Consider the following 238,646-nt stretch of genomic DNA (forward strand, 5'->3'; position numbering starts at 1 on the left):
TTTATATCAAGAATGAAGGCAAAAAGTCATTTTAGACTATTTACCAGATACCCGAGGTTTCCAAGGTTGCAAAGTGAGTAGAAGACACACAGGCAAATCTTGCATGAATGCTGGCAAGTCCTTGGGAAGTTGTCCTTGGGATCTGTTTGCCTGAGCATTTTCAATTCCTGTCTCACCTGAGTGTCAGTGACTCAGAGCATGTACACCACGAGCTTTAACTTCTCCAGAGTCTACTCGTGAGACAGCGACAGTAGTCCGTGAGTCATCGTTGTGTAACTTCAGTGGACGGGGTTGACTCACTGGTGTTTGGTTAGAGCAATATTTAATTACTCTCATAATGTAGGTCTGGATTATAAAGGGGCAGGTTTCCACCAGCAGGAGAGGTGACTGGATCTGTGGCTCCTGTGGAAGTCGATGGGAGCCAGCTGCCTCCTCTCCGGAGCTGGGTTGTTGCTAAGGTATGGGAACAAAAGGGAATGTGAGGCTAAATCTCTCCTCTGAACCTGCATTCCTGTTTAGATGCTTTCACCCAGTCTACGTTGCTAAGTTACAGCTGCAATGTATTCAAGGTTAGGAAAGAGTCTTCAGTTTGGTGTAATTACATGTGCCAGAGGATGTTTGCTTTGAAGCAAGTTGCCAGGATGTTTTCCGTGATAGTCTTCCCCCTTTCATTTGCAATTTTGAGAGCACAGAAGACCGGTTTGATGCCGCTCTTGCTGCCATGCTCCTGTGTGTTCTGTACAGGCTGCATTGATGGTTTCTACGGTACTAGCAGCTTTCCCAGAATCCCAGCTCCATTCAGAGAAGAGGGAGCTCATCTCCCTTCCCTGCTCATTGCTCTGCTAACACGGTGCATTCACCCAACCTGAGCTGCTAACATCCCCCTCCCACTTTCTTGCAAAGTATTAAGTTTCTATAAATAAACTCTCTAACAGTGGGCTGATAAAGCCATCGCATCCCCTCACAGTCAGAAAGGAAAATATGTACCAACAAGGAATCTAAAATAAAATTTGCCCTTTATCTTTTCATTTCCTGCTTCCATTTAAAGCCTTTCACATTAAATGTTTTGTCTCCTGCTGACATGACAGCTGATGCTGTGCCTTATTTATGGGACGCAGAGTCGGGGCACCACGCCAGTTCTCCTGGAAAGATCAACGTGAACCAGAGAAGAAAAAAGCACAGACAGGGAGCCCTGCCCAAGGTGCCTCCTGCCAGCGCTGCCCTGTCTGAAGCAACGTCTCCCCACTGCCTTCTCCAGGATTTCCAATGTGATTTTGTTCAACCTTTAAAACAAGGGCTCTTGAACTTGGGACAGGTGCCTCCAGGTAGGTGTTTCCAAAAGCTTCTGGATACGTTAAGGCACCGAATCTCCCTGCAGCAGAGTAAGGTGCAGTCAGACAGAACCAGGTCTCTGCCCTGCCTGGCCACCGCTGTCAGTTTGCAAAGACAGGAGTTATTTTTGTGTGAGCACTTCTGCGCTGAGGGAGGCTGGTAAGGTCTGACCCAAAGCCCACGGGTGTCTTTGATTCGGGTCTCCAAGGTGAGACCCCAAAACGTTGTGGAAGCCTTGTTTGACTCCCTGTTTGTCCACAGGGCTGGATTTTTGCACCCTGGTAGCCCCTGGGCTCCTCCATCCCCTACTCCAGGCAGAACAGCAGATCCTGAGGGCAGGAGCCTCCATGACCTGCCCTCTGATGGAGGAAAGCACCTGCCCTGTTTTTGTTGACAGAGACTTCCCTTAAGGCTGGGTTCAGGCTGTTTACTTTTCCACTCCAAAACATCTCCCTGTGTCCAAACAGCAACAGCAGAGGAAAACATGCTGAGGGTGGCCAGGAGCTGCTGGCCACCAGTTGCGAGCAAGGCTCGCAGGGTGCAGCTGAGCAGCTTGCACGTAAAACAGCTCAAAAACAGTTCAGGGGGGGGTTCCCACACACTGTGCTCCCCCTGGAGCTCCTGGTTTGCTCGCAGAGGTGGCACCAGCAGCCAGGGCACCTCGAGGTGCCCTGCATTTGCCAGCCAGCAGCTGAAGCTCCAGCAAGGTCCTGGCCAAGCTGTGTCAGGATGAGGCCCGGCTTTGGTGCAGAGGGTACCAAGAACCCAGGGATCCTGAGCCTCCCGTGCTGGCTTGTTTGAAGCTTGGCCTCCCCTAATAACGGCATTCCCTCCCTGTTGCAGTCCCTGCCCGAGCTGGCAGTGGGTTGGATTCGGGACCAACGTCTCCATCAGACGGAGGCTGCAGCCTTCAAGCTGGCCAAGGGTAATAATATCTCCGTGCCCGTAATTAGTTCCTAATTAGCATAGTTTTAATATGAGACGGGCTTGCTCTCCCCTTAGAGCGCTCTGCTTTTTACAAGAGGCTGAGTAATTGGCTCTGCGGCCGCTCGGCAGCGGCAATCAGCCCGGCTGCTGGCGGGGGCAGCGCGCGGGGGGCCGCGGCCCCGAGCCGCTCGCGGGCTCCAGCTCGGCGTCCTCCGTGCGCTTGTTTTTACCAGAGCAAGAGCTGCCGAGGTCTTGTCTCCCGGCCCAGCGGTGCACCTGACATAAAAATGAGATTGAAGCAATTAACGCAGGCATTAAAAATGCATATGATAGCAGGGCGGGCTTCTGCGAGGGGGAAAGGGGCTGCTGGAGACGTGCTGGGCACCGCAGGGCAATTCGGGGTGCTCGGTCCTGCCTCTCGCTGAGCTGGGGAGTGTTGCCCAGGGGTCTCCCCTCCTCCTGCCAGCTTAATAATGATCAGATTTAAAACCGCACACGAGGTTGCATCCTTCAAGAGGGCTGTGGCTGGAGAGATGCTCCAGAGCCGAGCCCATGGGCAGCGTGTCCCCAAATGTGTGTAGGGACCACGGGGCTCCTTGGGAGCCTCCTGGTGCTGATGCAGCTGGATGATCGTCGTGTTTCAGTCCCTACTCCCTGATTTATCGGGTGCTGCTGGGATGCCTCCTGGTTTCCTTACAGATGGTGACTTGTGAAGGTCTCTCAGAGGCTGTGGCCCCCCATCCAGTGAGCTGTTTTCTCCCCAGCATGGTGGGGCTGTGATTTCCCCAGCCCGGTGTGTTTTACACCCAACCTCTCCTCTCCCGTGGCACGAGGGCTGTCACGGTGCAGGTGAAGCTGAGCAGAGCTGAACCGCGGCTGAGGGAAGCCTCACACCCCTCGGCAGAAGGCAGCGAGGTACAGGGCTGCCCGAGCACCTGGCAAAAGGTTCTTGAACCTTTTGTGGTGAGAGCACAGAGGGGGTAAAAAAATAAAAAGCCTGTTGACAGGGATGCACCACTGGCTGAATTCACAGAGTGCCTGCATGTGCTTTTTTCCTGCCGAAATCAAGCTTTTTTTATTTTCTTTGGATTTTTTCTATTTGTTTTAAGGCACTTTCCTGAGCTAATACAGCAGCATAAAGCAGAGTGAAGTCAGGACTCAGGCAGCAGGGAATCAGGGGCTGTGTTTTATCCTCGCCTTTAATCTCGGCCTCTGCCCCCGACTGTCAGTTCGATCCCTCTGGCCTCCGTGATCCTGTTTTCTCCCCCCCCAGTTAGCGAGCATTACCGCATCCTTCGATCATTAGCTCAGCAGCAAGATTTCCTTCCCCACCTCCCATCACCTTGCAACAACCCCCTCTGCTGCCCTCCCCATCGCAGCCCAGCTTGTTGGCAGGGATTTGCTGGTGCCCCCCCTTTATTTTATCCCTGGGACAGGAGGGGGACGAGCACAGGCACCTTCTCGTCCTGCGGGATGCCCGGCCCGCCTGTGCCGTGTGTCCCCAAAAATACCAAAGGGGTCTCGCTGGGACACGCCGGGCTGGCAGCAGCAGGCATAGGAGGAAGGGTGCCCGCAGGGGGGTGTTTGTGTTCCCAGGGGCGGAGGGGTGCTGGGGAGCCGGGGGCACGCGCTGTCCTTGCAGCGCTGGCAGGAAACTCTCCGGGACTTTTCCACTCCCCCGCTGGTCCCAGCGTGCCGGGTGTCGATTTTCCCTGCACGAGGCCGTTGGCAGGATCAGGGCCAGGTGTCAGCGGGCTCCGCACCCCCATTCCTGCTTCAGCCCTCACCTGCTGCACGGATTCGGGCACAGCCCGGTCTCACCCCCCGCCTCCCCTTTCCAAAAATATCTTTCCTTTTCCCAGGCCCATTAGCTCAGCGGTTCAGTCTATCCCAAGCATCCCAGCTCCTTCCGTTGCCTCCCTGCCGCAATACCAGCCCCTTTGCCCCATCTTTCCCCGCACTGTCCCGGTGTATTTCCCATAGCAAACAGCCGGAGAATTTGCTTGCTGAAGCCCCCGGCTCAGCGCCAGCCCCTGCCCTCTCCCTGCAGGGTACAGCTGGGCCCCAGCCTGCTGCTGAAGGGCTAGAAACAGCAGCACCACAAGGCTGGGGGAGCTTTGCACACACTGAAATAAAGCAACAATCGTTTGGTTTCCTGCAGAGCTGGTTACAGGAGAGCTGGAGCATGGCCACGGTTTCTGGAAAACCTCGCATGTGGTGGGGGTGCTGCACCCACCAGCCCCCTTTCCCCCAAGCCTTAACCCTCACGCACACAGCTTTGTTTTCCTGTAACACCCTAGGCTGTTTTCTTCCCCTTTAAACCTCAGCTGTCAGCTGGACATACCAGGAACTTGCCAGAAATGTCGGCAGTGTCAGGTGATGGCCCAAATGTCTGCGGGCTCCCCCCCCAGCTCCCTCATTTCTCGTCCTCGAGCAACACCGAGCAGCAGCAAGAGCCCAGCCCAGGCAGCGCCGACACCAACCACAAAGCCAGTGGCCATCAGGTGAGAGCCAGGGCAACCTCAGCGTCAGCTCATGGTGGCCAAGGACAAGGTGGCCGAGCGCTCGATTTCGGAGAGCACACAGGGAGTTGTTGGAAGCCACAGCTGTGGCTTGCAGCAAGGGATGGGAGCACGGGGAGAGCAGCACCCGGGTGGGTGGGAAGCTCTGGAGCAAACCAGGGCGGGTGAAAAATGAGCATCGTGGCTTTGGGTTCTCCATCAAGCTTGTGGCACTGCTGGGAAGCATGGGGCAGGTTGGTGCCGGGGCAGAGGGGTTTGGTGCTGAGGTCCTGGTGGTGCCGGTGCTGGTCCAAGGCCAGAAGGAGCCGTGCCGGAGCGGGGCTCAGCAGCACTGCGAGGGGAAGTGAAGGTCGGTTTTGATCCAGGTCCCTGCTTTTGCACAGCTCCTAAAAAATAACTGGCTGGAAGGTAAGGGAAAGCACATCCAGGTCAGAGCCCCAAGGTGAGACAGATGGACAAGGTATGTCCAGATGAGCCTCCGGTGCTCGGCTGGTCTGGGCCAGTTTCTCAGAAACAGCCCCTGTTTGTGGGAGAGCTGCTCCAAGCTCGGGAGCTGACGACAGACCCGCTTGGTGTGTGTCCCCAGGCAGCATGGCAGTCCCCACCCAGCCTGCCCTTCATGGGTACAAGCTGGCCAGGACGGGCTTGCAGGAGCTTGGGTTTAAGCACACACAGGGGAAGCAGCCCCGAGCAGCTCAGGCTGTGCCCGTCCATCCTTTCTGTGGTCGCAAGGCTGCTGTGAACGCCGTGTCACGGCATGGGGTGGCAGGGCTAGGACGGGCTGAGGGAGCTGTGCCTGCTCCCTCGGGACCCAGTGCCATGTCCCACAGCACTGGCAGCCCTTTAGGTGCCATCTCAGGGCAGCGAGCGCTGGGAGTGATTAAAATGTGGGGACAGATTTATGGCCAATAAACCCCAATATTGCTGCTATGGATGCTGGGTTACCCGACCTGTGCCTATCCCTGTGCTCACCCCATCCCAGCAGTGGAACCGGGTGTTTTTGAGGCCGGTCCATCCAGGATAACGCGGCTCCTTTCCCTCCCTCCTGATGCTTCACATAGCTGCCAAATAAATCCTTCAGTGCAGCAAACTGTATCTTTGCATCTTATTCACGAGGGATGCGGGGACTGGTCATAAAGTTTATGAACGTCATTTTCTTTCAAGAAAGGAAATGCAAGATAAAAGAGCTCAGGGTTTCTGCACATCAGGATTTATGGCTCGAGCTGGGCTCCTGCCCCGAGAGCTGAGCTGTTCACTCCTGGCACGATGCTGGCTGTGGCTGCGGTTAAGGGAAGAGCAGAAAAGGTGGAGTGGAAATTCATCAAGGACCGATGCTGTGTCTGCTCACAGCCCGTGTGGGATCATCCCTGTCCTGGGTGACCCAACCTCAGCGCGAAGGCTGAGCTGAACCAGGCGCTAAGGCAGCCCCACCAGAGACAAGAAAGAGGAGCTGTATTTATAAATAACTTCAGAGCTGTAATGAGAAACCCATCTGTGTGACAGGGGGGAGAGATTTGGGGATTTTAGCTGCATTTGCACCAGGGAGCAGGAGGCTGGCAGGGGAGGCCGTGCGGGATGGGGTCTGCGCTGGGGGCAGTTTTTGCTGTTTTGCAGCAGCTGAGGGAGGCCGAGTTTGCTTTGACCCTGGCAGGATGTGTGCTGGGCTGGAAGCAGTTGGATGTTCCTTACGGCCAAGGCTTCGAGGTGTTCGGAGGCACAAGGCCAGAAACTGAACAGAAATGGGGCAATTAGATTTGCAAAACACCACCGCGCGTTGCTCCAGGGCTGGGCTGGCGCTCGGTGCAGGAGCTGGCTTTGAATCTAGGTCAGCCGTGCTAGAGAGAGCTACGGACATGTAGGTCTCTTCAGATCAACAGCCAAGTTACTTTCTTGCCTTTTAATTAAGGAAAACACATAATAAAATAAATAATAATAATAATAAATGCAGCACCCTGCAGCGCTTGAAACAAGGCTTTGCAGCCCCGCTCCTTGAGGTGCCCAGTGACACTGAGAGCCCGGTCTATTGACAGGGCACTTGTTTTTATGGCATTTCTCCTTTTTTGATATTCCGAAGCGTTTCTGCGAGCAGCACTGGGTGAGCAGGGCTGTCTGGAGGTGTGTGCATCCTCCCGGAGCTGGGCTCTGTTTGCCCCCGGCTGTCGGGCCCAGAGCTGTGCGGGATGGGACAGAGCAGGCGCTAATTAAAGCTCAGAGATTTTCATCCGCTTGATTTCTTTTGGCTGTGCTTAGAGTTGGGAGTAAATAGACTGTTCTTCGTAGCCTCTTCTGACATTTGGCCCTAAATGAGAGCAGCACAGAGGGGAGCAGCACCCGGCCATGTCCCCAAAAGCCCTGGTCAAGCGTGTCCTAGCCAAGCCCATCCACGAATTGCAGAAGGCAGAGCCATGGTTTGGCTGGGGTGGAACAGCCTGGCAGGTCCTTGGGCCACACACATGAGTGTCAGAAATGCAAACTGTCCTCAGACCAGCAGTGTGGTGCTGGGAGCACCGCAAGGGAAGCTGCCGTGCGCTGACAGCGGCGGGGGGAGAGCCGGGAAGATGCTTCCCTGCAGGTGTCATCGTGTCTCGGGTGTTTTTTCTGGGGAGGGGAGTTCCCTGTAAAGAGAAATGTTTTCCTTCCCCCAAATTTTCTGCCTCTTCTTCATCTGCAGTGCCTGGGTTACTTTTTCATTTTAGCTGGAGGAAAAAATATTCAAGGTTTCCTTGGTTTTATTTTTGAGGATACAGATTTATCTGTAATTCCATGTATTTTTAGTGACGTAAATATCTTTTGGCATTCACGATAACTTGAGCTGGCAGAAGTGAATTATTTCAAGTGTCTTGTTTCAGAGGAGCCCAGCCTGGCTCAGTGAGTGTCTGCAGGAACATTTATCTGCACGGAATGAACGAGCTGCTTCAGAACAAAAAGTAAATGAAAAGAAGCCCTCTCTCCCTTGTGCAAATCTTGCTCGGAGTTTTGCTTAAGAGCAAACAATAAGAGCCTTATCAAATTGTGTTTTTTTCTCCCTGACTCCCTTAGCGATGCCAAGGCTCCCAGCACTGTGTTGTGTCAGCCGCGTTTCAGCCTTGGACTGTCTCTAAAGCAATAAATACAGATTGAAGTCAGGTTGCACTCTCTGCTCCAAAGAGGTGTTTTGACAAATGTGCTTGCTTTTTGCTTTTCTCCTTTTTTCAACTAAGGGAGTGGATTAAAAAAAAAAAAAAAAAAAAGGAAAAAGAAAAAAAAAAAAGAGAGAGAAACACAACAGCAAACCTACAGCTTTCAAGGGAGAAATCCTCTTTAAAAGTTGTTGCAACTTAACAAAATGCTAAATGCTTTTATTAACTTCTAGAAAGGCTCTGAAGAGCTGCTTTCTTCCTGGGCTGAAAAGCACTCATCTAAGTGGCCTGGCTTTGTTCGCTCAAGCTGGTGCAGGCTGGTAATTGTAGAGTAGAAATTCCTTTCTGAAGTGTGCAGTGACGAAAGAATAGGGAAGAGGGAGGAAAAAAAATAAAACAAACCACCTTGGGGGATGCTGAAGGAGCGAGCTTTGCAGGTAGGAGGGTTTCTTCTCCTCCTGTGCCTCCAACCCACTTCATCTCACTCCTCCAGGCGAAAAACAAAGCGGGCACCTGCGTGGAGAGCCTGCTTGCTCGGGGGTTTAATTACAGCAGGAGGAGGGAGAAGGAGAAATGCAAGCGTCGGAGCTTCGGCTCTTTGTGGCAGGGCGAGGAACGCGCTGCAACTCAGAGCTGGCAGGTGCAGGAGGGAAGGGACCCAGAGGGAGCGGGTGCCCTGCCATGGGGCACCTGCAGGTTTATGCCGCCCCCCCTTGGCCACCAGCATCTGAGAGCAGTGGTTCCGTGTGCCACCCTCGTGTCCCTTGGCTATGGAGAGGGTGACGGCACTGGCCGCGGGGTGGCAGAGGCGATGTCGCGCCCACCCAGCTGTGCAAGCTTTGGTGTAAGGAAATGGACCTTCCAAAGATGTTATCCTCTACTGCGCTGAGTTTCTTCTAGCAGAACTGGGATGCCAGAGGTCCCAGGCTGGATAAATAAGGGGAAAGTCACCCACATTAGCAGGGGCAGGCCAGCCAGGGCTTTGCATGCTGCTTTTGGAGGGCTGTAGGAATACGAACTGGCCCTCAAAATAACAACAATATATGTTATTCCATCACTTGTAGTTTGGGGTCTGGAGTATCTTCCTCTGATTTTACTGCCTTGATGGCATGGAGCCTGGTGCTTCCTCAGTGTAAATATTTAATCTTCCTTTTTATCTTCCTCAATAGCTGTAGGATTCCCCTGCCCAATGTCCACCAGAGCAGGAGCATCCTTGCAAAGAATTAAAGTGAAGAAGGGAGAGGGTTTGCTGGGCACTTGCAGGAGAAGCCAGGGTGCAGCTGCTGGAGTGTGTTGGTGCTTTTCCTACCTTACACCAGCAGTTCCTGCCACAGCCACGGATGGATTTCTGTCTGGGGCTGGAATTGGGAAGCAAATCGTCCAGCCAGGCTCTGTGGCAGCGTGGAGGGGCCGAGGGAGCTGCAGCTTGGGTGGGAACCATGCGGGTGCTGCTTTGACACATCCTCGTATTGTGTGTATGAGCACAGCACAGGAAATATTCCCGGTGGCACTCAGGTGTTACATGGCAGGGAATGTCCCAGCCTCATGTTTCTCTAGAAGGTGTAGAAAATGTCGCTAACCCCACCGGCAGTGCTGAGAGGCAGGGAGCTGCCCAAGGACAGCAGCTCACAGAGGCTTTATTAATAAACCTCGTTCGCGAGGAATGTCCTAGCCTGGGGAAAGACTAAGACCAGCATTAACACTGTCTCATAAGGCAAACTGAGATTGTTTCACAGCAGGGGTGGTATTATACAGCGTATTAATAACCCGGCATTCCTGGTCCAAGGAATGCCCTGATCCAGCTGGTTCGATGAGGCCACCGCATTAATTTGATAGCTCCTCTCCATCGTCCCCCTCTGCATCTTTTACCCGCAACAGGTCTAAATCGGGTCTTTCCTGGACTCCACATGTCACGCCGGGGCTCCCAGCCAGTACCCGGGGCTGTGCGAGGCCAGGCAGTGCTCCCAGCCCTGCCGATGCCACTGCAGGTGGAGGCTTCGTGGTGGCTCTTCCCCCCCTTCTCATGCTGTCCCTTTCATCCTCTGTTTGCAGACACCATTGGCGCCACACTGAGAAGCCAGACGGGGTGAGAGCCCGGAGACGGTGTGAGGTGGTCCAGCACAGCATGTCCCAAAACCCATCACCCCTCCGCTGCCACTGACCGGGAGCGAGCCCTGCGCCGAGCAGCATGGTGGGGCAGAGCGAGGGCAGGAAGGTGGTCCTCCTGGAGCCTTTCGTCCACCAGGTGGGCGGCCACATGAGCATGATGAAGTACGACGAGCACACGGTCTGCAAGCCCCTGGTCTCGCAGGAGCTGAGCTTCTACGAGTCGCTGCCCCTGGCCATGCGGCAGTTCACGCCCCAGTACAAAGGTGCGACCCCACACGTGGTAAATGGGTGATGGGGGTGCCACCAGGATGAGCCCTGAGCATGGGTTCAAGGCTGGAAGGGTGGCAGCACGGGAGGGATGGCTCGATTGGGGATGGGAAGCCCCTTTGTTCATGCAGGTCGGGTTTTGCTCAGCGAGGATGTGTGCACAGAAGCAGGTCTGCGAGGCTGGCTTTTCCCAGCCTGGCTTTGAGGAGTTTGCTGGCCATGGCCCCGGATGGGTTGGTGTGTCACCGTGTGAATGGTGGTAGGAAAGCTGGGGCTTGGAGAGACTTCTCTAAACCAGGATCTGACAAGTCACACACACTGTATGAACACTGCCGGGTTATTTAGCAGCTGTGGATCTCCAAACCACCCCGTGCTGCTGTGCTGCCCAGATGCAGAGGAGCTGTGGCCAGGCAGAAGCACCACATACATGTATTTCTGAAGTGGCTTTGACCTGCAAGACAAGTCGAAGCGGCCTGCCTGCCCAGGCTACCTTTCATTCCTTGTGGGTGCTAGCCCTCAAATAGACTGCTTTTTCCATGCAGTTAACATTTCATTAACCCCAATTAGGAAGCTGGCCCTCTCCTGCTTGGTGCTGCCCTGACCTTTTGCTAACGTGATGCTGTGGGAGCTGCCCGTGCCCTTGGGATCACACAACAGATCACCCCACACAATAACCCTGGGAGTTGAGATGCCGCTCTGAAATAGAGTGAGAAGAAAGGGTTTTGTGCCAGGAGCAGGGTTCAGGGGTTTTGCTTTTGCCCCACACCCCTTGGTTTTGAGGAGGTAAAGTTTTGGGCCAGAGGCAGCGAATTGGTGAGGGTAAGGAAAGGGTCAGGACTGGCACCAGCATGAGCTGGGGGAGAGGTGGTCCTTGGGGCCAGCATGAAATACCAAGCCTGGAAAAAAACAGCACAGGGCTGTATTAAACATCTGTTTTGATGGCTGCTCCACCTGAGCCAAGCCCTGCTACAGTGCTCTGTGTTCATGGATCCCTAGAAAAACAGAGGCAAGAATCTCTTAGCTTCCAAAAATCAAACCCCGCTCTCTCAGCTTTAGAAACACAGCACTGTGTTTCTCAGCTATAGAAACACAGCACTGGGTGTCCGTGAGGGTCCTAGCATGTTTTCATTTTATTATTTTTTTAAAGATATCTTTCCTCCCTCCCTTCCTTATTCCCTCACTATTTTTGCCTTTACTGCCAGACTTGTGCTGCTCGTAAAGCTCCTGACCCTGGATTTTTGTGAGAGGCGAGAAGCTCAGCTGTCACCTAAAAACTTAAAATATCTTTTGGTCCTTCAGCGTTACGGAAAGGAGCTCAAAGTGTCAGCTGAGGTCTTGATGCACTTCCAATCCAATTTCCCCCTTCTCCAGAAAGTCAGGAGCCCCTGTAGATTTATGGGACAATATTAAAAAGATGCTTAAGAAAGAAAACAAGTCCTCTAAGCAATTTCCTTTAGCAGGAGCCAGGGTTTAGTGCTGGAGAGCTAAGCCCTGCTCTGTCTCTCTAATAAAGACATTAAGCAGTCCCAGTTTATCAGTTCAGGGGTGGCCCGGTTATTAATCCCTTTTTGTCATCTTTTTCTTTTCTATTGCAAGTCCCAGTGAGTTTTGCAATGAGGGGTAATTAAATAGCAATTCTCCTCCAATTTGGCATTGGGCAGACTCATTTTTTTTTTCCTGCTTGTAACCGTCCCAGCCCTGAAAGCTGGGTAAATTAAAGAGGTGGGACGTTTTCCCACGAGGCAGATCAGCACCAGGGGGAATAATCCTGAGGTCTTCATCACCCGCTCACACGTGTCCACGCTCCTCATCTCTATTCTTAGGCGGGGGGGGCTCAGGGATCATTATGTAATGATGACATTATGTGCAGCGCTGATCAAATGTCATCATTCAAATCCTACACCCAGTTGGCTGCTTCAAAAACATCCACTGCTCACTTAACCCTTTGGGGTAGGTCGGTGACCTTGAGGCTGGCTTTCCCACACCAGCCCCTTCCAAACCTCCTCCCGCCCCATCCAGAGCTTGCAGGGGGGTTTGGATACAAGGTTGGAGCTCCTGAGGGTCCCTGGGGTGCCACCAGCATGGTGATGGCACCAGAAATACCAGCTACTGGGCTCCCAGTGAGTGGGATTGTGTTGGTGGTGGCACTGAAAGGCAAGCAAAGGCAAGCACCTGAGTACGTCTTTGCTCCCAAGCCCATCTTTGCTCCCAGACAGATGTTTTCAAGTAGCAATAAAAGAGGCGGTTGGCAGCATTGTATTTGTTTTGCACACAGAAGTCACTTGCAGGACATATGCAAAAACCAGCCATCCCATAAGGAAATACATCGGGAAACAAAAGTAATTGTAAGGCTGGGATGCAGGTTTATGAAGCGGTGTTCAGGGGGAAGGAGGTGAGATGATCACGTTCCCTTGCAGTTTAACTGCTTGTTCTTGCCTTTGAAAATCTCCCCATTAATTTTCATATTAATGTAAGATATTTAAGAACTCTTAGTTTCATGCTATATATAACATTTTTAGGGCCAGATTGTCAGCACTATGTAAATCAGCACAGCTCCATTGACTTGCAGATATGTAATTGGGACAGTTTTTAAGGTTACAGGCTGCTGTAGTGCCAGAACTGAGGCGTAGTGCTAGATTTGAGAATTAGATTTTTAGAATCGAGGACTCTGTTCCCCCCTCACTGACTTCTTAAAGATAAAAGGGTTTTGATTCCAGCAAAAAAATAAATAAATAAATAAATGTTGGCTTTTTTCATGCCCACCTGCCCTGAAAATTCAAAGCAAACGTCTGAGCTGATAGGAATTTCACTTGCTCTTGGTAATCTGTAATATGGATTTTACAAACGGGACACTGCTAGAGATCATGCGGGTGATGTTGGAGCCTGAGGAATATGTAGCTCCCAAGCTCCTACTGCTCATGAGCACCATGAGCAAAGGATTGAGATAGCTAAAAATATCACTCACCCCCTAATTAAGGTTTCTAGCCCCACGGAAAGAACCCCACAGGGGTTTCCAGCCCCTGTCTCCCCTGGGCAGAGCAGCCTGCGTGTGTTCCTCACTCATTTCAACACAAAGTTAGCAGATTTAGCCCATCCTGCTGTGGCACACCATTAGGATTAATGCAGATTTTTTTACAGCAAAAGGGAACAGAAGCGGTTGTGTGCTGTACCTGGGGCAAGGTACCTAAACAGGGGCCATACAGGGGACACGAGGGCACAGTGGGACTCACAGGGATGTGAGGCTCAGGACCACCCCAAGTTGCACGGAGGTGGCTGGTGGCCGCAGACCTGCAAATCTTCCCTCGGTCGGCAAAACCCAGCAGGGAGGGCAAACCCCTGTGTCTGTGTTTACTCTCCGTAATCTCACTTTAAACGGAGAGGAGGCAGTTTGCATATTTATTTGGCAAATTTGTTTGGGAGAAGAGAGCTGCCTCGTTGGTAAGCTGCAGAAATGCATCTCCCCGCAACGAGGAGCAGACCAAGCGAGGACACCCAGGAGACGGCTGGCACAGCCCCAGCCCCGTGTGTTGCTAACGGGGGCTCTTTCCAGCGATGAGTTTTGTTGGTTCAACAGCCCAGACCGTCCTCTTTTGGATCTGCCTTGCTGCTGCCAGACTTGAAAGCAGCGGGGTGCTGCCGCTGATGATTCACACGGCTGGCATCCCCTCTGAGACCGAAAGGGCGATGCTCTAAAAATGCCTACGCTGCCTCGAGAGGCTCGGACAGCCCTGACAGAGGGCTGCAGGAGCAGCGCTGCCCTGAGAGAAGGACTGCTGTTATCAGCCTTTCCCAGAAAGGTCAGAGCCGTCTGGAACACCAGCCACGGCCATTCCTGCTCTGTTATTTGACACGCGGAGGCAGCAGTCCCGATGCCAGGGATGGGCAGAGACTGGGCTAAATACGTGTGACGGGCTGAATGGCATTTGAGTCCTGTGCTTCACATTAGAGTCAGGGAAAATTACAATCTGAAAACATACGATGGTGTTTTAAGCACTTAGAGCGGAAAGAAATAATCGGTGCTCATGGCTGCATTCCTCCTCAGGAGCACGTGAGGGTCCAGTCCTTCCCGTCATCCTGCCACCAGGGTCCTGGTGCTGGGGGAAGGACACGTCCAAGACAATGTGTGGCCATCACGTACGCAGGCAGCGTTGCCAACCCCTATGTGTGCCTCTGCCCTTGTTCCTGGGGGCTCTCCAGTTAAAAGAAGCACTTGGCATGCTGGTCATCTTTGGAAAATTCCCATTCCCCAACCCTCCCATTGCTTTCTACCAATGAAGAACATTTCCACCTTGCCCTGCGCTCAGAAGTGAGACCTTAATCCCTCGTCATAAATAAGGCAGGAGCTCCTGGGCCAATGCAGGGGTCTTTGCTGGGTCACTTGCTGCGTAACAGAGCCTGAAGGAATGGAGAAGGAGGGAACATGGTGTTCGGAGGAGACAGCTTTCAAGCAGAGCCCACAGAAGGAGGGGAAGGAACGTTAGAAAAGCCTGTGGCTGTTTTCCAAGGGTCTCAGACTAATGGTGTTTAATGGGCCTCAAACCAGGCCGGGATCAGTGTGAGGGACCACTAAAACACGAGGGGGCAGCTGTGCCACTGGTGCTGAGCCTGTACGTTAACACAGGGGTTAACCTCGCTCTGCTTTGCTTTTCCTCCTTTCCTGCAGGTGTCATTTCTGTGCACCTCAAAAAGGACAGCCTCGGCAACCTGACCCTGCTCGCCAGCCCCAGCCTGCAGGCGGAGAGCTGCGGCCGGCTGGACCACGCCATCGGCGACTCGGCAGTGACGATATGGCACAAGTGCAAGTGGGCTGCCAGCACCGGCACCGGCAGCGAGCACACACTTGTCAAGAGGTGTCACACGCAGATCACCAAGACCTTCAAAGACAGGTGAGGGTTTGCCACGGGCAGGAGGCTCCCTGCAGATTTCTCCTGGTCCTGGCCTGCTGTTTGGCAGCTGGAGCCGTCCCGGTCTCGGTGGGGTTTAACCGGGATGGTTTTGGTGGCACAGCTCCTGGTTTAAGGCAAGGTCCAGGCTTAGAGAACAAAAGCAAGGTCCAGCTTGCCGGCTTCATGGTTCACCCACAGAGGGAGCAGGGCAGATTTGGCTACGGCTGAGGTGCTCGATTTTATGCCTCATTATGCCTGCTTTAAGCCCGTTTCCTCCAAGTGCAGCCAGCTTTAAAAGGAGGAGAGGCCCCATGAGAAGAGCCACCGAGCACGTAGTGCCCTTCTCTGGTAGCCAGCCAGGTCGGTAGCCACACTCGAGGTTGGTTCAATCCTGTCCTCATCCCCAGAGAGAGCTGTCTCTGAAAGGCATCACGGTGCTCGCAAGCACGCCCTGACCTCAGGACCTGCAGAGGCTTTCCACAAGACATCTTTCATGTCAAATTGCTTCAGAAAAGACCTCGGTCAGCTATGACTGAAGGGTGCAATATTGCTACCGTGAAACCGCTGCCCTCGGTGTGAATGGAGTTAGGGCTCTGGGGCCAGCAAATGTCCGTACAAGGAGAACAAATATCCTTTTTGCTCCCTCGCTTCCCTCCTCGAAGCCAGCCTGTGGAAACTGAGAATCATTCCTATTGTTGGACAATTTGCTTGTGTTGTGCCTGTTAGGTAGATAGAGATTCCTGGTCATTGACACCATGAATGGTGCTTTTCACAGAAGCCAAGCACACTTTGAAATTATAATGAAAGAAAATATTGGCATCCAGCAATAGCTGGCTTTCTGAAAATTACTTTTACAGAGTAACAAAAGATCTCTGCAGTTTGGACATGATGAATATGTTTCCTTTGAGAGTCCCTGAAAATTTCCCTTATCAAGTTTGAGGCTCTACAAAAGAGGAGGGGAGGGAATATTCTCTTCTGGAGCGTATAAACCGAGCGTGTTCTTTTGTGTTCTTTGACTAGCTGCCCAGGGAAGATGCTATTGAGGACAGACCTTCAGTACCACACAGATCCACTTTTGGAAGATGCAAACGGAAACCAGCCAGAAAGAAAGAGCTACAACCCCTGGGGACTGCACTGTCACAGGCAGCACCTGAACCGCATGTCCTCCAAGTATAATGAGAACAAACTTCACCGTATCCTTTCTCTTCTCTCTCCTCCATCGCAGCCTTTGCTACAAATATCAGCTCATGAGCAATGTATGTTTTATTGCAGTGGTACGCATCCCTTCTCTGTCCAGCTGCTGTGCAAAAACAAACAAACAAGCAAAAAACAAAAGAATATAGCTGCTCTCTTCTCCCACTATCTAAAAAAAAAAAAGAAAAGAAAAGAAAAAAAGAAAAAAAATATTTCCCATAAGGGGGTATTCAAGCTTAAGTCAAAGATCCCCTTGGCATACATTTAAAAACACAACTATACAGGAATTAGCAGCCGCCTCGCCTTTTATTTTCCTATTACACTCCATTACCCACCAGTCATGTGAGTAATACAGTTTAACAACTTCCCCCACACCCACTGGGGTGAGGACAGCACTGAGGCAAGGTGTTGGATTGACAGCCCAGGGCTACGGTGTCACTAGAGAATGGAGCTGTTGGTGCTTTAATTGGTAGGACTGTACTACAGTAAATTAACTGCAATTGGCAGCAAGGGGCCTATAGCAATGACATGTTGGTAAAATTGGCTCAGAAAGACTCATTACAGTTGTGAGCTATTATGGAGAGCGTCAGCAGTTGCTTTGATTTAAGACCTCTTTCAATTAGAATTTAAAAGTATTGGGTTTCCCTTAACTCATGCCCAGAATTTCTATTGCTTGAGAATGTGGTATCAAAATACAGCTATCCCTGCATCCTGGACTTAAAGATGGGCACCCGGCAGCACGGAGATGACGCCTCAGAGGAGAAGAAAGCACGTCACATCAAGAAGTGTGAACAGAGCACCTCTGCCTCTCTGGGTGTTCGCATCTGTGGGATGCAGGTAAGACCCCGGTCCTTCTGATGCCTGCCTGACACGCAGCTTGAAACCAAGCTGGAAATCCAAAGGGATTCTTTCCCTTGTTGGTGTAAACTGAAGTAAATTCCTTCTTGTCTCCCACCAAATAGAGGCTGTAAGAGCAAGCCACTCGATTTGTGCATCTTATCCTCAGACAGGGCAGATGCTTAGGGAAGAGTACAGAATACGGCACGCAGAGGGGAACCTTTTCCCATACCCATTTGACTTCTGGAGATTTTTATTACCTTCAAGCTGAGAATCTGCCTGTACATGAACACAGATTCTCCTCTTGTGCTCAGCTCCTGGCTGCTGCACAAAACAAAACAAAACGAAAAAAAAAAAAAAACAGAAAGCATCACTTGCTCCATCCACTCATGCCTTTGCTGAGCTGTCTCGTCTGATTGCTGCAAGAGCGAGGGGTTGCTTTTGTGCTAAATATTATGGTTCTTCTTGATTAAAATCACTGCCCTCCCTGCTAGAAATGGAAGCTACACATTTGATTCACTCACAGTTCTCAAGCAGGTTTCAAAATGTTGTTCTGCTCTGCCTGAAGGATAATTATGACAATGATGATTATAAAGCACATACACTGCAGTGTAAACAGTGTCAAAAACTATGTCTCTTTCTGGTCTCTGACATCCTTCTGCTGAGCAGATTAGCCTTTAAGTTACAGCTGGTATGTGAGCTAATTCTGAATTCACGCTTCCAGTTCTTATTCTGTATTACTACTGCCTCACATACATAAAGATTTCTGTCTGTACCTTGTTCCTCTGTTTAAGAAAACAAGATTATTGCTACCTGTACTAAGAGAAGGAACAAAGCTGGGGTGTTCCTGTACTACTGCAAACTCCTGACATAGCCAGAGGGAAAATGCTATAAATCAGTAATGATGTGGCTATGACTTAGAGCTATACAGGATTTACAAAGGGGTAATTTATAGAAGCACAAGAAGAATCTGCACCAGTGGCTTAAATTGAAGAGTTTAAATCTCCAGAAAAGGCAGGAGGTGGGATTCAGTGAGAAGCCTGCAGTACACTGCCAGTATTGTTCAACTGCAGAGGATCTGAGTCTCAGCTTGGGACTGAAATTTTTAGATAAGGGCAAAAGCCAGAACACTGGTGGGGACACACACACACACACACACACACACACGACAATAAGACATCCACTGAATCTGGATTGTTGCTCTCTTTCCTCAAGGTCTACCAAGTGGACACTGGCCATTTTCTCTGCAAGGATAAATATTACGGGAGGAAACTCTCACCTGAAGGATTCAGGCAAGCCTTGCGCCAGTTCCTGTGCAACGGTAACCACCTCAGAACAGACGTCCTGGAGCCCATCATCCTGCAGCTAAAAGCTCTGCTGTCTGTCATCAGGAAACAAAGCTCTTACAGGTTCTACTCCAGCTCACTTCTCATCATTTATGACGGACTGGAGCACAAAGAGAACACAGCACCCTTAGATAAGCACCTCCAGGGGCACTTCCAAAAAACAAACTGCACCACAACACATGGCACTAATCACGCCAGAGTCGACGTCCGCATGATAGACTTTGCTCACACCACTTTTAAAGGCTCCAAATGCAACCACACCACTTATGACGGGCCAGACCATGGCTATATTTTTGGCTTGGAGAACCTCATCAAAATTCTTCAGAACATCTCGGAAGGAAAATGACGAATTCTGTGAAATAGCCTGAATTTACTAGTGACCGATATCCCTGAGAAGTATTGCATTGGGTCAGTTGTATGGGACCCTCACAGCTGCTGAATGTCACGTGCACGGTTTGGAATGAGAGCATGGACAGCTTGCTAGGAAAAACTGCTACGTGCCATTACTGAACTGAAGCGTAAAAAGCAAAGAGCTGAAAGAATCTGTTCTGTCTGCAATCAATCAGAAGATTTATTTTCCTTTCTTGTTTTACTGCTGTCCTTGATTTATTTGCGAGTCAAAAGAAAGCATTACTTGAAAGAGTCTTAATGATAAAATAGGACCTGCTCACCTCCACCACACTCACAAAGCCAAGCAGGCTAAGAAGATGTTGTGCATTTGAGTGAGACTATTAAAATGAGCTGGCAGGTCTTAACAGATTGCAGCATTACTCTCATCTCACGCTCAGTGCTACGGGCCGAACACACTCACAGACACAAGTGGAAGAAAAATGCACACCCTGACATTCACACTCCACGTGCCCAGCGCTGCAAGACTGTTCTTGGAAGTCATTTTCCATACAGCGCGGGTATTTGGTGCTTTGTTGAAACACAAATGTACCAGACGCAGAGCTCCTGGTTCTGTACTGCTTAAGGTGTAAAAGCGGGTGTTCCTCAGACCAAGAACTGGACCTTGCAAAGGTTTAATATCCCTGCAGGACATAACAGGGCATGTTTCCTAAACTTTCTAGGCAAGAAGCTCCTTGGGGGCTGACATATGGGAATGTGATGATCCTGTCAGATACCAGTCACAAAAAACATTCACATCAAGGTACTTATGCTCCTAATTTAAAAAAATAAAATAAAATCAGGGACTAGACATTAAAGTTCACCTAGAAATTCTTTGATACAAATATTGTGTATGTGTTTGGAGGAGACAAAAACAAAAACTTGATACAATGTTTACAGCTTTTGTTGACAGATTTTATTATGGAACAAATATAATTCCTCCCTGCATGGTGTAGGAAACTTGTATGAAAAGTCCTTACACAAGGAATAGAGGTACAGAACCCAGTTATTGGGGACTGGGGATACAAATAAAGTTGTCTAAGTAACGCTCACTTGTTGTCCGTCTTTTTTGCACTTCCAGAGCATCCTGACGTTATGTTATCTTTTGTTTAGGGCTGTGTGTTTTCAAAAGAGACATTATTTCCACAGGTTTAAATATCAGATCTCAAGGGAGACCCCTTCACTTGTATTTTACTGCATACAGCTGGTAAATTGCAGCAATTTATTGCCGGAAAATTTAAGTCATCTGGCCCAATTGCATATTTTACTTGGCCTGAAGTGGATTTGGGAAGACCCGATTATTTACTGAATGTTGTTCACAGCCTTGCATATTTCTTGCCCACAAACTGCAATGACTATAAAAAAAAAAAACAACCACCACAAACACTCTGCTTCAGTGGTGAAAGGATTGAGTCATCAGTTGTCTTGGCTCATGCTTGTGCAGTGAGGTTGGTGCTGAATGTGGCCGACACAACCCACCTGAAGGGCTTTATGCAGACCTCCCTCAGCCTTCGCAGCACTGCTGAGCCTCCCACTGGGTGTTGCCACCAGGCCCTCGGGGCTGGATGGGGAAAGGACAAAGAGGGGTCTGAAGGGAAACTCCAGCAGCTGGCTACCCAAAAGGAAGGTGTGGGGAGCCGGGGGTCGTCTCTTCTCGAAGATAACCAGGGACAGGAGCAGAGGGAACGGCCTGGAGCTGTGCCAGGGGAGGTTGAGGTGGGCAATGAGGAGCCATTTCTGCTCAGACAGAGCGGGCAGGCGTTGGGACGGGTTGCCCAGGGAGGTGGGGGAGTCCCCGTCCCTGGGGGGGCTCCAGGAGAGGTTGGGGCTGGTGCTTGGGGACACGGCTCGGTGGGGACAGTGGTGGGGGGGTGGCTGGAGCAGGTGACCCTGGGGGGCTTCTCCACCCCTAATCGTTATCTGAGCACACGCCTGAGTGCCTGATTAACGCACTCGATGATCTTGAGGTCTCTTCCAACCTAGACAATTCTGTGACTAGTGACATTTCCAACCATTTAACCACCCTCCTGCCTGGAGGCGACTCTGAGCCAGAGCACAACCTCCCCACACGGCAGGGCGAGCCGAGCAGGGCTCCGTAGGCACTGAACCTGCCAGAAACCCAGCCCTGACGCTGCCTTCAGCCAGCAGCCCGCCATGGCAGCACCACAGGGGCAGCACCCCAACGTCCCCCCCCCCCCCATTGCCCCCCCACCCGCGTTGTCACTGCGCATGCGCACCCTACCCCCGGCCCCTCTCGCTCGCCGTAGTTGCGGCCGCCGTCACGTGCCCGCTGCCCCGGCCGCCATGGCGGCCACCAGGTACCGGCGGTTCCTGAAGCTGTGCGAGGAGTGGCCGGTGGAGGAGACGAAGCGGCAGCGGGACCTGGGCATCTTCCTGCGGCAGCGGGTGGCGCAGGCCTTCCGCGAGGGGGAGAACACGCAGGTGAGGGCGGAAGCGGCCCGCGGGGCGCTGAGGGCTGGGCAAGAGATGGGGGAAAAGGGCCGCGCATGCGCGCTGCGCCGCTGTGCCTCAGGGGTCGGCGCCATCTTAGGGCCTGAGGGGCGGGATGCGCATGCGCAGTGCGCCGCTGCTGCTCCTCCTCAGGGTCCGGCGCCATTTTGGAGCCAGAGGGAGACGGGGGGGAGGCTGCGCATGCGCGGTGCGCCACCGCTGCCTCGCCTCCGGGCCCGGCGCCATTTTGGAGCCTTGGGGGTCCGGTCAGGGACCGGGGGTGCGGCGGGGCCGGGCTGCGCTCCTTCCCTCCCTCTGTCCTTCCTTCCTTCCTTCTTTCCCTCCAGGCACCTTCGCTGTACGCGGAGATCTCGCACGGGTTGCGATATGTGCTGTGAGGTGCCCTCTTCCAGTGGGTTTCGAACCCCCTGTTGCAGCGCTCCGGGAAGTGGGATGCAGAAAATTTGTCAGGGCCGTCGTGGAGTACAGGGTGGTTTGCTTGCTGTGAGGATGGGCTGATAACACGATACGGGGTGGGGTACGCTGCAAAATCCATCACTGCTGGGATGCGGTGGTTTTAAAGCTGGCTTCCAGCTGTAACTGTGTTGGAGTTCAGGTTTCAATACTGAAATAAAAGAAGCAAATACTTGACTTGGGCTGCAGTCATTTACAGGCTTGGAGGTGGTGCTGTGGAATGTAAATGTGCCCTTTCTTTGCATAAAAACATTGTTCCAGGTGTGCATTTTCTCCTACAATGTGCCATTATAGGCACCTAATTCTATATTGGTCACCAGAATAAGCTGCAGCAGACATTTCAGAAAGTGCTTATTGCTTTTTCATATGCCCAGGACAGCTGAATGTGCTGCACCAATTGGTTACGAGATCCCAAAGCTGCCACTCATCTTGAAAATCTAAATTGATGCCTGCAGCACTGATGTCAATTTGTATGTATAAAGACTTAATACAGTAAAGGGAAATGTACTGCCAGACAGCAGGAGGAATGTAGGAGAAAAGCGCTAGAACCTTAAAAGACATTTTGTCAGTGTAATGCCCGTTTAATTCACATGGAGTAAGATCTGCTGATTTTTTACAGGCAGTACTATTTCAGCTACCTATTTAATAGGTAGCTGCGTGATGGTGCTTATATTTAACAGTTTGCTTGTCCCTGTATCCTCTCTCCCGGAGCAGCCATTACCTGCTGTATCAGGAGAGCCTTTCCTTCATTCTCCTGGCTTGCACAGGGGAGGGAGGCATCACCTGCCTTGTGCTGAACCTGTGCCAGTGCCTGAGGACAGATGAGCTGTGTTCACTTTATTCTGTCTTGCTGCTCTTCATACTATACTTACCCATGTATCCGTTTTAATCATTTATGTTTGATGTCATCGAGCAGCAATGTAGAGTTCTGGTCAGGTTGGCCCCACTGTAGGATAGAAAAAGAAGTTGACATGCCATTCGTGCTGCTAAATAGCTGGCTCTGCAAGGCAGATGCACCTGTTGGAGGCACCTCGGAGAGTTTTAGGTATTAGCAAAATCTTTCCAACTTACTAGACCAAAATAGAAATCCATTTACCCTCCACAAGCTGTACGGTGTCTTACATGCTGCTTTTCCCTAATCAATTATAAACTATTTTTAGCCTTGCCAGGATTTTATACCTTCCATCCTAGTATCTTATCCTGTTTGATCCTTTAGAATAAAACAGGCGGCCAAACCAGCCTTTGATCAAAGAAATCTCACAGATTTCACAGTGCTGGCCAGTAAGCGTGAGAAAACCGTACAGCTATGTTCGCGTTAGCTGTGTGCTCAGTTGATCTGTCGTATCTTTTTGAGCAGAATTCAAGGTTCATTCTGGAACTTAGGTGCCTCATTATTCTTGTAGGCCAAGCTGGTGAGAGATGGAGGGGAAAGAAAATTTGCTGCATTCTGGAGCAGCATAATAGGGGTCGCCGGCATCCTGCATTGCTCTGAAAAAGTAACAAAGATACTCCTTTACTGTTCTTTTCATGAGCTTTTAGCTAAAATGAAATGGTTTTGCTCTGCAGGTTTAAAACGGGACTTGTGCGATACTTTTATCCTTTTCCAGATTGCTGACCCTGAGACCTGTGACCAAATGTATGAGAGCTTACTCAGAATCCACACCAACTACTACAAAAACAAGGTAAACATTTTGGTATTAGCCATCATCAGCCTTTTTTGTGGGACCTGCAGCTGTCGGTGCAGCAGGCCACATCCCAGCAGGGTTTCTGGGAATGGAGCAGGCAAATGAGCAGTCAGGTGGATGCTGCACTGCCGGGTGCCTTCAGTCTCTTGGCTTTCAGTCTGAAAGCTGCAGACGCTTTGGCCTTTGTGACATGTATGAACAATGTAGATGATAGTTCCTGGTATGGATGAACAGAATTCTTAGAGCTTGATGGAAAATAAGTTAGGATTCTATTATTTGGTGACATAATTACCTGTGTTAGTGCACTACAAGTAACATCTTGTTCTCTTCCTCCTTCTCTCACCTGCCTGTTTGTTTGTGAAGTATCCACGCCTGAAAGAAACAAGCTTCACTGGAGTGACAGTGCAAGATTGCAAGATGATTCTAGCAACAGGTATTAATACTGTGATTGATTTGGGAATAAATCAGTGCAAGAGATAAAGTGCATTCTAGTCTTTGTTGTGTTGGCTTTATACTTCTACCAGTTACTAAAGGACTGAATTGGACTGCTGTGCAAGTTTATTAGGGTGGTTAACAAGAAGTAAGTACAGGCTTAATTGAGGAGATTTTCAGTAATCTAGCAGGACAAAAAGTCGATTGTGTTTTGCAGGGGGCAGGAATAGCAGAGGGTTTGCAAAGGCTCTTTGAGACAGAGTGGCAGGAGCTGTGTGAAAAAAATGCACATTTGCTACATCGCTGGAAAATTCTCAGCTTCTGTTTCACTGTGTTCATATTCCCTTCAGTATTTCTTCTCTTGTATTAGACTTTGAGAGAAAACAGGGTACCACAATGCAGAAGTACTCTCAGCCGAATCATTTATTAAATGCCATATAGGAAGCTAGTGCAGTTTTGTTCTGCTTCAGTTCCTAACTTCGATTGCAGTGCGTGGAAACTGAATATTAGTTGTTAGTGATAAGGGACTCCCAGCACAATTGATTGGAAGGGAAAACAAACTTGCCTCAGGTCCTGAAATAGAAATTCATTAAGATGAGAAGTGAAAAAAGGCAAATATATGTAAGGCAAAGGGCTTAAAAAAGGGCTTTTCATGCTTTTGCTTTTCTGCTTTTCTTCCTCTTTCCCCATCTCCCTCTCCCTTCTCCTTTTGCAGACATTCTCAAACAGATGGAAGACATGAAAAAAGGAACATGGAAAAAATTGCGAGAAAGGTTTTCCGCCAAGAAATCTGAAGAGGACTTGAAGTGATAGGCTAACTCCCAGATTCTCCTCTGTATATATTCCTAAGCTCTGTATGTTGCCATGATGAATAAAACCATTCATTCCTCTTAGCAACAGCATTTTTTGTTCAGACCTACACCCTATACTCTTTATTTTTAACACCCACTCTTTTCTTTTTGGAAATCTAGGCCATACCTGAACACATCTGTGACGAAAGTTCTTGGATCAATGTAAAAGAAGGAGCTTTGTGTTGTTAGATCTGATCGTTTGTATTATGAGAAACAGACCATCAGGAAATGCCAGAGCACATAGGTGCAACCACGCTAGCTTTAAATCTGCTTGGGAAGCCAGCAGTGGTGATAACACAGAAATACAGCTGTAATGGTGGTTCTGTGTTAGCACTGGTAACAGTGAAATTGAGCTGGGATAACTTTAATTATCACAAGTTGTTTTCCTCTGGAGAACTCCTGTTTGGGAAGACGGGAGATGACTGAGGGTGAACGTTTACCATGGTGATGAGAGAGGAGTTTAAGAAGAGTGTAATGGGATTTAGTCCCATACATGGTCTAGAACAGTGTGTTGCTGGACAGGCTTTCCTCAGCATGGAAGGAAGGTTCTGTAGGGGCTACTGCATAAGTGAGGGATGAAGATCGGTTTTTGTGATGTGTTACTCTACCAAAGCTCAATTCTGCTTAGTCCTTTGTTGTGGCTCAGTTTTATTCCCTTTTAAAGCTCTAGTGCTTGCATCAGCCGCTGTTTTTGGAGGCAGAGGCACAGGCATGTAGCTGGGATGGCCGCAGCACTGCTTGGCTTGGGAAGGATGTGTGTCTAGAACACAGCTATGCCAGGACTCTGCTTGGCTCCACGCAGCACCAACAGCTGCTCCTTTTTATGTTTGAACTGTGTTTTCCTGGCAAGTAGTGAAAGAATTTGAAACTTTGCAGCAGGCTCTGATCCAAAGCTTCAGAAAATAAGGCTGGTGTTCAAGGTAGTTGATCATGGTAGCATTCTTCATCTTCTCTATGGCTACATTGTAATGTTTAACAGCTGGAACCAAGAGCATTGGGTGGTGGAGCACTTAGGGTAAGACCTTCTGGCTTCAGGTCTTTGGATTGCTCTGTATTTCTATTTCTAACAGCCCTGTTGCATCCCCGAGTGTACAGGAAGGGAGGTTTCTTTACCATGTTTAAGTTTTTATTATAACTTGATTTTTGTTTTTAATTTACTTAAGGCAATTTACACTTTAGTTCTTAAGTAACAACAACAACAAACAAAAAAAAAAGTAAAACATTACACCAGAGATGAAACTAAACCACAGGACACCCCTTCACAGTGAACTCCTGGAAACCTGCAGTCTCCTACTACTGCCCAGATATTCTTTGTCCACACAAGACAAAAGACCAGTCCACGTAGTACTAGCGCAGGTACTCATCCTCATCTGGTGAGTTAAATGCTCAAATCCATATCCTTGAGTTTAGCGCCTCTTTACTGCACCACTGTGATGAACAGAACTCTAAATGGAGAGGAATCGGCATGGAACAGGTACAGCAGAGATGATGGCTGGTTTGCAAAGTTCCATGTTTTACTAGTGACGCTCCTGGAATGCGTTAAATATTGCAGCCCTACCGCTAGTTACACTACACCTGAGGTGGAGGCCACCCACATGTAGCACATGGAGATAAAGATACAACCCCCCACGTCTGCAAAATAAAAGAGTTATTGCAATGAGGAATAAAAGTCTTGTATAATTTATCTTCCTATAAGGGCATTGGAGTAACATGTGGGTCCAGGTATTGAGGAATCCTCACCAGTCATTGCTTCCTGAATTGCTTACAAGCGATCTAAGGAAAATGTTGACTTGGAAGCCCCTCCGCATGGCCCGGCTTTCTCTGACAGCGATGTCCGTGCGCAGGACCCAGGAATAAGCAGCCTCGGCAGCTGATAGATACGTTCAGTCCCTCAGTGGGTGAAGCTGATGCTTTTTCTGTCTTAGTGGTTCATTGTATTCTGGACATCCACAAACCCCATCCTTTGTCTGCGCTTCCTTTGCTCTGTCATCTAGAGTTCAAACAAGGACAAAAATGAGGTAGGAAACCAGATTATTTTTTTATGTTTGTTAGCATGCTTCTCAGGTCTGTGACTGACTAGGCTGCTTTAAGCATCTGCCAGAACACCCTGTGAGTTTGGTGAGGAAGTATCAAAAAGCACATGACCCAAGTGTAGCTCTGTTTTGGGGGTCAGGAACACGAGCCCTCTGCTTTGTATCCAGAGTTGTACTGGATGGGGCTGGTTCTGCCTTCTGTTCTTGCCTATGCTGCCTCCTGTTCTGCCTCGCTGTCTATTTTGATAAGGACAGGGGGGTTTTACACTCAGGTGTTCCTTTTTTTATAAGCGTTTAGTACCTGTTCCTTCAGCTCGTTCAGCTGGGAGGTGAGATGGGACACCAGCTTCATCGTGGAATTGAGTTTGTCTTGAAGGTTGCGGATCTCGTTCTGTTCTCCTTCCCCTTCGTTGCTGACCAGCGACATGGCTCGCATCCGAGGGAACCAGTCAAGGTTCTTGTTCTGGAAAGAGACCAGGTGGAACTTAACAGGAAGCCTGCCTATGCCTGGGGACTAAAGAAATTCCCCAAAGCTCATTTTGTATGTATCCTTGCAAATTTTCCACCACTGGTCCATTTGCACCTTTTTTTATACAGCCATCTGGATTCAAGTTCAGAGGTTTTTCTTTTCTAAGTTTCCTCACCCTCCCTTTTTGCCTTGAAATAACCTTGAAGTCACACTCTGTACTGCCTGGTTCTGCCCTTGGTTCAATCCTTAAATACACAGTACAAAACATCAAATAGACAATGCAGTGTTGGCTGAGATTGCCGAGTGGAATTAACCACCTAAGAAACCCAAGGAACAACAACATTCTTAAATATTTTGCAAAAGTTTCTTCTCAAAACTGTTTTTCTTTGGCGAGCCCATTGTTCCCAAATATTTCCCTGGGGTAGCTGCTCTGAGAGGGCGCGTACCTTTATCATCTGCGCCACGTAGCTCTCAGGCCCGGTGTAGTCTGTCTTGTTCTTCACTCGCACCAGCACTATGAAGTACAAGTAGTTCCACATGTTGTGCTCATATTTAATATGCTCCTCAAAGGACACTGTCTTGTTGTCGAACTTGTCCCGTTCGAGTCCTGGGAAAGGCAGTCAAGCACAGAGAAGGTGGAGGGGAGACGAGAAGGTAAGAAGTGAGCAAGCAAACAAATGCGAAAGGAAGTACAGATAATTGCCTCCTGTCCCAGGTGTGACTTTCAAGAAGTGCTTTTAATAATTAGTTGGCATTTAGCACATAACAAGCATCGAAAGCAGGGGGAAAATAACCCAGTCGTGTATTCAGGAGGCTTCTATTTAAAGTACTACTAGCTATGCTTCCTGCCTGTATATCTGAAAGAACAAAATGCACCCAGTGGATCCAATAAGAAAAAAAAAAAAAAGTTATATTTAAGCTTGGATTGGCTTTTGTGGATGCTTTCCTATGACTGAAAGCATTCTGGAACATTTTCCTGTACTTCATTTCCTTAGTAATATGGTGCATTTTTTTCCCCCACTTGATAAGTGTTGGTCCCAGGAGGGATCACAGCGACGAGAACACCGCAACGTGGCATTTAGTTTAACACCTCATTAACAGGAGGCGAGGAAGAATAATTTCCCCTCTCGGTTTGTGTCCTTGTTTAAGCCTCCTCACTCTGCAGCCACCACCAGTGAAGAGATTTAAGTTTTGCTGTGAACCAAATGAAAACCCAAACCAGCTGAAACTCCTTTCCTTCCTTCATGTCACAGGTCAACCTTAAAAGAGAGGGACCACATGGGGGCAGTTCCTGCAGGCACACTGAGCCAGGGTCCCAGCACTCACCACATATGAAACAAGTGGTCTTCAGTATTTCTTCCTTCTTTTGCTTCTCACTCCTCAGGTCAGCAAAGGTGTCAATAATGACCCCAAAGATGAGATTGAGGACAATGATAATGACAATGAAGAAGAAGAGGAGGTCGTAGACAACCCGAGCAGGAAACAAGGATTCCTGTAATGGACAAATGGGAAAAAAGACATGCGTCTCGCACACCTCTCCTCTAGCCACTCCAACTGTGCTTTGCTGCAACGGCCGTAGGCTGAGGGTGCAAGGTGGGGAGCAATAACTGGGGTGTGGTGGGGAAGAGAGGAGGAAAGCACTGAAGGACGGCTGTAGGGGAAAAAGCTGGCAGTGCCACAGTTTCCAGGGAGGAAGGGCAGCTCCACAGTGGGATCTGCAGCAGGACTTGGCAGAGAGGGGCCCAACGTGCTGCCAAAACTCACATCCTTCGATGGCTTGCGCAGAATGTCACCCACACCCCCTCCGTTCCTCAGGCCGTGGTTCAGGACAGTGACAATGCACATGAGCAGCGTGTCGCAGGCTCGTTCCCACTGGTCAGCGTCTGCTTCTAGAATACCAGAGTGCAGAGGGGAATAAAAGCAAAAAGATCACACACAGGGCAGAAGTACCACTGCAAAGAATCCCAAGCTACAAGATGCGGTGCAGTGTCCCATCTGGGAGCAGGTGCTCGGTGTGGATCTCCCAACCAGCAGCTCCTCCAGCTTGCTTCTTGCAGTGGAGGTGTTTGGCTGAGCGCTCCCAAAGCTCCCACTTTCTTTATGACTAAATTGAATCTATTTCAACATTTTTATGCCAGGGTCAGTACAGAGCTTGCGGGCCTCTTGCTTAATATGTGCCAAACAGTGGGCTGTTTGTCAGCGAGCTCAGAAAAATCTCACAGCATCTTTTCAAAGATGGAAACAAACAAAGCAGCCAGCCTACTCTGCTGCTAACAGAGCTCAGCTTTCTAATGAGCTTGCTTACCTTCCAAGGCAGTGGGCACAGCAGAGCAGCTAATTTTGTCTCCACTGCATGACTCCATGAAGGTCTCCATGTTCCTTTGCATCCCCAAGGGGTCATCTGCAAGTAAAAGAGAACACAGCCTTGTCAGGGCATCAGCTTGCCTTAGCAAAACTCTTTGCTTGTGTCCAGGTGCTCTTCAACTGCATCTCGTTGTAATATTCAAGCAATTTAAAAAATAGAGAAGCTTCATTCGTATTCTCCTAGCCTCTTCTAGGTTTTGAATCTTTTGCTTAGGTTTCAGTAAGACCTCTATTATAAACTTCATTTTCAGCTGCCAACCCCTTTCTCTGCTGTCACTCCTAGCCCCCAAAACCCCATTTTCTGCAGCAGGAGGTCCCTAAGTCAGTGCAGGCAGCCGCCTTCTCCCCCAGCCCCAAACCAGTGCTCCCAGGAGCTTGGCCCCGTGCTCCCAGGGTCTCCTGCAATGATCCAGCTGCAGAAGAGGCCCACACTCCGCCTGGCCCAAGCCCAGCAAGGGAATGGCCTGAAGCACCTTTGGCTTTGCTGTCCGGCAGCCGGTCCACCTCCAGGATGAAGTCATCCTTCAGGAACAGGAAGCCCACGATGGAGAAGAGGTAGACGAGGATGAGCGCCAGGAGGGCTGTCAGCAGGATGGAGCGCCCGTTCCGCGTCACGCTTTTGATGACATTAAACAAGGTCTCCTCGCGGTAGATCAAGTCAAACAGCTGAAAGGACCAGGAGCAAAGAAATGCCATAGGGTGCTTTTCTGTGACAATGCCTGGCCTACCTATACCCCTTTTATCCCGAGAGCTTGGATCACCCAGGAGACATTGACTAACTTTCACATAAAGCATTTAAGTTTTCCATCTTACTGTAGAAGAATGAAGTGACTTATGCACAGCAGGAGAGCCGAGAATAGGACACACGTCCCCTGCCTCTGCCCTCACCAGCTCACGTTGTCTCCCAGCTGACCCAGATAAAGTACACAGTAGAGATTAGAAAGAGTCTGATAGCAAAAGACTGGGAAGGACAGTAATAGATACTGTCGGAAGGCAGAAAGATCAGCCTACGCAAAGATTAGAGCACAGTGCATTGTTCTCACTGCCGTTATCGATCAGCTCCTGGAAGATGTCACAGGAAACTTCTAGCTTCTAACCGGGCATTCTGGCTATGTCTGAGCCCCAGAAATCTGCATTTACTGTACCAGGATGCTGTAGAAGAGCTCGTGCACAAAGAGTCCCAGGACACTCGTCAGGATGTAGCCAACATGGTAGAGAAACTCCACATCCATGATCATGGCCTTGTAGCCTCGGATGAAGGTGCCACGATTGCCCACAAAGCTCACTACGAACACAATCTTGTTGGTCAGCTGGAGAACAACCAGAAATGGGAAGGAGTGAAGTTTCTGCACTTCAGGAATGCAGAACAGTCTCCTGTGCTATGAGATGTTGTGCTCCTTTTCTAGCAGCGTGATGAGAACTTACATTGAGAGCTCCCAGGATGTTCAGAGTGAGTCCAATTCCTAAGTAATAAATTGATCGCAAGATCAGGGCCACGAGGAGCGGTCTGACACCATAACGCTTGGTGAACAGGGCCATGATGGAGAAGCAGATCAGAATCCAGAAGAGCAGCGAGATCAGTGGGGAATCCAGCACTCCTGGAAAGAAGACCCACAACAACTAAATGGCATGAAGTTAAATGCACGTTGTCAATCCGACACTGTGCTGCTGTCCTAAGTGTCCAAAAAAAACTATCGTGCTGATTAACAGAGGGAAAAAAGACAGAAATGACGCTTGGCCACAGAGACTAGTGTTGGCTAAGATGGTCCTTACTGATACACTTCTCTAACATCCTTTATCTGAGATCTCACAACCACTGTAAATGATTAAGACTTCCAGACAGCTGGTACATATTCTGTCATTACTTCCTCCATTTTACAAACACAGAAAGTACAGCCTGGGGAGAAGAGACTGTTCCCTAAGAAGGAAGTCGTGGGAGGGCTGGCAACTGAAATCTTGATTCAGTCCCTTGCCAGGACCAGCAGAAAAGGCTTGGGGCTTTAGGAGTCAAGAGGAGAGAAAGGGTCGGGAGAACACAAGTACGGGGACCAGTGCTCCCTGCACACGAGGGTCTCCTTTGTCCACCACCCCGAGGAGCAGTGAACACAGGGGCACTCACCCATGGAGGTGGCTTCAACATAGGGGTAGAAGAAAGCAATGATTATGTTGATGAAGACAGCCAGGTTGAAGGAAATGCTTCCCCAGAGCGTCATTCTGCGGGAGAACCAGTACATCAGCGGCATGCCTGGAGGGAGAGGAGGCAGACACACATCTCAGCCAACCTCGTGTCAGCTGGGGAAGGCTCTGACCTCCCCAACATCCAAACGGCTCGGCTCAGTGCAGCGCGCGGGCCTGGAGGGACCCTTGCCTCCCGCTTCCTTCTTGCCATTGACAAAAGCTCCCTCCTCATCTTCTGAAACACAACTGCACGTTCAAATCGTTACTGCTCACACCTCTCGGCTCCTGGGGCCTTTGACCTGCTCTGGCACCTTGGAATCAGATTGGCTTCGTTCTTTACTTCCCCCTCCTCCCCATCTCCCACCTCCTACATCCTCGCATCCTTCAAAACAACAGCGCCTTTGTGTTTTCAGCCTGATTCTCCGTCCCAAAGGAGACCCAGCCAGCAACTTCCCAGCCATACTGGAAACTTGTTTCCTGCCGAATTCCTAAGATAGTTTAGACTGGATCTGCAAGTGTTTTCAGTGCTGCTACACTACCTCTTAGCTGTATCGCTGTATTTATAGTGCAACTCCTGTTGACGGAGCTCCTGTTATTTTAAGCCAGGAAGTCCGTACTGGTGCAGCCCTGAAAGCACCTTAAGTCTGGATGGTGCAGAGGAACAAGTTTATGTCCCAAATACAGCTGCTAGATGCTGGCTTAGGAAAAGGCAGCTGAAAACAAATAAAGAGCGGGCTTTGTAGGGGAACACAGCTGTCGGTGTTGTCCCGGAGAATGTGCTGTAAGAGGCATTTCAGGGGAACTGCACTAACAGGCATGGAGGAAACATCCCTGGGCTGGAAGGTCTCGATTAACCTCCACTCCCTGCAAACTTCTGAGCACGCTGTGCCCTGCAGAGAGCAAGGGGCACAAGGGGCAGAGATGTGATCTGCAGGCTGCTGCCAGGATTCACAGCCCCCTCAAAGCACAGCTGGTCCCCCAGGTTCAAAACAGGAGCTATTCAAAGAGCCCGAGCTTGGCCAGTGCTAAAGGAAGGTCTGGTTTGCTCTTACTGCGCAGTTTCTTCTGCCACTCCATCTCGTTGTGGAGGAAGGAGGACTGGTCGAAGAAATCACTGACTTTGCTGCCCTGCTCGTCCTGCTCCGTCGTGGTGAAGAGCCGGTACTTGGTCTCCTTGGTGAGGAACTCACAGATGCCAGGCACCGGGAAGATTATCTGCTCCATGCTTCGGTCCAGGCGCACAATCTGCAGGAAGCAGGGCGAAGGGGAGGGTGCCGTCAGATCCTGCCCGTACCACACTTTGGTTTCCGCTTTCCTAGCCCCAGCTGTGCCTCCCCAAATCCAAATATCACCAGCTACACATCTAACGCTACAGTTCCACCCAGCAAAGGCATCCTTGAGTGGCTGTGCTGGGACGAACACTGACAGCACATGGACCACCCCAACAAGCAAGGATGGGGCTGCTCCCACTGCATCCCAGCTGCTGTGGGGAGAGAAAGGAAGGGTCTGGGGGGACCCTGTGCTCCCCCAGCACCCAACGGGCTCTGCTACTACCTCCAGCTCTGTGCAGCACAAAGGACCCGTCTGCTTTTAGCAGGCACAGGGATGGGAAGGCTCCCGGTGCAGAATAACCGGGCACGAGACAGCCGGAGCACACGTGGGATTCATCAGCCGTGTGTGTACTAGCAACCCAGCAGCAAACAGGTCTTGCCTCAATCTGGGACGTGTGCTTCTCGTAATACGCCAGCGGGTCCTCCTCCTCCTCCTGGATGGGAGCCGTCGACTTCAGCATCTGCGTCAGCTGCTTGTTATTTAGGCTGAGCTGGGATGTGGGGAGAGGAGAGAGGATGAGAGTGGGAACAGCCGGGGGGATTCGGGTCTAACTGCACTGACAACGCCGTTCCTCAAAACGTACTGAACCCGATTAGGTTTCAAGGAAAAGCAAATGAATTAAAGCTTCCTAGAGGAGTACGAGCGCTCCCTGAGGTGACAGACATTCGATTCCCTGCAATAATTACATCCAAAAGCTGCTAATCCACAAATTACAAATCAATGCCCCTAAAGCCCTAGGGAAATCACATTACTGCTGAATCTTGTACAGGATCTAAGGCAGAGGCAAGAAAATACAGCAAAGGACTCAGTCCTTCCTTTTCTGAAGGGAAGGGAGGAAGCAGGTAGCAGGAGCAGGAGCCCAGCAGGGCAGTACCCTGCAGCAAGCTGGATGTCACCCATGGCTGAGCCTTCCCCAGGGAGCCCCGCACACACAGCTCTCTGCAGCTGGGTTATAACGGGTGCACGTGCCATTGGGTTGTAGATTTGGATACACTGGCTCTTATAAATCTTTCTTTCTTCAGTCCCCCCACCCCCAGGAACACTAAACCCCATCAAATCTTGAACGACAAGCAGCAGGGCAGCTTAGTGAGGCTGGGAGCAGCAGCTTTTCACAGCCTTTGGTTGGGGTCGGGGAGCTCTGCCTCTGTTCCCGAGGGCTTTCCGTACCATGGACGAGATGCCCTCCTCCTCCTCCTCCTGGATGCGCTTCACCGGCTTCAGGAGCTGCTGCAGGGACTTGTTGTGACGGGACAGCTGGAAGGGAGACAGCGAGAGTGGGTTAGCACAGGACGGAGCAGCCTCTGTGCACCAGAGCAGGACACGGGGTGCGCACTAGGGGGATTAGGGGGATGGCCACTAAGCCAGGGTGCTGGGTTTTCGTGGGAGGCAAAAAGCACATTTCCCAGCCTGGCTGGAGGAAATGTAAATAAACACAGAGAAAAATGTGCAAATCGGTGAGTGGGAGCCCAGCACAGCATGGGGAGCCCAGCCTGGTGGGAGCCCTGCTGTCACGGCAGATTGCAGCGTCAGTACCTGCAGCGCCAGGATATAAATGTTGTGGCCGACTTCCCGGGGGGAAACCTCAGCGTTTTCGCACTCTTCCTCCTGCAGATAGGCCTTCTTAATCACGTCAACCTGGAAGGCAGCAGAGGGCAGGTGAGCTTGTCCTGGTCTCCTCACCTCATTTTCCTCCTCTGGCCACAAACAGCTCCGGGAACCCGACTCAGGACGGATACTTGTGGTGTGTGAGCTGTGTCAGGGCAGCACCCGAGGTGGTTTTGGGGTTGCAAGCCAGAAACTGCACCAGGAGCCAGAGGTGTAGGAGCTCCAGCAGGAGCCACAAGCCCAGGGGCTTACAGGGGCTCGTGGGGGCTCTTTCACCCTCCCACCCCGCTCGGCCCTTACCAGTTCCTGCGGGCGGAGGCTGATGAGGATCCGCTCGGCGTTCTCGCTGTCGTGTCTGCTCTCCATGAGGGCCAAGAGGAGCTTGGAGGCATTGTCCTGGCAGGGAGAAGCCCGTGCTGAGAACAGCTATGCCCTGCCTGTGCCCAGGACCTTGCAGTGGCAGAACCCCCCTGCACCACGGGCTGCCATAAATCCAAGCCATGCACACAGGAGATGAACCAGTCCCACGCAGCCCCTGCTTCAGATCCCCCTCACCCCACAGCTCAGCCCACGGACGTGCCAGCAAGCTGGGAGCCCACGCAGTGCTGCACACACGTGCCCACCATCCCAGCCCCAGGCCCTGCCTACCTTCAGCTGCAGGACCAGGTCCATCCGGTACTTGCAGAGGGGGCTGATGTCATTGAGGATGAGGGCTGTGATGATGTCGATCCCATTGGACTCGTGGGTCACGATGCAGCTCTAGGGCAGCAATGCAGTGAGGTTATCCCACGGGTGATGCCATCCCTCCCGGCTTCACCTCCAACACAGCTCAGGTCCAAAGCTGTGCCCTGCCTTCATGCTGAACCATCCCTTTTGCTCCAGGAGCCCCAGACCCCTCCTCTCCCTGCCAGTGGCACCATTTCCATCACCATATTATTTTTGCATCACCATATTATCTAGCCAAGCAGGAGCTCGTAACCCACACACTGTCCCTGTGCACCACAGGGAACCCCTGCAGCCCACGTTGTGCTCTCCTTCACACCCTGAAGTCTAGAGCTGCCCCTATCCCTGCTGCTGTCCCATGCATCCCCCAAAATCCTTCCTTGGGCATCCCTGATGGGATGGGACACGCAAGGACGAACCCAGACCTGCAACAACGTGCACAGACCTGGTTCTCGTGGCAGGGCCCCTGGCAGTACTCGGTCAGGGTCTCCAGGGTCTGGGTGATGAGGGCCACGTTGTACTCGTTGATGTAGAGCCCCAGCAGCCCCAGCCCCCCCGTGGTGCTGCCGCACATGATGTCGAGGAACTGCAGCGTCTCGCACACCAGGTTGTAGTTGGTCTTGTTGTTCTGGCACCGGAGGAAGTTCTGTCGAGCAAAGCCTGCAGTTACAAGCCTGAGCAGCATCACTCTGACAGGGACACCAGGTTCTGGCCCCACTCCCAGCACAACCTCCAGCTAATTTTGATGCAAAATTAGGCTCAGGGCCTCCCCTGTAGTGTACAGACCCCCCCAAGAGCAGCACCCAGTCACATGAAAACAGCTGTGCCATGATCGGCTCCTTCCAGGACACCAAGCAAAGTTAATCCTAAAGGATGGTGCATTTGCAGATGGGGAAACTGAGGCACAGGGAAGCCAGCACAATGTCCTTTTGGACCCAGCTGGGGCAGAATCCATCTTCCTGCACCCCAGTCCTACAGCCTCTGCCCCCGTCCCTAGCAGCCCCCAGAACCAACCTGGAGGTCCCGGTTGTGGTTCTCGCACAGCAGCTGCAGGAATCGCAGGATAGGCTCCATAATCAGAACCGTCACCCCCATTTCGTTGTTCTGGCCCTGCTCACCACCATCATGGCCCTTCCGAAACCCTAACGCCAGCGGGTATCGGGAGGGGGTGCCTGGCATCACGAAGGCCTCTCCTCGTCCTGCTGGGCAACCCAACCTCATTAGTATCAGGCTGTCCAACGAGGCAGGCATTGGCCCTGCTGGGAGGACACGACCCCATACCTTTGGTGCCAGGGTCGGGCTCGTCTTTGTCCTCACGAGGCTTGTTCCCAATGTCACTCATGTTCACCGACACCGTAGACTTGGTTTCCTGCTGCGCCTTCTTCATCCGGTCATGCAAAACTTTGAAGAACTTCTCGGACTTCTTGTCGCTCGTCATGAGGTTGTAAAAGGATTTCTGGGAGGAGGGAGGACAGCACTTCCAGCCTCTGCTGCAGTATCCAAGCCACCCCAGCCTGCCCCTCTGATCCACTAGCCTCCAGCACTCCAGCCCTTGCCTGGGATAACGTGGCAAGCAGGATTATTTCCAATAGCCCTGGAGATCACAGTCCTCTTGGACTCATAGGGGTGCATCATCCCCTGTGCCTGTGCCCCCCTTCACCCTGGGCAGGGCTGGGGACATAGCAAGCAGCAACTACAGCAGCTCCAGGCTTGGAAGCCCATGATTTTTGTGTGTAAAGTTCGTTGGCTTCCCCATGATGAGGAATTCAAGATAACCTGCAAGTGATCACCTGAGAGCTGCAAATCTGAGTCATTTCCGCAATACCCGGCAGAGGGCATCAGCATTACTCCAGAAACCCTCGGCAACAACCTGCCCCTTTCACAGCATCCAGCCACCAAGCTGGAAAACCCGAAAGCAGAGAAATTTCTGCAGTTCCTCCCCCAGATGGCGAGCAAATGCATGCACCTAAAATTTTGGTAAAGTCTGCTGCTCGGGGACCGGCCAGGGGCTGAGGACTGCCCTGCGCCCCTGTCTTCTGCACATTGTGACCCTCGCATCGCACACATCAAACAACGGCTGCCCAGTCCCCGGGGGCTGGTGCCCACCACAAGCACCTGGATCTCAGTGTTGCCTCCGTCCAGCAGCCGAATGGCCAGCAGGATGCTCTCCTGGAAGATCTTCTCGTTCTTGGTGTTCATGATGAGGTCAGCCACCAGCTTGGTGGCCCCTTCTCGGTCCAGCCGGCACTGGACAGCAGCGATAGCGGACCAGTCCTGGTCCTGGCCTGCAGGAGAGGACACAGACGGATGTGATGGTGGTGTAAGAGAAGGAGCACGGCCAAGTCACTCCCAGGGACATCTCAGACCCATCCCCTCTTCTCCCTAAATCCTTTACTTCCATGGAGGTGCGAGCATGGAGACCAGCTACAGACCTTATTCCACCGTGGTTTGGGAACCAGGCATTCAACATGAGCGAGAGCAGCACAGAAAGACGAGGAAAGGCAGAGAGGGGCACTCACCTCCCCCAGCAGCATCCATGATTTCGCCTTTGGAGCTGGACTTCTTGTTCTGCAGGTAATTGTTCAGGAGCATTTTCCGCAGCAGGTTGCCCTGCCAAGACAAATAAACGTCACGAGGCTCCCAGTGCCAGCGCCAGAGCAGAACAAGGCTGAGCACCCACGGGCTGTGACGGGGAGGGTGCTGCCAGCCCGGGCAGCCAGAGCCGAGGAGTGGGGCAGGGGTTGTGCCATGGGGCCACGGTGCTCACCCTCTCACCGTACTTGTTCCTCTTCACCAGCATCTGCTGCAGCGTCCTCAGCACCTTGATGCACAGCTTCTCCTCCGTCTCCATGAGGTCCTTGGTGTGCTGCACCAGCCTGGCCACGCACAGCAGAGCCATCATCACGCAGCCGAGAGGGACACGGGGTCCCCAAGGGCACCCCTCCACTCCGCAGGTGCAAAACCCACAGAGGGAGAAGGTCAGCAGCCCTTCCCCAGCTACCCCATGGCAATTGCAAAGCATCCTCACTTGGACAGGAAACCTCCGCTCTCGCATCGCTGGTACGCCTCCGTCCCCTCCATGAAAAGCAGCTCTGGCCGGTGGAGGACATCCACCAGGACGGACAGCTCAGCCTCCACCAGCGGTTTCAAGCGGTCCTCCAGGGCGTTAATGATGTCCTACAAGTCACAGCGCACACCTTTAGCTCAACACATACCAAGGAGACACAAATACAAATACGGGACAGGCTTGCAGAGCCCATGTCTTCTCGCTGCCTCGCAGTGGAGACAAGCTGCGCCGCCGACCTGCACCACCACCACCTGCTGGCCCCGTACCTGCAGCTTCTCTATGATGTTCTTGTAGTCCCACTGGTTTGGGGTGGTGGAGACGCGGGGGAAGGTCCGCGTGGCCGTCTTGTAGCTGGACGTGTTCCTCTGCACAGTGCTGGTGGAGCTGCTGTTGAGCAGGGAGCTGACGTGGGCGTCCAGGTCCATGGGCAGCGCGATGGAGCGGCTCTTGGCTGCGGGAGAGGGAGTCGGGGTTGGGGACAGCCACAGTCCAGCCCGTGCCATCGGCTGGGTCCTGCCACGCTGCCTCAGGCTGGGCACCCCTTCTCCTGCTCTTCATTTGCAGCACAGAGGAGAGGAGTTAAATACAAGAGAAAAAGCCCCTGGGTAGGTTGGGGTGCAGGATTTCCATACATCCCTCCCCAGAGCAGCACCACGTTGCCTGCAGCCCCCCTAGACTGACAGAAAGAGGACTGAAAGAGGCACTGCCTCTGCTTTGCAGTTGGGAAAGCCCAGCACGAGGAGCTTGTAAGTGCCCTGCCTCTAATTACAAAGGGGAATCCTAAGGCTCTGGCTGCTGTCCCCACCCGGTGTCTCACCACCACGCAATGCTTTCCACATGGTGACTCAGTGCTGACAACCCTCACGCTGAGCCAGGCAGCCACAGGCAGGCCGAGGGCAAAGTCCTGGCGAGGGAAATCTGCCATAAATGCTGGCTTTGTTTCTGGGCCCAGCCCCAGGAGGGACACACCAGGAATCTCCCAACCAAACCCAGCCTTCAGCTCGCCTCTGGCCACCCCGGTCACCAAAATTACAGCCCAAAAAGCACATCCCAGAGCCAAACCTCCCGGTTCCCAGCCAGCAGCCTCTCCAGGGCACCCTGCCATGGCTGCGGGAGGGGCGAGGGCTCTGCTGGAGCAGAAATAGCCCTGAGCAGCTGCATCCTCGCGGCTGGAGGGGAGCAGAGCATACCCGCAGCACGGCTCCTTACCAACCATGGCCAGCGTGCGGATGCAAGCCTCCACCGAGCTCTTGTGCTGCTGCTGCAGCCAGGGGCACTCCAGCAGCCGCATGGTGGACTGGAGAAGCTGCACCACAATGGTCTGGTGGGTCTGAAGGAGAGAGCAGGCAGGTCTGGATCAGAGCAAGGTGCTTCCATACCTCGCTACTCAGGGCTTGGTGAGCCCTTTTCCCCTCTCCGTGCGTGGCCTGGCCGTGCAGAGCCTCATTACCTGCAGGGAGGTGCTGTTCTCCGAGAAGGGGGAGCTGAAGAACGCGTTGATGGTGTCCAGCACCACCGTCAGCACGTACTTCTCCAGCGTGGGGTCCGGCAGGCGCTTCTCTCGCTTTTTGCACATCTGTGAGGAGAAGGGAGGACTCTGATGGCACCAGGGCAAGGTGACCAAGTGTTCTGGGTGGATGATGCTGCCATGCAGAGCTGCTGAGACCTTGCTGAGCCAAGGGACATGGACGGTGACACAGCTCCTGGGTCCGTGCCAGAGCTCTGACTGCTCCCCAGTATGGCAGCTACACAAGTCCCCATGGTGCCCATGCCCCCTGTCTGACTCCCCAGGCTTCAAGGAGCCTCAGTGGCACTGAGCTGTCCCCACCCAATGCAGCAGCCATTGCTGCCGTGTCACCCCTGCCAGGCCCTCCTCACGCACCTGGGCCATATCCAGGGTGAAGTTCTCAAAAAGAGTCCAGATGTGGTTGCTGGTGTAGATCTCCTTCATCTCCACCTCTGTGTCCACGTAGCAGTGGTTGACAAAGTTCACGTAGGCCATCTTCACCTGCCGGGGAGGGAGAGGACAGGGTGCGGGCACCATCAGAGGGACAGAAAACAGAGCAAAGCCACCGGTGCCCTCCTCGAGAGGCACCCCATACCTCCGTGATGCAGTCCTCGTGTGTCACCACCCGCACCACGTCCTCCAAGGGCAGCAGGGACGTGCATTTGATCTCCGTGTAGACGTTCTTGCCTTCGGCGCAGGCGGCCAGCAGGTCCACCAGGGAGATGTGGTACATCAGCGGGCTGTTCTCCTCCACCCCGTCCCTGGCTGCCGTCATCATCTCCAGGAGGGTGGCCAGCGACGCCTTGTCGTTGTAGAAAACCACCACGTCGTCCCCAGCATTGGTGAGCTGTGGGGAAGGGTCACTGGTCACCGCCCCGCAGAAGGAGGGTGAGAAACCTCGAGAGGCAGAAAAATGCATCCTCTGCACCGGGGAGGGCTGAGAGGGAGCACCCGGCTGAATGGGTCGTGCGTTTATGGGGAAAAGTGGACATTTGCGATGCAATCGTAAATCACAACTTGTGGCACTGCAGAATGGTTATTGGCTCTCAGATTTTTGCATCTCTTGGAGATTTTTCCAACTCCAGGGAGAAACCGGCATGCTTGGGAAGGCTCTTGCCCGAGGGAGAAGCCATGCACACTCCTCCTGGGAGCCGTGCCCCGCTGCACCCCGTAGGGGAGAGGGGTAGAGGCGCTTACCTCGGTCATGATCATGTCCTGGCACTTCTTGACGTACTTGCCCTCGGCCTTGATGATGGTGTGCAGGAAGTCCAGGTACTGCACGTGGCGGCCGTGGGTGGCCACACAGTGGATGAAGTGCTGCGGCACCGTCTCGTTGATCTCTGAGCAGAGCTGGTAGTTGTTGAGGAAGATGTGCTGCATCGTCTCGGCCTCCAGGAGCTGCAGAACCAGGGGGACGGCGTGAGGCTGGGGGCTGCGAGGCTCAGCCCCCTTCATGCCCCAGCCCTGCCTCTTCCACGGGTCTCCTCCTGGCCTTTCCATCTCCTGCTCTCAGCCCCAGGAGCGGTGCTGAAGCCTCTCCCCGTGCTACTGCCTGTGACCACCCGCTGCCCCCCTCTCCTTACCCCTGGGGTCAGGAAGAGGTTGAGGTGTTTGTGCAGCAGGGCCTGGTTTTCCTGATTGCCAGCACAAAACTTCTGCAGGAACTGGTGGGTGAACTTCAGGATCTCCAGCATCTTGGCATCACCCTGAGGAAGGGCAGAGAGGGGACAAACACCCGGGATTGGAGAGGGATGGAGCAGGCTGCTGCCCCTCCTGCCTTGCCCAGCCGCAGGACCCAGCCATGCCCAACCCAGGGTGTCCCCATGTCCCCCACCCCTTGCCCAGACGCTTTGGGACCAGCCGGCTTCTGCCCACCCACCTTCTCATAGGGGATCTGCAGCAGATCCAGCATCACTTTGTGGGCGTCCATGTTCTTCAGCAGGCGCTGCTGCTTCTTGCGCACTTGCTCGCCAACACCACACATCTTATTGAGCCGCTCCAGGATCTGGAGAGAGAAGGAGCAAGGCCAGAGGGGAGTTGAGCCTGGGAGCCACCAGGATGGCCACCAGCACCAGGGATCTGCTTGATATCCAGATGTGCCCCAGAAGAGACTGAACTCAATGGATGGTTGAACCCCAGAAAAGATTGGAAGTACCCCCCCAGTTTCTCCCTGTCCCTTCCTGCAGGTGCCCCAGCCAGCCCTGGGGACAGTTTTCGGTCCCACTCACCCCCTTGACTATCTGGTAGTTCTCGCTGCTCTTCTCTCCTGGAGCAATGACCTCTTCATCAGCAGTGTGCTGCGAGGGGACAGAAGCAGCGTCAGGGTCCCGCCACACCTCTCCAAAGCCTGGGCCACAGCTGCACCCCACAGAACCCTTCCCCAAGAGGTGTGCGTGGCCCACCGAGAGCTGCCGGGTGTTGGACTGAAGTGAGCTGCTCCTCTGCCCCCCAGTCCTCTCCCCACTTAGTTCCCAGCACCTTGCTCAGGACTCTCACCTCTTTCTTCTCCTTCTTGTTCCCGTCCCCCGTGCTGTCCCCTTTGACGCTGCCTTTCTTGTCCACCCACAGCTCAGATTTCTCCACCATGGTGCGGAGTTTGTCCAGCTCTGACTTGATCACCTTGTAGTTCTCGACATCCTGGGCTGAGATCAGGAGCTGAACCTGCAGTGACATTCCCGGGGGCTCCCCTGTGCAGCCGGTTTGGGGCACAGACCCCACTCCCATCCACACCCGGACCCCCCTCCCAAGCAAAGGGGCCATCGGGTGCAGCCACCCCAGCCAGGACCAGCACCGAGGTGCTGGGGGGTTACCTGCTTGAAGGTGTGCAGGACCTCCTGCCTCTGGCTGAAGTGCTTGAAGAGGAGCTGCAGGGAGCCGGAGATGAGCGGCGGGTAGTCGTGCATCGTCAGGTGGATCAGCACCCGCAGGAACATCCTCCCTCCTTCGTCATCCACCTCCAGCATGCTGCTCGTCTTCCTGAAGCCGGGACGAAAGCGTTAGCAGCCACGTGGGAGCTTGCGTGCACTCAGTCAGCCCTCAGGGCTGATGGGGACAGCTACATTAGCCTTTAGAGTCTTGTCTTCCTCATCACCTGCAGCTCTCAGCCTCAGAGTGAATACAGGAAGGGCCCTACAGCCAGGCTACCTATGCACTAGAGGGGCAGGGACTCACCCCACACCGAACATGGCCTCTGCATGCTCGCCGATCCGGTCCAGATTCATGGCTGCAGCTGCAGGGAGACGAAAGGGAGATGAATGAGGTGGCCAACACGATCCCCATGCATCAGCAGAAACCCCGCAGGATCCGGCCCAGCTTCCCAGCCCATGTCCAAGCGTCCACGATGGACACGGGACACCTCGTCCCTCCTGCACAAACTCCGATCCCCTGGGCTCTCAGCCAGCAGAGGTGGAGGATGGAGAGCTGCTGGAGCTGGGGTTGTACCAGGAGCAAAGGGGAAGAGTTACTTGTGGAGTCGAAGGCTGGAGCCGTCCCGTCGGCCGCGCTGTCCTGCATGGGGTAGACTTCCACAAACTCCTTCTTGAAGACGGAAAGCAGGTAGGAGATCCTGTAGTCCAGCCGCACGTTCAGGATGAACTGGCAGTAGCGGGAAGGGAAGAAAGCAAAAGTGAGACCTCTCATCACACCATCTGCCTCCTTGCATCAGAAAACTACATCTTCCCACCCCATCCCACAGGTCCCACCCGCAGCTCCACGATGCTCCTCCAGCTCCCACCTGCAAGATCTCCAGGATCTTCAGCTTGGTCTCCATCACCACAATGTTCTCGTTCTCAATGCTCCTCCCTCTGTCCACTGGCTCAGGGGTAGAGCCAGCACTGAGGCTCGGGGGGCTGAAGATGGACTGTTTCCTGCTTAGCACCATGGTGGACATCATCTGCCCAACGCCCTGGATCGACCTCCGCACATTCTTCCCTGCAGAAGCAGCCACAGAGTTAATGCGGAGGGAAGAGAGGGGGAAGAAGACTGATGGAAGGGCCCACTTCAAGTGCAAATGTAGCTGTTAACCAGAGAACCAGCAGGAAGGACTGGCTATTTCTCTGCTGTGGCCAAGGACTCAGCATCTCCTGTCTCCTGTTGCATACCCAGCCCAAATTTCCACACAACCAAACCTGCAGCTTGCTCTCTTGCAGCCCAAACTGGAAAGCACTGGGCAGACCACAGGAACTACCTTCCCCTGGGACCATGCCTGGTTTTGGAGCAGGGACTCACCCGTCACCTCGTCGTTGTAGACCGCCTGCATCATCAGCTGCGGGTTTTGGACGCAGTCGATGATGCCCAGCAGCGTCCGCGTCAGGCGCAGCAGCTCACTGAAGCTGTAGAAGCCGAAGTAGATGAGGTTGTGGGCAAGGCTGACGACCTGGGGAAGGACAAAGCAAGCTCCAGACCTTGCTGTGCTCAGGGCTGTAAACATGGGATGCCGGCACAGCCAGCCTTGCCCCAGAGGCAGCTGCAAGGCATGGAGGTGGCCGATGGCTGCGCGAGGTGCCAGTGACACCAGCAGGTCTCGCACCTCGAAGGTGAGCTTGTTCTTCTCCTCGTTGGCGAAGGGCACCGCCTCGCTCACCACGTTGTTCAGGTAGTCCTCCACGAACTCCATGGTGCTGGCAAACTTGTTTTTCTTGTCATCTCGCGAGGCGTTGAGGTTGGAGTCGTAGCTGCGAGGGGAGACGGCAGGATGAGCTGGATGGCAGTGGGTCTCCTTGCCCAGCCGGGCAGGAGCACTGCCCAGGGGCATGCTGAGAGCCATCACGGCCAGGAGCAATGCTTGTGACTGTGATGGAGACCACAGGAGGACATCTGCCACCCCACCTCCCACGTCCCCCAAAGCCCCAGCGCCTCTCACTCTTTGATGGTGATGGCCGTGGGGATCTCGGTCCAGAGCCGCGCAAACTTGACGGGCATCACCAGCTCCTGGGGGTCCCTGTCCACGTGCACGTGCAACATGAGGTGGCAGAAGGACGCCCGGAGATCGAAGGGCAGCATTTCATCCGCCATGCAGAGGAAGATCAGGTCCACCCCCAGCTGCTGGGAGATCTCCTTGATGGCCAAGTACTGGCGGTCCAGACACATGCGGGCAAAGAGCTTCAGCTGGTACCTGTGTGGGGACAAGGTGGAGAAGGAGCGAGGCCATGCAACCCTTACGTCCTCACCCTGTCTCCCCAGAGCCTGGGGAGAGGGTGCCACAGGATTGTCACCTGTAGTAGCTGAGAACGTTCTCGTCGTGGGCATTACCAGCCCGGGCCTCCTGCGCCAGCTGCCGGATGCTTTTCTCATGGTGGTCATTGTTCTTGTCGGTCCAGGTTAGCCAGACCTCCTCCTCTGAGTACTCAATGCTCAGGTACTCGTGGGTCTGGGACATCTCCTTCACTGGCCGCAGCCTGGGGTGGGGTAGGAGTAAACCTGGAGATGCTGCTGAGGATGGAGCACCTCGGGGTGTGATGGGGGTTTTCCAGGTTTTACAGGGGCACCACGGCAGCAGGCTGGCCAGGCACTGAACCCCAACCGTGGAACATCTCTCCCCATGACTACTCACTCAGTTTTGATGAGGATGTCACTATTTTTTGGGTCCAGCACACACTTGCAGATCAGCTCCTGGGTGACGGGGATGGCGATGTGGTTGGACACGCACAGGTCCGAGAGGTAGTCCAAAAACCTGGGGAGCGAGGGCAGGGCAGAGACAGCTCGCTGTGAAAGGGGGTCCATGGGGGGGCTCTTTTTGCCTCTGCTCAAGGCACATCCCACCCGTCAAGCTGCTAAAAGCCCCTCGGGATGGGGGTGCTGGGCACGCACCGTGGCTCGCGGTTCTTGCGCACCAGGCTGACGAAGGTCTCCACCTCGGTCTTCGTGATGTGCTTCTCCAGCAGCTTGCGGTTGTTGTGCAGCAGGGCCGTGATGGTGTCCTCGGCCAGGATGTCGTAGCCAATCTGGGACTGCATCATCCCGAACTGCTTGGCTATGTGCTCCTGGAGCGGGCAGAGAGATGGCAAGTGTGAGGCTGCACAGCAGGGTCTGCCGATGCTCCCCTACCCCATCACGACCTCTGCAGCCCCCCAGGGCTGTGCAACGTGAGGTGGGATGGGGGCTCCCCACTTCTACCCCCCAGCCCACCTGGTTTTTGCGATAATCCTCCTGGGAGTGCCGCAGCACACGGTAGCACAGCCGAAACATGTACTGGTAGGGAGCGTTCTTCTGGTCCGACAGCTCCTCCAGCCGCACCAAGGGCCCTTCGCCACCCTTGTCCTTGAAGGGGGCTTTCAGAATCCCAAAGATCTGCCCCAAAAGCAGGGATGTAAGTGCTGTGTCACCCTCCACACTGCCTCCCATGCATGGCTGGGCATCAGCTGTGCTTGGTGCACTGCCAGACCTCAGCCTTACCCAGGTGCACGGTCATGGCCCCTCACCTGCTTCAGGATGTTCTGCTCCCGCATGAGCTTCTGCCGCTCCCGGTTGGGCTTGGTCACCACGATGTCCAGCACGTTCTGGCCGTTGTTGGGGACATCGCTGACGAAGAACACCAAGTCCTCCAGCAGTTGGATCACGAACCTGCAAGGGGCACGGTGCCAGCGGGGCGGTGGGACCCTCCTTCCAGGGAGGCCACTCACCCACCGCATGCAGCCCACCCGTGCTCAGGTGCCTGCAATGCTGCTGGCACATTTTGTAGGACCAAAAAGCCCACGTTCAGGGCTCAAAACACTGCCGGGGAAGCTGCTGGCCGATCCTCCCTACTGCTAGAGGCCAGTGGCTGCCCTGAACCGTGAGGCTTTGCAGCCCCTGCAGTTCCTACGGAAATTATTGTCTCAAGTCAGGTGCCATGGTAAATGTCATGGGTTTGTGCTCGTGATTCACGCCGGGGATTTTGTGTTCAATGCCTCTGCCCCTTGAGTCACATTCAGAGTGGTGCAAGCGCCATGGGACCAGCGTGGGGCGGGCTGGCAGGGCGGCAGCGGCTCGCTCTGTCCCACCGGGTATCTGTGTTTGCTCAGGAAACGCCAAGAACCCACCCACCTAAAAATAACACCGTGACTAACCAGGCTGCCCCTATCATGGGGCCATCTCCCAGCCCCTCAGTTATTTTTCTAGCAGCAAAGGAGGGGCCAGAGCGGGTCTGTGCTGTTATCTGATTTCCTCGCCAGATCCCTGGGAGAAGCAGGCGTGGATTTGGGTCACGGGCAGGAAAGCAAGGCAGAGCCGGCACCATGACCCAGGCAGGGGCCCCATTCTGCAGAGATGCTGGAGGGCTCCAGCACAGCCCCATCTCCACAGGGAAATGACTTTTTACCTCCGGTCGTTCTGGCTGAGAAAACCTTCGTTCATCTTCTCCACCACATTGGCCAGCATCGAGCTGGCGTCGTTGGCAAAGTCCAGGTCCCGGATCTCAGACACGGGCACGGAGACGATGGCAAACGCTTCTTTGTCTTCTTTGGTGGGACACGTGCCCAGCTGGGAAGGAACAGGGAAGCGGTGTCACAGAGGCAGGGCAGCACCAAGTGTCCCCGCATCCACCCAGCTGGCACCAGGGGCCCAGTTTGTCCCCACTGGAAGGACTGGGATGGGCTTGACGTGACTGGGGGAGGCTGTGGGCTGGCGGCCCACTGCCCCCTTGGGTCATCACGGTCTCTGGGTGAAGGTTGGGGTGCCCCTGGGCAGAGCGGGGTGGGAAGGAGGAAGGAGCCAGGGGGTAAATCCGTGGATGGGAGCAGGGTATGGGGCCGCACCATGAGGCGGATGGGTCTCTCCTCATCAATGTCGATGGGCACGTAGGTGCTCTGGATCCACGTGTTGGTGCAGAGGTGGCGCAGCCGCACGTACGAGTTCCTGCAGACAGCATGGTGCCTTGGTCAGCAGCCCCCGCGCAGACATGCTGGCACCCACCACTTCCCCCAGCACCCAGCAAAGCTTCCCTTGTGACAAAACTTCCCACCGTGGATGAATCCTCCCTTCTTTATTTCCACCCCTCCATGTTGGCGCTTCTCACGTACCGCGGGACGAAGGAGTCCGTCTTCTGCAGCGTGGTGGGGTCCAGCTCGAAGAGGGAGGCGATGTCATTGCCGTGGGGCACGGCCACCAGCCGGTACTTGATCTTCTCCCCCGTGTTCCTGCGGCTGGAGCGGCTGCTGCCCCCCTGCACCAGGGAAAATGGCTTTGAGCCCCGAGCAGAGAGGTCGCCCCGCCGAGCCCAACCTCTCTGTGCACACAGCATCGGAGGACACGCAGCGGCTACGCTCAGTGCAGAAGCTTTGGCTCGGGTGCCGGGCTGAGCCTCGTAGTGCAGAGGCAAACGAGGGGCTGCAAGAGCACAAGCATGGCACAATGCCCCTGAGCTACGGGGACACCCCTTCTCCAAACCTCACCGAAGAGGAAAAAAAAATAAGTCCAAATCTCTCTTCTACCAGCACTTCGTCTGCACACCCCCGTGGCCTGGGGATCCAACATGCACTGGGACCCCTCTCCGACAGATTTCGGCGGGGTCCTCTTGCAAGCGGGACATGGGGATGCTACTCTAGAGTGCGGGATGCGGGATGCTCTGCTCGGCAGCCCTGTGCCAGGACAGCCTCCAGCCACAACCTCAGCACCAAGCGGGACCCGGTGGCACAGCGCGGGCACTGTCCCCGTGGCGGGCTCTTTTTTTGGGGCATTTCCCTGCTTTCAGGCAGAGTCTAAGAGGCAGCGTGGTTTCAGGCAGCGGCAGCAGCATTTCTGCTAGCAAGGCTGCACACAGCTCACCGTGGGCGCTGCTTTGGGCTCAGCCACGTCTCCTTTATAACTTGGGTTTTCCTGAAAAGTTAAAGAGGGAGATGAAAGACAGCTCCCAGCCCTCCCCCTCAGTCCCTCCAAAGCCCTAAGCGTGGGGCGTTGTTTCTGTTCCTTCCTTGCTCATGCACACTGCAGAGAGACAAAACCTGCCCGGATGGGGCTGGAGGACGTGACCCACGCCCAGGGCACAGAGCTGCAGCCCCACGGAGGAGGACAGGGGCAGAGCGAGCCCCGGGGCTCTGCATCGCAGCAAGACAAGCTCTCGCTGCAAATCCCTCGAGGCCCCAGGTTAGGGTCTCACTGAGCACCACAAGCCAGGCAGCACCAGCCCAGGATGGGGATCTTCTTTCCTCTGCAGAGGTCAGCTGAATGTCTTTTGGTTTAAAGCACCCAAATTTCAGAGGCTCAGCATTGGATCCAGTAAGTGCTATTTCCATCCTGCCTGTGGCAGAAGGGGCCCCCTTGGGTCATCTTCCGCAGTGACGGCACGCCTTCAGCACGGGGTGCACCCAGCTCCCTCGGCACGTCCCTGCTCCCCTGGCAGCAGGTCTAACACTTTTCCCTTGGGCATTAGTGTCATATAAACCACATTACCTAAGAGCAGAAACCTCTTTGTGCCTCTGTCAGGAGGCCTTAAGCCGACCTTAAATGGGAGCAAAACCCATTTGGGGGTTTCCAGGCTCAGGCTTTGCCCACACCTCCCCCAGCCCTTCCCAGCCCTGGATGCCTCCACTGACCAGAGGATGAGGAAGGACAAAACCTGGACAGGAAGAGTTAAACGCAGCCGGATGAGTTATCTGCTGCTTCCATCCCACAAGGAGGTTGTGCCAGTACAGTCGCTTGGCCCAGAGTGAGCAAACAGGAAAATCCCAGCCACCCCCTACTGCCCCCTGGTTACACGTGCCAGGGCCAGAGGGGAGGCAGCCAGGAGCATTTTGGACATCACTGCTCTATCTAAGGGTGGGTTCTACTTCTGCTGACAGCCTCTCGAGGGCAGGGCAGCTTTCTGTACCCCTGTGCTCGCCCCCTTACCTCGGCTGCCAGGTAGTTGCCCGTGGCAAGGTGCTTGAAGCGGTACAAGCCGTTCCAGTGCCCGGCGCCCCCTCGGCATGGGTCGTGGTGGACCACCTGGAAGGAGCAGAGGAGCACTCAGAGCAGGGCTGTGATACCAGTCCTGGTCCTGGCCCCCAGCAAAGCCACCGGTGACAAGATCCCCATCCTGTCCCAAAGGTGCCCACAAGCAAAGAAGCTTGGGGCACTGAGCCACCGAGGGGCTGAGGGACACCCATCTCCTCCAGGGCAGCCCGAGCTATAAAATCGCCCATCCGTCAGCACACGTGGCTTCCAGCTCCCTCTCAGAGCTCAAGCCTGCTGGCTTTCACCAGGGCACTCAGGCCACCAGAAAGTGGAAATTCAGGGCCTGAAACATACCGAAACAAGCACTGGTTCCAACAGCCTCCCCAGGCATGGGGAGGCACCCCAGATGCCCACGGCCCCGCTTACCTCCACCTCCCACAGGGCGTTGGAGCTGGTGGCCGAGGTGGCCGACTGCCTCAGGGTGGTGCGGAGGAAGACGTGCAGCTTGCCTTTGTACTCGTCGCAGGTGAGGAACTTCTCCTGCTCGGCGTGGAAGAGCCTCACCACGTCCCCCTGGCACCGGGACATGGCTGTGAGGACACGGAGGCAGCATTCCCCCCCCAGCCCCATGAAGGAGGGTGGCCATGGCTCTGCTAAAAGCCACTTCTAGTAGCATAAATGCTCCTCCAAGCCCAGGGGAGGGCACCTTGCCCGTGCATGGGGTGGTGGGGACACGGGGGCACCCTGTGCTTTGCAATGCCATCACTCTGTTTACTTGCACCAGCTGCTTCTCTCTGCCTCTACTCCCTAGGCTGTGAAATGGGTACAAACCCCCCACTTCGCACCCCCGGAGCGGGCAGAGGCTCTGCTCACCAACACATTTATGGCATTAACACCCCAGGAGGAGGATGCAGAGGAAGCTGGGGATAAGCAGGCGCCTGGGGATGAAGATCTGTGAGGTCCTAACAATCAATATCCAGCCAGCTGCTTCCTGGAGGACCTCCGACCCGAACAATAGCTCTGCAGGGAAAGTTCCTTTCCCAGGCAGCAGCCAGCCCTGCTGCATGGCTGAACAGCCAGAAATTGTCCCCGTAGCTGGAACCAGAGCTGGCACCATGTGTGCCTCATATTGTCCTTGGGAGCCGATTGAATACAATAAGGCAGGAGGTAACCTGATGCCCCCTGGGCACCTCCTGCCCATAGATACCGAAAATCCCAGCTCCAGCTCCCTGTTAAGTGCTCCGAGTGATGAATTCCCCTAGAAACCAAGCCCCTCGAGGCATCCTGCCCTTGTCACACAGCCAAACAGCTACAGTGTCCTGCCTGAGCAGGGGATGGGGCTGGATCCCCTGAGCCCGTCGCGTCCCGAGCGGCCGGCGGCCGAATCTCCTTCCTTACCCCCTTCAGCACTTCCTCCATGTGGTCGCGGAACTGCATGAAAAGGTTGATTTTCCAGCTGGTGTTACAATTGACTGAGTTCACCTAGGCAGCAAGAGAGCAAGGTCACAATCCCAGAAGGGAAATGGGACAAGAAAAGAACAAAAAAAAAGAAAACCAGTCAAGCCCCCAGCCAGCCCCAGCACCTCCTTGCAGCCAGCGTTGTCTGCAAGCTCATAGTTGCTGGCGTGCAGCGGCTGCCCGGCGTTCACAGGGTTCAGGATCACTTTGTCTCCCACGACTACCTGGGGAGCAAAAGGAGAACAGGGGAGAGAGCATGAGAAGGGTGCTCGGTGGGGATGTGAGCCCTGGCATGCCTGAGCACTGCTCAGCCCAGCTTCTTCTGGGCGCTTTGCAGCCCTGTGCTCACATTATCTCCGTTGCTCCTCAGCTTCCAGAAGGGCTGGATGAAGAGCCAGGACCCCTCGTTGCCAGTGGCATCCAGCGTCACCCGCATGGCGTTCTTCTCCAGCAGGGCCGGCAGCCGCTTGTTCACTGTCAGGTACTTGTTGCTCTTCATGTGCAGGAGCTGAGGAGCAAACGTTGGGGTGAGCTGGGGTGACCTGGCACAGCCCCAGGTCCCCGGTGCCGGTCCTACCCAGGAGGGGCACCACAAGCCCCTGCCCACCAGGTGCCCAGCTCACATTCACTGGATCTGTGTGTTTTTTCCCCAAAACCCAGCAGCCTGAGCAGCCTGGGGGCAGAGGAGCTGTGAGTGCCGTACCTGTATGACGCTGCCGTACTTCACCACGTCCCCATGCACCTTCTTGTTCTCAGTCTCATTCTGCTTCTGCTCCATCTGGGCTGCATGCTGGATGCCAAAAGGAGAAGAGCTCAGGGTGGAAGCAGCCCCATCCCACCCAGAGCAAGCCCCAGGGGCACCACCGGCACCCTGAGCTACGGGGAGGGCAGGGGACAGGCTGTGACATGGCCTCAGCATCCCTCTGTCCCCCAGGTACCACGGTCCGTAAGATGGTCCTCAGCATCAGAGAGCTGAGCCCAGGACCCTGCTGTGGCCCTACGCAACGACATGAAGCACATAGGAGCTTTAAGCCAAGGATTTAAAAATTTGGACAGGCTTCTACAAAATTCTCCAATACGGGGTGGCACCACAAATGGACCAAGGGCTGGGGCGATGCCCCATCCCAGTGGATCAGTGGCACTGGGGGCTCCTGGCAGCACCGACACCGACATTCAGAAGGCTGCACATCAGCAGTGCCGTGCCCAGAGCTGTCAGCATTTTCAGATCTGCCACGGGCTGCTCCTGCCAGCCCCTCTCTCCTAAACCACAGACATTTTCAACGTGGCGGCTCTGGCAGCCAGAGGGGTGCTGTCAACAGACGTGGAGCAAGGCAGGAATCTGCTCCGGCAGCGGATCCATCTGGGAATGGTGAGGGTGCGGCACTGGCCCCGGCATGGGCACAGCCTGGGCAGCACCAGCCCCGCGCTCCCATGGAGCTGGGATGGGAAAACCACAGCGAGGGATGGGGCTGGGAGAGCATCCGCCCCTGCCCGTCCTGCTTCCTCCCCCTCTTGCATGAGGAATTGGGAAAGAAAGCTGGAATCACAGCCTGTACCCTGTGGGAGGATGGGGCAGGCGGTCTGTGATGCGAATCAGGGCTTCGAATCTGCCCAGCACGTTGCACTGGGCTCCAGCCCCTTCACTCTTTTGGGCATTGCCACCGCTTTGGTTAATTCTCCATCCCCACAGAGCGCTGGGTGCCACCCATATGATGTGCTCCCACCTGGCCAGGGACCACAGCGGTGGCTGATGCCATTGGGAAAACAAACCAAGAGCCTGGGGAAACCCGCTCTGCTGCCGAGCTGGGAGTTTAACAACCACCCCGTGCAGCAACACGGCCCCGGTGAGACATCAGGCACCGCGGTGGCTCCTAAATCTGCACCCAGATCTCAACTCCTCCCTTGCTGAAAGACACGGGGCCAGGAGGGAGGACAGGCTGCCCCGAGCCAACAGGGGCTGACCTTGGCAGCCTGTCCCTCATAGGGAACAGGGTCTGTCCCCAGTAGGGATGGGGCACCAGGGATGCGCACAGGGGCAGCCCCAGAGGCTGTGGGGTGGCTCCAAAGATGTCAGAGGTAGGAGGAAAACCTCTGTGGTGCATCTGGCTGCACTTGCAATTAGTCGGCCGAGAAAACACTGAGCCTAAAACCCCCTTACAAGCAAAGGGGCAGGAGCACAAGCACAGAAAGGCACCAGTGGGTACAGGGCAGGGTTTCTCCTGTTGGGACCTGGGCTGCTGCTGCTTCAGGAAGCTCTCTGGGGGTTGCTGCTGTCTTCAGCCCGCTCCTGGTGCCGGCGGCGTGTGCCAAAAGAGCAACACCGGGAGCAGCAGGACAGAGCGAGGAAATTACAGGATCTCTTGAAGACAAAACTGAAGCAAGGTTCAATCAATCAGGCTCAGAAATGAGCCTCTCCGTCCAGTCGTGGCCAGTACGGCTGTCAACGTTACAAATTACTGCCTAAGCAGAGCAGGAAAATGCATGTTTCTGAGCGTGGTCAAGGAGGCGCTGACCCTGTCTCGGCATCTCCAACCAAAGCCAGGACGCCCTGGCCGGACACTGCCTCGGACTTCGCTCACCAAAAGCGAAGCTGGGGGAGCTGCGGGGCCCAGCTCAAAGCCTGGCGAGATGATTTAATGAATCCTGCCTGAGCTTCGGTGCTATGAATCATCCTCAGGGCCTCGCCAGCTGTCTGAGGTGATTATGCAATGTTTAACATGGGCCTTTTCCAAACCTCGTGGAAGTCAACAGGAGCCTTTCACTTCCCCAGCCCGTTGGAGCAGGTCCTGCTCACAACGGCTCCATGCCGGGCACCCCTGGGTGCCGGGGCTGTGCCGGGGGGAAGGCAGCGGGACAGGAGGCAGCAGAGCTGAGCAGGGGGACACCCAAAAACAGAAAAACCCAGGGCAGGTCCTGGCTTCCCAGGCATGTTTTCCAGGAAGCAGAATGTCTCTGGGTTTGCACAGTGAGGGGTTTCGTGGCTGCCACCCTACTCGCCCACGGGGACCGTCCCCACTGGCCAGTGCCTTGCGCCGGGAGCTCCGCTCACCTGCAGCTTCTGCAGCAGCACCACATCAGCGATCTTCTCCTTGTCCTGCTTGGTCTGCTTGGCCTTCCAGTACTGCTTCTGGGCAGAGTAGCGGTTCATGGGACATACTTTGAAGAGGCAATCTGGGAGCAGAGGGAGGCACACGTGAAGCCACAGCGGCTTGGGACCAGCATCACCCAGAGCCCCTGCTCCCAACCCAGCAGCATCCTCCCAGCCCGCAGCCACCCCATCTGCTGCTAGGGGTCCAAAGCGGACAGGTAGAAGGATGAGCCACTCGCTGGTAGCTGATGGACTAGTTTTGGGTAATAAATAAAGAGGCCAGGAGTGACTCCACTGCTTGGACTCGCGATAGAAGCATTCCCATCGGAAACGGCCACGCAATTTGGGAAGGAAAGCTTCAGGGGGAGAAAACGTATTGATGAAGCACAGCTGGGCTGAACCGGGAGCGGATCCTGCTGGAGGAAGGGAGCAGAGGCAGCGGGATAGGGACAGGAGCAGGCGTCCCCGCACTGCCCTCACTGCTCTGCAGCCCCCGAACCCAGGCAGCAAGGCCACGGGATGCTGTCCCCTCAGTGGCCGTGCCACCAGGACTCTGCAAACACGCTGCTGCTCTCCCGTGCCTGCTCACAACGAGACTTAATTAACGATGCTGGAAGCTACGAGCCAGCACTCCTAAAATCTGGATTGCAAACAGCTGCACTTCCAGTCCTAAAAGAAACACTCTGGGGATGCAAAGGGTTTGGATCCTGGCTCCCCCAGACGCTGGCAGCATGGATGTGCTCTGCTCCCCAGTTTGCTGTTATTCCCCACGCTGCTGTGGCCAAATGGGGGGGTGCAGACCCCCAGGGTTTTGTGAATCCAGGCACAAGAGCGGCCCTCTAGAAGCCAGGAGGCAGCTCCATCATGCATCTGATTCAGCTCATGGTACAATGCTGTGTAGGGACAGGGGGCGACGGCAGGAAGGGACCTACAGCCTGGGTCACCCGAATTACGCCTGAAATAGCAGCCCAGAACCTTCAGACACAAAAAGAAAAATCACTTCCATCTCTGGCCCCGGTCCCAGCTCGCTGGCAAGCACGTATTTATTTACCTGGGAGTGACGAACAAACAAGCACAGAGCACAGTTCTCACCGGCTTGGGCTGCTGGTTAGGGGCCAAGTTTCACATTTCACTTTACAGGTCTATTTGCTAATGGCATGTCCCGTGCCAAGGAGGCTTTGTGACGCTGGGCTTTTAATCAGGGACTCGAGTGTAGCTGCTGTAATGCCTGGCTGCATTCTCCCACTGCCTCCAAGCAGGGCCACAGAAACACTCCGGGCCACCTGCAGCACCTTGAATCGTTTTCATTAAATTGCTAATTAGGTTGCAAAAGGACCTGGTAGAAAGGAGAAACTGAGGAATGAGGGAGGGGAAAAAAAATCCAGCGTAGCTATTAAGACAGAGGTGCAAATCAACCCCCTGCCTCCAAGCACTCCCTGTCCGCAGGGGCTGCTCACATCCCCATCGCTGCACGCCAAGCCAGGTTTTGCAAGGAAGGAAACTGAGGCACAGAATCAGTTGCACACGGAAAGGCTTCAGCAAGGCTCGTGCTGGAAGCCGGAGGTTTTGGCACCCAGGTGTACATTCCGAGGAGCTTTTGCAAGACGGATGGTGGGCGGAAAGCAGGGAAGCCGAGGAAAGCTCCCATGTCAGCACTGCGCGGCGAGCACCAAGCCGGAGCAGCGCCCAGATGTGGATCAGGGATGGGGCTGAGCAGCTCCTGATGGGCACAGCCATGGAGATGAAACCTCCCGCGTGTCCACCAGGGAGGATCCAGGGTATTTGGGGCACCAGCAGCCAGGCTCCAGCTGCCCCCTTGGCCTGCAACCGTCGCAGACTCTGCCGCAAGCCTCAACTCAGGCACCTGCCCCACTGAGCGCAGGACTTGGTGTTTTATTTGCTTCTTCCCAATGTGCCCAAAGGCAGGGCCGAGAAGAGGCTTGGGAGGAAGAAAGCACAACGAAAAGCAAATATCCGAGAAGCACCAGCTGCCTTTCAGAGGCTCGGAGGGCACGATGCAGGCAGCCCAGCCAGAGCCCCTCACTGCAGAGCCAGGCTCCTGGCTGGCTTTGGGCACTTCCAAAACCCACCTGGGTCTGACTTCGTGGGGAAGGGCCCTGCTCCCCGCTCTGTGCCCCCAAACCCCCCGGTGGCGAGGCAACGAGCACCAGGGAGCTGAGCCGGGAAGGGCAGGGTCCAGCCACAGGATACGGGGATGGCAACAACCCATTAAAATCCTCTTAAGCCTCTTGCTGCTGCAGCAGGGAAACAGCACCAGCCCGTTGTTTTTACCTCCCTCGCGGTGATAGCTATCGACAAGGCAGACTGCTACTTTTCCGGCCATTAAAACAAGCGGCTGGATATCCTGATACGGTTTGCCGGGAGCAGGGCTACGTCTAGAGCAGACCTTAGTCTGGAAAAGAGATTCAACACCCGCCCATGTCCAGGAAGGGAGACGCTGCGGCTGCTGGGACCAGCAAGCCCGCGGAACTGGTGCCGGTTTGCGCCCAGCTCCCAGCTGTTCCCAGCCAGCCCCAGGTGAAAGTCCGCTGGGAGAGGGATGGCTGCCGGGTGTGCCAGGGCCGCGGGGCTCTGTGGGGCTGTCAGATGTCCCCAGAGTCAGCCCCAAACCCAAACAAGTGGCAGCGGCTTCCATGGAGAGCCAGGTCGCTGCTTGGCAGTGGGGAAGGCATCTGCACAGCACCCCACTGCAGGCAGTTAAAAAAAATTCATTAAAAAAAATGAACGGGCCTGGGGCACGAAGCAGAGTGGGAAACCAGTATTTAAACAGATTTTTTTTTCAAAGGGGCTTGAAATTATGGTAGCTGGTATATAAAGAACGGCTGCCGTAAACCAACCCCCAAATCCAACAACGCGATCACTGGTTTGGGGAAGTTTTCCTGGAGCACAGCCGTGCCTCAGTCCCTACCTGCCACAGCACCCACAGGACCCGCGGGGTGCTCCAGGCACCCAGACCCACCAGGATGCCCTCAGGGACCCCTCCCTGCAGTGTGCCAGGCACAAGAACACCATTTCCCAGCGTTGGGCACAAAGGAGATGCCCCAGGTGCAGCGCTTTGCTCCCGCAGAGCCCAAAGGTCTCTCCCAGGGGCTAACACAGCCTGGGAGCAGGAGGCTCTCCCCAGCAGCCTGGCCGGGCTTTTCCCGAGCATTCCCACACGCCGGGATCCATCCCAGCCCTCGGGTGACTCATCCCCTTTTCCGCCCGGCCTGGCCGTCGCAGCTCGCTCCCGCTCGGCGCTGCCAGCACGGGGAACGAGTACGGCCCCGAGCGCTCGAGGAGATGGTGCGGCCCAAAACGTGACCGCCGAGGCTGGGTAGGGATTTACCTAAACCCTACCCGCCTCGTAAAAGGGTGGCTTAATCCCCCGGCTCTCTCTGAGGTGCAGCCAAGCAGGGCAGATGTAATTAGCGCTGAGCGCTAACAGGCTTGCCTTGAAGTAGTTTGCCTGTTGCAACTGCCCCTCTCTCTGTCCCCTCCTGTTTTTTTTTCTCCCCCCTGCTCCCAGCCGGCAGATACCCAGCTGCCAGCATCCCTAGGGATGTGTTTGGGTACGGACCCACCTTTGCAGAGGGCAGCTCCCTGCTCCATAGGGCTGGGTTATGGGGTCCCAAGGACCATCCCAGCACGGAGGTGGTTCCAGTAAATGTATAAATGCACCCAGAGGTGAACTGAGGAAGGTGGCTTTGGCCAAGCCATGGTGACAAACTACAGCAGCTAAAATCCCTCCAGGCTCCTCTGGAAAGGGCTCACCCCGGTCCTGAGCGAGCTGGGACCCCGGTCCCCATCCCTGGCACAGATGCTCAGGGCTGTGGTGTCCCCACGGTGTCACTGCAGTGACCGAGCTGCCCCAATACAGCCCCAATCTCACCTCGAAACTTCTTGGGAGGGTTGTCCAGGTCTCCAGCCGCTGGTTCCACCACGCACCGGTCGTCCACCAGCCTGCAGGACCAAGCAGGGACAGAGCTTCAGAGACTACAAGGCAGCAGCGGGGCCTGAGCAAGTGAAGTGCCTTCCCCAGAACCCACAGCACCATGAGGGCACATGTGCATTGGCACCAGCCCCAAAATGACAGCATCAAAACCTGCACCTCCTGCCCCCTACCCCTTTGCATTTATATTTATATAAATATTTGGCTCGATGACACTCAGCTCCTGCAGCCTGTCATGGGTGCCTGCCCCAAAGCGACATTCGAAGCACGGTGATGCTGGGTGCCGGGGCCTTTGCTCAGTGACCCGTGCGGGAAGCTCTGATGCCCACACCCTGCAGGAACGGATCCTGCCTTGCTCAGCACTCAGCTGAGCCAAATCCGCCCCGAGGCGATGGGCACCGTGTGGAGCCAGCCTTTCTGCCCGAGCTGGAGGTTGAGGTTACTGCTCACAGCCCCCGGCCCCAGGTCTTCATTAAACTGGTAAAAACGTGAGGGGTTCAGCTTGCTCTTAATGGTTCTTCTCCTCCAGCCAGGAGCTACCCCACCAGGACACAGGGGGTGTAACTGTTGTAGATGGAGGTGGCAGGGCCCCCTGGAACCAGTTGTTAATTGTAATTAAATTAATTATTACCAGGGATGCTGGCTCTGCCGATCAGACACAAAGGGCTTTGCACCTCCTGCCTGCCCCCTCCTCATTTCCCAGCGTTAAGCAAACTCCTGCGGGCTTGGCCTTGGGTGCTGCAGCCCTTCCCCATGATTTCAGGACAGGCCATTGCTCCAAAGTTTCCAAGGCCAGCGAAGCACACCCAGGGATGAGGCACCCCTGTGCTTGGCCCCAAAATCGCGGAGGGGTGAGCATCGCCCGAGGGCTGCCGGGCGCCGGGTGCTGCAGCGAGACAGGCTGGGCTCGCTCGCCTGCTTTCTGCCAGCCCCCAGGAGGCGATGCAGGGAGAGAAACCGCGCTCCTGCCCCGGGCGAGGAAGCAAGGAGCGTCGAGGAGCGTGTCCCCACCTGAAGCCGGGCAGCTGGGAAGCGAGGGGCTGGGTGCAGGAACACAGCGGCTGCACAATCCCAGAGGGAGCATCCTCAGGGGGAGCGTTGCAATGGGGACAGGAGAAGCGCGGTGGGCACGTGGCACGGCAGCAAAGGGCACGGCGGAGCCCGTGCTGCTCTCCCTGCTCCTTGGGGGCTCTCGATGCAGCCAACAAACCCAACAGGCAAAGTGCTGCTGGGTTTTCAATAGAAAGAAAAATCCCATGTGCCGCTCTGCCGATCCGGCCTCCCTCCCCTACCCCAGCTGCTCTCCAGAGGAGGGGAAAATTCCTCTTCGTAGCTCGGCAGAGAGGAATTTGGCCTCGGTGCTGATGGATTGGGGCCCCGGGGACCCCAAGGCTGCTGCGTCCTTGGCAGCAGAGGTGCTGGAGCAGGAGCCGGCGTCCCGCCACGCAGCCAGCGGCACCGCGGGGCCTTTGCTTTTCACCCTCACTTCTCGAGCCAGAGCTTGTTTCTCCTGGCTGTCGTGCGCAGCCTCTCCCAGCCGCTTCAGGGGGGTTTGGAGGAGCTCCCCTCTGCCCGCTGGGAGGACCCATCCCTCGTACAGCTCAGGGAACCAGCAGGCCACGAAGGTGCAGCCAAACCTCGCACTGTGGCACCCAGGGGTCACGGTGCTGGCAGGAGAAAAGTTTGCCGAAGCCCCAGCTCCTGGGGCTCGGAGCAGATTAACCTTAGATTTTAAGTAACGAGAAAAAAAAAATAATAAAAAAAATTCTCTAATGTTTTGGTGGCAGCAACAGCTTAAGAACAACTAGCAAAGCCCCAGAAGACTGGAAAAGGCAAACAAATAAACCCAGCCCTGAGGTTTTGGTAATCAAACATTGAGCTTTTCGCTAGGCAGCACTGCCTCGGCTGTGCCCACACTCGTGGTTGGCAGCAGGGGGGTGCTGGGCTCCAGACCCACGCCTGCCCAGCCCAGGCTGCCTGGGGAAGGACCCGGGACTGTCCCCGAGCTCCTGCAGGGCACAGGCTCTCGGGAGGGCAGGGAGAGAGGTAAGGAAGGATGGGACAAAGCAGTGCCAGGAGGAGAAGAGGCAGCTGCGGACAGGGGCTTTACCACACGTATCTCACCGCACAGGAGATATGCAAAGCCTCAGCCCAGCCCAATGCCAGCCGTAAACTCATTTGGTTTCTATTACTCTGAAATGCTGCTTTGCACCCCCAGCACCACTCAAATGAGAGCAACGGAGCAAAGCACCAGCCCTCAGCAAGCGCCCACCAGCACCTACAGCAGCAGAAGGCTTGGTCCATTTATTAAAAAAAGTAAAATTTAAGTTCTCCATTGGAGCTAAGGGCCCACACAGCCCATTTCCAGCACCAGAGCAAATGGTGCAGGCGTCTCCTACCCACGCCAGCTCCATCTCAAGCCACTGCCTGGAACTTCTGTGCCTGGCACTATCACTCTGCGACGCTGGGCTGCAGATAGCGACCTGCCAGGCTGGAAACCTTAATTAGTTAATGAGCTCAGAGCAGTCGCAGTGTCTTTAATCCCGGAATTACACGCTCTGCAGGAATGCAAAGCACTGTTTTTATTAAACTGATACTCGGGACGAGCCTTGTTGGGTTAAAAATCACTGAAAACAGAAAGGATCCTGACGCGGTGGACATGAGTCACCTGGGTTACTGCTGGGGCCGGGCTGTGTTTGCTCTAAAAACCCACATCAGCGCGGGGGGATGGCACGAAGCGGGGCTCCCTCTGCTCTCAGAGCAGTGGTGCTGCTCAGCGTGGGGCACGGCCACTGCGGCTTTCATCTCCCAGGTGTTAATGAGAAAATCTCATCAGCGTCCGAGCACCTGGAGGATGATGCAGGGAGAAGCAGCAGGCTGGAGGCACTGCTGAAAACCCCACACTTCGCCTTTCCGAGGCGCCCCTTGGGAGCACCGGGGGCCTGATCCTGCGCCTCGCCGAGCCTGCTGCATCTGGTTAGCTTTAAGCCCTGCGAATCGTCACGGCGGGTCCAGCGGGGTTTGTGCTGCGTGCCTAAAAACCGAGCACAAAGTGATTCCCTGGACCGCAGCCAGTGCACTTGGCCTCGTGCGAGGCTGAGCCTTCGCCGGAGGTCAGGGGATGCAGCTCCTCCAGCACCTCCAGGCCAGGCAGCCCTGAACCCAAGCAGGGATGGCGGCCAGCTGGGGCTGTCCTGGTGGCGAGGAGGAGAAAGAGGAGGAGGAGGAGAAAGAGAAGGAGAAGGAGAAAGCGGAGGAGGAGGAGAAAGAGAAGAAGGAGGAGAAGGAAGAGCAGAGCTCGCCATCAGGCACAGGGCTGGGTCAGCCCCTCCGGCACAGAGCCCATGGATCGGTTGGCCTGGCAGAGCAAAGGGAGTAAAAATAAAGCAAGTGAACGTGGCACGGCCACAAAAACACAGCCTTGTCCCCGCGTTGTGGGGAGGACACCGCTCTGCGCCTCGCGTGCTTCTCCTCCCCGCAGGAGCGAGTTCATCCTGACCCAGCAGGCCTGAAGTTACCCTTTAACCAACTGTGTTTCCCTGAACTGCTCCACCCTGTAAATCCACCTGCAATCACAATTACAGCCATCAAAGGTGGTATTTCATGTTAAACAGCCAACTGCCACCCAGGCGGGCTTACCATTGGCCCAGCCCCTCCACCAGCCCACAGTGCTGGTCCCCGAGCCCCCTGGGATGGTGGGGATGGGGTCCCCACCTGCGTCCTTCTGCTACTTTCTGGCTCCAGCCATTGGGTGCTGGCTCACTGGGGACACAAGGTGAGATGGGGACACTCCTGGCAGCGGTTTCTCCCAGGGCTCACGGCATCACCGCATCCAGCAGGACCCAAACTGAGGTCTCCCAGCTCCTCTCCCTGCTTGGCGCTGGTTTGGTTTGCACGGATGATGCCCACAAAGCATCCCATGGCAGCAGCCGTTTCCCCACTGAAGTCCCAGCTCTGGAAATTCCAGCTCCATGAGCACAAAGCCGCCAGGAGTTACTGGTGATGGGTTCCTGGTCATTTTCCCTGAGCATAAAAAGCACCGTTCCTTCGGACACCTCTAATTTTCAGCAGCAGAGCCCCACAGAGCCATCCTCCCTGCTGGGAACAGCCTTGAACAGAGCCAAGGGGGAAGAGGAGCCCACCCTTGGGTCCTGCACCCCTCTGCACCCCCTGGGTAGCTTCCCACATCCCAGACCCCTTCTCACAGCTCCAATATGCCTGTCCTGCTCTCCCATTGCCACAAAGGTAATGCGTTGGGCACCGAACAACCCAGCCAAGGGATGCCTCCAGCAACACGGATGCCCTAACCCATCAGTGTTGCTTCAGTGCTCAGCTCCTGCCCTGCCCTTCTTAAATAACCTCCTCCTTCTAGTTTATCTTTAGCATTTTAGTGACTTGGGGAGTTTTGGCCAACGTTCCCCCACTTAGCCGAGCACTGGAGCGCACATGAGTCCTCCCCACCCTTCAGAGGGTGGTTTTTCCTCCTGCAGAGCAAACGCCCACTGCAGGCAGCGTCTGCAGGAGGAAGGGTTTGTGCCCTGGGGCTTTGATGGGGCCATGAACAGAACAGGCTCAGCCGGGGGGGCTGCAGGGCTCCCCCTGCCACCAACCCCCATTGCAAGTCCATTGGATGAACAGGGAAAAGTGACCACTTTAAAAAAAGAAAAAAAAAAAAAAAAAAGTTAAGGCTTAGTGTTAATGCGGGGCCTGGTCCCGCTTCCCTGCTGCTTTTCAGGGCATCCTGCTCCCCGATGCACCACAGGGCTGCTGGACCCCCACATCCAGGACTCATGGGGGCTGCTAAGAGCCCCGCAAGATCTCCCAAATGATGGGGCTGAGCTCTTCAAAGCAAGAACGGCCAGCACCCCGTGTGTCATCTGGGTCCGTTCCCCTGCAGGGTTTCACCCTGGGCTGGAGGTGAAGGACTTCCTCACTCGCTGTTCCTGGTCCAGAACCACCAGCACAAACGCACCGGGCTCACTGGGTTTAATTCAGCAGCTGCAGAGCCACGCACCCCGCTGCAGCCTGTCTGGGTGTCCTGCAGCCGTGGCCACGGGGGCTGCCAGCACCTCTGCGCCTCCCACCTGGGGTGCATCCAAGCACAGAGCCCTGCGCATCCTGCGGCATCACCTGCAGGCACCCCTGGCTTTGTATTTCGGTGGTGTTCAAACCCACATCAGCCAGGATGCCCCAAAGGCCCCAGAAGTTCCCCTGGGAAGAGCTCACTGCCCTGCCAGGATGGGGAACCGCAGCACCAGGACATTGGGATGCATTCTTTAACTTTTGGGACCAGCACCTGGAAACTCTCCGTGTCATCCCATATAAACTGGGGATCCCGCTGCGGACCACACCAGTCCAAACCCTCCTGCCTTCATCGAGGAAGGATGGAGGGAGCACTTCCGCGGGGTGCTCAGCTGGGCACGCAGCGCCCAGCTTGGGGCTGGCAGAGCTATTTGCCTTGCAAATGAGCCAAATAAGGTCCCAAACAGGCAGCAGTAGGGCTGGGGAGAAGCACTCTCAGTGAGTCACCCACTCCCTTATCGCAGGAGTGATTTAAGGTGCGGTTGGGTCTCCCAGGTCGCGGGGCACAAGGGAAAACAGTTTCAGAGGGTGGGAAACAACCCAGAGGAAACAGAGCCCTGGGAAAGAGAGGCTGCCCAGCAAAAGCTACGCTGGGGCCTGGGAGAATGGTCTCTCCAAGCAAGCCCTGCTTTTGAGATGTTTATAAAACTAGAGAAGCATTCTGCAAAAAATAAAATAAAATAAAATAGAGGGATCTGGGGACAGGAGCTACAAAGAGACTGGAGCTCCAGAGTGTCTAAACACCTCTTAATTTGGCTCCTGGCGAGCCCCTGGGACATGCTGCGTGGGCTAATAACCAGCACCGGCTCCCACCGGGATGGAGGCGCGCTCAGTGCCGCGCTGCCGAGCTCGCAGCCCCTGCCCTGGGACATCCCCCGTGCTGGGAAAGCGAGAGAGCCGCCAGGAGACCCCTCCGAAAGGGCCCTGGGGGGCGTCCTCCCACCCAGCCCGGCAGGGAGGGCTGGGCGCAGAGCGGCCGCATCCTGCACGTGCAGGACCCGAGGTCGGCACCACGCAGGTGGGCACACGGAGATTTTGTGTCTGTGCCCTCGCCCACTCCCACCCAGCAGCGGGGCTTTGGGCACCAGGGCATTAAGCGGGAGGCTGCGTGTGCCCAGCAGTGGGTGCGCGTACACGTGTGGGCGCCGGTATGTACGGCTCCGGTTATACACAGGCATGTGGGAGCAAGTGCATTCATCGCAGATTATAGGGCCAGGCAGCTCCTGCCCCAGGAATCCCATCCAAGGCAACATTCCTGGCTGATCTCAGCCTCTCCTACATGCGCGATGGGGCAGGTGCTGGCACAGACCCACGTCCTGGAAGCGGCGCCGGCACCGCTCGGAGCTGCGGGCAAGATTTGCGTCCCTGCTTTGGGCAGCCCAGGAGCAGCGGCGTTTCCAGTGATCCCCATTGTATCGAGGCACCCCACGGTGAGGTACAAACCCTTCTGTGCCCTGCCAGCCTGGCAGCCCTGCCAGAGCCCTGTCCTCAACAGGAACGGAGCATCTCCCTGGGCAAATGCTCCCGCTTAGGCACAGAAACTGCAGGGACAAGGGACAGGTCCCTGAGGTTCCTGCGTGTCCCCAGGTGGGGCTGCAAGATCCCGTCCTGCTCAGCTGTGGGAAGGGGCTGTAAGGAGATGGCTCAGCCTGGACCTGGCCGTGCCCACACTGCCCCTAACACCTGGCAGGGCTTGGTGCCCATGGGCACCCACGGGTGGTGACCCCACAGCGATGCTCACTGTGAGCTTGGCTCCGTGGGACCACAAAGCGGGCAGTGAGAGCTGGAGATCTACCAGTGCCTGGCCCAGGGGACAGCCACCAGCAGCCACACGGGGCAGGGCTGGCAGCTCTCCTCCTGCTGTGCCCCACAGAGGGACTGTGTTTGCCCAAGCCTCATGCACAGCCCCAAGGACCCTCATGCTGCCTGAGCCCACCTCGTCCCCTCCAGTCCCCAAACTTCTGGCCACGGCTGCCAGAGAGTGGGATGCAGGTCCCCCCCCACACCCCAGGACCACATCCTGCCCCAGCAGTGACCATCCAGGGTGGAAGGGGCTCCCTTGGCACAGCCTGCACTCCCCATGGCCCCGCACCTGCAGGAAATGGTCCCCAGCCCCTGTTCCCACCGGGGTCAGCCCCGGCACCACCTCCCCTTCCCCTTCTGCCCGGAGAAACAAACCCACAGTGCTGAGCAGGCTCCGGGACAGGGCTCACTCACCCCAAAGTACTGATGAAGCCATTGACGGAGCCCTCGGCGTACAGGGAGACGATGTCCCCGATGTGCAGGAAACTTGACATCTCATTCATGGTTGCCTTCAACCCGGCGCAGCGCCGCTTCTTCCCCAAGTCACCTTCCCTCGCAGAAATCCACCATGGGGCAAGCGGGGCTCACGGGAACCAGCCCAGGGGGGCTTCTTCCAGCCCGGCTCTCACCCCCTTCTCCTCGCCGGCTCCCTGCGAGCAGCGGAGGGGAGCGGGACGCGGGCACGGGTTCTCGCACAACTTTTACATGTGCTGGGCAGGACGCGAGCCAAGGGAGCCAGGCAGCCGCGGGCGTGCTGCGAGGAGGAGGAGGAGGAGAAGGAGGAGGAGAAGAGTGGGGAAGAGGCTCAACTAGAGGTTTGCATGAGATCTGTCCGGCTGTCCGTGTCTCCGTCTCCGCACAGCTTTCTACCTGCAGCCAATAGAGAGCAATCAGGAAGTCCTGCTCGAAAAAGCATGCAAATAATTTTGGCCTGGGAGGAGAACCGGAGCTGCCTGGGTGTGTGTGTGTGAGGGGGGGGATGCCCAAAAAGAGGCCCCACCCTCTGCTCCCCGCCTCCCGGCTTGGGGGAGCGTGGGCTGGGGGGGGGGCAGCACCCCAAAGCCATCGAGCAGCCCCCAGTCCCCGCATCGCCGAGGCTGGGCACGCCACACTCACAGCAGCCCGGCAGAAGCGAGCACTTCCACCGCACGCCAGCTGCCCTGGGTTCACCCCACGATGCAGCTCCCCAGGGCACTTGGCCCCCCAGCCCCACGGCAGTGCCCCCCAGCCCCACCACCAGCCCCTCCGGGGTCTCCTTCTCGCCCCCCTGGCCCTGGACTCCTCTGCTTGGAAAAGCACCGGGTGCTTCCTTGCCAGCCGTGGGGGCTCTCGGGGTGCTGCCCGTACACAAACACAGGAGAAAGGGAGGTGCTGGGAGCTGGCAGCTGCACTTTGTGTCTCTCACCAAACCAAATTCCCCATGCAGGTGGGATGTGACATCACCCACAGCAACTGCCAGGGGGAAACTGAGGCTGCTGCGACCACCCCGTCCCACCCAGCCCCTCTGCAGCTGCCCCCGCAGTGAGGGCACTGCTCTCACCACCCCTCCATCTGCTCCATCCTCCCCAGGAGCAGACCCAGGGCCCCCAGCCCTCCGTCCCCGCTCCTAAGCCCCCCTTCAGGCAGCGCTCCCCCAGCCTGGCTATCCCGCTCCACCTGGGAGCAGGGGAAAGCCCCGGGCTGAGGGCAAGGCAGCTCTCGCTGGATTTTTCTGCCCCAGGCAAGTGTTTGTGGTCAGACAGGCTTCCTGAAGCCCGGGTGCCAGCAGGCAGGTCCCCTGCTGGAGCAGATCCTGCTTCACCTCCTGCCACCTCTCTGTGCCCCTCACACCCATGCGCCATCACCCAAACCCCCCCAGCTGCCAGCCCCATCCAGCACCCAGCCCACCCATCACCGCCAGCAGCAGGAGGGCTCACACACACCCCAAAGTCCCACCCGCCCTGGTGCCTAAATCCCATCAGGAGCCTTTTTGTGGTGAACCTGGGGCTGGACAAGCAGCTCCGAGCTCCCGGTGTAAAAGGAAAAGGACCAGCAGAAAAGGATCGAGTCCTCAGAGCATCTTCTGGACAGCACAACTGCCCTAGTTCCGCAATTTAATTAAAACTTGTCTGCTGTAAAAACAATATTGGAAGGGGGAAAAAAAAAAAAAAAAAAAAAAAAGGCATGATGCTTTTCTCATTTATTTCCCTCCTGTCCTCCTTCCTTGCAAACAAACACACAGGTTTCAGGAATCTAAACCTTGCCCTAAATAGTGATTTTTTTTTCCACGAGGAAACGGACAGGTCCCCTGGCAGAACAAAGGGGAAAAAAAAATTAGTGCAATTCCTTCGGGGAAGATGCGAATTCAGGTCCATCAGGATTAGCTGCGTTTTCAGCACAGGACAAATTTAGAAGCCTTTATCTCAGGGCAACAGAGGGGGGAAAGAGAAGATCATAAGAAAAAAAAAAAACCTCGCTGCTGTTAAAAGCAAATGAAGGTTTCACAACAGGAGCTCAAAGAAAGCCCCCAAGGAATCAGAGACCAAAACTTTGTGCACAAATCAGCCTCTGTGATCAAAGGCATGAGTGGCATCTCAGCCAGCACGCGGTGCACCCACCGGCATCATCGGGCACGGCCGGGCACCACTAGCCCAAGTTGGGCTCCCAAAGCTCCTGTCCTCCTTCACCCCTGGGACTGCTCATGTTTGCAGAGCACTGAGCAGTAAAATCCCTTGGAAGTGCAAAAAAAACAACATCCCACTGCACTAAGTAAACACACATCTGGCCAGCTTTCTGCCATCCAGAAGGACAAATAGGTGAAGCCCCTCGCGGGATCATTTGCACCTCCAAAACAGGAGGCAGCCCCGTCCCCATGCTGGGGGTGGTGGGCACCGCATCCAGCCCATGCTCTGGGCCTTGCATCCCCACTCCGGGCCTTGTGTCCCCGCTCAGCTCCATCAGGGATGGGGAGCAGAATGTGTTTTGGGGACGCACCCCTGCCTGTTCTGCACCCACCTCAATGCGGGCACAACCGCATGGAGCCATCACGCTGTCAACCCCATGTGTGCCCCCAGGGTGGTCTCTAGGCTGCTCCCAACCTGTAGGGATATTTTGGCATGGGTGCAGACCCCAAGATGCTGGGGGGAGCTGCAGAGAGGCTGCAGCCCCAGGTGAGTGGAGCGGCCCTGGCCGTGAGGATGCTCCCAGGAGCACGCAGCCAAGCGGCTGCCTCGCTCCCCCCACACCCCGGGGAGATAGAGGAGTTAAAAATAAGAGCGTTTCCTTCCTTACCCCCTACTTTAGGCCACACGATAAATAAAAACTGGGAGTTTCTGCCTCCCGGAGAGGAAGCGGCTGCGGAGAGGCGGCCGGTGAGTCAGGCCAGCAGCGGCCATCCCCGCTCCCAGGCACAGCCTTCATCCCTGGCGGGGCCGGGGCCACATTCCTTTCACATGCTGAAACTGCTCCTTTGCGGGCAGCCTCTCAAACTGCGGGGCCGCCTCCCTCCCCCGGGCCCCCCAGCCTCGTCCGCAGGATGCTCCTTTGGCAACAGATCCCCTCCACCCACACCTCCCGCACACCCTTCCCACGACGGCCCTCGGCTGCCGGGCTTCGCAGTGAGAGTTCCCTGAGTCTGCAGCTGCACCGTGTTGGCTTCCCGACCCTCCAAAAAGCTGGACAGCCTCAAGAGTTCCCCCCCAGGTTGGGCAGGAGCCCAGCTGGAGCTCGAGTTTGGCCAGAGGCTGTGGGAGCAGGAACACTGCCGGCCATGCGGCAGGGATGCTGGGCCGGTCATGGTATTCAAGCAGCATCCCAGAGCCCTGCTGGATCTCCTTGGGCATCCCAAATCCAGGCTGGGAACTCAAGGGTGAAGCCACATGCAAGAGCAAAGCAAAAAATAACTGTAGGCTCCTTTGTTAGGGGAGGAAAGAGGGAGACACTCAGGCCCTTGTGTGCAGAGCAGGAAGGCTGTCAGCAGATGCACATAACAGGGGGATTCTTGGCCAGGAGGCGAGTTTGCCCCCCTTGTCCTGTGGGCGCCGGGCACGCTGACCCCGCTGCTGCCCACGGATGCAATGCAGAGGCCACCCTGGGGTCTGCACGGTGCCCTTCACACCACTGCACCCTCCTCCTGCCCCAGCCACCCCACAGAATCAGGCCAGGACTGACTGCAGGCTACAGCTACCAGCAAACAGGAGATGTTTTTCCTCCTTGGTGAGGATTTCAGAGTCCAGTTTAACCAACACCAAAAACAAAAAAAACAAAAACAAAAACAAAACAAAACAAAAACAAACAAACAAACAAAAAAAAAAAAAAAACACGTCCTTTTGGTGCAGAAGATGCTACGTGCATCTGCGTGACGTGGTGACCCCAAATCTCCTTGGTTTGAGCTGCAAACCCAAACCCCAAACCTCCCCACCAGCAGCCAGCTGAAAGGGGACCCAAGGTGTGTCAGGGCAGGGCTGAAACCCCCGCAGACAACTTCATTAACAGCATGGACAAGGGCCAGCTCCCTCCTGCCTGTCCCATCTGTGCCTCCTCTCCTGCCCGGCTGGCCCCGACGGTGGCAGTGTGCAGCCTCGCGGGAGCAGCTCCCCAAAATAGCTGCAGACTGAATGACTTTGGCCCACATCCTCAAAGGTGTTGTGGCTCCAGGTTACACGTGCTAACCCGAGCCCCTCTGACCCCTCAAGGGTGGCTGGAACCCGACGGTGGACAAAAAGCATCCCTTGCACCAACCCTGGGCTGACACCAGCAAGACAGAAATGATGAAGACATAGGAAAGTAGGGAAAAAGGGCAATTCCTCCAGTCCTACCTTTACCCCTTGCCCATCCTCCTGTCCCCCAGGCCCACCCTGCCCCAAGGACGGGCAGGCAAAGCAGCCGGAGCCCAGCAGAGGGGAAAAAGCTCCCCAGTCTCACCCAGCCTCCCCAAAAAGGGTTAAGCAAAGCCAGCTTGAAGACACTTTGTACTTGGGTTTAAAAATACAGCCAATCCCCCCGTGGTGTAGCTCCGTGCAAGTTGCAGGTATATTTCCACAGCAGAGCCAATAACCTTCCCCGAGGGAAATTTAGGCTTTTTATGATTAAAAGGGGAAAAAATAATAGTGGGGAATTAAATATAGTACAGAGCAAGAGAACAATTAGCAGTTGCCGTTAGCGACGCCGGGCCCACTTCGGGACAAACGCCGCGGCTGTCTGGGGAGCAGCAGGGCCAGGGCAGTGCCCAGGTGACAGCGGGGACCGGGGGCACCTCTGGTCCTCGGCCGAGCTGACCCCACAGGGCCCTCGCACCCGGTGTGCAGCCCGCTGGGACTGGCCGCACCTCACGGGCACAATTTTTTCTCCCTTGACTTTATCAAGAGCAAATGGAAGTGTTTGCACAGGCCTGTAACTTCCCTAATAAGCAAACACAGGTTAATTGTGGGGTGGAGCAGGGTCTGGGGCTGCCAGCTGTACCCTCGCTGCAGGCCACAAGGGCAGACAGTGTCAGGGACAGGGAGGGCGAGGGGTGAGCTCCGCTCCCCATCCGTCCCCACGCATTGCCCAAGAGCTAGGGCGTTGCACAGCCGCCCTCGCTGGGCTGCCCAGCCACAGCCCCGCACTCGTTGCCTTCCACACAAGCTCCTGAGCAGTTGCACAAGGGGGCTTTGCCCCACATTGGCCACTCCATCACCCGCTACAGTCACCCCTGTGTGACAGTATCACTCGCAGCTCCGCTGGCTCATCTCCGAGGGCACGCTCTGATTCACGCCCTGGGCAAAAAACCCTGTTACTTCCCCAAGCTCTCCTTGACAGCCTCGTGCAGTCCCCATCGATGGGCAGGTTTTCAAGAGCAGCCCTGAGACCTTCTGGAAGCAGATCAGCTCTGACCGCATGAGCTTGGCTGCGTTTCTGCCCCTCTACACTTGCTCATCTCAGCCCCTGATGAAACCCAGAGGGCTCTGCCGCAAACCCTGCTCCAGCCTGGAGCCTCCCGCAGCACAGCCTCCGCTTTCAATAGCTCTTTGGGAGATTGATTACCACACCAAGCAGCATTTCCTCTGCCTCCAAGTGGGCCACGCAGGCCCTCTGGCCTGGCTTGCGGTCAGTGCACTGTGATGAATGAATAGCGCGGCTTATCGCAGCGTGGCCGGGAAGTGCGCTCCTGCCGCGGCTCAGAGCGGGCACGGTGCCCACCTCCGCGCATGGCCAGCGGTGGGACAGGCTCCAGCTCTGAGCTGGGGACTGGGATGCTCTGCTGGGCTGAACTGGGGTGTACTGGGAGGGTCTGGTCCGACGGGCACTGGGTATCGTGGAGAGAAAGTACAGAGCGCAGAGGAACCAGCTTCCCACAGCAGGCTTGTCCTGCCCTGGCCTCCATTTCCCCCCTGTAAAGTTTTGCCTAAAATGGCTGATGTGAGGTTCTCCCCTCCTCCCCGGCTTTTTTGAGGCAAGTTAGTGCCAAGCAGCCTAATTACAGCCTTTGCTGAGGTAACCACACGCTCTGCTGCTGAATGAGAGGCTGGGTTACCGTGTGGCTCGTGGCCAGGGTCAGCTGCCTCCCTGGCTAGGCCCGGCCACCGCCTCTCCTCCGTCACACCGGTCACGTCCCCGAGGGACAGGGGGGGACAATCAGACGCCGTTTCCCTCCGGCAAGGGCGTGCTGAGCACGGGAGCTGAGCACCAGAGCGTGCAGGCAGCCCTGCCCACAGCAGGCCGTGCTCACGGTGGGTTTTATGGGCTCCCTTAATGAGAGGAAACGTGGCGCAGCGCCCAGATCAAAGGAGATGCTCAGGGCAAGCTCAGCAATGCCACGGTGCAGGTGGCTCCGGGAGAGGGATCCCATCCATGCCCTTCCACCCTGTGCCCCTGTGCCAGGGCTGGGGAGACATGGGTATTCTCTGGGGCAGGGTCAGCGTTGGGATCCCAGCTATGGGAACTGGTGGGGAGGTGAGTGCAGCGGGGCTCTGCTGTGTTCTGAGCACTGCGATCTGTCAGAGCGAACCCCGTCCTGGGGCAGCAGAAATCCCTCAGCAGGAGCATGGGGTGTGACCGGCTGCCGGGGCTGGGAACGGAGGCACCCCCAGAGGCAGCCAGCACAGCAGTTACCAGCCCAGGCTGCAAAACACGTTTTTGCTTTCGCTCCAGCAGAAACCTGTCCCTGGGTGCACTGGGGAAAGGTCTGGATGCAAATGTGGGAGCAGAGAGCAACAGCAGCAAGGAGTGCTGCTGCTCCCAAAGGACGCAGACCATCGGCCCCTTGCACACAGGCTCAAGGCCCAGCTGCTCCCATGGGTGCAGCTGAGGCTTCTCTCAGATGAGCCCCAAAAGCCCTACACAGGGCAAGGGGAAGCCTTCCAAAGTCACAACCCCGTGCATGTGTCCCAACACAGCAGAACCCAAACACACCAGCTGCTTAGGAAAGAGCAGTGTCAGACCCCACATGGTGGGTACTCACAATTCAGGACCCACCGTGTCCTTGCTTAGGGTCAGGCACCACAAACCACATCTGCCCCAGAGCTGCAACCCCTCCAGCCCCATATGAAATACCCCTCCCCTCCAGCTCCCTCCCTTTAAAGGCACGCCTGCAGTTAAAGCTTCAGGGCTGGGTATGCTGCCCCACTCCTGGGTGTTGCTGGACCAAAGTTTTTGGCTTTTTCCTGCTTAAAACCTGCTCAGCACAGAGAGAAGAGGAACATCAGGTGTGCGGTAACAATGTCTCATTGGGCATGTCTCCATGGGTGTCTTGGGTGAGGGATGAGGTTCTTGCTCCCAAACCACCTCATCGTGCTGGGGGAGTGAAGAGAAGCCAGACACAAACCTCAGCAGCAGTCACCCTGCTCAGTTTCATGGCAGGCAAACCCTCCCAGCAGGTCCAAAAGCCACTTGGAGGAAGCCGCCCAAATGGCACCAGGAGGATTACCGGCAAACCAGGCTGGCAGCCTGAGATGTTATTTCAAGGGACAAGCCACCAAAAAAGAACATCCATTCATGAGAATAAGAGTAGCTGGGTGTGCTTGAGGAGCACCAGGGAGGGATTTCGCTGCTCTGCCTGCTTGCAGCCCAGCTTACAGCGAAGGGCAGCCCCAGCAGAGCCACAGCCCGGTGTCCTCACACCCCAGCCGTCAGTGTGCTCCTCCTCGGGCTGAGTCACGCTGCTGGGCTGGGGTGGTTCCTAGGCAGCTTCCACCGGCACAGAGGAATGCATTGAACAAAGACCCGAAATCCCTGTTTGCTGTGGAGGGAAGAGTTAGTCATGCCCGTGCTCCGCACTGCTGAGTCACCCCGTGGCCGCTGAGCTGTGGGATACAGGACTGGAGAGGGTGGGAGCGACTGTTTGCTGCCTGTACGTGTAAATTGATCCAGAGGCTGTGCCGATACTACAAACCAAGCTGAGAGGGGAGAGGAATAGTTGGCAACAGTTTATAGCCATTAAAGAACAGAGAAACGGACCTTGGAGGTATTTTATTTGCAGGACTGGAGCTGGCTTTAAAAATTATAGGTAATGTTATATTGGGTTTTACACACCACCAACAGACCCCAAAGCTCTCTTACATGCTGCAGCAGATGCTGCTCCTTCCAGCCTGATTCGGAGCAGCAGCTGGGCCCCGATTTCTGAAGGCATCAGCCCCTCGGCTGGGGCTCAGCTCATGGCATGGGGCACAACTGGGGAGTGGATGGATTAAAAATCTGCCTGGGCTGTCCCAGGAGCAATGCTGGTTTTGTGAAGCTAATGAAAAACCCGCACAGAGGCAGGACACAATTGTCTTGTTGCATTTTTAAACTGGGACACAATGCACGTCCCTGCTGGTAAAGCGGAGTTTTCTTTATCGTGGATGCCAGTTTACCATCTAGCATTTAATTTTAACACCAAAGGCTCAGCTCTCCAATGACTAACGTTTCCTTTGATCAAAATCATGGCTCTGGTGAGCAAAATGCTCCGATGCTGCTGGGAGGGAGTGTGCCCAGCCTGGCTGAGCAGCACGCAGCCACTTCCAGCACCCAGCCCTATGAAGGATGTGCGTGCTGGAAAACCTGGGGATTTATCTGATGGGGTCAGTCACTGCTCCTTATCCCAGCCAGGAGCATCTCTGGGGCTCAGCTTTGTGTGTCTGGGTTACCCCAGTGTGTGTGCCCCATTGCACAAGCCCAGGGAGTTTCCTTGGGAGGGGTGTGGACAGAAATAGGTACATCTACACTCTGTGTCTGCAAAGGGACTCAAACCTCTGAGTGGAAAGCAGGAATTACATCTGCGTGTAAATGCAGCCCTGGGTCCCGTTCTGGTTTCTGGAGGAGGCAGGGGAACCGGTCAGCCCATGGCCTGAGAAATTCCTGCCCACAGGCTGCCTCAGCTGCTCGCCTCCAGAGCTTGAATCATTTCTCTCATTTGCTGCACAAGACAGATGATTTCCTTGAAAATGGACTCTTTGTTTCACAAATATTTCTCCCGTCTTGTCCGGGACTCTGAGCCTTCTTTGTTGATGAAATGACAATCTCTTTCACAGCCCCATGATACCATCAGCAGAGAGAGGACTTTTGAGGCTGGGCTGAATTGCAAGGGAAGAGCCTAAGTGTATGCAGACGCCCTGCACAGAGGAAATGCTGTGTGTGCTAGAGCAGTTTTGTTTTTGAAAAATACCAGGCTACGTCCTTGGTGGTTTCAAATTTGGGGCACAGATTGTCTAGTTGTTCTGTGATTTTGGAACACCTGCAATAATGGGATCTCTGGCTGGAGGCGATCTCCTAGAACCTGCTCACCGCCACCACAATACAAATGGGTCGTAATAAAAAATAAATTAGTGTGAGTCCACAGAAGCCAGCAGAGCTCTATCCCTTTCAGAGGCCGAGGATCCAGATGAATATTTCATTGAAAATATCCTATTACGCTGGCTCATATCATTGGAATATCTGAGTGTCTCACATTTGTAATGCAACTTTACGACAGCTTTGTGAGACCTGGAAATCTCAGACTGAAAGTTATTCCAGGAGCAGGCCATCTATTTTGCTCCATCTTGGTGCAGCATCTCATGCGAGGGAGACCACAGCAGGGACTTTGTGGTGCTATCGCAGACCCAGAATAAGCAGAGTGAGACCTCGCGTCTCGGAGCACAGCTGCACCGAAGGAAATTGGGTTGAGGCTCCTGGTGCTAGGGCAGTCCCATCGGCACATCCGTCTCTGCAGCCGGACAAGCTGCAGCAGTTCCAGCCCCCTGGCATTGCATCAACCTCTGCTGTCAGTGCCTGGGAAAGCGACAAGGTTTGCAGCAGCTTCTCTACCTTGCACAGGTTGCGAGCAGCCTCGCTTGCCCTAGCACCTCGTTGGTGTTTGTAAATAGCGTTCTTAAAATACCTTGAGCAGGATGTGGGAGCATCACGTGAACATGCAGCTTCTTGTCAAGGCGATGGGCCCAGTTCTGCCCTCGAAGGGGAGAGCAGAATAACCCAGCCAGCTCGCCTCTGCCTCCCTGCCCTGAGCAGCACCGAGGACGGCTCAGCGAGGACGGCTCCATGTCCCACCCGTGCGCAGGGACAAGGGTTGTGCTGACCAGGGATGCTCGGATGCTGTGGAAATGACTCTGACATCTCTGCCAGACCCATTTTGGCAGATGACACCAGCTGCTTCCCGGGGAGGTGCGCGTAAGCCTGAAAAGAGCTGCTCTGAAGTGAGTCAGCCAAGGCAAACCCTTCCTCCTAACACCTCCGAGCTGGGCGCTGGTGTCTGACACATGACCTGGCAGAGGGAGACTGCTAATAATACCAGCAATTTATATAGCGCTTTTCTCTGGGAAATCTTGGGCTGCTTTATACAGAAGTCAAGTTTATTTGGAGCTCAAGGCTTCTAGGATGTGTCAAGGACAGAGTTTTGGTACCCAGAAAGGCAATGTAGGAATGACCTATTGCCACAATAGCTCTGCCACACAAATTTAGTAAGAAATTAATGATGGCTCTGGTTAATTTGCCACTGTTAGGATCCAGAGTAAAAACCCCAGAGACAAGCAGGGAAGGAATTCATCTCTCATGGGATGTTCCAGGATAGCCAGGAGAGTTGAGGTGCCACAGCCTCATTTTGTGATGTACTCCAGGGACCAGCAGGAGTGCGGAATGGCTGCGAGAGCATCTCGAGCCCTGCCAGGAGCCCTGGCTGCTCCAGGAGGGCCGAGCTCTGGGACTGCACCCAAAGCAGGTGCCCAAACCTCGGGAGAAGTCCAGGGAGGGAGCCAGCACGGCCTCCCGCTGGGGACCGCTCAGAAATAGTCCCAAGCAGCGCAGAGGAACACCGGGGGAGAGCGGGCGCGTACACGGCGGGCTTTGTCTGGGGCAGGTCGGCTGGGTGTGTGCTTCCTGGCATACAATTCCCAGATTAGCAGGAGCCGGGCTGCCAGCAGCTCCTCCAGCCCCGCTCGCACAGCCCGGTCATCACTGAGCCGCTGGGAATCGCTGCTGAGGTCAGGTCCAAGCACACGGCACTGCCAAATGTCTCCGGATGGCCACAGGGGATGGGACGAAGCGAGGACACGGTGTGCACCAGCACGGTGCATGAGTGGGCATGGAGCAAGCAGGGCTGGAGGTGGATGGGGTGGGATGCTTATCCCAAACACCTGAAGGGTAAATGAAGGAGCAGGGTGGCATTTCTCCACCGCATGGGGACAGGGAGCCCCTCACCAGCACCCCTGTATGAGGTCAGTGTTACCTCTCAGCCCCACAGAGGGGGGACAAACACAGGCTGAAGGATCTTACCCCTCATTTTGCAGCGGGTCAGGTAGAGAGACAGACCTGCCTCTTCTTACTCCCAAATTTAAAAACTAATAAATAAAAGCATTAAAAGCCACAGAATAATGTGGAAGACACAAAAAAAAAATAATAAAATAATAAAAAAAAAAAGCTGGAGGGAGGGAGGAAAAGAAGAAAGTAGGAAAAGTAATTTGACAAAGAATTGTTTAATAAGGGAAGGTAAATAATGAGAGAGAGAAGCGAGAACAATTTATTCACACTAAATGCTGAATCTAAAAAAAATTCAAACCAAACCTGGCTGTGCCAGTCTGTGCGGTGAGATCCAGGGTCCTTCTCCAAGGAACGGGCATGGGAGAAAGCAGGAAGGAAACGGGGCATGTGCATGAACAACAACCAGAGGGAAGAAGAGGAGGAAGCTGGAGCGAGGGGCTCGTCAGGGGGCAGAGGGGAAGCGCCAGGTCTCCTCCAGGAGGGCTGCTGGTGTGGGAGGCTCTGCTGGGGGCTGCTCCCCATCCCTGCCTGGCGCTGGATCTGAGGAAGGAGAGATGAGTGCACCTCAGGGTGGTGATGTTGGGCAGCTCTGCACCTCCAGCATCTCTCCAGGCAGTAGCTGGACCCATAGCAGCACGCTGCAACCAACAGCGGGCAGCCAGGATGCTCCGACACCCCACTGGCACCTGGCTGCTTGCACCCCTGGCCACCAGCCCCATCGAGCTGGGTGCCAGCAGCACCCCACCGACTTCAGGCATGTCCCTGAACCGTGGACCATGCTTGTGAATGGGCATCTGTTGGCAGACACCCCCTTGGAAGCTGAAAGGAGCTGCTGTGGGCTCAAGGATTGGCCCCAGGCCCTCACAAGGGAGGACAGAGACACCCCAGTGTCCCCATTAAGCTCTGGGAGCCTTCCTAAAAGTTAGAAACCTGCACTTGCCCACACACTGCAGAGCGAGGTGGCTGCAAAAAAGCCAAACAAGAAGGAGAAAAAAAAAAACAACTGACCAAACAACCCACTAAAACTCCTGGCCTGCACGGTGCAAGACAAAAAACAAAACACGCCTCTACACATTTTTCCAGCAATATTTAGGAGTTCCCTATCCCCCTGTTGCAGCTGCTGAAGGCAAGGCGACACAACGGGGCTTGGCACGAGGGCGGGGAGGGGAGGCTGCACAGGGACCCCATGCACACCGACTCGCAGCACCCCACTTCCCCGCCTCGCAGACACGCTCTTCCTGCGGGCAGAGCAGAGGAAGCCGCTCTTTCCTCTCTCTGAGGCTGTCCCAGCCTTGGGGAGGAGCACGCTGGTCTTCAGAGGCATTCGGGAACGAGGCACTGAGCCCTGCAGGACCAGGCAGGAGCTGGTGTGGCATGGTAGGAAAGGCAAAACGGAGGCAGGGAGGTGCAGAGCCACGCTGCCCAAAGGCAGAGCCTTAAAACTAGGCTCAGCTGATGACTGACCTCGCTGAAAGGTGCTGCTTTTTCTTCAGAAACCCCCAGCTTTACCAGCACAGGGTTGTGGGGCCAACACTACACATTTTTAAACGCATTGGCCCAAGTGGTCCCCCAAGGATTTGGGGCAGGAAGCTGAAGCACAGCCCCAACCCCTCGCCCTGCTCCAGCCACGAGGTGCTGAGAGCTCTCTGGTGACAACCAGCAGTGACCATAGGTCACCATGGGGGCTCTTGGCTCATGGAGAGATGCCCCATGGCAGCGCCCTGAGGGTATGTTTCCCTTGACCAACCTCACCTTTATCCAAGGGCTCCTGTGCCACTTGCTCCCAGCTCCACCCGGCTTCTCCCAAAGCAGCCAACGGTTTCTCCCACTTTGTCTTCAGAAAACCTTGGATGAAGAAAGAAATATGTCAAAGAAGCAGTCACCTTGCGTATGACAGCAAACTAGACCAATTTTCTGAACCTGTCCTTGCAGCAGGAATCGGCCGCAGGCACCAACTGCTGGGTCACATCAGGACAGACCTGCAGAACCCTATAATCAGGTTGTCCCAAGCTTTTTGCCTGCTGCGAGGTCTGCCAGCATGCCTGACCACTCTCCGTGGCTGACGTGCCAAGGATTGGAGAGTTTTCTTTCTGCTTGCAGGAGCCCTCACAGCCAGGAGGCGATGGGTTTTCTTCCCTGGGTGCCAAAAAAAGACTCAGGAGACACTGCAAGGAAAGGGATGGGAGTTCTGCTGATTGAAATGCTTCAGATCCAGTGGGCAAAGTTGAGGAATGGTCTGGCTGGAATAGGGCCATGCTGAGGACAGGGGTGGAGGAGCAGGTACCAGGGACTTCTTTGCTCCCCACTTGCGGGCAGCCCAGACAATGACACTCAGAGCACACAAAGAATCATCAGAGGTAGCTCCATGCCGAATGTTCCCCCTTCCCGTGGTTATACAACAGACTATCGGGAGATGTATTTGTAAGTTATTTTGTCCTAAGCAGATCCCAGCTCTTCCAGTGCCTGGAACAGACAAGCTGGCTCACGCCGGGTTCTGGGGACACAGCAAGCAGGCTGCTCGATTAACTTCCATCACGCACCAGTAGCTGCTGCAGGAACAAGCCTGGATGTTGGGCTTTCTTTAATCAATTTGATAAATCTGATGTGCCTGAGAAGTGCCTTGCCTCGAGCCTCATATTTTCCTTGTTCAGAGCCCAGAGACAGCACAGCTGTGACAGACTTGGCACGGAGACACCCACAGGGTCCGAGTGGCAGCTGTGTGCCGTGGGGAGCCAGAGCATCGCACCTCCAGCCTCAGCATCCTCCTGCCTCCTCACCCTGCTGGGAAAGGCTCGCCCCAAGCACGGTGACTTGCCCTTAGTCACATCCTGGCCAGTTAAACCAGGCTGTGCCGAGCCGGATGGAGGTGTGGGTGCTCCATGCTCTGCAGCCGTCTGACCGCAGCGGGGTGCGAGTCCCATTTCGGCCAAGAATTTGTGGGAGACAAGCCTGCCTCCACGGCCACGGCCACACAAGGCGTGCCAAAAAGCCTGTGTGGCCCAGGTGCATCCATCAGTGCCCCTCGATGCGCCCCCTCCCTGCTGCCCCCTGCTCCCCGCAGCCCGAAGCAGACAACCCGGCGTGGCCCCACGCGTGTCCGCGGCAGCCCGGCTGCCTTAGCCCGGCTCGGCACGGTTTGAAGGCTGACAGTGCCACCTGGTGCCGCGAGGGGATGCCGCTGCCCTGCTCTGCAGCCTGACAGCGGGGGGACAAGCTGTTGGGGTGCCCCCCAGCAGGACGGGGCTGGCAGCCCACCTGTAGGCAGGGAGCACGTTGCGGGGCTCTGCACGCAGCTCCAGCATCGTGGGGTTGCTGTCAGCCGCCTCCAAAAGCGGCTCCTCTTCGCTCTCCAGTCCCAGCGAACTGCCCGAGGCATGAGGCTGCAGGGAAAAATTAAGATAAAGGCCATCAGAGTTGATAAAATTCCTCTGCACAAGCTTGACTCTGATGTAACGCCATTTCCAGCAGCTGTTCATGGTGAAAAATGCTAGATTTCCCCACCACTGAGCCAATTTACCAACCATCTCAGGAGTGCTTCATGCAGGTGAGGGGATCTCTCCTGGTATGGATGGGAAACTGAGGCAAGCGGGGGAAGAGGCTGGCCCTGGGCCACACAGGGAGCAAGAGACAAAACCCATCAGGCTCTGGGCTCCCACACCCTAACCCTTAACTTAGCTCTCGTTCCCTGTATTTCTCCAGGCAGTAGCAGGATCTGCAGCTGGCTGGAAAAGGAAATCTATTAAAAATAAATAACAATAAAATAAACTTTCTAAAGCGTTCAGGCAGTTCCCCAAGACTGCTGTTAAAACACTGTCCCGGAGTCCCCCTCTGCTGCCTGGAACAAACCATCGACCGCTTCTGAGCTGATTTAGTGTGCTGCACCAGCCAGCAGAGAGGGGGCCTGGTTTGTCTGGTGTCTCCGTGCTGCACCGTTCACACCCACAGCCACGCTCCGAGAGAGCAGGTTCATTAAAGCTTTATTAAAGCATGAGCCCTCCAACACCCCAGCTTCTTCCTGCTGCTCCCCCAGGTCCCGTGTCAGCACCTCTCAGAGCCCTGGCCCCGCAGCTGGAGGCTCGGCTGTGCTCCAGGTTTGTGCCTCTGCCACAAACCTGCCCTGGTTTTGTTGTCTGGGTTGGAGACACCCACGCTCATCCACCCGTGGCCTCACTTTGTCCCGCAGATACTAGGGGAAAACACCAGCATCCCCAGCCAGACCCCTAGCTCAGATGAAGACCAAGTCTGTAGAGTTGTCTCTTGTTTTGGGATCAATGTGTTAGGTAAGTTATTGCAACAGGACTGTCAGACAGCAAGGTAATTCTGTACATGCAGCTCATTCTAGGGCTGCTGGGTGACAATTTTCCCCAATTAAAAAAACACGGTCACAGTGGGGGCTGTAAGACAAGAAGGAAGGGAATCCCAAAAGCCTGGCTCTTGCTGCTAGCCCCTTTTCCCACCCACCCATCCCTTTTCAGCAAATATCCCAACACCCATCACAGCCCTACAGTATCCTGAGACCATTTCCTTGCTCAGCTGGAAAGGACGTGGGGGTGCAGAAGTGCTTCAGAGACACCCCTGAGACATCAGGCCCATAGCCCCAGTGCATTGGTGCCTGGGTAGTGCCAGCATCATCCACGCTGGTCCCTCCCTACACCTCTTCTCAGGTCTGAGGGCACTTAGACTTGCCCAAAAATCCTTCTCACCACGCTCCGTGTCCTCTCACCAACCTTATGCGAAGCCCACTGTTGTCTGTTCATGCTGATGAGCCTGTTCCACAGGGAGAGCTCTGCCTTGGAGGATCCTGCACCCTGATCTGCTGTTTAAGACAAGCCCAGAGAAAGCAGTGACTCCCCAGAGCTGCCGCCTCCCTTCCATGCTGCCCCTGGCACAGCAATCAAACATTTCAAAGGGGACACAGTGCCAGGTCCGGATCCTACAGTACCAGGAAAGCAAACGGACCTGCTGCCAGGCATGCCTGGCACTGGATTCAGTGGAAAACAGGCTGAGGTGCGCCGTTTCATCCTGTCCCGTCCCATCCTGTCCCATCCCATATCGTCCCATCCCCATCCCGTCCCATGCCCATCCCATCCCCGGGTGATTTTCAGTGCTCTCTGCTCGAGCCCTTGGGTACTCCCCTGGTGGTCTGGCTCCCTGGGTGTATCCCCCTGGTGGGCAGCCTCCAACCACACAGTTTTGATGCCAGCATTTAGCCAGCAGACAGGCCTCAGCACTAGCCCCTGGGCTTGTACCCCAAAAAGCAGTATACAAACCCAGAGAAGGGTTACCGGTGCCTAGGGCCAGCCAGCTGCCCCAGGCAGCCCTCACACCCTCAGGTTTAGGGGGAAAGAGGAGGCTTCTTGCCCTCAAACCCACACACTCACCTTTCAAGAGCTGCCCTTTGTCCCATTCAGCATCAAAGCCTGCAGAAAACAGCTCAGAGCTTGCAGAGCCCATAACGTCTTCAGCAGCAGCACTCGGACCATGGAGGAGCCCATCCCTGGGGGGAAAAACAGAATTGGGTATGACTGGACAGAGGCAGGAGCAGCATGGCCATTTCAGAGCCCCTAGCAGCACAGCTGGACCCAGCTGCACCCTGCCAGCAGCCAGGAGAGGCCCGGCAGTGCAGAGACTCCTGATGGGTGCCATCGTCGATAGGGAGCAACCAGGGAATGGAGCCTCCCAGGGGGTACAGGACACCCTGAAACACCACACAGGTTCGGGAAGCCAACTGGGGCCTTACTGGGGGTGCTGGGCTCATTTCAGTGTTCTCAGGAACAAATAATAATAATAATAATAATAATAATAATAATAATAATAATAATAATAATAATAATAATAAAAAGGCTACTGTCTGTTTATAATATCCAACCGTGCAGCTTTCTGCAAAGCGTCGCCTGCTTGGGATCTGACGAGGCTGATGCAGCCAAGGGAGCTTCACTGTATCCCTTCAGACATCTGTATCCACAAAGACACGGCACTGAAGCAACTGTGGCCCCATGCCACCCCCCCACCCATGCTTACATCTTCAGAGCTTTGTCCCCAAAAGCTTCTGCTGAGGCCACCCCGCCGGCTGTGTCCTGCTGGGCCCCGCTGCTGGCAGAAGCCTCCTGCCCATCCCTGGCCACCTCCAGCTCCGTGTTGCTGGTGCCGGCGCTCAGGCAGCTCCTGCTGCTCCCCAGGGAGCCCTGCAGGCTGAGCTCCTGCAGTTCCCCCAGCAGCAGCTCCGTGCCCTCCCTCTCCATATCCCTCAGGGGCTCCCAGTACGGGCACTGCTGGCCCCCAGGCTCCCTGTAGGCAGGCGAGACCCGCTCTCCCTGCGAGCCACCGGGGTCCCTGGTGGTGCCTGGCTCTTGGTGCTCTGCTCTCTGTGTCCCCAGAGCGCTTCGGTGGTAGCCAAAAAGCCCCCTGAGGAGCCGGAGCAGGGAGGGACGGCTGGGCACAGCCTGCGGGGCATCCATGGGTGCCAGCGTCAGCAGCGGGGCCGGCCGGTGGAACAACGGCTGCAACTGGGATTCGAATCCAACGGCCCCAAACGGTCCCAGAACACAGAGCTGGGCTCTGAAATGAGCTGGGGGGAAGGATGGCACTGAAGGGGGCAACACGTGCACAGCCCGGGGCTGGGATAGCAGAGGGACCCCCAAAAATGAAGCCTCTCTTCTACCCACAGCAGCTCACTCCCGCTGCATGCCCACCTCCGCCACGGCTTGGCCCAGCCCGGGGGTTTTGCACCATTAAGGGAGGTGGGAAGGCTCAGGCACCATCCAGCAGCGCAAAACCATGGCCAACAGGAGGCTATAATACTACTTCTTCAGGCAGCAGATGAGCAACTGACTTTGCAAATGACTTTTAAAAGGAGTTTGCCACCGCACTGCAATATGTTCATGACAACGATGGCAGCAGCAAACCCAACAAACTATTTTTCCCTTGGGCACTCAGGCACAGCTTCAGAGTTTTCCTAGGACTGGGATCACAGGCAGGGGCATGATGTCTCTGCAAAGTTCCTGTACTTAGCAGAGCCTTGCTATAGCTGCAGTGCCACTGGCACAAAGCTTTCTCCACGGGTGTAGCGAGGCCCTCAGGGCAGCTCGCTGGGTGGAGTTTGGTTTTGCTTCTGTGCTCAAGAGTTTCTCCTGGCTGGCTTTGCCAGCATCTGCTCACCCGTGGATCTGCTACCCGTCAGCTAGCCCACAAGCACATGCTGCCAGAAGGGTTTCCCCCCCGCCGAACTCATCTAAAACTGCCATGTCATCATGATCAGTTGAAACTGAGATTCTCCCCCCACCCCAGCTGCGTCCTCTTGTTTCCTTTCCTCTGCCATCGCCCAGCTCAGGCGGCCAAGTAGGGCAGGGTTCCCACAAAGCACAGTTTGCAGCCCTCCTCGCCGCAAAATTCACCCCTTCTCATCAGCCCCTAACTCTCCATGGGGCAAGAGGAGGGCTGGGAAGGCACAGCTCACTGCAGCCCCCTTGCCAGCAGCAGCCCAGGTTTAGGCTGCATCAGCCAGTCGGTGAAATCACTCCGTAAAAACGCCACAAGTCCTCAAACCAGAGGCTCCTTGTGAGGCTGTTCTGCACCTTTGTGCTTACCCCAGCAAGAGGGGCTGTAGGAAGCCAGGAAATTTTCACATCTGTATCTGCAGCCACAAAGCCAGCTTGGAACTTCTTCCCCAGTGCTTCTACATTTTAAAAGCACGGCAATACGAAGCAGGAGTTTAGACCACGTGTCAAATGATCCCCTAAATTCTTACCACCACCATTTCCCAATGCCCATATCAGCCGTTCCCATAGCAGAGCTAGTGCTTTCACACCAATTTCCCTGTTGTCCCCAATGTTTCTCCACTCTTTAACACTCTCCAGCAGCCATTTTCAGAGATTGCAGCACCTGAAGCCCAAGTGCCTGCTCCCCACCGAGAGCTCAGCCCCCACAGCCCCTTTGCTGTGGACACGGACGATTTGTCCCAGCCTTCTGCACAGCTTATTTCTCAGCTTTCCCTGCTCAGCACAATTAGATTTATTCAGTTAGGAAGATCACGGCTACCTGATGCTCGCCAAGTACCACTTTCCCAGCTGGTTTCAACAGCCATGCCACAGAGGCATCATGCAATGGACCTGAGGTGGAAGAAAAGTGGTTTGCCATGAGGAAGAAGTATTTTAGATGAGATCCCCCTTTTGCAAAAGCTCTCACCGCACTGCCTTCTAGTGAGGTAATACAAATGAGGGATGGCAAATCTGAAACGGTGGTGAACTGAGGAACAACCCAGGTTGAGGCAGTGTTGCAGCGAGACAAGTGCAGGGTTCACCTGTACAGGATTCATCCCCTGCAGTGCCTGTGCTGGTGTATAGTCTGAAACTAGGCACAGACAATGCCAGCTGTGCACAAGAAAAGCCACCACAGGATGAAGGTTGATGGGCCTCAAGACCCCCAGGTCAAGGTGTTTCTCTGGGAGGATGGCAGACCCCTGCCTGCCAGGCTGATGGGGACAGGCCCTGTTAGCTGCTGCCTCACCTTCCTCTGCTCCATGGTTATGGTCATATACCCCAAAAAGCCATTTCTGAGCAGGCACAGCTCTCCTGGCCTTTGGTCCCCTAGGTCACCGGAGACATTCATTGCTTCCCCCATCACAGCCAGCTCTTTGCTGGTGCCCAGGGGGTGAGGGCAGCTCTGGAGCCAGGGCTGTGCCCCCTGCATCTGGGGGCTGCTTCCCCAGTGAAGCTCAAGCAGGGATTCATCAAATCCTTTCATTCTGCTCCCCTGGGCAAAGAACATCCCACAGGGCACAAGCAGTGCTCCTACCATGGGGCAGACAAGTAATTGGATAATTAGCAATCAAGCATTCAAACCGGCCCCAAACCCCTGCTTATCTGGCAGCTCACAGCCCCAGCAGCGAAGCCCTTGGCAGCCTCCTGGGGGAAGGGAAGAAGCTGGGGAAGCTTTGGGGCTGAGACAAATAGCCACCCCCTGCAAAGCTATCTTGCTCTCTAGGGTGAATTGCGCCCTTTCCTCCAGCTGCCCTGGTTTTTTTGTTTGGTTGGTTGGTTGTTTTTTTTTTTTTTTTCTGATCTCAGTGGATTTCAGCTTTCCCAGGTGTGAGGCACCTCTGCCACCACTGACCCTTTTGGCCTGGTGGCCCAAAAAGGAAGCTTCTTCCTGGAAACCTAAAATGGCCTGAGGGCTTTAACGCAGCTCCTGATCCTACCTGCCAGGAGAACCCGACAGAGAGCGAACCAGCAGCCTTCCCAAAGGCCAAAAAAACCCACACTGGAGACCACAGGGGATGCAGACACCCAGGGAATCACAGCAAACGGTGCCGAGGTGCATCGCACCACCCCTGCACCGCTGGGCTCAGCACCCAGAGAACTCCGGGTGTCCCGCAGCCGGAGGGTGCCCCCAGCCGGGCGTGTTCCCCCAAATCCCCCCCCAGGCCCCCCAAGAGCATCCCCTGGGTGCACGGCGCTGCTCAAAGCACTGCCGCAGCCCCTTTCCCACGCTCCGGCCGGGGAGGGCGCCTCTAGAGGGAGCTGAGCTGAGCCCTGCCCGGCTCCGCTTCTGCATCTATGGTCTGGGGTTGGGTTTCTAATTTTTTTTTTTTTTTCGGTCTCTCTTCTTCTTTTCCCTCCTCCTCCCCGGCCCTGCTCGCTTCCTTCCCCCGCGCCGCGCCGCTGCGCTCCGGGGAGGAGGCAGGAAGGGAGCGGCGGGGATGGGGCAGCTCCCCGGAGGGATGTGTTAGGGCTCCCCGGGACCCCCCCGGCCCCCCTGGACCCCGCCGGGAGCCGGTGAGTAGCGGGGACCCCCCCCAGCCTCCGCCGGGATGCTCCTTCCAACTCCCCCCCCTCCCCCCCTGGGCCGGGGCTGCTGAGCGCTGCCGGGGGTTGGGGGGGTTGAAATGCACCGGGGGGACCCTAGGGAGGTGGGAGGGGGTTGGGGGGGGGGGGGGAGGGACAGAGACCCAGGGCCTCATCCTGCACTTTTCTGGTGCGGGAGATTTGAACTACACGGCGTAATGCAGCGGGCAGTGGTCTCCGGGTCAGGGCTGAAAGGTCTCGCTCCGTGCTGAGTGCTGCCCCGAAGAGCAAACATCGCCTCTTTTGGCAATGTTTTCTCCATTTTTTTTGGCGTTTTTCCCCCTCCTCTCTTTTTTTTTTTTTTTTTCTTTTCTCCTCCCCTGTTTCTTCCCTCGTGAGGCCACGGCCGTGACAGCCCTCCCGGCACCCCCATGCTGAGCTTCGGGTGCTGGGAGGCAGGCAGAGGGGTTTTTGGGGGCCATCGGTGACAAGAGCCGTGCCATGCCAGGCTGGGGACCGTGGTGACACCAGGCCAGCTCCATTCCAAGCCGTGACCTCAGCCCTGGGCATCACATGTGTGGCCCCATGGGCTCAGCTGCATGGTTTCCTGCTCAGCACCACCAGGACACGGGGGGGGTGGCTGCAAGGTCCCCATCCCCAACAGCTGTTGCCGTGGGGCTCAAGGGCTGGGTGGGCACAGGAAAGCACAAAACTGGGCGAACTTCCCCCATTTGCTCTCTCCAGGGGAGGAGGGGGCTCTGCACTGAACGAGCAGGGGTTGGGGTCCTCTGGTCCTGCTGCCGCTTGTTTTTTGGTGGGATCGCTGCATGGGCTGGGGGCCAGGCACGTGAAATGCTTCTCCCAGGGGACACTCCATGCATTTCCTGGAACGAGATTTTCATAATGCGTTGGGGGGCTGGGGCTGCTCCCATCCTGTTCCTGCGGGTTCCCTGCCCTCCTGCACCCCACAAATCAGCCTCCCTTGCTGGGCTGGCCCCAGCATTTTCCTGCTGCCTGGGCACTGTCCTTTGGGAGAAAAGCTGGGAGAAGTTGAGCGATGGGCACATCCTGGGGGCACTCAGGAAGCATGTCAGAGACCTTAGAGCAGAGTGAGGGAGGGCGAACCGAGGAACAGTTGAGGCAAAGGTCTTTTTACGAGGGAAGCCTGCAGGAAGGCCGATCCTTTGGCACGTGCTCATTAATAAAGATAAGGCTCCTGTGCCATATCAGAAGTGTTGCTAAATCCACAGCTCAGGTGCTATCTGCTCCTTTTAACCCTTTGTGGCCTCCTACAAGAGCAAAAAGTCAGGGTGGAGGTGAATTGTCCCCTTGCTGAGTTAGACACCGCTCCTAGTGCCCTGCAGCCTCCCCGTGCCTTTGTGTCCCAAGCCCTGGAGGACCTTCATTTTCTGCTGCCTTGGGCTGTCTTTAAGCATCTGGGTGTCGTAATCCTCCTTCACACCCTCCCTGCTCTCTCCTGGCACAGCATTCTCATAACCAAAGGGAATGGGGCAAACCAAAGGGCAGCAACCAGGAAGCAGGAGGAATGAGGGCTCTGGGTACCGGAGGGGTTGGGCTGAGGCACTGGCCCCAGCAGAGGTGGGCGGCCAGCTAGCTCAGAAGTTCATTTAGTTTGCAGGAGTGGGACTTTTGGGTCCCATCTGGCAGTGGGTTGCAGCCCCTCGGCACACGCAGGGGACAGGGATGTGGCCACTGGTCCCAGATGTGCGCAGGAGGGCTGCGGTGCCCCGCAGTGCGAGAGAAGAAAGCGCTGCAAGAAACTATATTAAGAGGGAAACTGAAAATGAAAGTTCCTCTATGGCCCCAGTCGCAGCTTGCAACACTCACTTCCAAAGGCTTTGGCAGACAACAAGTGCGGAGCAACACATGAGTCAGCTGCGGCACAGGCTCCGGAGTTGGGTGTTCCCCCAGACATCCTTCAGATGGAGCAGTCGGAGCCACATCAGAAATTCACAGTTCTTGGTGGCTGAGGTTTGGGCAGAGGCCACGTGAATACGGCCGGCTGCATCAACAGCCCGTGCTGTAAAAGCTCCAGAGGCGATTAAACTCTGGCTGGACGCATCCACGACCAGCACTGTGCTCAGCGCAGCCTTGGGCTGCAGCACTGCGAGGCACGGAATAAATTCCTCCTGCTTTGGTTACTCACAAACAGACAGAGAACTGCTCCCAGTCTGCTCTTGCTTCCCTTTGAAGCCTTCATATGGGAGGTGGGCTGCGACTTCAGCCTCACTGAGTGTGCGTTGGCTGCTCTAGGCGCTCGCCGAGCTGCCCGCACCGTGTCCGTCCCTCCTCTGCTCCAAAGCCTGGCTCCTTGCCGCCCCCGGCCTCCACCACTGGTCCTCAGCATGTTTTCTGCTTTTCCTTGGATGGCGATGTACGAGGTCGGGGAGGAAAAGGGAAATCCTGTCCTCGGAGGCGTGTAGGAAAAAACAGCACCTCCATCTGTGTGTCACCAGGGCTCAGAGTCCCTGGCTGCAGATATGCAAATACGTGAGGGCTTTCGAAGCCAGGCTGATAAACTTTGCATTTCCAGCCCCTCATCCCACCCTGGCTGCATACCTCACTTCACGATCTGTTTTATGATCTCTGTTTTTCTCTTCTGAATAATCAATGTGAGGCTGTAAGCTTGGCCCAGGTGTTGCACTCCTAAGCTTGATGTAGGTGGTTATTTATCTGCAACCCGCACATTTTTTTTCGTGATTTATTTTTGGCCAGAATGTGATTTAAACTTTTGTGTGTCAGTGTGTCCTCACAAATTTAAAGCTGGTGCAAATCAGAAAAACCCACCAGCACAGCCCTATTAGAAGGCCTGGCTGGGGAACATGTACCGGCATGCTGAACAAAAGGCAAGCCACCGCCGTGATCTAACCCCGACCTAAGCAGGCAGCCTCACTTCCTTCTCTGCACAAACCAGGGGTGATGTCAGTGTGATGAGCAGGGGGTAAAAGCAGCTGCTGAGAAATTTGCAGAGCCCTAAACACAGGTATGGTTTTAGGTTGCCTCTGAAGCTCGGGAGCAGTTGGAGATGGACACTTGGTTTAATTTTCTTATTCAGAGAGGAGCTGGGAAGACATGAGGAATGGGAAGTTAGGGAATCTGGGTATAGGAAAAGAGAGACTGGCAGAAATTCTGGAAAACGAGCCAGAGGTGCTTGCAGAGGGGAATTGGCGTTGTTGCTGGGGCAGCTGGCTGTGGTCACAACTTGGTTTGCTCTTGAGCAGTCATGGCCATGGCTCAGGCTGGCTGCAGTGGGAATGCAGTGGCTCAGCACCCGGCAGCCCTGCAGCCCTTGGTGCTGGGGTTTTGCTTTTCTTCCCAGTGTGAAGCTGCTGCAGATGATGCCATTGTTTGGGCTGGAGAAGCACTTTCTGGGTCATGGGACAGCCAGTAGGTTTCCAGCAAGGGTGGGGAAGCGGGGTAGGGCACTGGGTGACTTTCCTATTGTGGCATATTACTGTCTGCAAACATCATGATGGGAAGAGAGGAGAAATCTAGCCAAAGGACTCGGTGTGACCATGAGGGAGCAAGTGCAGGGAAGGGAGGAGCCAGGCTGCTCGTGGAGATAAAAGCAAGCAGTGCTTCTCTGAGCCCTTGACTCAGCCAAAGGGGCCCCGTGATGCTGACCTGAGAGGTGTGGGAAGGAGCAAGAGGTCTCCAGTGTGACTGCTGATGGGCCATACCCTGGCTCACGTCCTGTCTGTCCCCTCTCCAGGTAAAGCTGATCCTCCCTAGCATCTCTGCGATGGCCTCAGGGAACGACGGAGACCCACCGAGGGCCCACAGACGCCAGGGCAGCAATGGGCGCAGACTGTCACAAGAGCTCAATTCAGGTAAAAAGGGGGATGTGCTATTTGGGGCTGGGGCAGGAAGCATATTCATTCAGCTGTGGTTTTCTAGTTTGTTTGCTTGTTTTTTTTTCCTGCTGTGTTTCTTTGAAAAGATGTTTTTTCACTCTTCCAAGGGCTTTGCAGGGCTGGGATAAGAAGTCAGCTCTGTCCATCTATGCAGAACTGAACTCCTGAGTTCACACACTCAGAGCTTTTGGGAGATGCTTGGTGTTGGGCTAGCACAGTGGGCAGCAAGGGGGCTTGCAAAGCATGCAGCAAACAGCATGCAGGGAGCTGCTGAGAGCTGGGGTCTGCTGCCAGCTGGGTGCAGGCATGGAGGTTTGGGCGTGGGGTGAATTGCCCCAGCTGGCTGCTCAATGTGCCACAGGTGCTGGGTGTCATTTACTTTCCCTTCCGCCAACACAAGCGAGCGAAAGGTACTTGAGGTTTAAAGCAGGCAGGAGAACGTGCTGTGCCGAGCGGTTTCAGTCGTGCAGCATCGGCTGCCGGACCAAGTTGGGTCTCTGCTTTGTCAGGGCGGTGACAAAAAGTTTGGGGTCAGGAAGGGCAAGAAGCGGTGCCTCCCGTTCCCCATGCATCCCGAGCCCAGCAGAAGGTGTGATTGCATTGCCTGCTGATGGGTGAAACTGGGATCTGGACCGAAAGGAAGCTGGGAAAAGCCTCAGCTCCCGTTTTGTCCCCGGCTGATAAAATGCCGCTGCACAGTGAGGTGTTCAATTCGGGTGGCTTCTTAACCTGTTTTGCAGGTGGACTTGTAAATAAGGCTGAGTCACCGCTGCTCTGTCAATACTGGAGATTAGAAGTTATAGCTAACTGTTTATGTGTCTGAGTCCAGATCCAGCTCAGAGCTGGTTTATGGGCCTGGTTATGTTGTTTGTATTCTGGTACAGCCCAGGCTCTTCTCCATCTCGGAGTACCATTTGTTCTGGATCCTGCGTGAACACATTAGAGGAGGGAAAAAAAAAACAACAAAACCACAACTGTCCTTCCCTTACCAAAGTCTACAAGGCATAAAAATAAATAAATTAGAACAGTTGTTTACGTATGCTGATTTCCTGTTGAGGCCTATGAGATGCTGATGTGAAAACCTGCGAGAGGATTGGGCCCTGAACTCTAACCACACAGTTTTACAGTCACACTTCCTGTACGTTTGCAAACACTTACTGGCAATACTGGTACCCGTCTGTTTCCCAAAAATCAGGGGTCCACCTGGAATTTGGAGGATCCCTCTGTACCTCTTTGGGAGAAGCCACATGGACTCAGGTGACAGCAAAAATGTGCAGCTTCTAACAACACGTGCTATGGGACTACTGGGTGGAAGAAAGCTTTTGTCACCAGGTATTAAGCCTGGTTTTCATTTAGGGCTTGCTTGCCTTGTTTGTTTGTCTTTGGATGCATAGGGAGCAAAGGGATTTCTCTGCTGGTCAAGGATTTGAGTGTTGTCTTGATCCCTTGTTCTACCAGGCCTTGCTTAGGGCAGGGACAAGATGCTGGTGTTTCTGCGAGGCTGGGTTGCAACCCACGCTTCTTGTATTTTTAGGGTTTTGTAGATGAAGGCAGGAGCCTTGTGGCAGTGTGTGATGAAGAGGAGGAACAATGTAATTCATGAACAGTCACACAAAGGGGAGCAAACATTGCAGGAGGGCTGGGAGGCCCAGCACCAACAGTACTAAGCTGAGCTCAGGAAGTGGAGTTCCTAATTCAGAGAACTAACTCGTTAACCTTGCCCTACTTCATTTCCCATCTGTAAAATGGGGCTGGTGGCACTTCCCTGTTCAGACATGTTGCCAGGGTGTGCGCACAGCTCTGGGAATGGTTGGGATAACTACACTAAGGCTCAGGTCAGGGGGACATCCCATGCCACGGGACATCCCATGGACATGGCTGTCCTCACACCTGCAGGTAGTTGTGCAAAATGCAGCTTACCACCCCTACAGTGAAGAAGGACAAGTGCAAATACTATCTGTGCAGTCACACTTAGCTCCTGTATGGGCCACATTAGCTGGAATCCCAAAGCGCTTTGCTGAGAAAGGTGTAGGTGCTATATCTGCTTCTGCTGCTAGGGAAGTGGACAGAGACTTGGAACAAGGCTCTGTGAGGATGTCTGCTGTGTCAGGGTTGTGCCTGGAAAACCCAGCCATCTGACTCAGAGTTTGCAGTGCTAAACTGGCAACTGCTCTCTTACTCTGATTACCTGGGCTTTCTCATTTGTTTGTGTGCTTAATACTCACATAACAAACTCAGAGAGGTGTACGGCTTGGTCCCTAGTTGTTTATCTTAGCTGTGGACTTGACATCGCATGCGAAAGAAATGATGAATTGATAAATAGTTGCTCAGAGAGGTTAGTCATGCGTCTGTGAGTACCTCCATGTCTTCATCTCCAAGACCACCTGCAAAATGAGTAGGAAAAAAAAGTGACCTGTTTAAGCCCAGGCTCTCAAAGTTTCTGTAGAGCAACTGAAACTGACCGTGCTTTTCTTTGCTCTGGTGCCCCTGCAGGTCCCATCTCCAGCACAAACAGACACTGAGTATTGGATTTCCCTGTTGAACTGCATCTCCCATCAATATGAGATTTCCATTAAAAAAAAAAAAAAGTCATCCTTCTTATGGCTGCACAAGGGAATAGCCCTGCTCTGGAAGTGCCTTATGGCTCCTTTATTCCTGCCTGAAAAGGATGTTCCAAAAAATCACTTCTAAAAACACTGTTGGGCCAGAGCTGATGCCCACCTATCTCAGGCATCCCACCGAGCACGGGGCCCTGCCTCCCTTTGCAGTCCCAGAGATCAGCAAATATGGGACAGGTCTCAGCTTGGGCAGCAAAGTACCCGAGCAAGACCATGCAGTGGCCCCCAGCCCCTGCTGGGGTGGCACCCCCTGAACTAAAGCAGGTTCCTTGACTTCAGTCCAGGATCTGGACCAGAAAATCTCCCTCATAAATAGAGAAATTTCAATCCTAAAACCAATGGTGTTTGCCCAGTAGCTCTGTGTGGTGGCTTTTTGAGGATCTCGCTCCTCTTTTGGGTGGGAAGATATTTTCTGTAAAGAACAGAGCAAGGGGAGTTGCTTTGTCCTTAGCAGATGACTCTGGGGAAGGCAGTTTTTCATTTACCTGTCTGGAAGCTCTGATCTCGAGCGATGCAGGGTTATGCCAGCACGATGCATTTTTAAGCTGATCAGCCTTTGATCCTAGATGCCATTGCTGATGACAGGGGTAGGTTACACAAGGTGCTGCCTGGCCGGGTGGAAGCTAGCTTAACTCCCTTAATGCAGATGCTGCTTGTCCCACACCTGAATTGCAACTGCAACCCCTCAAAGCAAAAACCTCCAGGGACTGTTCTTGATCCCTTGAGCTGTCTTCTCCCTTGGGATCCAGCCGATGTTTCCCAGTTGGATATCAGTCTCTGTGCGGACAGCTACTGTGGTTATTGCCCATCTCCTGAGCTCAAAAGGGACGCTGCCAGGTTGCATCTGTCACTATTGCAGCCTGTAGCAGGGCTGTTAAGTTGTAATGACATCTGAGGGGTGATTTTTTTGAGGCTGATAGTTTTTACCAGCTGCACCCCGGGAGAGAGGAACAGTGAGAAAGAAAGCAGAATCCAAGCGAGGGGCTGCTCTTGAAGCAGGTCTGGCCTGGGTGCTGGGGACCGAGCATGATGGGGTCACCACTCGGCAAAAGGCAAGCGGAGCAGAGTCCTCCCCTGCAGCACGGAGTCTGCCTGATGCCGAGCCCCCTGGTATTGCCCCAGGAGCCCAGAGATGCAGGAGGAGCTCCAGCCTGCTCTGCACTGCTGGTCCTGAGCATCCACGTGGCAAGTCCTGATCCAGAGCCTCGTTCTTCCAGTGGGGGACACCCAGAGGTGGTCCCAGTAGGTGCTGCATTTCAGCATATGGGAGAAAAAGGGGCACATCCTCCTGTCCTCATGTTACTAAAAGTAGTGCCTGGGATAGTTAAAAGCAGGGATTTTTGGGTACGCTTATTTCCTCTTTTGTTCTTGCAGTTTGTTTACTCTGCCTCTCACTGAAACTGTGACTCAGTCAGTTTCGTTTTCTGGTTACTGCTCCCTGCTTGGCTCCTAGTAAGGTTGGATTTGTTTACCGCCAAATAAACCTGCTCCCACAAAACAAAAAACAGTCCCCTGAAAACACAGCCACAGGGGCTTGTCACTTCCCTTCACCTTTATTTACAAAGCCCAAACTCCCTGTAACCCGAGTCTCCGCCCGACAGGTCCTCTGCTGTCCCTGCACCACCCTACCCAGGGCTGGGTCCATCTCCCAGGGGCTGTGCAGGGGCCGTGGAGATGTCACCATCCCGTAGCATCGCTGTGTTTGGAATGCAAGTGGCCAGAAAACCGTGCACACAGGCTGGTGGGTGGATGTGCTGGGATGCCGGGGCCAGGTTTTGGCTGGGTTTGCTGCAACGAGCTGCCCCGCTTGCTGGTGCAGGTTTGCCTGATGGTTGTGTGCTCCCAGTGCACCTTGAAAACCATCACCTAAAGCCGCAGGTCTGCGGGGTCCTGCTGTCCTGCTGCTGCTTTAACTGTGCACAGTGCTTTGCACCTTGTTTGATGTCTGTGAATCTGTGGTGTGCACATGGTATTTCTGTCCCTTACATTTTATGGATGTGCTTGTGGTATTTCGGTCCCCTGTAGGTTTTGCAGATGTGCCATGGTATTTTGGTCCCCTACAGATTTTGTGGATGTGCCTGTGGTATTTCTGTCATGTACATATTTTGTGACTTAGAAAAGAAATTGGGAAGAAGTGCATTAACTGGACTTCAGAGCTGATTCCCCCAAATCCCGGGCTGCTAAACTAGTGCTGTAAATCTGAGTGTTCCTCCAGCCAGAATACATTCCCCGGGCTAGCTGAAACCACGCTCTAATCAGAGACACCCTGTGACAGACCAGGTACTTTCCCCAGGAGCTATGCAGTGCGTGAGATAAGGTATCGGTCACCATGGTACCTTTGGACCGGGACGCCTACTGGGGGCTCCCTGCTCCAGGTCCCAGCCGCAACAAGACCCTTTCCCATCCCCGAGCAGCACAGGGTGCACAGAAGAGGTGCTGCCCTCTTCTCGAAGGATCTGTCCCCACGCCCCACGTGCAGTTCTTGAGCCCAAGCAGCATCCAGATGGCGCAGGTTTGCCGCTGCCACTTGCTCCTGACTCATTTCCTGCCTGAGCTCGGTTTTCGCGCGCACTGTCAGAGCCGGTGACGTGACTGCCTGGGTGCCTGCCCCCGCTGAACCCCAAATAGCTGGCGTGCCAAACCCTGCTTGTTTACGAGAGCAAGGGAAGGAAGCTGCGGCACCCAAACCCAGCACAAGCACCAGCTCACAGCCCAGAGCCTCTCCATGCCCAGGGATCGTTGCCTCCACGTGGGTTCATTAACAAAGCTCAGGGCCTGGGGGTCCGCACACGGCTGTGTTCAAACCCCTCGCTGGGCTGTTTGTCTGCTTGCCAGTGCAAGACAAGGAGCTACCTTTTTGGTGTATGATTTCTGAGTTATTCGAAAAACTCATCTTTCTGTTCCTGCCGGCAGCCCGTGCACAAGGCACAAACCATCCCCTGGCCTCTTCGCTGATGGGTGTAGGTGAGACTGGCAGTGAGCGATTGAATCAGCCAAATTATTATCAGTTATACCAAAATGACCAGTTTAACCTTTGGTCACTGTGTCATTGCTGATGCCACGCAAGGGCACAGTCATGGGTGGCATTTAAATAGAAACAACCCTGCGTTGTTTGCTGAGAGAGGCTTTTCTGCACTGATTGAGCTTTTCTGCCTCTTGGGGTCTGGGTCCAGGATTCCTGAATTTGCCTCTGCTGAACAGTTCCCTTACAGAGAGGTGCTGCCACGTGGGGAGAGCTTGAATGTCAGCAATGTGTGTGGCGATAGTCCTATGTCTGGACAAAAAAAAAGGATCCAAATGTGGCCCGTGCCCCTCCAAGAAACAAGTCTGGCATCGAAATGAGCTTTCTGAGAACTGATCCATGTTGGATTGCTTTTGCGTTACTTTCTGCTGTTCACTTATAGCTGTGAACCCCAACCAGTCCCCTGCAACTGCAAGGGAAGAGGCAAACTTGGCTGCGTTTGTCACGTCCTGGGGACTCCTGAAATGCTGTGCAGACCCCTGGCAGAGGGCTTGGCTGGCTGCTGAGAGCAGCGACCGGCGGAAATGCGAGCACCATTTGGGTGTTCATCCAAGGGAGAGGGGCTGGGGATGAGACGCAGGGCCACAGGGTGAGGGAAAGGATGCAGACTGCGATGGGAGGGCACCGCCAAAGATGCACGTGGAGAAAGGAGATGTTTGAGCAGGCCAGCACAAATTCAGGCTGGAAACGAAGGTGTGATCCCTTTCCAACTTGGGGAAAGTGAGCAGGTGAGCTGCCCCCTCGACTTTTCTTCCCCTTGTCTCTCTCAGAAGACCAGGTGGCTCAGGAAACCGAGGAGGTGTTTCGGAGCTACGCCTTCTACCGCTACCAACAGGAGAGAGAAGAGAGCGGGGAAGAAGTGCCCTTGGACCCGGAGATTGCGGAGATCCAGCAAGAGCTGGGCAGGTAAAACTCAGGCACCAAGTGCACGCACATCCCTCTACCCTGCCCCAGGCCAGGCTCCGTTACAGACCTGCTTCTGGTCTTACTGGGAAGCCTGGCCTGTCTGTTGTAATGCCATTTTTCCCCTGGGCAGTACCGGGAGCCTGGTGGGGAGGCGCCTGGCCATCATCGGCGATGACATTAACAAGCGGTACGACGCTGAGTTTCGCTACATGCTGAAATCCTTGCAGCCCACCAAGGAGAACGCCTACGATTACTTCATCACGATTGCCTCCAGGTAAGGCGCCAGCGCCCTTGGTGCAGGCAGGAAACCTTCTCCTGGAGGAGGGCAGGGATGAAAAGGTCCCACTGGGTGCAGTGCAGCCCATTGAGACCTTGTCCCCCAGCCCAGAGCAGCCACCCCTGCTGCAGCACACAGACTCTGTTGGTTCAAACTCCATCCACATCCCTGCCTTGAGCTTTGTCCAAGCTCACCATGAAGGCTCCTGCGTTTTCTGCCTCTGCTCATGCTCCTGCTGGCACAGTCTTCACACATTATCCCCTCGGCCATGCAGCGGTGGTCCTTGTTCAAGCTGTCTGGGGGCAGAAAGTCTGGGGAAAGTGGCTGGGAAGTGGGGCCAAGCAAACGTCCCAGCTCCCATTCAGGTGTACAACCAGCCCCGGACCAAGGCATAGCTGCTGCTGGTCCCAGCACTGCCTGGCTGGTGGCTGGAAGTCCTGGAGGGCCAAGCTTTTGAAGGGCACAAAGAAAACACAGCCCTGGGGAAGGGCAGACGCTTGCTGCCCATGGTGGTGTCCGGTTGGAGCAGGATGGGGCTGGCTCCAGATGTTGGGATGCCCCAAAAGCCTGCAGCTGTCTGGTGCAGGCAACGCGTGCCCAGCTTTCCCACTTCAAGCACAGCAACGGGATGAGGACTGAGATGCAAACAGCTGGATAACTTTTTGCCCTGACTGCACCAGATGCAGGCTCGTGTCTATGTCCTGAGGCACCTTACTCTGCAGCATTACGCCGGCTCCACCGAGGTGGCTGCAGATGCTCCAACTGTGCCTTGAGGGGCTCAGTCCTCACCCCTCTCCCTGCATTTTGTCCATAGGAAAACCAAGACCCCGTGCACATTTAAGGGTTTGCCCAGGGTCCTGCAGAAGACCCCTGACAGGGCTTTTCTGGGTTCTGGCCCCGGGCTCTGGCAGCTCCTGTGGTGCAGACCCGTCCCCGTACACCCTCTGCTCGGTGTGTGTTGTCTAACTGCCTCTCTTCTGTCCTCTTCCTGCTCCCCTCTCCTTGGGAAGCCAAGCTGCGCTGTTTTCACCGCTTTGCCACCCTGAGGCGGTTAACGCACCGCAAACAGGTAAATTAACCTCTGTCCCTCTCTCTGTGCTACCTGTGTCCTCGTGGTTCCTTCCCTCGTGGTTCCTTCCCTCGCCCTCTGCGACCGGCTCTGCAGAGAGGAGAGCTCCCTTCAGCTGTGCAGGGACAGCTGGGGCAGCACCAGGTTAAAACGCAGCACTAACTTTTCTTTTTCCCCTTCTTATTTTTTTCTTTATTTATTTTTGATTTTATTTTTCTTTTCCTACTTGCTTACCTTGCTGGAAAACAAGAAAAAAAAACATCTAGGTAAATCAGTGCCAAACCTGCACATGGCAGATTTGTGCCCACAGCAGCTGAAACTGGAATCAGGAACACTAGGACACAACTTAGATGTATTTTGGAGCCCCACAGCCCTTGGGAGCATCAGCTGAAGGCGAGGTCAGCTGTAGGTCTGGGAGGGGTGTGTGCAGGAAAAGGGAAAATCCTGTTCCTTCTGCCTGGGATGCTGTGGCGTACTTGGGCTGCTGTTCCTGCTCCCAGCTGCATGTACAGCAGCTTCGAAGCTTGCTGCAGCCTACAGCCAACTTAAAGTGGCACCTGCTCCAGCTTGCTGGGGTTAACACCCTGGCTTGTGAAAACCCAGGTAGCTCAGGAGCTTCTTCACAGGAGCCAGCATACCCTTGTATTTGGTTACAGACCTGAGGGAACGATGGAATGGACAGGAGGGTGGCAGGACAGCCACAGCCATCCCAAGGTGGAATCAGTTCAGCAATTCAGAGCCTGTAGCTGTGTGTGCAGGGTTTGGAAGCTTCCTTTTTTTCCTACAACATCCCCAATCCACCTGGCTAGGGTGTCTGTGTCAGTGTCTGTGGCCGAGGCTGTGGTTGCTCTGCTCTGAAAGCACGTCAGGTTATTGGTGGCCATGTGTTGCTTGGCCACAAAATCACGGCTTTGCCCAGGCGGCAGGGATGCGCCTCAAGGACTAGGGAGGCAAGCCAGCCTCAGCAGTTTTTGGGGGCGATTTAACCAAACCTATCGGCTTCGTTTCAGCCTGTTTGAAAGCGGCATTAACTGGGGCCGGGTGATCGCACTGCTGGGCTTCGGCTACTGCATGGCCATCCACGTCTACCAGCACGGCATAACAGGCTTCCTCCGCCGCATCGCCCGCTACGTGACGGAGTTCATGCTGCGCAACCGCATCGCCCAGTGGATCGCCCAGCAGGGAGGATGGGTGAGCCAGGGGGGTCACGGCTTGTGCCCTGGGGGACCTGGGGGGCAAGGGGAGGCTGATGGGCTCCAAGGTGCAGCTGAGGTTGGTGGGGCCGGCAGCGTGGGCAGAGCAGGAGGCCGGCCCAGGCAGGGTGCAGGCAGGTCTAACTCCCCCTGCTAACTCTCTGTTTCCCGTCAGGTGGCTGCACTCGATCTGGACAATGTTTACATGAAGTACATGCTGGCGGTGGTGGCCCTGGTGATGGTGGGGCATTTAGTGGTACGACGCTTCTTCAGGCCCTGACCAACGTGGGGGCAGAGACTGGGGGGTCCGGCCAAGCTCTCTCTCAAACCTCTGTCCTGCATTGACGTCTCCCAGGAGAGGGGGGCGATTTGAGGAACCTCTGGGGGGGAGAGAGCACAGCTTGGACCCGTGACCCTCCCGCTGCAGGATGTAGGGTCTCTGCCACCTGCAGCGATGCCACCAGGAGCTACAGAGAGAGGCAGCAGGGGGGGAAGGTTTGACTTTGTTGGCTGCTTTAAGCCTCACTGCTGAGGACGGAGCATCGCCGTGACCCCAGTAGCCCACAACAGGGAGGCAGGAAAACAGGCTCCTCTGGAGGAACAAAAGCATTGTTGCGATAATGCCGGCGTGGGCGTATCTGTGCATGTGTCTTGTGTCTCTTCCACTCTGTGCTGTTCCTAAGACACTCTATGGGGTAGGCACAGAGCTCCCCCATTGCTGCTGGCTCTAGCCCAGACTTGCATTCGAAGAGGGATTCCAGCCTTGGTTGCTCCAAGCATTGGTTGTAAGTCCCTGAAGGGGTGAGCCAGTGTTAGAAAGCCATGTGGTGCTTGCTTTCACCTTCTCCGTGCTCCTAAGCCCAAATACTTGAGCTTTCCCTTTCCTTTTAGCAAGCAACCCCTTCCCATTTTTAAAGGAACATGGTGACTGGAGCACAACCTATTATCTGACAATCGATGGCAGCAGCCAGCAGTGCTGGCACAGGCAGACTTCCCCTGCCCCAGCCCAGAGCCCAAACCTGCAGCATCCCATGGCTGATGCTGGTCCCAGGGCCGCAGTCGTGCCTCACTGCCTGTACCCCAGCCATTGCAGGAGTTCAGAGGCCGCATGCCAGCAGGCCTTGGGAAGCGGCAGGTTTCCAAACACTAAAAAGCTGTGGGGTGGTGACTTGGGAGTGTGCAGGCAGCCTGCCCTCCCTCCAGTCTGCTGGCTGCTTCCATCCAGCACACTGCACGGTGGCACGTGAGCAGCCCCAGTACGACCAGTTGGTTCCCTTGCTCTCACTGGGAGGCACTGGTTGCATCTCACCCCTGCACAGGCTCTTTGTTATGTCCTCTTTGAGCTAGGGCTGCCACGTCAGGGCTGTGGGGACAGCAGGGTACAGCACGCTGCCCTGGTAACCCATGGCTTTTTCAGCAAAGGATTTGACCTTGTTCTTGACTAATGCTTGAACATGAGTTTTGGGGGAGGCAGGGACCCAAGCAGGTGCCGCTCGATCTCCAATCTTTCTGACTTTTGCAAAATAGGGAGAGCATTCCAGTGCAGATTGCATGGTTTAGTTCCATCTGTTCTTTTTACTCCAGGTGACTATAAGGCTTGAAACTGTGACTGGCCCTGTCTGAGCCATTCCAGCATCACTGAGCTCCTAGAGCAGCTCAGCCAGCTGGGGGAGGGAGCCAGGAGGACCTTGGAGGTAGGAAATGAGCCATGGACCCGTGCCTGAGCTCCTCTCCTGTCACAGAGGGACCCCAGGGCTGGAGCAGCACCACAGGCATAAGCAGCCTGAGCCCTCTACCCACTGGGGCTGCCCCCCAATGGCAGGACCTCGCCTGGCTTTGCTACAGCAAAACGGGCTGGGGGACCACGACTGCCCTTGCTCTGGCTCATCCCCTTGGCAGGGGGGTCACGGTGGCAGGGCAGAGCCCAGCTCACCCACAGCCCTGCCTAGGGTCACTGGGGTGGGCAAACTGGGGGCAGAGGGAGCAGCCCTTCTGCCCCACTGTACCAAAGGTGTTCCTGGCAGACACCTGGCTGTCGTGTTTTTAAAACCTTCCTCTATCACCTCACCGTGTCATTACTTCCTACCTTTGTCTTCAGGTGGATTTTTTCCTCAATGTCTCTCCCTTGGGATTTTGTGTCCTGTCAAAGCACAGACAGAGGACACCTGGCAGCCTTCCTCCTTGCAGCTTAGCGCAGGACCAGCCATAACTTCGTATCACTTATGTCCCTCAAGTTCCTTTTCTTTTTTTAACGAAAGAATAGCAAACTCTTTGGCCTCTCTCCATATCAGTCTTTCTGTGCCCATCACTTTCTGCAGTATCCCAATCCCTGGTGGAGTGTCCTGGACTGTACTCCCTAAAAAGGCATTAAAATATTTACTATAATATTCTTCCGCTATATATCTGTTTGGGTTGCTTTCTTTGTAATATGTATGTACTGAGCAGCACAAGCCTGCAGTGGTTTGTCTGTGCCCAGGTTTTGCAGCTGTGCTGATGCTCTGTGAGCAGCTTGACCCCCCTGTAGTTTATCTGTCCCCTTGCAAGTGCACTTCTTTGCATTTATCCACACACAGCTTCATTTACCATCCTGCCACCTGTTCAATTGTCTTGAGCAGATCTCGAGATTTCCTGACTCTTCTCTGGCATGAACCACTCTGAACAACCTAGTGTTATCATCTGCAGTTTCCTCTCCGCCAGCTTACCTTCTTTTTCTGGGTGAAAACACCACCAGATGGAGCTTTTTTGCCACAGCGAAAATGAACTGATAATTGTTATTTTCCTTTTCTCTTAATCAGTCACGTTATTGATCTGCCACAGTCCTCTAGTTGTCTGATTTGGTTATGTCTCCAGCAGGACTTTTTCCAGAGGGCCTTGGAAAGAAAACAGTACATCAACTTTTATTCACTACTTTACTGACACACTCCAAGAACTCTAACAGATTGGAGTACTTCTGCTAGTACAGAAAGTCATGCTGCTTGTAATTTATTCTCATCTTCCAGAGAAGGGGTTTCACCCTGCAAACCACATTCAGATGTAGGGCCATTTAAATAAAGGTAATTTTTCAGCTTTATGGTAGACGATCAAGCCTTAGTAAAGTCTGTGATACCAGGACTGAGAAGGGAACTTCTGATGTAGGTGCTGTACAAAGGGAAGTTTCCGTTTTAGCTATTTCCTCAGGGGATTTGCAGGGAGGATTGCCTCAGGGTATCAGCACGTCGTCTCGCTCTGCTCTCACCTCTCCCAGCTTTCCTGGCACCATGGCTGAGCAGACAGGCTCAAAGTGGGAACGTGAATGGGTGGCTGCTCTGTAGTACTGCGTCCCGTCACTGGATGGCCACAGCACTGCAGCCACAGCCACCTGGGTGCTGAACTCCCACAGGGGGAAAATCCTGCTTCCAGGCCCCCTCTTTGGCCAGGTGACCGGTGGTTTGTGCCCCCAGAGCTGCGCCGCACACCGGGCCCTGGCACGCAGCAAGGGCAGACATGACTGGGCCGGGGCCTGACCGCTGCTGGGAGCAGGATGGGCTGGGGCTGCTGGACCCAAGGCAGAATAAGGTGAGAAGGCTTTGTCCTCCCCAGCAGATGCTCTTTGCAGGGCCGGTGGGCTCTCTGAAGAGCTGCAGCAGGAATCTACCTCAAAGTCCCACAAGGCAGGGTTCAGGGAAGGGCCTGGCTGAGGCACCGCAGGGCACCTGGGCTACGTGCAGGCAGCTTTAGCTCAGGCTGGAAGTGTCAGGAGCCCTTTTTACCAAAATGTGCATCCCTACTACAGAAGTAAGAGCTCTAAGGAAGAAAAAATAAATAAATAAATAAAAATAAAATAAAAAAAAAAAAGAAATCTCAAAATAACCCCAAATGTTCCCTGAAAGGTTGAATCAATCAGTTCCTTCTGGAAGGATAAAGACCTGATCAATATTTTTAAGCAGTGTAAGCTGTGTTTAAACAGCAACCCAGCCACGTGTGATACCCTGTATGAAAAGAAGCCCACGTAATGCACTGGTTGGCAGGCTCTCCCTGTTGTCACCTTCCTAGCCACTATGGTGCTATTGGGGCGTGGCTGCCCCCAAAGCTTTGGTTTCTTCCCCAGTGAGCAAGGGAAGCAGGGAGAGGAAACCCTCAGCTGGAAAAGAAAGGCAGGAGAGCAGAAGGCTCAGCTCTGGTTGCTCACAAGGAGGGGATTGTTCACTGGCTCAAACGGGTGAGAAGGAAAGTTTCAGCCCCTGTCAAAGACACCTGAATTGCTACAGGGTTTGGTGGTGACATAGCAGCTGGAGCAGATGTGGCATTTGTCTAGCAGTGACCCAAGCCAGGGCTGTATTTCGGGAAGGTCTGGCTCTCTGTGATACCTGTACTGGCTGGCACCTGTGCCTGCCTGACTCTATACTGGGTAGGGAAAGGAACTGAAGGCTCCTGCTGCTTCCCTTCTCCACCCAGCCCCAGGATCTGTTACATGGGATCGTTTCAGCATCGTGGTGCCCGGTGAAGGCTTAGGTGCACCCTAGAAGCAGCAACGAGGGTTGCAGGCAGTGGTTCCAGCCCCCAGGGCTGGAGGTGTTGGAAACGGGTGTGAGCCAGGGCTGCTGATCAAGGTCAAGGCCACATGCTCCATGATGCTGTTCCCAGTCCCTCTCTGTTGGGTCCCTGCACATGAAGGATTTCAGAGAGGAAATTGGGGCTTTTCTGGTGGGTATTTCTTTTGTGCCAGAGGCAGCCCAGAGGAGGTGCTAAGTGACACAGAGTTGCCCAGACAGAAAATTCTTCCTTCAATTTGAAGTGTGTGTTTGTGGGTGGGCAGGGAGATTTAACTTGTATTGGTAATAATGGGTCTGTAAAAAGGGGGTGAGAAGCTGGAGGAAGAGCATCTCATTTAATGAGTTTAATCTGAGGGCATGGTGTATTCCCCCTCCACCCCAGCTCTTTTCTCCTGAATGGAGGAAGCTGCCTGAGCTATCAGTTTGCTTGTCAGCACATCCCCTCACTTGTGGCTGTTCCTCATGCTGTGAGCCAACAGCCCAAACCCTCCCTGCCAAACGCAGGGAACAGCAGGGTTCAGGCTCCGAGGACCGCTGCCCCAGAGAGACCAGTGTCTTTGCGGTCAGGACTGGTGGCAGCCTTCTGTGAAGCTCTGTGTGATAGGTTTATGCATATACTTGAAGCCACGCTGTCTCTATTCACTCTTCCTCGCCTTTCTGGCAGCAGCATAGCACACGATGCTCCACACAGCTCCCTCCCCAGCTCCTTTCTGTACCCCTCCAGGAAGCCCTGCTCAGGAAGAAGACGGGGTACATGATGGAGCAGAAAAGCATGCCTTGCACTGACTCTGGAGGGGTGGGAAAGGGCTGGTGAACACCTTTTCTTTCCAGTGGGAGGAGGAGGAGGAGGAGGAGAGGGAGGAGGCAGGCCACAGGTTGTGCCAGGGGCAGCCAGAAGGAGCTGCCTGCAGACCAGACCAGGTTTAAAGGACAGACAAAGGGGCTGTGTGGAACATGGTGGCTTGCTTTTACCACAAAAGCATTTCTTTCACAAATATTCTGTTTTAAAGTGATGTAATATATATATATATATTTGAAAATAAAAAAAAAGGTACATGCAGCGCTTTCTAGATGTGTTGATTTTTTTTTTCCTGGAAGATGTACTCCTTTCATTGTGCATTTTAGGTTCCTTTGCAAAAATTTGCAAGAGCTATTCAGTCGCAGGCTCAGTTTCCCCATTAGTTTAGGGAGATCAGGCCTTCTTGTATGTTTTCTAGCATAAAGAGCTAGGTGGGGAGGGGAACGTGCTTCTGAACCTCACTTTGCCGTCCAAGGCAGTGCCATCAGAGCAGGTGCTGCAGGGATGAAGGAGACAGCAGCAGTAATCGTCTGTCTGATCAGCCCCTTGGCCTGCCCAGAAGTTAAGGATCTTATCTCTGATGTGTCCACACCTCAAGAAGCAATAAGGATAGGAAATTGCTAGAGAAAAATCCATTACAGAGGCGTACAGCAGGGTTCTCGGCTGCTGTAAAACACTCTGGGAAGTGAAAGGAAACTGATGTTCTTATCAGAAGTGTCCAACACCGCTGAGACTGGGAGGTGCTACCACCTTCACAGAGCAGTCACAGCGCTGAGCACACAGCAGAAGCTGGCACAAAGATGCCCCAAGGAAACTGGGGCATGAGCACTCCTGCAACAGCCACCATCCTGGGCAGCCCTTCCCAAACACCAGCCCAGATCCCCAGGCTCTGCCACATTTACCCGCTCTCTTTCCACACCCCAAGGCAGCACACAGGCTCATACTCAGCTGTCCTCAACCATTCTCTTCCCTACGTTGCTCCCTTTGGCCCTGAGATGGATCTTGCTAGCTTACCCACTTCCCACACCTCCCCGGGCCAGCCTGGATGCCAGCTTCCCGCAGCTATCCTTACTGGTACTGGGGGGCTCCAGCAATACCTTCATGGGGTAAAAGAAGCAGGCATTAGGAGATACACTGCTTTAACACCACCACCACCTGGGGTGGGACAGGTGGGACTGTGTACAGTGTTAAAAAGCTCCAGCTTCAGTAATGAGCACTAACACATCCCCCTTGTGCTTACTGCCACCTGGTTGCCACTTCTGCCCTTACCTTCCCACCCCCAGAGCAGGGCACACAGCATCATTATGGCCCTGGTGCTGGGGGCTCTGATTGTGATGGGACACACGGAGCCCAGGCAGGTGCTGGTGGCTGCAGAGGAGCAGGGGAGATGTCCCCATCTCCATCAGTCCTTGCTGATGAACACAGAACATCCTTCCAGATCCCTATCCCCAACCTTGACAAGCATCTGGTTTCTGGTTCAGAAAAGGCTGGAGGTAGGTGATGGCAGGATATATGGCCACTGTAGGACTCTGGGGTAGCAGAGGTGACTTAAAACAGGAGCAGTTCTGCTTTGTCAGCAGGCAGAACAGCACAGCAGTTGTCTTTCAGCCCACTTAGCAATGAATCTAAGTGACTCAACAGCTCCCATCCGCTTCTCTGCCCCATCCCACACCACTGCAAACAAGTCTGCCTATCCAACAGAGCAGTGACAGTTTCATGCCATTCCCCTTCATATGCCCTGGATTTGCAATTTCTGCTTCTGAATGCCAGCCAGTGAAAATGAGGCAAGATGCCTGCCAGGATGAGCTGGGACCAGAAGGTGCTGCAGGGTCTGAACCCAGGCCATACTCATTTTCTGCAGAATTAATCCTGGGGAATGGATATGTGAACACCAGGAGCAGGAGAGGAGATGAGGGCTCTGGTTATAAATCGCAGCAGGAAAAAAATAAAATAAAAAAAATAGGGGCTCAGGCTTTCCAGACAATCACTCGGTAGTAGATTAAGCATCAGACTGTAAATAAATACTTACCCTCTAGTTCCTGGTCTCTATAAATAGCCATATCACACAAGTGCCAGTTGGTACTTTGAGATTGCTGGGGTGAGATTCGAGCATGATCAGAGGATCCCCAGTCACGCAGCCCTGCACATACCTGGCTGCCCCTGCACAGCCTGCATGCAACGCCCTGCCCAGGCTCTGTGCCTCGCTGCCTTTGCCTCTTCATGCAAGGAAAGGTTAAACTTTAACAACAGATACATGGCCCTAATTAAAGAGAGCTGCTCCTGCAATCCGCTTTGTCTCCTGCCCCAAAACCAGATCAAGCTCCTAATTAAATTACCAGAAAAAAAAAATAAGGCCACAATATTATTGAAGTATTTGCCTTTGGCCATTCATATAGATTTGACCCTAAACCAGAATCCAAAATACGGTGGCAATCTAAATCTAGATCTGGTATTTGAGACAAGTTCCATACCTCTAAAAATGGGTCAAACTCCGAACAACCCTGAGTTTTGTGGAAATAAAGGTCCTTCTGGATCATTTCCAGGGCACGAAATGAGAGTGGGCCGAAGCTGGGAAATCACACTTGTTTTTTATCATCTTTTTTTTTTTTTTTTAAGTACAAATCCTTAGCTTCCAGGCAGTTTTCCTTCATTTGGGATGCGTTTGAAGATTCTTAGCCTCTGGCTACAAATCAGCATGCTGTCACTGCAATGTCAGGGACACAATTCCTCCCAAGGGCTCACTCACATCCATTCATGCCAGGCATCATTTCTATCACCGATACCTGGGATTCCACACAGGACTGGCCTGCACTGGCACAAATGAATTGAAGGAAACTGGCTTTCATCTCCCTGCTGAAGTGAGGACACACAGCTGTAAAATTCCACGATTGACAAGAACTGGCACAAGCACCTCCAACAGCAGTCGTGCTTTGTGACAGTGCCGCAAGAACTCACAGCAAACTGTTTACTTATTTATTTATTTATTTTATTTATGTTTATTTTTTCCCCATGCTGTGAATTGGCAGCCAGAGATCTGGATTCTTCTCCAGTTCACTCCTTGTTCGAAAATCTTCCCAACTTTCCCTGAATAATGGTGGTGCAGGCTGGCCAAAGGGAAGCCAGCCCTGGAGGCATGGCCATGGGCAGAGGTGCACTGGTTCCAGCAGCCGTGACAGTTGTGACATGTGTGCAGCCAGGCTCTGCTCTGCTTCCCTGGCAGCCCCACAGGATCAAAGCTGGAGCTCTGGCAGAATAGCTTCACATCTGCATGCAATATACCACTGAGATGTACCCTTATCGTCATATGGCTGTGGGGAATACTGCAGTTAATTCAGTGCCCTTGGATGGGTATCTGTTGCAAAAGGGGGAACCTCTTCTACTAAATCAGGAGGCCTGATTCAGCACAAAGCAAGAAACAAATTCAGCTTTTTACTTACACCAGTCACTGAAGGAGAGCAAACCACAACACTACATTTACACAGGTCACTTTTCTAATTCAGAGCTCCCTCTTTCCTAAAATGCCCTCACATTTGCTTGAACCACATCTCTGCCAGTCAATTTGTCCACTGGAATAGTCAAGGGAAGTACCCTGGCATTTACCATGTGCTGATTGTGCTCGTCCGGGGGGATTTACACCTGTGATTTTGGTGGGCTCACTTACTTGCAGAACCTGGACCAAAGGTCAGAAAGCTGAAAGGGGATGAAGTTTGGGTGGCTCAGATGACGCCTTCTTTGAGCAGTGCAGCTACAGACAAGTACCACAAGTTGTTCCTAAGCCCTTTTTCCTTGCAGAAGTATCTCTACAGCTAAACAATGACAACACAAGTAATGGCCTGTGCTTCCTGAAAAGACAAAGTGATCCCACCATCATGGCACCAGGCAGCATGGTTTTGCCAAGGCAGCAGGGCAGCTGTCTGAGAAGCAAGGAGCCATTTCCAGCATCCAGCACAAGAGGGAAAGGCAGACCCACAAAACCAGCAAAATTCTGGCAGTCTGCATCTTGCTCAGACGGGCTTTGAGCCTTGCCTTTAAGCAGTCTGTAGAGTCTCATTTTGTTATCTGCAAGCAGCATCACTCCTGCAGCATCCTCACCTTCGCTGCTCCCTGATGCAGATATTTCTAGGGGAAATACGACTGAACATCAGTCCTGGCTGAAACATCATGCTTCATCCCATCTAGGCTTCACAGCTGGTACCTTTGCTGCTGGGTGGAGAAGCCCACACTCCTGCAGAGGCTGATGCTGCTGTTCTGATGTGAGGGACATCACCCCAGGGGAAAGGTACCCCAAGAAGAACGCCCCCCAGCTGCCCAGGAACCCACCAGGGAAGGGTCTCAAGAAGCCTGCCTGCATTTCTCCCATCATTTTCTGGTGAATTTGCTCCATGAGGCAATATTCACTTCACTCACACATCCCTGCATCTGGGAAAAAACAGGAAGAGACAGGATTGCAAGGACTCGCTAGCAGAAACCAAATGGAGGTCCAATATGACAATAGTACCAAAATTAGGGCTGTTTAACTCAAGAAAATGATGAAAAAGTGAAAAAATAAGTCTTACCTTTCAAATGTTATGGTTTCTTTTCCTTTAGTAAAAACCTTTGTTTTCTGCAGAATCTTTCCCCATATTTTCCTTTTACTGTGAATTCTGTCCAGCCCCTGCATCCTTTCACCTTTTCACTTTCTATTTCTGCAAAGGCTGAAGAAACTCAGCAGAAAAAAATAGTTTTTCTCCTAAGAAAAACTTCTCAAAGCACTGTTTTGATGTATTTTGACAGTTTCATAATTCTCAGCAAAAATATTTTGGCCGAAAAGAAGCAATCACGGGAGTTTTCCCTGCTGGTGCAAATGGCATTTTTATTAAAAGAAAAGAAAAACTAAAATACTTTGATGTAAATTTCTCAGTCAATTGAATCTTGGCCTTAACTCGGAAAAAAAAAAAAAAAAAAAAAAAAGTCAATAAATGCAGATTTAGAGATAATGCTACTTCCCAGGTCTCGTGGAAGCCTTGAATTAATAAATTAGGGTAGAAAATGGCTTCTACGGAAAATCCAAGACAGCTGTTGCCCTTGCTCCTCATCCATAATCACCAGCAATAAAAAACTTGGAAGCTGACTTATGCCCTCCCTCCCTAATGCACCCAATAAGTATTGCATGCAGGTTTTGTGTTTATGGAGCCCTGGGCGAGCTGAGGGTTTGCCGAGTCCTCAGACCTGGCAGAGCCCTGGCAAGGGACCCTGAGCTCCTCTCGCAGCCAGCTCAGCAGCGCTGCATTAGCAGGAGCCAGAGGAATGTCACAAACCACAGCCAGGAGGCTTCATTGGCCAGCCTGAGTGCAGGAAGGGATATTTTCTCCTGCCCTAGGAATAAATAAAGGCATGCAGTCTCCTGGAGTTCATCATTCGATGCCTGCTGGTGGTGCTTGTCTTACTTTCCCCGAAATATCTGAGAGCTTTCCTTTCTAGTTGCAGAAAACACATCTCGGGGGCTGAAGGTTATCGGCTGCTTTTCCAAGAGCCCAGGAAGGTAAGAGCTGCCCTTCTTTATGGCTTTCCTCTGGAAGTACCAACAGGAAAATCCTCTTCCCATATTTTTCATAAATGGTGAATATTGTGCCCTTACTATGAAGCCTTGGCTAGCTTCAAGTGTGCCCCAGTGTAATTCAGGGCATAACAGCACAGGAAAGTGAACTTGATTTAAGTGAGAGCATCACTTGAAACTGCAATAGCTTTTCTCAATCAACTCTGCATTTAGGAAAGACCTTGAAACGCATTTTAAAGTGCTATATTAAGGCATTATTACAAAACCCTCTGTGAACACCATTATTTTGGCTCACTTTAAACTCAATACCCTTGATCTGACATTAATCCAAGGGCTGAGATCATGACTTCACGAGACAGCAGTACACGGCTGAGTTGTGATAACTCCTAACGCCCTGCCATACACCTCCCTGCCAGTGACTCTGTACCATTCCTGCTTTTTTTTTTTTCAGAGTTAAAGGCTGAGGCCCGGGATACAAGCAGCCAGCCCTCCACACAGCCCACGGGTAACACCTGCGCAGCACCAGAAGCATCCTACCAGGCACTGGGGCAGTACCAGGGGGTGATCGTGGGGTCAGGGGGACCCTGAGCTGTGTCTTCTCGCTGATTTGACTCCTGCAGGTCAAAATTAGTGCCTCCAAGCACCCTGGTAAAGCAGGTATTACCGGTCATGATAGGTGAAGGCAAAATATTTTATGTCACAGTAATGCTGGGCTAGGTCTGAGCACGTGGTTAATTAAAGAGGCTCAGCTCTTGAAAGTGGTAATTTGTGAAGTGTATAGCTTAATTGCTTGCAATCATCGGCCTGTCCCCACACTAAGCTACTCCTGAAGAGAAAGAAGGGGCTGAGCTGTGTCCGTTACAATTTATTTGGCTCCTGCAGGGTTACTTCTGCATGCAGATAAGGCTGCACCATTCCCCTTAGGGTTATCACATGTGAGCAGCTCCATACACCAGTCTTCACCAGCACTGTTACTGACAAATAAACAACACTATGAGAGGCTCTAGCATTCAAAACTTACCTGGAAGCGTGGTCTGGCCTTTTGGTTATGGCTGGCCCCAAACAGAGCCCCATGGGATGCAGAGTCCCGTGCATGACGGTGTGTTGGGCGAGCACCAGAGCTGCAGCCACGGCTGTGCCTGCTCCTCCCTGCAGGCAGGGAGCAAGCACAGGCTGAGCCCTAGGAAATAAAAGAGGTTTTTCTGCTGTTCATCTCTGAACAGAGCTATTCCTGTGATTAGCCATAATCAGCCAGGACAGAGAAAGGATCTCGTGTCTTACAGAGGGGCCAATGCCACTGTGCATCCAGATACAGCCCAGGCTGCACGCAGCAATGTCCCGCAAGAGATACGGAAAACTGTACTTTATCCATAATATCAGTTTTAAAATTCCCTCTAGTGGAGAAAAAGTGGAAATTCAAACTGCATGGCTCTGCTAGCCAGGCAATCCACACCCAAGTTCCCAGTGGCTTTCAGGTCTTGTGCTGCACAGCCCAAGTAGAAAAGGAACAACTGACCGGATGAAAACTCGTAAATCATTCCATATTATCTCGGTTTGTTAACTTAACAGAACAATAATTTTAAGGACAATTTTGTTTTCTATTAAAAAACTATTGTTATTTTAATTTTTGGAACAAAACAACATGTGAACCTGAAAAATGAAGTATTTTATTTTGCAATGCCAAGGCTGGCAGGTTTGAGTTTTTCAGTTGTGTGGTGACTGTTACAAGTGTTCCTCCCTGGCCACCGCCGTGTCCTCTGCGGCAGCTCTGCGAGCGCACTGTCTGATCAGTGGCAGACAAAACAGGCCGACTTTATTGCCGATGTAAATCAGAGAAGCTCTGCTGGCTTCGTGGAGCAGTGCAGATTTATGCCAGGAGCTGACCTGGCATCTCTATTTTCAAAACTAGGGCAGATTGAAATATGCTGTTTTTCAATAATATATTCAGGTTAACAGGGCTTTTATATTTGGGCAATTAATCTTGCATAGACTGAAAACCTCTTGGGACAACGTGCGAAGGTTGCTAAGAAGAAGAAAACAAACACAGTTGTGTAACTCAGCTCTCCCAGGTCTCTTCTTTCATGAAAACATATTGCAGTGATACAACAGTGACCTAAAATCCACTAATAATATTACTTTAATATACAGATGCACATCAAGATACAATATAGAACTGATTTTACTAAGAGGTAATATTACCTCATCTTGTCTTACTGTAAAATGAATCAAAGCAGAAATATTGAAACATAAATCTATGGTAACAAAGGGAAAACAGTATTGTGCTAGAGAAAGTCCTTCTGGTTTATTGCAAGACTCTTCTGTTCCATATCATGTGCACACACGTGTCGGTGTGCCTGCACGTGTGCCCGTGCTGTATCTGAAAGCAGTCTGGGGCTCACCAAAGGCTCTCCCTGACCTGATCCTTGTCTTTCACCACTCCTTCTCGCTGTCTGTTCTGTGCAACCACCAGCAGCCCTACGACCATCTGCCAGCATCTTCAACTCATAAACACCGTAACAGATGCTATTCAGAAGTCCAGACGAGTGAGGTATGCCCTAACTTTGTGTTTCAGAAACAGACACCTGCCCAGGCAATGCCACCTCGTCTGCTATGATCCAGCCCACTGTGATCCACTTTGGGCAGATCCGTTACATATCCCATTTTTCCAGGTACCTCCATGTCTTTTCCTACCCCTTTCTTTGCTACAAAGCCCAAGTAAGACTGATACATGAATTACAGGTTATTTTTTTTCCCCTTTTTGCATTTCCCCTTTTTGCAGTTGGAGTATCACCCCCAACTTCACAGGGTTACCAAAATCCTTGTGATTTAACCCCCAGTTCTTAATTCTTGCAGCCTCTAAAATAACTTGGGAATTCAACCATTACATTTTGAGCAGCTAAGTAATCAAGTTCTGTGCTCAAGCCCAGGAAAGGAAATGCTACCAGCTAAAACCTGTCGAATTGCTGGCTCTGTGACAAGGCTGCCGAGGAGTCCAGAAGGCAGCACCCACCAGCACCCTGCAGGATGGCTGCTTCAGCACCCAGGCAGTGGCAAAGTGGCCACATGCAGTGCAAAATGCTCTGTTGCAGAACGCAGCCGCCTCGGTGCATGTCAGGAGTTTCCAGTCACAAATAGCAACAGACTCTGAAGGGATGTGCAGGTGGCTACTGCTTGATTAATGTGCATGGCATCTGTTATTTCAAAGGGGCAATTACAGTATATAAACACACTACCTCCATAGCACTGTATTGATTTGTGCTGGCTGAAAACCTTTGCGGTTATTTTTTCCTTTCTCCTCCCACAAAAAATAATTTTCTTCTGAGCCCAATAAAAGAGAAGATCTTGTTGGTTCTGTGTCATAACAGTACTACTGCATTCTGCTAGGAACCAGCCATCCTGCATCCGGCCATGAAATTCAGGTAATGACCCATAACCGAAGTAAATTAGTGTTTAATTCCCCATCCCTCGCAGACAGCTTACTAATGGAAATTGATTTCTAGCTTTTTTCTTTTTCATTTAGCATGCTCATGTAATGTCTTTGTTTTAAATTCAAGTGGTTCCCAGCGATTTTTAGCCCAAAGGCTGGTGGACAGGCAACCATGGAAAGCATTTGGTTCACCAGCGGTCTGTTGAACATTCCCTGGGGATGGCAGAGGCCCTTGCAGGCACAGTGGGCTCCTTCTGCCCTGCACTCACACCCCGGATGTATGCACACTCTGGGCCAGATCCTCAGGTGGAGTAAATCAGTATAGCTCATACCCCTGCACAGAATTCATACTGTTATGCACTGGATCCCTTGCCCAAAGCTCTTGTACAATTAGCACGCTCTTGCATGACACGCTTTGTATGTTTGCATGGGCAATGCATTCCCAGCCAGACCAAAGGGTGCTGTTCTGTCCCATAAAGTCGCCCTCTGTCCTACAGGCACGATGCTCATCCTCAAACCAAGCCCAGCGCCTCACTTGTGGCATTGCTGTGGTGTTTGCAGCCAAAAGCTAGGTTTCCCCCCCCCCCCCCCAAGCTGCTCACCCACTGCTGAGGTTCCCTGTAACTCTTGCTGAATTTGGGCTCTGTGGTGTAATCTGACACAGCCACCAGTGCGCACGGATACACACCCTTTTTTCTGCTGTTTAGGTAAAACTCAGCTGATGTTCTCTTCATTGTATAGAAGCACCAGCACTACAGACAGAAGCTGGCCTTGGATGTCCAACCCTTTTTCTTTGCGAGGGAGAGAAAGGTGGTAAGAGACGGTAAGTTTTTTTATAGCTCGAACTCCATAATTACACCAACTATGAGGCAAAACAAGATATAAAAACACTATGTTATTTGCAACCTTCAGTTACTTCTGCAACCTCCCAGCTTCAAAAGAATTGGGAAGGGGTAAAAATCTGCTTTACCCAGTTTGCTATGGAAGTACCATGGAAGAACTGAAACTCAGCTGCTGCTGTTTTACACTTTAAAAGCAGGACTAACGGCTATTATTTCTCTCAGTGTCTGGTTGATTTTCTGGTCCCACAGACACTTTAATAGTGCTATAAATTGTCTGGTAAGGGAATTGTTAGTTAGAGATAGTGTCTGGCGTATTTGTTCCTTATTGATGTATAAACTGGCTTGTGTGTGTTTCTGAAGACGAACGCTTTGTAGCAGGATGATAATAATAACAATTAGCATAGGCTATAGCAAAGTGTTAATTGTGGATTAGAATCCCAAACAGAGAAGCATATGCAGATCAGTCCTCTCCTTGTGCTCCCTGCTCCTCCGACTGGTGTTCAGAATGCGAGGGATGTTTCTCAGGATGAGGGAATTTTCTGTGCCTCCTTCTCTCTTCTTGCACTGCAAAAACCAAATCTTTCCTGAGTGTATTTGTTCAGGTGCTTTATGTGCTGATGCACTAAACTTCTATGCTCCTGGAGAATCCTATGTGTTATTCCTGATGAATGCTAATTTGGCTTAAATTCCTTCATGGATCAAAAGGGAAGGCAAATACGGAGACAGATGGAGGAGGGACACAAGACTGTCAGGTTCACAGCCTTATTGAGGATAATGACAGGGGAATGAAATGCTAGACTTTACCAGAGCTGTTTTGTGCGGAAGCATAATGTAATTATTAAAATAAATTTCTGTTCCTTCTTTTTATGCAATGTGGCTGTGGTTAGACTGTGAGCAAATTAAGAAACTTATCCTATGCCTCAGTTTACCTGTTTACAGAGGCAAGAATCCACCTCTTCCTGCTGGAACTGTAGGGAGGATTAAACAAGGTTCACTGAGCACTTAAAATCTGCTGTAAGGACATTGTCTTGTTATAGACCTCATTTAAAATATGGTGACAAATTAGATGAAGTCAGAATGGACTGAGTTTTCTGGGCATGATCCGTGTCTGGGTTTTCATATTCAGAAGAGCATGCAGAGGAGAGATAACAGCTCTACTGAGATGCGTAGCCTCCGTGAACGTACATTGAAGTTTGTATGCTGTCTGACTTAGGCATTCAGAGGAGGAATGATAAAAGTAACCGCAGTCTTGTCTTCCAAGAATATAACCACCTTAGGTGAACCGTGCCACATATAGATTGTAAGAACCCGGGAAATAAATAACAGTGGGGTGAGGGGTCTTTGGTTAGTAGATCAAGGAGAGAATGTAACCATGACAGAAATAATTATCCCTACTTCCCAAATTGGGCAGAGAGAAGTCAGTAGCAGTGCTGAATACAATATTAAATACTTATCTTAGCCACTAAAGTGGAACATAGGCAATTAGAGAAAAGGCTTGGAAGATCAAAGTAGGAAAAAATATCCCTTCAAAGTGATAATCAATTATTGTTTTTAACCTACAATAGGCAAAAGACTACTTCAAGCTGCCAAGGAAGGATGTGGGCTTATACTGTTGGTTTTACTGTCCTGCCTCATGTTGGAGGTTTCCTTGGCTGGTTCTTTAATCGGAAGGAAATACCTGTTTGGTATGAGAAGCTGAAAAAGCCTTCATGGTGTCCATCCCGCAAAGTATTTCCTCTTGCTTGGACAGTCCTGTACACTGGCATGGGGTAAGTTCTGCCTACCACTCCCCATCTCATCCTACTGTCGTCAGTCATTTCAAACTCTCATTTGCTTTTGTGAGACACATTTTCTCTGAGTCAGCAGGGCACATCAGGTATGCTTACTCCCAGATGATGAAGTACAGCCTGAGCCACCTTCTGAGTTGAGTTCTTCAGGTTTGGGCTGCAGGCTGTGCTTTTGGCCAGGGACACAGCCCGCACTTAGCACTGTGACAGGTTACTAAGAACAGCCACTGCCCCAGGGAAATCATATGAACTACACCAGTATGGCACAGATGATGGGTCTGGGAGCAGGGAGGGCATGGAAGCATCTGTCATGCAAATATAACAAATCCCTACTGCGGGACAATCTTCCCTGAGAAGAGGTCGTCTACATTGTGGGCTCACTCACTTCAGGACAGCAAAACACTAATGTTTCCCTCTTCACAGCTATGCCTCCTACCTGATATGGAATGACCTGGGTGGCTGCAGCAGCAAAGCTGTCATCCCGCTCGGCCTCTACGGGGCTCAGCTGGCCCTGAACTGGGCTTGGCCGCCCTTCTTCTTCGGTGCACGCAACCTGAAGATGGTAATGTATCTGTCCATCCATTCTGCTGTTGGAGGCTTGTTTGCTGGTATCTCTGCCACGGTTTTGGAGCTTGTTTAGAGGATTTCTACCTAGCATTACACAGCTGTAAAGAGAGCGACAAGAAGAGCTTTTACTCTGATATAATTCATGCTGCACCTGGTTGTAGACAATGGTATCAGTCCCTTCCACTCCTTGCCCTGTCTTGTAATTCAGATAGCTAGCCCTACCAGAGCAGGGCGGGAGATTCAAAAGCCAATAGCTCAGCTGCTGCATCTTCTAGTTAAGGACTTGGGGTGAGAGATAAGGCCCCTCACAGTCACACCCTGTCCCAGCAAGCAGCTAAATTAGCATCTCTGTGGGGGCAGACTAGCTGTGAGCAGCTTACTGAGCAATTATTTTAATAATTGAGCTTACTGATACAATGCAAGGTGCATAGCAGAGACTGTTGGGGGAATATGCATGAAGCTTAGATATAGCATGGCAGAGCTGGACATGTGCTATATCCAAGAAGCATTTATCTCAGGTGCCAAGGCCTGGAGATCACAGAGTGGGATGTGTGTTTCCATCTGAACTTTGCCATTCTCTGTGTTAAAGATACATTTAGAAAGTTTACGTGATAGTAACCATTGGTACTGACATAAGCATGTTTCTGATCTGTCTGCATAGGCATTATCAGCAGAAGGGGCCAGTGATCATCACAAACAGCACAGTATATTTGTCTGAGGAACGTGATAGCAAAAAATTAACATTGGTCTTTGCTCCTGGTGTGATACATTCAGGTCTCACTCACTTGAGTCCAGGCTTTAGGATCAGCATAGGTGACTTCTCAGTGTTAAATCTTCCTGATTCCTATTCCTTCTCACCGCCTTTAGTAGGAGTGTTTATAATCTTGCTGTATGTTCCCACGAGTGAGCATCGCACTAATTTTCTTCTTTCTGCTCTCCAGGCACTGATTGACATCCTGTGCTTAGACAGCCTGGCGATAGGCATGGTGTGCTCCTGGTACCGCATCAACAAGGTAGCGACACTGCTGATGGTGCCTTACCTGGGCTGGCTGGCCATGGCCACTTGTCTCACCATTCGCATCTGGAAGGACAACCCCGAGCAAAAACCAGGAAAGAGCGAATAAGAGCAGGACAGAAATGAAGGCATATTGTGAAATCAAACTATGCTGATGTGAACAAAGATCTAATAATTTGGGGCATCCATTCTGGGACAGGCAGAACATGCCTCCTCCTCCTCCCACCTTCACCATGGCTGTGTAAAACAAAGGTTTGCATCAAACACCTGTGTGCTCCTGTAAAATAACCACACTTCTTTGAGAACTTTTTTCCCACCACTGTTGAGGTTTTGGGGCTACAGCTGTATGATGACCATAATGCTATCAGGTCAAATTCCATTAGCCAAATTAGCATCTCATGATACCAGGGAAATTCAAAGTAGCAGTCCCGGACATCCTTCTGCACCGCTACCATTCCCCCAGAGAGCAGAACTTGTTCACACATGCGGGTAAATCCTATCTCCTCTTCTGGACCAAACAAAAATGCCCTTCACTGATGCACACCAATTTTAAAGGACTTGAGTTTTTGCTATTCTTGCTGTTGCTTCGTTTTCATGTATCACCTGGTTTGTGCTCTATACCATTAGCTTTTTATCAGTCAGACACTGAGAAAGCAGTAATCTGTCTTGCTCTGCTAGTGAAAGGGGACTTGGTACTTTGACTTCAATTTGTGGAATATTGCACTTGTTGAGTTTCATGCTCCAAGATAAAGCAGCAATGATTAGAATGTAAATGCTTGTCCCAGAGAAAACCTCCTCCACCTTTGTGCACCATTCCTTACCAGAAAAGAAAGACTAATACAAGTGCCTTTGGGGGGGGAACACATTAAAATGTTCGTTTTCTTAAGTACAGAAACACAAGAGCTATTTTAAAATTCAAGAACTTGCTCACCCTGTCCAGAAGGTTGTAATTATACAACTGGCAAAAAGTCTCATGCCCAGGCTGTAGGAGGCAGTACAGGTACCTCATCCCAGTCTTTCCACTCCTGAATATTATTCATCAGGAAAGGTTAAAATACAAGCATTTCTAGAGAAATAGGACCAAGCCATGAAACAAAATCAGATATGAAATGTGAATGGACTAGCCCTTGTCTATCCTTTATTCTGGCCCTTGCATTTGAGAGATCTGAACGTTAGATGTTGCCATCTAAGAAAATATTTACTTTTTTTTTTTTTAATCAATAGAAGCAATTTATGTGAAGAAAAGTAGTAAGTGAATCCTCTCTGGCAGCTGACTAGATTAAGGTGCGTGGGTTTACTTGCAAAGGTTTGGGGGTACAGAGGCTTAGCTGAGGATGTAAAAAAAAAAAAATGTATTTACTTTCAATAAAACCAAGCCACTTTTGTTTGGGAAAATAAATAAATCCAAGTTACTCTTGTTTTACTGCTTTGGCACTAGTTTTGCAAAAGGGACTCAAGAAATTCAAGGGAATCTGCCTGGAGTCTGTGGGCTGTGCTTGTGAACCAAAGAGAATGGGATAAGCAGCAGGGTTCTGCAGGGCTCCAGCAGCCAGACTCACTCCTCAGTGTGTTTTAGGAGCAAATGGGGTGGGTTTGGAGCCTAAAAGTCCCAAAGGTGCCTTCAGCTGGGGTCCTGCACAGCAGAGACACTCCCACGCTGCAGGGATGCAGGAGCTGCATCCCTGTAATGGGCTCTTCCATTATATCTCACCCACACATTCAAGGTAAGGAACCTAATTCTCGCTGGCCCCTTTAAACAGCAGCAGCTCTGGGTTTGGGGTCCTTCCCAAATCATGTCAAGCCTGATTTTCGGAGATGCTGAATGTTCCCGTGTCCAACTCCTGTAAATGGAATAGCTAGGTGCTCAGCATGACTGAAAGCTAAGCCCAAGAGAAACAAATACCAGCAGCTGAGTGCAGATGAAATTTGTGGTGCTTTTTAAAATTTGGCCATATATCTTGTTCTGTCATTTTGATCCCATCCATTATTTTTCCCTTCTAGCTAAAGGACACCTTTATTCAGGACTGCTGCTGCAAGCATATTACTGTAATCTCCTGAGTAAAAGCTGCATAAGAACAGGCCATTGAATAGACGTGACTGTAAGCAGTAGGACTATAAAGCAGTGAGCACTGCAAGCAGCACCAGGAAAATCATAAGCCACTTTTTTAAACTTTAAAAAAAATAATAAATCTTACATATTTCGGGACTTTATATAACTGTGTGTTACCACTCATCTTATTTACAGTGATGCCATGTCTGTGTCTTCCAGAAAGCCACATGCCAAAGGACATGAAGACATAAATTATTGCTTTCTAAAAAGAAACTAATATCTGGCCTGGAGATTCAATTCAGTGGAGTTAAGAATGATTTAGGGTAGCTGAACACCATCATGCCTATCCTTTCCTAGTTAGCACGGGAAAGCCATGGAGAACAGAGATGAGCAGAGCCATCTAGTGAATCCAGGAGGAATAAGGCAGGTCTTTGCAGTGTTCTCCGTGTTTCAAAAGCGGAAGAGTATTATTTAAATCACACCTAAGTTGTTAAGTGACTTTTGACCTGGTTCAAACTTGCAATGTTTTTATAACAGTCCCAAATTAAATATATGGATGGATATTTGAACAGCTTTCAGAATTACTCCACTTTTCCCCTCTTCCTATTTTATTTCCTGAAAGTAAAGTAAAATCTTGAATTAAAAATAATAGATATTTATTAACTTTTCATGTTTGTCTTCCCCTTTTTCCCAGTTGGTGTGACTAGCTGACTTCTTGTCTTTATTTCAGTTCTTCTTCTTTCCAATCCACCTGAAAGCACGCTAATAGTTTCTCTTTCCTGCTTGCATTTTCTTGCAGGCAGCAAAAATAGCAAGTGTTCCTATGTGTAATATACATAACAGCTAGCCATCAATTGCAAAGTTAAATTCAGCAAAGCAGCCTCTTGTATTAATATTTAAAGCACCATTTAACGTATCTGCAATTTAAGCAGCTATACTGAAAACCTTTGCATAAAAATAGTTAATGATGTTCCAAAGTCAGCCATCTAGAAGATTTCTTATTTATATTGTGCAGTGCAGAGCAGACCCAGACCCTGCCCTTGTGGGCTTCAGGGGCCCTGGTTTCGTGTCATTGCAACCTAATGGGGCTCATCCTAATTTTTCCCCAGGAAAGCCCAGAGAGAGCATGGAGAAGTTTTGCTTATGCCACCATAAAGTAGGCGGCTGGTAGGCTGGATCTGTATCACCTTAGCAGGCACACAAGGTGTTTGTCCAGCCCCCCTAAATTAGCTTTGGGAATGGATACCATATCCTGCCCCAGTGTCAGGGAACATTCATAACCCACGGCAGGACGTGTCGTGGTCTACATGATTCAAGCAGTGACTCAGACAAAGGCCGTGCATTCATGACAGTTTTCACAGGGTCGTGGCATTTATAGAAGAGCCACCTCTCAGATCACCATGTCTAATGATGATCCCTCTCTTCAGGCCTCAGACAGTCTTTCCAGAAAGCTGTATTTGATATTAAACTGACTGTACACTTGATCTTAGCCCAAAAGGCACATCCCTGCTTGCTGGATACATGGTATTTGTGCATAAAACAAAATCTTTCTGCCTTTCAGCCCAGCCTCTTTCCCTAACCCTTGTCTCATTCAATAATTTACCAGCTGTTCCAGAAAATACTCCGGCTTCGGTAGTAAGGAACTTTAATTGACGTGCTGGTGTCTGCAGCTATGTTAAAATATAGTCAAGTGCTGGAGAGGATGTGCTGCTGTGTGTGTGTAAACTTTAAAGAGCTGACTCGTTAGCACTGAGTGGTGCTGAGCATCAACTCCTGGGGCTTTGAGCACCTGCAGCATGGCTGGGGTTGACCTTCCTCTTGAGCTGCTCCCTGGAAAACTGCAGCAGACTCCCAGCAGGAAGGAGGATGTGCTGCTTGGAGCTGCCATTACCTTCCAGTTGGACTTTGAATTAATCGGACAGCCAGCAATGCCTGCCAACAAAGCAGACTCCTTCCCAGCTCCACGGTTGTGTAGTAACGGGTGTGCAAGTGTTGGGATCATAGGCCAAGGACACCCAGGTTTCAAGTGTGAAGATAAGGAAGGCAAGGAGGCAAGAGCATCGCTTATCTCTGCATGCATCATGGCTCGTTTCAGCCCTGGTGTAGTTCTTTTCACAGGGAACTCACGTCCTGTACAGGGGGACATGGGCCCTGGCTGGGCTGAGCTGAACCCTGTGGGATTCTGCAGCAGCTGACACAAGTGTTTCCCTACCCCTTCCCCTAAACCTTGGCAGTATTGTCCTGCAGTGCAGTGAAAGGGACAGGTGAGGGCCTCCAGGGGCTAAGGGAAGGAAAGCTGCCTCTGCACATCACTGTCAGAGTGTTTATTTATTTATCACGTAACGGTAGTTACAGCCGGAAAAAGCAGGAGGGGGATTGCTGCCAGACAATGTAGCTAGGGAGATGTTTTGTTACTGCCACCAGCTGTCCCTTTGGAATAGAGAGCACTTCTGAGCCATGACTCATACAGCCAGTGTCTTATTTCACTCTCCCATTTAGCCAAAAATGTTCCTTCAGCCCAAGAATGCAATAAAAGCTTCCTTTTCCTGGCAAGGACTTTCACAGTCAGGTGATCAGCAAAGGAGAAGAAGCATTTTAACTTCAGGAAAGGAACTTCTGCTGTAATTAGAGGACCAGCAGATAACCTGCCTGAGAGGTCAAGGGAATACTCCTTTAAGACAAGAAAAAGTCATCAGATTATTTCAAGATACTGTAAAGTCAGTGGAAAAACTCGTCTGGACTTGGACAGATGCACAATCAGATCTTAACATGCAAGACAGCAGCAAAGCCAGAATCAAATCTCCCAGAAGAGGCTGACACCTCAGCCTTCCCTTGCTAGCAGTCCCCTCTGCTGGCAGCTTTCCCACTGCAGACAGCTCTTCAAGTCTTACTGCGGATTTGGTGACTTTGAGGTCTACTCCTTTCCATACTCCATCTAGCTCTGCTCAGGCATTCTGGCCTCAATGCCCCAAAAGGGTAAACGCAGAACCTTTAAAATACAGGGGAGGCAGCCTGCCAGATGCTGCAGGACAGATCTGCCACAGGATGGAGAATGGACTTGGGCAGGAACACACAGCTTGGGTTTGTGCCCCTGAGAGGGAAGCAGCTGAATGGCCGATCTTGTGTCTGCAGTGCAGGGCTGTTGGAGGTTTCCCCAGACATGAAGTGCAGCTGCTGAAGGGGATTTGTTTAAGTGGGAAGAGTCCTCACCTACCGGCTGCATCCAGCTGCTAGGCTGCAGGGCAGTGCTGGAGACGAGCAGGATTTAGCCCTTGCTGCAGAGGAGTGAATGAGGAGAGGCAGTGGGCTGATTCTTGTGTGAGACCTGACACGTGCAGATCTCGTGTACCTCTTCCGTGATCGAACAGCAATTCCACTGTGCAGGGCTCTCAGAGCAACACAGAATTCATAGGCAACTAAATAAACCATTATATCAATGAGGAGAGGGGCAGTGGGGAAGGAAGCCTGGGTAAAAATTCTGGTTGGAAGCACAATGATTTTAGTTACCCTAAGTGCCATGGGGAGATCCTTGCGTGAGGGTAGCTGCGTCCCTGCCCCAGCTCCTTCTCTGAAATAGCTACTGGGAAAAACATTTCCATCACTGACTTGTGTCATTAGGCCGATGCACGCACGCTCTTGTACACACGCACACTTCGGGGGAACTAGGGTCATTTAAAAACAACTGAACAGAACTGATCAAAGCTTTCATTCCTAAGGCTCTAATGCAAAATGTCAGATTGACAGCAACTTGGTGGTGTCGCTTTATATTTTTGGCACAGGCAGACGCTGTAGGGGGGGGGATCATGCACTGCCCTAGATGGAGCTGCGAAGCAGCTGGGGAAGGGCTGGACAGAGGTAGAGTCTCCGTGCCACATTCCGGAGATTAGATAGGAGCTCAGGCCTGAACTCCACAGAAGGGCCAGGCCAGTTAAAGCTAAAGGCTGTAGGAAAAAATGGGACCCTAACAGTCGCGAGCTTCCAAAAATAAAGAAAAGTGGGTCAGAGGGACTGGAGAGGGGCTGGAGTGCATTTTCAAAATACAGGGGGGAGAAGGAGACAAGCTGTCACTCATTAAGAGAGGATCCCCTTCCCCAAAAATACTGCCTGAAATGTCAAAGGTGAGAGAAATTGGACAAGGGAGTTGGAATTTGAACATAGTTACCAGGCAAGAGGAAAAACACTACACCTGCTCTCCAGGAAAGTATTTTAAGCTTAAAAATAAATAAAACCTTGCACCATGAAAATGAAAGATGTATGTTCTGCAGATAGGATGTCTTGGAACTTGTCAAATCCTTCATTGCGCCGTTGTCACAATACTCTCTGTGCCAGCTATGCCAGTCATCAAATAAACAACTTTCTCATCACTAGCAAACAGAGTGGGAGTAAAAGGGTGGGTGGTGTGCCCTGTCCCCAGAGTGCATTTCAACGATGATACTAATGATGAACTACAAAGGGTATTGTGATTCTCACAGAAGTGCGGAAAGGCAGGCTGCTGTTAGCAAGGGGCTTGAAAAAGTAGTCAGAAGGCAAATTATCTGCCTAATGGCATAAATTCATTTCACTTTAGTGAGAGTGCAGAACCCTTAGGAGTTGCCTCCAATGGTATTGTAAAGACTGCATTTGGGCTGAAAGCAGGTACTCACGCTTGATTTCTGCAAAGAGCAATCCATCTTTAAATCAAACAGCAGGTTTCCCACTAAGTACAGACTGAACACTCAAATATAGCTTAATATTGCATATTTATCCAAGTCTTGATGGTGGGTTCTGAGCTAAATCCAGAACCCAGGATCCTGGAGGTTTGATTTCAAATAAGCTTTGGCTAAAACTTGAGTTCTGCACAACTACATGCTTTCTATTTACTTCCAGTCTCGTGTCATGGCAGGATTAGTCTCTGAGAAAAATCACACTGAAGTTTTCATCAGGCTTGGCTCATATGGGATTTATACAACCCTTAAGTGAATTAAATTGTGAGAAATTGGAAGAATTTCATATAATTCTGAATTTAAAAGAGACAATCCTCCCAAACCAAACATATAAAACCCTTTTCAGAGCTCATGTGAATCTTAGATTAACCCTGAGTATCCTTCTGAGCTACTGCAGCCTCTTCAAAAAAATCTGCTTGATATAGTGCCAAGCAGACCAAACATCCCCAACTTTTGATAATATATAGTCCCTATAGTCCTTCTCATTTCTTTGTACAAAAGACAGATTCCACTCCCACACTAGGTCAGACAAATCACCTTACCCGAATGTCTCCAGTATTCTGTTCTTAACACACTGTTCACACCAGGCCCAAATATTACTGCACGACCTCCAGGTCCTCACGCAGACACAATTCACTTCTCATCACACCTCCACAGCCTCCTGTCCTTCTGATTCTTTGGCTCCTGTGCAATCGCTCATCGAACACCTGCAACCACTGCAGCAGCAAAGAGGAAAGAAACAAAAGAATACTGCAGGAATCACTAAGCCCATCAATTTTTCAAGTCCTTACTCTTAGCTATGTTATCACACCCAGTGCAGTGGGCATTTTTCAAGCATTCAGGCAGGGATGAGAAAAAATAACAGAACAATGTGCAGATGTTCAGCTCCTGCAAAAGAAATACTGTCCCGCTGTGAATTATAAGCCTGATTTCAGTATATTTAGGATAAAGTCTGGTTAGCATTTATGCTGATACAATCTGTGACACCAACTTCCACAAGCCCAAGGATTTCATCCTGTTCAGCTCCTGTTTTCTATGTCCCTCCGTGGAACAGAAGGGTGGAAGGATATAACTCCTGCTCCTCTAGGCACCCATGCTGTGACTCTCCAGGTGGCTCATGAGGCTGAATCCACAGCAATGGGGATTTTTCAGCAAATCAAATGTGGGCCACCCCTTTCCCCTCTTGCCTGAGCCAAAACAGTGGTTCTTCAAGGTTAGTAAAATAATAAGCTGGCAAATGAAGGCAGACGGAGACCCTGCCAGCTCTGCACCTTGCCAGCTATCTGTCATGCTAATGGATAAACAGACACTGATGCTTCCATGATTTTCCATCCATTGCTTAGCCCGCCCACAACGAAGTCGTCACTTAATTTTAAATTAAAAAGGGAGCACGAGGGATTGATAAAAAGGCCTAGTGAAAGCTAGGGAAGGAGACGACATCTGAGAGCCCTGGGTCACCCTACCCCATCCAGCCTCTGTCGTTGCTGCTTTGTTCCATATTTAGCCCCTGACAACTGTGTGTAGTGCAGGAACTCCCAGCTCTGTTTTTTTTTCCTCCCCCCTCTGCTGTCTCTGCTCCCTGAGAGCTTTCAGAAATTGCTTTATTTTTCCCTGTGGCCTTAACTTACTGTCCCTATACCAAAGAAGATGGCAGAAAAGCAGGAGGAGCCCAGCAACGCTCAGAACGGTGAACCTGACAACGCAGAAGAGGGCGAGGGAAAAAAGAAGAAGAAGGTGAAGCGGGAAGACCTGCCACCCTTTGAAATTGTGACAGGGTAAGAGGTTTAGCTATAAAGAGGGTGCAAAAGACTGAAACTTTTTGGCAGGGATCTTCAAAGGTCCCTGCCTCAGCTGTGGTGCTGGGTAATTAAAGGTGGTACCTTAAGCCAGTGCACTTCTGAGTAGTCTTAAATGGTTTAAGTACAGCTTTCGTTGTGGGATTTTGTTAAAAGTTTCAGTGCATTTTACAGGGGATGAATTCACCCCAGGCAGGCGGGCAGCCAAATCCATTTGTTTTCATGCAAGCAGGTCTGTTTCCACAGTACTCACCAATTCCCTCGCAGTGCACGGCAATGGGGTGACTTGCCTGACAATGAAGGGATGGAAGGTATGGGTCCTTGATGAATGCTGAATATTGATTTCTTGGTGTGATCAGTGGCTCTTGTCTGAAAGTTTCTCTGTCTGTGGATTAGGAAAAATACTCCTGCTATGGCTGATTTACTTTATGGACCTAAGGGACAGTTTTTTCAAGAGAGTCAAAAGTCCACATTTTCAAGGGCTCCACACCTACAGCTGGAACCTGACTTTCAAAAAGCCTAACTCACAGAAGGGCACCAAAACAATAGGCAGTTTTCAAGACTGCAAAGCAGCAAGCAGCTCCTTTTGTTCCAGGGAGCCTGGCCTTTGAAAGAGGCAGATATAATGGAGATCTGCTAGGAAGCTGAACTCTGTCAGATGTAATTGACAGCTGCAAGTAGAAAAAACTGTGTAATCTGCTATCTCTAAGCATTTCAAAATGCTCGTTGTGGTAGTATCAAGATGCCCTGTGTAGCTCTTCCCTCTAGACTCCCTCAGAAGTCACCAAGGCAGTGCTCCCGGCATATAACCCAAAACCATGATTTCTTCCAGCTGCTAGTATGCAAACCTCAGGCCAGACTCTAAAATCCCACTTGGAATCTTTCTGTTTGTGACAGGGCTACTGGTAAGAAAAGCTCCACAAATAAAATTTGGTTGGCATTTCTGAAAAGCATGCATGAGGTTTCATCTCACACAATTGGGTTATGTTCCTGTATGGGGGTGAAAAAACAATTTTCTTCTTAAAAAAGCGTATGTTCTGAAAATCACTTCTTATGGTGGGGCTGTTCACAGCCTTTAGTCTCTGTCATGCACAATCATGCAAATAATACATCTGCTAGAACATGGACAGAAAAGCACATTCCTCTGCTATGAACTGAGCCCGGACTAATGACAAACGTGGTGACAACTCCTAAATGCATAGAACACGTACTAAATGAATCTCATCAGGAAATTATGTTTTTTCAGCCATAGAGCACTCAACTTGCAATTAGGACTGCCAAGGAACTGGGCAGTATCTTCAAACTTCCTTGCTAACCCCAACAACCTGGGTAGGAACCGGTGTGCTAATTGTGGCTGGAAAAATGATAATAATAATAAAAAAAAAAACTTTCATAGTGCTATGTTGCAATGAAAAGATTTGTTGGAATTACAATGCTGTTACACATTTTGGCAGGACTTTCTACACTTAAAAGGCAGCAGCAGGAATGTGAGGGGTGATGTGTCTGCAGAAAGAAAGGGTTAACAATAGGAAAGCAAATTCCTGAGGTTTAGGAGGCAGCCACACTGCTGGAACCTTACCAGGGCACAAGGACTATGGCAAGATCCCCAGGTGACACAAGGCAGTCTCAGGTAAGGCTTTTCTAGGAATAAGTTAAAGTCTGTGCTGTGGCATTTACGTATGTTAAGCTGTGAAAATCAGCTAGTACCATTTCATATGCTGATACCAAGCAAGACAAGAATTTAAGTTTCCAAAATGAAAGTACTGGCACGTTTGGTGAGGGACCCTAGAGCTGTCAGTATGTGATTATTTGTTCTGTGATCATTGTAACACTATTTGGAAAGTGTTTAGAAAAATCTGGTGAATTCCTGCAGGACTCATGACCAAGTATCCCCTGATAATTAGTTTATTATCGGTATGCTGGCTATTAAAGGTGAGAATGAGGAAGTAAAGCAGAAATCCCAAAAGGCCCTGAAAGAGATACAGAAAAAGCCAGCAATTTCTACTTTCATTTTAAGGACCCCGTCAGTACAGGCTGTGCCTCAACCTGGTTTGATCACTGTTTGGATTTTCTAATTATTTAGGAATTTTCAGCCAATAAAGACAGTTATGTGAATTATGAGAAAACACATAACTGCAACTGTGCAAGCACTTAAATTCAATTACACTGTCTACTACTCAAGCATTTCAGTTTTAGCCCTTGGATTAGGGGCATCTTGTGACACACAGCCAAGTTTTCAAGCTGAGGCTTACAGCCGAGGCTGGCTTACATGAAAAAAGCTGGGAACCTAATCACTCTGTTTAAGAATATTAAGCTCCCCCGTGCTTTTTGTCAACACAGCCCTGGATAAATATAAGCCCCTGCTGTGTACGTTTCATGACATTTAAGGAGACACATTTATTTACACTTTGCCCAGGGTGTAAATGAGGTTCCTCCTAGCAGTGATAAACCCTTGGTTTCTCCTAGAGCTGATCATTAGACTTTCTATAATCAATGAGCCCAGCATGAGTATGTTTATTTGTGAACAGTTGTTGAAGAGCAAGCAAAAGGACACTGTTTTATAGGCTCCAGTATCTTAAGACCAAGTATAAATACTCACCAAAAAAACATGTAAATGTAAAGAATATGTCCTATTAGTTTACTGCAGTTTTTAGACAATCCCACATTGTTATTCTCTTATTCTCTTCTCCTACCTGCCATGCAATGGCACAGGGCATTGTGACCATGCTGGGCAGCTGCTGCATTCCTCCAGTCTACTTTATTTCAAGGTACTTAAATACACATTACAGATTGAGGTTCTTGCCTCAAAGTTTCAATATTTTCATATTAATGTGATCTAACAGATCACAAAACAGCCTTGCTACTACCCAGGACAAGCACTTGGATAAATTAGGCTTGAGATGGTTAGAAAACCCCTAAAGAGCACCATTTAATGACCTCCACAGAAGCAGGAAAAATAATATTTCAGCTTTTATCTTCCCATATACTACAAGTGAGCTGTGACCACCTGCATCTTATCATTAGAACAGATGATTTTTAGGAGCACTCCGACGGTTTGGTGCCTGTAAATAATTTAAAGGAACCTTCCATATACATAAACCTCATGTGCAAGTCCTAAAACAAATATGATGCCAGTAAGGAGAGCGAAATGGCAACAAAACATCTTCTCTAACTGGAAAAAAAAAAAAAAAAAAAAAAAAAGGCAGAAAAGCAATTAGCCTAGTTACTGAAATCAGTGGTACTCGTGCATTTTAATAAGATTATACAGTTACATGCAAGACAACACAATTTTTATGTTTGGCGTCTATAGCAGTGCAGCTTCCAGCATAAGAAATACAAGAACTGACTTGCATCTCCTTGTTATATTTTGTTGGCATTCCCTTTCTCTAAGGTTAGGGGAAAAAAAAAAAAAAAAAGAGTAAAAAAGGGTAAAATAAGGATAATATTAACATTCATAAGCCACCTGCCATTCAATCATGGGAAAACAGGCTTGCCAAGAACTAGTGATTTACTCAGGAATAGAAAGAAAGCAATTCAAAACTAGATCTCAGTTTCCAAAGAAGCAGGCTTTGTTTTTCATAGCAGATGACACAGCTATTTCAGGGATGTATTTTGATTTGCAATTGCTTGTAAAGTGTCTTAAGCTACCCAAGTAAACACCATGATACTTCATTTTGCAGTCAGTTATTAGGGTCATCTGCCAGGCACTCTGTAACTCCAAGGAGAGATTATGCAGCACACAGCATCCAAACACATCTCCAATCTAACAGCACACATGGTTCCTTCTTTCCCATTCTTTCACTGCTGCATCACTTGCTGTGGGGCTTTCCTGTTACGCAGAGATGCCAGCCTCGAGTCCCCACTGCTAGGAAGAGTCACGTAGCAAGGACGCAGCTAAGCCCAGCCAGGGTTCATGTTTACCATTCACACTTGTGCCAAAATGTCCTCCCTTGTCTGGTTTAGATGGGATTAAGGAGATTCTTGCTAACAAGCAAACAGTTTATTGGTTGATTCTGTATCCATGATCAGCAAGTTTTCCAAGCTGTCAGCCAATTACTTAGACTTGAAAAATGTCCTTGGCTTTGTTTGAGTTCTTTATCAGAAATTTACTAATTAAATTGATGCATATTCCATGCTGCTAGGAGAACAGATTGAAGTAAACATTGCAGATAATCTTAGACACCTAGCCGATAAGCAAAAAGTTTGTCTAGAAAGCCCAGCTAAAGCCAGCAGTGAGTGAATACATCCTGGAGCAGTCCACTGTTGTTTAAGCTGTTCATCAAAACATACAGACTTAATTTCATCACTGATGTCACCGCTTTGCGGTCAAGAGACTTAAATCAGGAATGAACTCCCGTGTGACTCTGATGCGATACATTTAGATGTATGATGTTATTTTAAAACAAGTTACTGCAGCCTCACAAACTTATCTTTGAAACAAGGCAATGGGTAGCTTGTTGGTCACACTCAATTGGACTTTCAAAAATATCTTTAAAAAATAATTAAATCATTAACTGAAGAATCATTAATTATCTACGATATAAAGCAGGAATAGTGCTACTCTCCAAAGGATGTACTTTTTTTTAATAGCCTCAAAGAACAAGACAAAAGGAGTTCAGGGAGTAAGAGGTGCTATGCTGAATTAGAGTCTGATAATGCTCTTAATGAAATCAATGGAAGCCTTGCAATTCATCCTAAAGAAAATGAGACTAGGTAAGTCATATGAAGTAAGGGAACAGATGGAAAACACTAAGAAATTGAAGTTAAAGCAGTCTTTCTGGGTAATTTAGAAGCTCTGCATACCAGTGCCAACTTCCCTTACGTAGGCCTGTGGAAACTCTCAATGCAAGCCAGAGAACCACAAACCAAATCACACCAGAACAGAATGATTATTTGCTTATTAATAAAAATAAAAGCCTGTATCCACACTACTGCTTCTCATCCCTCATTAATACACTGCCAGCTAAAACAGTAACAGCATGGAAGGGTCCCAAACAGGCTTTTCTATTGTTTAAGTCCCATCTTGTATAGAACTGATCGTAGTAGAACTGAACAGTGTAAGCACTTAATACAGTTAAAAAAAGCAGCTGAAAACCTGCTTCTAGTAATATTTTTTCAAGTCAGACTTGTACTCTGAACTTGCAATGTTATGAATCAACGAAATGCAAAAAGAATTGTGGTGTTCCTTGACTGACAGCAACAGTAGATATTCCCAGCATAGCTGCAACGCTCTGAACTAAATCATTTCGACTCATACATCTTGTTACATTTTGAAGACTAATGATCTTCTCTCTGTACAGAGCACAACTGCCAACCTAACCACAGCAACTCTCGCGCTATCTGGCTGGTATAACACACTGATATTCCAAGTGAAGTTGTTCATCTGTAAAATCGTGCTGTTGGGAAATCCAAACCAGAAGTGTGAACTGTAACTCCAGGCCTTTTACTGCGAATGTGCGTAGCAGGCCCAAATGCACCCTAGATACTACTGTAGTATCATAAAATATTAAATAGGGAGGCTGTTCTTTTATGGTTTAACTTTCTCAAAAGCCAAAAAAGCCAGAGGACTTTGGCAGCAAGAATCTCTGGCTGCGACAAGTATGAATATATACATACCAGTGAAGTTTTGAAACTCTGTTAAGTGGAATTAAACATTTATGGAAGAATGCATTTAGGTGTTTAGAGCAGCACAGCTAAAGCAGCTTGATGATAGCTATAATTTACTCAAAGTTATGTTTTTAGATACCACATTATTTCTAATCCTTTTCTGTGCAAAAATCCATTTGATTTCAGTACATACTGCAGCATTTGCAGCCAGGTATTACATGAACTCCTCAATGCCTGGTCCCCACAATGGTCTTTCTGTTGAGCCATTCCCATTCCAATCACCCTGATTTGGGGAACACCATGCTGTTTCAGGTGTTTCATACAGTCCTATCCTTACACCCTGTAGGAGCGTAGCCTTATCCATTACACTCTACAGGAAGACATCCACTGATTTTATAGGGCATCAGATTCAGCCCTTCACAGGCAGTCCTGATTCCTGACCTGCAACCACCCCCCATTTTCACTGTGGTGCAAAGCAGGGTTTACACAAGCAAGCTGACAGTGCAGTCCCTCTAATCCCACAGGACTAGGGGAGCACAGCATACTGATCTTGAGTCTATTCACTCTTTCCCATACCATTCGTTTCCATGATCTCTGGAGAAACCTTGTATGATGCTGCATCACAAATTCTTTCCCCTCAGCAGAACGACACTTTGCCACCTACTCCTGAAGCTTCGTTGCTCTCCCCAGTTAAAATTTCCAGGAGTCTCAGAATGTCTCCTGACCTTCATCCGCTGTACATCCTGGAGAGGTCTGACATTATAATCTGACTGGAGATGAGATGGGGAAGATTAAGACTATCACTGTTTTACAAAGATTCATTAGAGCTTCAGTGGGAATATCAAGGTTATAGGTCCACCTAAAGCTCAGATGAGAAGATTACAACATCCTGGAAGATTATTAGCATGCAATAAATGAAATGTTGTGTTACTACTTCTCATTATTTCGCTTTGGTTACTTTGCAGTCTTCACTCCCATCCTTCATAGCATTTAGCAGGTCGCAAGGCACGTTGTCAGCATCTTTTCATCTCACATCCTTCGAGCACTGGTTCTTGTACTGATGTACTCCAGTTTGATGCTACAGGGGACAATCACGAAAAGCTGGTACTCCATTAGAAAGAAACAGGTACTTGGAGATGATGCAGCTTTCTTTTTTCACCTCTTCAATTAGTAGTATATAAAAGCATACACAGTATTTTAAGGAGCTACTTTCAACTTCTCTACATAACAGCAGACTACCCTGCTTGGGTGAAAGAACTGGAAACACATCTCACTGTGATAGTTCACTTTGAATTATGATAGTTTAGAAACCCAAAAGGAAAAAGTCGCACAAGAAATTAAAAAGAAGTGACTGAAGTTTATCAGTAGCTGCCTCATGGATACTATCAAACTTCAGTGGGAAAAACACTCCTTCAGAGCAAAATCACTCTTGATCTTAGATACTCACATTTAGCTAAAGCCACAAAATAATCCTACTGAATATTAGCACTCAACTGGTTCTGGAAGAATAAAACCAGAACACGTACGAACTGCAGCTAGTCAGTCACACATGCCTCTACTCAAAGGAAATTCAGACTGCAGAAGCACTGAGGGTAAAACATTAATTAGTAATGCCAGAGCTACCTGAACAATTAGGGCAACAGATCTCACAGATTAACATTGCAGAAACATACTGACAGAAGAGTATAAATGGCCCAGAGTACAGTAAATTTTGTAGTCTCAAGAAATCTCAAGAAATGTATTTAAGCAGCAACTAGTTCTTCAAGTACCTCTATGCAGACAGCAGCAAAGCACAGCCCAAGTTTGTCAAAATTCAGAGAAAAAGACTGGGTGTTCGGAATGGGTCTGAAAGCCTTACCAGTAAAAGGAGCTGACCAACCAGTTGGTTTTAATGTGTTTTTGTCCTTTCCAAGGAAACATCTCCTTTCAACACATGGCAAAAGACAGCCATGATAGATTGAACTGGACCAAGACCACACAGGAACTAAGCCAATGCTATAACCCTTTATTATCTGCCTCTGAGATGCTTCTCTCCTCTCCACTTTCTACAGGGAGCGCCTCCCAGCCATATTTTTCAAATTCCAGTTCAGGAACGTGGAATACAGCTCAGGCAGGAACAAAACCTTCCTGTGTTATGTTATCGAGACCCAAGGCAAAGAGTCAGTGACTTCTCGGGGCTACCTGGAAGATGAGCATGCAGCTGCCCACGCAGAAATGGCTTTCTTTAACACAATTTTGCCCAAGTGTGAATCAAGTCTCCGCTACAACGTCACCTGGTACGTCTCCTCCAGTCCCTGCGTGACCTGTGCTGATCGGATAACCGAGACCCTAAGGAAGAACAAGAACCTGCGCCTGACAATCATGGTAGGGCGTCTCTTCATGTGGGAAGAGCCAGAAATGCAGGCTGCTCTGAAAAAAATGAAGTCAGCTGGCTGCAAGCTGAGGATTATGAAGCCTCAAGACTTTGAGTATGTCTGGCAGAACTTTGTGGAACAGGAGGAAGGAGAGGAAGCAAAGGCTTTCGTGCCATGGGAGGACATTCAAGAGAACTTCCAGTATTATGAGGAAAAGCTGGCTGAAATTCTGCACTGAAGCTCACGTGAGTGAGGATTTCCATTTGCTCACCTAGCTCCTTACATTAATATTAAATTCCTCTTTTTCTTCAGGTTGTTCAAGGCATAACAGAGTCATTTCCAATTACTATTACTCCCATATGTACCCAGCTATGCTTGTCAGTACCAGAATACTGAGAATTCTCCTAGGCAGTACCTTCCCCTTTCAAAGGTATTAACGATACAATTGGCTTCTTCACAGCAGGGATTGAAAGCTCGTTTCTCCCCCCAGAGTAAACACCTCCAGAAAAAAAAAAAAAAAAAAAAAAAAAAAAAAGATTTAAAAGGTAGGGTCACTAGACACAATAAAAATACCTGTTTCCTGCAGGCATGATACTCAAATGCATGTGAAAGCACAACAGAAACATACAAAAAAATAGAATTTCCTCCGCCCCCAAACTCTAGCGCTCTGGAACAAAACCGAAACAAAAATTATACACAAGGAAGTCAGTTATCATTACAGTTCTGTTTTTAAGGGATAGTATCATCTTGGAGTCACCTATTTAAGTAGTGAAACACAAAAGCATGTGAAGCTTCTAACACGCCTCTCTCTTCTTCACAGGACCAATTCAGAAAAGATCTGCAAAGAGAGATGTGGCAGACTTGACATCTAACACACTCCTGCTTTCCGAAGCTTTGACTCCAGCAGATGCAGTACTAACTCCTGCAAGATTAGGCTCTGATGGACTACCAATACATGTACAACACCTCTGGTGTCTGGGATTTTCTGGTTTATTTTTTGTTCTTCTGCACTCAACCTTCCCTCTCCCCCCTCCTGAAACAAACCTGTGCTGCCTCTGCTGTAAGAAAAGGCAACGAACTGCATGGTTAAAGCCTTGAACAAAATGGATCACAGTGGATCAACAGGACAAGGGTGTAGGCCTCACATACCAGGACTACTTTAGGAGAAGAGATCATAGAACAAAGCTGCTGATCAGATAAATGTATCTTGAAAGAATATACTTCATAAATGTTAAGAAAGAAAGGGAGTTAGGATGAATAAAAAAAAATATTCTTTGTCCTTCTCAATAATAGTAACTGTGATTTAAATTAGGGTTAACTCATCAATTGTACCATTATGATGAAGCCAACAGTACTTGATTTCAAATGCATCAAATACCTTTTTCCCCTTGTTCCATGATGTCTGTGATATAAAACTGGGAAAAGGAAAGTGAAATAAAATTGGAAGCCACTGAAAAGAAGTAAAGCATTGTTATTCCTTCTCCATTTCAAAGAGGCCCTAAAATTAATCTGGCAAGTGAGACATCCTGGGACAGCCCCATGTGAAATATTTCCTTCCAAAGTGCAGCACAATGAGAAGGGAGCGTTACTAGGTGCCAAAAAGTTTCATGAGTACGTGCAAGCATGGAGACGCAGAGGGAAATGGAAAGCACAGTCCTCCTATGTAAAACAAAGCTCAGACCAAAGGTCACGGGGAAGCTCATCAGCTAGAAAACCGAGTCAGACAGGGGTTGCTCTTCCAATTACTTTTTGATGTTGGTTGCTGCAGTCACAGGCTGGAATGGTGCTACACCCACACACACCCTGACTGCAGAAGTCTCTTCACTAACCTGCACTCAATTCTGGCACAAACTTTCCAGGCAACAAAAACAAGCAGCAGTGAAAACACCGTTGTGCAGCCACTGTGGATTTCATGTCTTTGCCACTGGCTCTAAGAAACAAACATAAATAAGCACAGGAACTAAATCAATGAACAGTCCTGATGTTCACTCATGATCAGCTCAATACTCCCAGTTCCTATTTGCTTTACTCAGTTTATTTCTCTGAGTTGTGGATTTAGCTATAGCAAAAAAATAAGTTCACAAAAAAAAAAAAAAAAAAAGGATAGTCAGAGAGGAAGAATATGAAGCTCTTAAAGACAAACAGAATTTGCAGATCTGCATAAATAACGAAAACATACAATACAGATTCATCCATAACACAAAACAGAAAAGGCTCCATACGTTTAATAGGTCATAAAAAGTAACTAGGAACCCTATTTTACAACAACAAAATCTTGACTCTCATCTATTAGTTTTATTCAACATATCTTGCATTTTCACAAGCATTCAGTATGACAGAAGTCAAAAGATTTGGTATTACGGGACGGTGGGGAAAAAAAGAAACAAAGGAAATGCTGAGAGTGGGTTAGTTCTTCAGCTCTGGAAGCAAATTTTCCAAACTCCAGTGTACAGCAGCAGTCTAATACACTGATTTGTGATCATCTGGTGACAACAAACACCAAAATGTATACAACAGCTCAACCACAAAAGCAGTTAAAACAAAAAGGCAAAAAGCAAACCTTGCCTTCCATACCATTTTTTTTTTTACAGCCCATCAGTCATTCATATGCGAAGACTCAAAAAACTGAGTTCTTCATGCCATATGAGACATATCACACAAAATACACCAACTAGGTGTCTTTACAAGTCTCCAGGATCCCCTTTCAAAATCTTTTTCCTCCTGTTGTGTACAGCCAAAACATATACATAGGGATGTTCTTTGCAAGGACTGAGCTCTGATCTGACAGCAGAGCACTGAGGAAACATTTGCTTCGTGTTGACAGCACAATTCTCCTTGGCACAGTCTCATAACAAAAATACTTGCTTCCAAAAGATAAAAAAATTTTCAATCTTGTATAGAGTAATTATACTATATGTGAACACAGCAAAACTTTAAAAAATAGAAATGGCAGGGCTCCACAGCTCATCCTGATGAACCAGAACAAATCAACTAATAAGCAGCAGCAGGCAGCTCCAATTTCACTCTGCACTGGAACTGTCTGCTTTCAACAGAAGCTCCAGTGCACAGCCAGGTGCTCCGTGGAGGACCAGTGACATCTGGTGGCTTCGTGGGACATGCCAGAAACTCCCTGAGGGTTCAACACAGCCTCCCTAAACACAGCATCCTAAGTTAGCTGCTCTGGGACTTCTGCTCTTTTTGTTTTCCTATTAAGCCACTGCCAACACAGGAGTGAGCTATACTCAGAAGAATGTGCTCAGCATGCAGTTTCCCCCTCTCATCAAGTTAAGAAGTTGCCATTCTTGAAAGCAAGGGAAACGAGGCCATCTTTGAACTCTTCTGCTCACAGAGTGTAAACGGTAATCTTTATATCTGTGTCTTCAAACACTTCCCCAAGTATTGCTGAAACTTTATCCCAATCCAAGCGGTCAAGTCCACACCCGATCCTGGAAAATAAGGCACCAAAACAACTGTAATGAGCTCTTTTGGAGCATGCTATGAACAACTAGCCCTTCAGGCAGCTACAATTTTATGTGGCACTAACTCACCACAAATCAACATAATGCAGATAAAATACAGAAATAACCAAGCCCGAATGCTTTGCTATCATTTAAACCCACTGGGAAACGCACACTTCATTTACACAATTGAATAAAAGGGTTATATTGAAGGGGACACTTGAACTCTTATCTCATAGTAGGGAATTATCTCTCAAAAATGCTTCTACCTGAGCAACGCTGAATTACTTATAGCGGATTTATATTTATATTACTTATAGCACACTAACTGGCATTCTTACTTGGGCATGGAAATGTCCGTAACTCCGTTGTTTAGACAGTGAGTTTTCATGGCTTCTAAACTCTTCCGCATATCCTCGTAAGTGGGTTTATGAGAAACTTTCTTCTTTGTAATCTAAGTATAAATATAAAAGGTCAGTTGTGCCTTTGGTGCAATCATTGAAACCTTTTTTTTTTTTTTTTTCAAAGCATGCTCCACCACACTCAAGAGTCTCTACTTTCAGATTTGCTACTATGAAAGAAAAAAGAACTACACTTCATAGCTTGAAGCAGTATAAATTAGCAGCTGATTCTATGAACTTCAAAGTATGAACATGCACACACAAGGAAGCTTGGCTTCTCCTCAAGGAGGAAGACTTGAGTAATGCATCTCACTTTTTTTTTTTTTTTTTTTTTATAAGAACATACTCAAGAAATCCCTCACAACTCTTAAAGCCCTAGTAACAATATCTAATACAGCTTAGTTACAGGGCAGCGCTGGAGTCCTGTCCTCCTCTTACCAGGTAGTAAATATACCGGTCATCTCTTTGGAGAACTGCCACCTCTCCAGTTTTCTTTTCTAAAGAGAAAAGGAAAACGTTATTTTTAAAACTTTTAAAGTCCACTACATAATGACCCCAGCAACCCCCCTAGCTTGGAACACCCTTACTGCTGGGAACCATTTAACCCTTAAGCCCCCACATGCCTACCCCACATGTATCACTCACGTTGATCCAACAGCTCCTGGACGCCTCCAAACTTTTTCTTAAAAAGAACAGCTATGCCTGCGCCCATGCGACAGTCCTCACTGATGCAATGGGCCAAGGCGTCCGTCTGGGGGCACGAGAAAAGGTCTCCCTTAACACACTTGATCTGAAGAACAACACAAATACAAGGGGGAAAGCTTAGAGGGCAGGCTATGATAACAACACACCTGCAGCTAGGCAAGCCCATATGATAACACCTGCGAGGCACTGAGCTTTAGATGCCATTTACAAGTAAACTGATTTTTTATGAGTTGTGAACATGACAAGAAGATAACTTATCTTTTCTACAGGATCAGCTATGAGAATCGAGTGCCAGCTCAGCAGTTCGTTTTACACAACTGATAAAGGAAAATTATGTAATACAGAATACAAGTGCCTTAGCGCACATTCTCAACACGTTGTCAGTATGGCAGTGCTCCATGCACCCAGATATTCAAACACTTAAGCTCTGTGCTGATGTGAAATATGTACTTCACCGATTGAAGTACAAAAAATAAAGAAAATTGGTAATAACTTGAATAGCAGTCACTCTCCTCCCCAAAGCTACGTGGTAAAACCACCTCTCACGTTAGTAGGGAACAAAACGTCTCTTCACAGAGACGCATCACAGCGATAGCCCACACAACCCAATTTCTACGCACTCTCTCCCCTTGCTCCTTGAAGACCTGGGTGGCCATGGTAACGTGGGCTATGGTGAAGACTCCCGTGGCTAGAAAGATGACAGAGAGAAAAAGTTGTTAGAACCCCGAACTAGGCAATAAACTCGTGTGACAGAAGGCGCAGGGCTGAGACTGCCTTTATAGGTCACTGTAGGCAGACAAAACACCCCCTTGGTAAAGGAGAACGAGAAAAAAGAGGAGAAAAGCAGCAGCTGTGGGGTGGGGGAGGGGGGAATGAAGCACCCGCAGCACCCCACAGCTCGGCCCGTGAGGCGTCAGCAGGCCCCAGCCCGAGGCTAACGCAGAAGCGGCACCCACGGGCCTCGGATCCTGCTCCGGGCCGGAAGGAGACGCGGCAGGGGGAAACCCCAGCGGGCAGGGCGCGAGGAAAGAGCCGGAGGAGCGGGGCTGGCGCCGCCCCGAGCCTGCCCAGCGCTGCCCACATCGCCCGGCCCAGGCCCGCTTCGCCGCTAGGCCGCGCTCGGCCTCCCGCACAAAATGGCCGCCCCCCGCCCCCTCGGCCGCCTCTCTAGGCAGCCCGGAGGACCTCCCTCTCTATGGTACCCGCCCAGAACATTCCGCCGGCCGCCCCACGGCGCACGCGCGAGGCGCCGAGAGGCGGCGCCGAGCTGGAGGCGGGAGGGATGGGGCGGAGCCTGGCTGGCGCGTGCGCACTGCGGGCCGCCACCGCCCCGCGAGCCGCCCTCCCTCCACACGGCGCATGCGCGGGGGCGGCGGGTGGGCGGGGCCTTCCTCCGAGGGGGCCACGTGCGGGGGGCGGGGCCGGCGGGAGGCGGCCTTTGTCCGGGGTTGGCCGCCATCTTGCGCGGAGGCGCTGATTGGGCTGCGGCGGGCGGCGGCGGAGCCAATCAGTGGCGGGGCCCAACCGGGGGAGCGCGGCCCGGGTGAGCGCGAGCAGCCAAGATGGCGCCCCCAGCGCCCCGGGCGGGGGCAGGGGGCCGGGGGCGGCGGCGGGGGACGGCCCCGGGGCAGGAGGGGGCCCGAGGGGACGGGGAGGCCCCGGGGGGACGGAGGAGTACCGCGAGGTACTGGGGGGGGCGAGAGGGCAGCGGGGAGGAGGCTGCGGAGGGCACCGGGAGGTGCTGGGAGGGTGGAGGGGAAGGAGCGGGGCAGGCCCGGGGCACGGCCTGGTCCCGTCGGTGCCTCCCTGCTGCCCGTCCCTTCCCCCGTAGGGCCCGGTCCTGCCTGCACGGGGCGGCTGGGGGGCGGTAGGGCCCCGCCCTCGGGAGGGGGAGCCTTGTAGTTTGGCAGATGTCCCCCGGTAGGAGCCGAGGGAGCGGCCTGGAGCTGTGCCAGGGGAGGTTGAGGTGGGCAATGAGGAGCCATTTCTGCTCAGACAGAGCGGGCAGGCGTTGGGACGGGTTGCCCAGGGAGGTGGGGGAGTCCCCGTCCCTGGGGGGGCTCCAGGAGAGGTTGGGGCTGGTGCTTGGGGTTGCCATTCAGTAGGTTGGACCAGATGATCGTGGAGGTCTTTTCCAACCTTAGTGATTCTAGGATTCCTGCTGCCAGATGGGCACCTTTTCTTCATTCTTCTCCTCATGCCCTTCTCTCCCTCCCCATCCCATTACCAAGGTGGGCAGCCCCACCACCCACTCCAGGAGTCCCAGTGCCAGGCACCAAATGGCAGCTGTGAGCCCCCATCTGAAGGGAGCTGCCCCCAGGGAGCTGTGGCCCCACTGAGTAGAGCCCCAGGGCTCAGGCTGTTCTGCCACACAGTAAAAATGCCTCTGTGTGAACCTCCCTGCCTTGCAAGTTGGGTATAGAGACCACAAACAACACATGTGTGCCACACATTGGATCCCGTTCAGCAGCGGGAGATGAGGCAGGGGCATCTCTGTGCTGGTGTTCAGTGAAAGGCTGTCCCCGGCTTTGTGGGGGCGGCTGTCCTCTGCTGGTGTCCTTTGAGGACTGTGATCAGCCCTGGAGAGCTGTGCCAATTCCTTGGTTTTCCTCCAAATGTGGGGTGTGTTTCTCAACGGTACTTTCGTGCTGACTAATCCCTAGCATAGGGAACTGCTCCTGTAGGTTCAGTCGCACGCAAACACGTGAACATGTGAATAAAACGAGCTCTGAAGTCATCTTCAGTGCAGACAAGGGCCCAGTGAGGAGGAGCTGACAAGTGAGATCAGTGGGAGGAGTTTGCCCATTGAAGCAGAACCCGATCGTTGCGATTTAACTCTGATAGAGTAACGCTGCTGCTCTTCTGCTTTCGTGAAGGAAATGAAGTAATCACTCGGAGGATGACGATCTGGCACGTGTAAAACCTTCTATAACACTGGCTAGCCACAGCTTGTGCAAAGAATTAGGACTACGATGCTGCTGGTTTTTTATGCTAACGAGATAGGGGCATGACACGGGAGTCTGAGAAGAAGCGTTCCCAAATATACATATCCCTGTGCTTAATTTAGTGTTTGGCGTAAAGAAAGCCAGAGAACTTTTGGCAAATAGTTTAGTGGCATCCCATGCTTGTCACTGAAAAACTTCCCTGCAGAATGAGATGTGGGAGCTGTTTCCTGATAGCCCCACAAGCATTTAGGGCAGAAATTAAGTATATTTTGGCAATCTCTGGAAAAACTGTTACTAAATGGACCAAGGATGGAGTCAATATTGCATCCAGATGAGCCTTTCTGCACTGGGACTCAGAGTATCCATGTGATTTCCAGGGTTAGTGTTGCTGCATCCAAATTGTGAACAACAGATCTGATCCTTACTCTACTACAGCTGAGTATTGTGGCCCCTGTAGTATACCTGCTTCTGATCTGTTTTGTTACATACTGCTTTTTGTCTGTTTCTTCATAGTTATGCAGTGTTTGGTGTTAACACTGAAGAAATCCGTGGTGAATAAAATCATTGTGGTTTTTACAAGGTTACAGGAGTAAGGTAGCGTTGCTAAGATAAGGCACTGAAGTACAAAGGATGTTGTAAAGCCAAGGAGCAGGGAACGTGAGCGGTGTCGTTACAGTAGTTACTGCAGTGTCTATTACAGCTAGAGGAAGTTGGGACTGCATTTCATATATTTATTTGAAAACTGAAGGGGCCTGTTGCTTTTTTTTGTTGTGGTTGAAAAAAATGAAAGTCATACTCTGCTTTTTCACTGGAGCAGTAGGTACATGCTCAGCCATAGGTTAAATCAAGTACATCATTAAAAGTAGCAGTAAGAATCCTTTCTTTGTTGATCAGCTGAGAAGAAATGTCAGGGAGAAGCAGGTTTTGGAACCAAGTATTTTATTTCAGCTCTGTGTTTGTTGTGTGGCTAGGCAAGAGTCCAAGAAATGAGAGGTCTGCTGTCTGTTTTGAAAATACAAGAAAGGAGGAGAAGGAGGAAGAGATAAAAGGAGGCAGTGCTGTGTAGTTGGGGAAGGAGAGCCTGTTTCACTTATCTTTGTTGAAGTCTCAAAATCTCATTCAGTTTTGCACCTAACCGTTGCATTTTGTGATTTTAAGAGCAAACGCCGCTCTCCCCCACCAGTAAGCACTGTAGGCAGCTGTCCACAGGCCAGAATATGCAGAGTGAAACAAGCAGGTTTATAGCTATTACTTGAAGATAATTACAGAATTGAGTTTGAGATAATAATGTGTTTTTTAAATAAAAATGCCAGCTTTGTTAATAAAGTACAGTGCCATGAAGGAGATAAGTCCTTGGTGAAGCAGCAGCTCTGACTGTGTGACTGTGACCAAGGCGTCACTTCACTGGTAGCAGGTGGTTTGCTTTCCAGCTACCATAGGATGATGCTAATTTTTCAGCCTTGGGACAGTTATCACATGCTTTTTGTCTTGCCTTGCCAGCTACACGGACTGAGGTGTGCCTTGTTCAGCGTTGGAACTGAAGCGCTATGGAGCAGTACACAGCCAACAGTAACAGTTCCACCGAGCAGATCGTTGTGCAAGCTGGGCAGATTCAGCAGCAGGTACGGGAAGTTAAAGTGGGTGATTTGGCACTGCCAGTGCTGAATTGCAAACCTGCTTCTTTTCAGAGTTCCACAGAATCAGCGAGATGTTTCATGATACTGTCTGGATGTGTGTTTACCTGACTTGGGTCAGTTGAGCAGTTTAACATTGAGTTGTTTTTTCATTGAAGTCAGAGTAAATAGTCTTTTTTTTTCTTAAAAAAAAAAAAAAAAAAAAAAAACTACTTGTAATTTTATTAATGTAATTTTATGGTATATATTATCAAATTTCAGTGGAGTGGGGAGTTTGCAGACTGGAAGTGATGTGAAGAAAATAGCAAATCCTTTGAAAATAGAAGAAACAAAATACTAATCCAAAGAGTCAGTTGTCCGCAAGGAGCAACGGAGATTTCCCCCCAAATTGAAGTAAATTTTTGTTCAAGCCAATAGAGCGTTTCTCTAGCTTTCTCAAATTGAAATCCTTCAGTTTAGTACTATAGATAGCTCAAAATAAACACACAATACAAGAATTGGGGGGAAAAACAAAATAACTAAAAGTAAACCACCTTGTATCTTTGGATGAATTCATCTGTTCCAGAATGAACTTCTTAGTTTACATGTTACTGTGAAGGCTGTTTGGTTGGTTTTTGTTCTGTTTTGTTTTTAAGGCTTGTAGGTTTTTAGTGTTATTAAGCTATTCACATAGGATAATACATTCTCAGATGAGCTGTGCTGTTGCTGAATTTTTGTTGCATCTTAGGTTCATTCAAGGCAAGAGGTGCTTCTTAGTTTGTCTTGCATGTGGATGAACCACTGGGTTATGTTCCCAACGAGACATACTTTGCTTTGGTATCAGCCTATTCGAGGGTTTGATAGCTGGGACCAGCTTCTTCCACTGAATTTAGTAGGAGAACAAGATTATAGTTAAGGATGGAAAATGACAAATTAAGAATTATCAAAAATACCTGCTTCCAGCAGGTAACCAAAGATACAAAGGCATCAATGAAACCAAAGGTAGGTAAAGGGCATTAAACATACATGAACTTCTCTCATTTTAGCTCATACTCTCAAAGCCAGTGTTGTACTGTACATGAAACATTTTTCTAAGATTTTTTAATAGGCCAGCTGTAGTACAGCTTTTAGTAGAGAGATGTCGTACATCTCCCCAAAAGCTAAGGCAGTTAACATTGATTATTTTGGGACTCTTACTAAAGAGGCTAAAGATAGATGAGGCTTTTAGACTTAACTGCTTTTGCAACCTCTCAAGATCATCCTTGAAGGTCAGTGGTGGGAAGAGGCGATGATGCAGAGGTGACACAGATGAAGCCTGTAGTCTTTGCTGCTCTTCTGTGCAGGAAGAAATGTATGGCCTTTATTGTAACTAACAAGTCTGGACAAAAATCTGGACCATTTTGCAATAAAAAGTCAAGCAGTGAAAGGAGACATTATGCAGAAAGGTAGGAGCCTAAAACAACGAAGCAGAGACTTTTGAGTTCTGGAAAATGACCTCCCGTGTTCTTTGTAACTGATTTTTGTTTGGGATGTTGAAGGCTGTCAGTATCATACACAGGTTTGCCAGCATTCTGTTCTTAGATCTGCTACGTATAATCACGTTCCGTATGTTCTGAGAGCAGCATATATGAATTCTAAGATTCATCCTCTTCCAGCAAAGTGTGGTTGTCTCTTGTCTGAGCTGTGCATTTCCATGTTTCAAGCTATTCCTGTTCCTATTCCCAGCAGCAGGGTGGTGTCACTGCTGTCCAGCTGCAGACTGAGGCTCAGGTGGCATCCGCCTCAGGCCAGCAAGTCCAGACCCTCCAGGTAGTGGTGATCTCTCTAATTGTGTTTATGTGAGCACTGCATGACTCTCCCCATCACCACATATCTAATGCTGTGTTTCTTACAGGGTTTGAAATAGGGGCAGGAAAATTGGTGGCCATTACTACATGTTTGATGTGAGCTTTCCGTAAAGAGCAGGGGTTACAGCTTTTCATTGGATCTCAGATGCATTCATGAATTCCAGCCATTGTAATTCCAAAAGTAAATAGTGGTTGAAATGGGACTCAAAAGGAAATTTAAAAAATATATATGTATAAGATAATGAACTCAAAAGTCAGAACTGAAGTGACGCAACCCAAAGATGTTCCGTGCTTTCAAGGATTGGATTTCTGGTACCCACTGTGAGTAGTTCTGTGTCTTCCCTACATGAAAGGGACAGAGGTGGCAGATGACCCACCAGCTTGAAGAGTGAAACTTCTTCATCTGTGATTGGAAAAGGTACCTGGGGATAGTATTAGCTCCTGCTGGACTGAGATGGCTGATTTTTTATTTACACGTGAACAACACAGAAACCCAGGAGTATGTGTTCTAACAACAAATGCATCAGAAATTGGAGAGAAAAGCAAGGTCATTTCTTGATTTATTTCACACTTGATTTTATTCACACTGATTTATTTCAGCGTGAAGTGTTCTGTGTCTTGCAAGCATTCACAAATGTTACTTTATTAGCTCACAGAGGAGATTTTTAAAGGAGTTGATAAACCCTGGACAGTTATAGCAATTTATTAGCGCGTTGTTCACTCAGTGTTTTGGTTTTATTTGAGGCTTGAATGGACTTGCCAGGTATAAAGTTGAACACAGCATTTTTTATGTTTGGAATTGAAACACGGAAAGCTGGCTGACTTGAATTGCTTGGGTCACTGTGCCCTTCCAGTTCCACCCACCTGTTTTTGTTGTTGTTTTTGCTTGCTCTAATGCATTAACAAGACTTTTGGAATGTACAGTTATCTTTCTGCTTATTGGGTGTAGTCCTGCTGACTGCTTCTCTGGCTGACACGAGCATGCTTTTATCTCTTGTAATTCAATAAAGTACTACCAGTTTTGCTAGTCACTCCTATGTGATAGTAACAAGGTTGAGGAACGGAACAATGTAGCAGGGGTGTGGGGTGACCTGTGAAGCCCCAATATTCTATTTAGCCTGCTGGTTCTTGAGGTCCCACAGTGGTGGTGGCTGGATGTATGTTCACATGTAATTCGTTAAGGTATTTCAACTATGTGAAGATTATTTTTTTTTAGGCATTCAGAATGTGATGAAAATCTGTGCTGATATTCAGTCTGGTGCTCTACAGTGAGAGTGGTTGAAGAGCAAACATTCAGTATTGCATGTTCTTGAAACCTACAGCTCAAAAACCCAAGAACTCAGTGACTTTGTTGTTCAGAAACAAAAACAACACAACTTGGGGCATGGCTAAGGGTGATTAGCTGTTACCTATTTCACAAGCCTCATCTCACATTTCAGCTTCCTGTAGTCTTTTCGAAGATTTATTTTGGGGAGTTTGGGGAATTAGCAGGTAAAGATGTTTAAAGAGAGAAGTTTCCCCTTGCCTTTCTTTTCATTAGTCTTTTTCCTAGTGGCCAGCTGCAGTGACTTTTAATGCAGAATTTAGAGAGGCTGCAAGCCTTGTTGGTCCAAGAAGTGGCTGCTGCATGTGTTGTGTTGCTCTTCCTTACCGAACTACATTTTGTGTTGCTACATGAATAATTTCATTTAGTAACCATGAAGAGATTCTCTAAGATTATCACCTGCTATAGATACTGGTTAGGAAACAGAAATTGTTCAAGCACTTAATTGGAGAGAGTGGAAGCTACTGCAGAGTCTCTGCCAGAATGGCTTATTTAGAGCTCTTCTCATTAGGAGCCCCAGTCAAAGATTAGTAGTAGTGATGTGGTTAATGAAGTTTCTTTTACAACACTTCGCTCTTGGGCTGTGCATGAACGTAGTTACTGTATCTGAAAACATACATCATGCCTTTCATGCTTTATTGCAATTAGATGGGAGATACTGGTTAGACTGCAGCAGAAAAAGTTAATTTGAAAACTCCAGCAGCATAGCACGGAAAAAAACTGTAGAAACTAAAGGTATTAATGCTGATTATCAGCCCAGTTTAGTGATTGTCACTGCATTCCAATAGGTAAGCACTCATTCTCACGTGGTAGTTGCTTTAGGTTCTGGTTTCATACCACCAGACATTTTCATTGTTCTGTTTGTGTTTGTTTTTTCTTTCTTTCCTGTTTCCTAGGTCCAGGGTCAACCGTTAATGGTGCAAGTAAGCGGAGGCCAGCTGATCACATCAACTGGCCAGCCCATCATGGTGCAGGCAGTGCCTGGGGGTCAGGGCCAGACAATAATGCAAGTCCCAGTTTCCGGAACACAGGGACTGCAGCAGGTGAGATAACTCTAATTTTATCGAAGATTAATTGCAGAGAATGAACTGTGATGTTCTTACCCTGTCAGATAGTGTGTTTGCCTCAGCAGTGTTAAAATAAACTGGGCAGCTCTGGTTGTTTTCCAGCTGTGGATCTGCCACAATGAGCTGCCTATTTAAAAATGCAACTAAAATGTGCTTTGTGCTTGGTTTTCATATTGTAAGGGATGGTGCAAACCTTTTAAGTGCAGTCCATCAAAATATAGCTAGACCTTGGTGTTTTCTTTTTTTAACTGACCATTACAGTATAGTTGGTGGTCTGGTGCCTACTCAAGTTATGGCTAGAAAGAGGATTTTAAAAATTATTTTTAAGAAAATTAAAGCTTCTTGAAGTAAATCCTTGTGCTTGAGCTCATCTATTATGTGATGGCTGAAGGTGCATTTAAATGTTTCCATTGCAAAGAAAGTAATAGTGTAGAAGGAAATCTGATGATTTTATTAGAAACAATTATTTTTAAATACTTAAAGTTTTTAAATTTCAGCAGGTGCTCAACGTGTGTTCCTCTAAAGTAAGGGAAGAACTGTAATAGCAGCTTAATGAAAGTGTTCTAGTGATTAGAGACTGAGGTTTAGGAATAAAGTTCTACACAGTTCAGGTTGCACACGTTGTGTTGGTGTCTTGAGAGGTTTATTTAGTTACTGAATTCAGTTTCCTTGATTGAAAGACAATAGTTTTCAGGTTAGGTTCTTTACAGTCTGGTTGTTGGGGAAAGTCTGTAACTTGTTTTTAAAGCAGAAGTGACAAACTATATTCCAGTTTCTCTTTTTATCACACAAATATTTACATTGATGGATAGACTTCTCCGCAAAGCTGAAAATATTTTTATATATGTCCAGGAGTATTTCTGTATGCTGGATAATTAACGCTTTACAGATACTGTAAATCTTACTCTACTTTTTTTTCTTTGACCTGAGTGTTGTTGTTGCTAGTTTCACGTGAGTAATTTATTTCTTCAGCCGTTTTACTCTGTAAGCAGCGGAGAGTTGCTAGGGCATGATGACACTGGCATGTTACGTTTCCTCTGTTCTGTACGGTCCTGACAGCTGTTGCATCAGTGACTGCTGTGTCGTAGAGAGGAATAAATTAAAACTCTTTGTTTTAAAATGGAAAAATGAGAAGAATCAGTGCTTTCTTTGTAACAGTAAATCATCCTCAGAGATGATGTGGTAATGCTGAGGCCAAGGAGGGAGAAATAAGAGGTATAGTTAATGTTCCTTTCTGACTCTTTCTTCCACAGATTCAGTTGGTCCAGCCAGGTCAGATTCAGATTCAAGGTGGGCAGGCTGTGCAGGTACAGGGGCAGCAGGGCCAGACCCAGCAGATCATTATACAGCAGCCACAGACTGCAGTTACTGCTGGCCAGACACAGGTAACTGCACCAGCATGAAAGGGTTTTCTTGAGAGGCGTAGGAAGAGAAACTTGACAAATGACTTAAGATGTGGTTAAGTAAAAAGGAAAAAATATTTATTAATGTTGAGGAGAACTTGAGAATAAAGTTAATATTTTTGTAGTGTTTTCATGCATAACTCTGGGACAGAATGAATAGACTGCATGTTTTTATCCATCGTGTTTCTGTATATTTGTTCATGGCTGTTTTCATCTCTTTGTTGAAATTTGACAAAATATTGCTAATTTCATACTTTCGCCATTTTGTGAAATAGTCTAGTCTTACCTGGGTTTTCTGCTGTTTTTTGTTGTTTAGGACCAAAATTAAATTTCTGAGCAGACTAGTTCTTCCTTTAATATATTGCTAGTGAGACAGGAAATCTAGAACTTGTTTCTTTGAATGTTAAGTACTGCAGTGTTAGAAAAAATTTATTAAACGTGCTTCAGGTACTTTCTCTTCAATTCAGTTGGTTTGTGCTCCATCCTATTTCTTTATGCTGGTAATAAAGCAAAAGAAATACATGCCTGAAACATCATAAGCACTTTGTGTTAATTCAGGAATTGTGAAATTTGGGAAAGAAGCAGTTTATAAATGTTACTGTGTTCTTTGTTTTGTTTAGACTCAGCAACAAATAGCAGTTCAAGGACAACAGGTAGCACAAACGGCTGAAGGCCAGACCATAGTCTATCAGCCAGTTAATGCTGATGGAACCATTCTCCAACAAGGTAGGAGCTTTGGTGCAAAAATTCAGGACTTCTCCAAATCTGTCTTACAGATTTTACTGCCTTGTAATTATTGTCAAAGAAAACAGCGAGTTACAATGTTGGTTGGTAATGCTGTGATTGTTTTGGTATGAATTGTTGTCATAGCGAATGGAAGAAGAAATGTTTGTTTTATACAGGAATTTAGCAGGTATTGTTTTCCCCAGAAAAATCAAAAATTGCTTTTTTCTTCGGCAAGGTCTATTAGGATAGAAACACTTGAGTTTGCGTTTTACACTTCAGACCTGAGGCTGAGATTACTGTGCAGATACAAAACATACCAAGCATGAGGACCAGGTGATGGAATTTAGTTAAGAACTCGCAATGCATTTCTAAATTCTTTTGCATCTTACGGAAGGGTGAATGAGTGAAAAACAGAAGTGGGGCTAATGGTGTTCCCTTCTTTCTGTGTGCGTGTTTTTGTTTTTCTTTTCTTCTTTTGTGTTTTATTTTCTTAAAGTTACAGTCCCTGTTACAGGCATGATCACCATTCCAGCAGCCAGTTTGGCTGGAGCACAAATTGTCCAAGCGGGAGCCAACACCAATACCACCAGTAGTGGACAAGGGACTGTTACAGTGACGCTGCCAGTTGCTGGAAATGTTGTCAACTCAGGGGGAATGGTTATGGTATGTATTTAACTTTCCGTTGATCTTTTTAAAGGTTGAGCTTTGAGGTATCTGCACACAAGACACTATCAGAGATTCTTGTCAACTTAATATGGTCAGTCTTCTCAGTAGCTACCAGGAGTTTAAATTATACAAGTTTTCAGTTTTAGTGGCCTATGTCCTATTGTGACTTACGTATTCCTGCACTTTTGTTCTACTACAGCAATTGAGTTCAAAAATCTAGAAGCTGAAATTCAAAATAAGCTGTTAACTAATAAGCAGACATTTTAGAAAGATTTAATTGACTATTCCGTTTCTTGAGGACGCCTTATTAATGTTTTTTTCTGATTCATACGAACACATTTTCTGCCAGTTCTTACTTCTTTGTAGTGTGATACCTTTTAACTTGAATTTTATTGTTCATCTCCACTAGATGTCAGCATCTCTACAAGTAATAAATGATTAAGAAATGTTAACAAAATTATCATATAAATTAAATAAGTGATAACCAGAAAGAAAGGGAAGTGATGGCATGTCATGGATGCAAGTTGTACAAGAAGCAGTAACGTGGTCATAGAATTGCACATTGTATTGAACTCTTAGTATTATCAGGAAAAAAGCAAGCACGGATGATGATGTGTGATTTATTTGTTTAAATTTGTCCTGCAGTTTGAGAACAACTATATTACTTCTTTCAACTTAAATAGGTACATTACCTGAAGAAAAACCAAACCCTTTCCATTCTAAACATTATATTTTATTTTAATTATTTTTGCATTCACTTTTTTTCCAACTACAAGTACTAAAATCATTCTTCTCTGTATAGATGGTACCTGGAGCTGGATCAGTACCAGCTATCCAGCGAATACCTTTGCCTGGAGCAGAGATGCTTGAAGAAGAGCCCCTGTATGTAAATGCCAAACAGTATCACCGGATCCTTAAGAGGAGGCAGGCACGTGCGAAGCTTGAAGCAGAGGGAAAAATTCCCAAAGAAAGAAGGGTGAGAACGTAACTCGAATCTGATACAAGGCTGCTCTATGAGAAAGGCACAGAAAAGCATCTCTACCAGAAAAATAAGGATTGGAATCATAGTATTTTTCATTTTTTCTTGTTCATAAGCTACATCAGAGTAATTTCTTAGTGTCCCTTGGTGGCAGTAATACTTTTCCATATGTTTAATTGTTGAATAGGTATGTAACTGTGTTGCAAAGAGGCATTTACTGTAAGTGTTTTATCTCAGGGGTGGGTGGGGAAGGATGGGATCTGGGTAGGCTGTTTTAGTGAGTTGGAAATTTCCCCAATGTTCTCATTTACTTGGAATTACTGAACTAGAAAGTGCAGACTGCTCTCATTACTCTCCTCTTCTGTACTGTGACAGAAATACTTGCATGAATCTCGGCATCGTCACGCCATGGCCAGGAAACGAGGAGAAGGTGGACGGTTCTTCTCACCAAAGGAAAAAGACAGCCCTCATATGCAGGTAAGCAGAGTTTTGTCTGTCTTTTGGACAGATGACACTTCTGTTTATTCGGAATGCACATTAGGGATGTATTTTCACTGTTTTCTTTGTTCTTTTTTTGGAGCTAGGCTGCTGACTTTTGTCCCTCTCTGCCCTTGGTTTTATGTTTCAAGCATTGTAAAGAAACATTCTCTTCTTGCAGAGAACAAGCACCTATTTGCCTTGAGTAATTCATTCATAGTAATGTTGATAGAAATGTATTCACTTTGTTACACAGATAGGGAGAATGCTTGTATTTGTTGTCCTAAGAAATATAGTCTGTGCGGCTGTTCTGACAGCATACCAGCAGTCTCCTTTTTAGGACATGTGTTAAGGGTAGAGGTGCTTTATCTTGCTCATGATAGAAAATTCAAAAATGTTAATGTCTGATTCTTAGTAGAGTACTGATTAATGTAAAAAGCACAAGAAAGGTTTTTCAAAGGAAGGAATATAATAGGGTAGAAATAACAATTGTTGCTAACTAGTGCTTTAAAGCAGTCCTGTGGCTTCAGTGGAAGAGTGTTTCTCACTCTAAAATGAAATCCTTCCCAAATACCAGAATCAGACCTAGACCTATCAGCAGTAGGTTTTCCCAAATACCAGAAACAACACATTATTAGGAATTATAATGGTTTATATATCCCAGTTCTGTTACAATGGCTTATAAAACCCAGTAAAAACGTGACCTGTTTAGAGAACAGAAGAGGAGGTTTATAGGACTATGTTTTATTGAAATAGGTTTGTGATTATCCGCTGTTACAGAAAAGTGTATGACATGTATAAAATACATGACTTGTATTTTGTATCTGTAGGATCCATCTCAGGCCAACGAAGAAGCAATGACACAGATGATCAGAGTCTCCTAATCTCTGCTTAAAGAAAAATGTAACTGAATTCCTGTCCCTTCTGCAAGTCTGTCCTACCTTACAAGTGTATCAAGCAAGTCTTTCAATGGGACAATCGCCATATCACAGCCTATCCTTTTCTACAGAGCAAACACCACGTTTTCAGTGTGTGGTCAAGATTTTAACTGCAGTTGACTCAACAAATAGAAACTTAATGACTTTCTTGGTATACTCTTCTGATGCAGCACAGGGATTTCAAAGTCTGACTGCTCATGCCTTTTTTTCTTTATAACATCTCTTGCATTAAGATTGGCCATGGTGAGAGTGTGCCACTGACTGACCAGCAATAACTGGCATGCTGAAGCAGGGCCAGCAAAGACCTCTTGGAGTTACGGCCCTTCTGTACAGAGACATAATCCAATTTATAGCAACCAGCACTGATGTGACTACACCACAGTACTTTCCCAGTAGAGACTTGTTATTTACATCCACTTCTTACACCTTTGGACCTAACTGTCAACTGAACTGTTCACTGCTGTTGCATTTGCACTTGTGAGACTGACAGAAACTGAAGGGGGTTCTCTTAAGCTCTACTCTGTAAAATATGTAAACAGCAAGCTCTGCTCTGGGAAAAGTTCAGCCATCAAGTCAAAATAATAGAAGTAGGTTGAGATTATTACAGGACTTGATCTATTGTGTATCTGGTCCAAGAAGTAAGGGGAGAGGTTTGTTGTGAGGATAAGGATTTAATTAGTAAAAGCAATTTATTGGTGTTTTTTGGTATGTTTATTGCTAGCAGTTGGTGCTTTGAAAGAAGAGTGGATGGTAGTATAAAAGGATTAAAACTTCCAAGTGAAAATCTTCCAAAGGATTATTTTTTTAATCTTTCTTCTAACCTGCTAGTCCAGTGCATGGTTTCTCCAAAAGAAATAAAATCTGCGGTCTCAGAGTGATAGCACTTGACCATCTTTCTGACAGTGTTTCTTGATGTCTGTTCTAAATCAGTTCTAAAAATTCTCTCCTATGCAGAGTGAGGGTTTGTTTCATGACAGCAGAAGCTCAGGACAACTCAGCTCATCCTGATGTAACTGAAGGACTGTTAAATGAAGGCAGATATTGATGAACCTCTCGGGCTTTTTACAGACTATCCTCTTAAAAAAAAAAATTAAAAAGTGGCACTTAAGGAAGGAGGAGTACTTGCGGTTTTTTTTTTTAAAGGGATTTTTCATGACCTATAGCTGGTTTCTGACTGCATATTTTGACAAAGCATAGTTTTATCTTTCATTCAGTTGCCCATTACAGATTTTTAAGCTTGCTCCATTCTTACTGATTTGAAATGCGGTGATGGAAGCTGTAGTTCGTAAGCCTTTTAACAGATGACACATCTTTCCATGCCCATCTTCTCCAATCTTGACTGAGTTCTGCAGACTCACTGTGTGTCACCTGCATAGTCTCCTCTCTTCCATTTTTTGTGTTTTGTAGTTAAAACTCAGTCACAGCAGTTAAGCATGGGCTTGGAAATACAGCCAGATGTGACTGGGGGTCTGGAGGGTGTTAATTAAGAACATGAAAAGGGAAGGTGTCAGAGGGGAGAGGTTTTATTATGGGGAAAATAGCCAAGGAAATGAGAGACTGGTTTAAATTTGGTGAACTTTATTTCCATCTGAAAAAAAAGAAGTAAATGCAACTTAGAAAATTCTAACTATATTATCTCGCTGTTACATTTTTCCCATTTACTGAAAGCTTATGGCTAGAAGCAAAATGGAGAAATCAGCAAGTGCTAAAAGGCTGGGAGGATACAAAAAGACAAAGCTTTGACCATTCTATTAAGAAAAGAGAAATACACTAAACCTACAAGTAAGAAAAGATGGGAAGAAATATAAGAGGAAGGAACAGAAATGTAGAGAAACATTAGATGCTACACTGCCCGCAGGCAATCTGGGAGGCAGAGTATGCCTGCTTAGTTATTAAGGAAGACAGTGCTTTGATCAGTCACCTGTAAAGTATCTAGTGAAAGTACGGAGAAGAAAAGCAGATTTGGTATTTACAGTTAGCTGGATTTTTTAAATGAAGTTCATTCTCTTCTGAACTTGTAGCTCGGTGTTCTTATCCTTACTACATCTGACACAGTGAACTGAAACTGAGAAACTCTTCTGTGCAGGGACATCTGCAGCTACAGGAGGAGGTGGAAGCCTAGTTCCAAATCTTTAGTTTTGAATTTTGTCTTAAATTGTATTAGTAATCCAACACTCTTCTCACAAATTTTACATGAGGGCTTTTTCTAACTTCAGAAAGCATTGATGGCATCTTTGGTGCCTTTGGTTGCTTCCGCCTTAAAATACTTGGCCAGTTGGTGCTTGTTTTCTTCAGTTGGCAACTACAAAATCTGCACCTGGCATTTCTTGTGAGGTCACCCATTTCAGGTCTTTCAGTGAAGGAATGACAACTTCTGCTTTAGTTGAATTTGCAGCATTATTGTAAATACTTTTTTAGAGCATCTGTACATTTTGTCAGTAGAATATTCATGTGCTGAAGTAAGACAGCCTCTCCATAACATTTCTGCTCTTCAACTGAGAGCTGATCTCTGTCCTGGAGAGCCCCCTCAGACAGTTGGGAGTTAGAGAAGCAGAGATTATTGCTTTGACATTAATTCTTTCTCTCCCTCCCTTTTTTTTCTTTTTTTCTCTGTTGTGAGTAATTATGTCTTTTCTTAAAGAAGTTGTAAACTTCTTCAGAACAGCTAGAACTTTTTTTCCCAGTAAGCCCTTCATGTATAGGTTCTCTGATCTGTTGTTGTAGGAAGTGTATTAAGGCCTACAGATTTGTGTTATTTAGGAAGTCTTACTGTTAATACTTTAAATAGCGAAGTGAAAGCCTGAATGCTACTGTCAGGTTTTTCATTTGCTTTAGGTTATGTGTGTTCACTTCTAAAAGTAGTGTTTGCTTGGTCAGATTGGAGGTATCAGTCAATGTGATTGACCCGTGTTACCAGAAGAGTCTGCTTTCTTTTCCTGGGTAAACTTGTTAAATTGGAGACATCACCAAGTTCAAACCTCTCTAGTAATTAAATGAGAACTCTTTGTGGATTGGCTACACTTGAGCAAAATCTCCACTTTGGGAGTGCATAGAAGTGTGGATGAGGATAAAAGAATAGGCTTGGGGAGAATGTGAAATGTGGTTGATCAAGGAACACTGGAGCAGTGAACCTATCAAAAAAGAAAAAACACTTGTACACAAGTTCAAAGAATAAGATGTAGAAAATGGTCCTCAAGTGATGCTAAGCTAAACGGCTTCAAGGCTTTGCATGTTAAAAAGAGGGGAGGGTGGAAAAAATGTTCATGTGAATGGGTGGGGGGGTGTACTGAGATTTGCGTAATGTAAGGCAAAGTTTGTATATAGTTAAAAGTTTATAATTTTTTTTATATAATGCATTTTTTCAAGTGTATTTTGGTCTTTAATAGATGCAATTGTAAGTACTGTGTACACTATCCAGCTAATAAAAATTTATAAACCAAGAACCAGCTTTGGCTCTGCTACTGCATCCTTCTGCTCCTTGCAGTCCAGTGGCAGAAGCGGCGGTGTGAGGGCAGGCAGCGGTTCTGGCACCATCGAGGCATCCTGAGGCAGCTTGGTCTTTGCCCCTGAGCCTGTCTGTTGCCCTCCTGCCCTGATGGGACAGACCCAGGCAGCTTGGCACCTTGTTTTGCTCCATCCCCATCCCACCATTGCCTGAGTGGCTGCAGGTGGAGGCCTGGAGCCCTACAGGTGGTAAAAGCCGACTGACTGAGGGAATCGGGCCTCCCACCATGGGTTCTCCTTGGGTGGGTGTTGCTCTGTGACACTTCTGCTTGGGTGGTGGAGAAAGCCTCCGTCTTGTCCTGCTTCTTTCCCTCACAGGCTGAGGCAGCCTCAAGATGGCAGCTGTGGGGCAGCCTGCGTGCAGGCACTGGGTTGTGTGAGGGAGGGCTGCAGGTGGCATGGAGGGCAGGCCCAGCCCTCAGCCATGGGGCTGGGGAAGCTGCTGAGACCCTCCTGGAGTGGCCTCACTGGTCTGGAGGAGGGAAGGAAGGCTTTGACATGGCACCAGCGTGCCTTTTGTGTGTGCGTCGAGTGTTAGGTGAATCTCTGGGCTGTGAGCAAAGCTGCACGCTCATTAGAATGGTAATTTTTGATTGGAACAAAATAAAGGGAAATCTGCCCAGGAGTCACACTATCCTGCTTCTTTAGCTAGCCAGTTCCTGGGTGCCCATTGGCATAATGCTCAGGGTGACATTCCAGTCTCTTTCATGCTTGTCGCAGGAGTCATTGTACACCTTGAATAATTATCCCAGAAAGGTAGTACAGAAGAATCCAGAGGTAATACAGAAGGGATTGTCCTTGATTCAAAGATCGAAGCCGAAATTCCTTTAAGTGGTATATTCTTTATTGCAGCGCTGGATGCACGGGGGATCTCTCCACCTATCGTGCATACCCAAAGCGGAAAGCAGTCTTGAATTTATACAATCAATCTATCAATATTCTACAAGTGCCTATACATATTCATTACCTATCCCCGCCTTCCCTCGCTTCTCATGCTAATTAGCCTTTTGGCACCTTGCGCCTGCGTAGAGCCTCCCAAGAATTGTGGGCAGGGGTCTTTGGGACGTGGGCAGGGGTCTTTGGGAGGAAGACCCCGAGTCTTCCTCACAGTGTACTTTTCACCTTTGGTCAGGAATCTGCTGAATTGGCAGGTTTCTTAATTGCAAGAGCTGGTTGTTGCTAATTCTCCCGTTTGTTGTATCTTTATAATGAATTCCAATGTCCAGTTTCGAGATTTATAGTCCTTACATTCGTTTCTCTGTCCGTCTGCCGCTTCCTTATCATGAGTTCCAGTGTCTTGTTTCGAGATATACAGTCCATGTCTGGGGATTGCCCTTGCCTCCCCAATGCCTCCCCAATACCTCCTTAATCATCCTGCAGGTGCAGTGATGGAATTTGTTCAGGGTTGCAGAAGTATGAGAGATGACCGTCTAACTTTGTTACCAAAATGCTGTTCTTTCCAAGACATTCATTCCTTTATATTCGTGGTTATATTCCAGAAAGGTGGTTTATTCTTGTCCCCAAACTCCCTAGTATAAATATTATCTTTTTTTTTTTTTTTTTTTTTTTTTTTTTTTTTTTGGCCAAATATGACGGAATGGAGACCATTAAAAAGAGCTCTGTTGTTTTGGTGCAAAAGGAAATTTTCCTCTTACAAGGATTGAGCAGGCTGTCAAAGCTTTAAGAAATACTCAGCTTCCATGTCTGCCTACTACTACCTCTCAGACATACCTGCTGTTCCTTCCACGTGTGCTGCTCAGGCTCTCTCAACAGCATTGGAACTTAAATGTAAGCAGTGAAAACATAAATACTTTTATCAAGCCTAAGGTCCTGCACAGTTAGGCTGTCTTTTTGTGTGGTATTATCAAGTAGTTGTATGTTATCACAGTATCATTGAAACAATTCTTGTGTGTGTACAGAGTTTACAAAGCTCTATGGGATAACAGCCTTATAATAAATAAATAATATTATGTTCAGCCTATTCCATTTTCTGTGTTTTGGGGATGTACTCTGTTTTAGAAGGGATACACCAAACTTTGTAGGTATTTATAGCTATATGCTGCATTCTTGGAAGAACTGTAAGCACTCCTGTGGTTCCCGGAGCCTGGTTCTACCCTCACTGGTGCAGAAGCAGCTCTCTGCTAGAGCACACGTGAGCATCGCCAGCTGGCAATGAGCAGAACAAAAACGGGCAAGTTTTGCCCCAAGCACTGTGTTGGATGCCTTAACAATGTTTTCCACGTGAACCAACTGTGGGTGACATTTTTATGCTGTGAAACAATGTGGGGATAGCGAATGAGTTTGTATTTAGGTATGCTGAAATGGTCCCAGAGCTCCAGCTGAAAATTGGTGTACTTCAAATGCTGGTTATAATGGATTGTAGCCATACTGCCTATATTAAGTGTCTAAATTGGGGGGATAGTGTCCACATTGCTGAGGTAGAGAGAATTACCTCCAACAGGCAGTTCAGAGCATCCTGAACAGCAGTCCTGCTGTTTTGGAGTTTTCTTCTGAAAAATTCCTTTTTTTTCTATCCTAAGCAAACATGATCTGGCCTCTTAGCTTGGACAGTGTTACGTGCTGCAAAGCCCCCATGGGCAGGCACACTGTGTGGGTCCTGAAGAAAGCTGGCCAGATTTCTGATACTGCATTGTTGGCAGATCTGCAATCATGATGAAATGCAGAAATACTAGAAGTGTGATTGTTGGTAAATAGAGCAGAATCATGAATGCAGAAGAGCAGGAAGGGCAGTAGCCCAAGGGACTAAGCAGACATCATGGGCCTGGAGGGAATGCCCATAGCATGTAATAGGTTATCTGATTACAAAGCCACTCATATACTGATTTTTACAGCTTTTTGCTTTATTCTTAATTTGAAATTCTTTTCAGTTCCTTTAAAAGAACAGGAGCAGACTAATTTAAAGCAGTCTCTCACATTGGAGAGAAGTTCCTATATCTGCTAATCTTGGGCTAATCATGGTTGCCAGGATCCTGTTTATGTTGCTTAGCTTTCCTTTCTGGTATTCTATATTTTGCAGTTGCTGGGGATGGGAGAGAAGTAAGGCATGAAGCAGAAAACAATCTAACAGGTATTCTAGAGTGAATAGAATGAACAAAACTTTGTACAACTAATGTGAAGTGGATATGGTTGATGTTTCTCTATTCTTTACATTCCTCATGCAAGAACACGTTGCTGATTCTTTGTATTTTGAGGTGCTAGAGACAAACATGTTCCAAAAGTGTTCTTGTGTTTCCATGATTTCCAGAGGAAAAGGAAAGGTATGAAGGAGCCAATTTAATTTTGTCAGCAGGATACTCCTTGATCTCTGTAGTTTTGCTCCCAAGCAATATAATCCAAAAATCAGTTTGCTTTCCCATTTTTGTTTGTTTCTTTGTTTGTTTTTTTGTGGGTCTCTCAGGACATGGAGCAGAACTGGATGGTTTTTATAGTAGCTAATAAAACATTATGCTTTTCATCTGTCTTTTGCTCAAATCTCTGTGGCCTCTCATCCATATGGCAAATGTTACCCAATTTGTAAAACTGCTGCTGGAAGGCATTGTACTATAGTGACTGTAGCATAATCTCTAGAGTATAATTTATTATATGATTGTTCTGTTCTTATAGTCCACTTAGGGCAAGAGCCCTTTGCAGTGAGCAAATTAAGCTGCCCAGCTATTAGTCATATGGATATACCTTTACTGCCTATTAGAGACCAAAACACTCCTCTTACTGTTTACTGCTGTTGAAGTGGATAAAGAAGAAACAATTATTTCAGCATAGGCTGCAGAGTCTGTTTCATCTGCTGATGTGAATATTAAATTTCATTAGTCAATGAAGCCAAACCAGACTGCCTCCCTCCCAAGAATTAGCTGCAATTTCTACCATTAGTAAGTATCAAAAAATCCTAGAAAAGAAAATTGGGAATTATCTGTATCTCAGGACATTTCAAGGCTCAGAAGACAGCTCTTTAACGTTGCCCTGGGGTCTTTCTTGTCAAGTACTAAGAAACTGCTGACTTTTAGAGGATCGTCATTAATTATGTGATTAACTCACCCAAAACTTTCAGCATGATCCTCTTCAGTAGTTTGTTTCTCCCCTGGAAATGGCTCTCAAGATGGTATTCACCTGAGTCATTAAGTTGATTTTTCAGCCACACTCTAATCATTTTCCATGAGAAGTCATTCATCATTTCAGTCCTTCCTACTTTAATGATAATTTGATCAGTGTTAGCTCTGATAAGAGGTTGACATCTAACTTGGGACACCACTTTGCACTACTTGAAATGTTGAAGCTTCCCAATGTTGACTGTCACAGAATAGGAGCAATGACGGAACAGGGATTTCCCTTTCTTTGCAAATGTCATTACAGGTTCTAAAGACAACAGAGTGGTGATTCATTAGAGGGGCATAAGACAGGAAAATGTAATCCCCACAACACATCTCACCCAACAAAGGAGCACAGCAAACGTTAGCACAAAGAGAACTGGCAGAAGACATGGAAGTTATTGACCCTGGTATCAAGTTCCAGGGCTGTCATTGCTGTAAAATCCCCCAGGTGCTGTGACATAGAGCTACCTCTGCAGTGTGTTCAAGTTTAGGAGGGTGTTGCTCCACCTCACAAGTCTTTTAACACCTTTAACACCTGATCTCCTTCTATGACAAAGTGACGCGCTGTGTGGACGAGGGAAAGGCTGTGGATGTGGTCTACCTTGACTTCAGCAAGGCTTTTGACACCGTCTCCCACAGCATTCTCCTCAAGAAACTGGCTGCTCTTGGCTTGGACTGGCGCACGCTTTGTTGGGTTAGAAACTGGCTGGATAGCCGGGCCCAAAGAGTCGTGGTGAATGGAGCCAAGTCCAGTTGGAGGCCAGTCACTAGTGGCGTCCCCCAGGGCTCGGTGCTGGGGCCGGTCCTCTTTAATATCTTCATCGATGATCTGGACGAGGGCATCGAGTGCACCCTCAGTAAGTTCGCAGATGACACCAAGTTAGGTGCGTGTGTCGATCTGCTTGAGGGTAGGAAAGCTCTGCAGGAGGATCTGGATAGGCTGCACCGATGGGCTGAGGTCAACTGCATGAAGTTCAACAAGACCAAGTGCCGGGTCCTGCACCTGGGGCGCAATAACCCCAAGCAGAGCTACAGGCTGGGAGAGGAATGGTTGGAGAGCTGCCAGGCAGAGAAGGACCTGGGAGTGATGGTGGATAGTCGGCTGAATATGAGCCAGCAGTGTGCTCTGGTAGCCAAGAAGGCCAACAGCATCCTGGCTTGTATCAGGAACAGTGTGACCAGCAGGGCTAGGGAGGTGATAGTCCCCCTGTACTCAGGTCTGGTGAGGCCGCACCTCGAGTACTGTGTTCAGTTTTGGGCCCCTCGCTACAAGAAGGACATCGAGGTGCTTGAGCGGGTGCAGAGAAGGGCGACAAAGCTGGTGAGGGGCCTGGAGAACAAGTCTTATGAGGAGCGGCTGATGGAGCTGGGCTTGTTCAGCCTGGAGAAGAGGAGGCTCAGGGGCGACCTTATCGCTCTTTATAGGTACCTCAAGGGAGGCTGTAGCGAGGTGGGGGTTGGCCTGTTCTCCCACGTGCCTGGTGACAGGACGAGGGGGAATGGGCTTAAGTTGAGCCAGGGGAGTTTTAGGTTAGATGTTAGGAAGAACTTCTTCACTGACAGGGTTGTTAGGCATTGGAACAGGCTGCCCAGGGAAGTGGTGGAGTCACCATCCCTGGCAGTCTTTAAAAGACGTTTAGATGTAGAGCTTAGGGAAATGGTTTAGTGGGGACTGTTAGCGTTAGGCCAGAGGTTGGACTCGATGATCTTGAGGTCTCTTCCAACCTAGAAATTCTGTGATTCTGTGATTTAATAAATCAGCTACTTGGGTTATCAAAGCCTTTCTGTGTGAAAGGTCTCTGTGACTGGGAAATGCTTTTAACAAAGTAGAAGATTTTGTACAAAAAAGAAGTGGTTTTTTTTTGTTTTGTTTTGTTTTTAGTTTTCACCACCTTGTCTGAAATGTTTCTGTCCCAAACCTAAACACATTTGTTTTTGATGAGTATAATCCCACAAAATTGTATTCATGGTTTTTGATAGTAATTTTTTTAAACAATTATTTCTTTCCCTTTGATGCTTTTAGATTTCATACAGAAAAAAAGTAATTTCTTGGCCATTTCCACCTCCAGATACATGCAGACACATACTGTGGTTTCATATTGCCCTTGATAATCTCCAGTGGACTCTCTGTGACCAGGACGATGCCATGCACGGTTAGGATTAATCCCTTCTTCTGAAGGGAAACTCAAGGGTAAGACTGGACAATATTTTTCTGATAGCGCCTTGCACCAGAATTTCTCCTCATGTAAATGCTTGTGTACATCCTATGAATAGTTCGCTCTGAAGGAGTCTCCTTCTACTTGCAGAAACACTTGTGTGTGGCATGCCACCTGGCATGCATGATCCTTTCAAAAAAGGAAAATTCATGCTAGAACTAATCTCATCTTAGTATGTCACTTTTTCTTACGTTATACCACGAATATCACTGGGACTATGAGAAGAGCTATTTAATGCTGCAGATTTGCATAAACAAACATCCATGCCTAGCCTTGAAAAAGGGTGCCACTACCCTTTTGCCACTGTTATTCAGTTTGTTTCTCTCTGTGGACTTTTATTGGCAGTAAGAAAGCAAACAGCAGCTAGCCTGTCTGACATTGCTCACAATACCTCACCCATCACATATCTGGAGAAAGCAACAGATTTCCCTCCCTATGGGAGCACATCCAGCTGGGCCCAGGTCACATTGCAGCATATCAGCAAAACTCACAGCATATTTTTAAAACCTTCTTCCTGCTCAGGATCTGCCTAACGTTTGATCTAAGTCTGCAACAGTAAATAAAACAGTGCCAGGAATTGTTTCCCTGAACTGGAAAGTACTCATTTATTCTGCTAACCTGTTAACATAGCTCCCAGCATAGTATTAGCCAACTCACACTCGTACAAACAACTCCTAGGCATGGTTTGGGAGTCAGCTCAGGAATTGCTCCTGATTTGCGGTTTCATTCCTGCTACGCCACTGCCCTGCTTGGAAGGTACGTTTCGTGTTATGGCATGTGTCACTCTCTGCCAGCTGGCCTCAATGCCAGCAAATAGTCCTGGGCATATTTAACCTACCAGAGGCAATGCAGTTGTTATTTCAGAGTACTGTCAGATTACTCCAGTACAATAAAAGACGGCTCCTGCCTTAGAACACTGCCCACCTGGCTATGACCTCTGAAAACTGCAGCAGCCTTCACCTCCTGCTCTTTGGAAGTGATTAAACGTCTCCATAACTCCACTCCAAAATCAAAGATGGGGCAGAGCAGTGTTGGGTGTACCTGGTGCATGCGGGGTAGGAAGAGGAAAACACTGGTATGAAACAACTGGCACTCAGATGAACCAGCAGCAGGACCTGAGGTATCTCAGCCTGTCTTCTTCAGGTGCCAAGCACCTTGCCAAAGCCAGGGAACTCCTTTACCGATCACTATGAGAGAGAATTCCAACACCAACCTGAATTTTTCAGCTTATTTTTATGGTTTTAGGGGAAAGCTTGTTATTTGTTTTGAAGGAATGTAAGGTTTATACTCAGGCAGAGGTGTTCCAGGAAGCTCAACAAGCTGCTGTTGCAAAAGCTTTTCTTCCTCCGTGTCTTCTGAATGCAACAGAAAGTGAAAAAGCACATCACAAGATCAGGCCAAGCATAAAAACTATTCCCCTTCTCAACTCCTTGAGCAGCCCTAGGTCTACAAGCATATCTAAGATAACCTATGATCACAAACAACAGGACTGTAATATACAAGTGCCAGGGTAAAGTTCACTTATTCCATTATTTATTGCAGGCATTTATACAATGCCTATATCCATAGCGATGCTTTACATGGCTTGGATTACAAGCAGTAGCATTTTTTAAGAAGGGGAAACTATCCCCTGGTAACACAAACTTTATTGGGACAGAATTGGGATTTTTTTTCTGTCTGGCTGAAAACTGTGGGCACTCAAGTTTTCAGGTAGCTCAGGAACAGGTACCACATCACATTTCCTGAACATCAATGGATGCTTCCTAAACATCAATGGAAACTTTCTAGTTTGGTCCTAGACAGCCCCTTAAGGATTTGGATTCTTTATCATATCAGTCACAAGAGTCAGTGGTAAGTTATTTGAAGGAGCTTAGTCTTAAACACCTGAAGACTGACAACATGATTCTCTTCATCTGCATCACTGGACCACTTACACACCAGGGAGGGACTTTCCAAGCTGCTGAGTTCTGCATGCACTTCATGCTGATGAAAAGAATCACAGCCTGTGAAGACAGACTTAAAATCCTTCCAGTCCCACAGACTCTGCCGTTCTCACTACTTAAAGTGCAGCAGCAAGAGGCTGGACTATCCGGATCAAACCTTCACGCAGATGCTGCCTCACACATTGGAGGTGCTCCCAGTACCACAGCACTTACACCACGTTTCCAGGACACTTCAGCACTGTGCCCCGGGTGTGCAGGAACCAAACTCTCCTCCAACCTTCAGCCTGGCAGGGGCTTGGGAGTTCATGGGCCCCTCCAGGCAGCAGGAAGGCCTCTGCTCATCTCCTCTTCACCCTGAACGAGTTCCTCCCTTCTTCAGCACCCCTTCCCAAGGCACACTCTGTAGGCTCATGTGAACAAATCTCTAACGCGCTTGTTAAAACGGTATCACCCTGCAAGAAAGGGTGCAAGGCTCTTCCAACCAAGAAAGATATAAGACTGAACTTCCAGCAGCTGGACACACTCAGCTGGAGAAATCAGCAGCTCAGCTCCACCTCCTGCATCTCAGATCAGGGCCAGCCCTAGTTCTTCCCTCTCAACAAAAAACACCCCAGCTAAACTAGAGCTTTTATTGCTCTGCATTCTCTCTCTTCAGCCCAAGAAGCCCAGCATCCCTCTCCATAGATGACTTGGGAAGCCTGACCCCACTGACACTGGGTCCTCCCCTAGGGAGATGGATGAAGGGGTTTAAAAACTATCTAGGCTGAGGAAGGAACTGAATTTTCTCTCTACTTCCTGCAAGAGTTTTCTAATCTCCAGGGTGTCATAGGAAATACATATCACCACTTACCATGGCCAAAGGAGGTTTTGATTTATTTTTGTTGCTTTTTTTTTTTTTTTTTTTTTTTTTAAGTGAGCTGTGTTCAATTCCTTCAGAGAACAAAAACTCAACTGTCTTCAGGTACTGCTGGTGCTCTACAACCCCAGTAAGCAGAGGTATTTTCCTACCACCTTCAGTAAGATACTTTGTGGTCAGAACACTAGGATTTCAGCCACCAGGTTCCCAGCATTTCTTCCCAACTGTCCCCAAAGCAGATAGACAGTCCCCAATAGACAGAGCAGACCCTGCTCCGGAAGCATCCCTGCTCCATACAGCAAGCGTAGGCACTTTGTTCAGGGTCTGAAATTCCCCTCAGTGTCAGCACCTCTGGCACACATTGCAACACTTCACTTCTGCACAGTTAAAACCATCCATTAAATATAACTTAGTTCACCATACTGTAAATGGTATTAAAAACACCAACCAAAAAAGACCTTACTGCACTATACAGCAGAGCATATTCTTGGGAGATCCCAGAATGACAGCACTTAACAGCTAAAGCATTAGAACAGTGCTTTCTAAATAGCAAGCAGGATTGTACTTCACTAGTTTAAGTACTTCACCCAAGAGGACAGAGCAACACACACATCTGAAGACAACTGTTGCTCTCAGAATTCTTATTTATTAAGAGCAGAAAGGAAATTTTGCTTAAGTTTTATACATAAAAAAGTAAACAGTAAAATCTTCTTTTTAAAGTCCTTCCACTGAAGAAAATTGAGAAATAAGTTGTCTTTTAGATAACGTTTATTTAAAAAAATAAAATTAATTGACAAAGATACCACACTATTTTGCATGCCGGTCATCCCTTCTAATTGCAGAACCCTGTTCAACATAATCTTCAGCAAGAAACTGCTTTCATCAGCAATTCTTAAGCAAATGAACCACATCAGCCTGGACTCAAACCTTGACAGCTGCTTCAGCTACACAAGCTAGTGCGATATCTGTTGTTACCAGCTCAGGTCTTTAGTAAATGAATTTCAAGTGGACACTAAACAAGTATTTCACTAAGAGATGATGAAATATTAAAATTAAAAGCAAGTCATATTGCAGCTGTAATTATACTACATTAGAAACTTCAGTTGTTGGGGATCCATTCACCATATATAGATTATTTTGTAATCAAGGTAATTACAAAGAGAGCATTACTCCCTGCATGCTTTCCTGGACTTGGAACCAACAGAGTTGACTACATGTAGAGTTGACTAGGGTGTACTTGGAATTCACTCTCTCAGGCAGGAGACTAGTTAAGGAGTGTTACTGATAACAAAGAATAAAAGTTATACAACATTGATTATTATAAATTATTTTGTTCTTATCCTCTTTTTGCCTTAGTCTCCTACACATCTTGACATCTGTTCATGTAGAAAACCAACTCTTTTCTTGTTTTTCCTTACGGTGACTCCCCATTTATTAATGGTGATTAGAATGCATTGAGGAGGACTTGATTCGGAATACGTGGATGTGCAGATGGGCAGCAATCTGATTGCAAACACTGACGCAGTATCGAAGCAAATCAAACAGAGAAAAGATCTGCCAAAGGAAAAGAAAAGGTACACATTTAGATCTATGCTTTCAAGACAGCGTAACACTATTTGTTTGCTTCAGAAAAAAGCACTGGGGTCTTTTCAAGAGCTGGATCTCAAACTCTGTAGGAATAGACAATCATTGTAGGCAGTTTCTAAAGATGCTAGACTATCTTCCAGCTTTATAAAATACAGACTAACTCTACAGTCTGAGAGTGGAAAAGTTACAGTAGCTAAACAGACACTGAAATGCCCCATTAACTCCAAATGGGGATAACTATACATGAGCTGCCAATTTTACTAAAAGATTAACCCTGCATTTTGGTAGATATGTTGAGTGCTTGATAAGCACATACAAGTTTAATGTTACGATATTTTCCCTACTGTGTGCTACTGGTCATGACAGATGTACATGCCTGGTGACATGATGAGGGGGAGTGGGCTAAAGTTGCACCAGGGAGGTTTAGGTTGACTATTAAGAACTTCTTTACTGAAAGGGTAGTTAGGCATGGCATAGGCTGCCCAGGGTAGTGGTGGAGTCACCATCCCTGGAGGTCTTTAAAAGACATTTAGAGCTTAGTGATATGGTTTAGTGTAAGACTTGTTAGTGTTAGGTCAGAGGTTGGACTAGGTGATCTCGGAGGTCTCTTCCAACCTAGGCCATTCTGTGATTCCATGAAGAGGTGAAAGCACAGCCATCCTTGCACCACACATAATATATTCCCTTGCTAACAGTGCATCAACACAGATTTTCAAAATATCCTATTCTAAGCTCTGAATATTTTCTACATTGCTCTAACATCATTTGAACTATTCAACAAGCAAACCCTGTTTACCTCTGTTTGCATAATGATACTTAAAAATCAACTCAGTAAAGCAGGTTCCCAGTCCCATCATCCTCAAGATGAGTCAGCTTGGCTCAACCAACACAAACAGTATTTAGGAAAGAACACACAAATGCTTGCAGTGATTACTGGCAAACATAGTGAGTCCACACTTACCAAGGCAATCCAGAGTACAATATACTCATCAATAAAGCTGTTAAAATACTGGTCCAGAAACAATAGTGCTGGGCCTATGAAAGCTGTGTCCTGCAGATACATTTCACTTTTGGTCATATGTGCAACCTGCATTTAAAAAAAAAGGCAGGTTAAAAAATAAACATCCTCCAGCCAAGGTAGAATGGTTTCAAAAATGCACAAAGCCAGAAGAGTTACAGTTCAAACCACATTACTGTAATATTATCAAATATTTAGGTAAAGTGGCAGCAGCAATACTGTTTTAGCCATGGAAGTCTACAGCTAAGCAAGATGCAAGGTTTGCAAAAGTTTCCTTTCATTCAGAACAAAACATAACTATAGAAAAAAAACTAACTTTTTCAGCAAACAACTTTTTCCTTTGCCAGAAACAAAACAGTAAAATGGAAATAGGGTGGTAAATTTTAGGTTTAGTTCAGCCTAGAAATAAAATTTCACAACTACAAGACCTTCAAAACCAGAGATAATTGGTGCCCATCTCACTCCACCTATTAATTTCTGTCCTGCAAGGATAACCACCTTTCTGATTATCCTTGCAGGACACAAATCAGAGAGACGAGCACAAAAAGAGCAAGGCTTTTTATGATCAACTGCATTCTTCACACTTTCCCCAACATGCACACCTATACCCTGTGCAAAGGCTGTCCTACACCACATCCTCACTTCTACCAGCACAGCTGTTGGTGTAAATGCATAATACGCTGGTCTTGGTTAGCAATAACCTTTTCTTCCGTTGTGAGTTACACCCAACACTGACTCAGTTCATGTGGCAACACAGGGTATGCCCATGCATCTGAGATGGTGTGTGGCAGTGGTTGCTTAATCCCTCATTCACTCTGTTCAACACGGGCTCCTATGTTCCCCAGTACATCCCTATAAATGTTTTTTAACTGTTATTTCTCTCCAATTGGAGAGGTTAAACCCTGAGCAACTGTTTCAAACTTCAGTTCTGTCCCTTTCTCTCCTTTCCCCAACAGACTTCCCTCCCTTCTGCACATGCATCTGGGGAGGGTTTCAGCCAGCTCTGTTCCAGTCCTGCTCATTGCCAATGGGTACAAACACACTGCAGAATTGCAAATGTACAACTGGGAAAGGGGAAGAAAGATCTCAGGCAACCGAAAGCTGTATGGGCACTAACTGTATAACCACTGCATCAGCTTGACATTTACCTCTTCAGTTTCAAATGGAAGACAGACTCACACTCCATTCCCTGCACCTCCAAGCTACTGAAGTAAGTGTCAAATATTGTATCACTTCACCACACAAAATATGTGCAAGTTAGTTGATGGAATAACCAGGAAACTTTAAAAGCTACAAGAAGTTTTACTGTAATAACTAGGAACTCCAGGGTTCTGGGGTACTTACCACTAGTTTGTTTGTTATCTTAGCAGATACAAAACCAAAAGTAAGTATATATAAGCAGGGGTGCCTTTCAAAGAGCTGCACAGCAGATTTCTTGTAGATCATTGCAGCTAGTGCGATTACTGACCCAATATGAAGAAAAGGTGAAAGGACACTCGTTCCCTACAGTGAGATAAAGTTAAAGAATTAGGTTGACAAAACATGCATGTTGCCAAGAAACCCCAATAAGCCGAACATTCATGTGGTATACAGACAGGTTTTGGTTTTTGTTTTTAACTAAAAGACACGTTAAAAACGTGTCTTTCCACATACTAGTAATAACAGGAACAAAATGTGGTAAAACTTAAAACAGACACAAGCTGACAACGTGGTTGAACCTTTCTTGTGCTGGGCAACAAAACAAGGTTTTTAGACAGCAAGAACTGCACAGGTCTGACACTTGCCACGCAGGCAACAGTGGATGCTGTTAGCAAGCAACAGAAGACAATACTTGTCTTTTTCTGTGCCAGCTAGAAAGCAACAAAAACAGCCTTCTAAGAAGCTAGTATAGAATGGCTTTTTGGAAAATTCCTTGGACTTCAAAATCAATTTCCTATTGTAGCAGAAGGTGCAGATACCTCCAATCATATATAATATATATATATTTGCAAGTAATATATTACAGATGTTCTAGAATGAGCAAAGCCATAGCCAGTCTTCTTGAACAACTTCCTTCTGCACAAATTTCTGCACTTGACTTCTGTGAACTCTGTGGGAGTATGTATTCACATAACTTGTTTTATATGAGTAACTGAAAAGTAAATATCAAAACACTAAAGCATTTTAATCACTCAGTTTTAAAACTCTTGACTTCTAAAACAACTATTCTTATGCAGACAATATTAACTTTTCCCCCCATGCCATCACGGAACTGAACAGAAAATATTTCACACATTGGAGGTATGTCAAATAACAACTGAAGTCATGGTTGGAAAGCCACTGAGTGCTACGGAAGAACTAAAAGCAGCAGAACTAAGTACTCACTGCTATAGTAGATCCATTTTTGCCAACTCCACCTGTGAAGATTACACCAAAGTAGTTTGTACAGGAGAAGAACGTTCCTGCGACAGTACAGAGAGCCGGGAATATTTTCACCTGAATATTCAGTATTGGAATCTTTAATGGAAGAGATGAAACAAGTTAAAAGATGCACAAGTAAACTAAAGCAGGGTTTAGTACTTCTAGCGCACTCAAGCACTCCACTTTCCAACACCACATTTGATTTTCTTTCTCTGCTACACAGAGATTTAAATTTTTGCAAAGCACAGAAAAATATGTATTTTTCCAATAATACTTCCATAAAGCTTCCCACATAGTTCTTTTCAGGTAACTAAAGGTGAGTCCCACTATCAAAAGCAAAGAACTGGTAGAAACTAAAAGCTCCCTAGCTAATAATTCATCTATCAAGAGAAATGTGTCAGTAATCTTTTCTGAAACTGGCTGGAAAACTCACAGCTGCCACCCAAGATCACTTGGGCAAAGCAAGAGGCATTGGAGATGATTAAACAAAGACCGTTAAGAAACTGGATTCTACCTTACAGGCAAGAGAAGGGAAACAAACAGATCAGACAAGTCATCTCAGAGTCAAGCAAGCAATTGGGTTGCTAAAGATAAAAAAGAAAAAAAAAAAAAAAAAGAGCGCAGTCAGATCTGAAAGGCAATCGTTTTCTTCATGTAACAGCAGTCTTGTGAGCAGAACAGGGGAAACCAGAAATGAAGAAAAAGGTCAACATAAGCCACAGCAAGCACGTTATGGAAGCAGGTGCTGAGAAAGAGCTACCTAATAAAGGTTTTCCAACTTTTGTCTGTGCAACCACTGAAAGTCTTCTCAGGCTCTAAATTGAGGATCTGCAGTTGTAGCCCTCAACTGAATGAGCACAATCAGCTCCCCAGCAACACGTCTAACTACAGCCCAGATGAGGTTAGGTTGGTTTTATTTTACTTCAGTTACACTCAATGTAGCTTTTCGTAGATAAAGATTACTAATTTTCTATTTTTAATCATCTTCTGCTGTGCTTAAAATCTTTATCTCTTGATCTTCTCAGGAATATGCCTGGCACACGAGGCAGAGCCAGCGTTAACTCTTGGTGCCTTGCTTTGGGGCAGCCTCCAGACGGGCATCCAGCCCACTCCTCCAAATCATCGCCAACTTCCAGCTGGACAGCGTGGTTTCATGACACTCCAGCATATTTCACCCTTGCTTAGGCCAAATATTCAGTATGGCATCAAAAGAAAGGCATCGAAGAAAGAATAACTATTAAGCAAAAGACAGAGGTCCAACCTGTGGCAATCTAACTGAAATAATCCATGAATGTTACAAGGCACAGCACTTCTGAAGGTCTCACCTCAGTCTGATAAAGGAAGGCACTTAAGGAATGGGGTGAATTTGCTCATCTACAGGAAAAGGAAGGCAGTCATGAGCCTCATACAGCAATCAGGAGATTAAAGTTGAGGTTTTTCAAAGAAAAAGGGATTCTTTGGGGGAAAAAGTGTCTCCAAACTACTACTAACACAACTGAGAATGATGCTCAGGAGAGGCAGAAGGATGTTATACTGTTATAACATCCAGTTTTGCTAGTTACACATTAACACATTTTTGTTCCATGACAGTTGCATCACTGACAGGTATTATTTCTGCCAGGTAAGTGCAATCTAAGTAAAAGGACACAAAGCTACATGCAAATATTTGGCAACAGCAGGTCACGGGAGAATTATAAAAATGCAGTGCCTACTAAATTGCCTTGTGTACAAAACAGAAGCAGCAACGGCAAGGAAACAGTATGGAAAAAAACTGAGCAGAGGGAGGGATGGAGTCATGCTCAGAAATTATCCTACAAGCTGGCAATGTAAGCCCTTGGCTTTTTTAATAAGAGGACACCATAGGACAAACAACAGGACCTCCTTGTCTGGCATTCCATCATTACCATCACTACTGTCCATGCAATCATTCTGATTTCGCTGGTAATTATGAGCTTCATCAGAAGTCAGAAGCAGGAAGAACTTCACAAGACGACATCCACAATGCAGGAAAGCATCACAAACCAGATCTTCTATAGACAAGCTATGTTCTCTGTTAAATCCTCTGGAGTTGAAGAGAAATGCTACATTGCACAGAAAGCCTTTGAAACAGGGCATATGGCCTGATTTAGCAAGCACACCAAATTTTGACTGAAAAAAACACGCGTGTTAATAAAAACAATGAGGCAGCAGGCAAAAAATAGATTAAAGAACGCTTGCTACAGAATGAATTAAAGTAAAACATCCAACAGAAAAATGAATTTGAGGCCTCTAAACTCATTCTTGATTCTTCTGGATGCCATCAAAGTTTTCTGTAAGACATGAATGGATTAAAAAAAGGATAACAGAGCAAGAGCACATCTGGATTTAGGGAAGCAGCAGTGACAAGCAGATAGGAGAGCACACATTCACACAGTGGCACTTTCTTGGCTAGCTCAGTCAGACACCACAGCCAGCTGTGCAATCACTGCCTCCTGCTGGTCCTTCACACAAAGCTGGGCTCCAGCTGCAATTGAGCTGTAGGCATGTGCACTTCAGTCACATCTGCAAGAGGAATAACTCGGTGGGCAAAAATCAAGCTTGCTTTATAGTTGTGAAGTTTGTATTAAGTCGTGGAATAAAGCTAAAGCAATTGCAGCACTTTTCTCACTTCAAATGAGGAAGAAACCCTTCATTTAATCAATGCATCAAAGAAGCTGCACCAAAGCTTGCTCACATTTTACAAGTGAGGATCTCAGCTGCAGTACTACTCACCATCCACTGAAATTACCAAGCTCCAGGAGCCTTGCAGAACAGCATTTTAACACACTTTAAAGAAAATCTACACTGACAAAGAAGGAAGCCAGTACAGGTATACACTATTTTACAGAGGAAAAAAAAAAAAGCTAATGAAAGCAATTGACAAAATACACAATTTTGCATTCAGCAAATTCAATTTTTTTTTTCCATGTTAGTATTAGAAAGTGGAATGTTTGAGTATACAAGTTTTATTCCATTAATTTCCCCCAAATAGAAACAGATCAATAATACCAAACCACCAATTTTGCTGTCACAGGAAACATTAAAGGAATACAGGCACTTTTTTCTGATATATTTTGCTCTGTAAGTAATAAAGTGTTTTATTTCTGTGAACAAAAACAAAAATCAAGTTGAATGAAAAAGGAAAAATCTTAATTGTCATAGGAAACTTGATGAAGTTTGTTCTCTAGAGAAATGCCTCTATAAAACCAACACTAGACTTCAAAATATTTTAATCATTTGGGAATTTACTTAGCCAAATGCTGCTACAACACAGAACTTCAAATATATTAAAATTTTACTGAAAAATGTTTAATAGCACAAGGGAACAATTATTAAGCTCTTGCACAAACTTCATCCTGAACTGAATTGTGCCAGAGGTTGCTGTTGCAGCAATTATTTTTGTTTTTGTTTTTTTCCTCCCTCCTCTTTTTAAAAAAAGGGAAAAAAGGAAAGTAACAGCATGAATTGGGAAATCCCTTTTTGTGGTGCCTAACAATAGCTGTGTGGATGTTGGCCACACTGATCTCCTTGGAAGAGTTTGGCACCAATAAGCCGACTTGCAATCTTATTTTTTAAGAGATAATTCTATCCAGACATACTCTTAAGGCAGGATGCACTTTGCAGCTTAGTTTGTGTGGGTAGGAGAATGTCGGTGGTTTTCAGTGTTTGTTTTTTTGTTGTTGTGTTTAACCTGAAAGTACAACATGTAGCAAAATTGAGGTAACCAAGGTTAGCTTCTTATTCTAGATATTTTCTACAACATTAGAGGGTTCGTTTCTCTAGTTTTATGAAGCAGATTAGAAATTCAGTGATTTGGGGGTGACAAGTTTCAGTAATTTTTGACCATCTCTTGGTTTTATTCTTTTACTTCAAAGATTTCTTTATCCACCTTAAGAACTGGGTTCATCAAGTACACAAACAAGATTAATACTCAGGAAGCTTTCCAGGAAATGAATCATTTAGAAGCTATTTCTCAAGTTCTGTTTTTTTTGTGATATATGTACAAAATGTATGTACATACATACTTTATCTCGGCAATGCTGTATTCAAATGCCCAGTGGGGCTTCATGAGTGCTAATATAACAATATATAAAATATGACAACATTTAAGACAACATCAACTTGCAACAGCATATAAGCTGCCAGCTGATTTAGCCAGGTGAGCCTCTACAAAGTCCACAGGATCTCTAGCTTCCTTGATTTGAATGATCATTAAAAGAGCCACATGGCAATTTGTTGTTTTTTGTTTTTTTTTTCCCCCCCTCCTCCATAAGAGCTGACTAGCACGCTCAAGCTGAATTATCTCCTGATGGTTACACCAACTGCTTGCTCTCCAAGAATCTCCCCCATACCAGCAATCCAATTTAGCATTCTTCTGTTCCTGATTTAGGTTGCTGCATGAATTCATTCAAGTTTTGGCCAGCTCACTCAAAGGAGGCTGGATGTCAGTGAAGGTATATTAAGTTTGTAAAACGTTTGATAACTTTCTACCTGCAAAATAACACAAGATTTAGAATAATAGTTTGTTTGAACAGCTCCGGTAAAACCAGAATGCATGGTTATTGCCATTTGTTCCATTCTCAAAAGTATGTATTTACTATGAGGAAAAGTAAGACCCTTCCCTCATAAGTGAAACCATGCTACTGGAGGCAGGTAGTTCTTCCAGATACATACTAGACTATTAAAAAAGGATAAAATAATTTAAAAAGGATAAAATAAGAACATGAACAAAATTACCAGAGATTGCCAAAAAGGCGGTCCTCCAATCACTGCCAGTAAATGCATGATTATTATGAAGATTTGCACTTCAGTCACATCAATTCTGATTAGGTACAAAAAGCCAAGAAAAGCAGAATTATTCAAAGCAATTTCAAGTCAATTATTTGCAAGCTTGGCAGCTCTCCTCTATCATGCACAGTATAAAAACTTGAAAACACAAGGAAAATAGAAGACATCAATACTTTGGAAAGCAAAAATATATTTTAGTTTTCTTGTTAAAAAGTAAGAGCCATGCTGTGCTATTCTTTTTTTTTTTTTTTTTTTTTTTAATTTCACAATGCAATAAAAATCCATTTTATCAAAAGGAACTGTTGGAACTTTTTACCTGACCATTGTCAGTCACAGGAATAAGTGTTCAGTTTTAACCTTGCCCACCAAAACAAATTGATTCCAGATTGTAAAATTCATTTAATATCTTTAGTCATTATTAAATTCCCTATATTTATTTTTAAATGAATGTTCTCTCCAAAAAGCATCAAGCTTGAAAACAAAACATGAATTCCTGAAGACCTGATGCACATGTAAACTGTACAATCAGCTGCATTGCTAGAGATTAAACAATTCAGTATCCAGCACGCAGCAAGAAGAGAAACCACTTCTGGTTTTAGCATAGCCAGTATCTCTTGTAAAAGGGCAGGACGGAAAGGCTTATAGAAAAGCTTATAGAAAAGACAGATTTTAAGGTATTGTTTAAAAGATCATATAAAGTCTAAGATAGCAAGAAGGAAAAGCAAGGCCACATGAGTCAATTCCAGAAATGGGAGTCAAACGAAAAACATAAAATACAATGAGGATGGACACGTGGGTGTTTATCAAGCTATGTAATATTGTCTCATGCTGGAATACTGCATCAAAAATAATCCTTTGGGCCAACGGGAAATACTTATGCACATATATTAGCTCTAATCACATGGTTCTACCTAAAAGACTCAAAATCACTTGTGAATGCATGCTTAGCTCTTTTAAGGGTACTGTTGAAATTGGTAACAGCTGCATAGGCTGAGAGTGAAGAGTTTTTTTTAATGTTTGTTTTAAAAGAGTGACAAGACCACATAAGCAAGTTTAATATCATGCCTGCGTGGGTTGTCTCAGGTTCCTTCTACAGCCTTTGTTCCAGCTTTAGAGCAGATCCTGTCATATGAAGACCTCCCAGCCTGGCTAAAACACATCTTTGTTGCAGCAGCAGCACACTATGCGCACAAGAAATGCCCAGGAAGGACCAAGCCAGACTTAGCATATAGCAGGGAAGACTTTGGTCAAAGCAAAAGGTAGAGATGCCAATAAAACATCAGATTTCCATGCTAATTCTAAAACCCAGGAGGAAGCAATTTGCATCTAATGTGTTTGCGTGTCCAACCAAGGAAGGGCTGAAGAAGCTCAGTCAACCTGCACAGGTTAAACACAAAGCTGTTTCATCACCTCTGGCAATGACCTTAGACGAAAATAAAGCAACTGAGAAAGCTCACACAAACAGTGGCTAGTAACTAGTGTACGTAATTCAAGTTTGCAGCTTTCCTTGGACATTAAAACAGGTTTCTTTTGACTGCAGTCAGTGCAAATAAAGTAAGGTCACGCAGTGGAAAACATCTCAAATTACATAAGATGAGGTCTCTTTTGGAGAAACTCTTAACCAAAACTGGGAGCCAGACCAAATCTGCAGAAGCAGCTCCTGAATTCAGGTTAGGGAGACAGCCCTGTCTTGCTTAGACACAGCCATGGCACAACCTTCACTCCATTGCCCTTAGGTCTGCCCCTCTCCAGCTCAAATAAAAATGGCTTGAAAGGGTTCAGCAATGAACTACAAGCCTGTTTGGTTAAAAAGTCCTCTCTGGCTTGCAATAAGAATCTCATATTGCAAAACAAATGAGTTTTAACTTCAATTCTACATAAAGAGATAATTTTTAGCACTAGACACCTCCTTCCGACAGTAGGCAAAGATACAAGAATCACCCAAGCTACCTCTAAGAACAGTCATGAGTGTTTAAAGTGCAAGTTCTTAATGTTGAGGGTGACAAGTGACTGTGAACATCTTACCTAAAGGGGATTCTCTTATCACCTATACTAATTAAAATCACTATTGGATGACTTTTTAGAGGATACACTGTATCAATGGAGTACAAGCCTGATACTGGAATTACCCAGTTAATTATTAATAATTATTTATTTATTTTTTACAGAATACTACTGCCAGATGGCCAATACCTAGAAACCTCCAAATAGAGGAATCCAGCCAAGCAACTCCTGGAAACTAGACCACAAAATGGAACAATATTAGGAAACTGGAGCTGGGTAAAAAGGGAAAGGAGCCATGCTGTTCCTCTACTCATGTAACTAGGATTCATGCCGTAGATGCACGAAGTGGAAGCAATCCAGGCTGCTTTTAAGAGGCGCAGCCCTCCTGGCATCTCCAAAGGCCGGCCACTTTCTCCCCCAAAATCCAACTGCCCAGGTCTGCTTTCCCCTTTGTGCCAGCCCTAAGGTCTCACACACACCATTGACTGGGTCAGGAAATTGGCTCAGCTAAAGTGACCCAGCCAAAAAAAGAAAAAGGACACAGTCCCTACCCCAGTTTCTAGCATATCAGCTTTCCTTATGCATAGTGGGTGGCCCCAGGAATGACGCAAGCAGTGCAGAGGGCAGGGGAAGGTCTGCATGGCCTCTCTTGGCAGCAGGACTGCATGCTGGGGTAGAGCGCACGCACAGCTCCAACTACAAGGGAGAATAAGTGGGAATGAGTTCAGGCTTCTGAATGTAATGCAAGTGGCCTGCTACTGTTCATAAAAGCTTTAAACGTATCACAGTAATAAAACAAATTGAAAGAAAATACTCTGCAATTTAAACTAAAGCAACATTGGTTTTGTCAAGAAAGCTACTGAGAAAAGGCAACGCACAGCACTGCCTGGAAAACATGAGCAAATGCCAGGCAATCTGGAGGACATTCATTCCTAGACCTTAATCATTAACCTGTATTTATGAATTGCTTCAAGATAAAATGTGCCACTAAAAACTATCCATAAACTGCCTCAGTCATCATATTGTTTTTAAGCTCTGGTAGAACTGGAAAGGTACCTAAAAGTGACAAGACAAAAGCTGTGCAGCAGGGAAAAGCTGCTTGAACATAGACTAAAGCCCTTCTGAACTACCCATATGTTTTACTCAAAAGGTCAGCATGGGTAGTCTGCTTTGAGGGTTAGGGAAATTATCTGCAAAGCAGGGGGATGAACAATTCCTGCCTAAATATTCCGTAAATAGAGCCTTTTTATTTTCAGGCAAAGTTCTGTTGCACGTTGAAGCGCCTCTTCCTATGATACGACTGCAGAAAGCGTGAGCTTGAGTCGTGGATTATTTATTGACCAACAGCAGAACAATATTTTAGCTTGAACTTAAAAAAAAATAAAAATAAAAAAGAAATAGGTGACATACCACAAGGAGAAAAAGAAGCTTTTGGCAATCTAAACTGGAGAAAAATCCTTGCACACTGCAGACCTGCAGTGCTATCACTGCAGCAGTCAGCTGGGCAGATGGACGCCCCCAGTAGCCCCGTGCCATACACAGGCTGCAGGAAAGCAGAAATATTTCAAAGCAAGAAGGGAATCAGACAGTTCAACGTTTGACTCATTTTTCTCCTTGCATTTGTATTTTACTTGTTTAAATGCTACAGTGGATATCCTAAGAAAAACAAATGGAAAAAGCAAGCAGTGTAAGCTCTGCAGCTCAAGTAAGGGGGTTCTTAAAGCCTCTGAACTGGGATAGTTTCATCAGTCACTTGGGCCACACTCCCCCTAACCTGACAGATGTGCCTTGATGAACTGACTCATGGCAGCACTGCCCAAACAGGTTGCTAGGATAATGCAGAGACATATCAGACAGTACATAGCAGTGGTGCCCTAATACCTATGAAATGAGGAAAATGGAAGACGTTTCCTTGAGACATGCCCACACTACAACAAATGGATGTAAAGTTACTGGATGTAAAGTTCCTCAACACACACAAAGCAGTCTAATTCCAAAGACCACCTTTTCAAATAAACCAAAGGCCTTTTTCATCTTCTAGAAAATAAACAGAAGACCCTAAATCAGGCTTTTAAAAATCAGCAAGAACATCCAGGCAAAGAACAAAGATCAGACACTGAAGCTATAACCAGACTCAGTAGTTTAACACAAACTCAAAATGCCTAGACAGAACATTTAACTGCAAGCCTGGGAAAAACATTGAAAGTGACCTGAAAAACACTGATTCCACAGCAAACTGATGTTAAGAAGGAACAACAAACAGCACCTCTGCAGAGCAGAGGACAGCAGGGACTAGGTCAAGCAATGTCAACAATGGCAGCAGGTATCAGTGAGAACTAAACAAAGATTGTAAATGAGAACACCCAAGTGTTTTAATTCAGATAAAGTCAAAAGCATGAAGTTGTGCATTTTTAAATGCACATTTCATCCCTTGCTGCCTGTCTGCCCACATTCATTAAGATAGCAGGATGTAGCAGCATGCCTCTGTAGCTGCAGAAGGCATTCTCCAACTCCTGCAGTGAGACTGCAATGAGTTTACCAGACGTTGCAATGCATTTTACTTGTTAATCTGTCCTTCCCTGTCAGGCCAAACATAAATGTGGGTAACTTATGTTTTCTATCATAACAGAAGATTATCAAGAATGCAATTATTTTAACATTTTTTTGTAACAGGCTGAGTATTTGGCAGGTCCATTCATCTGCAGCTCCCTCATTTGTGAATCCACTAGACGTGACGTATGTCATGCTGAACTGTGGTATCACAGTTATAACTGCCCACTTCTGGTTCACAAAAAACACCTAAGTGTGAGGTAAAACATTACAAGCACTGAAGGGCAACATTGCAGAGCTGCAAGAAGAGGTAGGTATGCAGAGCTGAGGCTCTTCAGAGATCTGCAGCACCCTCACACTCAAATACAGCAAGTCTGTTCTAACATAATTCCCAAAGTCTTTGAGGTTTTTACTGATTAAAAAGCTAGGTGATCATCTCAATAAGTTTCTCCAAAGGCTAAAAAAACATAAGCAAACCTCATGAGCAGTTTTCAGGATTTTGCTCCTTGATTAATTAAAACATGCTGGGTACCAAGGCTTGAAAAGTACAAGGTTAATCTGTGGTGCTAGAATCAGAACCTATTCACTTCGTATTTTGCCAGGTCATGTAGGCTGTATTTTTAGACTTTTTCATTAAAAGTAACTGCCACATGGAACAGCTCAGATGAAAAACTCTGTTAATATGTATTTCCTGTAGCTTATCCATGTCAGAAACATAGCAACACTGAAACAAAATCTGTACCACTGACCTCAAGCTGTAAGATAATTATGATGCTTTCTGTGTTCCAGGCAAGTTACTTGGAAGCAGCATCATCTTTATTTATTAGTTAAGACTAAAAATAAAGATGCCAGAAGGCATTTGAAGTGACATATGCAAAAATTTAAGAAGATGATTAAATCTATTCTGCAATTCAGTATGCTTAATAACTGTCTAAAATTAGTGTGCCTGAGGGAAATTGTCACAAGCAAACCCTTAGCACACTGTTGCTGGAGACAACAGTTGCTGGCGACAGAACACCCTGCCTGGCTCATCCGCTACACTCACCAGTTCCTCCAACCACTGTATTTGTGAAACATTTCTTCTTTTAAGGCAAAGTCATTCTTTCCAAAGTGGAGACCACAGATGGAGTCTAGCATTTGAGATCTCGATTAGTTCCAGGTCACCTGTGGGAAAAGTTAGAACTCTCCCCCCTCCCTGCATTAGGCAGGGATTTATTGCCATCCATTTAAATTGATTCACTTTCATTACAGAATTTGAATTGCTTCCTCCTGCATAACTATCATACAATTGGTGACCTCAGAAATCTCCAGATCTTTTGAAACTTAGAAAAAAATATTTTCCTAAATGACTTCTCAGGCATGGTCATAATGCTGTTATCACAACAGGATAAAAATCCCGATTAAACTCTTCCTTCCTTCAAGTTATTAGTCACTAGATTGCCATTCACTGAAACTAAGCATTTCCAGCCTTTCATAGGCTGTCAAAGTATTCAAAAGTGATGTCACCCATCTGACCCTTCGGAGCACACCCAACTGACCCTGCGCCTGAGGTGTCAGACATGACACACACTGAACCACCAGGTTGCTGATTTAAAGTAGAACTGGTAATTAAAGACTCTTTAATAGCATCTTGGAAGCAGAGATGGTGCTGAAACCCTGCATGGGGAAGATGGCATAAAAAATAAACAGTTTTATTTAAAACCTGTGGCAATTCTGAGAAGGCTATTAAAAACTCATCCTTTTATCCCTGAATATTTCAAAGAAAACTCCTGGCTAGTAATCCAGGAAGCACAAGAAATTTCAAGGAACCTAACTCACTGGTAACTGCACCAGTTCAGCGGGGAGGCAGGGGGACCACCTGTGTATACCATACTAAACAAAGCCAAAATAAGGAACAGAAAGTTCTTTTGAAGAGTAGCAACCAAGAACAGAGAAGGGCACAGTTAGCACAGCCATAAGGAAAAGCATTTTGCAAAATCCAGACAGCCAGGAAATGAAGTTACTTAGCAAGCAGGCTACAAGCACAGTTGAGAGACTGGACTATGAGGATGAAGTGGTATCGTTCAAAACAGGCATCTTTAACCAGCAACTGGCAACTTTCAGCTACTGCACAGCACACAGCTCCCTCAACTAGCCAAACAAGTCTTTTTTTTCCTGTGGAAAGGAATTTAAATAGAAGTCTGTATAGCTTTAAGAAGTAGTTCCAACACAATTTTACACCCACACACATAGAGCTGCTTCCACAGCCCTTGTTATCTTTTAGGTGAAGCCAGAACTGTGACAACACAGGAAAGCTTAAAGCAAGCTCTTCTGCTTCGCAGGCAGTTTTGTTTTGTTTTCAAGTAAAAACATGATGCTTCCAAAAAAATCATTTCCAGTTAGATTGGATTTTTACTGCTCATTCATACTTTGTAAACATTTTTCCCTTCGTATTAAAGCACTTGTGAAATACCCTTAGAAAGATGCTCTCATATCCCAGTTACTATGTGCATGACAAAGGTGCTGTCGCTGCTTAGTCCATGCCATTTGTGCTGGGTAGCATTAACGTTCGCTTTACCGTGTAGTTCCAGAACCAGGGCCCCAGAGTTCCTGTGAGAAGCTGGATTGCTATCGTACAGAGCATAGACTCTGTAACATCAAATCTATGTGCAAGGGAAAGAAACATTTCAAAACATTTTCCTGAGCACTTCAGCTAAGTGAACCCATCAGAGCAGATTTTCATTCATGTTGTAAAATAAGATCCAGAAAAATACAAAGCAGCATTACAACAGTCACTGTTGATAAAGTTTAAAGGGCGAGAGGAAGGGAATGAGCAACCTCAGAGTGAGTGTATTAATTTAAAATATTGTAACCCAAGCAGTGTTTTGCACACTCAGAACCCCATTCAGAGATTATACAATTTATAGTTTTACAGTTCTACTCCAACACATGGGCAAACTCAATCATTACTGTATAGATGAGAAAATAAATTCCCTGCTTCACGTCACAACAAATAAAACAATTCAAGACCTCACTCCCTATCCCATGCTCGTGCCCAAATGACACTGAATACATGTATTTTTCGTATATGAAAATATTTTCATATTTTTCAAAGCAGAAGCAGGGACTGCAGCATCTCCAGTTCACCACCTCTGAGGGAGAGCCAAGCCCTTCCCCTCCCTGCTTGTGCAACTCCTCGGCTTCTCAGCAAATAATGCCAAAGATGCCAAATGAGCTCTAGATCCCCATTCAGTGGTAACTAAACTGTTCTGTACACATTTATTTTCCACCCCTGACAAAGAGATGAAAAATAAGCTCTAGCCAGCCGAGCTACAGCCATCATAAATAATCCTTATGGTACACTACAGATTTATAGCATTTTAGAACTCAAGTATTTTGAGAGACGATCAAATTAATTACATTAAACATCCCATCAGAAAACATTTCAGCAATAAGAACTTCAGTCATAACAGGTCTTTTTCAGGGCAGTGCTTATCAAAGTTCATTAGAACAAAAACATGCAGCCTGCCATCAAGTTACATGCCAATTGACTAGCAAGGTACATCAGAGAAACAAGGTTTACTAATTGCACTGTCAGAGCTTAACAAAAGCAGTATCTTGTGCAGTCCCATGCCTGAATCTCCATCTGATAATCATTTTCTGTTTAATTATAAATGGAACATAATATAGGATATGCTTAGAAAAAATATTTATTATTTTAGGAAATACAGGAAGAGAGTTACACATACAACACAGCTAACTGGTACTTTCAGACAACTGCAGTTTCTTTTCCTTTTCTCCCTACGTTACTTAAGAGATATTTCCAGATTAGATGTGGCTTTTTCTCTAAACATTATCTGGGAAAGCTCAAAAAGGGACCATCGACCTTGGCATGTGCTTAACTCTACTTAGATGTTGGCAGCAACAAGTCTTTTGTATGCTGTCTGCTTTGCTAGGTTCCCTTGTCAAGCTGGTAAGAGCTTGTAAGAGCCAATTAACACACAACTGATTAGTCATACGTAGGGAATATACACTTGTCAGTGTTGATTTATTGAGCATATTCAATGTGCAATTTTTAAGAGGTCCTGTTTGATTAAACAAGCCATTCGACTTCACAATTCCTACCCTGAATCAAGTTTCAAAGTCTAGAGACAGGACGGTGAACTGAACAGATTTAAATCAAAGCTAAGAGATTTCCCAAGAAAGTGAACCAACCAAGAACAACAGGGAATAGATACTTAATGCTGTAGATTGCTCTGAAATCAAGTCAATCAGTACCAATACAGCCTTTTTAATACTGGGTAAAACTAATGGGGGGAAGCATTTATGTACCCTCCTCTTCCCCAACATACAAAATTCCTTGAGATAGCCCTGTGTAGTGGAACAAAGCAGACAAGAAAAACGCTCATGCCTCAACAGAAAATAGAATTTATGAGGCTAGGAAACTTGAGGGGCTACAGTTATAATTAAATACTCTGCACAGCAGCACTCTGGTCTGAGAAGTGATGATTCTCCCAGCTGTCCTATCCATTTCTAAGTGTGCAAGTGGGATTACTCAGGCTGGCCAACTAACTACAAATCTCAGCATAAGACAAAAGATTGTTTTCTTAAGGGAAGCACTACACCAATAAAAGAATGTTCATCATCACAGCACGAGAGAAAAAGGCTAAGAGTTACATGCTAGAATTCCAAATGCTTAGTTTTTAAAGGGTAGTATGGAGTTTAATCTTAACCCATTTCAATCTAGCATTTTCACTTGGATGTAATGAAATAAAAAATCAAGCAAGCAAACTGTAGAGAAGGAATAAAAGCTTAAGTGTATTAAAACTAATTCCAGCTCAGGAAGTTCATCTTTAGGTAAAATAAAATGAAAAGTGAGCCCAAAGCTTTTCAACCCTCCCCTTCTGTAATACACTTTGACATGTCAGTTTTTCCTTTTGCCACTTGTTAATGTAGAATAAAAGTTGTGCTGTTCAAATAACAAAATGAAGACAATGGTTATAATGCTGGAAATCAGTTTCACAGAGCAACAAGACTGCTTCAATGGTAAGGGCAGAAAATCAGCATCTCAGCTCTTAACTGCTTGGTTCCTGATTTATAACACTGTGAAGGGATTTGTGACAGGGAAAGGAAGAGGAAGAAGAGGATAGTGATGTGGAAAACCCCCCTCACCATTAACTGCAGCCCTCAGGAATTTAAACTGTATGATCATGCTGCAGCAAGGCACTTATGCATATTTATGACACACAGAGCACTAGTGAAAGGCTGCCACACACAGCAATGAGTAACTGAAGTACACAGAAGGCTGGCTGCAAGCAGCAAACACCACCTACCACAACTGTGCTTCAACACATACTTCCCGCAAGCGTAGAGAAACAAAGTCCTCCCTGATATCAAGACCAAGCTTCAAACTCCTCTATGCAAATAACAAGTGTTGGTGTTCTTGAAGAACTGTTGGCAAAACTCAAAATTGCACGCACTGAGCCCTACGATGATGGCAATTACTGCCTTATCTCCTGGAATCCCAATATCCTGGAACCGTTCCCTACAGCAAGTACTCCATGTGCTAAGTAAGCTTCCTTGGCTTGGAAGGCTTCCATCTCTGTATTTTGACATTTGGTGTGAATTGGCTATCTGGGACAACACACTAGCTCCTTCTCTAACTGCTATAAAGAAGGTTTCATTTTAGTATTTCCTGAAATACGGCCTTATTTACTAGTCTCTCCCATCTATCTCAGTGGTAGTACTGACAGGAGGGCTCAGATTAACCAATTCAATCTTCCTCCCTTCTGAAACCATCCTGTTATCAAGTGGGCTTTTACTGGTGCTCCAGCATCACTGAAGAAGAATGTTCCCCCAAGTTCTCCAACATTCCTCAGTAATGGCTGTTTCATTAGACAGCTTGAATTCTTCTTTCTCTAGGGATTGTTATTCAAGCAGCGAAGTAACATTTTTAACTTGTCAGTTCTATGAAAGCTAGTAAGAACTGTTCCTTCCTCTCAGTGTTTACTGGTAAGTCTTTATGGGAATTAGTTTCTAAGGATGTTTCATCTCGTTGTTTGTATATACAACATCTACTATTGCCAACTTTCCATATTTCAGTTAAGAAAGGTTGGGGTAAGTCAGATAACCCACAGGAGAAATGCTGGAAGTGACAGTGCAGCAGCACCCTCTGATGGGTGCCCACTGGGTTTTTACAATATGATTTTTAGCTTGCCCCAGCCCAGCATGGCCAAGCATACAAGGCCCTCACCTGTCCTTCTGTGCCACGAGCTGTGGTTCATGCCCCTTACGGCAGCAATTGAGGTGCGTGCAGTGCAGAACCTGGCTCAGCTCTGACGGAGCCTGATAGCTCCTGCTTCATTTCCAACTACCATGGACTTGAGGCAGCTGCTGCAGTCAGACTGTCTGTGCACTGACAAGGTTAAATGCAGAACTGAACCTGCGTAACTGACATCTCCTAATACATTCCTTAAAGCCAGAGCGATGAGCAGCTGCAGAACAGAATCCAAGCAACATTAACTCTGGGTCGAGAAGAACCGGAGCCAGTAACCGAAACAGGGCTCCAGATAATGGCATGCAAATTCCTTTCAAGGTTTGTGAACAATATCCCTGAATGCTCTTGATTTCTGCATGGTGTTCCTACAATACGAGAACTGGTTCTACCTTGACACATGGCAGTGCAATTGGACTTACCAGATTGATTTTTGTGCAAAAATGCACTTTTTCCAAACCAGAGATGCCCCAGTTATGCTGCACCATCCAAGACTAAGCCTGAAACAAAACTCATTCTGTATTGTGCACAGCTAGTCCACAATCCAGATAAACCAGTTACTGTGCTGAAAAACAGGACAGGAAAAGCAAATGCTTGGACTGTTTCAGAACTCAATATTCTCCTGCATTCCCAAACCACTGTTTTATTTCTTCAAGAGTACAGCACACTCCTGCTCCTTCATGAGCCCATTCCCAGGTGAGATGCGATGCCTGCTTTTCAGCAAGGCTTCCACACAGCTCTGTCCGGGCTGCGTCCTAATCCCTTTGCACTGCTGATGTTACTACGGTGACTTTTACTGTTACCTACCCAACTTGTTTTAAGAAAAACACAACTTCCTTACAGTGGATTTTTACACAATACTGACCTCTAGCTATTTTTTGAGTTACTTAACCAATTTAAATTGCTCTTTGAAAAACGCATCAGCTGCCAAGATCTAATAAAAGTATAATCATCATTTAAAGATGGAGACACACCGCTGGGAACAAGCCTAGAGCAGTCCAGGGCAGCCCTGATGCTTTTAGTAGGAAGAAAAAGAGACAGAGTAGTTGGTGTATTCAGTAATTGGGCACAATTAAACTCATGGTTTTCCTGCTCCACCTGCAATACTCTCTAGGAATTTAGCTGAAGCAATCCCATTTTCTCCTCCTTCAGGGTGAACACTCCTGCTTTACAGATGGACTTTTTCAGTAAGCCAAGCCAATTATATACTTAACTGTTGAACAGCGTTTAAGGAATGAAATACTAACCTGTCTTCATCAGCCTGCTGCTGTGTTGAGCCATTTATGGCTTGCCTATTGAGTTGATCTCTAATTAAAGACAGTTTCTCAGTTACTACTTAGGATACACAGATGGGAGCAAGTCACTGTGCACTAAGACCTTTGCAGCCCCTTTCAACAGCTGTCTCTGATTCCACTTACTCAGGAGCAAGAATGCCTAAGCCTGCGTTTACCTGTGGATAGAAACACAGAATCATTAAGGTTGGAAGAGACCTCCAAGATCACCTGGGTCCAACCATCCCCCTACCACCAATGTCACCCACTAAACCATGTCCCCAAGCACCAGCCCCAACCTCTCCTTGAGCACCCCCAGGGACGGGGACTCCCCCACCTCCCTGGGCAACCCGTCCCAACGCCTGCCCGCTCTGTCTGAGCAGAAATGGCTCCTCATTGCCCACCTCAACCTCCCCTGGCACAACTCCAGGCCGTTCCCTCTGCTCCTGTCCCTGGTTATCTGCGAGCAAAGACCAACCCCCAGGCAGCTGCAGAAAGCAATGAGCTCTGCCCTGAGCCTCCTCTTCCCCAGCCCAAACACCCTCAGTGCCCTCAGCCGCTCCTCACAGGACTTGTGTCCCAGGCCCTTCACCAGCCTCGTAGCCCTGCTCTGGACACACTTCATGGCCTCGATGTCCTTCTTGTAGTGAGGGGCCCAGAACTGAACACAACACTTGAGGTGCAGCCTCACCAGAGCAGAATACAAGGGGACCATCACCTCCCTGCTCCTGCTGGCCACACTGTTCCTGACACAAGCCAGGATGCTGTTGGCTTTCTTGGCCAGCTGGGCACACTGCTGGCTCATGTTCAGGTGAGCATTGACCAACACCCCCCCCAGGTCCTTTTCCTCTGCACAGCTTTCCAGCCACCCTGCAGCGCTGTGTGGGGTTGTTGTGACCAAAGCACAGGACCCGGCACTGAGCCATGTTGAACCTCATCCTATTGGCCTCTGCCCATCAAAAAAGACTCTTTTCCCTGACCGGGAATCGAACCCGGGCCGCGGCGGTGAAAGCGCCGAATCCTAACCACTAGACCACCAGGGAGGGATAGGATGCACACATCAGGCCCTGGCAGGGTAGGTACAATACTGATGCATTTCCAGCTTTACGTCTGGGGAGGTGGAAGTTTCAGAAAAAAATCATACCAAAGTGAGAAGTGGTTAACAGGATCTCAGATCTAGTCTCAGATTTTCTTGCCACAGAAATGAACGTCAGCTTGTGGCAGTCTATTAACCTTATGACACTGTGCAAATGAAGAAACAGATGTGTTTACAACATTATCTGTTATCTGAAATAATGATATATATTTGTGCGCTTACTGCCTTCTCTACATATTGATGGATCATCAGGTTTTCATAACATACAGCCATGCAGAACACAGGATCCGCTGTCTCCAAATATAAAGATTCCTCACAAAATCTAAGAACAAACATTACAGTGAACACAAGGAGCAATGCACCCATTTGTCTAAAGCACAAAGACAAATCAGGTACACTTGCTGCTTCCATCTGTACAGTCAAGCACATGCCAAGTTTTTTGTTTGTTTGTTTTTTTCCTGTTTTCAGTCAAAATACAAGAACATTCATTATCAGGGCCCCATAATGATCAAAAGGAGCTAAAAAGCATTCAGTATTGAGAGCTCCATTACAGCATAAAAGAAAAAAAGCCTAAGAACGTACAGGTTATGAGTCAGATGTCATCAAGATCTAAGTATCAGAAACTATTGACTGAAACTACTCTGCTTTGGTACAGTCAGAATTAGAACAGCAGTTTAGAAATAAGCTTCTCAAGAGAATCTGTATTAGTATTCTGCCAATAAGAGCTGCTACAGACTAGATGTCCGTAACTGAGATGTTTTAGCAGTATCTGAGATATGGATAACTCAGTAACAGACTAAGTAAACAGTGCACATTGTAGCATTGTTTCAAAATCCCACACTAGGAGCAAATTTCAGAAGTTTTCAGATGCAAATTCATTCTGCAGCTTGTTAACTTGAAATATATTTATTAGATTACATGACACAAGTGCAGAGGTAGAACAAACGTATGCTTCTGCATGAAGCTTTGTGAATCCCACAGCTCACTGAGTCCTTGGGAGCTGTTTACACACCTACCTTCATGCACAAGCAAATGAGACCTTGGCTGTTGACTTTCTAGGCATCGCATTTCTGCACCATTATTAACAGAACCACAGTCTTTACTAAAACAGACTCAGATTTTCAACTTTCAGCCACAATGTCAATTAATACACCGTATTTAAGAGTTATGCTTAACAGCAAAGATTAACTATACATCATCAAAAGTCAAGGAGTATCAAGAGAGATAGTTAAGTCAGTTTGCCACCATCTGACAAAGGCAGCCAAATATCGGGGCTGAAGCCCCAAGTATTTTCCGCTATTTAGGTTTAAATCACATTATGAGCTCTTAAGGTGGAAAGAAGATACTTTACCACTCCTAGAAGAAGCTAAGGAACATTCAGTATTAACTGTGGATTCAACAGCTATTAAATAATGCAATAATAGGTAATAACTATTACAAGCTTTAAGTACATAAACAGTTTACTACTACTCTAAACAATCTGAACTACAGTCACAAAGAGGAACTAGACAGAAAAGCCATTTAACTTTCAGTTTTATTTTCAGCCAAGGTACTTACATGCCAAAACGCAGCGTTCCAGAGACGTACGTCTGCCAGTGCGCGCAGTAAAACATGAACGTTCCAGCAAAACAACAAAAGAACATCCAGTCAGGGTTCGTTCCCAGCTGCACAGCAATACAAGTTCCCAAAACCACAAAGACTGCAGAAGAAAATCAGTCACATGGTAAAAATATAAAGTGCGTATGTGTGTAAAGATCCTTACCAAAAGCAAATCTAACAAAGGACCCAGACAGGAGCAACAGCGCGCAGGTATCCTGATGAGTTTTACTTCATAGACATTTATAAGAGTTGATCACTTCCATTGAAAATACAGACTGTAAAGAGCATATTAGAAGTCTTATCGGTTTTCAGAAGTCCTCAATTTCAGGGTTTCTAAGTCTCTTACATTTTCACTGAAGTTAATGAGATTAGACATCAGCAGACTTGAGCAATCTATGCAGTGGACAGTTTGGGGGTTCTCTTGTATCCAAAGTTTGCTGAACGTGTTTTTCCCCATTTTCTGAAGTTTTATTATGCCACTAAGAAAATCCAAGGTTTACCATTTAAGATTCATAAGGTATCTATGCATTTGTACTTATTTTAACACACAACTTTGATAAAATACTAATAGAAATATAATGCATAAGAGCTCTCAGTTATTTAAATTCTAAAGCATCCGATCATTCTTTTGCAATGGGATTAAACTTCAGGCTGGCCCAATGAACTCTACCTACCTAGAAAGGAACTGATCTGACCGACACTAGTCAGACTTCCACTGTCCCATTGTTCAGGCTCCATAAGTGCCTTGCAATTGTTCTGTATAAATTAGATCTAAATTAATATAGAAGAGCACTTTAGCTTTTTTTTTTTTTTCAGTAAATTTGCAGAACCAAGACTGATAAAGCATACACAAAAAATTGCTGGCTCGGACTGAATAAGTCACATGCTTAATTTTCAGCATAACACAAGAGAAGGCATTCAGTTGATCTATTGAAAGAAAGTTGATTGAGAAGCTAAACCACCAGAAACATCAGCGGTCCACTTCTTCAGTAAAGGAACATTTTCTTCTATTCCAGATTTGACCCCCTGAAATAGAGTCACTTAATCCTCATACTTAAGTAAAAATGACAATACCTGTGGAAAGCGAATCACAGCCATGATCAAAAAGCTCTCCTAACGGAGTACTGCTATTTGTCCTTCTTGCTTGTTTCCCATCTATAGCATCCAGAGACTGGTAAATGAAAAGGCCACATGCACAGGCAATGTATGCCCAGGGAGGTGCCTAAGAAAGAAATTATCAGTGAGGGGAAAAGACAGTTTAAAGTTAAACTTAATCCTTCTGGTTTAAAACACCTTAAACTCATTTTACAGCTTTGCATTTGCACACAATTCCTTACCTAGAAATCTACCAAGTCGCATGCATGGGCCTTCCAGTAGCTGGCCCATGCAGGGGCAGGCAGAGGGGGTTATGGCATGTGAAATGTTAATAAAACAGAAGTTACAGCTCAGATTAACAGGTATAGTGCATATTCTAAAGCAGGAAACCGCTCTGTACATCTGAAAAAAGACAGAACTACATGTGCAAAGTGGGGCACAATCAAGCTCTTGTCTAGTTTCTATTTCCTGTAGAGGAATTTGTAAGTTGTTTGAGTGAGGTAGAGATTTGCATGCTTTCTTAGCCCCCAAAACATGCAGCTGCCTCACAAACGCTGAGCTCATCTTCACAAGACCTCAACAAGGTGTCACGTCCCAAAACACTGCCAAATACAGGGCATTACCAGGCTGCAGAGGTATTTGAGAGCTACGTGACCCTATAGTGCTTAAATTGTTAGACTTCAAGTTGAGCCACTGTGTTTCCTGAGACTTCTAAAGCTTCAGGGCTCCCTAGCGCAGCACCTCTACTACCAAGTATTTTATTTTTGACTACCACACATCAGCAGCTTTACCAAATCCATGTTAATAACTCTTAATACCCATATCATGTCTAGCAATTGTTATATCTGCTGAAGAAAGCAAGGTATCAAATCCCTGCTAGACCAAAGCCTACAAATCAAGCTTTTTGCTGTTCCAAGCATTCACCACCACCACAGAAGCCAGAGGGCTGCCATTAGTTACTCAGCCTCAGTTTTATGGGTGTATAAACAGGTATTATTGGTTATTTTGCAATCTTCACATTTGACATTTATAAAAGTGATCATTTCTGAGCAGCTGTATTTTACACCTCAACAAAGCCCAAACAGAGCTATGAGGCTTAATCAAGCTGCCTGGTCTCTCATAAAGCTCTGAGGCTTGAGTTCTTTTGGTCTACGCAACCTTGACTCATTTGTAGCCCATCACATTATTCTCTTGCATTGTTCCTGCTACAGTAAGCAGCAAAACAGCTCCTCCTGCCTCAGAAGCTGGCACCACGCTCTGCTTTTAGCAAGGCGCCTATACAACCTAGCACAAGAACGAGAGATAAGGGGATAATGCGTGACCCAAAAAGAAAAGGACCACGTGTGGGTACATTTCTGTTTCTCATACGTAGACTTTTTACACAACATTCAAGTTTTCTTTGGCGTTGTGCAATTTTATCTACAGATTTTAGAAGTCAGACTGCTGGCGCTTTCATCACCAGCGTAGGTATTTCTACCTAAATGATATTTGTATCTGTTTAAGATGTCATGGATCTCCCTTTACATGAGTTTTTGTTTGTCCTGTTTTGTTGGTTCCTGTTTTGTTTTCTTAAGAAACAAAAGCGCAGGCGTCTTCCCATTGCTCAGAGCTTTGCTAGGTGAGGTCCCCCAGCTCAGCATGCAGCAGAGCAACTCGTCTCATTTCCTCTGGCTACCCGTGGAGCTGCAAGAGCTACGTTCCCATGACTCTTCCTGTTGATGAAAGGTGTAGCCAAGTTGCTTTTGAAAAAAGCAGAGCTAAGACTGAGCTACAAGGCAGACCCAATTTACATCTGAAAGCAATAGCGCTTTCAGAAGAAAACTGTTTCTGGAAGCCTGAAGTCCCATTTTCTTCCCAGACAACTACTTGACACTTAAAAGCAGCAGCTCGCAGCTCTGCCACTGAGCTGGCATCCTCCCTGTCATGCCAGCACGCAGGGCTGCAGTGCCATATGGCAAACTAGATCAGGCTGGAAGCTACCTCAGCAGAAAGTTATTTTTCAGCTAAAGTGAGAAGACAAACCCATTCAATAAGCACAAAGCAACTCTCAAGCTGTTAAACGTGCAATAGCTGTAATACAGCCAGCTATAGCTCTATCACCTTCCGAACCGTGTAGCTTAACACGTACTTCCAAAGTTTTATCACCAACCAGAACACAACAGTACTCAGCTTTATGCTCTGGTTCTGTGGCTGATGCCTTTATCAGAGTAAGAGGCAAGTTAAAACAAAGGTGTGTACCAATGGCACTGCCTGAACAAGGAAGGAGCTGCTCTACGCATTCACCACTCAAACTTAGTATTCACTTTACATCTTACACTTCCTAAATTCCACATTTTTTTTTTCCTAAAACTATCCATTCCAATGGATTGCTAGAAGGCAAACATCCTTTTACTACGTCATATATGAACTGGGATGTGCAGGGCTGAATGCACCAGCTTACTATTTTTTTTTTTTTTGAGAGCTTATATAGGAACAAGCCACATGCCACTCAACTAAGAAGCATTCTCCCAACCTGAGTTATCAGCTCTGGTTACAAAGAAGCCTAGACATTTCAAAAGCTAGAACCCGTAAGATCTCCTCCAGCTATTTGGTGTGTAATTTATTTTCTGTATCAGATAAATCCTTTTCATTGCATTCACATATGAGTATCTTTTAAGACAATAAACATTCAAGTAACAGAACTTTTATAGTGCTCAAAAATGAAAGTCTTCTCCTATGCCTTATCAGGCAACTCTGAGTTTTCTCCCTAGCGAGGGAGAAAAAAGTCTTTGAAGCTAGTAACTTGAAATCCCTTAGAAAGACTTTGTACCCTTGAAACCAGGAATTACACGAAGTTGAGACAGTTCTGACGAGGACAGGTCATGAGCTTTTAGTGCATCCAGAACAAACACAGCCCTGGCTTTCAGCCAGCCTTCTCACATCGCAGACCACAAGTGGCTCACTGCTCCAGGAGACTACTGCGCGTTCCCACACAGCGTCGTGTCTGCAGCCCTGACCTGAGCTACTCGGTAACACGGGGCCTGAGAAGGATGCAGAAGGGCACTCGCTTCATTCAGGACACGGGGTTTGGGCATGTCAGCCAGGGAAGGAAGCTCTCTGTCTATCTCCTGAGCTACACCTCTCCAGTGCTCAGTCTGATCTAGGGCTGCTCGCTGTGTTGCAACTCCATCTGGGTCGGCAAACAGAGCTAACTGCCAGCCGAGTCACCTTGCATTGCTCATCGTGTGGCAACTCCGAGAGCTAAAGGTGACTAACCCAGTCACAAGCAGAGAAAGCAAACTGCCAAGAACTCCGCACGCCATGCACGCAAGAGATGTAAACCCATTTCTTCATTGTCTGTACAGGGACTCAAGCACATCCTCATAGCAGAGCTGCTATCAGAAGAGCTGCTTTGGTACCAGGCCCCATTTCAAGTTGGGACTATTGCCCCATGGCATCCCTTCCATCAGCCCTCCGGGGAACCCAGTTATGTCACTCAGCAAGCAGCATGCTAACCCCAAATCCCCACATGCTCCTTTTGCATGCAGGCACTCATTTAGATGCCCAGGCATTAAAACCATTCACAGAGAACAGCCTAAACGTACCAGGGCCGTGGGCTAGGTAGGGAGGAACAGCTCCCACAAACACAGGAGCCCACCAGGGAGCAGAGCCAACTGCTGCCCGATCGCAGCAGCTGCCTCAAAGGCCGACAGAAGCCCACCACTTACCTGCTCTGTAGCTGTTGGGCAGTAATATACTAATAGCAGAGTTGTAAAGATATTTATTAACAGTCCAATGATGGTGATCAGATTCGGGGCAATCCAGGCTGGAACTCTTCCGACTAACCATTCCCAGTAACCTTGCATTAGAGGTTCAAGCAGCGATCGTCCAGCGCTCTGGTATTTGTGTTCTTCTAACCGTTTTAGCTGGTGCTTTGACAGGGGAGGTGTAGGCAGCTGAACTAGTTTGCTTAACACGCAGCCAGCGGCAGGACCGTGTCCACAGCCCGCGGGGGATTCCAGATGTGACTCCCCACATCGCCTCTTGAGGTTTCGATGCCCGCTCATGGATCGGGTGGCGTCAGAATTTTTATTTGGCAGGTAACAGCTGTTACGGAGAATCATAAGACCCTGCAACATAAAGGGGTGAGACATACTGAAGGTGAAGAACATGGGGGGATTTAAAGGTACCAGAACTTTCTAAGCAATGCTCCACAGAGTGTTTTATCCGCCAGCAAACCAAAGAAGATTTTATAAGAGCACTCCCTTAGAAGAGATATTTGGAGAATTGCTGAGGAAAGACAGGAAGCAACTGTTCTCAACACAGTTATAAAATAGTAAGTTGCACTTGTTCTCCTTTCCTGCTGCCTACTGAAGCAAATATCCTGCAATCACCAGCCTAAATTTCAGCAGCAGCAGAAGCTTACACCACACCACTGACTTGCGTTACAGACCACAGCACACTCAGCCCTGCACATCGCTCTCCTGGGAGAGTGAGCGATGTGTAACTGATGCGCCCTGCTTAGCTTATCAATTGATAGTGCTAAGAACAGAACAAATACAGAGAAATCTTAAGTTAAACAGCTTTGAAGCAGCTTTGCCTCTTTGCTGAGGAGCAGCAACCACTTAAAGGCAGTTGTAAGAAACAGTGATCTGAGAAATGCTTGTATCAGTTTTGCCATGGTGGCTGTTTTCTTGTCCAACCTAAATCAGGTGAAAGCTCATTGTCTATTCAACACTTAAGACAGGCAAGAACATGCCAGAGCTGTGAAGCTTTAGCTGGTCGGAGGCAGCCTACAGACACCAGCTGTGAGAAGATGTGGGGCTACAAACAGCATTCCCAGTGCCAACAAGGAGCCTTGTGGTGCAGCCCCTCTCCTGGCAGCAGGTGACCAGCACCATGTAACTCCCCACACAGACAAGCAGAGAAATACAAGGAAGGAAGGCTACAAAGGCAGGTCTGGTATTTATCTAGTACAGTCAACCAAATAAGTAAATAACCCTAACTGCTAAGCAGAATGAAGTCCAAGAGAGGAAGATAAGTTATCCCTGGGACCGCGAGCAAGTCACACACCGAGCAGGGAAAACAAGCTAAGTAAACCAAAGGTCAGCTGTGGCACAACACCAAGCGCTCTCGCTTCCACCCTCCGCTGCTTAATTAGGGCAATTTCCCACGGAGAAAACCGCGAGGGGAAGAGGAGAAAGCCAGCACACTGAGCCCTGCTTCGGCCGGAGCCCGCTAAGCCGGGGACCCGCCTCACCCGACCCCCCAGGGGGCCCGGCCCCAGGCCGAACCGGGCCGAGCCGCCCCGCGGGGCTCCCACCGGGGTCAGGGAGGGGTCGGAGGGGGCAGAGGCGGGGGGCGGGGGCAGGGCCCAGCCTCGGGCTCGGCCCCGGCCCGGGGGAGGCGGCCCCGGTGCGGTGCAGCCCGGCCAGAGGGGGGACGCCCAGCCCCATGCCCACCCGCAGCACGGCCCCGAGGCGGGTCCCGCACGCCCTACACCGGGCCGAGCCTCGGAGGAGCCGCGGGGAACCGGGAGGGAAGCGGGGAGGAGGCGGCCGGGCCTTACCTCAGCTCCTCGCCCGGGCGGCGCCTTTGCGACACCTTTTCGACGGCCGCAAAGCGAGAGGAGGAAGGGGGCGGGGCGAGGGCTGGGAGGGGGGCGGGGCTTGGGGCGGGGCGATGCTGTCGGGAGGGGGCGGGGCTGGAGGCGGGGCCCGGCGGGGGGGCGGGGCTCGGGGCGGCACCGCCGCGGGGCCGGCGCGGGAGCGGCCGAGGTAAAAGCGCTGGGGGGGGTGGGGGGAGGGAGAACCCCCAGGGGACCCCTCAGGGCCCCCCCGTCCCGCCCAGCCCCCGTTACCCCGGGGTCGCTCCCGCCGGTGACCCCCAGCCCGGCCCCCCCCGGGTCCCCCACACACACCCCGGGCTGCCCCCGAGACACCCCCAGTGCCCCCCAGTGCCCCCATCGGGACCCCCGGGACCCCCACCTCAGCCCCCTCCTGCTGCCCCCATCCCTCCCCTTCTCCCCTCGCCCCCCCCCAAGTTGCCCCCTCCCTCCTCAGCCCTCCCCTGTTGCCCCCCCAGCTGCCCCCCTCCCACCCCCGCCCTCTCCCCTCACCCCCAGCCCTCCCCAAACCCCCCCAACCCCCCCCAGTCCTCCCAGTCACCCCCAGTCCCCCCAGCGCCCCCAGCCCCGCTGTGTCCCCGCTCTGCCCGCAGCACTCCCGGACTTCAGCGGCTGCCCCCCGGCAGCCCCAGCCCGCTTCGTCCCGGGTCCGAGTGCCCGAGGTCAGCCGGAGGGACGAGCTGCCACCGGGACATCACGGCTCGAAAACCGGCATCGACACCGGCATCGGCACGGGTACGTCCCAGCAGCACGGTGCCCGTGCCCCCCTGCTTCTCCCCCGGCTGTGCCATGGGCTCAGCACCATGTGGGGGGCCTGGCCTCGGCCCTCTGGAAGCTCAGCCGCGTGTACGGAATTAATAGCGAATTTTTTTTTGGCATCTCTACTAACAAAAATGCTCAAAATGAGTCACCCGTCATTACCCTGCAAAGCCGACACGGTTCCTACCTCCTTGCTCCTAGTCCCTGGGGGATTAGCGACCTTTACCCGCTGGTGTCGGGCTGACCCCAGCAGTAAGTTGCACAAATGAACGTATTCAGGTCCCTCCGTGGCTCGTCCCCGTCCAACCTTTGTGCTCACCTAGGAGCGCACGCAGCAATTTGCTTTCTCTTTCTTCCTTCAATGCAGCCTTGGAGGGTTTTGCTGTCCCTTAGTGTGGCCTCACCTCTGCCTGTGTGCTGGGAGAGCAGGGCAGAGGCAGGCTGACAGCCGGGTTGTCAGCGTTAATGTAGAAATTCCCGAATTTCCACACATACTTTCAGCCATCTTTTCAGCATTATGTTAACTTTCTGCCATGAATAGTCTCAGTCACCTTTCGTTTTCATTACATCTGTAGTTTCTATTCCACATGATGAAGTCAAGCATGTGCAGATGCTGGTGCACACTTCCTGCATTTAAAGAAAAACCTCAGAGATACTTATTTTTAAAGCGCTTGACTTGCTCTTGGTAATAATTTAATAATATCCACCACAGGAAGGACCTGTGACAGTTGATTTGGGGCTTGACCCCCTGCTTTAGGACACAGAAATGCCTGCAAATTGGGATAAACGTTTAAGAAAGCATACTTGGAAAGAGAGGCCATCCACTGCCATTATATAATCAGCTGGCAAAGGACCTAGCTGAAAAAACAAGGAGGTTGAGCGTGCTTTATTTCCTACTGTTGAAAACAATAGGGCAGGATGAGACGCTAATAATAATTTATTTTAGTGCTGTCCAGCTGACAAATTGCAAGGCAATCCCGTCCTGCCGCCAGCGCTCTGAGATGCCTTTTTGTGCAGCCGTGCCCGCCCAGCCACTCCTGCTTCAGAGCCCCATGAGCTGGCAGGGACACGACGAGGCTTCAGCCTGAAGCTTTGTCGAGCAGGCAGCGTCGTAAGCGCATGCAGCGATCTGCGTAGAGCAAAGCCCATGCCCGGTGCATACAGTCTGCCCACATAACGGCGAGAAAAATGACTTGATTACCCTGAAAAAGCTTCAAACATCAAAGAAGATGAAAGGAGATGAGAAGAATTCAGGACAGACCTTGACAGAGCTGAGAAGGAGAATTTAGCGGACAAAATTTACAAAGCGGTTTTATCATCAGGCGAGTTTGGCAGGGGCTGTACCCACGGAAGGGCAGAAGCAGGGCACAACCCAGCTCTGATCCCCAGGCCGTTCAGGTGTGCCAGCCCGCGGCTGTATGCACGGTAAGAAGTCTTCCTGGCCACAGCTCTGAGTGTTCCTGCAGCAACCGCACTGCTCTGCACACCTGACCACATGAAAACGGTGGTAATTTGTGCCCAGGCCATAGCTGCAGGCTGTGACGGGATGGGTTGTGATTCCCGGTCCTGACTGACGGAGGCTGGTCGGCAGCAGGGAGCAGACACTGCTGGTGAGCATGGACACACTTCTGTGTGGGGAGAGCAACACCCAGGGGGCACGTCAGGAGCAGCAGCTCTGCTTTACTAACCTCGCCTTAGCCCAGATTAGTTTACCTGTCTACATGTGCAAATACTCCAACGGGCAGAGAATTTGCCTTGTGTCACTTACCCCTACCAGTCCACATGGTGCTGGTACCCCAAAGCTGCCCAGCACCCACCTATTGCAAACAGCTGTGCAAGCTCACAGATTTCACCAGCTATCAGGAACGCAGCGCAGTGTCTCATCTCCAACAGCTTCTCTGGTGTATGAAAATGGCAGCATGTGAAGAGAAGACAGGAGCTGTGGGATCTCTGTTTAAATGCAGGTTGTGTGCTGCTGTGCTTCAGCACCCATCCTGCCACATACTTAGCACAGCACCAGCATCACGTCAGGACGCCCATTCACAATGAAACAGGAAGACACCACGCTTTGTCCCCTTCCTCATGTGAAAAAAGTGATGTAGGCATTGGTTTTAGTTGCATTGGAACAGCTGCAGCCTATTTTTTTCCTGGAAGCTTCTCATTTCAAGTTAAATCGTTCTATAGAAAGGTCCTGTGAATCCAAAAGTCCTCAACACCCGTTTTCCCTCATTGCTACCATCCCATCATGCATGTGCTTCATTTTTTAAACCACTGGGAACATAGAAAAAACTTCTTGAGTCAGGCCAAAAGTCCATCTAATCCAGTATCCTGTCCATGGCAATGACTAATAGAAGGTGCTAAGAAAGAGAATAAACAATATAGAGTAAAATGTTTAGAAGTAACACATCTTGATTCTTTTCCTTTCTATCTCAAAGATTAAGGAAAAAAATGAAGCAAACAGAGAACTTCAGGAAGATGACTTTGGATTACTCTTGAGGTGACATTTCTTTTGACGTCCTCATTCACAGGTGTGTGGCTGGTTGGTTGGTTGGTTTCATGCAAATCTATTAGCTCAGAAATAAATCTAAGGCTATAAACATTTAAATGTTAAAGGAAAATTAAAATCCAAGCATCAGATTGACCACTTGAAGTTTTGAGTTACATACCCAGGCATATAACACCTGTAACAGAGAATGCTGTGCAAAACACACATTTCTCTTTCATGCAAATTCCCCATTTATTCATATGAGAGATGTGATTGTGAACCTATATTGATTACTATTTTTATTGCATTACAGTCGTAAAATAAAAATCAACATGAGAAGGCAAATGTTATGTTGTATTTAGTTTAAAAATGAAAGTTTAAGGGTCAGAAAGTAAGCAACTACATCACTCCATTCTTATTAACCACATCCTTTGTTTATCTGTTACCTAGCATCTTCCTGACAAGCAGCTGAACCTTTAATTTTATGTAATTACATATTCTTTTCAAGGGCTTGAACCACTAATTTTGTAGGCTTAAAAGAAGCACAAACACAGAACAGCAACCAGTTTCTGGTGAATGAGCAATGTTCATTATTCATTGTTACGCATTGTCTGATGAATCTATTGAACTGGCCTCCTGCAAACTCACCTAGACATGCTTACTAGAGAAGGTCAGCAAAACGATATGCCCTGGAAAGACATGCTTGTGATCAAATAGCAGCTGTGTGCAGTACGGCTGCATCAGCAGAGAGCTGAGGGCTACAGAGTGAGATGTAAAGAAGGTGATCGGCTCTGATCTGGTGCAAGATTCACCCATTTTTGTTCCAACTTCCTTTTTCCTCCCATGAGACTTTCTAATCTTCATGCTTCTTATCCTTTTCTCCTTTTTTTTTTCGAGTCACTCACACTCCAAGCAATTCACACCTCCTAAGACCTCTCAGTCCTGCACTTATTCCTGTTTTGTCTTGTAATGTTATTTTCCTTTTCTCACACAGTGTTTGATATTTGGATGCCCTTGGATCTGTACTCTATTATTTGTTCTTCTCATTTTCCCTGTCTCGTATTGCATTCACAGGCTTCAGTTTCACCTATGCTTAAACACTTCCTGTACTCTCTTCTCGGTGGTGTAAGTTTAAGGGAATGCTGTCAGCAGAGTATCATTCTGTGCATAAAATGCAGACCCCAGCATAGCCCATAAAATAAACCCTCTAGAGGGTTCTCATCAGTTCGTACAAATACCTGAAGGGAGGGCACAGAGAAGCCAGATCCCGGCTCCTCTCTGGTGCCCAGTGCCAGGACAAGAGGCAGTGAGCACAAACTGAACCATGGGAGGCTCTGTCTGGGCATCACGAAGCATTTCTGTACTGTGAAGGTGACTGAGCACTGGCACAGCTTGCCCAGAGAGGTTGTGGAGTCTCCTCCTTGGAGATCTCCTGAAGCCATCTGCACATGGTCCTGGGCACCCTGCTGTGGGTGGCCTTGCTGGAGCTGGGGCTTGGAGATGAACCCAGACATCCCCACCAACCTCAGGCATTTTGTGATTCCAAAATCAGAAATCAATTCAGCTCAACTTCGTATCTGAAGCCAGTAGGAAGCTCCTTCCCTCTAGCAGCAGTGCAAAGAGGAGCCCGGTTTTGTGAACTCGCTGGGGTGACACAGCTGCACGTTACTGCTCTGACCGCCGGTGGCAGAGGCACAGAGCTGCTCTCAGGCTGGGGCTTACAGAACTGGACAGAGGTAGCAGTGTAACACCACTGTAGATGGGCCTTTTTCTCACACCTTTAAAGACAAAGCAGCTGCTACACTACCACCTGGAATAGGCAGTCCTCGAGGCTGAAGGTTACAGATGGTAGCAGTCAGCTTTTGCTCGTAGATATCTGTGAGCTTATTTAAGTGATGCTTGTAACAGATGTTGAGTCACACATCATGACAGGTACTAAATGAGTACAGATATTAAAATAATTTTGGGTCATTTTCTACCCAGTTGTTTGCTAGTGGAAATTTTAGGCTTTACAACAGCCATTATCAGTTAAAGTGTCACTATTGGGACACATTCTCTGTCAGCATCACTAATTCTAACATGGTGTTATGATTTGGTGATCTTGAAGGTCTTTTCCAACCTAGATGATTCTGTGATTTTATGACACAAGGGTAAGAAGAAAATAGTCAGTTATTCATAGTGACTCTCTTGACCTTTTCCTGGCAGCTGCAAATGCTGAGATGCACAGTAAAGTGGCTCTACTGGTTTCTTTTCTCATGATCTCCTAAGAATTTCAGAGTGAACGCTTCCAGATATTATTTCTGCTTCTTTGTGATTGCTTCCGTACTGTGAAGTCAAATCTCACATTGGGTTTGCAAGACAGGTCTGAGAGCAACATCAAATCCACTTCACCTTGGCATAGCCTTTGTAAAGAAGAGTCATCCTTGACAACAATGGTAGACTGTATGAATAGGCGGCTTGCCTCAAAAAAAATTCTCAGTAAACCTTTTTATTCAATTCCTCACAGTGTTCAGAGGTTAGAAGTCAGCTCTGCAATGTGGTGGTTCCAGCAAGGACTCTCTTTCTTGCCTGCGTCTTTGGTTGTTTGGTCAGCTGCAACTTTCGTGTTTTCATACATCACCGCTATCGTCCTACACCACGTTGACCCTCTGGTGCCCTACATCAGGTTAGTAATGTGCAGACAATGCCCTGATAACTGTATCACAGTATTGAATTGGCCTCTCACGCTTCTGAATTCTTCCCCAACTCCAAACTTTAAATACCAGCTTTTACCCAACAGCTCCAGTTCTAAAGTTGCCTACAAATTGCTAAACAAATTCGTAAGTCTATTCAAAGCTCTCTGTCTATCTAATCTGTCCTTTATGCTGTGGTTCTATGAATGTATCCTTAAAGTGATAATGAACAAGAAATCTGGGGGTGAGTCTCCAGCCCTGTTTGTAGAACAGCATCTTGCTCTCTCCAGGCTTGGTTTTGTCAGTAAAGCTGTACTGTAATCTACAGTGCCAACTGCATACCATCAAAGCTGTATGTATGGCCTTAATTTTGGTCTTTCAGATTTCCAGGTTCTTCATTTCCCAGTTTTAATACTCTTTATTCCCCTTTTATTGTGGAATTAAGATCAGAATAAAAGGAATAGCTATACCAAGCACATTAATTTCTTGTTCTAAGGATAGCAGTTTTCACTGTGCTTACATGTATTTCTACAGCTCTAGAAAAGAGTACAGTATTGTTTGAGTAATGAAAACAGTGAAAAATAGCTGGGAGGGTTTTTACAAGCTTTCTTATGGTTTCTTTGCAGACTGAAATAACTAAAGTTGTATTGCAAGTATTTTTAATATAGATATGTATCACTCCATTCATCTCTTCCAGTGATACAGGGACAATACCTCCAGAAAGATGCTTGTTTGGGATCATGTTAAATATTTCGGCTTTCTTGGGTGAGTATAGAAAGCTGTCCATGGCAAACTGCATGCAGTTCTGTGATGCACAGCATTTGAAATGGTTTCCTTATTCAGATCATTAAAACATCCCATAATTCTCATCAAAAGCTAAATTTTAAGCAATTAATCCTAGTTCTCTTAAGTAATTCAGAGAAAAGTATATTGCAGGGATTTACCCACAAAGCCAGCATGACAATTGCAGATTCCAGAAGGCCAAAAATACATTTAAAAAAGACAAACAAAGAAACTGTTACGAGAAATAGAAATGCAGAGTTAAGGCAGTCATCTTACTTGTGCTGCAGTTACGGAGAGGGGAAAAAACAATATGTTTTTCAAGTGAAAGAGATAAGGTATTTTCCAACCTTAATGATTCTATGATTCTAAGAAAAATCCAATAAGTTATTTCAGTTTTGGCTTCCGAATTCTCAACTGTCCTATTCCTAAGACAGTTTTGGTATTTTAAATAGATGCTACTGTCACTCAGCATCTTCGCCGTTCAAACAAAACAGTTTACTTGACAGCTTAAAATCTTAAACACATTTGTGATTTTCATTTGCAGGTGTGGCTACCATGTATGTCCGTTATAAGCAAGTTTATGCTTTGAATCCAGAAAAATCCAAGATCATCAAGCTTAATAAGATCGGCCTGACACTAGGACTGATAAGCTGTTTTGGACTTTGTATTATTGCAAATTTCCAGGTTTGTGCTTTGCTTGCAATGTTTTGAACCTGTCCAGAGTTCTGTTTGTTTGTTTACTGAGATACCTGTCTCAGTAACTGGGGGGTTATTAAAGGCAAAACTTTTGAGGAAAAACTTTTTTTTTTTTTAATCAAATTCCCTATAGAGAACTGTTAATAGTTTGGAATTTCTTTACATATTTTTTATTTGCTTTATCCACTGGAATTTGTGAGCAGACATTCACAAAATTCAAAGCCATTTAAAAACAAAAATCAGAAGTTTTGCAAGAAGCAAACTCATCTTGCATCTCCTTGTAGGAGATTTGAAAGCCTTAACTCCAGATAAGAAGACCACAACTATATCATATTTTAATACGGGAGAATCAAGTGTCAAATAGTCAAAAACTGTTAGAACTAGAAGTAAAGCCAGCAAAAACACCCAACCCCACAAGAACTCTTACTCTGAAAAATCTTCCCTCCTAGGTATCTTTTCCTGCAAAACCTGTGCAATTGTTGAAAACACTGCAATGTCAACCAGCTTTTGAATTTCTCCCAGTGTCTCTATGTTTTTTCCTCAATATTTTTTTTCCCTTGCTTTTTCAAAACCAGATATTCTCACATATCACACCATCAGCAGGACTAGATTCAGGATTGCTGGCTGTTACACGCAAGACGGTTGTGTACTTGCCAGCCTCATCATATTAATTACGAGCTGGATTTTTCAGGGGTCTGTAGTAGTGCCTTTAGCCACTAGAGGCTGCAGTGGCTCCTGCTGGATTAGGGCCAAGAAAAAGCGAAACAGAAAAACAGAAAAGCTCCAGGAAATCTCCACCTTTTTTTTCTCTCATCTCCTTTCCCCACAGCACTGCTCTCCCAATTTTTTCAGCAGCCCATGTCTCAGAAACTTCAGTATGCTGACTTTTTTTTTTTTGGAGGCCTCAATCTATATTTTTTAGAACTCTAGCCAGACTCGCTGGCCACAGCCCCTACCAACATAACCACCAAGCAAGAGCTTCCAGGTTGTGTCTAGCTGCATGATTGTCTTCCACCACTGGTCAGGAGAGGTTATATCTACATCTTGTAGATAATCAAAATGTAGAAAGTGAGTGTTCCTTTATTATATAGTTTCTGTGACATTTAATCTTGAGCAAGAAAAAAGTGGAAATGATGTACCTACATATCCAAGTGATGCTGAGGATTGTCTAGAGGCCATCCCAGAAGCAAAAGGAGCTAAGGCCTATGAAGTCCACTAGTTACTGAAGACAAATGAATTTGAAAATGTACAAAGATGCTTAAAGGGAACAGCCATCAGGCAGAGCCCCAGATAAGCTTTCACTGGTTGGGAGTAAAAGTGATGGCACAAGGCTCAGAGGGGTTTTGATTTATGGTGTTCAGCCAGTGCTATGGCTCAGTTCTGGCTGTGGCTATTGATTTCTCACATCGGAGAAAGATTCCTCTCTGCTGACACCTTACTGAGCAGCACTGGACACACACCTTTACAGCTTGGCTATTCACATGCAAATTGTTATACTGCTGTGGATGCAGCAGTTAAATTTCATTTAATTAATCTGTGCACAGAGATTGTGAGGAAAGGGTGATTCCAATTCCTGATCTTAATAGCTATTCAGTAACATACATAGTCTCATTCATTAGGGCATAAAAGATTACTTGCAGAATTGGATTGCAGAAGGGCTGCCAATGTGGTGTACAATTGACAAGATGCTTTTTATTTGCTGTGTTTGGCTACTTTGCTCAGTCAGGGATAAGAGGAAAGGACTGAGTGTGACGTAGCTTGTAACAACATAAATTTCGAGTTTGATTGTTTTTCTTGGAATAGCTTCTAGGTTTAATGATTATTATTTGACAGTTGATTCTCCTAACGTGTTTATTACTGTTTGATTCCACCTTGTTCCCTCTGAGTATTCTAAGATTCTAATTTGACAAGCAAGGCTTGTTCAAACTGGAGTCATTCAGAGCAGCACTAAACCTCATTATCTTTAACTTCTTTGCAGGGGACTAGGATTGTGCATCATGTTTGTCCTCTATTGCATTATCCTTCATAGATGCAGAAATTCCTGGGATAGAAATGTTCAGCAGGTAGCCTGTTGTCACTCTTGCACCCTTCGCAGCTGCAGGGATTCCGCCATCCAGTTTCTATATTATCACCCAGTGTAGTAGTGAGGGCAGCTTTTATAAATTCCTGTAGTTAAGATATAGTTGTGGTCTCTAACTTAGCCGCAAGAACTTGCCAAAAAACAGCAATACAGAGAGCTGGCAGGTGCTGGCTTCCAGCTAACTCTGAGATTTCCAAGAAAATCCACATGCTGACACAGTCCTGAACACTTTAGCTTAGCATATGAGAAGATGATTGAGCGGGTGGAGTGTCAAACATTTACAAAAGAAAATATTCCCCAAGTTTAAAAAAAAAAACAAAAACAGGTTCTATACAAGCAGCACTTTCTTTCCCTAGAAATGTGTTCTGTACTACGTACACGTGGTTGGAGCCTGCCTGACGTTCGGAGTTGGAGCCATTTACATGCTGGTTCAGACCATCCTATCCTACCTGATGCAGCCAGAAATTCACAGCAAAGACATCTTTTGGATCCGTCTGACCGTGTTACTCTGGTGCAGCTCAAGCATTGCAAGCAGTATCCTTTTGCTGCAAAATGCAGCAACATTTATTTAGCCTGCCAATACGACAGAGTGTGCCACAGAAGGTCTGTCATCGTTAGACACACAGCTTGTATCATAGTATTCATGTTCAGTTTTGCAACCTGGGAACTAGGAAGAAGGGAGCCAGCGGGTTAAGCCAGCTAGTGAGTCACAAGCCAATAAAAAAGGCAAGAGTAGTTATCATCCCCTCTCCTCTCCCTTCCTCCTGCACCTAAGATTGAAAATCGCAAAATAAGAATTCACGAAGAGGCCTGACTGTAGACTGTGATTGTTAGGGAGAAAGGGAAGTGTACTTCAGAGACTGATGGTTTTAATGGGGGGAAAAAAAGCCAGGTAAGAAATGAATGTGTCAGCTCCCTGGTGACAGGAGTGCTGCAGCAAGTTTTGTAGTTGGATATACCTAGAACAGAGAAGTACCGAATGCAGCGTAAAAGAATGCTAGTAACCCAGCTGTGTGAAGCAGTAGTGCACCATGCCAGCTGGCACACGGAGCACGTTTAAAGTGCTGGCATTTATCAGAGTGACAACTCTGGAGCACACTGCCAAGGTGGAGTCAGAAGAGCCATTTGACCTCTGAGCTCCTCCCCTGCCCATCCTGGAGTTCTAGATACAAGTTTCTGACACACGTTCCTTACAAGCTTCCCTTGGCTCTGAAACCCATCCTTCCCCTTACCTTTGAATTCTGGGTGCTGGAAACAGGAATGGATTTTGCAGAAACCAAGGCAAACCCATTCAGAAAGAGAGGCCTTTTCCTGTCCAGAGTCATTTACCACTCAGTAAACAACCCCAGCAGTTCTTCTGCTCACCCTGATAGACCTAAACGTTGTGTTTTGAAGATTGTGACTCAGTTGTGTCAAACAGGACTACAACACTTAAAGCATTAGGATTTACATTCCAAAGACATGAGTCCAAAATCATTGCCTAAACGCTGTCCCTTCTGCAGTTGAATCAAGGCCACCTATTTAATCCCCACAATTTTACTTATTTCTAGGCTGACAGCCAAAACTAACACTGAACCATATGCCCATTTCCCACTGACAGACCATCACTGATCATTGAGCTCCCATTCCTACAGCAAGATGATATAATCTGGGCACAGGCTGGTTTTCCATAAAGAAGTGAGAAAGAGGAGGCTGGATACAGAGTAAGGAAGTCATCTGTGAAACTTCAGAGAATTACAGTCCATAACAGAAAATGTTGGTGCCAGGGAAGAACAGTATTTTTGACTTTGAACAATTGAGGGACAAATACAATTGGAGAAGACTAAAATGGAACAATATGAACTGATTCAAGTTAAGAGCCTTTTACAGATGCCAAAAAATCCACAAGCCCAAAATCTTTAGAGGTTCTTAAATCAATATGGTCTAACCAAAATTAGAGGGAAGTAAAGACAGCTGTAAAAATACTGATATGTACATACATTTGTATAGGGAAGGGGAATAAAAGTGAAATGGTTAGAGTAGTTCCAAAGTAATGTAATGATGTAATAAGGGAAGGATAGTAAGAAGTCTAGGGCCGTAGGTAAAATGGTTGTTTGGTTGTTTCTGGTACTGAATGACAGAAGGTAATCTAAAAATGCTACTTATCCACTGCTGGAGTGAGACAGAACTGTCAACACAGAACAAGCAAAACAGTTAATTAACTGCTCTGTAACCAGTAGAGAACAGGAGCCAGATATTTTGTATCACAACCATTAAATTCTTTTCATTGCAGTAGTAACTCAGGCAGAAAACTAACAGCTACTAAAGCTGCACATTTTAATTAGCAGTGAGCTGGGTGTCCTGCATTCGGATCAGTAACAGAGCTCCCTTGACTATTCACATCAATGTTTTAAATAGGCTTTGAAAGTCTGAGCATTCAAAGATGTTTGTGCCAGTACGGTCAGCCTCGTTCACTGCCAAAAATAATCTTGCACATCAGGAGGCTTTTGGTGTTTAATCACATTAAGGATTGAAGAAATTAATAGTTATGTGAAAACCAGATCTTTTGTAACTTAATGTTCTAATTTTCACTTGCAAAGGCAGTAGCACTGGTGTAGCATACTTTCCCTCTGTAAGGTATTGAAAAAGCATTATCTTATTACTCTAGAAATACCCCAGGTCTCTAATGAAATGAGGAATCATTATCATGTAGCATTTCTCCTTGGCTGCTGCACAAGACCAGTTATCGAACCCTGGGTGGACTGAAAGAGAAGCAGGAATGCTCGTAGCCTCCTTCTTGGCACTGCTGCTAACAGTACACTGTTTTGGCCTGTAACCCACACACCAGGGGTTCAAGGTGGTTGAGAAGCTGAAAAGCAATCAAAGAAAGGGAGGCACACACTATTAGCCTGGAAACTACTACTGCAAACCTGAAAGCACTAAGCACGGTTCACATAACACAGAAATTTTATGTTAGATCAAGGAGGTATTACAAGGTGCAGTGTACAGAGAACAGGGGTGATTGATGTAGCTTAGAATTAATCTTTTCCTGTGACATTAATCCAAATCAACTGTTGGAACAACCTACAAGTTGAAGAGAATGACGTGAATCTGTAAACATCACCATTACTATTTGTTATGCTGAGGAGACCTTGTGGAAAACACACAGAAATCTCCTTACAAACCCAGCTTGAAACAACCCAGAGCCAAGTGTGACATTTCCAAGTTGCTCAATCTTTGTCTTGAATCTTCCTTAACATATTTCTTTAGTGTTTGTTTCCTCACTTGTCTTGTATAGTGGCCTGTACGGCACAAATCTAGTGCAAAAGTTGCACTGGGACCCAGAGGAAAAAGTGAGTAGAAAAAGAAAACAAAACAAAACAGAGCAAAAAAATATGTGTGTTTGTCACAGGGTAAATAACATATCTGGGAATTTATTGCAGTTGTAGATAGCTAGGTGCTTTCAGGACATGTACTTGGGATGGGGGAGGACAAGGGAGCCTTAGCAGTTGAGCCAGCATGCAGCTGCTTGCTGAAGTGCTGTCCTGAGCAAAGCAGTTGCAGCTTCAAGCATCACTTTAAATTAATCTCATTGATGGGCAGTAACTGAACTGCTTCAACTGGTTGTCAGGATAGCCACCTATCTGGTCCACACTGATCAGAAGTTCCCAGTTACTGTTACAGGTAACTGTAAGCAATGAAACGTGCTAGCTGGTCGCTGTGAAGCAGAGATCCTAACTGCTGCTAGGTGGGTATCTAGTGGGGTAAGGTGGAGAAAAAGGCCAAAAGATACAGATGCTAGGGATGCCATGTAAGTGCTAGGCATTAAGGGACACCAAGTGGCACGGAGAACAGGGGCTAGGGCACATAGGTCTCAGTGGCTCTGCCTCCATCCCTGGCCCTGCCCTTCCTTCTCCAGTCACTGCAGGAGGCATGGGAGGTTGCTGGAGAAAATATCATGCAGGCTGCTTTTGGAGGGCTTTTCCTCCCTCCCTCTCTGTAAAGCACAGAGTGTTTGTGAGGTTTGTTCACACCCAGGGAGACCCTCAAACTTTTTTGGAAGATGGGATTACTTCTGTAAAGGGATTTTGTTGCTGGCCACATCAAGCTTTTATCGAGTCTTCATTTTTTGCGAGGCGGATATGCATTTCCCAGTGGGAGAGATCTCAGGTGTGTGGAGCTGGTGTTTTCCTGGTTATCCTCACTCTTCTACTGAGTGAGCAGTTCATTCTGAGGGATTCCAGACACTCTAAGGAATTTTGTTTTCTGAATAGAATAGTTGTGGATTCAGGATGTCATATGTGCGAGCTGTCTTTGTGCCATTACAGAGTCAAGAGGACTTTCTAATACTGACTTTTTCCCCCTCTCTCTCACTGTTATACAGGGCTACACAGCTCACATCATCAGTACCGTCTCAGAGTGGTCACTAGCATTCTCCTTCCTCAGCTTTTTCCTCACCTATATTCGTGACTTTCAGGTAAAATGAATGTTAACATTAAGCGCTCTGCTTCTCTGAGCTCTAAATATCCTGACATGGTGCAAGGTGGGCTGTGTTCACCTGCTTCTGAGCTAACCAGTATGGGTCAGTTGTTGAGGCTGGAAGAGCCGCAGCATGAACAGCATTAAATGGTCCTTTCATCCTCAGTAGCATCTATTCCTACTGTGTTAACACACAGATCCCAGCCCAGGCTAGCTGTACCCAGCTTCACTTGCAGGATCTGTCCCAGTCACGGGGGAGGTTTGCTATAGGCTTGCAAGGCAAACTGCGGAGGCAATCCAGGACAGTATGGGAGCCGGTTTAGTAGTTCTTGAGCTGATCTGCATTTTGTTTTTTCATCTGACTATTGAAACTGTCCATGCTGAGCAAATGACAAGCCTGGTAAGTTGTGGTTTCTTTCTTTTTTCCTGCACAGAAAATTTCCCTGCGTGCAGTTGTTAGCTTGCATGGACGAACCCTCTATAACACACCACAGAGCTTTGTGGCTGATGAACAGACACTGCTGACAGCAGGGAGCATCTAATGAAGGTGAAGAGAACATGTTCTCAGCATAACTCAGGAATTTAATAGCAATAACAGTTCGCAATTATTTTATATTTTTTAAAAAAATGAAGTGATTGTATTCTACTTGACATGAAGGGCTTTGCTATTAACCCACACAGCAATGCAAATGTTATCAGTATTGTAAACAAGCCTGTAACATTTCTACACATGCCAATGTCATGAAAGAATTAAATGAAGGTTATGAAAAGACTCACGTGTCCTCATCACTTCCCTTACACCCAACAGAGAGGCAGCACAGAATTCGCCTCCCGCAGCACCTTGCCCTCTTCTCTCCAGTTTTCCTCGGGCCAAATCCTTCGGGAAGCACAGAGCCCCCAGCCCTGCCTAGAGCTGGGCTCCAGCCCCAACTTTCTGTACCTACAGCTCCCCCACTGGGACAGCTGGAACTGACCCATGACCAGCACGCTGCACCAAAGCCACTCTTAAGGAAAGTCCTCTTGGCACCACAGCTGGACAAGAGACAGCCAGTAGCAAGAGCTTCCCCTCTTGCTACAAGCTACCTAGCAGCCGTTTGGGCTGATGGACAGGTTTGTTCAAGGGTTCACGTGCAGAGCCATCCCCATTGCACAAGTCTAGGAAGATTTGGGCTATGCAGGCGGTGTCCTGCTCACTCACAGCGGATGCACCAACTCTTAAACACACACAGAGCATAACACGGCGTACATCCTGGTAGCACTGACGTTCCTAATGCTCCCCTGAGACAGTCCCCAACCACAGAACCATCTGCTCGTTTCCCTTGCTGCTTCCAAATGCTGCCATACAGCACACTGCTAGTCCTCAGCCTGACCTTGTAGCGTGCCAGTGTGCTCCAGAGGCTGAGCTCCACCAAGCTTTCAGTGACAAGACACCTGAGAAGTGCCAGGGCACATATACTGAGCGTTTTCTCACAATCTCCCACACATTGATGTCACATCCAGAAACACACACTTGATCAAGTTCTTCCAAAGCATAGCAAAGTAAAGGGTTACATGTATTTGTTTATGCACAGACCTACCATATTATCAACAGCTGTCTTTGAGACCTATTTAGCAGCAATGGCTCAGCTTCCTTCCAAAACACGTAGCTGTAGACTTAGGCAATAAGCTCTAACGTGTTTCCTCCCACACCAAAATAGCTTGTGCTGACATCCTCTGTTCCCTGGTGGGGCAGGTGAAGGACCAGGAGCAGAATTTAACCTGGAGACCTGGAAACCACAGCAGCTGCCCAGGGCAGCCTCCTTCTCCCAGATTAAAACTGCAGTTGGGCTTCATTAGCACTTGCAGCCCAGCTCAGCCTGGAGTTCAGATACTTCATTGTGTGAAAACAAGCTTTGCAGCCAAAAACCTGCCAGACTACTGAAGCCAGTGGAGTAAGAGGACAAGCAGACATGATTCAGCCCAGAAGGTCATCTGCATCCTGGGCTGCATCAACAGAGGTGTGACCAGGAGGTCGAGGGAGGTGATTGTCTCCCTCTGCTCTACCCTCATGTGGCCCTACCTGGAGACCTGCATCCAGGTTTGAGAAGAGAAAGCTCCAGGGAGACCTTATTGTAGCCTTTCAATACTTAAAGGGGTCTTATAAAAATGATGGAGAAGGACTCTTTACTCAGGTAGATAATGATAGGACAAGGGGGTATGGTTTTAAACTAAAAGAAGATTGATTTAGATTAGACAGTAGGAGAAAATTCTTCACTGTAAAGGTAGCGAGGCACTGAACAGGCTGCCCAGAGAAGCTGTGGATGCCCCCTCCCAGGAGGTGCTCAAGGCCAGGCTGGACGGGCCCTTGTCCAACCTGATCTGGTGGGTGGCATCTCTGCCTGTGACAGAGGTGGGGAACTGGATGAGCTTTAAGGTCCCTTCCAACCCAAGCTATTCTATGATTAACAGTGAGTCACTGAGGCCCAAAGGGCTCTACAGCTTAGGGGAGATTTCCCCAAGTATTATAATTTAGTTGCTGATAAATCCCTAGGGATCGAGGCCCCCCTGGAGAGTGGCACACTTGGCTACATGCTCCCTAATAAGGCAATACATAAACCCTAGTGGCTGGTTAACTGCTTAACCCAGAAAACATGAAGTTTGAGCTAGCAGAAAGCACTTTTCTATACCTTATTTAAGTCTTATTAGGTGAATGGTTTAACCAGATAATCACAACATGACATCTTTTCCTGTCCTGCCCTACCCTACCCTGGGTGTGCAGAGCCCTGCTGGGAAGGAAGAAGAGAGCCCCTTTCCTAGTGCTCAAGGCAGAGAGGCAAAACCACAAGTCATTCTTGCAGCTTCTAAAGGCAGCTTCTGTAGGACCCTGCCTGCTCATGGGACTTTTCTCCCCTTTCCCTTGAGGTCTGGCATCACTCTCCTTTCACCGCTCTCCCATGGATCACCATTAGGCACAGAGATTATTTGACATGAAGACCCAGACAGGCTGCCTGCCAGGAGCAATACCTACAAAGCCCCGCATTTCTCTGTGGTGGCACCACTCAGATGAACTGCCAAGGACAGACCAGCACTTGAGCAATTAGCAGTGGCAAATTAAAAGCTCAGCAAACCTCACACCTCTGGTCTCAGCCACTAACACCTTACTAAGTCCCCTCCTGAGTGTGCATCACATCAATTTCTAATCCACCAAACAGGATGAGATTCCCACAGCTTCAGAGTCTGAGTACTCAAAAATGTTTGAGTTCTACCTAAAACATCACAATCTTCAGTGTGGGGGGAAAAAAAAAATGGGGAAGAAAAAAAAAAACAAAAACCAAAAATATCTCCTCTCCCAAACCACCCTCATGTTCCCTAAGTACTTCCTAGATTTCTTGTTTGCAGAAACTTCTCCTCTTCCTGTCTCTCTGCTTATTAAAGGCGTGGGGATCAGTAACACCCAGACACACCTGACCGAGTGCTCTACTTACACCTCTCCATTGCACCCCCACCCCTTTCTGCATCTCCCACAGTTCACTGCCAAAGTGGCTGCTCAGTCCCCGGAGGCTGGGCCGGGTCCTGTCCCCTTTAGCGAGGACTGTGGCAGCTGGTGTCCCTGCAGGGAAGTCAGCCTGTGCTGGCTGAGGATAGAAGATGAGGAAAGTCTGAACGCTTAAGCAGCCAACACAAGACCCCTTAGAACCTGCTTCCCTTGCTACAGCACTAATAGGGCCCTGAGGGCATTAGTGTGCTTTAATTGCCCTGAGCGACCTCACCTGGGACCTCCTCCCACCTCCTCTGAACATGGCCCCTGAGCTCTGCTTAAAGTCAGGCCTGAGCACCCAGTCATGGTGTGAGCAGCTGGGTTTGTCTTCGATTCTGCCTCCAGCTTTATTTCTTGGCTGGGCTTCAGACCTAGACTGTAGGTGACTTTCCTCCAGTCTTATATCCTCCATGCACCTCTGGTATAAGTTTCATCCTGTCTCTGTTCACATCTCCTGCTGCTCCCAAGTACTCTGGGATGGACCCAGAACTGGATTCATCATCTCATCTTGCTTAGGATTACCTATGGGTCCTGCCATCAGCACCCTGCTCTGGCCCAGCTCCCTGGACAGCGAGGGCAATGCCCAGGCTGCAGCAGCCCCACTCCCACTGCTCCCTACATGGTGAGATGTTTCTGACCATGCCTGGGGAGTTCCTCAGCATTTCCTTAAGGAGCAGCTGCGTTGGTGCTTCTTGTCCTTGCCAGTTCTTGTGAACTTGCTCTTTCTCAGCTCCTGGCTGGCAGTGGTACACTACAGGCTTGGGCTGGAGAAACTGCTAGTTTGGTGACCCCAGTGTCTTCTTGTGAGGCCATAGCTGAAAACAGTTCTCATCTGTCTGCTGGTGTGCAAGGTGGCTCTAAAACTTACTCCTGATACAAGAACCACAACCTGCTGCAAGGACAGCGATGATGGTGGCATCTGCCAGCAGCTAACCATGGGAGATGGAGCGTGCCAAGGAGTCACAGCCCAGCTAAGATCCACAGGGATGCCAACACAAGGCATCCATCAGAAATAGAAAAGCCTGCTAAGTTGGTAACATCCAGCAACTGCTCAAATTCTCAGCAAATCTGCTTGGATTCTTGGGCTTGAGTTATTGGCCCTGCCACTTGGACAGCCCAGGTTTGTCAGACTGTTGAGCTTAAACACCACTTCTCATGCATGATAGCTGGAGTACAAAAATAAGCACGTATTTCTGCTCAAAGCCAAATTGGTGGCTGCTGACTGGCTTTGGTGAGAGAATAATATGGGAAAGATGAAAAAGTGGTGGATGTGTTGGGGAAATGGCAGGTATTGTGCACTAATTTTAGAGAAGCATGACAAGGAGATGGGGCAAGAGCTAGCTAGGAGTTTGGAGTGGGATGGAGTATAAACTGTTATAGCTGGTTCATCCTTTGTGCATTGAAACAAGGTTTACTATGTTCTTAGTCTTCCATTTGAAAAAGAAAGAAAGAAAAAAGACTAGAAACTGAGGCTACAATTAAATAAATAAATAAATAAATAAATAAAAAGAGTATTCCAAAGGACAAAATGTTTGCAGGTCACTGGAGACTGTTTAAAGAGTAAATGTGTGCCACCAAGCCCAAAAAGACTTGGAGAGGGAGGAGAACTGGGTTAAGGCAGTCATTAGATGCTAGAAAAAAGCCTTGAATAAACTGAATTTACATCCAAATGGGCAGGCAATGTAAGGGACAACAAACTTGTTTGCAAACATCAGGGGGTGGGGAAGTGTGCTAGAAGGCTTTTAAGATCAAAGCATAAAATGAGTCTTCCAAGATAAGGCTATCAGAAGTAAGATACCGATATCTATAAGCATCACAAAAGAGCCTAAGAGCTTCCTACCCTGGGAGCTTTTGCCGCTGGGAACTCAGATTTGACTGAATCTGAGATGCAGGTAGAAGTTTCAAAACAGTAACGAGTGTGTGAATTAATCGGATTATGTCCCCATGTTCAAACAAAAACCCTGAAGGAGTAAAAGATGAAACAGCTGGAATAAGTCCTTACTCAGAACTGTTTCAGTTCTGGAGGACAGGAAAGTGGCCAATATGCCAACAAATTTTCAAAGGGTTCCCAGCGACATCTGTGGAACCATAGGATCAGTGCTTTCCTGTCCATACCAGTAGAGTAGGTAGAATTACAATAAAAAGGGAGTGGCAATGCTCAACTGTATAGGAAAACATAGCATTGTAGCAGCAGCATAGCAGATGTCAGCATGAGATCTTGGTGGAGGTGATCTTGTTCCGAGTTAAAACTCTTCTCTTCCACATCCACAGGCAGATACCAAGGAGGTGTCTTTGGTCTGGTCAGTGGCTGGGCACCAGGACACCTGTACCCACCTGCTTGTCTGGGGTTGCTCACTGTGACATGGAGGACAACACTGGCTTCCAAGTCCTCCTCACAGCTCCTGGGTGGGTATGACTTGTCTCTGAATGTACCTTTTTGTACCCTTTAGGTGCTGACATATTGACCTTTTTGTCTGTCCATCCAACCCCGCTTGTGTGAGCCATCAGGAATTACATCTCTCCTTATCGCACTGTCTTGTGATTCCTACCCTATCTTCCCTTCTTAAAGGTTTGAATTTTCATTTTAAGCTGTTGCCTCTTTCTGACTGTCCATTTCCTGATTGGAGGTCCTCAGTAGCTGCAGATAGATGTGCTGTGATGGTGACAACCTGCTAATCTCCATGCCATTGACCCCTGCCACTCTCACAGCCCTCCTGCTGCTCGTTTCTTTTGCTGTTCCGATGGCTGTTTGCTCTCTCTCCAGACAAGTCTTCTCTTTCCAACCACGATTCCCTAAACTGAAGAAAGGTCTCTGTGGGTTCAGCGAAGACGAGAGCTGCCTTGCAATTCCAGTAGCATTTACCAAAGGAAATGGTAAATGTGTCCCTCCAAACATATATCTATGGTTGATTATCTACATGGACAACTTCCACCATAGATTTACAGAAACCAGGCTGCTGTAGCGAAAAAAATAATAATAATTAAACAAAACAAAACAAAACAAAAAACAGTCCTCAGCTTAATAAATAGCTGGTTTAAAGAGAAAAAAAGAAGGCTGATTCAATCTGTTTCTCAATGAAAGGAAGAAGTCCCAGATATTCTCGTTGGAGCCTGTGCATGTCAACATTCATAGATTATTTAGAAAAGGGGTAAAGAGCAAGATGACAAAGCTGGCAAGTGGCACAGGTCTCAGGCCATGACAAAATGCTGGAGATGATCCTCGTAGTACCAATAACTGAGCAATAAAACAAATGATAAAATTCTATATAGATGAATGAAAACTCTTGTGTTTCTGTATAGAGTAACGTGTACTGAACAAGTTGTTATGTTCAAAGAGATCAGCAAATTCATTAGATCATAAAAATATCACATCAATTTTGAAGAGCTCTGGAATATAAGTTACTAGGTAGGTGTAGAAAGCAAAACAAAACAAAAATTCAAAATGCCATTGGAACTCCATGATGCAATGATATTTCTATCTGTACGGAAGTCCTGGTCCATCCATCTGAAAAAGCTTCTCATCAGTGCTGCTCTCAGTCCACTCTCTGCCTAGCCTGTATTTGTGCTCATTTCTCTTCAAAGGATATTTATGCAGCATTTCCCAGTACAGGAAAAGAAAGACTGAAGAGGAATTTGAAAAAAGCCCACAAAATGGCTTTTTGTTGGTGATACAAGGACTGGTTATATTCGTCTTAAAAAGTTAATGGAAAATATTACAGGCACCAAAAGTAAAAATTAAGGGGTATTAAACATGAAGATATCATGTATAAGAACTATTGTTGCTGGAAATTTTGAAAACACCAATGAAGTCTTGCATGTGATCATTACACCTTTGTATGCTTTTCTAGGCATCTGCTACCAGTTCCCCATTCTGATTTCCTTCTCCATGTTGGTCTCTGCGATAATGGGCTGGATGACTCTTAAGAGTGTTCCAGTGCTGACTGCTTACACTTTCACATCTTGGTTTGGAAAGTCATCTCCCTCCCCACCTGCCAGAAGCGCTCTACGAACTGCACCGTAACTGTTCTGTGCCTGCCACATCCACCAGAGTCGGGCTCTGCCAAATTCAGCCTTGGCATCTGCTCCCGCTGCCGACCGTGCCATTGGAAATCAGTCAACTTGTCCACTCTAATCCCATGTGTAGGAAACTCAGGATCACTTCCATGCTGTCCAACACGGTTTGAAATGTGAGTCTGCACATCCCTGGTGATGGCTATCGACAGGTTAACTCATTTTCCACCATTTCTGCACATTTCCATCCCCAGCAGCTGACTGCTGGCTTGCTGGTGAGAAGCTGGATCTGACGCACAGCTTCCAGGCAGCCTTTCACGCTAAATAACCTCCACAAGATGTGTGTCCTCAATTGGAAATGCCAGTGCTCTGATGGTTTGACCTCTGGTTGCAAAGTGGCACCTTTGCATGTGGCTAGTTCTTCTGTCCAAACATCCCACGTCTCCAGATTAGCAGCTGGTCTGGTACCATCTTTCCTTCCCAACCTGCTTTGTCCAGTACTCTCTGCCACTTTCACTCTTTCAACCCAGTAACTCTTAAAAGACCTTTCACTGTCTCTTCCTTGAAAGTGATAATTTCAATTCATAGCCTAAATCTACGGTTTTCGTATTCCTATGTGTTAACACAGCAAGCAGTGTGTAACTTGCAATGCATTCTGCCATTCGAAGCTGCCAAGAACTTTCACTCCTGGGCTGCAGCCAGTGTTCCAAGCTTCTGTTTCACAAAGCGACTCGTAACAGATCACAGATGTTAACAGATGAACAGTGCAGAAAAACCTAATCCGTGCTACAGACGCTGTGACTAGATGAGGAGCAGTTCCAACAACGTGCAATGTTCCTGGCAGTTGACAGTCCCTTTGCTGCTGCTGGTGGTGCAACTTCCCCACACCAGCACAGCAAGGTCCGTCTCTCAGTTCTGTGATCCTCTCAACTTTGCATTGATGCTGTTCCAGGAAAAGACATCTTCTCTTCCACAGATGGCTTGGCAGTGTTCTTCCAAATTGTGTCACATTTTCCATTACTTGATCACAGGGAAACAGCCTATTCACTTCTTTTTCTACCAAACCCTATTGGCCATGTTTCTTCAAAACCTTGCAGTGAGGACTCTTCAAATTTTCAGTATTTTATCGGTGTATATAGAAAATCCAGGCATAACTGACCACTTTGCCAGGGATAAGGAGGTTCTGGAAGAAAGGTGGTGTGCTGTAGGACTTCAAACACAAGAGTCCTTCCAGCAAAAGCAGAGGGGAAACAAACTCAGCTTCATTCATTTCTTTGTAGATCATTGGAAAACAAAGACTTTTGTCAGAAGACAGGAAAGATGAGAGATGTTTGTTGGAAGAGTATCACAACTGGTGAGCACAGCACCAGATGAGACATAAGGTTGCCTACCTTTCTTGTCTGATTGCTGTCCCATCGCAGTGGTCTGGCTGGGCTGGATGCTTCATAGCAGCCTGTATGGTGCTGCAATCTGGATTTGTGACCCACAGCGTTGATAATGCACCAGCGTTTTGGCTGTCACAGAACATGCTTGCACAGTACCAAGGCTTTCTCTTTTTTCACTCTGTGGGCAAGGTGGGAGCAGACAGAGCCAGGACAGCTGACCCAAAATGCCCAAAGGGATGTTCCATACCATATGATAGCATGCTCAGCAAATAAATGGAGGATGAAAGGAGGATTTTGAGTACATTTGTGATTATCATGTTTGCCTTCCCGAGCAACCATGTATGCTGAGGCCCTGTTTAGCCAGGAAGTTGCTAAATATCTGCCTGCTGATGACAGATGTTAAATTATTATTTTACTTTGCCTGTACACGCAACTTTTGCTTCCCCTATTAAATTGTCTTTATCTCAATCCTTCCTTCACCTTCCTTCTTTTCTCCCCATGCTGCAGGAAAGGTGAGTGAGCAAGCAGCTGTGTGGATGCTTGGCTGTTGGTCAAGGCCAACCCACCACACCCATGTATGTGTGGGGAATATTCCCACTTTTCACCAAGAAAAAAATAATGAAAAAAAAAAAAAGAAAACAGAACCAACTGTCTCCTCATTACTGCTTACAACTCCCAGGCAGGCTTAGACAAACTTAAGACTTCAACTTGGACTTCTTCCAAGCTTTCTGGAAGAAGCATGGATGAGACAACAAACAGATCTCTTCCCCACTGTTGTCATTAACTGCTCAAAAACAATAAATAAATAAATCTCCCATAACTTAGCCTCTTTGCTTTGCACATTTACAAAAAAAAGTACATATGACCTGCTTGCTCTGTCTTATAGACTAAGTTATACAGGGATCAGTAATGTTCAGTACAGCCATACATGGACAAGAAAAAAAAGGGCAGGTTTTGTTGGCAGTACAGTTTATCATAATTAATCATAATGAATCAAGTTAATCATAGCTGCAGCAATGAAACCTAACTTTGAAGAACTGCAGGAGAACCTAACAAAATTAAGTGACATGAAAAAATTAAATGTGGCACAAAGGGACATCTTCTAGTAATGGGGCTTGGTAGTTCAGGTTCATGGTTGGACTTGAAAACACTGAAGGGATTTTCCAACTTATTGGAGTCTATGACACAGCCAAGAGAAAGTAGCAAAAGGCCTCCATCCAACACCTGACAAAACATGCTGGGGAAATATGCTACAAAGATCTATAAAAATCATGGTGGCAAAGACAGCCTGAGTGCTCATTCTCTCCTACAATGCAAAATTTAGGTAGCATCAAATGTAGGTAGCAGGAGACATGCAAATAAAGACTGATCAAGCTAATGGAAGAGACATTCATCGAGAATTATTAAAGATACATTAAAGATACCACTCACAGATAAAGAAATGTGCCTTTTTTGCTTCAATAAGTAATGATTCAATAGAATTCTTTAAAAAAAAAAATCTCACCCCTTGAAAAAAAATAATCACAACTAATCTTCAACATTGCACTGCTGGCAAAAGCCTTATAAAGGCTTACAACAATAACAGTAAGAGACACATATCTATATAACTTTACTGGCATACTTCAGATGTTAGTACTGGTTCCATCTTCACATCTGTAAAGTATTTTTATTTGTTTTTTTATAAATATCAGTATTATTACTGCCTGAAGTCTAACCCCCAGATCACTTAAATAGCATTTATTAACCACTGACCATTGACCTTTTATGACAACTGACAGTTCTCAACGATTCACAAAAGTTGTCATGCATTATAAAATATTATGAAAACAAAAAATATTTACAACTGGGGTTTACAATTTGCATTCAGATTCTAAGAGAGAAGCCACAAATTTCCAATATGGGAAAGTTTATTCTCTAGGGCTAATACAGAAACCCCTTCAATTCAAAATATAGAGCATATACTAAAAATAATAAAAACACTTTTCTTCTGCATTCTTCGATATGTGTGCATGTCCCAGAAGCAGAATATGATGTCCACGTCTTTTATTTCTGGTCTTTAACAGGAACCCTGTACTTTACTAAATATATATAGTAAATTTTTTAAAGAAATCTTAAAGGATCCTCTGTCTACCAGAAATATTCATGTTCATTTAAACACTTTCTTCTTTAAATCACTGAAATGAAGATGAATATGGTCTAGATCACCACCTACAGTATTTCAGGTTTGCTGCATTTTTCTACGCATCTCTTCAAGTGCCGCTTCTCGTTCTCTTAAGAGCTGTTTAAGTCGTTTTATCTTTTCATCCCGGATTGTTTCATCCAAGTCTGGCGGAGTCAAAGGGAAAGCATCATCTCTGAAAGAACCTTCGAAAACTGAAGTATGATCTTCACAGGACACTAAAACTGGAATATGTGAGTCTATAACATCACTATTTTGAGAGCACGTCTCTTGCTCGGAGTCCCTCCCAACAGAGGATGTAACAACGTCTGTGGAAATACTTTGCTGCAGTAAGACTGGTGGAGGGGAAGCACTTCTGTTAAGCAGGATGGAACTTGGGCCAGTATCTTCTGAATTTGAACTTGTGGTTGATTTGACTGATGTTTTCCTTCTCTTTCCACTGTCTGACACCGATGAGGATTTTATTTTTCTTTTCTTAGATGAATCTTCCAGATCCACAATTATCTGTATAGTCAAGAAACACATAAAACATCCTTCTGTTAAGTTGAGCATCATTCTACCTTATTCACAGCTCATTATGCACATATTACGCATATTGCTGTATGCTTCTTAGAATTACTGTATGGAAGATGTTTCTTTTAGCAATTTGAGCAAACATACTTCCATGTTCAGTAATGTTTTCTAGCAAAGATTCCTGGTTAACAACTCCAGAACGTTAACTTTCTTCCTCACCCAATAGTCCACTTCTGCCCTTCCTGTGCTTGCCTATCATTTCATGCTATCACCTCTTTAACTCTAGACTAAACCAAATATTTTGAATCTAACTTGGTGGAAAAATGCAAAACATTCTTCAGGCTGACATTTCCAGAAAGCTTAAATGTTAGAGATGAAGTCCATTACAAAACCACATTCCTCTCAACTACCTTGCTATTTAAATTTTGATGTACCTTACTATGAGCAGGCAGTAGATCTGCCTAAAGCTGGGCTCTCAACATAGAATTATTAAAATCTGAGAAAGCTTTTGACTGGGTAGAGTAGAATCATACAAAAGAAAGTTTAGAACACTAAAGCTGAACAGGACTACTTTGGATGGCTAAAATCAATTTCATGCGTTAAGATAGAAGTTCTTACATTAAGGGCAACCTTTCCAGAAGCACTCAAGAACATCCATAGCCAACAACAAAGGGTTAAGTTTATAAAGACATTCACAGCTGTAATGACCAGACAGGTACATGAGTCAATTTTTTTTTCAATAACACTGCATGCGACCAAGTGGATGCTTTTCTTTGGAAGTCACACATTTTGTCACGTGAATGTCTGAAGTGCCTTGAAATAATAGTACTTGCCCGATTTTGAATTCACAGGTAAAGCTTCCCAAGAAATCATTCCTCTATTATTCTGCATGTATTCACTGCACTACTGGATATACATAACCATTTGCAGAAGGCTAAATATAAATCAGAATCACAGAGTTCCTATTCCAATAAAGGCTATCCTTTTGACAGTTCATCCACCACTAGAGGGTGCTTCAAAGCATTTGTTCTTTTTATTTCCTCCAGCTGAACACAGAAATGAGGATTAAAAAAAAAAAAAAAAAAAAAAAAAAAAAAGGAGCACTCGAGTCATACTGAAGTCATACAGCTCTATAGCAGCACAAAACTAAGTTCTAGGAACAATTCTCACAGGGACTGTAACAATTACTGGCTTCCCCCGATGAATCCCAAGGTGGGAGGGTCCAAACAAAAATCATAGCCCTGTACTGATCATACACATGCTGCTTTCTGAATGTGTTTGCAGTACACATACTTTAGTGCCAAAAACATTCAAGATACCTTTTCCTCTGTAACACATTCCTGATGTTGATTTGTTATTGTCACATCTAATGATGATGAAACGCAAGAGTCATTTCTCGTTTTCAAGTTGTTACTGGAACACACCCTTTCATCTGGTTTCTCACTGGAGGTTATCAATGGTATTCTCTTAAGGTAGACTCTCTCCTCCTTGGTGAGACCAAATTTTCTCCTTAATTCCAAGTATTGTTTCCAATGTGGCTTCTCTTGGTGTTTGATTTTATTAACTTTTCCCTGTGAATCCATCTTTTCATGCTGGACCTGAAATACAGAAACAGGGTGGGAACCATGAATCTCTCTCCCTCTCCTTCCATGTATACAGAAGCCTTAGTTTACTAGAAACACTGGGAAAATAACAATTTTTCACAAGAGTTGCATTTAACATGTGTAAGCCAATTTTGAGGAATTATGACATATTATCATAGGTCTAACATTATTTGAGTTACCTAAAACACCAAGCGTCTTGTAAAACATCCAGACAATGCAAAGTCCAATTAGTAAGCCATATAAAGTAACCTACACTAAAGCTTAGAAGTAACAAAGGAAGATGATGAAAGATCAGACGGTGTTCTTTACAGAGTCACTTTCAGGCTGTTGAAAACACTCCACTTTGATAATACCAACAAAGCACTATTAACCAGCCTTCCTACCTAATCTCACTGTAACCTGAACTGTTCCTCAACTGCAAGGCCAAGGTGACATCACTATGTCTGGCACCCATAGCCTTGCAAATTTATGGACTATAAACAACTAAGGCAAATGAGAATGCTACCACTTGGCATCACACAGCACTCAAGAAAAAATGTTTATCTGAACAGTTTTGTCAGGTTAGGAACAATCAAAAAAGAGGCCCTACTGCAATGATTAAATGCCTCAAATGTGCATAAATATGCTTAGCTGACATTCCTCTTCGGCCTGGTCAACATAAGCAAATACATACTTGCTTCAGACCAATTTTTCACCTGCAGACAAATTCATTCTGTCCTCCTGGGCAACCGAAAGCTTGACTTGCAATCCTTCATGGGCATAGAGTTTGTGCAATTTTCAGCTAAGTTCTCTCTTCGATATTTCCTACATTACAATTTTAGAAGAACATGTAGACAGCCTGAAGGGGGAAAGCACCGTTGCCATTAAAGCTCCCGAGAGTTCCATCTGCCTGACATCAGCCATGACACAAAGGAAGAAAACCCCTCTACACCACAGCATGAACAGAAGGGAACGCAGCTCCCGCCTTAGGCTCTCTGAGACAGCAGAAACTGGAGCTGTAATGCCTTCGTCCTAACATGACAATCCCTGCTTGTCCGCCTTGTTCTCCTCTCACGTAGCTCTAAGCTTCTCTACTTGACATCACTCCTACAGCACGGTCAACTGCTGGGAAAACACAGCATCAGTGTTTGAGAGCAGAGAGCTACCAGATGAACAGCTTTCCTGTACTTTCCACTTGCTGTACATAACTTTTATTTCTTCACAAGATAAATTGTCTTCTCCTTGCCCTTTTCTTTACGCCTTTTCTCACTTGCACTCACTCCAGTGCAATTTTGCAGGGAAAACAAAACAAAAAAGTATTTTCCATTTTTGAACCAACGAACTACACTTTCAGACCAGCATTTCTGGTGACCAGAACAGTCACAACAATCTGTGAACTTACTATCAGCTATTTTATTCCAACAGAACCAGGAGCATATAATAATTTAGCAGACACTGAGATTGGCATGTTTATTGGAGAGAGTTACCTTTTGCCAGTCTTCACTGAAAGCACACTCTTGTTTAGACTGAGGTAAAACAGCACTTGCTGCTCTGGGGGAATGAATCATTTCTTTGCCACCTTGGCATATATTTTCCTGTGTCCCTACTGCTGTAATAGGGGTCGCTCCACTTGAAATGCTCATGGTCAGGGGCAAACTCTTCCCCTGGATTACAGCAGAACTGTGCTCCTTAACGCTTGGTGTCACCAGAGCTGCAGGTGCGGATTTTAAGTCACTTCTTAAACCAGCTGATGGAGAAACTTTTGCGTTTGCACACATTTTTGGATCTTTCTGAGACAGCACCATTCCTTTGCTCTTTGACAATACCAGATTCACCACTTTATTGGTTATTTTAGTGACTTCAGTAGAAGCAATTAGCTTGGATGTCTCCTTTTTATGTGAAGCATCAGAAGAGGAAGATGCTTGTTTGTCAACGTGGGCTGACAGAACATCAGAACCTCTTTTGGTCAACAAATAGACTTTCCCACTGTACATGACCAGAGCATTATCTTTAAAAGGTGTGATTTTTGTTTGGCTTCCACCGGGACCACTAGAACAGAGCGGTAAAATATTCGCAGAGTTAACTTCGACATTCTTCATATCTGACAAAGTTTTCAAGATCTTAGAAGCCACGTTATTTGATGACTTCACGGGAATAAGGCAAGGCGATGATAACTGCGGACTTTCTTGCACAATCCATTTCATTGGTGTTTGCTGGCACTTCTGATCATCAGATGTTACTGTCTCAGGAGAAGAACAGTTTGCCATTTGTGTAGCTGTCATTATTAATGTTTTTGAAACGTCTGTGGTGGCTTTGGGGCAAATGGTTTGCAACCGCTTGGGAAGTACCGTTTTCACCGCGTTCACAGGTGACACGTAAATAACAGTTGGCATTTTTGTACTGTCAGCTCCTCCAGACACATTTGTTGCTGCAGCTGCAAGTATTTTTTGCTGTATTGCAGGTGGTAAAAAAGAAGCTGGGACAGATTTCACTTCTGCATCAGCTGGTATCTGGAGGTGGTGGTCAGAGGGTAGTACTGGAGACTTCATAGTAGCGGGAAGATTCTTTGTGTTTACCAACATGTACGCAGAGTTACTCTGGTTAGATGAACTTGTTACAGCAATGTTCTGCAAAGACAGTCTATCAACTGAAACACAACTGCTCTGGATGTTAGCAGCTGATTTTGCAGTTAAGCTTTCTGTTTCAGAACCTGCTCTAACGCTTTCCTGTTTGTCTAATGTCCTTGTAAGAATTATCTTTCCAGGATTAGGAGACTGAAAAACAGGTATCTTAACAGATGAAGGTGCAGTAGTATTGGCAAGCTGTGTCTTAAAAGTAAGATGAACCGGACTAGAAATATTCCCTTTAGGATTATTTGACATGGCTGAAGACTGAACTATTGGCACAAAGTTTCCAGAAGATTTAGAAATTGGAAGTAATTTCAGAAGGTTTTTTCCATCTGGTCCCGTCGTCTGAACTACTCGGTACATACAGCCTGCAATGCTTAACAAAACAAAGAAAAGAGACAAGAAAAAGAAAAAAGAAAGAAAGTGTAAGTGAACACAGCACAGATATTTTAATTAATGTGCATCAGTGAATTGTACACCCAACGCTGCTATGCCTTAGAAACAGATTAACTACTGAAAAATTCCAGACCTAATCTTCAGGAACTTCAGGGCAAAAATAACTCTGATCTACTTACTGTACATTTTGGGTTAGCATTTCAGAGTACCACAGACTGTCTAAAAACAACATCCAACTATTACACATCAGAAAGGCAAGAAACAGCATCCTTTTCAGACTGAAAAAATATATACTTAAAAGACCCAAGAAAACACCTGAAATATTCTCTTCTGCTTAGAGAGCCCTTCCTTTTCCTTCTAAATGGAAGAAACATAATTGACAAATTTCACAGAGGAGCCGTATTTTTTGCCACCTGCTGCTTTTAATACCCCTACTTAGCACTAAGAAGTATGAATTTCAGGAAAGCTTTGGGAAAATATAGGCAGATTAATTGCATGGCAAGGTGGAAACAGAAATTACCTTTGACACATACACAAGAAAAAAAAATAAGATGCAGAATACATTCCGTTGGTGGAACAGGACGAACAGTGACCAAGCCATTTGCCTACATCTCACCTGCTCGCTCATTCTTTAGACAGATACAGACTACAAAGGTGGTCATCTCCAAGGAGAGAACAAAATTAAATGTGGTCAAGGAACGTACAGAAGCTCTGTGCGATTGATGAAAACAGAACTCATCAATCTGGGAAGAAAAGGGCCTCAAGAACTAGAAAGAATACATGGAGTCCGAACCAGGGAAATCTGAAGAGCAGATGCAGTTGCAAAGACAAAAATTCTGAACAGCAGACAGACAGAGAGAACCTTGTCCATCCAAAAGTCAGCTCTGACTGCTTCAAACGCCAAGATAGGAATGACAAAAGACTTAGGTCCGTTCCAGGACGGAGAGGCTCTTCCCCACTTGGAGCGAGTTTGCCTGAAGGCAGGCATCTTCCCAAAGACCTCCTGGACTCAGCAGAACCTGAAGCCCCGCAGAGGCGACATAGCAGGCTGAGACACACGAACAAACCAGGATCCCTCCCTAGATGAAGCAGGATTCACGGTCTTGACATCAGATCCAGAATGATTAAAAGGCAGAACTGCCAGCATCACTTTTGGTCACCAAAAGCACTCTAGCTCTGTCCTATTGACTTTCTACATGGATAAATCCATTGCGAACATGGCCGTGAGGGTGCTTCCCAGTGCTGGGTTCTGTTTACTGTCAAGTAGCATGGGGAACACCGGCAGCTTTTCTGGCAGCAAAGCGATAGTTTGGGCCTCCAGCTCAGCTCGGAACAGAGCGATTCGGATACCGTTCACGCATCCAACCGTTGCATCTGCTCAAGAAGTCAGCCAAGACATTGTCTTTTTCCAACAAGTAAGAAGCCACAAGGATGCTCTTCACGCCCCGAGCAGGACAGTTCCTGGCACAGTCTGAGGTTGCATTCTCCTTGACAGCTGATATAAAAACTATGCTACTGCTTGTCTAAAGGCTGTAGACACGCATGACTTTCCTTGCTGTAACCGTAAAATTAACTCCCACGTCCAATGCTTGGGTACAGTGCCTCATTCCTAAGCATATGATGTGAAAAATAAGAGGCTTATGTGATTTGTCAGTGCAGTGGGCAGGAAATTCTGCGATACGTTTTAAAAATAATCGCGTACTGGAAAGGACAACATGGGCAACACACTACGTGGTTCTGGATGGATGCTGCTGTCTGAGGTTTTAGTAGTAAAATGGAGTTGGATGCTTTGGAATCTGAAAGGACAGCTGAGAAAAACTAGCACTGAAGAGAAATGAAGCTTTTTTATCTTCACACGCTATGCAAAAAGAGCAGGAAACCCCCAAATAACTGTTTTCTAGAAAACAGCATTTGTTTGCCTGAAACAAGTAGCAGGTATTTACAGGACTGCAGAAATAGAAAAAGGTAAAATACAGATAAGAAAGAAGGAAGGGAACCATTCAGATGAGATACTAAGAAGTCTTTCACACGTATTTACTCCAGTATCTATGAACAGGAAGGGAAGACGTCACTGCCAATGACTTCAGACACTGTTGTCTGGAGGGGACTACAACACTTTCCCCATTTCAGATGCAAGTTGAAAATTCTTCATGGTATTTATCTCACTTCACTAAAGACTCTTCCAGGAGAAACAAAGAAATAGCCAGGACTGACACTTTGTATATTACCAGAACAAAGCATTTCCAGCTTGTTTGTATACATGGTTGGGTAACGAAGACGAGATCTAGAACCTACTTGTCTGCTTTCTGTAGCCCTTTTTTTTCAGAAGAATATGTTTTGAGATTTCCTTAAGCAGAATGAAAAATCCACTAGTTTCCCCCTTTAAGGATGTCAGATTAATTTTGTTAAGGAAATAGGTAAATTTTCCTTAAATTATATAAATACAGGAAATGTACTGAATTGTAGTTGGGGAGTCTTTTCCATAATAGCTGAAGTAGAACTTTCTTCCTCCATTTTGTCCTCCTCCGCTTCCCTACTCTTCACAAATATAGAACTTCCCAAAACTCCCACATTAACGCTTAGAAATACTTCTGTTCTTGCACATCATCAGATTTTAGTTCGGCCCAAGGCCTGAACATTAAGGCAGACCCCTGAACAGTATTTCAGGACAATAAACTAGAAGAAATAATAGTGGTGGATGGTAATCTTCTCTCCACAGAAACTTTGTTTCAGAAAAATCAAAACGGAAAAATCAAAACAGAAATTTAGGTAGCCAGCTTTCCTTTAAAAAAAAAAAAAATCTGTGATATTCAGAGAAAACTGATGTCTACATGCCATTTTTCTTGACCAAAACCAGTCATTATTTCCTTGCATAGACAGTCTGCATAGCGATACCAAAAGCTTCCTACTCAACTAGTAGCGTGGCGTTAAGCAACCTACAAAACAGAGACAGCAGAAGGAAGCAGGAAGTTGTTGGTTTTTAAATTACTATTTTTCCGTTAAGCTAGAAAAACAAAAAGAATTCCCCACATCCTTCCTCTGTTGAAACAGAATTCCTGTTGTATTCATTCACACAATCAGCCACATCAATCTGACGTCCAAGACTGCCTCAAGTTCTCATCCCATATTGTTTGTTACTCTTACTAAGCATCAGACTCAAAGAACAAGATGACGATGATTCGTCTTCTGTCCCTGATTTTTGCCATACCAATACACCCTTAGCACATTTTCAGTGAATAAAACCATTTGCTGAATCCACTGTAGCCACTAGGGCAACAAAAATCATGATCTTGCCACCTAAAAAATATATTGGTGGAGATAAAAAGAAAGATTTGCTCAAGCTTCAGTTCCACTTCAGAGTTGTTGGAAGAAACATTCTCTTTCAACTCCAGTCAGCTACTTTCCAGATTGCATTTACTCCCAGATAATGCTTTAGAGACAGCTTTCACCTCCTCTGAACATCAATAAATCAACCAGGGACCACAAGCACTACAAATGCCAGAGAACCAACTTCATTTATTTTAATGGGTACAGCCAAATCCTGGAAGCAGCAAAATAACATTGAATTGGAAGCATGCACCTAGAGACAAGATAAAATGAAGTGACCATAGACTGCGTTTTACATAGCTGTATCTTTTGTCTACGTGCTACTTGAATACGTTAATAAAGTAATTTTGTTATTATCTGAGCAAAATCTAGAAATCGATGCTGAGTTTGCACACAACGCCAGGAATCCCATCCAGAATTTAGGCACAAGCCATTGCTAAAGGCATGGGGGTTTCCTGTAATCCAGCAGCTCTCAGTAATGGCTGAAGGAACATTTTACGCTTGGCACAAAAACGCTTCCACCCCCTGCAGAATATTCCCTATAGTAGGAATAATTACTGCAGGGCACGCTAATGGCCGGGGAGCAGACCGCAGGCTGTGAAGCGCCACTCTGCCCATCAGTGACCGCTGCCCTCCAGCCACAAACCCCTGGCAGCGCCACAGGGAACGCAGCCAACGCGCCCACCCCATGGCCACAGCCTCTGAGGAGCCCAGCGGGAACACCTCGCCACACTGACACCTCCAGAGAGGCCACGCGATGTGTGGGGAGCTCAACCGCAGCTGGAGCCCGCAGCGTAGAAGCGTGGCTGCACCTCCCGGTTCCCTCAGCACGGCCGGACAGCCGCATGCTGTTACGGGCTGGGAGCGTGGCGGGAGGAGGACGACCTTCAGCCTCCAACGCTCGGTGTCTGCCCGCTGTCCGCTGCAGCACTGCCTCACGGGAGGGCGTCGAGTGGGGTGGGCGGAGGCGTGAAGACTTGTGCAGGGCGGCGGCGGCCCCGCTCCCGTCCTCAGCACCCTGCTGCCCCGCTCCTGGAGTCACAACCGGCGCCGCTCCCGTCCCCAGCGCCCCGGTTCCCCGCTCCCAGCCTCGCCGCCCAGCATCGTGCTCGCGGCCTCGACGCCCCGCTGCCCGCTCCCGGCCCCGCCGCTCCTTCCGGCGGCCTCCCCCGCCCCCCTCCCCGCACCGCCGCCTCGCCCCCCACCGGGCCGGGCCCCTCAGGGGGCGGCTGGAGGGCGGCGGGACCGTACCTGCCGGGTCGCTCCCTGCTCGGCCGGGCCCTGCCGAGCCGCCCGGGAACACGGCGGCGGCGGCGGCGGCTGCGGCAGCGCTGCGCTGCCCGCCCCCCTCCGCCCTCCGCCAGGAGGGGGCGAGCGCCGGGCCGGCCCGCGCCGCTCCGCCCGGGCCCGGTACTCACAACTGCGCGGCGCTGCCCGGCCGCTCCTCTCGGCTCCGCGGGGCCCCCAGCGGGCGGCGGGACATGGCGGCGGCGGCGGCGGCGGACAACGCTCGGCGGCGGCGGCGGAGCGGAGGGAGGCAGGGGCGGGCCGAGGCGCCGTGTGCGTCACTTCCGGCCGCCCCGCCTACCGCAACCACCACCGGCACCGCCGCCGCCCGGCGGCCATTTCCGTCCGCCGCCGCTTCCGGCAGGGAGCGGAAGTGGAGCCTGGCGCCGCCCGGCGGCCGCTAAGGGTACGGCGGGAGGTGGCGGCGCTTCCGGCGGTCGCCGGAAGTAGATGGAAGCGAGGAAGGCGCGCTTCCGGCGGCCGGGATTTAGGCGGGAAGGGGCTCCCGGCAGCCCTGGGACGGGGCCGCGGGGGTGGGGGGGGGGGCTGGGGGCGCCTCACGGAGCTCCCGGCACCGAGCCCTGGCGGGGCAGGGAGGCCTCGCCCCAGGCCAGGCTGCCCACAGCCCCGGCCAGCCCGGCCTCGAGCACCACCAGGGATGGGGCAGCCACAGCCTCGCTGGGCAACCTGTGTTGTGCCTCACCACGCTCTGATTAAAGAATTCCCACATAATGTCTAATTTGAGTCTCCCCTCTTTGCGTTTAAGACCATTTCCGCTTCTCCTGTCATTATCTACCCAAGTAAAGAGCCCCTCTCCACCCTTTCATAAGCCCCCGTTAAGCGTTGCAGGACCCCAGTGCGCTCTCCCCAGAGCCTTCAGGCTGAACGACCCCAGCTCTCTCACAGGACATCTCCCTGACAAGGCGAACATCTGCTCTCCTGGGCTGGGGTTACCATGCTGTTCTTGCCCTGCTCTGAGCACTGTGTATGCCATGTCCAGGCCACTGACCCCCTCGCATGGCTGTTCTGGCCCAGGAGGGTGATTAAGATGTTGCCGTGTCCTTCGGTGGAGTCCTTGTGCTGTAGGCACAAACAGCATCCGTGCTGAGCTGGACTCTTGACGCATTTTATGAAGGCAGAACTGAGCTGCTCATGCTCCGATGTATTTCCCCCCCGATTCTGCTGGCATGGGGACACCATCTAAACAGCTGCCCCCGGCGAGCGTCCATTTGGCTTCCTCGTACAGCCCACCTTGCTGCGGGAGGCGCGATGGCGGAACAAAGGTTGTGAAGCACTCACAGCTCCATGGCGCTTCTGTGTCCTGCCAGGGGTGGCAGTGTGCGGAGGACAGCCTGGCTCCGCTTTCCTCGGCTCTCTCACGAGCTCCATCTATCTGCCCGTGCCTTTTCCTCACCAGGAATCCTCTGCTGTGTATGAATCTTTTACTGCTCCTGAAGCTCTGCTTGTGCCTCGGTGCTTACAACCCCATGTTCCTAGCTCTGAGTTTCTTTAACTGCCTCAAAACTACATCTTCTAGCTCATACTGAAACTCCTTCTCAGTCATCTCATTGCCAGGCATCCTTCAGCCACTGCCCACTTACATCTGCTCTGCCTCTGCCACTGATTAGACTTTGCCAGTTCCCCCCCTTCAGAAGGGGTTTGAGGCGAGACCAGGTAAGCACTTGGCACCCCTGAACAAACAACCTACAGCATTCCTGAATCCACAGATCATTAAAAGCTGGGAGAGCAGTACAGCAGATGAGTAACACTCATGGCAAATGTGACTTCCTGGTTTTCTTTGGATCTCAGTAGTCCTTTCTTGTTCCCCATGTAGTCATCCCATCATACACAGTCTTCCCTTCTTCCCCACACTCATCCCCACTCAAAGTCTACAGCCATGGGTCACCATTATCCACCTGGACTTTCCCTTCATCCCATCAACTGACTTCTTCAGCTCACAACATCACTGAGCAATACTTACTCAGATTTTCCAGCCTCCTCCTGCTAATGAGTCTTCACAGGTTCACCAGCATCCCTCCCCTACGCTCACAGCCTCCCTAGGTACTGTCTACCTTTTCATTTGTGCTACATTTTCTCCAATGGGAGGCACTGCTTTATCCAATTAGCTCACCCAAATAAACTTACACACTGGGTTACTTCTCAGTCCTTCACCCACCCACCAATCCCTTCACTCCTTTTCACTCCACCTTACCCACAGCACTCACTTCTCTCATCTTTTTTGTTCAATCACCTCACCTTCAATTCCTTAGAGGTATCCTGCCACACAAATGCCTTTCTATGACATGTCCTAATAAATAAATTCATACAACTTCCAAGATTTGCAGAGACAGTCGTTGTATTTGATGAGAACTTTCAAAAAAGGGAAAACTTTCAAAATAATCTGGTACAATTTTGCTTTTACCAACCATAGGTTGTCAAAGCAACATGAAACCTGGAGCGCATGTTGGATTCCTTGTCCTGTGTGGGAGAACAGCTTGGTAGAATTCTGTTCTCTCTCTTTGATGGGGCCTTAACTTGTATGACTAGTACATAGAAAACTGTGAGCAACATTCCACCTCTCTCCAGATACCTGCAGGGTAGATGGTCCTGTCTGTGCTAATTATCCTTTGCAGCCAGAATATAAAAACTGACTGTTTTCAAGGATGGTTCTTCTGATCTATTTTAGACACCCATTTTGAGATGAACTCAGTCACTCCCAAGACTTTAGTTCCCTTTATGGTCAGCAGAAGCCTTGGGTGAGACAGAGGCTGACCTCTAATTTAGGACCTCAGAGCTAGGAATCTGCATTTAGTCAGATTTTAAGACACCTCTTGAGTACAGACTAAATCTCTCAGTGGCATGAAGTACAACCTGCTTGGCATCAACCCAAATCCCATCTTCACAATGCTTTGTTCACTTCATCAACCAAAAAGTTGATAATTACCAATGTTGCCAAATGTGATATATGGTACTCGACATCATACAATCAATGAAGATTTAAAATCTATATTTGAAACAGTCTTGTTATTGAGTTTGAAGTTCTTCTTTGGGAACAGGTTGACAGATCCTCTTACATTCCTTCCTCTCTCTCTCTTGCTTCATGACCATTATCTCTCATTAATTCCACCCCTCCCAAGCAATAGAATGAGTCAAAAGTGTCAGGATTTGTGAATCTGAAAGCAAAATTCCACTACCACTGCTGTATTGGGTGTACATGTTCCATTTTGGAAGCAGGGGCACTGCAGGGGCAGAGGAACCCATGCTGGAGCAGGTGGGTATTTCCTGAAGGAACCACAGCCCATGGGGGACCCACAGTGGAGCAGGAGAAAGGTGTAAGAAGGAAGGAGTGACAGAGAGGAGCTGTTGTGGACTGACCACAGCCCCCATTTCCACCCTACAAACTGCCTTGGGATGAGGATAGGTAGAGAAGTTGGGAATGAAGAACTGAAGTTGAGCCTAGGAAGAAAAAAAAGGGAGGGAGAGAAGTATTTTAATTTTTGTCTTTCTTTCTCATCACCCAAATCTATTTCATTTGGCAATAATTTAAATTAATCTTCCTCAAGTCAAGTCTGGTTTGCTTGTGATGGTAACTGGTAAGCGATCTTCCTGTCTTTAGCGTGATGAATGAGCTTTTTCTTGTTTTCTTTATTGAGGAGGAGGAGTGAGAGAGTGGCTGGTTGGGTGTCTGACAGCCAGCCAAGGATTTCCCACCACAACCGCATTTACAAGAGTTCACCTGCAGCACTTCATCCACTTTTGCACTCCTCTCGGCGCCCAGTATAAAAAGGCATCAGCAAAGTGGGACGCTAGACCTGAGAAACCATAATCTTTAAGAACTACTGTTTCTTTACAACATGCCAAACCAGTAAGAAGACTGACTTTGGAACCTGACATGCTGCCATGTACAGCATAAAACCAGCGACATCTCCATGGATGGATGTGGCATGAAGACACTTGAAGACAGACTTTCTGGAACAGCAGTGCAGGTGAAGCCAGACAGAGGCACCATGGTTGGTCAGAGGCCAATCTGTGTCACCTCTCTGAGAAGGACCAGGGCCAACCTAACCCTGCACTGCTTCAGGATATTGTCTGGAAAACGACCTCATAATTTCAGCCCAGAAGGGAGCCTGTGTCATCTCCCATGTATACTTCTTGCCCAGCAGCTTAGAACTCGTGAACAGCTTGCTTGTACCATGGCTAGCACTTCTGAATCTCTTGCCATTCTTCTGCAAGGCCTGTAATCTCTATTGATTTTTTCTTTAAAGCTCCATAAGCCATATAATTTTAGCTGATTTTCCACTTCAAAATATAGTTTTATATGGGAGCTCAGTTTGGAAGCCAGTGGAACCTGCTAGACACAGAAATAAAGTAGATAGTAGAAAAATGCAAGATAAGGTACAAAACAAGTAGCACAAAGTCAAAGAAGTAACAATTGAGGAGTTGAGAAAATCACCAGCATGAGCATGACAACAAATCAACAAGCAGAATAAGAGTGTGATAGTCGCGTGAATACTGGTATAGCCACCAATGAGCAAGCTTGCCAAGTAGCACAACTGGCACACGCAGAGGTGCTAAGGGTATAAATGCAAGAATATATACTCAATAAATGGTTCAGTTGCACACCAGCCTGAAGTCGTGTGATAAATTCCCTTCAGTTTTGAGTCTTCCTGTTTTCTGAAGATGACCTGAGAATATAAATCATGATTGTTAAAATCATATAATGTATTGTATACTTGAAACAAAAACAAGAAATAACTTTATTGATATTGGGGGATTTTTTGTTTGTTTGTGTTGTGGTTTTTTGTTTGTTTGCTTTGTTTTGTTTGTTTGTTTTGTTTTTTAATATTGATGACTAGCAATGCAGTTCCTTCACTGCTCAGAGATAGTGAAATAACAATCAGCTCAGGATCCCAAAGAGATCATGTAGAGAACGAACTTTCTAGTTCCAAAGTCATTAGCAATGTTATTTAATGGAGGCTAGGAGCTAGAAGAAGAAGGAAGGTGAAATGAAGTTGTCATGGAGGTTTCCAGGGGCTAACTTGTGAACGTTTGAGGAGGAACTTGGTCTGCTTAACAAAACAAGAACCACTGCACAATTCTTCCAAATTAATGCAGGTGCCATCTTGGAAGTTCACCTAACCCATGAAGTCGTTTTTCTACTCTGATGAAAATATGCCCAATAAATTCCAAACCTGCATTAATCCATTCAGGCTAAAGTGGAGATAATCCCTACATTTCAATATCCTTAAAGGGAAGGACATATTTAACTCAAATAAAGGGCAAAGTTTATAGCTCTTCCTGTCCTTCCATGCCATACCAATAGCAGGAATTTACCTGAAGCTACTTGCAATGATTTCTGTATGTCCCCAGATAGGAATTAGGTCAGTATCTAATCACCAATGGGTTCACCAAAAATCACCACTCTACCCAGTCAAAAGCTTTTTCCCCTCTTTTCCTTCCCTTCCCACATGGATATCACAATAAGCGAGGGACAGCATCTGACTGAATTGGGAATGATGCATCTGACACATTCCAGACACATCCCTGTTCCAGGGCAGCCAGGTAAAAGGTCTGTGGATAAATTTTCCCTATTTCACAGCAGCCTGCAATGTTCTGGCCGCTACGCTGAAATCAGAAGTTCGTTTTTAATCTAGAATACCTCAAAGACCCATATCTTTAGGACTAACTCATTTTTTCATTTCTTAAAAGCCAAGGAAGCTTGTCTCTCAAAAGTGATCTAAAATTTAGTTATCGACCCAGTGGCTTTCTTTCCCTGCAGACTTTATCCAGTTAGATGGGAGCTGGTCTGAGGCACTTGTTTTCTCTGCAGTGCAGTTCTGGCCACAGCAGGATCACCATTTCCAAGTGATATTTACTGTACAGCTCTTGCTGCAAGAAGATGCCAGCTAGGCTTCTGGAAAATTACAGTTCCTTCAGATTTGAGCAATTCTTGTTAAATCTTTCAAGCTCCCTTTGAATTGGCAAGATATTCCAGCCTCTGTTAACTATGAGAAACATTTTTACTTTTTTCATTTACAGGAAGCCAGATTTAAAAAAATCCCTCAAAGACTTTTTCATAGTTGTAACTTTTTCCTCAGGTTAATTTCACATGTGTCATGTAAGGTGTAACTCAGCTTCCTCCAAACTGGAAAACAGACACACAGATTTTGCCAAAACATCAGTTTTGATGCAGTCTTTAGCAGATACCAGTTCAACTGTTTGTATTCTTTTCCTGCCTTCTCATACAGTATCATTTATTTTTGACTTTGAGTTTACAACACACCTAATGAAAGCACATACTTGTGCACAAAACTGCCAAGTTGTTTATTTCCTGAATGTTTGCCCAGTCTTCTCTTCAAAAGGATTATTTGGCTTGTAGGTCTAACACCTCAATTACCATATCATAAGACTTGCTTTTGCCAAACTTGATGCCACTGAGATATCACAAGATGGCAGATTTTTGTAACGACTGATTCCCTAATAAATATGGAGTCTTGTAACACTTGTGACAGCACAAGATGATGCTACCAGAGAGTTTGCCATGTGCTCCCTATTCAGTCCGTGCTACATAAATTGCAAAATCTTTTCTACTTCTCAATGGAATTTTTAGTGGCAAGTCAAAGCTGTGCATGCCCTACAAAGGCTCGGTTCCACTCTAT

At 48.5% G+C, this 238,646-nt stretch overlaps 10 protein-coding genes and 1 pseudogene across 35 annotated transcripts; 7 read left to right on the plus strand and 4 right to left on the minus strand.

The window, feature by feature from the left end:
* The first annotated feature begins 4,604 nt into the window (after positions 1–4,604).
* Positions 4,605–19,978, plus strand: IP6K3 (inositol hexakisphosphate kinase 3). Of its 2 annotated transcripts, none has more exons than XM_082778426.1 (6): positions 4,605–4,763; positions 9,953–10,272; positions 14,940–15,162; positions 16,183–16,355; positions 17,018–17,193; positions 18,409–19,978. In XM_082778426.1, the coding sequence occupies exons 2-6, from the start codon at positions 10,089–10,091 to the stop codon at positions 18,883–18,885; spliced, it is 1,233 nt and encodes a 410-aa protein (XP_082634552.1). In that variant the 5' UTR covers positions 4,605–4,763; positions 9,953–10,088; the 3' UTR covers positions 18,886–19,978. The 2 variants fall into 2 exon arrangements, with proteins under 2 accessions (XP_082634552.1, XP_082634553.1); XM_082778427.1 differs by lacking the exon at positions 4,605–4,763 and adding an exon at positions 8,976–9,032.
* Positions 19,979–20,120: 142 nt separating this feature from the next.
* On the plus strand, positions 20,121–24,861 carry UQCC2 (ubiquinol-cytochrome c reductase complex assembly factor 2). 2 transcript variants are annotated; one of them, XM_082778428.1, is made up of 4 exons: positions 20,121–20,642; positions 23,459–23,533; positions 23,900–23,969; positions 24,684–24,861. In XM_082778428.1, the coding sequence occupies exons 1-4, from the start codon at positions 20,418–20,420 to the stop codon at positions 24,776–24,778; spliced, it is 465 nt and encodes a 154-aa protein (XP_082634554.1). In that variant the 5' UTR covers positions 20,121–20,417; the 3' UTR covers positions 24,779–24,861. The 2 variants fall into 2 exon arrangements, with proteins under 2 accessions (XP_082634554.1, XP_082634555.1); XM_082778429.1 differs by lacking the exon at positions 20,121–20,642 and adding an exon at positions 21,195–21,368.
* Positions 24,862–25,923: 1,062 nt separating this feature from the next.
* On the minus strand, positions 25,924–66,160 carry ITPR3 (inositol 1,4,5-trisphosphate receptor type 3). Of its 2 annotated transcripts, none has more exons than XM_082778239.1 (58): positions 65,744–66,160; positions 58,385–58,455; positions 54,454–54,575; positions 52,108–52,194; positions 51,754–51,912; positions 51,530–51,628; positions 51,345–51,428; positions 50,373–50,519; positions 49,902–49,997; positions 48,840–48,890; positions 48,095–48,237; positions 47,831–47,930; positions 47,395–47,555; positions 46,517–46,658; positions 46,224–46,385; positions 45,906–46,078; positions 45,649–45,768; positions 45,311–45,493; positions 44,959–45,210; positions 44,626–44,770; positions 44,325–44,472; positions 43,831–44,027; positions 43,562–43,691; positions 43,269–43,326; positions 42,908–43,073; positions 42,594–42,758; positions 42,326–42,394; positions 41,977–42,102; positions 41,681–41,803; positions 41,295–41,495; positions 40,693–40,944; positions 40,473–40,598; positions 40,041–40,166; positions 39,800–39,920; positions 38,857–39,041; positions 38,552–38,700; positions 38,291–38,399; positions 38,043–38,133; positions 37,639–37,808; positions 36,805–36,979; positions 36,538–36,722; positions 35,969–36,169; positions 35,449–35,559; positions 35,101–35,196; positions 34,729–34,830; positions 34,363–34,449; positions 33,575–33,685; positions 32,916–33,108; positions 31,805–31,930; positions 31,111–31,283; positions 30,831–30,995; positions 30,159–30,351; positions 29,627–29,722; positions 29,086–29,210; positions 28,648–28,813; positions 27,768–27,928; positions 27,154–27,315; positions 25,924–26,809 (listed from the first exon to the last, which is right to left on the minus strand). In XM_082778239.1, the coding sequence occupies exons 1-58, from the start codon at positions 65,830–65,832 to the stop codon at positions 26,741–26,743; spliced, it is 7,995 nt and encodes a 2,664-aa protein (XP_082634365.1). In that variant the 5' UTR covers positions 65,833–66,160; the 3' UTR covers positions 25,924–26,740. The 2 variants fall into 2 exon arrangements, with proteins under 2 accessions (XP_082634365.1, XP_082634364.1); XM_082778238.1 differs by having other exon boundaries at positions 36,538–36,725.
* Positions 66,161–86,285: 20,125 nt separating this feature from the next.
* On the plus strand, positions 86,286–105,342 carry BAK1 (BCL2 antagonist/killer 1). 3 transcript variants are annotated; one of them, XM_082778241.1, is made up of 6 exons: positions 86,289–86,787; positions 90,530–90,647; positions 97,085–97,217; positions 97,348–97,491; positions 99,574–99,754; positions 99,932–105,342. In XM_082778241.1, exons 1-6 carry the CDS (start codon positions 86,569–86,571, stop codon positions 100,034–100,036), a joined length of 900 nt encoding a protein of 299 aa, XP_082634367.1. In that variant the 5' UTR covers positions 86,289–86,568; the 3' UTR covers positions 100,037–105,342. The 3 variants fall into 3 exon arrangements, with proteins under 3 accessions (XP_082634368.1, XP_082634367.1, XP_082634366.1); XM_082778240.1 differs by having other exon boundaries at positions 86,294–86,787; positions 97,082–97,217; XM_082778242.1 differs by lacking the exons at positions 99,574–99,754; positions 99,932–105,342 and adding an exon at positions 98,505–98,989 and having other exon boundaries at positions 86,286–86,787; positions 97,082–97,217.
* An 11,132-nt stretch (positions 105,343–116,474) lies between these two features.
* Positions 116,475–118,725, plus strand: TSPO2 (translocator protein 2). The gene is made up of 3 exons (XM_082778475.1): positions 116,475–116,661; positions 117,103–117,241; positions 118,188–118,725. The coding sequence occupies exons 1-3, from the start codon at positions 116,489–116,491 to the stop codon at positions 118,368–118,370; spliced, it is 495 nt and encodes a 164-aa protein (XP_082634601.1). The 5' UTR covers positions 116,475–116,488; the 3' UTR covers positions 118,371–118,725.
* Positions 118,726–126,435: 7,710 nt separating this feature from the next.
* APOBEC2 (apolipoprotein B mRNA editing enzyme catalytic subunit 2) lies at positions 126,436–136,236 on the plus strand. Its single transcript, XM_082778474.1, has 3 exons — positions 126,436–126,789; positions 134,469–135,016; positions 135,592–136,236. Exons 1-2 carry the CDS (start codon positions 126,662–126,664, stop codon positions 135,007–135,009), a joined length of 669 nt encoding a protein of 222 aa, XP_082634600.1. The 5' UTR covers positions 126,436–126,661; the 3' UTR covers positions 135,010–135,016; positions 135,592–136,236.
* A 745-nt stretch (positions 136,237–136,981) lies between these two features.
* Positions 136,982–140,496, minus strand: OARD1 (O-acyl-ADP-ribose deacylase 1). Of its 3 annotated transcripts, none has more exons than XM_082778471.1 (6): positions 140,217–140,496; positions 139,956–140,023; positions 139,276–139,420; positions 139,069–139,127; positions 138,571–138,683; positions 136,982–138,217 (listed from the first exon to the last, which is right to left on the minus strand). In XM_082778471.1, the coding sequence occupies exons 1-6, from the start codon at positions 140,416–140,418 to the stop codon at positions 138,115–138,117; spliced, it is 690 nt and encodes a 229-aa protein (XP_082634597.1). In that variant the 5' UTR covers positions 140,419–140,496; the 3' UTR covers positions 136,982–138,114. The 3 variants fall into 3 exon arrangements, with proteins under 3 accessions (XP_082634597.1, XP_082634598.1, XP_082634599.1); XM_082778472.1 differs by having other exon boundaries at positions 140,292–140,494; XM_082778473.1 differs by having other exon boundaries at positions 140,296–140,422.
* A 265-nt stretch (positions 140,497–140,761) lies between these two features.
* Positions 140,762–159,092, plus strand: NFYA (nuclear transcription factor Y subunit alpha). 11 transcript variants are annotated; one of them, XM_082778329.1, is made up of 10 exons: positions 140,762–140,878; positions 143,781–143,902; positions 145,619–145,705; positions 147,961–148,107; positions 149,385–149,516; positions 150,155–150,260; positions 150,757–150,923; positions 151,729–151,902; positions 152,281–152,382; positions 153,213–159,092. In XM_082778329.1, the coding sequence occupies exons 2-10, from the start codon at positions 143,828–143,830 to the stop codon at positions 153,264–153,266; spliced, it is 1,044 nt and encodes a 347-aa protein (XP_082634455.1). In that variant the 5' UTR covers positions 140,762–140,878; positions 143,781–143,827; the 3' UTR covers positions 153,267–159,092. The 11 variants fall into 11 exon arrangements, with proteins under 11 accessions (XP_082634455.1, XP_082634460.1, XP_082634459.1 ...); XM_082778334.1 differs by having other exon boundaries at positions 145,619–145,702; XM_082778333.1 differs by having other exon boundaries at positions 145,622–145,705.
* A 1,768-nt stretch (positions 159,093–160,860) lies between these two features.
* Positions 160,861–164,196, minus strand: LOC309887007 (annotated as a pseudogene). The gene is made up of 3 exons: positions 164,188–164,196; positions 163,083–163,275; positions 160,861–161,195 (listed from the first exon to the last, which is right to left on the minus strand). The product of its transcript is annotated as an uncharacterized misc_RNA (transcript).
* A 2,399-nt stretch (positions 164,197–166,595) lies between these two features.
* Positions 166,596–232,318, minus strand: CEPT1 (choline/ethanolamine phosphotransferase 1). Of its 7 annotated transcripts, none has more exons than XM_082778729.1 (9): positions 231,952–232,063; positions 195,332–195,733; positions 191,604–191,751; positions 190,488–190,629; positions 182,868–182,952; positions 170,915–171,046; positions 169,895–170,053; positions 168,494–168,619; positions 166,596–167,499 (listed from the first exon to the last, which is right to left on the minus strand). In XM_082778729.1, exons 2-9 carry the CDS (start codon positions 195,725–195,727, stop codon positions 167,380–167,382), a joined length of 1,308 nt encoding a protein of 435 aa, XP_082634855.1. In that variant the 5' UTR covers positions 195,728–195,733; positions 231,952–232,063; the 3' UTR covers positions 166,596–167,379. The 7 variants fall into 7 exon arrangements, with proteins under 7 accessions (XP_082634855.1, XP_082634854.1, XP_082634857.1 ...); XM_082778728.1 differs by lacking the exon at positions 231,952–232,063 and adding an exon at positions 198,176–198,466; XM_082778731.1 differs by lacking the exons at positions 182,868–182,952; positions 231,952–232,063 and adding exons at positions 175,706–175,790; positions 197,173–197,215.
* Positions 197,331–211,934, plus strand: DRAM2 (DNA damage regulated autophagy modulator 2). Of its 2 annotated transcripts, XM_082778735.1 has the most exons (10): positions 197,331–197,380; positions 197,823–197,964; positions 200,424–200,516; positions 202,980–203,138; positions 203,843–203,910; positions 204,473–204,612; positions 207,061–207,238; positions 209,954–210,036; positions 211,068–211,160; positions 211,597–211,934. In XM_082778735.1, the coding sequence occupies exons 4-10, from the start codon at positions 203,008–203,010 to the stop codon at positions 211,702–211,704; spliced, it is 801 nt and encodes a 266-aa protein (XP_082634861.1). In that variant the 5' UTR covers positions 197,331–197,380; positions 197,823–197,964; positions 200,424–200,516; positions 202,980–203,007; the 3' UTR covers positions 211,705–211,934. The 2 variants fall into 2 exon arrangements, with proteins under 2 accessions (XP_082634861.1, XP_082634862.1); XM_082778736.1 differs by lacking the exon at positions 200,424–200,516 and having other exon boundaries at positions 197,337–197,380.
* Positions 232,319–238,646: the final 6,328 nt, after the last annotated feature.

Source organism: Aythya marila, assembly GCF_965140915.1.
Source record: "Aythya marila genome assembly, chromosome: 24".
Lineage (NCBI taxonomy): Eukaryota > Metazoa > Chordata > Aves > Anseriformes > Anatidae > Aythya > Aythya marila.

Excerpts from the sequence above, each read along its gene's own strand:
- OARD1 (XM_082778471.1), bottom strand. The coding sequence starts at position 140,418 with ATGTGGGCAGCGCTGGGCAGGCTCGGGGCGGCGCCAGCCCCGCTCCTC. Across the intron at positions 140,024-140,216 it reads CGAGCTGTGGGGTGCTGCGG|CCACGGGAGTCTTCACCATA; the intron begins GTGCTTCATTCC and ends TCATCTTTCTAG. Across the intron at positions 138,218-138,570 it reads ACGGACATTTCCATGCCCAA|GATCGGGTGTGGACTTGACC; the intron begins GTAAGAATGCCA and ends CTTATTTTCCAG.
- DRAM2 (XM_082778735.1), top strand. The coding sequence starts at position 203,008 with ATGTGGTGGTTCCAGCAAGGACTCTCTTTCTTGCCTGCGTCTTTGGTT. Across the intron at positions 204,613-207,060 it reads GTATTATTGCAAATTTCCAG|AAATGTGTTCTGTACTACGT; the intron begins GTTTGTGCTTTG and ends TTCTTTCCCTAG. Across the intron at positions 210,037-211,067 it reads ACTGGGACCCAGAGGAAAAA|GGCTACACAGCTCACATCAT; the intron begins GTGAGTAGAAAA and ends ACTGTTATACAG.
- ITPR3 (XM_082778238.1), bottom strand. The coding sequence starts at position 65,832 with ATGAATGAGATGTCAAGTTTCCTGCACATCGGGGACATCGTCTCCCTG. Across the intron at positions 44,771-44,958 it reads ACGGCCATCACCATCAAAGA|CTACGACTCCAACCTCAACG; the intron begins GTGAGAGGCGCT and ends CTCCCCTCGCAG. Across the intron at positions 40,599-40,692 it reads ACGAGGACTGCATCACGGAG|GTGAAGATGGCCTACGTGAA; the intron begins GTATGGGGTGCC and ends CCTCCCCGGCAG.
- CEPT1 (XM_082778725.1), bottom strand. The coding sequence starts at position 232,183 with ATGTCCCGCCGCCCGCTGGGGGCCCCGCGGAGCCGAGAGGAGCGGCCG. Across the intron at positions 224,366-225,837 it reads TCAGTGAAGACTGGCAAAAG|GTCCAGCATGAAAAGATGGA; the intron begins GTAACTCTCTCC and ends TCTGTATTTCAG. Across the intron at positions 222,759-224,086 it reads AATGTGTTACAGAGGAAAAG|ATAATTGTGGATCTGGAAGA; the intron begins GTATCTTGAATG and ends TTGACTATACAG.
- UQCC2 (XM_082778428.1), top strand. The coding sequence starts at position 20,418 with ATGCAGACCTCCCTCAGCCTTCGCAGCACTGCTGAGCCTCCCACTGGG. Across the intron at positions 20,643-23,458 it reads CTGTGCCAGGGGAGGTTGAG|ATTGCTGACCCTGAGACCTG; the intron begins GTGGGCAATGAG and ends ATCCTTTTCCAG. Across the intron at positions 23,534-23,899 it reads CCAACTACTACAAAAACAAG|TATCCACGCCTGAAAGAAAC; the intron begins GTAAACATTTTG and ends TTGTTTGTGAAG.
- APOBEC2 (XM_082778474.1), top strand. The coding sequence starts at position 126,662 with ATGGCAGAAAAGCAGGAGGAGCCCAGCAACGCTCAGAACGGTGAACCT. Across the intron at positions 126,790-134,468 it reads CCCTTTGAAATTGTGACAGG|GGAGCGCCTCCCAGCCATAT; the intron begins GTAAGAGGTTTA and ends CACTTTCTACAG.
- TSPO2 (XM_082778475.1), top strand. The coding sequence starts at position 116,489 with ATGTGGGCTTATACTGTTGGTTTTACTGTCCTGCCTCATGTTGGAGGT. Across the intron at positions 116,662-117,102 it reads GTCCTGTACACTGGCATGGG|CTATGCCTCCTACCTGATAT; the intron begins GTAAGTTCTGCC and ends CCCTCTTCACAG. Across the intron at positions 117,242-118,187 it reads GTGCACGCAACCTGAAGATG|GCACTGATTGACATCCTGTG; the intron begins GTAATGTATCTG and ends TCTGCTCTCCAG.
- BAK1 (XM_082778240.1), top strand. The coding sequence starts at position 86,569 with ATGGTCTGGGGTTGGGTTTCTAATTTTTTTTTTTTTTTCGGTCTCTCT. Across the intron at positions 86,788-90,529 it reads CTGGACCCCGCCGGGAGCCG|GTAAAGCTGATCCTCCCTAG; the intron begins GTGAGTAGCGGG and ends TCCCCTCTCCAG. Across the intron at positions 97,218-97,347 it reads ATCCAGCAAGAGCTGGGCAG|TACCGGGAGCCTGGTGGGGA; the intron begins GTAAAACTCAGG and ends TCCCCTGGGCAG.
- IP6K3 (XM_082778426.1), top strand. The coding sequence starts at position 10,089 with ATGGTGGGGCAGAGCGAGGGCAGGAAGGTGGTCCTCCTGGAGCCTTTC. Across the intron at positions 15,163-16,182 it reads ACCAAGACCTTCAAAGACAG|CTGCCCAGGGAAGATGCTAT; the intron begins GTGAGGGTTTGC and ends TTCTTTGACTAG. Across the intron at positions 16,356-17,017 it reads TAATGAGAACAAACTTCACC|AATTTCTATTGCTTGAGAAT; the intron begins GTATCCTTTCTC and ends ACTCATGCCCAG.
- NFYA (XM_082778329.1), top strand. The coding sequence starts at position 143,828 with ATGGAGCAGTACACAGCCAACAGTAACAGTTCCACCGAGCAGATCGTT. Across the intron at positions 150,261-150,756 it reads TGGAACCATTCTCCAACAAG|TTACAGTCCCTGTTACAGGC; the intron begins GTAGGAGCTTTG and ends ATTTTCTTAAAG. Across the intron at positions 152,383-153,212 it reads AAGACAGCCCTCATATGCAG|GATCCATCTCAGGCCAACGA; the intron begins GTAAGCAGAGTT and ends TTGTATCTGTAG.